General features: G+C 39.1%; 2 protein-coding genes and 1 pseudogene across 2 annotated transcripts; 1 reads left to right on the top strand and 2 right to left on the bottom strand.

Moving 5' to 3' along the window:
* Positions 1 to 16,229: 16,229 nt before the first annotated feature.
* On the bottom strand, positions 16,230 to 17,050 carry LOC111546440 (40S ribosomal protein S6). Its single transcript, XM_023217845.2, has one exon. It carries the CDS (start codon positions 17,027 to 17,029, stop codon positions 16,280 to 16,282), a length of 750 nt encoding a protein of 249 aa, XP_023073613.1. The 5' UTR covers positions 17,030 to 17,050; the 3' UTR covers positions 16,230 to 16,279.
* A 6,496-nt stretch (positions 17,051 to 23,546) lies between these two features.
* Positions 23,547 to 188,145, bottom strand: SPTLC3 (serine palmitoyltransferase long chain base subunit 3). The gene is made up of 12 exons (XM_023217963.1): positions 187,740 to 188,145; positions 147,794 to 147,979; positions 119,804 to 119,958; positions 117,697 to 117,845; positions 100,149 to 100,273; positions 97,786 to 97,879; positions 78,117 to 78,222; positions 70,671 to 70,890; positions 62,459 to 62,585; positions 34,166 to 34,301; positions 28,469 to 28,598; positions 23,547 to 23,712 (listed from the first exon to the last, which is right to left on the bottom strand). Exons 1-12 carry the CDS (start codon positions 187,854 to 187,856, stop codon positions 23,599 to 23,601), a joined length of 1,659 nt encoding a protein of 552 aa, XP_023073731.1. The 5' UTR covers positions 187,857 to 188,145; the 3' UTR covers positions 23,547 to 23,598.
* LOC111546492 lies at positions 117,864 to 118,576 on the top strand (annotated as a pseudogene).
* Positions 188,146 to 217,865: the final 29,720 nt, after the last annotated feature.

The raw sequence follows: 217,865 nt of genomic DNA on the forward strand, positions 1-217,865 counted from the left end.
TATCTATCTATCTATCTATCTATCTATCTATCTATCTATCTATCTATCTATCTATATCTCACACTGGCAACATATAAATTTTGGAGAGGAAGTACTCAAACCATAGCAATTTCATTCTCTTTTTGCTTTTATGGTTCTGATGAGAAGTCCACTGTAATCCTTATCCTTGTTCTTCTTTAGGTAAGGTGCTTTCTCCTTTGGTTTCTTTCAAGATTTTCCTTTTTTTTTTAGATGGAGTCTCTCTGTGTTGCCAGGCTGGAGTGCACTGGTATGAACTTGGCTCACTGCAACCTCCAACTCCCAGGTTCAAGCGATTCTCCTGCCTCAGCATTCGGAGAAGCTGGGACTACAGGTGTGCGCCACCATGCCCAGCTAATATATATTTTTTTTTTTTTAGTAGAGGCGGGGTTTTACCATATTGGCCAGGATGGTCTTGATCTCTTGACCTTGTGATCCACCCACCTCAGCCTCCCAAACTGTTGGGATTATAGGACTGAGCCACTGCGCCGGGCCTTCCTTGTCTTTTTATACAGTTGGAATGTGATTGGCCTCAGGTTTTTTTAAAATTGTTGTTGTTTGTATTTATCTTTGTAGTGTTCTCTGAGCTTATCATTAGTTTTGATAAGTTCTCAGCCATTACTACTTTAAATATTTCTTCTGCTTCATATTTTTTCTTTTCCTTCAGGTATTCCATTACTCATATGTTCTACCTTTTGAAATTTTTCTTAAGTACTTCTATGTTGTTTTCTGCATTTTTTCCACTTATTTTTCTGTTTGCATTTCAGTTTGGGAAATTTCTATTGACTTATCTCCAAACTCACTGATTCTCTTCTCAATCACATCAAATCTCCTGATGAGCCCCATCAAAGGCATTCTTTATTTCAGTTATGGTGTTTTTTATTTCTAAAGTTTCCACTTGATTCTCTTAGAGTTTTATCTCTCTGCTTACATTACCTATCTCTTTTTGCATGTTACTTTTTACATTCGAGCCTTTAACACATTTATCAGAGTTATTTTAATTTCCTGTCTGATAATTCAAATATCTCTGTCACATCTAAGTCTAGTTATGAAGATTGCTTTGTTTTTCAGACTGTTTCTTCTTTTGGCATGGCTTGTTGTTGATACCTTTTTGTTGAAAGTTGAACACATTGTATTGGGTGAAAATAGGTCTTTAGTGTGAGGATTTTTATTAGTCTGGCTAGAAATTTGACTTCACTTAAGGCTTAGCTATAAGTGCAAGAAGTTTCAAATTCTTCTAGTATCTTTGTTTTTGTCTTGATTTTGGACTTCCCTGAAGATTCCGCTTTCGAAAGACTGTCAGCTGTAATTTATTGTCATTATAATGGAGCTTTCTTAGTATAAGGTGTTGGGGAAGGGGAGTGTTTTGTAATTTTTCAATTAAATCTCAGTGTTTTATTCAGCCTTTGTCTTTGGGCTGTGACCTTCACTAGTGTTTTACTGGTAATGTAGCTATTTTTCCCTCCTCCACCTACATTCTTCCCTGGTTTCAGCATTCCCAGTCTATTTCCTTCGAGTCATGTCCCCTGTTGACTATGTTTTCTTTCCCCGCAGTCTCTTTAGGTAAAATAAGAAGACTAGAGACTAATGTAAGAGAAATATTCCTTTCCCAGATAGAATAAGGCTCTGGCAACATTTTCTTCCCCCTGGAAAGTAGGTCTTTGTTATGGAAAATGTTATGTACATATTTAACAAGGATTACTCTTCCTGTACCCAGCCAGAACCAGGAGGGAGTCTTTCTTGGATCTTCATTGTGAGACCTTGCAGCATTCCTGGAGGTAAGCGTTATGAAAATCCGACCCCCTTCTAAGACTGGGATCCCAGGAATTTCTCACTATCATGCTAGCCTCCACAAATTCACCAAAATTACTATTTGAGAGTTCTTACTACTTTAGGCTTCAATAGCTTTTGCTCCGGGTAAGTAGATCTTGACTGTGACTTCCTGGGTGCCCCTGTATACCCAGATTTTGGAGTCGCAGTTTGCCCTGCCATGTCAGTTTCCTGATGAGCCCAAGAAAAGTCATTGATTTTCAGTATGTTCAGACATTTCTTGCTATAAAGATGGTAGTGATGACTTCCAAGCTCATTACATGTCAGAGCTGAGATTGGAAGTGTCCTTAACCTCCTCTTTGAGATTTTATTTTTTCTATAAAAATGAATATATTTATTGTTACGTTGTAATGTTGTTGCCATGACTTTTATTAGACAATAATCTATGAGAAAGTAATGTAAGGCCCTTAGCAGGTCACCAATAAAATGGGATTCTGTACTGAAATTCTAGAGAGAATTCCATGGTCATAAAGTCCATGGAGTCACATGGAATCAAATACATGTGTGCAACAAAAATTAAGTATACAGAAAATAAACAATTTCAATAATAGGACAATTCTGCCATTATTCCATGTAGTGACCATATCTCCTAGGGTAAACATGATATAGTAAAATTATTTCCTGTCAACTAGGAGAAAGAGGCAGTGGGGAGCTGGGAAGTGAGGATGAGAAGGAGGAAGAAGGAATATCTTAGGAATAATGTTTGAGAGGTACCTGAGGAAGGAAGAACTTAAGAACATTTCAGAAAGATGGCAGTGGAGCTGGAGTTGGGGGAGAGGTGGGAGATGATGTTCGAGTGGGGCTTAGTGATCGTTGCGAAGTGCTTGGACTCTGTCTTAAGAGCAGTGGCCTAGTTTCCCCAAAACTCAACTTATATTATTCCTATCTTTAATAAGTAGAGCATTGGAAATGGTGCTTTATTATGAATTTATTCTGTATTTTTATTGCTGTTCAAATTTAACATTTTTCTTTATGTATTTATTATATGACATTATTATCTTCTCATGTCTGTTACCCATTTATTTATTGGTTCTTTTTGATAGTATTGATTTTTAAATAAAGTCATTATATGTTTTTTTTATCTTCCATATTTGAGCGAAAAAAATCTTCCCAAATATTTTCTTTTAGTTTTTAACCATTCAGTTATTTAAAATGTATAGATCTTCCTATGTTTTGGTATAATAACTCAGTAGCTTATGACAGTAAGCATTTATTTCTCATTCATGTGTCTGTGAGTCAGCTTACGTTCAGCTGATCTAGACTGGTGGGCTTAGTTGGGCTTGATTCCAGCTGTGGATTGTTTACCCCATATGTCTCTTATCCTCCTCAGACCAATAACTTCTTAAATATGGTTTTTTCATGGCAAAAAGCGGAAGTGTGGGAAGACATGGCCAATCATACAAGCAGAATTTAAAGCTCTGCTCCTATTGGCCAGAACATGTCACATACCCAAGCTCAAAGTCAAAGAAAGAGAAAGAATACTATGGCCACCGTAAGTCCATGACAACAATGTGGATTATCATAATACCACAGTGGCAGGAATAATTAAGACTAACAATTCAGTCTACTACGTGTGCTTGTGGTTGTGAAAGATTAAAGGTTTTAATCAGTTCTTGTAAAAAGCTGAAGTTCAATGTCTTAATTCATTCAACCTGAAGGGTTTAGAATAGTATTGTTTATAGCTTATGGGCAATTGAAGAATAAATATATTATACTACTGATAAGCAATATTAAAAAATTAAGTTTCTTAAAGTATTTATGTACTATTACAATACAATTAAATCACTTTTCACATCTTCATTGTTTTGGATAGTTCATTATCATGTTAGTTTTCATAGCTACCTGGGCTTATTTGTACTCTTCTCTTTTGTTCTATAATCTATTGTTTGATTTATAATCTTTATGAGGTCACTGTCACTTGATCTGTTTTATTTATTGCTGTATCCTAGTAGCTAGAACAGTGCTTGGCACCTAGTGAATACTTAATAAATATTTCTTGAATAAATGTTGAATACAAATTTATACAGTACCACACTATTTTACTTTCTTAAAAAAGAAAACTGCTTGTGCTATTGCTTGATAATCTGCCATTGTTCATTGTTATTTTTCAAAATAGTTTTGTTTTTATTAAGTTTATAATTTGGAGAGAATTATTTATAAGATTTTCATTTCCTATCTAAGAATATTTTACTCTCAGCCTACTAAATTTTTTGGTAAAAATTCTTAACATTAAATGTTTTTTTGTAGATAATCCATGTGTGTTTCTCTTTAATTTCCAAGAAATTTACTTTTTATGTCTTTTGTAAATCCAAATTTTGACTAGAGACTTATTAAGACATACTTGTATCAGTTAGCTTTTGCTACCTAACAAATAACCCCAGAAATTAATAGCTTAAAGCAACGAGCATTTATTCCTTCTTATAATTCTGTCAGTTGGCTGCAGATCTTCTGGTCTTAATGTCTCAGCTGGGGATGGATGGTCTAGGATGGATTCACCCACATGTCTGGCAGACAGTTGGCAGGCTGATTTATCTAGGAAGCCTTAGATGAGGCAGTCCATTTTTGTTTCATGTGGTGTCTCATTATCCAGCCTTCTGGCTTGGATGACTTCACGTGGTGATCTCAGGGTTGCTAACAGCAAGAGGGCAGACCCTATTGCATAAACATTTTTTAAGCCTCAGCTTGCATCATGTTTGCTATTGTCCTATGGACCAAAGCAAGGGACATGGCCAAACCCAGATTCAAAGGATGGAGAAATAAACTCCACGTCTTGTTAGGAATAGTGGCAAAGTTACAATCCATATGAACTTGGATACAGGTATCGTGGAGATTTTTAGCTATTTTGCTATGTTCCTCAGATGAAATATTTTGAAAGAAGAATCAAATTCCTTAAATGAACTGTTGTAAATCTGTCTACTTTATTGTCATGCAAATCACTGATGTGAAACACTGAGTGCTAAATGTCTAAGAAAGATACTTACTTGTTTGAATTCTTTATTTGTTCCTTCACACATTCATTTATTAATTTCTGCTATGGGTTAGGGACTGTTCTCATTGCTGTGAATAAAAGGGGAAGAGAACAAGGTCTTTGCCCTTAAGGAGCTCATGGAAGATGTGGAGAGAATCAGGAAGTAATTTTACATGTTTAACAATTGATTGGCATTGGATTTGACCAATCATAATATACAGCAGCCTGGGCAGGAAGAGGGTCCTAAGGCTTCTGGATCATGAGGAGGTTGAGGGTATTCCAGGAGAGGAATTGGGATGACAGAAAAGTCAGAACAGAGGATGTAGGACAGTGGCTAGTTACCCCTCATGGAAATAATCAGGTCAGCTGCAACTGTGCATCTACCACTGTATCAGAGAGCAGATAATGAAATACATGACAGCAGGTAACCAAATACAGTGATAATAGAATATATGACAGCAGATAATGAAATGCAGTGCATTAATTGCTACATGTCAGGTAGGAGCCTGGGGAATGGTGAAATTACTCTTGTAAAGTGAAAACATATCTATATATTTGATTATATGGAAGTGGGGATTTTTAAGATGAATAGGAGTTTGACAGGCAATGAAATATTCTTCCAGAATATTTTAGGAAGAAGAAACAGTATGTGAAAAGGCAGGGCTTAGTCTGGTTGCCTAACTGAAGTCACAAAGAGGGAAGCCCACAGGTGAGATTTGGCCCATGGTGTGTTTTGTTTGATTGATGTTGGCTTTAAATGTGAACTTCAATGCTTTTGGAAAGGGCTTGAATTTACCTCTTTGCCACAATTCCCGCTACAGCCTCATGGAGTAGTCAGTTTGCTTCTCTCTTATCTCTACTTACTTAGGTTTTAGTGTTTGCAATCTCTGAATTCTGTAATACTTCACATTATTGAGCACACACGCTATGCCTGGTAATGTGCTTGATATTTTATATTTTTTAACACAGTAAGTCATTATAAGGTAAAACTTATGATCTGATTTTACAGATGAAGGAACTGCGTTTCAGAGATATTTAGTAACTCCTCTGAGGCAACTCATCTGAAAAGAGGTGGAGCTGGAGTTTTAATGTTTGACCTCTGATCTTGCATTTTACCGCCACATCAGAGCAAGTGAGTAATATGCCTCATCTTTATCACGTTTAAAAGACACTGGACACTTTCTATATAGTCAGTAGTTTCTTTGTCAAGACAGTCCTGTGCAAAGGTCATTATTTGGTTCCTTAGAGAAGGTTATAACCTTATCATAGTTACTGAGCAATTTCTTGTGACTCCAATAAGACCACAGATCTCAAGATTAGATGTCTGTGGGTGAAAGGAAAACAGATGTCTTTTTGCTTGGGCTCACCTAAAATCAGACCCAGGGACAAGGATTTGGGTGCCAGCAGTTTACTTGGGAGGTGATTCCAGAAGCATGATGAGAGAGTGGAAAAGGGGGCCAGGGAAGAAAAGACTGCCAAAAAGCATTTACTGATGAGCCTGTTGCCCCTGTGGGCAGCTGGAGCACTATCTTGCTAAGGATACACTGAGATGCTGTGCAGAACATACTTTCAAATTATCACCCCGGTGGCAAAGAGGCCAAGGTGCTTATCTGCCAGTTCCCATGGCTCATGGGAGAGAGGTGCTCCTGAGACATCCACTCCTGCCTGTGTGGACCAGGGACTCCTGAGTCAAGAGAGAATCTTTAACCAGAGGGATGCAGGTGCTTTGGATAGGGAGCTGTCAGAGTGTTTGTTCACTAACCTACAGGTAACCTCCAAGGTGGGCTGAGAGGACATGAGCATCTTCTTTAAGAAGACACCAGCATGCAGAGAATAAAGCAAGCCCAAGGATGTCATGAATCTTTTTATTAAATCTTGCTGTGAACTCAGCTAGCCTTCCATAAACACTTGTTCTTTTAACCGGATCATTGGGTTCATTTGCCAGAACATGAGCATCTCACGGGTGGGGAGACAAGTGGCTCTTATCTTCCTTCCCTATTATCTCCTGATACATTTGTTACTCATTAAGTATTTGTATAGGGAGGCAGTTTAGGAGAGTAGGGAGAAGTTAGTCCTTGGGATAGGACATACAGCACAGTTTCTCACGGCCTGGCGATTTATGCCTTTGTATTCCAGTGTTACTTGTCCCTCTTAGTCTATTTCCTCATCTTTAACATTGAAGAGCTATGCCAGGCTCAAAAATGATGGTAAGAAGCAAACAAATTGACAAATGTTCAGTGGCTGCTCTAGGCTTTCTATATTGGTAGGACTTAGAGGAGACAGCAGTCCGAAGGGAAGGGAAAGCAGAAGCTGGGCAGTACTTTGCCCTTAATTTTTGCCCAGAAGATTAAGAAAATATTAATTTTGTAAGCACTGGTGGACATTATGGGGAAGCTAAAGAAGACCTCAGAACATGCCTTTTGTGCTGCAACTGTGTTGCTTAGGTGCCTAGAATAGGGCTCGGTAGGTTACAGGCATTTAATCAAAGGTAAGTGTTATTGTCAGGCTGGGGTGTGTGAGGTTACTCCAGTTTGGAAATGTGGTGTTAACAGCTTATCGATAGTGTTTGTATCTTGTGATATGTAATTGCTTTTGCAATAGAGTGTCATGATTCCTGAAGCAGGAAGCTTCCAGTCCAAGGCAGAATTTATTCTTGAAATCATTACTAGATTTTTCTCTTATGAGTATCCAGGTCCTCATGAATGACTGTCAACCCCTAGAATCAGGATTCAGAATGAGGTGGGGAGACCAACCTACAGTCTGGATAAGTGATGATTTCAGAGAAGGGCAGGCTCCTTATCCTGAATACAGAATGGCCAACACTGTGTCCATAGACTACAAACTCTGCAGTATGGGAGGAGCTTGGTGGGTGGTGGTATTGGGGAAATCAACAGATTCATCTTACAGAATGACATGGAGTCCAGCTCTGTCATTATCCTCACAGAAGCTGGGTGTCCTAAAAACTGTATCTGGAGACTCTCCGGAGTGGACAGCTTTCTGAGTGGAGCAGATTCTCCAGAGTAAACGGCTGTGGGGGATAAGGTCAGGTGTTTCTGTAAAATCCAGATGTTGACCCTGTGTGATGGACACTCCATATCTGAGATCCAGGTCACTCTGCATGGGTCAGGAGGCCTCTCAAAAGGCCTCTCACACTTTTGTCTTGGAATGCAAAGCCACAAACCTCTAAGCAGTCTTGACTATTATCTTCAAGGTCCAGTCAGCAGTGGGGACTTCAAATAAAGGCATTAAACAGGAAGGAATTGTTAATCCAAGAGTGATGTTCTGAGTTATTCCAGTATGTTGGTGTTTTTTCTCCAAATTGTTTATTTTCTAATTCTGGAAGATTACACCCCCCCCCCCCCACACACACACCCATAATTCTACTTACCCAAAGAAAATCTAGTATAGTTTTTTTTTTTTAACATATTTTCCTATGCACTTATAGAAATATGTTTTAAATATTTAGGCTTACAAATTTATACTTTCAATGTCAATACATACGTTTTTACAGTTATCATTTACCTTAAGTTAATTAAACTTAACTGTCTTAAATAAAAATTTAAAAAATTATAAAATTAAAATTAAACAAAAATTCTATTTGTAAGCAGTTACATTATTTCCAACATTTAGATTTCAGAAACAACATTGTGATCTCTGTTGCTAAATCTGTGTAGTATCCTCAATTCATTCTTAAACTCCTTCATAGTTTCTTTGTTTTTAATTTTATTTTTTTAGCGGACAGAAATAATTGTACATATTCGTGGGGTACATAGTGATGTTTGGATACATATAATGTGTAGTAATCAAATCAGGGTAACTAGCATATTCATCATCTTAAATACATATCATTTCTTTGTGTTGGGGACATTCAGAATCCTCCTTCTAGCTGTTTGAAATGATGTATTATTATTAACTATAGTCATCCTACAGTGGTATAGAACACTAGAACCTATTTCTCCTATCTAGCTGTAATTTTGTATCCTTCAATAAGTCTCTCCGCATTCCTCCCTTTCCCCTACCTTTCCAAGCCTCTGTTATCTTTTGTTTTAGTTTTTACTTCTATAAGATCAACTTTTTTTTTTTTTTTAGCTTCCATGTATGAATGAGAACATGTGGTTTTAACTTTCTGTTCCTGGCTTATTTCACTTAACACAATGTCCTTCAGTTCCATCTATGTTGCCTCAAATGACAGGATTTCTTTTTTTTTGATAGTTGAGTAATATTCCATAATGTATATATACCACATTTTCTTCATTCATCTGTTGTTGGATACCTAGGTAGATTACTTTCTTGGCTATTGTGAATAGTGCTGAAATAAACATGGGAGTGCATATGTCTCTTCAATATAATGATTTACTTTCCTTTGGATATATACCTAGTAGTGGGATTCCTTTTATGTTAGTTCTATTTGCAGTTTTTTGAGGAAACTTCACACTGTTGTCCATAGTGGCTGTACCAGTTTACATTCCCACTAACAGTCTGTAAGAGTTCCCTTTTCTTTACATCCTTGCCAGAATTTGTTATTTTCTCTCTTTTTGATAATAGTCATTTTAACTGGGATGAGATGTTAACCTCACTTTGGTTTTTATTTGCATTTCCCTGATGATAAGTGATGCTGAGCATATTTTTCATATATTTGTTGACCCTTTGTATGTCTTTTGAGAAATGTCTGCTCAGATCATTTGCCCATTTTTACATTACATTGTTTTTGTTGTTGTTTTTGAGATGTTTGAGCTCCTTGTATATTCTGGATATTAATTCTCTGTCAGGTAAGTAGTTTGCAAATATTTTCTCTCATTCTATAGGTTATCCTCTCACTCTGTTGATTGTTTTCTTTGTTGTGTGGAAGCTTTTTAGTTTGATTCAGTCCTATGTTTGCTTTTGGTGCCTGTGCTTTTGAGGACTTATTCATAAAATCTTTCCCCAGACCAATGTCCTGAAGCATTTCTCCTATGTTTTCTTCTAGTAGTTTTGTTGTTTCAGGTTTACATTTAGGTCTTTCATTAATTCTGAATTGATATTTTTATACAGTGAGAGGTGGAGGTCTAGTTTTTTTCTTCTGCATATGGACATGCAGTTTTCCCAGCACCATTTATTGAAGAGACTGTCCTTTCCCTAAATAGTGTTCTTGGTACCTTCATCAAAAATCAGTTGGCTGCAGATATATGGATTAATATCTGGGTTCTTCTTTCTATTTCATTGGTCTATGTGTCTGTTTTTATGCCTGCACCATGATGTTTTGGTTACTACAGCTTTGTAGTATATTTTGACATCTGGTAGTGTGATACTTATAGCTTTATTCTTTTTGCCCAGGATTGTTTTCACTATTTGGGATCTTCTATGGTTCCATACAGATTTTATAATTCATTTTCTATTTCTTGGAAAAATGTCTAGTGTTTTGATAGCGATTGCATTGACTTTGTAGATTGCTTTGAGTAGTACATTCATTTTAACAATATTAATTCTTCCAATCCATGAGCATGGGATATCTTTCTATTTGTATCCTCTTCAATTTCTTTCCTTTTTTTTTTTTGAGACAGGGTCTCACTCTGTCACCCAGGCTGGAGTGCAGTGGCATGATCTCAGCTCACTTCAATCTCTGCCTCCTGGGTTCAAGCAATTCTCCTGCCTCAGCCTCCCCAGTAGCTGGGATTACAGGTGTGTGCCACCATGCATGGCTAATTTTTTCTATTTTTAGTAGAGATGGAGTTTCACTGTGTTGGCCAGTCTGGTCTCAAATTCCTGACCTCAAGTGATTCACCTGCCTTAGCCTCCCAAAGTGCTGGGATTACAGGCATGAGCCATCATGCCCGGCCCAATTTCTCTCATCATCGTTTCGTAGTTTTCCTTATAGAGGTCCTTTACCTCCTTGGTTAAATTTATTTCTTGGTATTCTATTGTTTTTGGTAGCAATTGTATATGGGATAATCTTATTAATTTCTTTTCAGCTAGTTTGTTGTTCATATACAGAAACACTACTGATTTTTGTATATTAATTTTGTGTCCTGCAATTTTATTGAATTTGTTTATCAGTTCTAAGAGTTTTTTGGTAGAATCTAGGTTTTTCTATAAAACCCTGATACCTAAATCAGATGAGGACACAACAAAAAAGCTACAGGACAATATCTCTGAATATAGATGCAAAAATCCTTGCCATAATACTAGCAAACTGAATCCAACAACAGATCAAAAACATGATACACCATGATCAAGTGAAATTTATCCCAGGAATGCAAGGATGATACAGCATATGCAATTCAATAAACATTGTACATCACATCAATAGACTGAAAGACAAAATCATATGATCATCTCTATAGAGGCAGAAAAAGCTTTTGATAAAATTCAACAATCCTTCATGATATACACGCTTAATAAATTAGGTATGGAAACCTCAAAACAATAAAGGCCACCTATGACAAATCCAGCTAACATCTTACTGAATGGAACTGGAAGAAGGCCAGGATGCCCACTCTCACCACTCTTATTCAACACGGTTCTGGAAGTCTTAACCACAGTAATGAGGACAGAGAAAGAAATAAAGGGCATCCAAATTGGAAAGGAGGAAGTCAAACTGTCCTGTTTCCAGATGACCTGATCTTATGTACAGTTAAACTCTCTTATGTATTTTCTATCTCTTTATTTCTTTATACTGCATTCTCAATAATTTTCTTTTATTTGGTTCACTAATTTTCTCTTAAGGTGAGTCTAAGTTCCTGTTTAACCCATCTATTGATTTTTACTATTAATTATTATATTTTGACATTTCTAAAAGTTCTATTTTCCAAACCAGTCTCATTTTTTCTATATTTTCAGTTCATTCTTTATATCTTTAATCATTAATACATGATGTTTTGTCATGTCTATCAGAGGGTATCTATTGTTATGGTTTCTGGGATCTACTTCTACTACTCTTTCTCATAGTGCATTTGTTCCCCATGCATTTTATAATTTAGGATGTAAGCTCATCTTCTGTAGAACCTCAGTGGGGAACCCAGTGGAAGAATATGACCTTTAAGAGATATTTTCTAATGGCTTCTGCCAGGTACACAATGGATATTACCAGCACAGAACATGGTTTAGGTTAATCTCTTCACATGAAAATTCGAGTGTAAATCTAAGTGCCAGACTCGTGAGGTCAGACCTATGGTTATGATTTCTCAGAGTACTTCAATTTTTTTTTTTTTTCCATCTAGAGCCTAGACAGAAAAGCTTCTTTGTCATTGCTCTATATAACTTTGGTTGGATTTTTGTAGTCTAACTTCCACCTCTCACTGTCCTAAGTCTTTATCTTTGTTGCCTAAGTCTTCACCTATGTGAGAAGGAAACTGGAACAAAGAGAGAAAAACCTCTGTTACTAAGACCAGAAAATACCCATAAGACCTCCAGAGTTTCAGCTCAGCTATTACAGCTTATGATTTCAGGTTCCTCTTCATATTTTATCCCTGGGGATTTTCCTGTCTTGTGGGCTCAGCCCTACATTTAAAGAATCTTACATTTTATCCAGTATTTCCACTTTGCAATGAGAGGATTTCTGGTGAGATCATAATGTTGCCAGAAACTAAAGTTCTTAAGTATTTCTCTAGTGTAAATTCTCAGAGGTAGAATTGCAAGTTTAAGAGTCTATTAGTCTGTTCTCACACTTCTAATAAAGACATACCTGAGACTGGGTAATTTATAAAGGAAAGAGTATAATTGACTCACAGTTCCACATAACTGGGGAGGCTTCACAATCATGGCAGAAGGCGAATGAAGAGCAAAGTCACGTATTACATGGTGGCAGGCAAGAGAGAGCTTATGCAGGGGAATTTCCATTTATAAAACCATCAGATCTTGTGAGACTTATTCACTACCATGAGAACCGTATGGGAGTACTGCCCCCATGATTCAATTATCTTCATCTGGCCCTGCCCGTAACGTGGAGATTATTACAATTTAAGGTGATATTTGGGTGGGGACACAGCCAAACCGAATCAAAGAGACATGTACATTTTTAATGCATCTTGTAGATGAAAATTTGAGAAGTAATGAAAGAAGTTCATCTTCTATGGAATATCTTTTTCTTTTTTTCTTTTCTTTTTTTTTTGTATGACAAGGTTTCACTCTGTCACCCAGGCTGGAGTACAGTGGCTCCATCATGGCTCACTGTAGCCTTGACTTCTCAGGCTGAAGTGATTCTACTGCCTCAGTCTTTTGAGTAACTGAAAGTAGGGGCTCATACCACTATGCCTGGTTAATTTTTAAAATTTTTTGTAGAGACGTGATTTTGCCATGTTGCCCAGGCTGGTCTTGAACTCCTGGGCTCAAGTGATCTATCCACCTCAGCCTCCCAAAGTGCTGGAATTACAGGCATGAGCCACCACACCCTACCTGGAATATCTTAAGGATATAATTCAAGATCATTATAATGAATCTAAGACAGTTTTCAAATTATTTTTTAATCTTTGGTTAACTAAATCTATGTTCAACTTACCTCTCTCTCATTTTGAGCGTTTCTTCTTTAATATATAACATCTATTTAACATGAACTTTGGAAGTATAAATTTAAAAGACCTGAACATGCCCATGGGATATGATGAACAATAATTTTCTAAAATCAGACCTGTGAATTCATACTTCTATAAGGTGAGAATCTACCATACGTAAATTTCATTTTCACATCATTCACATATATACACATTGAAGGCTGGATGTGGAAATGGAGAACGGCACTGGGGATGAGGCGGGAATGAATTGCTGTGCACACTGTTATTTTTAGTGGCTTGTCTTCTAGTTATTAAACTGTCCCTGAAAAGTAGCTTTGAACAAGCTGCAAAATTCTGAAAGGTCACAACCCAGGAAGGCAGAGACTCCAGGAACATGTATCAGGGAAGATGCAGATGGATAAACAAGCCGTAAAGTGCACCATATTTTTTCTTATCCAGCATTTCACCGAAGAGTTGACTCCAGGCTATTACCCTGTGAAAGTGAAATTTTAAAAGAGGCAATTCCAAACAAACCTACACCAATCCCCAGTTGGCTCGCTTTCACCATCACTAATGAAACCCAGGAGGGTCCTGAAGTGAGGTGTGACAATGTGAGAGGCAGAGCAAAGATCACAGCGGTGAGAAACCTGTCACCTCTGTTTTCATATCCTGAGGAGCATATGGGCCAGACTTAGCATGCCCATGGTTCTTGTGACCAGGACAGCAGATGGACAACCACTGCTGTAATGCCCCCTCCTCCAGCCTAGCCCAGCCATTTCAAAGGTGCCTTTGCTGAGAGCATTCATATCTGACAGCCACCTTGTACACTGTGAACAGAAGTAAGCATATCATTCCTGAGGAACTAGGTGAATGCATCCATACTTGAGAAGAATGAGAGATGAGGCAAGAAGTAACTGGTCTAACCTGCTGACCAGCTGGCTGTGTGGTCATGACTCTGGGTTCTGTAACTGGAGAATGGACGAAGCTTATAAGATTTCATCTGTCTGATGTGAGTAAATGAAGTTGGTTTTGGAGCAGCTTTGGGAAAGGAGGGTTACATCTCTAGGAACTGAGATATTAGGGCATTCTCTGCAGCAATTCTGCTTCTTATAGATCTCTGGATATGCCCTTCAGATCATGGAAACAGGGCCTGCCAGCACTCTCAATGTGTCTAAAGAGTCAGAGCTAAGTGAATCATCATATAGGGTAAGAGGAGGCCTCTTCCATGATCACTTTTTCTTTCCCCCAGGCTGAAACCTGGAGCCACAACCACACATGCAATGGCAAAGTCCTAGGGGTTGGTGGAGCCATAGGCTGGAAATAGCCGGAGTCCCTGAAACACGGTGTGGAGAATAGTGCTTGCCAACCAGCGACTCTCAATGGGACTTGAGTGAAAAATTACCCATCACCTTTTGATTTAATCTACCTTAATTATTCCAAAATTTCTTTTCATTATACTACTATATTAATTTCACTCTTTCCTGGATACTATGTCTTTCTTTTACTTGAAAGTGTTTATTGAAGTATTCATCAAGTAATTTGTTAAAGGAAGGGTACTGAAGTAAACTTTCTGAATCTTTCATTTAAAAAAAATCCCTGTTTTACTCTCCCTTTATTAGACTTTTCTGTACATAGGATTTTAGATTCAGAAGTATCTTCCCTGTGAATTCTGAAGGCATTGCTTTGTTGTCGTCCAGTATCTGGTATTGCTGATGAGGCATTTACAATAGAAATAGTAGCAGGGGATTCAAACAAATGTGCAAAAGACAAATACAAGCAGCCTATATATATATATATATAATCACTATAATTTTATATATATATAAATATATATATATAATCACTACAAATGGACATCATTTATGAAAGAGAACCCCTTTTTATCCTATAAGATTGACAAATGTTATAAAAATGATAATACTCAGTATTGGTGCAGATTGGAGAAAAGGGTAACTTATACACTGTTAACTGCTGTGAAAATTGGTATGAACTTTCCATGTTTATAATATTCAGTAGTAAAAGCAATTACTTTTACCTTTTTAGGTGAGGTTTTTTTTTCTAGTTGAAAACAATTTTAAGTTCTTCCCTTTATCCTTGGGATAGTAAAAATTTTATGAAGGTGTATTTAGATAAAAATGTTTTTATATTCATCCACTTAGCACTTGCTAGCCCATTTTCATCTTCCATTTTGTTTCAGCCTCAGGGATTATAATGCTTTCTCAACTTTTTAGTAGATGGATATTGTTCCTCCTGTATGTATCCTCTATGTCTTTTTACATTTTCTCTCATGTTTTCTATTTTTTTTTCCTGGTCTTTTCTGTATATTCCGAGAGAGATTCAAATATTTTTTTCTCCTTTGCTTTCTATTGATTTATTTTCACCACTTTAATATTACATATTTTTAATTTTTATGAACTCTGGGTTCCTATATGTATCAGCCTATCCTTGTTTTGTGGATGTGATTTCTTTATACAACCAGGCTGACCTACGAAGATCGTAATTAGAACTTTTAAAAAGCGATCTTTTCCAGGAATTGTCTGTTTCAGTCAGTAAGAGTGTTCTCATTTTTTTCTCCTTGGCTACCCACTTTGGTATTGCTGGTTTTCATCAAATAACTGGTAATTTCTGGCTTTCTATTTCTATTCACAATTGAGAGCCAAGTTGACTGATGTTAATACCAATCATATTTCCTCTCTACTTCGCTATTATAAACAATAATTGCTCAAATAATCAGTGTAATTTTTGAAAATATTAGTTTTCATCTTACTATAAATGGACCACTTTAATAAAATATTTTCATTTTTCTATATTATGTACCTGTAACATTGACTGTATATTGCAGTTATAGCCTCATCTATATAGGAAATCTTTAACTTTGATTGGTGCCACTTAGAATTGTCTCATTCATACAGCTCTTTAATCTATCCTTTGAAGTTTTTTTTTGGTAATTTTTTTTTTTTTTTTCCGAGTCTGATCTTATTTATTTGTTACTCAAAAGTTATTTCTGACTGGATTCAGACTTCGAAGTAGAAGCTCGCAGAGAGGAAAGTCTGCGTCTCTTCGCAATTTGTTCCTGGCGCTTCTCCTTAGCCTCCTTCATTCTTTTGGCCAAAAGTTTAGCATATTCTGCAGCCTCTTCCTTGTTTTTCTTAGTACGCTGCTTCTTCAGAGCAATACGCCGCCGTTTGTGCTGCAAGACACGTGGAGTAACAAGACGCTGAATCTTGGGTGCTTTGGTCCTAGGTTTCTTACCTTCTTTGTTTAAGGGCTTTCTCACAACATACTGGCGGACGTCATCTTCTTTAGAGAGATTGAAAAGTTTGCGGATTCTGCTAGCTCTTTTGGGGCCCAGGCGGCGAGGCACTGTAGTATCAGTCAGTCCAGGAATATCCTTCTCTCCTTTTTTTACAATAACCAAGTTGAGAACGCTCAGATTGGCATCCACAATGCAACCACGAACTGATTTTCTCTTTCTTTCTCCCGTTCTCCTTGGTCTGTAACAGGAATGCCCCTTACTCAGCAGCAGGCGGACACGGCCATGGGTCAAGACACCCTGCTTCATGGGGAAACCTTGTTTGTCGTTCCCACCACTGATTCGGACCACATAACCCTTCCATTCTTCACCCAGAGCGTCAGCAGCAACTTCTGTGGCCATACGCTTCTCATAAAAAGTACGAAGTTTGCGTTCATCGTCCACTTCAATGAGTTTCTGGCAGCCAGTGGCTGGGAAGGAGATGTTCAGCTTCATCTTGAAGCAGCTGCGGTAATTTTTTTTAAAGTTAAAAACTCTTCATGGATATTTTGTTGAAAATATTTTAGGGGGAGCTGAATTACATTTTAAAATATTAACACATTTTTATATAGGAAAGAAACCCATTTTGTTACAGGTGCTTATAATTTGTGACTATGATTAATTGAAGCTTTACATGTATAATGTTTTTTTCAAAGACTAGTGTAAATTATATAAAATTGGGATGGACACTATAAAAATAGTTGTATGACAACTGCAATTATTTTCAAAACAGATACATTAAGGGGAAGTCATGTATTGTTGGCAGAGATTATTTTGCCCTTTGAAAAAACTCATGGACTGATTGGCTGCATCAGCCTGTTGAAAAGTTTTTATTCAAATGATGCCAGGATCATTTTCCATGACCTCGCATTGCTACCCATTCACTTTTCACACACAGAGCCTGATTCATCCTGGGGGTCACAGTCAAGTTGTAGGGTACATTGATCTCATCACAGCAAAGCCATGACACATCTTTTGGTCTTCCTTATGCCTTTAGTCCATGCATGCTTCAAATCTGGAAAAAAACCCCACACATTTGGGCTGGAGAAACAAAGCAGCAGCCATTTCCTTGCCTTAGTTCTTGGCCCATAATGAAGTAAGAGCATGATGTGATGATTGGAGCCAGACCTATCCTTGGCTATGGGCACTGCAGCCGACCCAAACCTAATTAAGAAAGATCTTGAACAAACTTGAATGAGGGCCAAAATCACTAGCCCCTTCAATCAATATTTTTGATATAAAAATTAGCAGCTGGGCCTAATAAAAGGGAGCGCTGTTATATGCCACAGCAAAACAAAGTCTCGTTTTGCTCCTATTCTGACCTTCTGTTGTGGGATATTTTATTGGTTTGTATCTGTGATAACTTCTCAGAGCAGTTGACTTGCAAATGTCAGCATTCAGCCTCCCATTTGGACCACGGGATGCAATGAAAATTAGAGTAACCAGTCCCTACATTAAACCCAGATTGGTATGGGAATCAACCTTTTCCAAATGGGTAAACTGGTTTCACTTGTTCTCTTATTCTTGATTGAATTACTCCTGCTAATATATAATGTTTAGCTAAAATAACTTTTTAAGAAAATTGATTTGATGAGGAAGAGGATAAACATTCTAAGAAAAAACAATCTACCATCAAAGTCTTGGAAGTTCTCTTTATGCACTGCTAATCCCCTCATAACTTGAATATACTTGCCTTCCAAGATGAAGCCATTATTAATCTCTACAAGAGTGCTTGGAAGATAATGTTGTAGTTCTTAATATCGTGTCTGGCACATGGTAAGTGTCTAAAAATGATTGCTTTATTATCTTTCAAGACACCACATAATGACTTTAGAAATAATTTCTGGCTTAAATCCACAGAATTTATATGCAGGCTATACAACAGAGAAAGAAAAGGTTAACATTTGACTCCTTTTGATGCCTTTGTTATCCTGAAGGCTTAGCTTTTAATAAGGTTGAAAAGAAGAATAAATTAAGACACCCCTTCCTTTTAGAGATACTCAGTAAAATATTTACTGATAATATGATTTCTGGGGTTTGCTTCAAAGTAATCTGGTGAGAGAGGGAGTGAAATGGGTGAGGGAATAGAAGAAAAGATTGGCCATGAATTGGTAATGTTTGAAGATGAGTAACAGGTGTATGTAGGCTCATTATACTATTCGATTTTACTGTATGTTTAACATTTTCTGAGATAAAGCTTTTGAAAAATGGATCAATTAGAAATCATTTTAAAAATAAGTCACAGCTGAGTCCCTTCCCAGGCATTGTCGTCTGCTCAATAGACCTGCCCAAGCTAATGCCTGGCCCCACACCTCTACCGATAGCTTGCATCTGGCATCCTTGTCAATTTGACTTGACCCTAAAGGACCATCTCAGGTGCACAGTTTCCATGGAATTGGTGGAGGCCTGTGCTATGATAACATCATAGTTAAACTTCTTCCTCTTTCTAATCCTGTTCCCTTACTCTTATGTTGGTATTGTACCATTGTAGGTGGTCTCAGTGGTGTGCTAGTAAATGTTTAACAGCCAGCTCTCTAAAGCCCTGACTTGTAGTGTCTGCCAATTTTCATGGCGTAAATACTCCCATTGTGGCCAATTTCAAGCTACCAATCTGACGTCACTGAATGAGGAATTAGAAAGAAATGTGTGCAATTTGTTCTCAAGACAGTGCAAGCCAACTCCAGCCACCCCTACCAATTTTCCCAGTGTAATTCTTAAATCTCTGCCTCAGTCTTTTTTCAGGGTGACCTAAACTAAATCAACAGAAAACCATCAATTATTTTCATATTATTTTTATTTATTTTAAAACTAACATTTTACAGGCAGAATAAAGTGAAATTGGTCATTTCAAACGTTTCAGTGAAACATACATTTCTCTCTCTCTTTCTCACACACACACAGACACATGCACACACACACACACACGCACACCCCACATACATCATGACACCATAAGAAAATGTTCTGCAATAATTGCCTAGAAATATTTAAAATACAGACTCCTTTTCTAAACATTACACAGCTGAGTAGGGCATTCTAAAGAACAGACTTCAAATATGTTGTTCTTACTGTTTTGAGACCAGGAAACATTGCCAAGAATTTACCTGATGCTGTTCGTATTACTATTATTACAATTGTTATTATTGCTACAAATCAAAATATATATTTAAGAGTTAATGTTTCATCATCATCAGAACTGAGGTTTTTAAATCAGAGTAGGCCATTTATAATATTTGCTATCTCTGAAGAAAAATCCAAAAGAGTATTGTTTGTTTGAAGAACTGTTAAGACTTTTACCCTACTGAAGAGCTGTTGTTGGAATAAATAAATAATCAGAGGTTGAAGGTTGTTTTTTAAAGAGCAGGAAAAGAAAAGAGAAGAAAGATACCACATTCAGGCCAGGTGTGGTGGCTCAGGCCTGTAATCCCAGCACTTTGGGAGGCCAAGGTGGGAGGATCACCTGAGGTCAGGAGTTTGAGACGAGCCTGACCCACATGGAGAAACCTTGTGTCTACTAAAAATACAAAATTAGCTGTGCTTGGTGGCTCATGCCTGTAAACCCAGCTACTCAGGAGGCTGAGGCAGGAGAATTGCTTGAACCCAGGAGGCGGAGGTTGCAATGAGCCTAGATCTTGCCATTGCACTATAGCCTGGGCAACAAGAACAAAACTCTGACTCAAAAAAAAAAAAAAAAAAAAAAAAGAAAAAGAAAAGAAAGATACCACATTCAAAGGAAGAAGGTGATGAAAAGGAAATGGGCATCTTATAGGGAATGATACAGACAACTGAAGAAGGAATAATTTTACCCAAATGAATGGCAGATTGTTCTTCAATATTGGATCAATTTTTATAGAAAGAGAAGTTACTTGGAAAATGGGAACAAAATGTCCCAATGAGGAGAAAATGTTGACTGTGGAATAAATTAATTTTACCAGTACATATACACTTAATTATGAACAATAGAATCAGAACAAGGTTCCTGCTATTAGAGCCAATTAGTTTATCAAATTAGAAGTTTGAATAATGTTCTTAAATTTTGGCATGGATTAGAATCACCCAGGAAGGCTGGTCAAAAATGTAGATTCCTGGACACTGCAACTATTATATTTCAGTAAAGGTCTGGTGTAGGGCCCAGGGGTATGGATTTTAGACAGCTTCCTAGTAAATTCCAAAGCCTGTAGTCTCTGTCAAATCAAAGCATGCCGAAAGGCAATATGGTTAAACATCCATGATACCATCATTTCATAAGGAGATTAGGAATAAGTCTATGCCATTTCCTTATCATACAGAGATGGCCTCCTTACAAATATCATCTGGAACCTTTATCTTCTGCTTTCCTGAAGGTCATTTTCAAGAACATCTTCCATTTATCTCTCAACCAACCAGATTTTCATCTATACCTTTATACACTTGCTTACTCCGTAAAGGAAAAACCCATATGTGTATGTGTGTGTGCATATGTGTACAAGTGAACAGAAGGGCTGAGGGCTCATAACATTATAGAAAATTCTCTTTTCCAACAGATCTAACCAAAGAGACATTTTTGGCTCTGATATAGTTATCAAGACTCAATAATCAAAAATTTTAATCATAAATTAAAATCATGAACCTATTAGCCTAGGATTTGAGAGCTTTTTCTTAAAAAAATTAAAAATCTCATTATTCACAATCACCCTCCTAACTAACCTTATTCTATATGACATATATTCTAATATTATTGGCCCTATGGAATCTGGGCACCTTCTAATGCACTCTGGAAGCATTCTTCTTGGATTATTATACCTGTATATCAACAGTTGTTCTCATACCTGTATATTCAACGTGGACTCTCTGACAGAAATAGGTCCTTTTGTTTTGTACGTTGCAGTGTAATAAATTGCCCCTGCACTCTTGAATCTTGATGAAAAGAGACTAACTTACTTCCTGCCCTCCATGCTGTGTGGGTAAGTAGTTTCCCATGATGAATTAAACCCAATCTCCTCCATGAAAGTAATAATAGTGGACATTCCTGCTCATGAAGACACTTGTCTAGGGGCTTAAAACTTGAACGGTAGATGTGAAGGTGTGTGTGAAGATCACAGACAGATCCAGAAAGGAAGGAAGATGTTTATTGCTTTCCATACCTTGTGGAAGGACTAGATGTCACGCTGTCTTTTTGACCTCCTATTTCCTTTATAGAACTCAAGGCATTTATGCATTTTGGACAATTAACTAGCAAGAATTTCATTTAAATGCACTTATTCAAGAGATGAGAACAGTATGTCTTCCTTTCTTTGCACATTTATGACACATTTTCTTTGCACAAATAATGCTGCATCAGTTTCATTGAGAAGAGTTGGAATTTTGTTATCAAAATCATTGGATGGGAAACGGCATTTTCAGAACCCATTTCTTTTCCTGTTTCACTAACAATATTCCTTACAACTTGTAAACATTCATGAAGAACTCTATCCTTGTGATCCATTTTTAAACCAACGCACTCACTTGGAGTTATAATTTCCCCATAAAAAACTTTCCATGCTGATCACTTTTTTTCCTTTAATACGCTTTGAGCATCAAGGCACATTGCTCCATCCATCGCAGGCACTGCGGGTGGAGTTTCTATCTCAGTGCACAGCATGAAAGCGTGGGTCCATCTGTGCCACACAAAGCCAACCCTCTCTTGAAGTGATTTGTTTACAGTGTCATTTGATGGAGTGGAATGTTCTGTAACTCATTCGAACTATTACAGAAGCTTTGCTAAAAGGTCACCACTGCTCTTGAGAGTTTCCAAATCTGGGCACCATCTGGGAGCTTGTTAAAGATAAAGTTCTCCACGGGCTTTTTCCATACAAATGAGATCAGATTAACAAAAGGCTACTTTTCCATAGAAGTTTGTGTTCATATTGAGTAGAAGGGAGAGAGAGAAAGAGAGAACACAAGTAGATTACAGTTAGTTACCTCAAAGTGTGCAAGCCCACTTTCTCCCAATTCAGAGGGCATGTAACAAGTGATAGTACAATTGAATAGGCCTAAACAAGGGTGTTGGTCTTGAAAAAGTTAGAATTTGCTTTTAAATGTCCTTCTTGAATCAATACATTCTTCAAATATGGTCTTGGGAGTCTAAAGGACTTCGAAGATGGTCTTGGGAGTTCTAAAGAACATTGAATTTCACCATTTACTTGAAATTCAATGGGAAAATGACAACTAATTTTTTAAGGTAATAGATGCTATGCAGGGTAAGCATTCACCGTGCACTGCACCAACAAGATTCAAGTTGTTGTAACTACCGTTTTAGTCTAGGCCTAAAAGTGGCTTGTGCTTGCTTTCTGCCCCCTTTCTTATGAAACAAACATCTTGAATTTTCCAAACCTCAAAAACTCAGTTGTAAAACTGTAGGAGACCAGCAAGAGGAAAAGAAAAACTTCCTTCAAAGACATCTCTAGTTGCAGTTGACCAGTTTTGCTTTCCCCCTCGAAACATTAACTATGTCTTTTGACACTTGTCTGTGAAAAACGTCCAAATGTGACAAATGGTAGAAACAACATTTCTTTACCCTCCTGCCTGGAACTTCCCATGACACAGATGAGTTCTAGCTGATGCTTTTATGAGTGGAACAAGGAAGGTGGCTACTGTCCACCACACTCACCAACATCTGCAGATGGAATAAGTAAACACATAGTGAACTTACTGAATAAAAATGTTAAATCCTCTCATTTGCATTTGGTTGGAACCCCTGAAAGGGTCTGCACAGTAGCAGCTAAAACACAGGCTCATTGCCATTAAAAATATTCTCAGAAGTGTGTGTGTGTGTATTTCTAGTAGAATACTTGGAAGAAGAGAGACTTAAATCTGGAATCATGTTTTTGTCTCTGCAGTCCAGGCTGGAGACATTAAAAACAACAATGTCTCCCTCAGTTCAATCAAGCTGGTCTGGGAACCAAAATTATCCTGAGGAAGGGGGAGAAATCCATTTATTTTCCTTGTGAGGCAAGGAGGGAGGTCTTTCTCGCAAAGTCTTTGTGTGTCATTCAGGACCAGGAAACTTAATCTTCGAGTTCAAAGCTCGTCTCATCATAGAGCTCAGGACGTGCTGACTTCTTGTGCCGGGAATATTTCAGTTGCAGGAGATCACCCATTTCATCAAGAGCTTCCAAAACCTGCAATGAGATTGCTTTCTAATAGCTATCATTGAACACCTAAGTAACCCTGCTTTGCAGAGGTCAGGTTAATAGCAAGCCTCACAAAGACACACAGTCTTATTTTGCTAGCTTCTTTGATTTTAAAGAAAAGAAGCAAGATCCATACCATTAGGTTGTGGTTTAAGATCCTAGAGGAATGTTAGATGCGAATTAATTTTATTTGTTGTTCTAACTCCATACTATGAATGTTATTTTATTTTGAGAGTGTGAAGAGGAGAATAAAAACATGTGACCCATGCTTACCCTTAATATATTTTATTTTAAAATGTAATGACTTATATGTAATCTTGTGGAAGAAAAAGATAAGGTTGCAGAATGTATTTGAAGTTATATCTTCACGACACAGCAAACCACCTGGCCAAGAACAAAGTGGAATGTTGGGGGAGCTGATTAACATCATCCTCTGTCCCCTCATGCTACCCCAGGCCTCCTGCTTTTAAATACTCATCTCTGTTTCCCATGAAATACTAGAACTTAACTCACAGGAACTGAGAACTCATCTGTTTCAACTCTTACTTTAGGTGGGTAGACGTATCCCCAATTTTACACATGAAACAACTGAGATCCAGAAAGTAAAAAAAGGTCATTTTCGATTGTAGTATATCACTAATCCTATGGTATTGGTCATGCCTTTTTAACCTTTCTGAGCCTGTTTTTCTCAATCTGCCACATGAGGAGGAAGATAATATTAGGGTCTAATACTTTGAAAAGGTAAGGTGAGGGCTGGGCGCGGTGGCTCACACCTATAATCCCAGCACTTTGGGAGGCCGAGGCGGGCGGATCACGATATCAGGAGATTGAGACCATTCTGGCTAACATGGTGAAACCCCATCTTTACTAAAAATACAAAAAAATTAGCTGGACGTGGTGGCGGGCGCCTGTAGCCCCGGCTACTTGGGAGGCTGAGGCAGGAGAATGGCGTGAACCCAGAAGGCGGAGGTTGCAGTGAGCCGAGATTGCTTCACTGCACTCCAGCCTGGGCAACAGAGTGAGACTCCGCCTCAAAAAAAAAAAAAAAGAGAAACGGTAAGGTGAGGGTTGTTAATGTTAGAATGGGTGACTAATGGATCTTATGGACTTTCCTCTTGGGGAAATCTTTCAAACTGACGTTATTTAAGATTTCCTGCAACATGTTAAGAGTAATTGATTTCTTGGTGGTAGGAGTATGAGTATTTAAAATGTTCTTCCCTGTTTTTGTAAATTTCCTACATCAAATCTCAGTACTAAGAAAAAGTAACCAAAGTTATCTTTAAAATGACACCTCTCTGGGATAGTTTCTATCAATCTTTGCTGAAGGTGGGGGATGGACTAGTTCAGTGGTATCCAAAGTGAAGGACCTGTACCTTTGGGGCATCTGTGAGATAATTTATGGAGGATGCAGGAGGAAAACATTAGGATTTCTATTATTATTATTATTATTTTTTTTTTTTTGAGACAGTCTCACTTGTTGCCCAGGCTGGAGTGCACTGGCATGATCTTGGCTCACTGCAGCCTCCGCCTCCTGGGTTCAAGTGATTCTTCTGCCTCAGCCTTTCGAGTAGCTGGATTATAGGCATGTGCTACCACACCTGGCTAATTTTTGTAGTTTTAGTAGAGACGGGGTTTCACCATGTTGGCCAGGCTGGTCTCAAACTCCTGACCTTAGGTCATCCACCCACCTCAGCCTCCCAAAGTGCTGGGATTATAGGCGTGAGTCACCGCGCCCAATCTCTATTCATTTTTATCTCAACCCTTTAAACTTTTATTTATGTGTCTCTTATATAATGTACATAATATATTGGTAATGCATATATCATTTATAAATAATTTATGTTAATGTTTGCTGATCCAAGACCACCCAGAACACACTCGTGCTCAAAGTTAGGTTTCTTTAGCTTGCTGGTATGGGAGAGGGAGGACACTGCAGAAGAACCATGGGCATCTTAGTGACAGGAGGATGGGAGCGGCTTCTCACTGCATTTGAGCTTGTGCCTGAGATGACTGTAAGGAAGCAGGGACTGGTTCTGGGTTGGATGCTGTTAAGAAATGGGAGCAGTTCACTGGCTGGCTATATAGTTATAATTTCTGTGTGAAAGGCGAGAGAATTAAAGCAAGGCTATAGTTGTTATTGGTAAATGAGCAAATGTCATACACGTCGGTCAGAAGACGGAGACATTAAGTATTGTGGCCTTGTCTCTGTCTTGTCCAAATGTGGTCGCGGAGTGTATGTCTAATATTATTTCTAGTCTATGAGCCTTTAGGTTCAATTGCTACCTTAATGTACTGGCTGTTCATCAGGGTCATTTTCCACTTTCTCTTCCATGTACATTAAGGAACTGCTCAAAATTTTCTGTTGAGATGGGTGCTTGATTTTAAAAGTTCAGAGGCATTTGTCTAGATGATTGATGTCTCAGTATCCTTTCAAAGTAGGTAGTTTGCGGCAATTAAGAAGTTGTGAAGAGAATCACATACACAAATACCTCAATGCTGCTTGGAGCACAAAATTACAAATTCATCCCTGCGGTCTGTCCCTCCTGCCATCTCAGGGAACTTGCTTCCTGGCCACGCTCTCTTCTCTCCCTTCTGTGCAAGGTCCCCTCTTCACTGTCTTCTTCCCTTAATGTGTAAACATACTCAAGCCTTCTCCACTATCAAGGGTATTTTCTAAACCTATTTTTCTTTCTACAGTCAGACTTCTTGAATGTTTTGCCTGCCTTTTCTTTCTTTCTTTTTTTTTTTTTTTTTTTTTGGCCAAATCTTTTTGCCTGCCTTTTCTTAACACCAACTCATTTCATTTAAAAGAAACAATTTGTTAAAATTCACATTCTGGAAATACATACTCATTTTAGAGAATGTGGAAAATATAGAAGGGTGTAAAGAAAATAATGTTCACTCATCTCAAAACCTGGTTAGCGCAGTTGTTAACATGCTATTCAATAATTTGTACTGTGTACCTACTGTGTACAATACACTGGTTTACGTTTTGAGACTATACTGGTGAAGATGAACGACACGGCAAGTGTGTGTGTGTGTGTGTGCATGCGCACATGTGTACATGTATAATTTCAAACTCAAATTATCCTCTTTACTCTTTTATTCTTTTATTTATGTTCCCTTCATTCCCTTAAAATGCCTACTCTAAGGAACATCAAGTTCCTACTAATTGCTAATCCAATAGTTTTTTCTCATCCCTCACTACATTTAAACTTCCTGCTGTTTTGAGGGACATTTTGGCCCTCCTCCTGCTTGAAACTTTCTCCTCTGTATGGAGTTTAATACTACACTGAACATGTCTTTCCTGACTGCTCTAGTTCCATGTAAGTCTGGGTCCCCACCTGTGATTCCTGTATCTACCCTGGAATGTAGGCACTCCCCAGGAGTCCACCCTGTTCACTGTTGCTCACATCTGGACAATTACATATTCTACTATGGCTGTAAGGATCCCTCAGTTCCCTAAACTATAGCAGCTCCAGCTTTGCATACTCTCCTAAGCTCTAGAATCTTACTTTTCTTCTATAGGTGGCCCATGGACACATAGTCTCAACATGTCTAGGACTGAGCTCATTCTATTCCCCCACTCCCATTGAAAATTTGCTGTTCCTTACTGTATACCTTATCTCATTTAAGTGCTTCACCATCCTTCTATTCATCAGGGCTAAAGACCTCAAATTGTCTTTGATTCTCTCTTCCCACATATGCACCACATCCAATCATTTGTCAAGTCATGGCAGCTCCACTCATTTGTAATATTTGTTCATGGATTCGTTTCTTTTGTTTCCACTACCATTAGCCTTGTCATCTCTTGTTTTGTTTAAATAGCTACCTCTTAGGTCCTTTCCTTTTTCCCCGTTCCTCTCCAATTCATTTGTCATGTTTATTTCATAATGACATGATTGTGTCACTCCACTGATTGGAAGTCTTGAATGATGCTCGGTGACCTTTATTGAAAAGGCCTGGCTCAAAAGTCACTTTTCCTGTGAATCTTCTCCACTCTAATAATTCAGCCCACCTTCATGCTCCCACAGTTTTCTATATTTCTTCTTCAAGACTAATTTATTCTGTCTAGTATTATATGTGTTGCTTGTTTATTAGCATCTTCTCCTAGACTTTTTGCCCCAGGTTTGCACATAGTTGACTCTCAATAGTGCTTGCAAAACTGCATTTATGTTATGTGACTCTTCTCATTATCTCCAAACTGAGTAGATGGCTTCGTTCTCTGATATTACTTATTCACATAACAATGGAAATCAAGGGACAACAAAAGGCAATTTAAAAATCATTTCCGCCTCACTTAGGTGCTGCTGTAATGTGGATTTGTTCTTGTTGTTGGTTTTCCAACATGTTGCTTAGTTGGGTCATATTTTATTATGGCAGATTTCATGGCTATGAAAAATGGCAGGATACACATAATTAAGTCCAAAAGAGCATTTTACACCAGGTTTTGCCTTTAAGATTAAGTAAATAGAACAACATTTGGCTACTCAGTCAGTCTTTTCTACAAAACCAAAATACTGATTGAAATCTTCACTAAACTGATTTTCTTTTCTATCTACTGAGTGGTCACAGTGTTGGCTGTTGTTGACGTGCCCTTATTTTTCAGCAGTGACTTTTGTCAGTGTTGTTTTCCTAAATCACCCAAGAGTAACTCAGAGAACCCCAGGCTGTTTCAATAAAAGGACCTGCTTTGAATCCAGGGTACCGGTACTGAGCTCCTGCTGGCCTGTGGTGTACTCACCGTGTCTAACATCTCCCGGGTATGGGCCGCTGAAACACAAAACCGAGCCCGAGCTTCTGCGAGGGGAGTGGCTGGAAATCCCACGACCACCACTCCAATTTTTTTCTCTAACATATGCCTTGCAAAAGCCCTTAAGGAAAAGCAAAAAAAGAAAAAAAAAGTGGTTAATTGGGAAAAGACAACATTATCCTGACAAAAAAAGAATGTGGCTAATTGACTTTTTTTTTTCTTTTTTTATGCTAGTAAGTGGAAGATGATTGAAGTTTTTGAACTTCTGTCAAATACAATTGACGAATAAATGGGCAGTCAGCCACCTGGTGCCACTCATGATGGTGTGTGTGGGATTATGGGTCTGACACACTCATTAGGTAATTGTGGATATTGAGTCTTTGACACCAAGCAGAAAATGTTTATGACACTGGTTTAACAAATCTGCAGTGATATAAAATCCACCTGCAGGATCCCTAGGTATAAAAACCAAGCAGTTCCTATAATGCAATTCCATAAAGAAAGAATCTATATTAATTGTAAACTTACATGTTTTAAAAACTTAATACCAATAACATAATGTGGAAATTTCAAGGAGCCTATACTTAATAAGTATAATGTGAAGACCAAGATCAGAGAGTCTGTAGGATCCAACCCCAAGCCAATATTCTCACTGCAGCGCCAAAGATTATGTTTTCCATCAAATCAGAGATAAGAAATAGCAAGGTCTCCTGATTGTTTCATAAGTGAATGAACATACCCAGGGATGCACAGGGATAATAAACTCAGTGACTGAGTTTAAGAGGAATAGGGCAGAAGGGAGACCAGGAAAGAAGTGTTCACGCAGAGAACCTTACAGCCTATAGGACGTAAGTCATAGAACCAGAAAGCTGTTTGATGCAGGGTAAAACCTTCGTAAGCTATGATTCCTTCTCTTCATCCTTCTAGTCTCTTTCTTTTCCAGAGCTAATCTCAGTAACAATTCTAGAATATCAAGCTCAAAGGCTGTAAATATCTAGTGCTGAGAGCCAAGGTCAGGCAAAAAGGCATGTACTCCCAAGTGACTCTTTTTCCCCTTTGGGCTCTGTTAGTCTTTGCAGGAAAACTTAATTACTGAGTGACTTTACCCATAAGTGAGGTAAATGCCTCAGATCTGTTCTTAGCATTAAGAGATTGCTGTTGTATTATTTTAGGCTGGAAGCTGACAGCACCAGAGAAACATTCCAATCACAGCTCAGGAAGAATTCTTGAACCAGACATGGAGAATAAGCCTGCTCTTCCATTCACTTGTTTTGCTGTTGAGCAGTCTGCCTTTTGGTTGTTTCAGACAGAACATAGGTTATCAGATGAAGCAATGAAGACTGCAAGACCTACAAGATGCATAGCTTCTCTGGCCCCCTGGCTTGGGCGAGGCAACATTAGCCCTTTGATTTCAACTAGGAAGGTTAGAAGGAGATGAAGCTTTCTAGCTGAGAAAGCTTGAAAACAGAGGCTGTTCTTTCTCTTTCTTGATCACCCTATGGAAGGCTGCCCACGGAACTGCACAGAATGAGAGCTCATAATTGTCTGAGAAACAAGTCAAGTGCTTTTATTGCTAGAGTAGAAACCACCTGACCCCTGATCTCAGGCCAGTTTTTGGGACTCCCAGAAGACCGCTTTCACTGTCTGCATGTTTCTCTTTGTACCAAAGGAAGCACGTTTTGCCAAAGAATGCAGAGAAAATATATGACTCTGTTGATTCATTAGGCTAATCTGGCGTCTCCCTGGAGCACTTTTGAATTTAAACCTTAGACTACTAAAGCGAGTGTTCTTAAGTTAATATATATGATTGCACTGGAAATTTTATATAATGAGCCTTTGTGTTTGTACTCCCCAAAGCAATTGGCAATAGGCTGAAAGAAACTAAACTATGTGAGATAATAATAATAATAATAATAATAATAATAATAATAATAATAAACATTAGCATTGCATTGTATGCAGAATCACTACTTCTTGTATAACACCATCTTCCAAGTGTATTACATGAACAGGGGAAGAAAAATGCAAACCCTTTACCAAATACCAAATACAATACATTCTTGATTATTTAAGTATGTTTTATGGGTGAAATCACATTACACAGCTCTCTAGAAGATTCCAGTGGTAGAGTTATAACAAGGTTTTGTTCAAAAGGATAACTTGCTATTGTTTAATGAAAACTTAATTGTTTTCATTCTGCATAGGAGGAAATGTGGAGAGATCACCATTCTTTAATAAAATCAAAGGTTTTTAGATGACCAAATGAAAGAAGTGCTTCCACACTGGCTTATACAATTAACACCCTATTTCAAAAACATCTCTACCTGTAAACTTCCAACAAAGAAATATCACAGAAGGAAACAAAGCCAGACAGCAGGGCAAACTCTTGCCAGCAACTCCTACCAGTAACAGATAACACTACCTTTTGTTACTAACCTGTTCTCTTTCCTTAGGTGAGCCAGATTTTTTTTTTTTTTTTTCTGTTTGTAGTGATTGTTGCCTTTTGAATCACCAATGATGACATTAAATATAATTATACTCTGTGTTGCTTTAATGAGATGTGCATTTTTTTCCTATGGACTAAAGCTTGAGAGATTGTGTTCTGTGTTCAAAAGAGCTCTAGTTTATGAAGCCAATGAAACTGGCTTTGAATTCTGGGCTCTGCTGCCTACAACCTGTGTGAGTCTTAGAGAGCAATTTTTTTTTTTTGAGACAGAGTTTCACGCTTGTTGCCCAGGCTGGAGTGCAGTGGTGTGATCTCAGCTCACTGCAACCTCTACCTCCCAGGTTCAAGCGATTCTTCTGCCTCAGTCTCCCAAGTAGCTGGGAGTACAGGTGCCTGCCACCATGCCCAGCTAATTTTTTTTTTTTTTTGTATTTTTAGTAGAAACAGGGTTTCACCGTGTTGGCCAGGCTGGTTTCAAACTCCTGACCTCAGGTGATCCACCTGCCTCAGCCTCCTAAAATGTTTGGATTACAGGTATGAGCCACCGCAGCCGGCCTTAGAAAGTAATTTGACCTTTCCAAGTCTTAGCATCTTCATATATAAACTAGGGCTAAACATCCTACCCTCCATGGATAATCACTGAGGTCTAATAGCCTTACTTAGCATATATTTAGTACTCTGTGGTATTAGCTCTTCTTAAAAAACAATCTTAAGTTGAAAGAAACAAGATGGGTTGACATATTATCCAGTGTATATAGCAATATGGAAGCAGAGTATAGCAGGATCTTCACCTACTATTTTTTTCTGGACGTTTTATTTTTAGTAATGCAACCAAAAATCGTAATAATTATTTTGGAGAGTTGTGCAACCATGGTGACTCAACCTTGCACTCAGTTGAAACTGATAATGATCATCATTGTTGCAGAGTAGTAGTAGTAAAACGGCTACTACTGATTGAATGCTTAGGGCACGCCAACTACTATATTAAGTGCTTTGTACACATTACTAAAAATGACATTGTTAATGACTTTATTGATTAATGCTATTAATAATGACAGCTAACACTGAATAGCTCTTATATAAGAAGTAACATGCTAACTGCTTTATGGACATCATCTTCTTTAATCTTCACAGTAACCTAATGAAATCGATACTATTATGTCCCATTTTATAAATGAGAAAGCTGGAGCTTCAGAAAGCTGAGTAACTTGTCCAACAATCCCCAGCTAGGAAGAGGAAGAATCAAATTTCTTTTTGATTCCAAACATTTCACCACGCCATAGAGCATAACTTTTATATGAAGCATATTGTTCATAGCATATTGTATGAATTCTTGAAGTTAAGTGCGTTTGTTTTCACTATTTATGGATTCTTCTCATTGGGTTGGTTCAGTTTTCCAACCTGTTGGAATTCTAATTCTGGCTTTTATTATTAAAGTTGGAACTATCCAGAACACTCCCTGCTGTCACTATAACACTCCAGAATTATGTGTGTTATACCTTGGACAAGTTTATTTTCAGTGCCTTCTTTTGAGCTAATGAGAAAATATTAGATAAACCTGAGTTAAGTTTGGACTATTTCTTCCAACACACATCATTTCCCCAATCATTTTGAATAAATGTATGTGTGTCTGTGCGTGTGTGTGTTTGTGTGTCTTCAAAAACCAGGTGGTTAAAGGCCTTTGGATTGTCTGCTACTTTCAGTCACCATTGTCACCCCTCCTTGACACTATCACGGAGCAGTACGATATATAACATTTCTGTGGCACATTATGTCCTCAGACACTTCAGGCACTGTTTTCCTGACCCAGATCTGTGAACAAAGGGCCAACTGGTGGGAATGATGTGGCATGCTAAAAACTCATGCTTGTTTTAACTGCTTGTGATTTTGCTGTGGTAAAATGACCCAAGACATAGTCTGAAGAATCAGTCTTTTAGGAACTTAAAACTCAGTCTTGCCCTCCGTGAGTTTTCACGAGTGATCGGTATTTTTCTATACTTCAAGTACTCTGCCAATCTAGTCAGGCTACTAGAGAGTCAAACAAAGTTCCAGCAATGGGTTACACTGGAGGGGAATTAGGACCACTAGAATCTGATGCATAGTATGTTGAATATGAATTTCTATCATGTGCTTGGTCAGAGACACAAACATTTTACCTTTAGAAAGGATTTTAGTTAACTTCCTTTTTTTTTGAGACAGGGTCTCATTCTATCACCCAGTCACCTAGGCTGGAGTGCAGTGGCACAATCTCAGCTCACTGCAACCTCTGCCTCCTGGGGTCAAGTGATCCTCCTGCCTCAGCCTCGCTAGTAGCTAGGACTACAGGCATGCACCACCATGTCCACCTAATTTTTGTATTTTTAGTAGAGACAGGGTTTCACCATGTTGGCCAGGCTGGTCTCGAACCCCTGACCTCAGGTGATCCACCTGCCTCAGCCTCCCAAAGCGCTGGGATTACAAACATGAGCCAATGTGCTCTGCCAGTTAACTTCCTCTTAACAACATGTAATTAGTCTAATTACATTAGTCCCTAGTAGGTTGGAGAAGGACTCATGTATAAAATTGTCCCTGCCAAACTGACAAAAAGTCATGTTCTCCTCTTTATCCAGTTGTTGCTAATGCTCAGTTTCAAAGTTGCAATCAAGGAAACAACCCCCAAATAGGTTCACAGTAAGGGCATGAGAAACTGAGCATGAGCTTCAATGTGAGCCTCAGTTTGGGTTTTTGCATCTTAGTTTTACTGCTGTTTGACTTGTGTGGCTTGGGGCAGGTTGCTTAACTGCTCTCAGCCTCAGCTTCCCCATGCTTGAAGTGAGAATGTCCTCTTCTGAGGATGGCCACAGAGTTCAGTGGGAGAAAGCACAGAGCCTGATCACATTGTTTTGATGGTAATATGGGGAGAGATGATCTTCAGAAGTTCTCCCTGAGAACGGTCTTGGGTCAGAAGGAGGCTCAGGATCGTGCTTAATTTACAGGTGAGGCTGAGGGAGATAAGTGATTTCCCTAATTTCACAGGACTTGAATTTAGGGAGAGAGCTCAATCTTAGCAACTGGTTCCCTTTCTATAAGACCTGTGGGAAAGGTCTAGCTGATAGGCTGGCAGGTGGCTTCTGAGCAGCTGTATGAGTGAATTCTGAACTCAATCGCCCCATTCCAAATGCATAATCTAACGCCTGTGCCAAAAAGCCATCTTAGGTCACCTTGGGGTTTAGGTGTGATTATGAGATGCCTTGGATACTTACGCTACTTTACCAGGCATGTAAAGAAGCAGAGGAACAACAGAAGCATTCTCATTGCCATAGATAATGAATCCCATTTCCTGCAGTCTTTGTCTGAAGTATCTTGTGTTTTTTGCAAGTTGCCGTACTCTCTGCATCCCTGAAAAGAGACAGGTGTGAAATCCGTCAATTCCCACTAGAAAGAGGGAAGTAAAGTTCAGGTCAACTTGGCAAGCATCTCTAAGTCTTTCTGCAGGCCAGCAGCACTAGCTGGGAGGAGGAAGTAGGGAAGGGAGATCTCTCCTGGGGAGTAGGTGTGGGCACTGATGCCCAGGTACTGCACTGAACCTGGAAGGCAGGAAGAGAGGTAGATGATGCTACGAGGTGCTGCAAGCAACTGAAGCCAGGCTACGCTAGAAGGCCAGTGGGAGGCAGGGGAGGTACCTATTTTTTATAGACTCTGTGCGAAGTACCTTAAAAACATCAACACGAGAGAAAGGAGTGTGATTAGAAGTAATATAACCACTTCCCCCCACCCCCTACGCTTCATAGCAGATATTGGTAGATGCTTTTTAGCTAAGCTGAATTGGCTCATTAAATTGTCCCTCATTTAAATCTCTAACCAAAGGGTCCTTCATCCAATCTGAATTTGTAGGGATAGCACAATCATAGACAAAGATAAGTCCTGCTGAGATCAGGGCTGTTCTTTGAGGCATTTGGTGGTAGACTGATAGAAGGGAGGAAAGAGGGGGACCCCTGCTTTCCCAAGCCAGAAAAAAGGACAACATTAACCCAAAACAGAAGGACAAGCAAAGTACATACAGGGATCCATGTCAAGGGTTTTGGTGCTTCAGCTCTATGTCTTATATCCTGTGTGCTAAGTGTGTGTCCCAGTGCAGTGTTCACACACGTGAAATGTCAAAGTGATGAAAGAGCAGAAAGTCCCATCCCAAAGATGCCTGTCTACTCGGGTCCTTCTTCAAAATAGGTGGGTAAGTAAGCCAGCCAAAGCTAGATAGTGTTTGCTTAATAAGAATGAATAGGATTAAACACTGAAGTCCCCTAGAAATCAGCTCAAAGTTTGCATTTGATGCAGGATTGCTGCTGGGCAGGAATGTGCCACTACAGTCTTATATCTTACTGGTTGTCTTTAGTGGACCTCCATTCTGAGTGGTGAGATGTTCAGACGAACTGGTCAGAGATTCTGCTCTAGAGGTTATACAATGTTTTGAACATCACTCATGGGTATTTGTAACTCTTCAGATGGAAATAGGGTAAACATTTCAGTAAACATGTCAATCACAGTCATCTGGTCTCTTCTTAGAGAATGGCCCCAGATTGTGCCTTGACAAAGGATTAAGCAGTGGGCATCTTGTACTCAGCATCCTCCTCCAGAGAACCATACTATTTGAGTAGGGTTGGCCCTGACTTTCCTCTTTTCTACAAGGTAGTATGAGGGCCAGTCTTGATCAGTTGGAATACTTCATCCCTCTGATTATTGGTTTGATGATGGAGCACTACTAGGGACTATTTGAGTCTTTCTTTTAGATTGACTGAGGAAGAAGTGTAAGCATCAAATAACTATAAAGCTGCATCTTTGTCCTCACCTGGAGGAAGCCTGCTTGAGAATGATATTGACTCACATAGAAGTCACTGTGCAGGACACTGAGAGTCCTGATGGCATCATCTGAACCTTTGGGTCTAGCTGTGCCTAAGCCAGACCAGTTTTTTGGACTTCCCTGCTGTGTGAGCCAATACATTTTCTCTTCTGCCTCCTATAACCAAATGTGTCCTGAATAATTCAGGTGGTGGCTACTAATTGGATCAAGTAGCCTCCAAAGGACAATAATAATATCAACAACAACAATAATTATAGCTCACCCATATGTGATGTCACCATTGTTATAAGCTCTTGACATTTATTGATTTAGTCGTCACAGCAACCAAATTGGTGTAAGAACTGTAATCCTATGTTATACACAAGGAGAAGCCAAGTAACTTACACAAATTTACATAGTCAGTAGGTGACCAAGCCAGAATTGGATTCTAGAATAGATTCTAGAATCCGTGTTGTTAGTCCCTCCACTATAATGCTCTGCCCGGGTAAGGGATGGTGGTCATTGGTTCTTCTAAAGATCAATAAAACTCTCATTTCTGCCAGCTGTTTGTATTATGATTTATATATATATATTTATATTAAAAAATATAAATATATATATATTTTTAAGTAGTGGTAGTTGAGAGTTGAAGGCTGAGCAAGTGCTTGATGGACTCATGTTGTGAGTGGTTGGATAAGGTATCGCTAGCATAGGATATCACTAGGTTGGAGTCTAGGGCCCCCTTCACTTTAGGTAGAGGTCCTGAAGGGCTGTGTCCAAGGAGCGAGGGTGAACCAGGTGTAGACAAGCTCCCAAAGGCACTTTCTTTACCCAGACATCTAACATTTTTTCACTAGACTCTATCACTCCCAAAATACTTCAAATATTCCTTTAAGTTTTCCTTCACTCATCGGGCCTAAATGGACTTAACTTCTGTGATACCCTAATTGTGTTAACGATACAGTATATGCAGAGAAATGGAGATTTACTTGAGTGGAACACAGACCAAGGAGCAAGATGCTAAATGCCCCGATCGTCCATGCTTGTTTTCTGTTACTTTCTTTTTCCCAACTCCAGTTCTCAAGGATGATCCCTCCCCAACTCTGCCAGCTCTCAGCAGGCAGATTGGGATGGAGAGAGCATCCAGCTTATTGTTCTTTCCTAGGGATGCTGACATCTCAGCCCCTCTATCCTGACCACAGACAATGAATGGAGCATGCCCTTGACCCAAAGGCAGTCCACTTGGGTGTTAGCAAGGAAGCCATACATTGGTCTATCATAGGAGCTTTGAAAAAGAGAAAATAAATATAAATTAAACAAACCAGATCTTCTTGCTATTACAGTGTGGATGTGAAAAATCTAGAGAAGATGGTAGTAAAATTTAGTTGGTAGTAAGAGTAGAAATTGAAAGACATAGAAAAAACGCTTATTAGCAGAATCTGTGAGACAGAGTAAACCATTGGTTGGTAGAAGTTGTGGCTACCTATAAAGAAGAGAGGTGGGCAGTTCAAGGTTAGTCAGTAACAATAGGAATAGTAAGATATAAAAACAGAAGAGCTTATAGTCTAGTGAGAGAAACAGACATTAATCAAATAATCACACAAATGGTTGTAAAATTGCAACTCTGATGAGCAGTGTAGAGAAATGTTATGTGGTGTTACGAGAGCTCATAAGAGGAAGACTGGACCAAATCTGAAAAAAATCAATAAACAATGAATGAATAAAGATCCAAAGGATGAGCAAGTATTAACCACACAAAAAGCTAAAGGAGAGTATTCCAGGCCTAGGAAACAGGTGCAATGGTCTTGTGGTTTGTAGAAGAACACAGAAGTTGTGAACAAGGCAAGATGTAGTTGAGGGTGGGACAAGATGAGGCTGGAAAGATGAATGGATTGTCTAAAAAAAGAAAAAATGAGGTGAGACTATAGGGATTGAAGAATCCCACACTTGATGATTGGAAGGAGTAGGAATAAGATGAATTTGAAAGGGAGACAAAATAGCAGCAACCAGAGAGGGAGAAAACAAAGCCGGACATAGAATAGTGTTCCTTGGTTTTATCAACATGACAACTCATTGACAACCTTTACTTTGGAGTCCCTGGATGGAACTTTGATTTTAAAGAAAGAAACAAGTAGTTCCAAGTATGGTTTCTTAGTTCATATTCCTTTCAAAATCCCCAATTCTAAATTTGCAATGTGAATACAGGTAAGAAATCCAGAGATGCGTAGAAACATCTGTGTGTCTATATATATATATATATATATATATATATATGCTTAGACACAGTCTCTTTTGTGCTAAAAAAAAAAAGGAATTTTATAACATGCTGGTGTGTCCCTTGGAAACTTGTATGTTTACAGAGCTCATTGGAAGTGCAGGATTAGAAATTAAGAAGGAGAATATTTGCCTTACTTAAGAAAAATCACCCATACATTGAAACTGTGTTTAGAAAGTTAAGAACATGTGGAGTAGGGGGAGATTGTGGACAGAAGGAAAGGAAAAGAGAGCTATGGTAAGGATTGTTTTAAAGGTGATTGAAATCAAGGCACAGAGATACATCTCAGCCACCAAAATATATTCCATATGGCCTGTCCCCTTGTGCGTTCAGCACTTTTGTGGCTCATTAGCTACACAATGAACAGATGACTTAATCAGCCTGGGCCTGATGATTCCTACATGTTGCCCCTTGAAGACTAGAAGGATTTCCTGGCCTGGAAGTGCCTGAGTGGCTTCAATTGCTTTTCCCAATGGCATTATCTTTGCACTTGCCTATAATGATTCATCTATCATTGGCTGCCTAGCTACTTAATTGGCCCCGGCTGTCCCTACTTCCTTGATTAACCCAAGAAACTGGATCATCAGCTAATGTCACCATTTCACTGCTTCCAGATCCTTCAGAGACTTTACCGAACAGATGATGTCCAGGGGTATCTGATGCCTAAGAACTAAATGTTTTATTCTTCCCTATCTTTCCTATCTTTGAACCATTTAGCACAGCATGGCTGACAAGCCATTATGACACACTTTGTGGTTGCCACACTTTCTCATATAGGTCACTACAAATGCCTTTGAGGTCTTTTGTGTTTGCCAAGATACAGCTCCTTTCAATTACTGTATTGTTCATTCTTCAAAATTGGAAACATTCTCATACTCTTGGAAGGCCTAGGGACAGAGGTGGAATTTGTACATATAAAACACTACTCATCTAAACAGGATGCAAATGATTTTATTAATTACATTGGGCTTTGAGATTCTTGCTTGAAGAGTGATTTGCAAAAGTAGAAGCAATATTTGGTGCATGTTCTTTTGTACAGGGACAGGCCATGTGAGGATGGCAAATGGAGGCTTTGGAGATTGGGCACTGTGGCCACATCCCCTTCAAGACACTCAGAGTCTCCAATCAAGTAGTTTCTGATCCTTCTTCTACATATTACACAGAAGACAGGGAAAGTCCCTACTCACATAAATAAGTGAATGAAAAAATCTCTTATGTAGCCTTCTGCAGAGTTTCCATAAGTATTTGTCGTATTTTGGATTCTCTGAGGAGGCTGTTGAGTGGAAAAGGAATAGGCTTTGGAGTTAAGTGGAATGGGAATCAAACTCCACCTGGACAGCATCAAATCTAAAAATCTCAGTTTTAGCTGTAAATTAGAGATAAACTTATCTTACAGGAAAATTGGGAGAAATCAAGAAGTTAATGTAGGAAAAGTGCTTAGTACTGTATCTGGCATTTGGTAGGTCCTTGAAAGGGGAATTGCCATTTTCTGCTGGAAAATAGTTCTCTGCAGCCTCAGTGCCACCTCACAGTCATCTGGAGAGCTTGGCAAACCTTATGTCCAGGCTGCACCCCAGACCCATTAAATCAGGATCTCTGGGGATGGGACCTGGCATGAGTTTTGGATTTAACAAGGCTCAGCCAAGCAGACTGGGATGTCTCAGAAATAGCTGCCATTTCTGGTCCACCTCTAGGGCTGTGCATGGCCTTTTCTGGGTATCTGAATGCAGCCTGGCTGAGCTATGCTCCTACACTGGATGTGACAAATAAAAATGGGCATATGTGGTAGCCTCTTGTTTGGCATGATTACTTCCCAGCAGTTCCTGAGTGCTCAGTTTCCTGAGATACCTTTTTGTGGGGGTGACTTGCTCTCCTGACGGCTACGTGCTCTGAAGCTTTCACTCATCTTAAGATCAGCCTCCCTGTCAACCCCACCCCTCTCATGAGGGTGGTTAAATCAAGGGTGAACCTACCCTGGCTGATGACCTGTCTGTTCCTGTTCTATCTCCTCTGATTTCTGTCTTTGCTGGCTTTGAGAGATAGGCTAGGTTAACAGAGGCCACAAATACTTTAACCTCCCCTCCGATGCTGTTAAAACAAAACCAGCTGGGTCAGGGGAAGAAAAACAAATAAAACACAAAGCCTCTTACTACAAAGCTTTGCAGTCCCCTAATAAAAACAATGGTCAGTGGCATTTCCAAAAATATGTTTAGGACAACTCAGTCTCCCAGAGGCCCAGAAAGAATTACAGATGGTGGAAACTACCAGAATGACCTGTCTTAAAGAAGGAAAATTTCTTCTCTGTCGAACCATTGGCATGCAAAAAAAGAGAAAGGCACTTCCCCCATAATCCTAAGCAAAAGAGATGGGCTTGACGAGTTTGTGAGCCAATACCATTGTCACGGTCTATTTTCTGCAGGTTTTGCAATCTCATTTTCTAACAGGAAACATGAATATGCCCGGATACCAGGGGATGACTTATTTTATTATTTCCCAGGCTTGAAAATATATGTTCAGAAATACACCCAGCTCAATCCCTCCTTAAATTACTCAGCACACGACCACTGTCCAGAATACAGACTGCGTGATCTCAAACATGCTCCTAGGCAGTATTGCTTGGAAAATGAGGTCTTTGTCTTTAGAGATGGGAAGTCACGTTCCATAAAACATTTCTCACATTTTAAGAAGTTGATATTTCTGAAAAATTAACCCAGGGAAAATCAAATTGATATTAAAGAACGCCTGCAGTGGTCTAAGAATGCCTCATTTCCCCTGCCCCTCCCTGCTTCTCTATCTGCCAGTTTACGCTGGTTTTTTCCCCTGGCTTGGCGAGGGGGCAGAGGGTGACGGGGAGAGACCTTGGAGTAAAGTTTCAACGTGGCAGCAGGAAGCCAGCGTCTGTTATTTTAAGCACTGGACACCAGACAGGACATTTTGTTTCCAACACACTCAGGGGCAGAGAGATCTCAGTAAAGATCAAGAGGCTACAGAGCAGCAAGAATCATAAGAATCACATTAGCACTGACAAGCTTCCCAGTGGGGTGGAGAAAAGAGCATTTGGAGTGGTTTACTAAGAGGAATGCACATTTTTATCAGGCACTGAAGCTCTCCCTTTTGATGTTGGGATTCCAGGTCTATGGCATGTTTTATAGTCACATACACATGTTCCAAGGACTCTCCAGGTTTTTCAGTCCTGCCCCTGTGGAATGCATGCAGGAGCAGGCTGGACATCAAGGGTGGGCAGCCATCTGCATGGCCTGATTTCGAGGGCCCTGGAAAGACACCCTGCCTCCACCTCCCACCAGCTGCTCACATACACTGTTAGTTATTTAATCCTCAAGCAAGGATGAGAACAGACATTTCTTGTGCACCTACTGTGAGCCAGGAACTGGCTTTTTGGGCTCACTTCACAGATGAGGAAACTGAGGCCTGATGATCAGGAATGCGTTACCCAGCTGACCTGGAAATTGGCAGTGCCTAGGAGACTATCAAAGGTGGTTCTTTGGAAAAACTGGTAAACTCACTCATGATGAGGCATGAATTCCATCATTCACGGAGTCACACTTCACAAATGAAAAGTACTCACTATGTACAAGAGCCAGGCCAGCTGCTGAGGTGGGAATAGAAGATGAAAAATTTCTGACACTGTTTGGAACAAATGATCTAACAGGAGACAAGGCAGATATCAAATAACATACAACCAAAAATAGGTGCCATGAGACAGATGTAGACATTTGCATAGTATTATTGCTTCCTGAATACTTATAAAATGAATGATAAGATATAATATTACTTTGCATTTAAATAGAGAGTAATATTTAGCAAGTCATTAATTATGTAATTTTGCACATTAAATGAGGTAATATGGGAAGCTGAGGGCCTTCTGGGAACCCTTGTAAATCAGTGATTTTTTTTTTTTAATTTTAATTTTAGGTTTCAGGGTACCTGTGAAGGTTTGTTACATAGGTAAACACATGTCGCGGAGATTTGTTGTACATATTATCTTGTCATCCAGGTATTAAGCCCAGTACAATAGTTCTCTCTTCTGCTCCTTTCCCTCCTCCCATCCTCCTCCCTCAAGTAGACCCTAATGTCTGTTGTTTCCTTCTTTGTGTTCATAAGTTCTCATCATTTAGCTCCCACTTATAAGAACATGTGGCATTTGGCTTTCTGTTCCTGTGTTAGTTTGCTAAGGATAATAGCCTCCAGCTCCATCCATGTTCCTACAAAAGACATGATCTTGTTCTTTCTTATGGCTGCATACTATTCCGTGGTGTATATGTACCACCTTTTCTTTATCCAGTCTGTCATTGATAAGGATTTAAGCTGATTTCATGTCTTTGCTACTGTGAATAGTGCTGCAAGGAACATTCACATGCATGTGGCTTTATGGTACAACTATTTATATTTGTCTGGGTATATACCCAGTATTGTGATTGCTGGGTCAAATGGTAGTTCTGCTTTTAGCTCTTTGAGGAATCACCATACTGCTTTCCACAATGGTTGAACTAATTTGCACTCCCACCAACAGTGTATAAGTGTTCCCTTTTCTCTGCAACCTCACCAGAATCTGTTTTTTCACTTTTTGATAATAGCCATTCTGACGGCTCTTATCATCAGATAAGATGCCATCTTATCTGATGTGGTGTGAGAAGATATCTCACTGTGGTTTTGATTTGCATTTCTCTAATGATCCCTGATATTGAGGATTTTTTCGTATGCTTGTTAGCTGCATATATGCCTTCTTTTGAGAAGTGTCTATTTATGTCCTTTGCCCACTTTTTAATGGGGCTGTTTTTCTCTTGTAAATTTGTTTAAGTTCCTTATAGACGCTGGATATTAGACCTTGTCAGATGCATAGTTTGCAAACATTTTCTCCTATTCTGTAGGTTGTCTGTTTATGCTGTTGATAGTTTCTTTTGCTGTGTGTAAGCTCTTAAGTATAATTATATCCCACTTGTCAATTTCTGCTTTTGTTGCAACTACTTTTGGCATCTTTTTCATGAAATCTTTGCTCGTTCCTATGTCCAGGATGGTATTGCCTAGGCTGTCTTCCAGGGTTTTTATAGTTTTGGGTTTTACATTTAAGTCTTTAATCCATCTTGAGTTGACTTTTGTGTATAGTGGAAGAAAGATGTCCAGCTTCAAATCTTCTGCATATGGCTAGCCAGTATTTAGGTATTATTTAGGTTGATTCCATGTCTTTGCTGTTGTGAATAGCGCTGCAAGAAACATTCACATGCAAGTGACTTTATGGCAGAATTATTTATATTGTCCCTATTTAATAAATGATGCTAAGTCATTTCCCTATTACTTGTTTTTGTCAAGTTTGTTGAAAGTTAGATGGTTGTATATGTGCAGTCTTATTTCTGAGCACTCTATTCTGTTCCATTGGTCTATGTGCCTGTTTTCTTATCAGTATCATGCTGTTTTGGTTACTGTAGCCTTGTAGTATAGTTTGAAGTTGGGTAACATGATGCCTCCAGCTTTGTTCTTTTTGCTTAGGATTGTCTTGGCTATTTGGGCTCTTTTTTGGTTCCATATGAATTGTAAAATCTTTTTTTTTTCTAGTTTTGTAAAGAATGTCATTGGTAGTTTGATAGGAATAGAACTGAATCTGTAAATTGCTGTGGGCAGTATAGCCATTTCAATGATGCTGATTCTTCCTATCCATGAACATGGAATGTTTTTCCATTCGTTTGTGTCTTCTCTGGTTTCTTTGAGCAGTGTTTTGTAATTTTCATTGTAGAGGTCTTTCACCTCCCTGGTTAGCTCTATTCTAAGGTATTTTATTCTTTTTGTGGCAATTGTGAATGGGATTCTTTTCTAATTTGGCTCTCAGTTTTGCTGTTGTTGGTGTGTAGAAATGCTAATGATTTTAGTACATTGATTTTGTTTCCTGCAACTTTGCTGAAGTCGTTTATCAGCTGGAGGAGCTTTGGGGCCAGTACTATGGGGTTTTCTAGATACAGAATCATGCTGTCTGCAGAGATAGTTTGACTTCCTCTCTTCCTATTTGGATGCCCTTTTTTTCTTTCTCTGGCCTCAAAATCAGTGATTCTTAACCAGAGAAACACACCAGAGTCTTCTAGAATTTTTTTTTTCAAGAATACACATAGTAGGCTGTGTGCGGTGGCTCACGCCTGTAATCCCCGCACTTTGGGAGGCCGAGGCAGGCGGATGGATCATGAGGTCAGGAGATCAAGACCATCCTGGCTAACACGGTGAAACCCCGTCTCCACTAAAAATACAAAAAAATTAGCTGGGCCTGGTGGCAGGTGCCTTTAGTCCCAGCTACTCGGGAAGCTGAGGAAGGAGAATGGCATGAACCCGGGGGGCAGAACTTGCAGTGAGCCGAGATCATGTCACTGCACTCCAGCTTGGGCAACAGAGCCAGACTCTGTCTCAAAAAAATATATATATATATATATACACACACACATAGTAGGCCTCCCTCTGCAGACATTCTTCTCCAGAAGGACTAGGTTGGACCTTTCAGGAAAATTCACTAGGTAACTGTGGTGTGTACCCCCAGTTAAGAACCACTGCTGAAAGTCACAAATTATATTGTGTTTGTTGATTCTCTAAAAATCATGATTGATGATAACTGAAGACACCAGAAAATAATTCAGCCTCAAGAAATTTTTGTGCTTAGTCAATGGATTTGTGCATCAGGTTCCATCTGCCTCTATATCTATAGAGATGAGCAAGTCACTCATCAGCTCTAAGCCTCAATTTACTGATCTGTTAAATGGGAATGATAGTAATGCTACTGCATCTATTTCCCAGGACTTTTGGGAGGATGATTGATTCAGCATCTGCTTACTTAGTACCTATTATTTGTAAGTGGCTGTTGTGTTCAGTGGAAGATTAAAATATCAGTGTGTCCACTATTTTCAAGGGGCTCATAAACTAGAAAAATTAATCATAACAGAAGATAGAAAATCAAGTGCCCAATGAAAGAAGTGCTCTGTGAGTTTGAAGGAGACCTAGAGATGGTAACTTAACATCTTGTGGACACATGTTTGGGGATGCAGAGGAGAGGGATGAGTACTTGCCTAGAATGTTTGGGTTCCAGTCATGGGAAAGATCAGTAGAGTTAGATCATCATAAGCTAAAAATGCCATCTTGAGAGTCACTGTTTTTTGATGGGTATTAGAGAGCCTGGAAGCATTATAAGTGAACATGACATGTTCTGAGGGAGGTTAGGAAGACAAAGCTCATAGTGTATAGTGCATGGATCAGGATGAGGGAAAAACTGGAGGTAGCAAGACTAGTCAGGAAGCCAAGGTGGCAGCAAATGTCTGAAATGGGCGAGGAGCTATGTCGATAACTGTTCCAATTTGTGGCAAGAAGACAAAGGAGTTGACAAAAGACAGATACTAGGTTGAATGATTGGGTTAATATGGTTCCTTGAAAGGGCTCTGAGACACCATGCAAATGAAGGTGGCCACCAAGAAGCCCCATCCAAGGCAGGTGCCTGAAGAATTAAAACCTTGTGGTTTCCAGAGCTTTGCTAGGATAGGATGCACTGAACAGGCCTCGGGGAGGAGGGTATGGGGAAAAATTGATGGGGAAGCCCCCCAACTTTTGCCTTGTGCCCAGGACAAAGCTCAGCCAAGCACTCCAACAGTATGAAGCCAATTTCCTGGGCTCAAAATAAACTCTACCATCTTGGGCAAGGTACTTCCTCTTTCTGAGACCTGTATTCTTCATTTGTAAAATGGGAATCATGACAAGGATAATAATAATATTGTCCACTTCATACTGCTATGAGGAGTACATATTAAATAGGGTGTCTGACTTGAGTGCTATAGAATATATATATACACACACACACATATATATATTTTCATACACACTTATTTGAAAAATTCTATAGTTCACAAATACTGAAAACTAGTAATTTGAACCAAAGATTGGACCGACTGACTTGGATTTACTCTCTAAAACTGGGTCCCTCTGGTCAACGTAACTGACCTGCAGCACCTACAGCCAACCTGGTCATCCCTGTGCCCTTCTTGGTCTTTTTGGTGCCCAAGACATGTCCTCCATATATTCCTATTTTTAAGAATTATATGTTTATCAGAATAATTTTCATTCTCAGTGCTCAAGTTGAAGCAGATGATCATAGAGAATTTAACTACATAAAGTCCTTCTATTTTACAAAGGGCACAAAACTTTAGAGATGTTCACCAGTAATTAAGTTCTAATTAAGAGAGTCCTGATTAGGTCTTAGCTATAGGCGAACATCTCTGATGCTTTGAAAGAGATTCAAAGAGAGAGAGAGGAGGGGGATTTGATGTGAGGGAGACTCTCCGTTGCTGACTTTGAGGATGGAGGGGCCCTCATGGGATACAAACAGCCTCCAGGAGCTGAGAGTGTTCCCACTGACAGCCAGAGAGGAAACGGGACCTCAGTCCTACAACACAGCTACTGGATTCTGTCACAGCCATGTGAGCTTGGAGGAGGTGCCTGAGCTCCAGATAAGAAAGCAGCTGCTGACACCTTTATTTCAGCATTATGAGAACCTGAGCAGACAGTACACTGTGCCCAGACTCCTGACCCAAGGGAACTGATCTATTCAATGGTCATTAAGTTTGTGGTAATTTGTAATGCAGAAATAGAAAGTGAATACAATTTCTCTAGCCCAGACCCATACGCTGGGATTCCTCAGGCACAAATCCACCTGCCTAATCCTCCCCAGCTGTAGGAAGGAAAAACAAAGGCCAGTGTGGAATACCAGCTCCCCTTCACCCTGGAAGATGCTACAGATGGAATAATGTTCTTTCCTTTCCCAGTTGTACTGAACCAACATGGAATTCCATATGTATTACATCACCACTCCCTCATCTCAGACTCCAGCCACACAGAGGAAGCAAACATGAAGAGGATGCTCCAGTAGGGCTCATGTAAAAGGATATCTTGTTTGTAGGATGGCTGGAAGAAAGTGGCTGCACTATCCTTTGCCCCAGTGCCATCTAAAAGACACACAGATTCTCTTTATGTTCTTTCTAGGGAAATGTTTTAAAAACTCAAATCAACTGCAGAATTTACTGAGCTTTCATAAAAGTCTACCCTTGGCTAACTCTTTGGATAAAGTGAATGAAGGGGCAGAAGTTTCTGGAACAGTTTGCTAGCTATTTCTGCACAACCAGGCAAACTTTCCCTCTTAACTAGAGTTCAGTTCGTTGGCTAATTGTGCATTTATTGGACAAACCCAAGTTGTCACACATATAGGTGAGCAGCAACAGGAAGGCAGAGAGGCAACGTCTGTCACCTTGATTGCTAACCCTGACCTTAGGTCCACACACACAAAAAGACCAGGTAGAACTTTTTTGCCCCCCAGCACAGGTGATTAATCATGGACTGAGGCAGGCCCTCAGTTGAAAGCCAGTGGAGCATAGCACCAACATCTGTTTTGTATTAGCTATTGCTGAAATGCCAGGGGCCTGAAACCATTTAGAAAACGCAGCTCTCCATGCCCTCAGCCTCTTTCGGTCTCTCCAGCTGGCAACCAAGTGGCAAATGTATTTAGAAATCAGAAGCTAGCTCCTCTGTCAACAATGCCAAGGGCCTTCAATGCCAGGGTCCTCGGACAGTGCATTTTGGGTGGAATTTTTTGTAGATGCCTCTTGTTTTCATTGAGGGACCTTAGAAAAATGGAGCAACCACCATGTTCTGGCTGAATTGGATGGATAGAAAAAAAGTTGTAGGAAACCAGTTTTGTATTCAGTGAACTCTCTGCCAAGGTAGACACTGAGAAACGTGAGAAGATCTTTTTTAAACCAGGTGTGAATTATCACGGTTTTATCACCCGCATCACAGTCCTTTTCCTTTTTGCTTTTCATTCCCTCTTCCCTAGACAAGAGGCAGAATTTGAGAGAAGAGTAAATCTGCAATAACAGTCACAAGATAAGTTTGAGGATGTGAACGGATAACGTAGCTTGCAGCTCCCAACAGTTTGCACTGAAGACAATCAATGTCTTATAAGAGAAGTTTGTGAATGTATCTCATGTCAAAAATAAACAGTAGGAAAGAGAAAACTCTCCTTTCTTAAGAGCTAATTTCTGTCATCCAGTGTACTCCTTTCTTTCCCCCCTCAATGCCCTAAATCTTCCCCCTTAGTCCCTGTTTTTTTTTTTAAACCTATCAAACTCAAGTGTAAAAATATGTGTGCCCTGTTGCAGGGACCAGAGCAAAGGTTGTAGGTCACAGCTGGAAGGGGCTAGTGCCACTTTCTCCCAGTCCACATTGGGCTAGGGGCAGGGTCAATACCTCACCTGGCAATCTCATGATAAAATTTCACCAATAATCAGAGTAAATGAAATAATTCACACAAAGTGATTTAACAATGAGGCATGGTTGTATTTTCAGTGCACATACATTGTATTTTAAGTGTCACTCTTTTCTCCTTTATCTTTTCTCTGTAGAAGGTAAATAAAAATGATTGAAATTCAAAAATTAATAAAGTTACTTAAAAGACCTTGACATTTTAATAAACTTTTTCTCCTAATAACCGAATAAAAAATAGAAATTTAAGCTTTAGAACTTTTTTTTTAATCCTGTAGATATTCTGTAGAATGAATTATCTGGTGTGAACTTGCCCATCTAGACATAACAGGGCTTTTAAAAGTAGATAAAATGCAAGTGATGTTAATTGGAATCATATTCTAACATTAGCTCAATCCTGATAGGAAGTCTCTAGTTTTATTTCTCTACCTGGGCTCAGAATTCAGTCTCGTGTCTGGTTACCTTAGTTAGTCAAGGGCTGGGTGCTAATGTCATGAACATCAGAGGTTTGATGCCTGTTCAAATTTATTAGCTTCCTTTTTGTCTATGGTCCCAAAAGTACCCAAGGAGAGTTGAGTGAGTGACTGGGGTGGACTCAAACTCATTCAATTCAAAGAATCGGCCTAATCAGTTCATGTTTTTAAATTGCAATTTTTAATTTTCTGATAATGATGCCATTTTCTGTCTCATCACATCCCTTCTTCAAAGAATAAAAAGTCCTTAATGTCTGTATGCTACTATTTCCAAAATGTACATTCTCCCCTCCTCTGGCATGACTTCCAGAGCTACTCCAATTTTATGTCATTTTAAATTCTTCTGAGGAATTATTATCCTCAGGGTCCATTTTCTGCTTCCAGAAAGTACATAGCTTTGGGGAATTGAGCAACAGAATCATAGCAGTGATAACAATACCTGCCATGTGCTAGGAATGAGTTCTGTGAGAAAGAAACTAGAAGTAGTTGTGGTAAAAGCCAGACTAGTAGCCCCGAGAGTCCCTAAAAAAGGAGGAGAGATCCGTCTTCAGTCCTTTAGACTTTATTTTTCTTTTGTTCTTAGCTACTTTTATTCTATTCCAGGTCAAGAGTTTATTTATGAAGAAAATAGGAAAGCATTTGGAAAAAATCAGAAAGTCTGAGGAAAGAATGTCCTGGGTGGAGGTTAAGTACTGTGGCAAAGTCTGGTTCCTATTCACCAAACTCATTTCCTCTCCTAGGCACATAGTTAACTCCATTACCCAGGTTCCTTTGTGGTTAGGCAAAGTCATGTGACTGAGTTACAGCCAATGGAATGTGGGCAGAAATACAATGTGCCTTTCCAGCCATGGCCCTTGAAAATGTCACAGGCACAATCCATCATGCTCCTTACCCCTTTGTCGGCAACTTTGGAAACCATATATTGAAGCTGGAGGAGCTACAAAATGGAAGGAGGCTGGGTTCTTGGAAGAGAACTGTCTTGCCCAACAGAAACATCAATTTTGGACTTTATGTTAGGAAAAAATGAATTTCTATTGTGTTAAGCCATGGTTGTGTTGGCATTTGTCTGTGACAACAAGTAATATACCTTAACTAATACCAACCCCACAAAAAAGGATACTATGAAAAACTTTCAAAGACTCAAAATCCCAATACCCCTTTATCTTCCATTGTCTGTAAAAAGAAACCCAAATTTTTCTGTGGGAGTTTTAGTTTCTCAGCCTCTCATTACTAGTCACCAAGTATGTCACAGAAACATAGTTTCTTGATTGAAAAACGTCCTAAGTGCAAACCATTATTAAGAGGGAGGAGGAGAAGGAGAGAGGATGGAAAATGTCATTTTGGATGCTTAGGAATCACGTTACCCTCCTCTATTTTGGAAATGTACTCAACTTGAACAGAGAGGATTAGCTGTTGCCCAGTGCCTGCTGATTATTGTGTATGAAAAAGTGAAATGCACTTTTGAGTTTCAGATTGTGTCTCTATAGGAAACTTTAAGCGAGGGATTCAACTAACTGCTTGATAATTAAAGGAAAAACTCCAGTTTTCTGCTATTTAAGTAGCATTGGCTTGAATTATGCAGCATGCTCAGCTCACCTCCATATCTGATAGTGTCTAGACAAATTCTCAGTGTATGTTATATAAAACCATGCATTTATCAAAAGAATGGGAAAGAGGCTATAGAGTTTGACCCACCCATGAAGTAGTTATGGACCCATCCATGAACTACTCATGCACCCATCCATGAAGTAGTTATGACTGCAGTATTTGAACTAAACTAATTCTATAAGTAACCTATAAAGAAATAACATTGTAATTGTTTATAAGTGGTGACTAGATCCCAAGGCTTGTCAGAAAATCTGCTTAGTCCCAAGTATAGTAGTCAGTGCCCGTTCACTCACATATTTGATGCTTAAGGTGCAATTAAATAACTAATCACTACCTATTTGGAGGGCTGGGTTAAGAGTGTGTGTGACTAATGTAATAGAAGTAAAAAACTACAAGGGACTGAAGGAAGGAAAAGTAATTTTCTGCCTGGGGCCATCAAGATAGGACTTATAAGGATGACCAGGGGCTCAGGAGATAATGAATGGGTGTAGTGTGTTGTGGGGAGGGATGAGAGCTTTCCAGATAGAGGAAAAGTTGCCTGCGGAATAGTTGAGGAGAAATGGCCAAAGCTGATGCTGAATGGGTCATTTATTCAGCCAACATGTACCACTTCAGTTTGGGGACAGTGTCTCTGCCCTTATGGCATTTGTATTCTCCTGGTAAAAACAGATATTAACCCAGAAAGAAAATGCATATTAAAGGAGGTAATACGTGCTATGAAGAAAAATGATACTGACTGAGGGGGTGGACTGAGTAACTCACAGGAAAGGGGACAATATTTTAGAAAGGATGTTTAGGGAAGGTCTCCCTGGGTTGGTGGCAAGAACTAGAAGGGTCACTCCAGCATGAATCCCCAAGCTGTTCTGAGTCCAGATTTCCTCTGGTCTCAAGTTTTGGCTCTGCACCTGTTCTGGGAGATGAGCTCGAGTAGCAGAAAGCTCAGGGGGACCTGTGCTTGGAGTCAGGAGCCAGGAAGGCCTATGTGGTGAAGGGGCAAATATGAGGGAAGGCTGCAAGTCTCTGGGAAATCAGGGAAGGCCTGGATTGCTTTTAATTTTGTGGAGAGATCCTCTTTGTTCATGAGGATAAGGACAATTTGATCAGCAACAGCTGTTTACTTATCTGTGTTTTTAAATATGATCTGAACTACTTCAACTAACAGAATATATGTTTTCTTTCCCAGGGTATACAAATCAAATTGTCATCTTTAGCCTTTCTGATGTCCTCAGCAGAAACAGGGACTTCACCATGAAGGAACAGAACTCAGTTTTAATTTTAGAATAGGGAACATCATCATAAAACATAACACAATATAGCCAAATATATTATTATATATGATGTATTATAACACCATAATTTAACCACATATGAATGAAAAACCCATCACTTCTGCAGAATGGAGAACCTTCTCCCGGAGGCCAAAACTCAAAGGAAAAGAGGAGCATCCCATTAGCTGAAAGCCTTCATTCCCCAACCCTGCTAAAGGCAGCGTGTAATATGCAAGTAGAATTCTACAGCCAAGGCAACAACTTCCCCACAGATGGAAAGCTTTGAGTACTTCCCAACTCATCCAAGAACTAAAACCTCAGAAAGGTTTATTGTGAGGAGGCCCTCTGCTAGGGAGCGTTTCTATTGAATATTTCTTCCTCAGGTCTTGGTCTGATAGCAATTAGTTTCTAAAGGGTAAAGGAAGCCCAGATTGAGGAGGAACCACTTGTAACCAGCACAGTGGCTGGGGGACTTAGCTCTAATTTGCAGACTTGATTTCCCCATCCTTCTCGTATTGGCTTTCTTAAAAAAGCTCACCAAAACCTGGGTTTCCATCCTATCATAGGCTTGTTAAGCTTTTTCTTAGCTTTTTCTTCCTATGGAAAGTGGAGAATTGAAGTAGTTATCTGGATAATATCTGTTTAATTGATAATATCTAAGATAATTAAAGAAGGATAATAGTAACAGAGTAACTATTTATGACCTTTTTTTGCAGCACTAATCCCTGACTACTACATTGAGAAAACATAAAATTAAAAAGAAAATACTGCATTGTTATTTCATCCTGCCAAATTCCTCTCTCCCTATATATAATATATATAACTTTTATTTATACATTATATAAGTATATAATTTATAACTTTTATTTATATAAATATATATATATAATTTTTACTTATATATATTTTACATACATATATTTTTAGATGGGGTCTCACTTTGTTGCCCAGGCTGGAGTGCAGGGGTTTGATTTCAGCTCACTGCAACTTCTGCCTCCCAGGCTCAAGTGATCCTCCCACCTCTGCCTCCTGAGTAACTGGGACCACAGTTGTGTGCCATCACCTCCATCTAATTTTTTGTATTTTTTGGTAGAGACAGGGTTTTGCCATGTTGCCCAGGCTGATCTCGAATTTCTGAGTTCAGGTGATCCACCTGCATTGGCCTCCCAAAGTGCTGGAACTACAGATGTGAGCCACTGCACCTGGTCAAATTCCTCTATTTCTAAGGATCTTAAATAGCTATTGTTTTCCAAGAAGAACACAAGTCATTATTTCATCTTAATTTTATCTATAGTTTTCTCCTGCCTTTTCTTCCAGACGCATTGTCCCCTCCCCTTCCTTACCACACAGAAACTCCTTCAGTTTAAGGGCAGAGAGGGACATGTGTTACTTTGAAGAAAAATAGAGAATTTCATTTTTCCTAAATTTATCATTTAAGTTTAGGTGTTACTAACAATGATGCAGGTGTATTCTACTGAAATCAGACATTACACATTAGTAATTGAAATTCTGTGTAACTTTTCTCTTATAAGCAAATTTCCATTACTGTTTTCCTTTCTACAGACTTTACTGGCCACTTGATTATAAATGAATCACATTTTCATGCATGTGATACAAACTGTGGTTTTGTGATTCAGTAAGTTGGTGATTATCCCACCAGCCTGGCACTGAGGTAATAGCTGAGAGAGAATTGATTAAATCAGAGACATTATGATTTTTCTTATAGCCATTTTGGTGAAATTAGAAATGAACAAGTCAATGGAGTAACTGGAGTAATCCAAATTTAAGTACTGGCCTGTTCATATAGCTAGAATCGTTCCAACTATTCCTGTCTCTGGTTAAGTGTTGTATTTCAAAAGACTTAATGTTACACAAAAATTTTAAAATATTTAAACATTTAGATCTTTAGATAAGTGGGCCTGTAGATCTAAAAACTACACAGCAGCCAGTAGGCAAAGTAAGTGCTTGATAAGATATATAGTTGCTGTTTCATCCTGACATGAAATTGAAAATATAACAAGAACCTTAATATCTAATGTTCAATAGATGCATCAGGTTAAGCCGATCATCTTTTTTTTCAAAAAAGTGCCGATTTCATTTCAACATCACATCATCAAAATTGTAACGATCATGGGAGGAAGATGAGCCGTCAAATGGAGGGTGATTGTTATAGCACAAGTTAAGTAGATCCCACATAATTACAGGAGAGGCCATTCTTTCTGAGTTAGGAATATGGAATATTTTGTCTTGAGTCATCCTATGATAAATCAACACCTAGCAGTGTTGCCCATTGTGGATTTCCTTTCATCAGATTGATTCTACCTATTGAAGATACACTGAAGAGACAAACCATTTAAGTAATTATTATAAATGCTACCCTATTTATCCCAAGGGATAGCAGTTGTTGGAGAAATGGCAGTATCTCTGTCAGATGTCTACTATCAAGTCAAACAATAAAATGAATGTTGTGACCATGTACTCTTAATGACTTGGCATACTTCAAAAAGTTATGTGAAAGCACAGGCTTAGGGAGTGACTGTTGTGAGGCACATGCATTTCATAAGCAAGACTCTCTTTCCTATTCCTGATGCCAAAGCAGTCATGGGGACTGAAGGACAGGCAAGGTGCTAGTAGTAACTGAGTGGGCAGCATTGATGTTTTGGTTTAAACACAAGTTTAAAGAAGTGGATCCAAACACATTTCATGCTTTTCTCTTTTGGGCTTTTTCTTATTCTTCTGCCTGCTCTTCTTCCTCCTGTTTTTGCTCGGTCCTTTACCTTTGCTTGCATCTGCCAGAATTCCATCCTCTGTTCACTTTACTTCTCCCTCTGCACAGATTTTTTTCTTTTCTGTTATGTAGAAACATGGTGATCAAATTTGAGCCTGCACCAGAATCTCCTGGAGGAATGGTTAAAACAGCTGATTCAGAAATGCTTTGTGGCAGTTCTAACAAGCCTCAGGTGACATTGCTTCTTGTGGTCCAGGGACCACTCTTTGAGAACCACTGCTGTATGATGACTTTGTAGTCACTGTCTCCCTCCTGTCAGGCACTCCCATCATCATGAAACAAGAAATGATGACTGGGGACACGTGGGGGAACTTTCCCCAACATCAGTGACTCTGTAATAAGCAGATAGGTGTAATGAGTAAAACTAGACATGCCTGCAGACAAGAATTATAAGGAAGAAGTTGTCCTTGATGAGCAAGTTGTTTACTCAGATTGCTAATGTTAAGTATTCAGAGATCCAATTCAAGTCTTTTGATGAAAAGATGGCCCTAAACAGATATTTTGTGAGTATCTGCATCATGGCATAACTGGGACTTAACACATTTCTTTCCAATTCAACTGGAAAGTATGTATTGAAGGCCTATGATGTGTCAGGAACTGTGTGGATTATTATATGGTAGATGTACCTGTGCATGGTACATGCACCTGACCGTGACAGCTTAAGCATTTCCTGAGAATGACCCTGTATGGCAGACACACCTGAATGTGTGTTCACAGTTTGAGCGTGGCCAAGCTGGAGATTCATTCCTTACCTATGAGGAACATCTGAGTCCCCAGCTTGTCCAGTGGGATGCTTGTCATACAAGCGATTGAGGCCCTTTGAGTAAAGCTTGAGTAAAGGTTGAATAAAGGTTGCCAGGTGGAGGTTGTTACGGAAAGGATGTTAAGTGAAAATGCTATATGAACTACATGCTTTTTACAAGTGGTGGCAGTTCTCCTGTCCAGCCTACCATCACTGGACCGTCCCTGCATGTAAGTTCCCCTGAATAAACCCCATATCTCATTTGCTGGCTCAGGGTCTCTTCTTTTGCCTCTCAGCTCTGGTGCTACCCCTTATCTTGGCTTATTGCAGCCTCCGCCTCCTGGGCTCAAGCCATTCTCCTGCCTCAGTCTCCAGAGTAGCTGGGATTACAGGTTTGCGCCACCATGCCCAGCTAATTTTTGTATTTTTAGTAGAGACGGGGTTTTGCCCTGTTGACCAGACTGGTTTCAAACTCCTGACCTCAAGTGATCCGCCCACCACAGCCTCCCAAACTGCTAGGATTACAGGTGTGAGCCACCGAGCCCGACCTGATATGGAGATTTAATGGTTTCTATCTACAAGAAATCCACAAGCCATTAGTATCTGATGGGAGGGAAAGAGTGACTACAGGGTCATTATGCAACAGTGTTTCTCAAAGGCTGGTCCCTGGACTAGCAGCAGCACCTGGGGCTTGTTAGAATGTAGCAAGCATTTCAAGCAGAAGTCTCTGAGGGTAGAGGGTCCACAAGCTGTTTTGGAAAGGAAACAACTGAGGGTACTTGTGCAGCGGGAACTATAAAGAGAACAGAGCACAGGATTAGGGCAAATAATTACTGATAGGGAAAGAGGCCTGGCAGAAAAGAAAGGAAGAACAAATAGAAAAAGAAGAGAAAAACCAGAAGAGAAGAGCATCTCTACAACTAAGACAGTCTTTGAAGACTGTTTTCAAAGAGAGAGAATGATGCAGAGATCAAGTTTAATCTGGCAAAGAAGCAGGAGAGTGTGTCTACAGGAGTGGCTTTAGAGGGAGCAGGATCCATGCAGCAAGGAGGCAGAGGACAGGTGGGCGACAGGCTGCAGGGGCTGGAAACGGCATGAGAAAGGTAGAGGGGAAGCCAGCAGAATAGCTCACTCTTTTGAGATCTGTTGCAGTGGATGGGATGAGGCTCACTGGCTACTGGAAAAAGAAGGGGCAAGGGAAGTCTTTTTAGGATGAGAGAAACCAACAAGTCCAAGTCTGTGAAAAGAGGCTAGTATCTTTAGAACGTGCAAAGGGAAAAAATCAAGAGATGGAAACGAGATCAGAGCTGTTGATTTGCTGAGATAAGAGGGATAGTGAGAAGAACTCTTTCAATAAATATCTTTGGAAACCTATACCTGCCAGACACTGTTTTCAGTGTAATAAATAAAAGACAAAGTGCTTGTTCTCCTGGAGTTTACCCTCTAGTGAGGGCAAACAGATAATAAACAGATACATATACAATTTGTCAGGTATTCATAAATGCTATAAGGATTAAAGCGGCTGGGTGCGGTCCTCACGCCTGTAATCCCACTACTTTGGGCAGCCGAGGCAGGCGGACTACTTGAGGTCGGGAGCTCAAGACCAGCCTGGTCAACATGGTGAAACCTCGTCTCTACTAAAAATACAAAAATTAGCTGGGTGTGGCAGCAGGTGCCTGTAGTCCCAGCTACTCAGCAGGCTGGGGCACAGGAGTCACTTGAGCCTGAGAGGTGGAGGTTGCAGTGAGCTGAGATGGCACCACTGCACTCCAGCCTGGGCGACAGAGTGAGACTCCATCTCAAATAAATAAATAAATAAAAAATAAAGCAAGGTGAGGAGAATTAGAGGGACAGGAGGATTTGCTATTTAGGATAGGGCCACTTCCCTAATAAGGCAGATTTTCAGCAGAACGGGGATGGCAGGGCGGGAGTGGGCCATGCAGATAGGTCAGAGGAGCAGTTTTAGAGGGACCAGCGAGTGCAAAGACCCTTCTGCGGGAGCTGCTCACTGTGTTTTAGGAAAAGCAAGGATGCCAGCTGCCTTCAGTGAGCTGAGCAAGGGAGGGGTGGCAGGACATATGGAGGACCACATCCTGAGAAGCTGTAAAGAACAGTCTGGATTCTGCTGAGTAAGCTGAAAAGACGACAGAAAGTTCTCAGTGGGGAAGTGACATGGTATGAGTTAGTTTTTTGTCTCTTTTTTCAAAAAGATAATTTTGGCTTCTGCGTGGAGAACAGGCCATAAAAAGGCAAGGGCAGAAGTGGGGAGAATATTCAGGAGGCTACTCCAGGAATCCAGGTGAGAGGTGATGGAGAGAGTGGTGGCTGTGTGAGAAGTGACCTGATTCTGGATATATGTTAAGTAGAGTGTGCAGGAGTTGCTGATAGAGTAGGAAGATGTGAGTTCGGGGAAAAAGGGAGAACTCCAGGGTGGGTAAAGCTATTGGAAAATTTGCAGAAGTAAGGGAAGAAAGTAGATGTGTTGAAAGTAGTATGTCTTTATTGAGTGTTTAGTGTGTATCAAGCATCATGCTAAGTTCCTTATCTGTATCACTTCACTTAATTCTTCTGACAACTTTAATTTGCAATGAAGGAACTAAGGCCAAGAGAGGGAAAGTGACTTGCCATTTACGGAGCAGATGTCAGGCCAGGCACCGCTGCAGGGCACACTCTGTGAATTAGCCCACATCATACAACCTGTCTTCTCTGAGAAATGGAAGTTTACCCAGAGTTGCGGAAAGAAGGTGTAGTAAGGTAAGATCAAGATTGGGAGTTCAAAAAATGTTGAGTGATTACTCGAAAAATGTACATCAAAGATTTAAACATGATAATAAGATGATTTTTTGACAATGCTTTCTTTAGGGGAGTCAGTGTGGTTTGGGGCTCACCTTCTTGTGGCTATGTATGCTATGTCTAGATAAGAAAACGACTGAGCTGCGATCTTTCTAGACCTTTCCAAAAGTAACCTCAATCACTGAGTGATCCCTTCCGTTGCCACAACTGGTGTGGAACCAATTCCCAGCTCCCAGTCCTATGAGATAAACATCCTCATGATCTTATTTAGCATAAACATTGACCTGAAATGGAGCAGGCTGGCAAGATGGAAGTTGAGTCATGACATATTTATTAAGCTGAGCACTGAGTTTGACACTCAGAGGAACACCAAAATAATTCAAGACACATTTCTTGCCCTTAAGGGGCTTACAACATTGGCTTGGCTGGAAGACCACCCAACATCCATTAGGATGGAGAAATCAAATCTCCGCTTTTGGACTCACTGCACTGCTCAGAGTGACAGGCCAGGAGATTAAAAGGGTCTTGGTGCATATGGAATGCATGCACGGCCTGCAGCCCCTCAGCCTGTGTGCATTAACTCCGCAAGCAGCCTGGCTGCAGAGTGAAGGTGGCTGTTTGTGCATAAACATTGTCATTTCACTGGGACTGCTATTTCATCTTTGAACCTTGGCATCAAAGGAACACTGACCTTATTCCTGTAGCTTGCCTTTCTTTGAAGCGTATGGCTTTGCATTGCAGATTAAAGTGAAGACATTCATCAAGGAACAGATCTGGCCAACTGCTCTCCAAACTCAACCCGAAACAAAGCCTTGAAAGACTCCAATCACAGTTGCAGTGGAGTGGGCTGAAGATGAAGGCTCAGAGCCCGGCTCCTCTTTCTCAGGTCCTGTAAGGCAGCTCTTGCATGAAACAGTGCATCCTTTGAGCTCTGGGCAACTTTACCCTGAGAGTGAGTCTATCTCTGCAAAAAGGGGTGAGCTAGTGCAGTGTCTCTAACCTGTCCTGCTCATTTGATTTAAAGCAGCCACTGTCGCAAATGAGGCCAGTGTGATCATTCACTGTGTGCCTTTGAATGCTTCAAAAGATGTGTCAGGCACAACTACCTGAAACTTGGCTGATAATTCTGTCAATTTTCTTTTTCTTCTACTTTCCTTTGTTTGTTTCTTTGAAAATAAACTGTCCCATATTTCTCCCTCATTCTCCTATCTTGCCTCTAAAAAAACCAGACCATACACATGACATTGTCTGTTTTTTTTTTTTTTTCTCTTAAGATGACAAGAGGAGTAAAGTGAGAAACTTTAAATGTGAGGTTAAAAAAATAACCAAAGAATTACTTAGGTATAAGGCTAAGAGAGAGAAGCAAGGGAAATATCTCCTACCTCAGGGGAAGAAAAATTGATGGCAGATGATTACTCATGTCTTTAATGTAATCTTTCTGCAGATCTTCCACTGTGATCAGATCAACAGAGCAAGTTCTGTCTGTGATGAAGTGGTAAGCCAATCCAGCGGACGGAAGGAAATGATTGTAAAGTTGCGTACATGTAAAGCAACTGATTCGGATGACATATACACTAAAGGACCCCAGAAATGAGTGAAAATTTTTGTTGAGACACAAGCTAATTTCTAGAATAACTTTTTCCTAGTCACTTGTCTTTAACACAAGACCAAAGAATAATTCTAGTCATTCTGAGACAATTCACTTAACTTGCATTTTTGCTTAAATCTCAAATAATTGATTTTCCATTAAGAAACACTTGAAGTTTAAGAAGAGAATTAATATGGCTTTATGGGAAGCCAGTAGTTCCAGGCCAGTTTTTTTCATACAGTGGAAAGCTTGTGGAGGAAAAGATGCCGCTCTATATGGCTTCAATGTTAAAAGGTTAAAAGATACCTGTTCAGGACAGGCATGGTGGCTCACACCTGTAATCCCAGCACTTTGAGAGACTGATATGGGCAGATCACTTGAGGCCAGGAGTTCCCGACCAGCATGGCCAACATGGTGAAACCCCGTCTCGACTAAAAAATACAAAAATTGGCCAGGTGTGGTGGCTCATGCCTGTAATCCCAGCATTTTGGGAGGCCGAGGTGGGTGGATCACCTGAGATCGGGAGTTTGAGACCAACCTGGCGAAACTCCGTGGCTACTAAAAATACAAAAATTAGCCAGGTGTGGTAGCAGGCACCTGTAATCCCAGCTACTCAGGAGGCTGAGGCAGGAGAATTGCTTGAACCCAGGAGGTGGAGGTTGCAGTGAGCTGAGATCACACCATTGTACTCTAGCCTGGGTGACAAGAGCGAAACTCTGTCTCAAAAAAAAAAAATAAAATAAAATAAAAATTAGCTGGGCATGGTGGTGTGTGCCTGTAGTCCCAACTACTCAGGAGGCTAAGGCAGGAGAATTGCTTGAGTCTGGGAGGTGGAGGTTGCCGTGAGCCCAGATCACATCACTACCCTCCAGCCTGGGCGACAGAGCAAGACTCTGTCTCAAATTTTTAAAACTCCCCAAAAAATGAACCCCCCGCTCCAAGAAAAGGTACCTGTTTATCCAATATCTGTATCCCTTAATTTACCCCAGCCTCTTTTTGGGGTGTGGCCATATGACTAGTTTTGGCCAATGGATTGTAAACAAGGTGATAAGAATCACCTCCAGGCTGACCCTCCCTTTCTTTTTACCTTGGTCACCATGGGGGCCATGTGTTGAGATGACGAACCCTTAAGGTGAAAGCAGCCTGAGTCACTGTCTTCAAGGACAAGCACTGTGTAGAGAGTTGACTGATTGGTATTAGATGTGATGCAAACAAGAAATACCTTGGTTCTGTGAAGCCACTGAGAGCTACAGGGTTTATTTATTATGGTGGCAAAACCTCCCTTATCCTGACTAATCCAGGATCTTATCTTAGAGGATATCTAGTCCTACTTCACTTCTGTCATAACGATGCTTCCTACAGCATCTCTGAGAAATGGTTCAAATACTTGTTGATCACCTCAGAAACAACAGCAAATAACAGTAGCAAGCAATTATATAATGCTTACTAATAATTGTCTCCAGACACAATGCTAAATATTTTATACAGATTAATGTATCTACTTCTCACAAAAACCTTGGCTCCTAAAGATCATTTTTTCTCACTTTATAACTGGATGAATTGAAGTACAGAGAAGTTGAGTCACTTGCTCGGGGTTGAATAGATAAGTCACTCGTCTAAGGCCACACACGAGTGAATAGTATCACAGGAGTCAGATCCAGGCAGCTACCTTCAGTCTCATACCATAAGGGCTTCCTAGACTGGACTGTCGTTTTCTTTTCACAAAGACCAATCAATAAGATGCGGAGTCATAACACTGAAAAGGCAAGCCTGGAAGGAATCCTAGAGATCAGCCAATCACTGCATTTCATATGGAGGAAAAAATATCCTCCTGCAGGCCTTTACCCTGCTTTAGTGAAAAAAAGTCCTATCTTTCAAAGAAGTGTCTCGGGAGCACTAGGGCTCAGTAGAAGGGCCCCAAGGGGTATCAGTATGGGGGTAAGTGAAGACACTACTTTAACTAGATCAGCCTTGTTCTTATCTGTTTTATACAGTAGGCTTCTGGTAAAATTTGTATGTGAATATTCTGCTGCTTTAATGATACCGAAAACTGATGGAGTACACCATACTTCTGTTGAAATAGCAGGCTTGGAGGGTTGCATTAAACAATGTAGGACTTCAGGACAGCTGGGAAGCGAGGTGAGGCACATGGATTGTACGGTCCAGTGGCCAGGATAAGTTGGCTACTTCCATAAATGTGCTCACTAGCTTGCCTGGCAGCAAGAACTGCCTTATTCAGCACTGTATCCCCTCTGATGTGTGACATGCGGTAGAAACTCTATAAACCACCTCTGCAAAACGGAGGGAGAGTTCCAAGAGGCTTTTATGAAACAACTTTTCAAAAAGGATTAATTTGGATTGAGCAAAGTAGCACAGTTTAGCTCTGGTCCCACTGGCAAAGAAATGGCTGGAAGGTTATTGTGTGTGTTTTGTCTATATATCCTCAAATGGCCAGTGGTGGCCTTCCATTGCCCAACCTCTGGCTATAAAAAATAAAAGGATGAAAAATTGGATATTAAATTGGCTACTTTGGTCTTAGGGAAACACAAGTGACAGCTCCAAGCAAGCACAGGCAAGCATGTGCATGCAAGCACGCGCACACACACACACAAACACACACACACACTATATTTGCTTCATTTCAACGTAATTGATCACACAAAGTTATCTAAATTTGCTGTTCACAATGAGGTAAATTAGAAAGTTTTCTTTGCTTTAACGAAGGGTTTTTATGTGGTGCGCTAACAGCAGTTTTTGTGCATTTATCACATGGCTTGATTTACAAATAGGGTTCTATAAGATAAAGGTGTGTATTTGAGAAGCGGAAAGATTAATGAGGCAGAAGGGAGACAGAACGATGCAAGAGCTGTGCTCTATGCGGATCCTCTTACCTTGTGTGGTCCCATCCAGTCCCATGAGATGTTTTAGTGATCTGATGATTTGCTCTGCTATCGGTGGGCTCATGGATGAAGCATAGACAGCACTATGCGAGTGAACCCGTAAATAATCCACAAGGTCCTTAAATAAAGAGGGAAAACCCAAAAAGAAGGCAAGTAAATCTCAACACTGGTGGTAGGAATTACATCTAGTCCCATCCCCATCTTCATAACTCAAAAGAGGAATGGGGTCCAACTCTCAATGGTTTTCATCAAACTATTTTTTTCTATTTCCTTCATAGTTTCTCCCTCAAAAACCTAGAATCTACAGCAAAGCAGGATGCTGCAAGTTTGGAGTTGAACTTTAAGGCAAAACCAGATGTGTGAAGAAAAATGATTCCTGAAGCATTTGTTGTGTACCTACTATGTGTGAGCACTGACTTTGTGTTCAGTGCCCAAAGAACACAGGATGTGGTCCTTGCCCTTGAGAATATTATATGTGATTGTGCCCATGAACGAGCATGGTAGAATAAGTCATAGTCCATGCAAACTAGGACATGCAACAGGGCTGCAAGATGCAGAGGAAAGAGACAGGGTCCTTCTAGCTGAGGTAGTTAGAGAAGGTTCCAACGAGGAGATATGATTAAGCCTTGAAGAATGAAGATAATTAAGGAGGAAAAGAAAACGTGGAGGGAGGGTGGCAGAAGAGAGAAGCTGAACATAGGAACACAAGCAAGAAAGCAGAAGGCATGCATAGCAGAGTGTTTACAAAAAATAACTGTAATTCTCTCACTGCCTGTAACCATGCATCTTTGCAATTCAACTTTGCAGCTCCCTCCATCAAAAGGCAGATTAATCTGGGCTGGCCTTGTGACTTTCTTTGTCCAGTAGTATGTGGCAGAAATGATGGTGTGGTGGTTCTGAGTCTGTGCCTCAAAATGCCTTGAGTACTTTTGTCCTCTCAGAACTCTCTCCAGCTGCTATGTGAATAAGCCTGAGCCAGCTTGCTGGAGGATGACAACCATGTGGAAAAGACAAGGACCACTCCAGCTGAAGCTACCCCAGGCCAAGCAGTGCTCTGCTGACTCAGCAATGGACTGTTGTACAGAAGCAAGTCCAGATGAGACCGAAAGAACTCCTCAGCTGAGCCCAGCCCACATTGTTGATGGACAGAATCGTAAGCTAAATAAATGGTGGTGATTTTAGACACCAAATTTGGGGGTGGTTTGTTACACAGCAAAAACTAATGGAGGCAGCATGTTTGGAGGACAGCAAAGGACAGTTTGAGTACAGGTTTGTGGGAAATGAAACCAGAATATAGGTTAGGACCAGATAAACTCTGGTTATGCCTTGGGCAGCAGATAACTATTGGAATTTTGTGTATTTTGTGTAACACTCTTTGGAATGCTGAGCTGTTACAGAATTCTGGTCTTCAGTGGGAGGAGCCATTTTTCACCTGTATGCCTGATTCCTGAGGCCAAATGTAAGGTCCCAAGTAAGCTTGCTGAAAGCCCTAAGAAGCTCCAGTAACTTAATGCCGCAGTGGTGAGGGCCTCAGAGCTGGCACCTGCAGGTGCTTCCTCCCTTCCTCCCTCCGTCCCTCCCTCCCTCCCTCCCTCCCTCCCTTCTTTCCTCTTTTCTTCTCCCCCTTCCTCCTTCCACCTTTCCTTCCAGCAAGAATATACCAATGACTTTCTATGTCTAGACATGTGTGGGAGTCCAGGAGGGGAGGGAGGATAGAAAAGGACCATAAGGCTAGTCCCTGGCAACCGTTATCCATTTATATAAATGAAATTAAGTTTTTTGCTGATTCTTTTATCTGGTGAGCCTCACGAAAAAAGCTGGGTGGGTTTTCCCCATATCTGAAGAGTATGTGCATGATGCTGGCCTGACTGAATTCATCAGCCACAGGGTATCCAGAAAGTTCACTTTGGAGTATCTGAGGTGCCTCAAAGAGATGACAGCAGTCATGTGCTAGAGTAGCTACAGTCTGGGCTGTCCTTCACAGTGCCATGTTCCGTGCTCCTGGGGGGCAGCAGCAGGGATTGCCTTTCTTTGTTGGAGCAAATATCTCCCTACAGAATGCAGGGGAAGTCAATGAGGAGACGGTGGGTGGGTCCTGGGAATTGGATGATGGAGGCTCATGTGGGCCTCTGTCAGGAACAAGGTGTTTCAAGGGTGTGATCTGGCCATGAGGGTTGGGGAGATTTGGATAGATGCAGAGGAGCAAAAAGTATGGGACTGTCCTAAAATTAGGAATAAGGATGGCATCTTATGGGCACAGAGTAGAGGTGTCAATTGGGAAGAGAGGGAGAAGCCAGTGCTTCTGAGATAAGGGGATGAGGAGCTGTCCCCTTGGAGGGAGTATAACCAGGAGTTACAGCGCAGCCTCTGGTGCCCAATAGCTTGGATTCAAATCCTGGCTTTGCCACTTACTGCTGTGTGACTATGGGCCAGCTACTAAGTCTCTCTGTGCCTTAGTTGGCTTCTCTGAAAAATGAGATCATAGTAATACCTGTCTCGGAGTTTATGAGGATGAAATGGGTGAATACATATATGAGATGCTTAGAAAAGCATCTGGTACACAGTGAAACAGTGAATGCCTGATGCACTTGGTAACTTTCTTTCTTTCTTTTTTTTTTTTGACAGAGTCTTGCTCTTTCGGCCAGGCTGGAGTGCAGTGGCATGACCTTGGCTCACTGTAACCTCTGTCTCCTGCGCTCAAGCAATTCTCCTGCTTCAGCCTCCCGAGTATCTGGGACTACAGGCGTGTGCCACTACGCCCGGCTAATTTTTGTATTTTTTGTAGAGACGGGGTTTCACCATGTTGGCCAGGCTGGTCTCGAACTCTTGACCTCTGGTAATCCACTCACCTTGGCCTCCCAAAGTGTTGTGATTATAGGCATGAGCCACCACGCCTGGTCAATTATTGTTAATGAATGGCCGATTGAAAGATTCTTAGAACTGGGAGCAAGGGGTGGGAGGAGGGGACCAAAATACAAAAGCTTCTTGGAGTGTCCTTGTTTCAACTCTCTCATTTTGCACACAGTTACATTCTAAGGTTGTGTGACTACACATTGAGAGACCCATACATCAAACCAAGGATTTTCAGCCTAGCTCTTCCTGCATACTTATGGGGAGGGGTGGCAGCAGGAGTGAAAAGGAAGGAAAAGAGAGACGTTTTCAATAAGGGAGTACCCAGGCTTGATGACAGGTTGAATGACCCTGAAGAGCTAATAAGGCTAGAAGCTAACAGCATAGCTGATATTCCCCGGTGGCCTGAGGTTCCATTTTAGGAACTTTGTATGCATTAATACATTTAAACTTCACAATAATTCTTTCAGGTAGATACTGTTTTAATTGGCATTTTGTAGACAGAACAACTGAATCACAGAGAAGTTTACACAATTATTCCCAAAAGATGGTAGAACAAGGATTTAGACCCAAAGAAGCTGACTCTGGAGCCTCACCCTTAGACCGCACTTGACTTCTCCAGACTTCTCCCCAGAAGAGTAAGCTTGGTGTGGTGTGAGGGGGGCCAGGAGAGCACAGACCCCAATTCCACTCTCCTTACCCTACGGTGCTTTCCCTAACTCAGGGACTGTTCCTCTTTTTGGAGAGGGTGGGGAGACGTCCTGATCTACTCATCCGTATGGTACTAAACCACAGATTGAGTCACACTGGTCTCAAAATGTTTCATGTCTATCTCTCTTGTTTCTCCAAAACGGACTGAAATTTCCTTGAGAGCAGGGATGGAGCTTTACACTTCTTTTAAAATCCACAGTGGTGGATACCATACCTAGTAGTGGCCTGCTAAATACTGACAGTCTAATGGAAAACAGAGGAGTTTTAGAGATGGAGGAAAGATGGCCAGGGGCCTCAAAGCGTATAGGGTATTACTGACTTAGCTTGGGGGTCATCACTGACAAAGATCAGACAAGGAAACAAAACAAAACTTCCTTTGATCTTGAAAAGGGCTCTTCCCAATGTCCCCAACCCTAATTCACAGATTGAGACATTTTTTAAAGTCAAGGCCATGAGCCTTCTTAGTTTGAATGAATACCTCATCGGTGCAGCATTGGTTCCTTTTAATGTTAAGACTATCTTGCCCCAAATTTTATTTTTTTTGGACTGAGTTCGCTTTCTCTCAGGGTCTGAGTTTCTGGATGGAGGTTTATTTGCTTGTGTGGTTCAAAAAATGGAGCTCTTTGAGTAACTTCTGGAGAGTGTCAGGGAGAACCTTGATTCCTGGCTACGAATTCCCCCTCTTGTTTCCCTCTCATAATGGGTGCTATGAGCCATGAGTTAAGAGGTGGCTTTGGTCTTTTGTAAGGTGATTCTGGGATGTGTCTTCTTCAGGGTGGGCTAGAGGTCTCCTCATACTGAGGTTTCCACATCGATTTGGAAGTTCAAAACCCTGATTGTTTTCTCTACCCATGGGCCTGAAGTTCAAGGGCAAGGGTGGCTTTTTTTTGGGAGGAAATCAGACAGGAGGCTCTTAGAATAAACATCTTAGAGCTCACTCCATGACCCCTGCTTACTTCAAAGGGATGTTAAATACAGCCAGGGCCTAGCGTGCAGGGCAGGGCTCGCTTTTTAGAGCGACCCAGCTTTGGCTGGCAGGCGGGCTTCTGGGGCTAATGCTCACCCCAAATTTGTCCGCCCTGTCCCAGTTCCTTTCTCCAGAATTCCAGCCCTGCAGCCTATCAGTTACAAGGGCTACCATCGCTTCATTCATTTGCAAGTCTCTGGTCAGCCTGTGGAGGCTGTGAGAGCCAGTGTTCAGTGCCAAGACTCAAGATCCTTGTCTGGGGAAAAGTTTGGGGTCTTCGGCATTGACCACATTTCCCAGCCACAGGATCAATACAGATGTAAAAGAATAAAAATAAGAAACCTAGTCTCATCAGCTTAGGCTTCCCTTCAAAGAAGCCATTCATGGCATGGAGCTCTGACAGGTGGAGAGAAGTAGTGATCTGGAATTTCATCAGGAAAGTCTTGAAAGGACAGACTCCTCCAAGTTAGGCTGTTCACTGTGCATCTATAGTGGCTCCAAACTCAAAGTGAGAATAACAGCAAAACTCTGCTGGCTCTGGACAGACTGTTAGCAGTTTCCTTGAGTGGAAAGAGGGGATCACAGCCTGGCAGCAACCTCCAATTAGCAGAGGGGAATTTGTAGGACACTTTGTGAGGAAAAGGCTCTGAGGTCAAAACAAAACCTCTGTTTTCTCTGGTAGTATCGTCATGCTAAACCATTTTTTCCTCCTTGTTTTCAAATACATTTCATTACATGACTCATCTAGTTGCTAATATATAAAGCTCTGACCTTGACTCATTCCATAAAGATTTCCAGAACCTCCCAGACACTATTATTGGAAATGCAGCCCCTCTACACCAATATTAACATCATTTAAAAAGAGAGTTAAGAGCCAGATGTTTTTATCTTTTTTTCTAGAATTTTGGAGCTAACTGATTATTTTCAAATTTCAGGGTTTACTGAGAACCCTATGGGCACAGTGAAATTGAAATTATATACAGTTTCAGAAAAACAGCAAGTCTGAACGTGTGTACTTTAACTTTTTTATGTTCAATTTTGTTGCTTTTGTATACATTGGTTTAGAATCCTAGCTATTTTGCAATAATCTCCTAAACTGAGCTATATGGCAAAGTATCTGGGAGATTAGTCGTCTATCTATCAACTGCCTATCTATCTTACAGTACAGTTATCTGAGTTTGAAAACTGTACTCTAATTATTTCAACATACTAGTAGAAGTAGTTTTTCAAACAAAAATCTTTAGTATTTGCCCAATCCTATGTTGTTTCAGTTAAAAAGCATAATTTAAACAGACTCAAAGTAAAAATTCTTCACAAAATTGTCTAAAGTTCATAGGAATACAATATATGATTTGACTTGAAATTATACATAATAAAAATTAACATAATTGAAAAGAATTAAAGGTACAAAGGAACAGATACCTAAGTTCCATTAAATCATGGGCTCATTAGGCCGAAAGGAAGCCTGTTTACCCAGGTTTGCCACAGTCTCATCAAAACCATAGGTGTGTATCTGACTGATTTTCAAGTCATCAGGGATACATGCATTTTCTTAAGTGCGCTCCTGCTCACCGCCCAGGTCTTGGAAACAGCCCTGTGTTTTCAAGGTTTTGCATCTTGCTGTTTTAGCGGGGTAGATCTCAGGGGAGGCTAACGGGTCTCTGCCAAACACGCCCTAATTCTTTCTGCCATCTAGTGGTAAATGTAGACACTGCAGTGCAACATGAAGGGAAGAGAAGACAGAGAAAGGTGGGGAGGAGAAAGGAGGGAGAGGAGAGGGAATGAACGATGCGACCCTCTGGTTCTAAATATGCATAAAACAAGCATTTTAAAAGGCAAGAAAAGGAACAGGTGTACATACTTTTTCTGCATCCGGATTAATGTAAATAATGGTAAATTTCACAATTCCTCGGTATCTACGCCAAATGAGTAGAAATTGTGTACACTGGAACATCTACACCTTAAAAATACTCTTGCTAATGTCAGAATGGAGAGCATGAGAGAGAATCATGGTGAACTGGTCTCTACTTCTGCTAGTCACGAGCCTTTGTTTAAAGTGGGTATCAAATGAAGGCACTCTAGGAGGAAAAATGTGACATCCACCAAATTTGACAACATTTCGAGGACTGGCTTGCTTCAGTTTATTCAGGTGCCTTTGGTTCAGGAAACAGAGTTACGCTTGGTTAAAAATTTCGAAGTTCAGAACTGCTGCTAAAGTAATCACAAAACCACAAGCTCACAAGGCAATGTAGCCGGGATCAGGGAGCTCCTAAATTTGAGACCCTCTGATCCTACTGCTTCTGCAGTCTAGCAAGGGAACATTTAACCTTTCACCAGATTTAGCTGAATTTTGTAAGATCCTGGGCATTCCCAATGGTTTTAGCATTACCCGGCTAATTCCCGCAGGCAAGTGGAGAGGGGATGAAAAACAATGCTTTGAGCCCGAAAGAAAGCAGTGCTTATTGAAGGGTAAAAACCACTTAAAACTCTGAACATTTTAAGCATCTGTGCATTTCATGGCAGAGCCAGTGGCCAGAATTAAATCTGTTGTTTTAAATCATGAGCTTTCAATGAGAGGACTGTTTTCTGCTGCACTTCTTGGTTTGTCTAACTGGTTTACCAGAAGTTCCTGTTCATCTCAATAGGTAAGGAAGTGGGGATTTTTGTTGATATCACTTGCATGCACTGGTTTTGGGCCTACTGTACCATCCTAAGCTGAGCCAACATCACTGTCATGCTCTTTGGGACAGGTGTAGGTTTTTCTGAGATAGGTGTCAGAATTTGGACAAGGCTGTCCTCTCATTGGTCGGATAACTGGCTCCTTTATCTCTCAAACCCAGGTTTGAATATTGGACTTTCTTTGTCCCTTCCCTTTCCCTCCTTTTAAATTTCTCTCAAATATTTATTGTTTTATTTTCACAAACCTCTTGGTGATATTGACCAAGTGGACTCAAGATCCTTGACAGGGCCAACATTCACTTAACAGTCTAATCCCAGCAGATAAGAATTTTTAAGGCATATTGATAAGATACTGGAGAATGGCAGGATTTGACCTATGGTTTATGCAACATTATGGAAAGAATTTTTTTTTGCAGAGAAAATTTCTTAAAAGTACATTCCTGCCACCATTTTGATTAGAACTCTTAAAACCCACAACTCGTAGCATAGGGTCAGCCTCCCTAATAACTAACATTTGCCTACTGTTGCTGTTACCTTCCTTGTGTTTTTTAATGCCACAAACCCCAAACTGCTTATAGTTTTCAGAACATCCCTTATCACTTCTGTGGCTTGGTATACATTATTCTCTCTCTCTGTGTTAAATACGGCCCCCCCATTATCTGTCTACAAGGTGGACATTCAATCTAAACCATGTCCTAAATACTACTTAACAAAGTTCATTATTCCTCTCCCTGGTACTTTGCACCTTGTGTACATGGCCAGTGTTGCCATTTCATTATAATGTGATCACTCATCACATCCTCCTCTTCACTATTCGAGGAAGAGCTCCTCAACATTCTGGGCCTTATCTGGCTGTGAACCCATTGTAGCCAGGCTGGAGTGATCAGCTGAGGTGTGGTGAACTGAATTGAAGCTTTCATGAAATTAGAGAAGCCCTACACACGGCATCCCCAGGGCGTTCAGGTTTTAAACAGACACAAGGAGTCCCTCTCTTACCTTCCTTCCAGCTATGTAACCTCCTGCAGCTCCAAAGCTTTTGGTGAATGTGCCCATGAGCACATCAACTTCGTGAGGGTCTAGTCCAAAGAATTCCGTGACACCTCGGCCGGTTGGGCCCACGGCCCCAATACTGTGAGCTTCATCCATGTAGAGGTAAGCCTTGTATTTTTTCTTTAGAGCTATGATCTGGGGCAGATGCACGATGGAACCTTCCATGCTAGGACAGAAGGAGAAATGCTCATAACTAACAAATACCCTCCTGGGAAGCTCTGTCAGCTTCCCCATCAGTACATCCTAGGCAGTCTTCCCTGACACACGCCACTCCTTTGTTCTGAAGGCATGTTTTATTTGTCTGAGACAACCCTCTCAATCTTGTAAGGCTGGTTGGGCATTTCTATGCTACTTGGATAAAATAATTTATATTCAATGGATTTAAGTGCTTTTGCTTTCAGCTAATTCCCAAGCAAACAACCAGCTCACTGCATTATTGATCCAATTTATTTGTAACTAGACTGACCATTTTGGATTCTAGTTATTCTGCTAGAATAGATTAAATTACTCTATAGTCATTCCCTTTTTCTGCCTGGCATTGCCTGTTTGGCCAGGTCTGTTTGACTTAAATTCAGTGCTTGAATTGCCATAGATTAAAAGAGGGAATTAAAAAGACACAGAACTTTATTTAAGACATCATAGTGTTAATTAAAGTACAATAGGAAGTCTTTAAGACCTCTTGTTCAATACCCACTGCAAGTCAAAGACTGAGGTGTCTCCTCTTTCTGTTCCTTTAGGGTAGAGGAACAGAAAGTTGAGTAAGCATCAGAATCCTCTGAAGCATTTGTTAAAACACAGATTGCTAGACTCCCACCCCAGAGTTTCTGATTCAGTCGGTATTGGGTGGGCTGAGAACATGCATTTTTGCCAAGCTCCCAGGAGATGCTACCACCAATGGTTGGGGACCACACACAGGGGCCACTGCTGTAGATGAGCTCTTTTGTTTTAGCCTGAAGTGCTTTATTTTTCATGATATTGTAAGTTGCAAAAGCACTTCATGTCCTGTGATCTGGGGAAGATACATGATAGACTTTCCATGCTAGGGCAGAGAGAGAAATGCTCTGTATTAACAAACACCCTCCTGGGAAGCTTTGTTACATCCTCTGGCACAAAGGGAAAAAAATGAAATCTACGAATAAGTAAAATTAAAATTTATATTGACATGGCACCTCTGGGACTCAATGGATTAAAAAAATCTGACACGAATCAGTTCTCAGAACACTTTGCAAGCTGTGTCTATGTTGCACACAGTTTTGATTGCGTTGACAGGCGAGTTGTACGAAAACACACAGACATACTCACCACACAAAGGAACTTGTCAAACAATTCAAACAACCCTTTAGGTTAGTTCCAGAGCTAATTCACTGAATCAAACAGAGTTGAACTTCTCCTTTTTCCCCTAATTATTTATTAGATTAAATTTAATGTATTAAAAAATAAGCTTAAGTGTTAGGTCGATTCAGTCAAAACAGTCCAGCTGGCTGTGTACACAGTTACCCAGACCAACGGGTGTTGGTTTGCAGAGAGTATCATGATCATTGGGTGCAGCATTTGTGTGTTCCACGAGATAGTTTTGGACGGCTGAGTTCAGATTTTAATGAAATAAAGGCCAAATAGAGTTGTCTTTTCTTGTGTAACTTTGTGAGTTAATTCTAACATGTTCTTAAATTAATTGCTTGTTAAAATTGTTTCCACTGAGGAGAAGACAGTCTGGCCATCTGGCTGCCTAAGTGTACTAACTTTGAACTTGGGCAATTTGCATGATGTTCTCTGCCTCAGTTTCCTCATATGTAATACAAACAGGATGATGGGCCCCTCCTCACATGGTCTTTATAACAATCACTTGAAATCATGCTTGTAAACTACCTGATCCATGATGGGCATTTAGTGAATCGTTACGATCCTTAGGAGGAGGAACTTAGGAGGAAATGGTTGTAACGAGTCCTAACTTGGGAAACTGGGAGCCCTTGACAATGTTCTGTGTTGTATCTTATACGAGTGAGGCATGTGGGTGTCATGCTGGATGTCATACATAATAAATGGCCACAGGTCCTCAGAAATCTAGAATTTTCTTCTTTTTAAAATGTTGTAAGTTGGTAACACAAATATGCCAAAAAACCTGATACGCCACAAATAGCCATTCTTTGTTCTGGAACTGAATTTGACAGGAGCCAAAGTTAATGTTCCACAATGTTTGTAGACACTGCAGGCAGCTAATTAACCATCCTTCCATCGGCTGGAACATCGGCTGGTCTAGCTGATGTTAGGAGCCTGCCCACCTGGTTTATATTTCTTCCTCTAAGATTAATGACTCTACAATACTGTTGACTTCTGGAGTTAATGCAGGGCACACATAGAGTCCTAGGGAGAACTCAGCTTTTATAGAGCTATATTCACCCATGCTAAGTTTTCATTTTCACAATGTGATCAAATTTGAATTGAGCCTTTTCCCATAGTGGGATATTGAGTCTAGTGCATGCATAAAAAGGCTATCTATGTTATTCCCATGAATTGCTGTCAAAAAACAGTGCCAAAAATGATATAGAAAACGAGAACAGCGTTTTATTCTTTCTTCCTGAATGGAAGGTTGTGTTTTTCTTTTGACTTCAATAGAAGAAAAACAACTAAAACACAACTGTAGGTAAAGATAATTCCATGAGTTAATTTGAAGCTCTGTTCAGGGACTTGAATTATTCTTAAACCAGCAAGCCAGTGAATAATTCCTTTATATCTTTTCTATTACATAATGTATTAGCTAAGTGACAAGCCTCCTTTTTGAAATCTCCCTCTCACCACTTTTCCCTCCACATATAAACCATATTATCCACTGGCAGATGGAGAATGAAACCACTGGCTAGCTAACTCACATGGTGGAAAAATCTCCTTGGTGGGCCCAAAGTATAACTCAAAACAAGAAGGCAAGGTGGAAAGAGAGAAAAAGAAAGTTAAGATCAATGAAAAATAAAGTGACGAATGTTTTCTTATTCTTTTATTTGTTTAAACCATAGAGATACAGGTGAGAGTTTACCACTGAAGTTCTCAATCCTTAAATTTACATTGTTTTGAGCGTAGGAGAATAGATTACACTCTTACAGTAAATGGTATTCTGAGGTTACAGCATATGTGCCTATGTTTATATATGTATTTGTTTTGGAAGAGCTGACTATTATTCCTTGATTAATTTTATTTTGGAAGTTAGTGCTCCAGCTATGCTAGTTTATGCGCCAGGTTGTTTGGGACACTGCACCTTAAGGATATGTTTGAATAATTTTGATATTCTCTACCACTGTGAGTTGATAAGAGATCTAGACTTCTCAGAGACATGAAATTAGAAAATGAGATTTTAAAATGATACTTAATGAAAACATACAGCTCAGAACACTGAAACAATACTATTTTAGTTTTAAACCCAAAGTCATGCATTCATGAAACTTTGGATTTCAAGTTTCAATGCTCGTGTGTTACAGATGAAGAAATTGAGGCCTAGATAGGTTAATGGTAAAGGTCAAATGGGTGATCTTGCATTTTCCATGTTTACTTCACTGGATGTGGACACATGGGCTGACTCTTCTATTTACATTGAGCCTTTGTCTCACCAGGGCCACCTGGTTTTAATCCCAGCTCTGCCTCATCTCAGTTATCTGTCCTGGGGCAAGTTATCTAAACCTCTGAGCCTCAATTTCTTCATATTTACAGTAACTTCTTGGAGGCTTACTCAGGGTTGCACATGGGAAATGTTAGCAAGGAGTAGACACATGGTCGATGTGAGTTTCTTTCTCTAACGTCCACTTTCTGGATGGAAGAAGAGCAAATAACCTTGCAACATAGATGACTTATTGTTTTCTGAGTTGCAACTTCTTAGACTGAAAATCAATGTGACGATGAAGACAGCCACTCTTGGTTGTGAGCTCTCTATGGGCTGGGCCTCTCCCAACACTAGCTTATATGACCTCATTCAATACTTATTATTACCGAAGTACCCTATGGAGGCCACACAGATGTAGGTGGTGATGCCAGGATTTGAACCTAGGTCCCAGGCCTGCCTCCAAATCCTGACTCCTCTATGTTCTACATAAGAATAATAATACCTATGAATGATGACATTATTATTATTAGTTTTCTGACTTCTCAGACTGGGTATCTAGCCTTTTCTATCTCGATATCTCCCTGAAAATTTCTGATTTGGCTGATTGCTCTCTTTGGGGGTTATGAAAAAATTGATGTGTGTAGTCTCTGTGGTGATGTATGTGGAGGTACTTTAGCCATGGTGGCAGACCACAAGCAAGAGAAAAAATCTGGGAGTTAAAATTCAAAGGAGGCTTTGTGTAGGTATCAACAAGATATGCATTCCTAATATACCTCTGAAGAGTAGGAGTGCATTTGTGAACTATTGACTTCACATTCCTAACCCTCCTTTAGAAAATACTATGGGAAATAATTTTTTTTTTTTTTTTTTTGAGACAGAGTCTCTCTCTGTTTCCCAGGCTGGAGTGCAGTGGCATGATCTTGGCTCATTGCAACCTCCGCCTCCCAGGTTAAAGTGATTATTGTGCCTTAGTCTCCTGAGTAACTGGGATTATGGGAGTGCACCACCACACCTGGCTAATTTTTGTATTTTTAGTAGAGGTGGGGTTTCACCATGTTGGCTAGGCTGGTCTCAAACTCCTGACCTCAAATGATCCACCTGCCTTTGTCTCCCAAAGTGATAGGATTACAGGCATGAGCCACTGCATCTGGCCTTATCTGGTGAGAGTTGCAAATTAGAACACCTGTGTAAAAGCTTTTCCTTTGAGGTTTAAGGCTGTAGAACTGAACTCTAGGCTACCTTTGTTTTACAGATGAGGAAATTGAAGCCCCCAAGAGCTATTGAGGCTTGTCAAAGAGATGCCCTGTTTCCTATCTGTGAATGTGGCCTTTTAGGTCTTGGTCTCATGTAAAGCCAACATTCCTGTGTGGGTGAAATGAAAGGAACCTCCTTGTGAAGGAAATTTCATGGAAAGTGGGGACTTCACTCTGTGTCGTCACCAGGTTGATTGAACCACTGTGGTAGATGGCTTCCGAAGATGGCTGCCTGCAAAGCTTCCCATCCTTATACATACAAGTGGATCCTCCATCAGGGGGTAGGGTCTATTTCACCTTCTTTTGAATCTGGGCTGGCCTCATGATGTGCTTGGGCCAATGGGTCAGGGCAGGAGGGATAATGTCCCAGGGCTGGCAGCCTTCACTTTTGATCTGTTGGAAGCCAGCACCACGTTGTAAGGGAGTTCTGGCAGACTACAGAATGAGAAGAGACTATCTATAGAGAAAGCCGTGTGGAAGAGAGCATGGCACTCCAGGCGGGAGCCAGTACCGAGGGCCAGATGTGCAAGTGGGGTCATTTTGGATGTTCCAGCCCCAGACAAACGGTCAGCTGAATGAAGTGGCCTCCACCCAATGCCATGTGGAGTAGAAGAACTGTCCAGTTGGTCCACACAACCCACGGTAGCATGGGAAATAATAAATCATTGCTGCGTAAACCATTATGCTTTGGATGGTTTGTTACATGGCAATAGGTAACCGAGCAGTCACTATTGCTACTGCAACGAAAATTGTGGTTTGGTGCCACTCTGGCTTGGAGCTGGAAGTCCACACCTGACTCCTTTGTCCTTCTGAAGTGGTGGGATGCAGGCCTGGCATGACCAGTAACAAGTCCTGCTGCTGGAGTGGTTTCTCTGTGTGGCTGATGGGAATATTTGCCAGTAAAATGCCGGTGGTCTACTTAATTTCAGCCATGATCAAAGTGGTTAAGACTTAACTTTCCTTTAATGGAGCCAAGTTCTGTTTATTTGAAGTTGGGGTTTTGTTTACTCTGCTTAAAGGAGATGCCCAGTCTGCTCTCTCTCAGCTGCTCTGTCCTCCCACGAATCTAGGTCTGAATGACAGGTGTTTAGATAAGGGCTATTTGCTCCCCTCCCAGGCTGGCAGCAGCACAAATCACACAGGGAAAAAGATCCACGCTTGAGGTTACGATAGCCCAGAGTCAATATGAGATTATTTCTTGAAATAGCAAGTTAAGGCCTACAAGTTGTCAGTTATGCCAGAACAGGTTTTCTCAGCCTTGGTACTATAGACATTTTGAGCTAGATAACTCTGTGTTATGGGGGCTGTGCTGTGCATCGTAGGATGCTTAGCCTCATCCCTGGCCTCTGTCCACCATATGCCAGTCACATACTACTGCAGTTATAACGACTGAAAATTGCCAAATGTGCCTAGGCTGGGGCAAGGACAAGCTTAACCTGGAGAACTACTATGTCTAGAGTGCTCTCAAAGACTTCATCAACAGTACGTACTCTCTGGGCTGGCTGGAGGAGGTGCTGGTAGGTGATGCAGAAAGTGAGCTGGTAGAAACTGGAAATGCAAACTTTGCATTTCCCACAGTAGGACGGGGAACATCCAGAACCTTAGCCACGGGGGCAGTAAGTACTGGAGTTAAAAAGGTTGAAAATAAAATGAAACCAAGCTTATTATTGTTATTATTTTAAAGTTGGGAGAATTCACTTTTCTTTTCTTAAAAGGAATACAGGTACACTTCTGCTGCTGCTCATTATTCACTCATGTAGCAGAAAAAATGTGCACTCAGGGACTAATGAGATTAGCGGGTTGAAAGAAATCCTATGTCTATTCTCAAGTCTCCTTTGTAGCCATACTCCTCCTTGTCTTAAAGTCAAACAGCCTTCGCTTCCTTCCTTTTAATGTTTTTCACTTTTCTATCATTATAGGAGATATCTCCCTCAATTTGTCCAACATCAGGATGGTTTGAGAATTGATTTAGGATTGGGCACTCTGAAATAATGTCTCCTTGGCTTATGGACTAGACATCACCCCACTCCTACCTGCTGGCTCTGGAACAAGAATTGCACTCCAGGTTACTCCTACCTTGAGGAAAACAGGCAGATTTTTGTATTCTGATGGCAAGCACTAACCAAGTTCAGCAAGCAGCTGGGGGTTGGGCATGCTGTGCAGGTAGGGGCATCGGGGCCACCCGTCAGCAATTTCTACCAGTCATAAAGGCAAGGAGTGTTCTGATCTTGAATAACCCAGCTGCAAAACACCTTTGAAGCTCTGGGGCAGTCAGAGGTAGTGGAAAGAATCTACTCAAGTTAGCAATGCCTTGCGAGGATATTTCCAAGGAAGCCTTCTCAAGCAGGACAGCCTCCAAGCTGCTCCGCCATAGTCATCAAAAAGACAGATGACTCACGTCTGACAGCTCCCATTGGTGGCTCTATCTCAGGTCCCTCTGTAATAACCGATTCTAAGTCATTGCTCTGTTTAGCTAGGAAAGGTCAGCCTTTCCGCACTGATCGGCTTGCTGCAGGCCTGCTAGTCGTAAAATGTGTTCCGTTATTTACATACCTGTAGACACCCTCCACCAGGATGAGAATCTTTTTCCAAGCTCTGCGGGTTCGAGGCTGGCCATAGATGACAGCATCTCTCAGGAGCTTCTCTAGGCTTTGTGTGTCTTTAAATAATAACAAAAAAGAAATTCAGTCATGAAAGGGCTTACTTTTCCTTTTCCACTTTCTTTTTCCAGATGTTTTATGTTTACACTCAGACGTAAACTTCCAGAAAACAAATTCAGAATCAGAGAACCCTTAGGGAGAGAGACAGAGAGGTCTATTTTTCAGTAGAACTTAACTCTGACAAGACAAATAGCCGGATTTCTACAAGCAGGCAGAGTAAACTCTCACCAGTGGGGCATGGTTTCCTAGGCTCTTAAAGGCTCTCCTCGCCTGCCTTAGAGAGATTGAAATTCTACGTTAAATGCATCTCTTAGGTCTAAGCTTTGTTGCAGGCTGAAATGGACTCCGAGAAACATAATTAATACCACTCATCAATTGTTTAGACACGAGCGTGTTAGAGTTTAGCTGAGTTTGCACGGATCTCACTTCCTACCCTTTGAGACTTGATTTCTGACATCCCCCAACCTTAGAAGTTCCAAAACTTTAAAGCAGCGGGACAATGAAGCCTCTTTTTCAAAATATTTGGAGATCTCTGAACACAATAATAGCTCGCAGTTATTGAGCCCTATCTGTGTGCCAGGCACCCTTCTAAGCTCAGTTTTTGTCATACCTCATTTAATCCTCAGAAGAACGATCTGAAGGAAGTACTAGCAGCATTTCCATTCTGTGGTTCAGGAAACTGAGGCACACAGGAGTTAACTGCCTGAGGTCTATCATAAGCAACAGAATCAGGATTTGAACCCATGTAGTCTGTACCGTATCCACATTTGTAACACTACCCTTTGCTGCCTTATGTGGAAGCCATTGTCCCTGCTTCTCAAATGAAACGGTGATATAGAACAAGGGAGGATGAATGTTTGGCAGAATAATCTTGTTAACTTCTAATGTCAAATATAATCAATGGTGACATTTCATTTATCTGCAATCAGATGTAGATGACTGGGCTTGGGTTGAGAGGTCATTTAGAAGAACTTGCCTACCAGCCTAGCTGTTTGGTATGTATGTGTGTGTGTGTGTATTATTTTGTTTTTAACTTTCGAGCCTAGCAAGAAAAAAATGGCCGAGGTTTATGGGCATACTTTTAAGACTGATTATATTTCTATTGTGTATTTTTTTGCATTTCCTAAGCTTTCCCTTTTTTGAGACTCTGAAACTGAAATACTTTAGGTCCAGAATCCAATCTTAATTTTAAAAGATGGAGAAGCTACTTAACTGCTGGCTTGACTGTTATGCAATGTTTACCAGGCATTAGCGACACCATTTAAAATGCTCACAAAAGATGACATCTAGCAAAGATAAATCTTTGAGGTCAGGAGTTCGGGACCAGCCTGGCCAACATGGTGAAACCCAGTCTCTACTAAAAATACAAAAAATTAGGTGGGTATGGTGGTGGGTGCCTGTAATCCCAGCTACTCGGGAGGCTGAGGCAGGAGAATTGCTTGAACCCAGGAGACGGATGTTGCAGTGAGCAGAGATCGCACCACTGCACTTCAGCCTAGGTGACAGAGAGACTGTCTCAAAGTGAAAAAAAAGTTAAATCTAAAGCTGCATAGTCAGTACTGGTTTTGACCACGATAGACAAAGCTCTCAAGAAGCAGAAGTGCATAGCTTATCACTCACTGGTCTAGGCTCAAATTAGCTGCAGTTCTTGGTCTCAATGGAAAACCCTTCAACTTTGTCTTTGAGTCTCCAGTCTGTGCTTGGATCTGTTTTAGGGCTTCCCTCAAAGCTGCGTGAATGCACTAGTGGGTGCATTAACTTTTCCACACTGCAAACCTGCCACACTCAATGAGGCCATAAGATAGTTCTTTGAAATAGAGTTGTGAATATATTTGTGTGTGTGTTTTTTTAAATTATCAAGTACATTTAAGCAAACCACATTTAAATAAAGGTGCCTTCCTATGAATTGGAGTGGGATAGGACAAGTCAGAATTTGACAGTGCAATATCAGAACCTCAACTCTGAGAGGCCCCTGTTAGCATGGCACCTTCCAAGCTGTCGTCAGCATCCACCCACTAGAGACTGGATATTGGGTCCTGAAATTCAGAAAAAGCATGTGACATGAATAAGATGCTGCATACTAGCAAGATCTCTTGGGAATCCAAACAGCAGTGTTAATACACTATTTGACTTCCTTTAACCTTAAGAAAACATCATATAAATAATGGAAAAATAAAGGAAATACATAATGAAATAATGAAGAATGAAGAGAATAATTCTTTATTCAAATATATAAAGCCTTAGGTATTAGATACAGTATGCTATCAGTATGCTACCAATAATATCTGGCATGATATCAGAACCAACAGATACAAAAAATGTTCATTTTCCTTTCTTTAATCATTAGCCAGAAACTAACTTTTTAGGTGCTATGTAAGTTTAAATGTGGAATTAATCAATTTCACCAAGATCATAAGGACCTGTGAAAGAAGAAATGGAAGAATGGTGGATCTTTGTTTTGTTTCGTTTCATGCCACTTTCCTTTTCTTTCTTCTTCTTTTTTTTGTTTTCTTTTCATCTGCAAAACAGGCCTCATGATATCCTGGCATCGCTATTGTATTCTTTTCACATAATATTCCCTAATTGAAAAATTTACAGGGCTTTCCTCAATTCTTGTTTTACCTGACCTGTGGGCAGCATTTGACAGAATTCAACACACACTTATCTTTTAAGCTTCTTCCCTCGGCCATGTGGACACCATTTTTCATTGGTTTTTCTTATTCCTTTTCCCACTATTTCTAGTATTCTTTGTGAGCACTATTTCCTCTTTTAACCCATTTTCCTTTTATGTTTTTTCCTTGACTTTTTTTTCTATTTTCTCATTAATCTTCCAGTGGTTCCCAACTTTCAGGATGAATAGAAATAATCATCTGTGTAACCAGTTAAAATGCAGATTCTCGAAATTTCTACTCAGAGATTTTGAATCAGTTGGTGTGGGACAGGACCCAAGACGTTTGCACACACAGTGTCCCTGGGGTCTGGAACTCATAACACAAAGCCAGACCTCTACTTTGATGGATATAGTGTTTTTCTAACCATTTTTTAGACAAATATGGGAACCTCAAACCCATTTCCAAGATAGAACTTGCTGCAGACTACATTCCTGGCCCCATTTGCCACCTCATTTGAGTTCCTTCTTCTGTAACTTTGCAGTCCTTCCCTCTCAGCGGTGGAGAAAGTTTCCTCGCCCCTTGGCTTGGGTTCATCTAAGTAACTTGCTTGGCTAATGCAATACAGAGAAGAGACAGTTTGCTAGTTCCAAACCTAGATCTAAAGAGGTCTTTTGCATTTCTACTCTTTCTCTTGTGCTTCTGCTAGTGACAGAAAAAGAAAACGCCCAGGCTAGCCCCCGGTCTCAGGTTGGCCCTGGGAAAGGATTAATGGCACGTAAGGCACGGTTACCCCAGCTCACCAGCAGTCTCCAGTGAGAAATACGTGCTGATTATTATTGGCCACTGAGGTTTGTTCCAATAATAGTTGCCTAATAGTATTAGGGAATGGCCCTTCCTGATCTAGCCTCTGCCTGTCTTTCTGACATAGTTTGTCAACATCCCCCAACACACAGCCTCCTGATTCTCTTCCACGCTTTTTTTCCTCTTGTCTGTCTGGAGAGAGCTCACCCATCACTCAAGTCTTAACCCAAACTCTTCTCGTCAATAATACAGAACAGAGTTAAGGGCTTCCTCCTTGGGGTCCCTCTCGACTTTGTCTGTTCTTTTTTAAGCACTAATCACGATGTTCGTTTTTTGCTTTCATCTCTCTCTTCCCTGAAGGCAGGGACCTCGTCCTCATCCTTCTCGCCCTAGTCTTAGTACACAGTACTAGGCTTAATCATTATCTAATGATTGCATCAATATTCTTTTCCTGGAGAAAGCGTAGACTAGGAGACAGGCAAGGAAATGCCACTTGTGGATCTAAATAAGAATTATTAGAAAAGATAAATGTCTCCTACCTGCAATATATTTTAAAAAGTTGACGGTATCTTTTGTTTTGTTTTAAACATGAGCAGATAGATATTTTTTGAATGTTCCCAAGAACATGTTTTAGTGTATATTATTAACCACCAGATGGCAGCCAAGGAAACAAAAAGCAGCTTTCTTGTTTTAAAATTTTCAGTTAATAAACGTTCACCTATTTGGATAGCTTCTTTTCACTTTTGTTTAGGCAGAGTTCCTAAAATACTGAAGAAAACCTTGCGACTTGGAGAACCGGTCTTCTTTTCCTATAATCTTTTATTTATTATGTCTATAATCTTTTATACTATTATTCATCATCTATAACCAAAGTCTCTGAATGGAATAAAGAGACGGTGAATAAAAGTATTCCTGTTAAGAATGTTTTCCCTTCTGGGACTTGGAATTTATTTTGTAAGTTTTTGTGCAGAAATGATACATGGTAAATGTGACTCCAATGCCATTGGAATAAAAACTAAACCCAAGTGAAGTACATTAGTAGTCATTTAAAAATGAATATTCTAAGATTTGGAAAAAATATGTAAATTCAGAGGCTACTGTGTTGTTTTTGCACCAAAAAGGTCACATACACACGATGGATTAATCCAGGATTTTAAAATGAACACCACGAGTCCTGAAGATAAGCTTTTCTCCATTTTTAAAAATAACACGCAAGACCTGAAATCAAGCCTTTCAGTGGCCGCGCTGTGTTTTATACATTTCACAGAGGGAAGCAAGAGGAATCTCAGTCTTTTCCAAGGCGAGGACTTCGTTGTGTTTGACTCGAATGGAGATTTCCATGGGAGTGGTTTTTGGTGGAGTTCACAGCACCCCCCAGGGTCAGCACACCAGGATTCTTGAGCAGAAGGAAAATCAATTAGCCGGTTTTTTTTTTTTTTTTTTTCTCCTGCCAGGGATGAACTCTCCGACCTCTTAGAATCACAGAAGCTACACAGGAAAAGGGAAGACTCTGCTGGGCCTGGATTCTGGCCCCACCTTAGCCCCTGGTATGCTCCTCTCTTGTTCTCTGTAGTTCTACAGGGCTACAGTGCGTGGGTTACAAACCCGCGGATTTAAGGGATTGTGATTTATGTTCTGCAGGTCTTATGGGATTCTACTGTTTCAGCAAGCTGCATGCTCACATCTGCAAGGGATTTTTTAAATGATGATGCTTATTAAGGCACTTACACTTGCATTATGTTAATTCCCATGACACCTCTGAGAGGTAGGGAAGGACTATTAGGTTTTTGTTTTTTGCAGATGAAAAAAAGAATGCCAGAAGTTTTGTTAAAAAAAAGTTCCCCAAACAAAAGCCTCCAAACAAACCTGTTCTTGTGGATTTAATAAGAATATTCTGAGATATGAAAATTAAAAGTATAAATTTGACACCATCTAGGCACACACACATGGTGCTATTGTACAATGTGGTTGTCCAGTCATAATGACACAGCACGGACTTAAAATAACCATTATTTGAGCATTAATAATGCCTTTGGTGTTATTCAGCACAAAATTTGACTCACTAAGGAGATGTCCTTTGGTTTGTAGAGGACTAAAAGGATTGAGCTGGTTTGGTATTAGTCCATTTTCATGCTACTAATAAAGACATACCTGAGACTCGGTAATTTATAAAGAAAATGAGGTTTAATGGACTCACAGCTCCACGTGGCTGGGGAGGCCTCACAATCATGGCGGAAGGGGAAAGGCACATCTTAGGTGATGGCAGACAAGACAGAGTGGGAGCCAAGTGATAGGGGAAACCCCTTATAACACCATTAGATCTCGTGAGACTTATTCACTACCACGAGAACAGTATGTGGGAAACCGTCCCCATAATTCAATTATCTCCCACTGGGTCCTTCCCACAACACATGGGAATTATGGGAACTACAATTCAAGATGAGATTTGGGTGGGGACGCAGCCAAACCCTATCAGATGGTTATAAATATTTAGCTATAAGAAGTGAAAATGACCTTGGCCGGGCACGGTGGCTCAAGCCTGTAATCCCAGCACTTTGGGAGGCCGAGGTGGGCGGATCACGAGGTCAGGAGATGGAGACCATCCTGGCTAACACGGTGAAACCCCGTCTCTACTAAAAAACACAAAAAACTAGCCGGGCGAGGTGGCCGGCGCCTGTAGTCCCAGCTACTCGGGAGGCTGAGGCAGGAGAATGGCGTGAACCTGGGAGGCGGAGCTTGGGCAGAGTGAGACTCCGTCTCAAAAAGCAAAAAAAAAAAAAAAAAAAAAAAGTGAAAATGTGGAGACCACATTCTGGTGCCTAGTGCAAAACAGTCTTAGCCTTTCACCAGCATGGTTAACTGGATTACTGAATTGCTAAATACTTGGAATAATCCAACTACATGTCTAAAACTACAATCAGGCTTAGGTGACAAATGCTGTTAGCCAGCCTGAGCCTGTGCCTGTTCTTACATTCAAAACCCTAATAATAGCAAGCCTCCTGGATCTGGAAAAGCTGAAGATGCAGTTTTGTGAAAAGAAGGCACAAGGCAGCAAGGAACCCAGAATCTTCCAAGAAGGTAGGTTGGGCATAGTTCATAGTGTGTCTTCCTGAAGCAAAACCCCAGACATTTAGCTTTCCTCTTACTTCACTGTCGAATGGCTACACCGTTGCATACGCCAGGGCTTCCTCCTTTCTCTTCTCTTGTGCAGCTGTGGGTTTTCCAAAGGCCTAGATCTAATGTGAGATCTTCGCTCACTGCCCATTTCTCAGTGCCTCCGCCCCCTCTCCTCTGGATCCAGGAACCCGAGATTGGGGCCGAAACTCAGCCTTCACTTTCTATATGTTTGTGGTATGGTTGGTGGTTTATTCTTTGTCATCCAAGGCCCCTTTCAGCTGCATTTAGAGGCACCCTTTGGTTCCCTACTCTCTGGGTTGCTCAGCAAAAATATTTTTCTGTCTGCCTATCAGCGGCACTCATATTTTGTAAGTGAAAAGATGAATGGATGACGAATGAATGTTACTTTTTATTGTTTCTAGTCCCTTACCCCCATCTCTATATCCACTCCTCTTATTCCTTTGGACATGCAGTTTCATCCTTCAAGATTCAGCGCAAATGTGAAATAGTAAGTAGTGGGTATTTAAATAGTTATGAATGATGACAAAGAAATTATTCTTACTTTCAAGACGGCGGTGGGGAGGTCTGTCCCCCTTGTTTAGCCTTTGGGTGGAAACAAAATCACAATGACCAATTTTGGCAAGCAAAACAATTATTTTTTGAAAGTCACATTTTTGGGGTCTGTTCTCCATGAGATCACAGGGGGCATTTTTGGCACACTGAAAATTTGGTGCCTTTAAGTTTTATAAAGCAGATTGTGCAAGGACTTTGGTTCAGGTTTTCTGGGTGGCTCTTTAAACATGTGGATAGATGTTGCATGGCCTTAGGCAGTTCAAAGAGGCAAGGGGATCTTCTTGGAAGAGTGCAAAAGACAGCTGAGAGCAGATGACCTGGGCTTATGGATGAGGCTTATGCCCATCCATAAGCCCAGGGCTTATGGATGAGGCAGGTGCTAGGGACAGGGCCTGTTTACCCTGCAGGGGGAGGGGGTAACTGCAGCAACTTTTGACCCTGTAGGCATGAGATGAAGGACAGGCAGAACCTAGAAACCAGGGACAGGGTGTCCAATACGCTTGGGCTCTGGGCTTGATGCAATGCGTAGGATTCTGATCCTCAGGGAGGAGATTGTGGAATGAGACAAAGTACTGAGATGGGATCCTTAAATGAGGGGGCTCAAGGCACGAAGGTGAGACATGATTTAGGGAACAGTGTAGGAGCCCAGTGGTTAGGATTTTCAGTCAGGTGGGTGCTGGCAGCATCCACCTAAACAAAACTGCCTTGGCCCTGGGAGAGGTGTATGGGAGATGGAGGTTATCAAGTATTACATTGGTACAATCAATCCACTGTCTAGGGGCAAACAGAGGGTAGAAAAGCCCAGGAAAGGAGGTAGCATGTCATGCTTAAAAGTGGAGACTCTGGAGTCAGACTTCCTAAGTTTACCAGCTCTGACTCTTACTAGCTCTGTGCATCTAAGTAACTTCACCACTTTACAGAAGTTTTGTCTTCATCTGTCAAAAAGGAGATAAGAGTAGCAGGTGCCTCATTTTATAGTTATGAGGCTAAAATGAGTTGGTGAATGTAAATGGCTCATTACAACGAAGGCTCAATACAGTTGATTATCATCAAAAGATAGGGAGGTAATTGCTGTCTTTATTAAGCAAACTAGTTTAGAAATCCAAGTTGGACATTGAGATCTAAAAGATCATGGCTTGCAAAATAGTCTAAGCCATGTGTATGGGTTTAACTTTTTACTTAAACAACCTCACGAGCCCTTGCTCTGCAGACTAGGTAGTGCTCAGAGTTTTCTGGCAAACACTGGCCTTCTTTTTCTTCCTCCTCTTGGTCTTTAGATGCTGTTAGGTAGAATTTTGATTCTTCCTTTCCACTTTTTTTTTTTTTTTTTTGTAAACCACTCCAAATTCTTGGCCTGCCTGGACCTCTGACCTCATGGCAACTGTCTAAGCCAAAGAAACAGCTTTTCTCCAAGACTAGCTTAAGAAAGTCTTCATGACTCACTTGAGGACTGAGGTTGCCTGCAGTCTCGCTGCTCTAAGTGTGATTCTGCATGGCAGCAGCAGCAGCAGCACCCAGGAGCTTGTCAGAATGCAGGATCTCAGGCCCCCACCCAGACCCGCTCAATCAGAGTCTGCATTTTAACAAGATGCCCAAGTACCTCATGTGCATACGAAAACCTAAGAAATATTGGGGAAAATAACTTCATCATTTGCTCATTTCCTCAAAATGCACCAGAATCACCATGGAGAACAAATGTGTTGGTTCCTGGTTGCAGCTGACTCTGTAGCTGAGGCGGTGAAATGGCTGGAGAATGGTGGGATACCACAAGGGCAGCCTGAGGGTTGGCTATGTCCCTGAAGCTGCCCACAGTAGAAAATGCAAAGAGATGTTTTTAGTACTTAGCCAGCAAAAATGCAGAGACCAAACTTCAGCATTCTGAATTGAAATTGAGGCTACTAACAGGATAGGGCTCCGTTAGCCATCACACTGGACTGAGTTTTCCACAAGGGACCATAGCTTTCTGAGTCCACTAGCTGGACTCAGCTAGTGGTTAAGAGTGTTAACAAATGCTGTGCACATCCTGCCTATATCCTCTCAGCCCAGCTTCTTAATGCAAACACAGGTCATTCTTTGTCTAAGAGCTCTTTTTCTGGCTGTGGGAACATAGCCTGAGTAGGGAGCAGCTTTCAATCAGTCACAAATGGGAATTTGTGGATACATACCTCAGCTCCCTCAGCCCACAGGTAGGGATAACACTGAGTTATCTATCCTGGCACCCAGAGTTTCCTAGTAGAATTGAGGTCCTGTTGTCCATTCTGGTCACTTGCTTGACAATGCACTGTGTTGGCTCCCTTCCTGTGCCCTGCTCACCTACTAGTGCTTCCTGGCATCACTTTCTGAATAAGTGACTTGTGATTACATCCATGTCTCAGGGTCTGCTGCTGGGGAAGCAAACCAAGACAAAAGCAACAGACTTGGGTCTGCATTTTGACCTCTGTGATTTATCATTTGTCTGACCTTAGGCAGGTCACGTAATCACTTTGGGGATTCGTTTTCTCTTTACTAAAATGAGGATAATGAACTGTGAGGGCTGCTGTTAAAATTAAATGAGCTAATTAGCTGAGAGCCTAATACCAGTGAAAGCTGAATAAATGATAGAGTAGTTATGGCTCAGCTGTTATCCACATTTATTATTATAGAATAACTAATCTATGGTGATAAAAGATTCTGGTACTCAGGTGTTTTTTGTTGTTGTTGTTATTGTTTAAGAAATGAGGTCTTCAATAACAGGCTCTGAAATTGAGGCAAGAATTAATAGCCTACCACCCAAAAAAAGTCCAGGGCCAGACGGATTCACAGCCAAATTCTACCACAGGTACAAAGAGGAGCTGGTACCACTCCTTCTGAAACTATTCCAATCAATACAAAAAGAGGGAATCCTCCCTAACTCATTTTATGAGGCCAGCATCATTCTGATACCAAAGCCTGGCAGAGACGCAACAAAAAAAGATAATTTTAGACCAATATCCCTGATGAACATCAATGCAAAAATCCTCAGTAAAATACTGGCAAACCGAATCCAGCAGCATATCAAAAAGCTTATCCACCATGATCAAGTGGGCTTCATCCCTGGGATGCAAGGCTGGTTCAACATACACAAATCAATAAAGTTAATCCATCATATAAACAGAACTAAAGACAAAAACCACATGATTATCTCAATAGATGCAGAAAAGGCCTTTGAAAAAATTCAACAGCCCTTCATGCTAAAAACTCTCAATAAGTTAGGTACTGATAGGACGTATCTCAAAATAATGAGAGCTATTTATGACAAACCCACAGCCAATATTATACTGAATGGGCAAAAACTGGAAGCATTTCCTTTGAAAACTGGCACAGGACAGGGATGCCCTCTCTCACCACTCCTATTCAACATAGTGTTGGAAGTTCTGGCCAGGGCAATTAGGCAGGAGAAAGAAATAAAGGGTATTCAATGAGGAAATGAGGAAGTCAAATTGGTCCTGTTTGCAGATGACATGATTGTATATTTAGAAAACCCCATTGTCTCAGCCCAAAATCTCCTTAAGCTGATAATCAACTTCAGCAAAGTCTCAGGATACAAAATCAATGTGCAAAAATCACAAGCATTCCTATAAACCAATAACAGAGAGCCAAATCATGAGTGAACTCCCATTCACAATTGCTTCAAATAGAATAAAATACCTAGGAATCCAACTTACAAGGGGTGTGAAGGACCTCTTCAAGGAGAATTGCAAACCACTGCTCAATGAAATAAAAGAGGACACAAACAAATGGAAGAACATTCCATGCTCATGGGTAGGAAGAATCAATATGAAAATGGCCATACTGCCCAAGGTAATTTATAGATTCAATGCCATCTCCATCAAGCTACCAATGACTTTCTTCACAGAATTGGAAAAAACTACTTTAAAGCTCATGTGGAACCAAAAAAGAACCCACATTGCCAAGAGAATCCTAAGCCAAAAGAACAAACCTGGAGACATCACACTACCTGACTTCAAACTATACTACAAGGCTACAGTAACCAAAACAGCATGGTACTGGTACCAAAACAGAGATATAGACCAGTGGAACAGAACAGAGCCCTCAGAAATAATGCCACGCGTCTACAACCATCTATTCTTTGACAAACCTGACAAAAACAAGAAATGGGGAAAGGATTCCCTGTTTAATAAATGGTGCTGGGAAAACTGGCTAGCCACATGTAGAAAGATGAAACTGGATCCCTTCCTTATACCTTATACGAAAATTAATTCAAGATGGATTAAAGACTTAAATGTCAGACTTAAAACCATAAAAACCCTAGAAGAAAACCTAGGCAATACCATTTAAGACATAGGCATGGGCAAGGACTTCATGTCTAAAACACCAAAAGCAATGGCAACAAAAGTCAAAATTGAGAAATGGGATCTAATTAACCTAAAGAGCTTCTGCACAGCAAAAGAAACTACCATCAGAGTGAACAGGCAACCTACAGAATGAGAGAAAATTTTTGCAATCTACCCATCTGACAAAGGGCTAATATCCAGAATCTACAAATAACTTAAATTTACAAGAAAAAAATCAAACAACCCCATCAAAAACTGGGTGAAGGATATGAACAGACACTTCTCAAAAGAAGACATTTATGTAGCCAACAGACACATGAAAACGTACCCATCATCACTGGCCATTAGAGAAATGCAAGTCAAAACCACAATGAGATACCATCTCACACCAGTTAGAATAGCGATCATTAAAAAGTCAGGAAACAACAGGTGCTGGAGAGGATGTGGAGAAATAGGAACACTTTTACACCATTGGTGGGACTGTAAACTAGTTCAACCATTGTGGAAGACGGTGTGGTGATTCCTCAAGGATCTAGAACTAGAAATACCATTTGACCCAGCAATCCCATTACTGGGTGTATACCCAAAGGATTATAAATCATGCTGCTATAAAGACACATGCACACGTATGTTTGTTGCAGCACTATTCACAATAGCAAAGACTTGGAACCAACCCCAAATGTCCATCAATGATAGACTGGATTAAGAAAATGTGGACCATGGAATACTATGCAGCCATAAAAAAGGATGAGTTCATGTCCTTTGTAGGGACATGGATGAAGCTGGAAACCATCATTCTGAGCAAACTATCGGAAGGACAGAAAACCAAACACTACATGTTCTCACTCATAGGTAGGAATTGAACAATAAGAACACTGGGACACAGGGTGAGGAACACCACACACTGGGGCCTGTTGTGGGGTAGGGAGACGGGGGAGAGATAGCATTAGGAGATATACCTAATGTAAATGATGAGTTAATGTGTGCAGCACACCAACATGGCACATGTATACATATGTAACAAACTTGTACGTTGTGCACATGTACCCTAGAACTTAAAGTATTAAAAAAAAAGAAAGAAAGAAATGAGGTTTTGTTATGTTGCTTAGGCTGGTGTTGAACTCCTGGCCTCAAGTGATCCTTCCATCTTAGCTAACCAAGTAGTTGGGCGTACAGATATGAACCACCAGGCCTGGCTCTAGTACCCAGTTTTGAATTTAGCATCACTAAAAATGTGCTTCTGAGTCTTTTCCTATTTTTTTAAGGAAATAGACTTTCAGTGTTCTGATTTTGCTCCCTTGCAGAACTTTCCTTCCATTTAATCTTCTCAGGTATTCATTGTGGCTTTGTGGGAAATGGAGAGAGAGGAATAATGAATACTTTTGGAGTTAATGGTCAAGCCTATTCACACAGGCTTAAAAGTTTATTATGATGGTCTGAGTAGGTTTAAGTATACCTTAGGTACCTTTTTCCTACAGATAATTCAAAAACTCAAGGGCCCAGAATTCTGGTTCATTTATAGTTGGATTAAATAACTAAGGATGTCCACTTCCACTGTTACTACAAAAAAATAGAACCTCCTCCTCTCCAACAGGCAGAAGAGTACTGTTAAGGTGCAAGGAGAGGACATGAAGCAGATGACAATCCATGAGAGCAGAACAAGTTTAGGGTTGCATGAAATTCCACAATCCCAGTGTGTACAAATGCTCCAGTGCAGGTGGCTATTCTTAAAACCTGTCTCACAAGTTATTAGCTTCTATTTGGACTGGTTGTATGTGTCATGCACACACAGGTTCTGCAGATCCTAAGCAATCTCTGTATTATCAGTCCAATCTGTGTGGATGCGTATCAAGGATTAAGGCATCACTGCACACTAAAGCAGTTAGTACTCTCCTGGGAATAGCAGAGCAAGAAACAGAGCCAGCAGTATCTGATGCTGCACATATTTTAACTCCATTCAATTCTTTCCCTCTCCTTATACTTTTTGCTTCCCTCACCTCTCAAGAAAGAAGTCATTCAGAGGACCCTGGAAATAACCCTGCTCTCAAGGGGGCTGTTTTTGTGATGCAAATACAACAGAAGCAGAATATGCTCATGTTTCAAAGTTGTATTTAAACATGTGGGTGTGTGGGAACAAGGGTTTTGTGCACCTGTGAATGAAAGCCTAGTGCTTTCCTATTGCTGCTATAAGAAGTTAGAGTAAACTTAGTGACTTTAAGACAACACAAACTTATCTTACAGTTCTAGAGGTCAGAAGTCTGAAATGGGTTCGAATGGGTGAAAAATCAAGATATTGGCAGGGCTGTATCTCTGTCTAGAAGCTCTAGGGGAGAATCCGTGTCCTTGATTTTTCCGGCTGCTGGGGAAATGCTTCCTGCATTGCTTAGCTTGTGGTCTTCTTTCATCTTCAAAGTCAGCAAGGGCTCTATAAGTCTTTCTCACATTGCATTCCCCTGACTCTCACTCTTTTGCTTCTCTTTTCCACATTTAACAACCCTATGATTGCACCAGACCTACGTGGATAGTCTCTTTACTTTAAGGTTAGCTGTTTTGCAGCCTGAATTCCATCTGCAACTTGAATTCCATCTGCAACCTGAATTCCCTTTACCAGGCAACATAATGTTCACAGGTTCTGGGGATGAGGGCATGGACATTTTTGGGGGGTGAGCATTATTTTTCCTACCAAAGAGAGCAGAAGAGCAACAGCAGCTTAGGCATAATAGACTCCCATGGATTAGAGGAGAGATTCTGACCCTAGCTACATCCAATTCTCAATTAGTTGGGAAGGGCAGTGTTTACCCACACAGCTCCAGGCTTCACTATTAATCAGTTGTATGATCTTGGACAAGTTGCTTAACAACTCTAAGTCTGAATCTTCTCATTTGTAAAGCAGTTCCTACCTCATGGAATTCTTCACAGGGTTAAATAAATAAGAGAAGGCCATTAGCTCAGCATCTGGCACAGAGGCCTTTCTCAATAAATGCTAGCTGCTAGTATAAATAACAACAGCTAACATTCATTGTTAGGATAGAGATAATGACTATTATCTATTTTTCACGAGTACAAAGGGAGGGCATGAAGAATAAGTTGCTGAATGTTTTGAGAGCTTTGTAAAATTGGGAGATAAAATTTAACTCTTAAATTATAATTTCACAAAAAGTTAAGAATTTAAGGCAAAATTTTACTTGGAAATAATTTCAAACATAACAGAAAAATTCCAAGAATAAAAGGACTGTAAAGGACACCCACTTACTTTAACCTAGATTCACCTATTAACACTTTATCCCATTTGCTTAATCATCTCGTCTGTGCATATTTATAGTTATGTCTGTCCACCTGTGTTTAAATGTGTGTGTGTGTACGCACACACACACACACAATTGTTTCCCTGAATTAAGACTAAGTTGCATATATCATGGTCTTTACTCCTAAATAATTCAGTGTGTCTTCTTTAAGAATGGGGTATTCTCCCCCTTAAGAATAGGGTATTATACTTTTACAGCAAGATTCAGCAAACTTTTTCTATAAAAAGCCAGATAGTTTTGCTTTAGGCTTTGTGGACCACATACAGTCTCTGTTGTGTAGTCTTCTTCGTTCTTTATACGATGCTTTAAATATGTAAAAGTGTTCTTAGCTCACAGGTCGTAAGTTGTCTACTCCTGGACCATGGTGAAATGATCCACTTCAGTAGTTTTAATGTTGATACACTATTCTTACCTAGTATTATCTAATTTACCACACATCTTCCAATTTTTCAAATCAGCCTAGTAATATCCTTTATGCATTTTCTGTCTTTTTTGGAAACTAGTCCAGAACCCGCCTTTGCACTTGGTTGATACTGTTCTTTCATACGATTTAATCTGGGCCATTTCTTCAACCTTTCACTGTCTCTTATGATATTGATATATTTAGAAAATACAATTCCTTTTTTAAAAATAGACTGTTCCGAATTTGGGGTTGTCTAGTGGTAGGATTCAGTGCCCTAACCTGCATCCCATATAAATGATGTCAAAGGCTTTTTAGGGTATCATATCTGGAGACACACAGGGTCCGTTTGCCCCTCACTGATGACTTCTAAGCAATAGCAAATGGAAAAACAAAAACAAAACAAAACAACAACAACAAACCCAAACAAACAGAGAATAGAGAAATTCAGAGAACACTGCTTTAGAGACAGATGATCTTCAGAATTATTAAGTATGTTTTTTTTCATCCAATGCTGTTCAAAGCTTTAACTTAAAGCTTGTGTCTGTTTCCATCTCTACTAGACATATGAGAAGGCAACTAAATGTTTTGAGAAAAACCTGTTTATCCAGGGAACAGTATGGTGAGAAGCGGAACTCCCAGGTGCCTTTTGTTGATTTTTGAAGTACATACATTCTTAGCTTGTGTATACATCTTAATTTTTGTACATTAACTGGTCAAGGTCTTATCTGTCAGTCTCTGCTCCAGTAGTTCAGCCCCACGTTCAGGTCATGCTGAAAGTCCTGCTGCTCTGTGCACGCTCCAGATTAGTTTTCTGCTTGAAATAATCTTTTCTTCTTTCCTGATTAGAATTATCTTAATCCTTCAGCATCTACTGCAAATGCCCTCCATTTTATGCAGTTCCCAAGGAGAAACAGACTTCATTTTTCCCTAATGTTTTCTACTGTCCCTTAGTGGCACTGACAACAATGACGAGGGTAATAATAGTAATAATGTAGCAACTACAAATAATTCAGTAGTTTCCATTGCCAGGCATTGTGCTAAGCACTTATATGCCTTTTCTAACCATGGTATTATTTGTGTATCATAATTATCCTCAGTTTTGGAATAGGAAAATTGAGATCCAGAAGGTAAAGTAGTGTGTCTAGGACCACGGTCTCACAGTCTAATAAGCTAGAGGATAAGGACACAAATGCATGGGTCAAAGCCTGTACTCTGTTTCAAAATATTGGAGCAATGGTTTTAATTTTATATATATTGTATGATTATAATAATATTGTTAGCTTAAATTTACTTACAGGGAAACATACAGATATTAAGTGTACAATTCCATGAATTTACATAAGAACGTAACCATTACCCCATCAAAATATTGACCCAGAGAGTTCTTTTATGCCTCTTCTCACCAATTCCCTCCCTCCAAACCAGAGACAAGCATTGTTAAGATTTCTATCATCATAGATTAGTTTTGTCTATTTTTGAATTGACTGTAAATGAACTCACACAGTAAGTACACACATTTGTGTCTGGTTTATTTCACTCAAACTAATTAAAATAATTTTTCTTGAGAGTCAGCCATGTTACGTGTAGCTGTAGCTTGTTGCTTTTTTAAAATTGTAGAGTAGTGTTCTATTGTATAAATAAGTAACAGTTTTTTTCTACTCTCCTGTTGGTAGACATTTGGATTGTTTCCAGATTCTGGCTGTTATGAATAAAGATGCTATGAATATTCTTGTACAAGCCTTTTAGTGGACACACACTTTCATTCCTTTTGGGTAAATATCTAGGTATAGAATTTTTGGGTCATATATAGGGGCATGTTTTGCTTTATAAAACTTTGCAAAATAACTTTCCAAAGAAGTTGTACCATTTTACACTCCATAGGCAATGGGTGAGTGTTCTAGTGGCTCCACATCCTTGCTAACATTTGGCATTGTCACCTTTTTAATTTTAGCTATTTTAGTGGGTGTGAGAAAGTGCTGTAGCCAAAGCCCATACTCTTAACCACTGCTTGATGTCATCATGGCCCATTTCACTTAATACAGTAACTTGCGTACACATCTGCCTTTCCTACTAGATTCCAAGCCTCAGGTAGCTAAGATATTCCTTATCATTTTTATAGTCCTTCTGAATCAGAAGCTCAATAAATGCTTAATAAATTTTGGCTCGGAACACATTCTCTGCCAACTTTCATTCAAGAGTGTAAAACAGTAGAGAGAGGAAGAGTGAGGATAATTAATATGACAGGTGTCTGATGGTATATCCCAGGGCACACTGACAAGGTCTCAGGACAGCTTAGATTAAAGGAGGTTCAAAACAATAAGATTCTAGGTCTTAATATCTCTCAGCATGTATTATAATCATCTGGGGAACTCTGAAAAAAATGCAGATATCTTGGCCCCAACCCAGTAGCGGTCATCTTGGAGGATTTCTACCCTAAAAGCCTTAAGCTGGAGACTAGGGAATGCTTGGTCAATGATTAATGAAGCTTACGTTTAGTCTCCCAGTTGGTCATTTATATATGTATGTATGTTTACTTATCTGTCTATGCATATGACAGATATTTGGACTGAGTTGATCTGAGATGGGCACAGTCATTGGTCTTTTAGGGATGTTCCCTAGATGCCACTATTGTGCAGCTAGCGTTAAGAGCAGTGACACAGTAGAATGGAGTGAAGAAACAAGAGGTTTACACTGATGATGATCATGTTGATCTGTTCCAAAGAGATAATAACCCGACTATGTCTCTCTCTGGAAGTGAGATTATCATGTTTAACCATATACATAGATGGAACTACAGTTGAATGACTGCCTAGCTATCCCCTTTATCCTTTGCCAAGTAGACAGAGCCTTTGATCAGCAATCATCTGTCATGTTGAAGAATCAAAGGGCACAACACACTTGAGCTAATACCAAAGGCATTCCTTGTAGTCTCTTAATAAATGTACTTGGAGCCCTGAAAGATGTCTACTCCAAACATGAATTCCCAACACTGCCAAAATGATTTGAGTCTAGATGTGACAATCCATGATATTTCAGGCAGAGCTGAAAGAATTTAACTTGGCTTATCAAAGTCTAAAGCCAAAATTGAGTGTCCGATGCGAAATGGACAAACGAAGTCAACGTATTTTGAATGACATTAAGCTAGATGTTATAGCCACCCTATAAGTCTGAGCAGGCCACAGTTTGGCTCTTCTGGAAGGTCTGGTCCTGAACTTCACTCTAAGTGTTCATCTTCACATAGCTACTGAAAATGGCTCAGTAAGGCATAGCCAGACCTCACCCCACTCAGTGAGAGCCATAGATTTTTCATTTGAACAACTGTGCGAGTTAGACAAGGGGGTTCACTAGAGAATACTCCCATGCATTTTGTTTCCTCCCCCATGGGACAATTGTTCTTTGGTTTAAGTTTGCTGCGAGGTGGGCAGAACAGAATTGAAACAATTCTTCCTCAGTTCTCCGTCAACCTTCTTCTTGTCACTTCAAACTTTGTTACCTCCTTGGAGGATGGAGGGGAGAGCTAGGAAGGAGGAACAGGGAAAAATGGAGAAGGGAAAGCAGGAGAGAAAGGTGGTAAGGAAGAAAGAGAAAACAAATTTGTGTGTGTACACGTGTGTGCATGTGTGTGCATGCGTGCACACATGCACAGACAGAAGGGAATTTTCCAACGACAATAACAAATTAGAATCGAAGCCCTTCAACTAGGAGGATCCTTACCTATCACAGAGTTTGATACCTCATTTTACAGATGAGGAAACTCAATGCAAGAAAGATGAAAGGATTTATACAAAGTGACACAGTAAGTCAGGAGCAGAGCTGGACGAGAGAACTCAGGTGTCCACCACCATACACCTCCTTCAAAGTGTTCTCTGATAATTTCCATGCTGCCTCATCAAGTCTCTAAAAGAAATAGCCTTCTGCCTGCTCCTCACCACCCAACCGCACAAACCAGAGCCTGAAAAGACATTTCAATGAAGTTGAATAGATGGTTTTGTTAGGTAGGGAGCTGAGCATCTGTGGGTGGGCAAAGTAGAAGGAGGCATTCTTCTAAGGAATAGGCCCATTTTTTAACCGAACATAACACAAAACTTAAGTCTCCAAACTTTCTCAAGACAGAGTTGTAGAAAGGGAAGAGTTATAACACTTCTGATAATTAAATGGCAGTCCTAAGAGATCAATCGTGGCTTTAGAGGCCACATTGCAAAACCACTAACAGTGACATTAATGTGTTTGGGTTACACTTAACAATCTGGATGTTTAATGCTCTTCAACCATTTGTTCCAGGTCACCAGAGGTTAACAAGCCAGTAGTGAATATAAACATAATTATATTTCACGAGGCTACGTTGTCAGCTTGAAAAACAGAACAAAGCCTCATCAATAATCTTTACTTTCTTCTAGGAGCAAGCCAGTACATGTTGAATAAATACATTGACACTCACTGTTGTGTTTGAAGATTCTTATGGTTGCACCTGAGAGTCGGGCCCCAAGCACAAGCGATGTGTGGTTTAACTCATCACTTAAAATGAGGCATCCCTGTGCAGAAAGCAAGCACACAAAACACAAGCCAATAAATAAAACCAAGGAAAAACAACTTGTGGGGACAGGAAGACACTCTAAAACCTGCAACACCAATTTCTAAAACTCACTTTAATTTTAAAAGGCCAAGAGTTTAACCTGGTGTCTATATGGATAAAATCATGTTTAGCAGTCAGCTGATGCAGATGGGAGTTGTTTTAAGATATTACATGTTCACAGCAACATTTACATATAGTTTGCAGTCAAGAAGTTCATCCAAGATCTTTGTTAAGCACCAGGGAGAGCCTTAAAGTGTTGATCTCCGACAGGAAGATTGGTAGATTTTTGGGTGGGTTATGAGCTTGTAGGGGCACTTCCATGAGGGATTATTTGGAACAGTTTTAGTTATTCCTACTGAAAGGCGGGGGTCTTTTGTGCAGGACAATTTAAGCTCTTACTTCTGATTCTCATTTTCCACTGTATTAACATCCCATGTAGGCAAAAACATCACTGTTTTACAGTCAAAAACTTTGAATATGGAAAAGTATAGATGGCAATTCAGTCTGCGGTATGTGGATTAAGTCAGTCTAACTTACTGCTTGCAAATTACTCTTTGTAAAATTATTTTTCTTTTTAAGTTAAACATTTCTAAATTGTAAAACTGCTTAAGCATACCAAAAATGCAGGCAAATTATGGTGAACCTTTGTCTTTTGTGGCCTTCCAGAATCTTTGAATTTTCCCGTATATTTCTATAGTTTCACACATAGCATGTTTTGAGTTTTTCTGAGGCAAAAGCCACAAAAATTCCCATATATTTGTGCTCTAGATATATGCATTTTTGTAATTTTTCTGGTGGAACATTTAGGAGTTATTTGTAAGCCTCCTACTTCGCCTTTCCTGAGAATAGGACATTCTCCTACAAAAATCACAATTCAATGATCACATTCAAGAAGTTCAATGCTTTTACAACACTATCATTTGATAGTTCAAATTTAAATTTCCCCAACTTTTCTAATGATGTCTTAAAGCTTTTAATAGACATCATCATTCCTTTGATGTTGTTCATTGCAAAATCCAGTCTAAGACCATACATTGCATGTAGTTGCGATGAGACACATTTTCAAAGGCATAAATTTGATGAATGTACTTGCTTACTTGCAATGAACCAGCCAACTTCCCATTTTTTTTTTTTTTCTGAGGAACAATTTCAAATGCCGGCATGATTGTCACTGTATGGCTCATTGCCATTTGGCACCTGCTTTCATCTCTGATCTTTTCTTTGACCACCATTCTGTATTCTAGTTCCTCCAAACCTATGTATTTTACATGTGCTGTTCCCTCTTCATGTCCTAAATACAACTTATTTATCTGTTAAAATTCTGTTCTCCTCTCACCATTTTTGCACAGACATTGCAGACTTTCTCAGGAAGGGTTTTGGGCAGCTCTTTGTCCTTCCTCAAATATGGGCATGCCTTTTCTATGGTATTTGTCCTACTTTGTTCAATATATTGTTTCCCCCGTTAGACTCTAAAGTACATAATTTAAAAGCCATAGGTCTTGTTCATCTTTGTATGTCTTGTATCTTCCCTCATATGAAGACATAGTAGATTCTCAAGAATTGGTTTATTGAATGAAAAAATAAATGAGTAACGTAGGAAAAATATTTTGTCCAAGTAAATGCTTAATAAATATTAGCTATGAGAAGTTGCAAATGGGAACTCAGGAGCCCAAAATTATGATTGCTTTGTTAAACTGTCTTTGAAGATGAATTCTGACCCATGTCTAGGGTTTCAATTATATAATCAGCAATATCATGATAACATTTGCTGGACTAAGCTGGCATACTTATTCAAAAATATCGATTTCCAATCAGTTTCTCCTAAGAAAAGAACCTTCTCACACATGCTTCTTTTTTTTTTTGAGGTGGAGTCTCGCTCCATCATCAGGCTGGAATGCAGTGGCCTGATCTCGGCTCATTGCAACCTCTACTTCCTGGGTTCAAGCAATTCTCCTGCCTCAGCCTCCTGAGTAGCTGGGACTATAGGTGCGTACCACCACTCCCAGCTAATTTTTGTATTTTTAGTAGAGACAGGGTTTCACCATGTTGGCCAGGATGGTCTCGATCTCTTGACCTTGTGATTTACCCACCTCGGCCTCCCAAAGTGCTGGGATTACAGGCGTAAGCCACCGTGCCCATCTCAGCCATACTTCTAACAAGGAACTGCTCAGAGTTACAATTCTTAGGAGTAATACAGTAGAAGACAATTATGTTAACAAACTTCTCACCTTTCCAACTAATGCTGGGATATTCATTGAGTTAGTTGCGAATCCCATCCCAAAGACCATAGCTGCTTCCACATTCAGGAACTTAGCCACAAGGTCCTCCAGCTCCTTGTGCTTATCCAAGGTGCCTGCACATAAAATTACATGAGGAGTGAGCCTTCACTTTTCTCTTTTTTTTTTCTTTCTTTTTTTTTTTTTTTATTATACTTTAAGTTCTAGGGTACATGTGCATAACGTGCAGGTGGAGCCTTCACTTTTCAACAAGGCCAAGATTGAAAACTCAAATTCCAGTACATACACATCACCAAAAGACCTATACAAGAGTGCTTGTAGCAGGAAGATTTGCCATTGCCCGAATCTAGATAATAGCCCAAATATTCAACTATTGTAGAATGGAAAAATACAATGTGGGGTATTTGTATAGTGGAATTCAATACAGCAATGAGAAAGAACGAACTACTGCTCCACACAACATTGTGGTTGAATCTCACAAATCTGTTGTTGAGTGAAAGAAGTCAGACATCTAAAAAGGTACAGGCTGTATGATTCCGTTTACATAAAGTTTGCAAACAGGCAAAACAAATCTACAGTGCTAGAAGTCAGGATAGTAGTTATTTTTGTTAGGAGCATGAACACGGTTTTTAGATTCTCTGAATGTTCTGTTTCTGCATTTGTTACGTAGGTATGTTTGCTTTGTGAAGATCCGTTGAGCTGTATACTTACGACTGGTGCACTTTTCACCGTGCCATAAGTGAAATAAAATTTACAAAAAACACCCACAATTCTCTCTTTTTACTCTACATCTCACAAGTAATTAATTAAATTATAACCCCATCAGAGTTTCCTCCACCTGAATGCAAAACAGATTCAATGACTTCCATAGATACCAATAATTTATTGAACCTTATAATTTATTGAACCTTTGGAATGTACTAGATACGGTGTTAAGCCCACTATTTAGGTTCTCTCATTTAATCTTAGAAGCCAATAATGCAGGTATTTTTACTTCACAGATAACAAAACTGAGAGTTAAGAGGTTACCAATAAAAAGCAACAGAGATAATCTAGTTTAACTCCAAAGTTTAGTTTTTACCTCTTTACAATTGTTTATATGTTTGCCGTTTGATCCCTCCTTAAACATAATCCCCTCATGCTTTGCTACAGCAAATGTTGATGCTCGCTCTTCATATTTTCTGTTTGCTATCACTTGAACTCCTAGGTCTGCACAGTCCAATATGGTAGCCACCAGCTATATGTGGTTAGTGCAATTGAGAAACTGAATTTCAAATTTTATTTAATTTTAAGTAACATAAACTGTAAAGCTAAAGCATAGTAAAGTGCATTTCACCAACTGCAAAATTATTTTTTGATAACATTACATTTCATATTAATTATTGGAAATTTAATGTCTTTATTAAGATGTGCTGTAAGTGTAAAATATGTGTCACTTTCTGAAGCCGTAGTACAATGACAAAAAGAATGTAAAATAGTACTTTTTTTTTTTTTTTTTTTTTTGAGATGGAGTCTTGCTCTGTAGCCCAGGCTGGAGTGCAGTGGTGTGATCTCGATTCACTGCAGCCTCGGCCTCCCGGGTTCAATCAATTCTCCTGCCTCAGCCTCCCAAGTAGCTGGGACTACAGGTGCATGCCCCCACGCCAGGCTAATTTTTTGTATTTTAGTAGAGATGGGCTCATCTCCTGAGCCAGGCTGGTCTCAAACTCCTGAGCTCAGGCAATCCACCCACCTTGGCCTCCCAAAGTGCTGGGATTACAGGTGTGAGCCACTGCACCCAGCCCGATATTTTTTATAGTGATTACACATTTAAATGGCAATAGTATGATATACTGTGTTAAAGAAAATGTATAATTAAATTGATTTTACCAGTTTTTTTCCTTATTAAATATGGTTATTAGAAAATTTAATATTACACATGCGTCTTGCCTCCTGTTTTTATTGAGCAAGGCTTTCTAAATGATATAACTGACAGAACGGAAAAATGTACAAGTGGAGAGATGCTGTAATTTACACACATAGAACATAGGAGCTGTTGCTCAGATTTGAGTTACGGGAGTATTGTTAGCATGTTTAGGGCCGCTATAAACATACTTCCTTTTGCCCAAGGATCAACATAGTTTAATATACAGAGTATGATATAAGAATGTATTTAAATTGGTAAATTAATTTTCTTACTGTGCTAAAATAGTAAGAAGGTACTGAATGGTCAGTTCTAAGATTTCTATTGCATTTCATGTTGAAGAGGATACTTCTTGATCTTTGCCATTCATGAGAGGTCACACTGAGGGGCCTTGCTTTTCAAACCAGAATTTATTTATCTCCAAAGTTATTAGAAGACATAATAAAACAAGCGTTCTAGGCCAGGTGTGGTGGCCCACGCCTGTAATCCCAGCATTTTGTGGGCTGAGGCAGGTGGATTACCTAAGGTCAGGAGTTCAAGACCAACCTGGCCAACATGGTGAAACCCCATTTCTATTAAAAATACACACACACACACAAAAAAAAGCCTGGCATGGTACCGCATGCTTGTAATCCCAGCTACTCAGGAGGCTGAGGCAGGAGAATCACTTGAACCTGGGAGGCGGAGGTTGCAGTGAGCCGAGATTGCCCCACTGCACTCCACCCTGGGTGACAGAAAAAAAAAAAAAAAAAAAAAAAAAAAAAAAAACAAACCAAAAAAACAAAAAACAAACAACAACAACAAAAACAACAACAAAAACAAGTGTTTTTTTTTTTGATTATTCTTTAAATTCCAGGGTACATGTGCACAACGTGCAGGTTTGTTACATATGTATACATGTGCCATGTTGGTGTGCTGCACCCATCAACTCGTCATTTACATCAGTTATAACTCCCAATGCCATCCCTCCCCTCTTCCCCCCTTCCCATAATAGGCCCCCGTGTATGATGTTCCCCTTCCCATGTCCAAGTGATCTCATTGTTCAATTCCCACCTATGAGTGAGAACATGCGGTGTTTGGTTTTCTGTTCTTGCAATAGTTTGCTGAGAATGATGGTTTCCAGCTGCATCCATGTCTCTACAAAGGACACAAACTCATTCTTTTTTATGGCTGCATAGTATTCCATGGTGTATATGTGCCACATTTTCTTAATCCAGTCTGTCACTGATGGACATTTGGGTTGATTCCAAGTCTTTGCTATTGTGAATAGTGCCGCAATAAACATACATGTGCATGTGTCTTTATAGCAGCATGATTTATAATCCTTTGGGTATACACCCAGTAATGGGATGACTGGGTCATATGGTATTTCTAGTTCTAGATCCTTGAGGAATCGCCATACTGTTTTCCACAATGATTGAACTAGTTTACAATCCCACCAACACTGTAAAAGTGTTCCTATTTCTCCAGCTTAGAGTAGGGAAGTTTTATGGGGTCTTTTGATGAATAACGAAGACAGGGAAGAAGATCAAAAGGCCATGCAATGCCAAGACAATAAGGTGACTAGGCAGTAAATACCAGCCTGAAGACATTCATTCCTAGAGAAGTCTTCTAGTAAAGACACAAGGTGCCCAAACTTTGCCAACTTGATATATTTCCCCTTTCCTGCCCAGAGGGTCAGGTGACAACTGGTCCAGTCACCCAGAAGTGCATGAGTAGAAGTTCATGATGCATCTCCATTTGTCTTTCTCCACCCTTAATCTTTCCAAAACCTGCCATCTCAGGAGCTTAATCTACAACAGTTGCATCACTAAAAGTTGTTAGATTAATGTGGGATATGTTGTCATGCAAACAGCCAGTCAACTCATGAGAAGTGGGTGTGTCTAAGACCATTCTGAGAAATTGCTCACTACAAGATCCTTTCCATTAGACCTGGCTTAAAGACAGGGAGGAGGCTAGGCACAGTAGTTCATGCCTATAATCCCAGCACTTTGGGAGGCTGAGGCAGGAGGATTACTTGAAGTCAGGAGTCTGAGACCAGCCTGGCCAATACGGTGAGAACCCCATCTCTAAAAAATAAATAAAAAGCAAAGTAGCTGAGCATGGTGGTACACACCACCCCAGCTATTTGGGAGGCTGAGGTGAGAGGATTGAGCTTAGGAGGTTGAGGCTGAAGTGAGCTATGATCACGCCACTGCACACCAGCCTGGGTGACAAAGCAAGATCTCATTAAAAAAAAAAAAAAAAAAAAAAAAAAAAAAAAAAAAAAAAAAAAAAGAAAGAAAAAAAAGGAAAAAGAAAACAAGGGAAGAGAGAGGAAAAAGGAAATGCCAGTGTCCATCTGAGGTCTGAGGTCCCCAGACACAGTCCTTTTTCAGGATTTCCAGTGGGCACGTGGTTAGCAAAGTGAGTTTTAGCTGTTAGATGCAAGACCAATTTCTATGACCAGATGTCTCACAGCCGAGTTACAAGTTAAGAGAGGTTTTGCATCTAGGGGCTTACCTTCATTTATATAGAAAACAATAATCCCTAAACTCCATTACCATGGAGTTTCTCTGTTTAGTGTTCATAGCTCAGACTTTATTAACAAACCTGAAAGATTCCCAGGATGGCTGAGGATCTTTCACCACTTCTACTTCAGGAAGCCATGTCTTTGAAAATCAGATTGGACTGGTCTGGCGTGAGGTGGGTTTTTAAAGGAATAATGAAAAATCTTCCTTTTAATCAAGGGCTGCTTTACTCTTCCTGCTCTTCATATTCAAAAAATAAAAATGTAGGAAGAGCTTGGGGAAATAAAGTAGTCACTAGAAGCTTTGCTTTCTACAAACATTCATTCAGGCTATACCCTGATTGAGTAAAGGTGTCAACTTGCAGTTGGTGGTCCAAGTACTTAGGTAAATTCTGGAAATCAAGTACAACATTTTGTCTTTGGTATATAAATATTGGCATTTTTTAACTCCTAAGAAAGCATAGTTACAATGCTAGCTGAAGGTATAAATAAACCCACAATAGCTTTTTTTTCTGTTTCTCTGTGACATGTTAGTCTCTGAAAGTCAATAACAGCCATAAATTGGCTATTGACAATGGATCTCCAAATTGCTGTGTTATGCATATAATAAATCTTATATGCTAAGTAGTATTTTCATGTACCAAGTGCCACGTTTGCTGCCATCAGTCAAATAAAAAATTAGATTCAAGATACAGTACCAATATTCTATCTATGGACTATATGCATGTCTACTGAATTTTTATTGATACTGACTGGCTCGTACTCTTTAGGCAGATATTACTGGCCTACATATTGACGTTGGTTAATAGCAAAGAGTGTGGGTGTTATTAACAAGCCTGTTTCACAACTACCAATTCTTTTGTAGCCCACATGAAGACTATTTTCCAAATTGTGACTGTAGCCACTTTTGGTCCAGAATGTCCTGTTCATAAACTGTTCCTTAGACCTGGCCTAAGAGCAGGCTGTTTGTTATGGGGACCTGCCAGCTGTCCCATCTTGCCATTCACACTGTGAGTCAGAGCTATGAGTTCACATCTGTGGCACTTTGCTTGAACTGGTAATTCTTGCATTAAAGCCAGCATTCACATTCTGCTTAAAGAATTACACCTTGGAGTTCATCCTTCGGAAGCATTTGGGGTACTCTGCTGCCCTCTTTGATCCACTTCCGTCCAGTCTAATGGAGGTTATAGAACAATATTGCTTCTCAAGTGACTTTGTTTTTCTGGCCATTACGAGATAGTCTGGAAGAAGCCAGATGTAGTATCTGAAATGGGTCTAGGTCATACAGTTACACTGAGCATAGGCCACTGCTGCTGGGCTAAGAGACCCTCCATCATGGTGAAGTCTGGAAAAATGGCGGAAATAACTTTCAACTACCCACTTACTCAGGCCTTCATTTTAAACAAACCACAAATCAACCTGCCTTTTGGCAGGTTGAAGCATTAGCAAATATTAGATCAGATGTAAATAAAAACCTTAAGTGGGGCACAGGTATATAATTATGATGGTCCTTCAGATAAAATAATTCTGATGAGAGAAGATTTTCTAAGTAGACAGAATAATAACTTCTCTCTTATCCCCTGGTCTCCATTATCTTTTTTAAAAAATTTTATTGATTTTTATAAATAATGTGTAATGAGTGTTCAGCAATGTATGATGATTGCTTAATTTAATCCTCATGCTCTATGTCCTCTCTAATCCTCACACCTACATATATTCTATAAAGTAAGCAACTGTATCCTTATTTTACTAGTGAGGAAACAGGTACCAACGTGATGCTACTTAAAGGAGACAGAACTGATAAATGCAGACCATCTACTTCACAATGTGCCAAGCTAATATACTGAAATGTTTTAAGCCTTATCTCAACTGTCATCCAATTTTTTGAGGTGGGTACTATTATTATCTTCATTTTATAGATGAGGAAAAAAAAAACCCTGAGAATTTAGTTTACCCTCAAGACCCCTTGGAGGTTCCAAGGTCACACAGTTAGTAAGTTTAGAGCCAAGATTGAAATTAGCATGTCTGACTCCAGAGATGAAACGCTTCATCACAATTCCATGGCTTTTTCCAAAGCAGGAAATTTTGGCAGCTGCTAGCCCAAGGGGTGCTAAGCATCTGTATGTTCTTAAATATATAAAGATTTGTTGTTATAAACATCGTAGACAATTTATTGAAATATTAATGTATGCATGTTCTCCTTAAAAAGTTGTTATTCCCCCCCTTCCATGTTTCATAAGTAACCAGGTTGAGTTTAGTTTTTGCTTGTAAAGAGGTTCATGATACAAGGTCCAAAGCAGGAATTATTTCCTTCCAGTCTTTATAAAAGCTTACACAAATTGAAAGGACTCCATTAAGAGTACTCAAAGGAGAGGAATCGAGGTATGTGAAGCAGAGAGGGTAAAGAGGATTGATCAAGACTGGAGTCAACAGATCCATTCATATCTCTTGATGGTAGCTGCCTGGGGACAGTTGCAAGTTGCATGAACATGGCTTGGATGCTAGATACTGGAGTCTCTATCCTCACCATAGACTCCTCAGCCTCCAGCATCGGACAGAGACACTAGGTTTCTGGACCACAGGGCTTGTATTTAGTTAAACAGTGGCTCAACAGTGTTGACCAGTGTGGTTGTGGGACCAAGGACCAGGAGAAAGCCCTGATGTTGGGAGCTGTATAATAATCTAAAAGCTTTGCTCCATCTTGAAAAATGGGAGCCCCAGTATGGACTAAAAGTAGAAATCCAGATTGGGAATTGGGGCCAATATTAACTTGGTAATAAAAAAAGGAACTGGAGTAATTCTTGCACTCTTGAGTTTGTGATACACATGGCCTTTCCATTCATTAACTACGTTACCTTGGGAAAGTTATTGAGACTTTCAGGACTTTGGTATGCACTTTCACAAAAGTAAGTTAGACTAAACTCTAGGGACCTTGCTGAACCTCAGTTCTGTGATTTCATTACTCCCTCTGTATTTTACTTTGACTAAATAGCAGAGAATTAAGTCTGGAAGTAGTATATGATAAGATGAGAGACTCTATATTGTGTCTTTGATGAAGACTAATACATAGGCCCCTATGTGGTCTTTTAGTTCTAGCTCTTCATTGGAAGAGTTTATTCTACTCCTTCTGGGCTCACTAACATAAACTCAAATTATACAGGGGCTCCAGGCTGGTGAATAGTTCAGAGGAATATACACATCTTTACCGTGAAGGATGGTAATGGAAACATAAAATAGGTAGATCAAAAATAGGGAAAGTCTGGATGAACTCCTGGACCCTGCAACTTAAGTATTTTAAACTCTGGGCTACTTAACACTAGGTGGAAAGTCAGGTCACATATTTAGGTTATGTCCTGTCTATGAGAAGAAACGCAGGTGTCAAGATGATCAGAAATGACTTCCATTGCACTACCAGATCTAACTCTTTTGCATTATCAGGAAGAGTACAAAATAAATGGATTGGTATTACATTTCTGTCACATGGTTCTTCTGCCACCCTCAATGCTCCTCTTCCCAAAGATAATTGCCTGGATATGAGAAATTAGGACAGACATTGATAATGTCCTTCATCTTCTTCAAGTTGATATCAGTGGCCTTAAAAGATATACACAGGTGCTGATGTCAATGAAGTTTATATTCTTTTATTTCTTTTTATTTTTGAGACTGAGTTTCGCTCTCATTGCCTAGGCTGGAGTGCAATGGTGCGATCTCGGCTCACTGCAACCTCTGTCTCCCAGGTTCAAGTGATTCTACTGCCTTGGCCTCCCTAGTAGCTGGGATTACAGGCATGTGCCACCATGCCAGGCTAATTTTGTATTTTTAGTAGAGACGGGATTTCTCCATGTTGGTCAGGCTGGTCTCGAACTCCTGACCTCAGGTGATCCGCCCCCTTGGCCTCCCAAATTGCTGGGATTACAGGCGTGAGCCACCGTGCCCAGCAGTATTCTTAATATATTTGGCTATAATGAGAGTTTTTTAGTCTAAAGGAAGGATCTTGGTATTTGGCTGAGATTTGGAAATGTGGCTCATTGCTATTAAATCTAGAGGATTTATTTTCTCCAAATCATTGTGATGTCAAGTACTTGTCTAGATCAGCAAACTTTTGGTAGAGATCTAGAGAATAAATGGTTTGGGCTTTGCAGGCCATACGGTTGTTGTTGCAACTATTCAACTCTGCTGTTGTAAAGTGAAAACAGTCATAGACAATACACAAAATAATGGGTATGGCTGTGATCCAACAAAGCTTTACGGACACTGAAATTTGAACTTCATATAATATTCATGTGTCACAAAGTCTTACTCTTATTTTTATTATTCCAATTATTTAAAACTACACAAAAACAGGGGGCAGCTGGATTGGTTTAGTGACCTCTGATCTTGATGTTTTCTGGTTTTTGTTATGAGCAGCATGGAGCAGCACAAATGGCTCTCCAGTGGGACTCAAGAGAACTGATGTCTAGTCTTCTCAACCTATATAGACTGTGGAAACATTGATTGGCAAGTCATTAAAAATCTCTGGGGTTTTATGTGTCTCATCTTATGGTATTTATGTGGGAAGATGGAAGGTGGCAGATCTACAAATTCTGAAATTCTGTGAATTTCAACATTGTTTGATCATCCCAGATATCACCTTGCTGGCAAGTATTATACTTATGTAAAATTACTGTCGTATCTCGTTGAATTGTGCTTGGCTTTGTTGAACCTATAGAACTAAATTCTACGTTTGCAGAAATATGCCTGCTAGTTGAAATTGAGCTGTGCTGTAATTTCTATCACGGTCAGGAGAAGGGCAATTACATTGTCAGAACTCTACTAGATCTCAGGAAATTGCCAAAAGGCTTTCGGAAACCAAGGTACGCTTCCATTTTTCTCCACCCAAACAATTCCTCTGAGAGTCCCATTCTCCCGAAACATACTCTTAAAAGAAAATTAACAGGCTTGAGAGAGATGCAATAAAATCTCATTAATCAGAATCTATAATAATTTGGTTTGAGAGGAATTGGCACTATTCATGAAGAAAGGTTTTGCTGTGTCCATTATCTAATTGGAGTGGGGATGTTTATTGCTAATTTAATCAAATCCACTGCTTGAAAACGTGTTTGTTACATTGATTTACATAAAAATAAGTTAAGTAAAATTTCTTTTTAAAAGAAATTTAAGATCTCTAGTTGGTAGCAATTTTTTAGCAACTGCTCCTTCTTAAGGCAACTTAAAAGGCCAAAAGAATATATTTATTTAAAATATACTTTAGACATTTTGCATATTTGGGCTGGTCCCTTCTTCAAAAGCTCAGGTTAACAAAACTACACTTCTTAGACCTAGCTACAAATCTTTGAGAAAGAAACACAGGAAGAGCCTCGATAATTTAAATTAAATGATAGCAGATAATTTGTTAAGAAGATAAATGGTTGGGAGGAGGGGTTTACAAATTCGTTAATGATTAAGAACAATATGCTGTACACCCTATAGTTCACAACCTATAGTTCAGCAATGTATAGTCACTTATTAACCAATGTTATTTCTGTATATCAGTGACAGTTCCTATGAGTCAGCCCACTCCTTGTTCCTCTTTGCCTTTGAAAACCTGTTGGTGGCAAAGGTGGGAGGAAGCACTTCCCAAGGCAACTTGGAAGTGTGTCCTGGGAAGCTGTCCTCCACTTCGGGCCAAATGAACTCTCTATATTAATTTCGCCTCAGTTTCTTTCTTTAGGTCAACAGGAGAAACTAGGATTTGAGTTCAAGCAACTTAATCCCAGAGCTTTTGTTCTTGACTATGGTGCTAAAGAACTTCATTATAATTTCAAATGACTAAATAATATTATGCTAAACAAATCCACCAAATATATTTAATCAATTTCTGAATGTTAGAAACTACTTGTTTCCCTAACTTTATCATTATTAGTCTCACTGCAATGATTATTCTTGAACATACTTATTTAAATACTTTATTCAAGTTGAAATACTTATTCATGTTTTTAAAGACAAAATTCTCAAAATAGAGTTACAAAGTTAAATGGCTGCTTTTGATACCTTTTCAAATTGCTCTCTAATTTACTTTATCAATGATATATGAGAGTGCTCTTTTCTTTACTCCTTGGAAACTACTGGGGATTATTATTTTTTAACTTTTGTCAATTAGGGTAAAAGGATATCTCAATGTCTCAATCATTCTTTGATTATTAATAGTCATATATACAATACATATATGGCTAATGAGTCTATGGAAAATATTCTGCCCCATTAATAATCAAAGAATGATTAAGACATGGGGATACCATTATATATATGTAATGGTATCTTATATATATCATAAATGCCTGTTTGTGTACTGGATCTACTTTTTAATGTTAAATTTTCATTGAACTATAATATACACACAGAAAAGGAAACAAATCACAAATATAGAGCTCTATAAATTTTCATAATGTGAACACACACACATGTAACTACATCAGGATAAAGAAACAATTATGAACAGCCCTGGGAAGTCCCTCTGTGTCCCCTTCTGGTTCTCATCCACCTTCCTCTAAAGGTGAGTGCTATCCTATGCATTCCCGACAGAGGCAATGTTGCCCCAAAAGGGGCAAAAATTGGTTCTTGTGGGAGGGGTAATATCTTAATCTATGCAGGTATACCTACCCACTATATAAACAGATATTCTATCTATTTATCTATCTATCTAGATAGATAGAGATATAGATATACATATGTATATAACCTGCTCAGAGGTTTTATATATAAACATTTCATAGGGGTGATGTGATAATGACAAAAGGGTTGAGAAATGTTGCACTATCCTGGCTGTGCAGTTTTGTCTGTTTTTTTTTTTTTTTTTGAGACAGAGTTTCACTCGGTTGTCAGGCTGGAGGGCAATGGTGCGATCTTGGCTCACTGCAACCTCTGCCTCCTGGGTTCGAGGAACCCAATTTTCCTGCCTCGCCCTCCCAAGTAGCAGGGGCTACAGGTGCATGCCACCACATCCAGCTAATTTTTGTATTTTTAGTAGAGATGGGGTTTCACCATGTTGGCCAGGATGGTCTCGATCTCTTGACCTCATGATCCGCCCGCCTCGGCCTCCCAAAGTGTCGGGATTACAGGAGTGAGCCCCCGCACCCGGCCAAGTTTTGCCTGTTTTGAACCTTATCAAAAACTTGTCCTGCTTCTAAAATTGGGATATTCTTTTTTTTGTTGGTTTGTGAGAGTCTTTAAGTGTTAAGAATATTAGCATGTTGTCATATATATTGGGAATAACTTTTTCCAATTGTGTTCTTTGGCTTTTATCTTTGTTAACCTTGTTTTCTATGTACAGAGGTTTAAATGTTTCATTTTGCTGAATCTTTTCCCTTCAGGTTTTTGTGAGTGTTTTCTCGGGTTCCCTGGGGTATTAGGACAAACTAAACTACTGTCAGAATCAGGCTTGAGAAGCCTGAAGGGCAAACAGCTGTGGCAGGTGGTTGGGTTAGGAGCAGGCTGACTCACCTCCAACAGGGAAGAGTGCCTGCCCATTTTCCATGACCAGGGTGGCCCCTGTGGCACTGAGTCAGCTTGCAGGACCCCTCCCACCCAGAGGGCATTCTGCCAGGGTGAGGTGAAGTCACCTGGAAAAGATGGCAGGCCAACACAGGTTGTAGAACTGAGCAGGGTTTAGTAATAAGTGACAAACTAGAAAAGCATTGCGCACATCAAGAAAACTATAGTTTGACATTCCTAATAGGGTCCTCCCTGGGAACACACAGAGTGCATTTCATATTTGAATTGTCTCAGTAGTTTTATTTTACTCATTTGATATTTTTCATCAATTCATTTATTCATTCACTCAATTATTTTGAAACTGTTTTTGGTGGTGGTGGTGGTTTTTGTATTTTCCATGTCAATCTCAAATATATTTGCAATTTATCTAGGTGTAATTTACCTAGATGTAATATGTGAGGTGGGAATATAACTTCTTCCCTTATATGACCAACCAGTTATAACACTAATCATGAAATCATTGATCCTTTTCTCACCTGGTCCGAAATACTCTTCTTATCATATACAAATGAGAGTGCAATATTGTATCCGTTTCTGGGCTTTTAGTTTCTACCCATCCACCTCTACCCTTCTTATTGAGCTTGTGTTCAATTTACATATTCATTTGTGGAATAATTAATATAACCACAGTACTGAATTTTCCCCTTCAAGTATATGGTATTTCTGTTTTTTTTTAAATGTCTTCTGTTAAGTCTTTAATAAAAGTTTTATAGTTTTCTTTCAATAGGTTCCAAACATTTTCAAAATAAGTGTATTCCCTAGGTGTTTGCTAATTTTGGTTATATTTAGTAGTAATATTATTTCCCTAGTATATTCTCTTACTGTTTATAGTTGATTATTAACTTTACTGTATGAATTAAAAATTGTTCTTTGTTGAATCTTTTTATGTCTAATAAATTTTTGATTACTTAAATATGTAAAGTGGAGGAAAATGGACCAAAACTCTGTTTTGAGTGGAATGGAGAGGCATAGTGAGGGATGGGCTCACTGTCCTACTTGGTCAATTCCCCCTCTCTCTGGTAGCCCCAAGAACAGCCCCTCCACAAGTTTCACTTGCCCTCCACAGGTCACAGTTTGAAACCCAGAAGGTGAACAATAAACTCATCTACAAATAATGGCTGTTTTACCTCTTCCTCTGTTATATATATACTTCTTATTCTGTCACACAATAGTCTTTAGATAAATATTCATTAACTTAAAGAATGAATAATGAATTAATTATATTGTTTAGTACTTCCAAAGGTTATTAAAAATGATAGTAAAACAGGCATCTTCATCTTTTTCTTGACTTTAAAATAAATATTTCTGGTATTTAACCAAGAATCATAATACGATCTCTTCAAGGTAGATATTTTTTTTCTATTCAGGAATTTCTTGTTTATATTCTATTTAAAATTTTAGAGAAATGGATAATGAACTTTATAAATGCTTAGCAGCATCTGTGAAGATAATCAGTTTATTTATTAGCTATTTCAATATTTTAAATGATCTCCTTATTGAAGTATTATTTTGGTCCCTGAATAGAATTACTTGATTATATTATTCTGTGATTTGAATGTACTGTTAGTCTTAATGCCAATTTTCATATATAATACATATATTATTATATTATTATTTACAAAATATATTTATATTTTCTTTTTATATATTTATAAAATATATGTTACTTTGAAAAATATATTATTATTTTATATATAATAAAATATTATTTTATATATTTTAATATATAAATTATATATTAAATATAATAAATTATATTTATTATATATTATTTAATTTATTATTTAATTATATATTATTTAATATAATTTAATATATTATATTTAATATAAATTATATATTAAATATAATTAAATTTTTTTTATAAATATAAAATATTTATTTTATAAAAATAAAATAATTATTTTATAAGTAATAATATTATTTATATTTTATATATAAAATATATAAAGTAATAGTAATTTATACTTTTCCGTTTATTAAATGCATGTTTGTTAGATTTGGAGATCAAGGTTATGCTACCTCAATGGTTGTCAAGTGTGGCTGCTTACCCAAATCACCTGTGGTGACTTATTAAAAATACAGATGTTGGGCTTGGGGTGGTGGCTCCTCCCTATCATCCCAGTATTTTTGGGACTGAGGCAGGAGGATCACTAGAGGCCAGGAGTTTGAGGTTACAGTGAGCTGTGATTACACCACTGCAATCCAGCCTGGGTAACAGAATGAAACTCTAACTCTCTAAATAAAAAAAAAAGTACAGACAGCTCGGCTCAATAGAAATTACTCTTTCAAATTCTTAAGTTTCTGTTTTTAACTTTAATAATTCAATACTTTTGCTTTTCCTTTATTCTTTGCTATGTTGGTTGCCCAGTTTACTAGCTTTCATCTTTCCTGCTTGGTAAGGTAAGACTTATAGTTTCCTCTATCTACACAACTAGCTGCTTCCCGTAATCTCATACCTGTTAGTTTGTTATTAATTTTTAGCTTTATTTCACAGGATTCAAGAATGTGACTTATGTAGGTTCTACTTTTTAGAATTTCATGTGGTTTTCTTTGTGGCATAATATGTAGTAGATTTTTATGAAAATTCAATGAGAATTTAAAAAGGTGAGGTATAGAGGTAATATGTTTTAAGGTTTAGCATTCAATAGATAACTATTAAATTAACAATTAGTCATTAACGATTACATTGTTAATGTCTTCTATATCATTTATTTATTTACTTTTGGCTTCTTACTTTACTTTATAAATAATTAACCTAATTATTACTTTATAAGTAATAATAATACCATTTCTATTTTATATATAAAATGTATAAAGTTATAATAATTTATACTTTTCCCTTTTTTAAATGCATTTTTGTCAGATTTGGAGATCAAGGTTAGGCTAGCTCAATGGTTGTCAACTGTGGGAGACACCTTATAGTCTCCTATTACCATATCATTTTTTTTGTTTTTTATTGCTTCATTTACGTGGAATGTAAATTGACCCATAAAGTAGCCAAAGCCTCCCTTAATTTTGTATTCCACTATTTTTTAGTTCTACTCTAAAACAAGCAGTAGTGTATAATTTCACATCTTGAAAACAGCATTTGCACTTCTGTACAGATGTGTCTGGAAATATATCATTTCCGGCTGTATTTTGGGGCTCGCTTTTCACATTTATAGGTGCAGGTTTGGCAAACAATCTTCCTCCACGAACCTTCCTTCTGGGCTCTTCCTTTGCTGCTCCTTCTACTAACGCGACCACCCTTTTGAGCCCCTTTGGTGTTTGCAGCAGGGAGTGGGCACTAGGTACCTTGTGGGACCTATCTTTCTATTTTTCACCCTTTGAAATAATTTTAACTTAATATTGTATATTTTTAAATTACAGCACATAGTTGAGTTTAGGTTTTTGGCCAAATCTCAGTCTTTTTCTTTTGATAGACAAATCTCTTCCTGGTACATTTTTTTTTTTTTGGTCAAAACAATATCTGTTATTTATGTTTTAAGTGACTGCTTGTTATTTCCTTTTCTGTCTTTCCTTTTTTGTTACATGGATTTTATTTTCCTTTTTCCCCTAGAATATTGAAAACTATTTCTAAAATCTCTGAGGAGTTATTTTTTAGTGATTAAATGTTCATAAACTTGTAGGTTCTCAAGAAGCTATTTTGGTTCCTAAAAATTGTTGAACTTTTAGCTTTCCAATTTTCATTGTTAACCCATTTGTACTGTTAAATATTCTCTTAAGACACGTTTTCCAAAAGTTACCTGTGTTCCTTAGAATAAATGGCTTTCAGAATTGTGCTACTCCTAATTCTTGCATGCCATTTTAAGATTATTATTAATGTTGCAGAATACTTTAAATATCCCCTCTTTATTTATTCATTTCCTGACTGACTGCTTATATTCATGTTTCAGTCATTCTATTTGCCTAAAATTAGTGTGGGTGGCTTCTCTTTGAGTCTTTCACTATTTACTTGAAAAATGTTAAAGTCCTTTTCTTAGAACTTGACATGGAGCGCTAAATGAAATGGAGAAATATTAAAAACTGGGCGATTCAGAAGGGTGAGTAGGTGGAGAAAGAACTCGGGCTGAGTGCAGTACCAAATGGGGCCTTCATTTCTGCCTAGTTTCTTAGGGTTTGCTAAACCTGCAGAGTCGGGGACCCATGTTCCATATCTGGCTTCCCCTGTAAGTGAACATGGTCTGTATCAAGCAGCTTTCCTTCAGTCTCTACCGCCTGCATAGGGAGTGTTCTGTCTCCTTGAGTTGGGGGATTGTTGTCAGAAATGTGTCTTCTGCCTGGTCGTTAACAACCCTGGTATTGGGTGTCACCAGCACCAGAGGAAATATCTCAAACGGTTACTGACCCTGTGCTCCTTATGGCTAGGGGTACTCCTCCAGTCTCTGCCCCATCTCCAAATGGGGCATCACATGTGACCCAGTCTTTCTAAGTGGAGTAAAGCCTCCCATTTTCATCTCCACCCTGTTAACATCTCCAGCCCTTATGCCTCAAAATGAAGATAAGTAAGATTTTTTTTAAAGAAATCTGTGCACCCACTATTAACTCTAGAGCTTTAGCCAATGAATGTTGGGATAAAAAGGTACCTACTTTGTTCAATGTGAATTATTTGTTGCACAAGTCTGAATAATTAAATTGTTTCTAAAACTGTCTGCTAACTGGTTATCTAAGAGGGACATGTGGTTCATAATTCATTAACATGATAGTAAATCCCTTTTTAGTCACATTTGCCTCCAATTCTTAGACAGACCTAACCGACCTGGTGAACCTTGTATGTGTCACTGGGAGGGAGAAGTGCTGTAGTAGAGAAAGCTGAGCTAGACCGGGAATTAGGTTGGTTATTTACCTTCCATAAGTACATCACTTAGGTGCCATGATCTCAGATTCTTCCCCCAGAAGATGAGAATAACACCACCTGTGCTGCCTACACAGGTGTTTTTTTTTTTTTTTTTTCCAAAAAATGAACGTTCTCCCTCTCTCTCCCTCTCTATCCTCATGCCAAGAATTGAAAAGCACTACGTAAGAGCAAGCTTGCATTATTCTTTCTTCCTGAATTGAAGAGGAGTGGGTTTCCTTCTCACAGATGTTACTCCTTTGAGTAAAAGAAAAGCATTTTAGCTAAAAGGAAAATAAAGAGGCAGTCTGCTCGTCTGCTCCACCTGGTCGATTCATTCATTTGTTCAATGCAACATTACACAAGTCCAACCCCTCTTCTCACAAGGTTTATGTTTTAGGAGCAGAGACAGGCCATATACGAATACAAATACAAGATCATTTTAACCAGTGATGAACATCATTAAGAAAAGTAGAAGAAAGGGCAGAAAAGGACCAGCTAGAGGAGGCACAGTGTTGCTATTTTAGATAATATGGGCAGGAAAGATCCATTTTTGTCTATTCTGGAGAATTGAAACATGTAATTAATAAACTGCCTGGCAACAGCCTAATGCTTGAAATTTCCCAAAGTATCTCTTTTTCTTTCTATATTGCATGACACCTTTTTACACACAGTCCAAATATGATCTAGATTTGAGAGGCAGACACAAGGAATCTGAGACCTAACAGGAAAAAAATTTCAAAACAGTGAGCGTACATACCCATTTCATGCCTGGTGCTGGACACGCCTGTGCCATACACCTCTAAAACATCCTTTATTGTCCTCATAGACTCATCGTACTTGGCTGCAAGACCAAGGAAGTTATAGGAGCCCATGTTGATGACATCTTTGATGACTCTTCCAGTAAACCTGTAGGGAAACATGTAAATGAGCACACAATCCTTTCCCCAGGGCTATGCATGATTCAAAAAATCCCTGATGGAAGGTTTGGGTTCCTATGAAGAAAAAGAGAATGAAGTGACCAAGGAGATGGCAGCTCAGATCCGTGAGGTGGAACAGAGCTGGCAGGAGGTGGTTCAGTCTGTCCTAGAGATTGGTTTCCCTCAGAGGATCTGGACCCCCTCAGCCAGTGCCAGACGCAGAAGAGGGTTCTTCAGTCCCTGGAAGCTGGAAAAGGATGCACAGCCAAGTAGCTTCCAGCTCATAGCAGCCCTCCAACTTGGACCTGCCACAGCTCCAGGACTTGACTGGATGGAGACAGGACAATCTCCGATATTCATTGGTCATCAGGATATACCAGGAGTTGGTAACATCCACTCAGGTGCCACACCTCCCTGGATGATCCAAGATGAAGGATACATCTCTGGGAACCAACGAACAAGATTGTCCTATAAAGAATTTATTAAAAAAATTTATTAAAGAAAAAGTTGATGAAACTTTCCCCAAGCTGAGTTGGGGCCAACTTTGATCATAGCTCCAGGACCAGTGCAAGCTGACTGCCCTCTTTGGACCACGTTTGGAATAATGGATACTGCTGGTAGTTCAAGCATCAACTGAGAACTGAAGCTGCAGCAATGAACAAGCAGTCACATAAACAAAAACAAAAACAAAAACAAAACAAAACAAACAAAAAAAGCTAATCATTTCCAGATGCTCTACCAACTACCATGAGGCTAAAAGCAAAATCAGCAAACTCCTACCTGCTATTATTCCTTCCACCAAGTTCATTATCATTGCTTTCTTAGGAAACAAATATACCCATTCATTTGATTTAATAAAGTCTTATTTTTCCAAATGTAAAAAAAAATTATCCTAGTGCTGGAGAGGCCTTAGGTCTGGCCCAAATCATGTATTTTCTTTCTTATTAACTTGCACTGTTGTCACCATAAAGAAAAAAAAAAAAAAGAAACCCTTGTCATTTGAAGCAATTTGGATAGAACTGGAGGCCTTTACATTAAATGAAATAAGCAAGGCACAGAAGTCAAATATCACATTTTTAAAATCTGTAACATGGGAGCTAAAAAGGCATATCCCACGAAGGGAGAGTAGATTGGTTGTTACCAGAGGCTAGAAAAGGTAGGGAGGAGGGGGAGAAGTTGACTAACAGGTACAAAGATACGGTTTGATAGAAGAAATAAAACTCAGATCACTAGGGTGACTGTGGTTTATAAAATAATGTATGGTCTATTTTAAAATATCTGTAAGAAAATAATATAAATGATTTTGTCATAAAAAACAAATATTTAAGATGATGGATGCCCCAAGTACACTGATTTGATCTTTACAGTTTATATGAATGTATTAAATTATTATACATACTCCAAAATAATGTACATCTCATATGCATCAAAAAACTTGTTACCAAAAAATGGTTTTCCCTAATAGAAAGGTAAACCCATGATGAAGTTGGGCAGAGCGTTGGAGAAAGACATCTTGAGCCATGGATTGTTACTTAGCCCTGATTTTCCTTGGGCATTTATTTTCATGACACTTATGCTCTGGTTTAAATTCCAGCAAGAGCCTTCTAACGGAACGAGAACCATGGTCATCACTGTCTCATTCAGCTAGAAGTAGGAGAGTAGGATTTGTCAATAAAGCTGAAAGGGGTCTTCCTGGCTGGCTTGGTGTGTTCTGCACCTTCTGACACAGGTCTTAGGTTAATTACAATCCAGAAAGCCACTCTGGCAGCTGCTTAATTACTTTACGTGCCTTCCTCCCCTGGCAGCAGGAGGGCTTGCAAAGGCATAAATGATACAAAATCAACGGCTTCCATGCCTTGTTTTTTTCAGATTTGTCATCTAGTGCCCATGCTAGGATTTCCTTGAAAGGATTTTCTTTTCCCGAAGCCCCCCAAGTGGCGCTCTCACCTAAATGTCCAGTTATAGTCATCCGACACCCTCTCCATCACGTCAAACAGAGGCCCTGGGGCACTGCAGATGGGCCGGTTCCAGTTGTCTCTGATTCGCATGTAAAGGTTTCGTGTATAAAAATTTTCAAAGTCTTGATACAGTGGTACGAAATCCTGTTAGAACAAAGGTAGAAGGTTATCTTTGGTTCTTTGCTTTCTGGATTTCACTTATAACTGAAGAAGGGAAGAAGATCTGGAAGAGCTATGGAAATAACACATCTACAGATGCAAAGGTCAGTAGGTGAGCAAAGGTCAGTAGGTGAGGGAAGTAAATCTGTGAGGCCAAAGAATATGCCTTTTAGTGGGGGAATGGAAACGTGATGAATAGGGGTAACAAAGATGTCAGTGCAATACAAGCATGAGGGCAAGTGGTGACAACAAATCCCAGCAGTTTCTCTAAGGGTAACACAGATGTCTATGTCCAAAGCAGTTTCGTTGGGGAAAAATGGTTGAGATGATCATGTGTTTGCAACTTTTTTGAACATGAATATATCCACTCACTATGTTTTTAGAAGTGGGGATGAACTTGAACTGTTGGACCTGCTGGCAAAACTGCTGTTGGGGGGTGGCTGGCTGTTACATGACCCAGGGCTTGGAAACTGATCAGTGGAGCTCGTGGAGGCAACAGGCCTCTCTCACAGCTGAGGTAACAACACTGAGTTGCTGTATAAAGTGTAATCCATCACTAAAGAGATCTGCAATCTAGCTGAGGCTTAAAGCAAGACATGTCTAATGTTATCATTTGACTCTTAATAGTTCCCTCTTCCAGTTTGGAAAAAAAAGTACAGCTCATTGCCGGCCCTCATTTAATTTTACATAAACATACTCTTTGAGGCTGAAGCAAATCTGACTGATTTTCAATGTGAAAATAAAATATAAAAACTGTTCTTGGAGTTAGTTCTAAACGGAACTAACATCAGAATCATCTGCATCAGAATAATCTATTTAGGAAAAATCAGATTCATCAAATGAATTGTTGGCCAATAACTGTTCAAGAATGATGCTAACATCACACATAGGAATGCTGCGTTTTCTAGGATTTGACATTTTCTGTGAGCTAGAGATAAATTATGTAAGTGGAATTACCATTACTAAAAAAAGAATGCTATAAATAGAATGATGTCTTTTGTTTTCAAAGTTGATATACTGCAGCAATGCGAAAATAATACAAGTGAGATATTAATAGTTCATGGCAAAGTTTTCTTAGGATAAATGCTGCAGACTCAAGATTCTGCTGTGAGTATTCTTAGAGCAAACAGGAAGAAAGTTAATCCAAGGCAGAAAATGCAACAAGATTCTCCTGCGAGTATTCTCAGAGCAAACAGGAAGAAAGTTAATCCAAGGCAGAATATGCAATAACTGTGGTGTAAGCCAAGTACTTTGGACATTCGTGGGATTAGAGTAGGAGGGAGAGTCCCACCTTGTTGGAGGAATCAGAGAAGCTTTATGTAGGAGAGTCCCTGGCGATGGGCACCAAGGCAGAATGAGATTGTTATGGGCAGGGATGCTTGGGGAGTTCTCAGGAGAGTGGGTTTGTATGGTGGGAACGTGGAGTGCATTTGGGAAGAATAAGAATAAAATATAATGCGTACGCTGTCACTCTTTGCTCAGAACTTACAATGGCTCCCACCTCACTCCTGATTTGACGTCCTAACTCATATGGCTTTAGGTTACCTCTCTGACCCCATCCCCTAATGACTCCCTACAGCGTGGGTGAGGCTGCAATGTCAGCTGGGCACAGGCAGTGGGAACCTTGAGCACCCGAAGCATTTGCAGGAAGAGCTCATCATTTATCCTGCAGGTAATGAGGAGCCACTGAATAATTGGGAGTGAGCGTTCTCATTCTTCCTCCTATGCTCTTGGAGCACTTGGCTCTCCTTTCCGTTATTAAATGGAGCTGATTTCCTGAAGGAACAAGGAAACCATGGGGAGTGCCTTTGTGGATGACCTTCTTATGCTACTGCTTTGCCCACTCATTCTCTGTGCTGGTTCATTGCAGAAGATAATATAGAGAATAGGCAGGTTTTGATGGCAGATGGCTACACCCAAGCCACAGACTGTTCCATCACTTCATCCTTTGGTCCTTGGTGACAACAGCATCATTTATTGGGGAAAAACTATAATTTTTTTTGTAGGAAAGAATGTTCATAAGCATATACTGTCTGAATTTGAAGGATGGTTGGGCAATTCTACATTTAAAAGTCTCACCTTGAATGCATTTTCTTTAAGTAGCTGTGATGTAGGTTTTGTTAAAATTTAAAGCTCCAAGTTTCTGATAATCAATTATACTCTTTATATGTCTTTCTCACAGGGAAAGAGACTTATTTTTGAGGCTACAAGATTATATAATTCTAGAAAATTCATTCTCAAACTATTTCTTCTTTGATTCAATACATTTTTTCAGACTGTTTACTGCTTTGTGAATTATTCTATATCCCCAAATGTTGTTTCTCTATTTATAATTTTAAAAGCCTTATTTGAAATGATAACCTGTAAACTCTTTCTATCATGAGAAAAGAGAGAAGTAGGTGTGTAAGTAATACTTCTGGACTATGAAGAGAATTATAATTTTAGGTTTTATGAGAAATCTTACCCAAAATAAAGTAGCAGTTGGTTTTGGAGAGAAGGAGACAAGAACCAAAATATTCTGTCTATAAAATTAAAATTAATTTCAGATTTGGAACCACAAGATGCACAGGGCACCAGGGCTAGAGGGGCCACTACAATCACAGAGCAGGGGTCCCTAACCCCTGGGCTGCAGACAGGTACCAGTCTGTGGCCTGTTAACTGCACAGCAGGAGGTGAGCAGTGGGTGAGTGAGAATTACCACCTGAGCTCTGAGCTCCACCTCCTGTCAGATCAGCAGTGGCATGAGACTCTCCTAGGAGTGCAAACCCTATTGTGAACTGCGCATGCAAGGGGTCTAGGTTATGTGATCCTTATGAGAATCTAATGCCTAATGATCTGAGGTGGAACAGTTTCATCCTGAAACTATACCCCTTCACCCCACCTGGCTTTTCGTGGAAAAAATTGTCTTCCTCAAAACCAGTTCCTGGTGCCAAAAAGATTGGGGACTGCTGTTTTAGAGCTCAAACACCCACTCGACCCATGAGGAGAATCAGGCTCAGAAAGGTGCGTGACTTGAACTCTGGTCAGCCTCGGACCTCACCCACTCCCCTAGACAGAGACTTCAGAGTAATTTCGGTCATGCCTAGCTGCCCTCCAAAACACCAGTGATGACAAAAACCCTGACCCATGACATGGAAAACGAGGGCCAGCAGGTTACGAGACTATATATAGTAGGAGTGTCCTTGAGTCATAGGGAATTTGGCGTTGGCTTGAAAAAACAGCCCATGGCTTCCCAGCCCATGCCACATGTGGATGCATTGTCATGGCCACCTAAGAGAAGGTCGGAAAATACTTCGTCCTGTCTAACCTCTCTGCCTCCTGACTCAGGGATTCAGAATTTGTACGTATGTAGAAATGGGCAGCTGTCTCTTCACTGAGATAAATGTTTTGAGGGCAAGATATAGGGATTTTAATATATTCCATGGGGTCAGAAAAGGCTTCCTTCTAGGGAATAATCTTCATGCTCAATAGAAATTTTATAAATTAAGTACTTGCAACTCCCCTGCAAAAAGGAAGGGCTAATTTTTTTTTTAAAGTACTCAGAGTTATTTCTTTGTGCATGACATAAACATTAACCCAGATCTGATATACAAGGTCAGTAACGTACATGTTTCTGAGAGGGCCAATTGAGTTCAGAGACCTACTTAGAATTAAAGATCTGATAGGTGAATGAACTGACTTGCTTTTGGGCATGGCCCTCTTCTTCTCTCCACCTGCGAGGTTTCCTGTCTGGGTGTATTTCCACTCCACCCCATTCCTTTAAACAGCCAGGAGTTTTCTTCAGGAGCAGACAACACCTTCCAAAGGTCAATGTCCTCTAGTCCCAGAGAAGCTTCCCACAGCATTTTAACTAAACCAGAAAATGAAGCCTGACTTGATATTTCAAAAACAAAAGCATTGCAATAGGATGTATCTTTATTTATCTATAAACTTAATTTGTCATTTGGCTTACCATCTTTATTTTGCTTTCTGAACAAATGGCTAGATGTGATAGAAAATACCAGGCCATAAGGATACAATCATTTTGGAGAATGGAGTGTAGTAAGAAGTGAGTTAAATCTAAAAAGATCCACAAAATAGTATTATGTCTTCTGCAATGTCATAATCTTTATTTTTCAACCTTTATATTTGTACTATAATTTATAATTTTCCAAGTGTTATAGATATTTCTATCAAATTTTCATAGATAAGTTGATGGAAAGTCAGAAAACTTGATTGGACAAAATAGAAATTATTAATATTTCCAGTTCCCAAACCATGCCCTTTCCAATAAACCCTGCTACAAGGCTTGATGCTTGTACTAAAGTGAAAAGAGTATACCCATAGCTCATTGTTAAAACTATTATCAAATTTGGAAGCGTATCTCTTGTAGGGTGAGAAAGCATCTTTATCAAACACAAAGTTATTCATTTGTATCTATATTGACACTTCAGTTCTTACCGAACACTGTATTTTATATAATTGTCCTTTTGAGAGCCAGCTGTTTCTAACGCAGAACGTGGGATAATAACAAAATATGCTTAGATTTTCTTTTTCATTGGTAAGGGTAACTGTATTTACAGTAGTTCTTCGAAGTATAAGAACCTAACGTAAAGATGGCTAAATTTAATTTTTATTCTTAAAGAATTAGAGATATTGACTAAAGATGGCAGACTCAGTACTTGTATGAATCCTACCACTCTTCTAAAAGTTCCATGTAAATAACAATAAAAAATAGATACTTAAGAAACAAAATAAAGTTATAAATGCCTAGAAAGAGCATCAAGAGTGTCATCAGTGCATCAGAAATGCAGAAGAATCACAAAGACAGACATAAGTAAGATCTGATCACTGGGGAAATTAAACCACAGGAAACCATGGTTCCAAATATTTGCAGAGAAGACTGGCATGGATGTAAGCTAATAAAGGCAGCTTCAAGTTGAGAGTGCAGAGCTATAACAAGCTGACATTCAAGGTGAGGGCACATCCCTTCATCTTCTTCCTATTGGGCTAATAAATAAGAAGTGATAATATTCGCCACAGGACAAAGCTCTGTGGTGGGCATCAAGAAGTAGAGGGAAAAGCAATGCCCCAATGTAGAGAAATGGAGAGCCCACGTAACAAGAAGACAATCTATTGGCCCTGGAAACTCATCCTGTTCCACTTCTACAGTCACTCAAGATAGGTGAACATGAAAAAAAAAAAAAAATATATATATATGTAGAAGTGACATTTTTATATAAACATAACAGAACAATGTGCCCATTTAAAGGATAAACAGTTCAAAAAATAATGACCATGACAAAAAGGCAAATTAATAAGCTAGAATATTATATTGATGATTTTTTTCCTAAGACAGTGAAAAGAACAAAGAAAAGAAAATATAAAGGGAAAGTCAAGAGATATATATAGGACAGATTCAGAACAACAAACATCTCTCTAATAGACATGGCAATATTGAAAGAAGGAAATTAAGGAGGAAAGGAAGAGAAGGAGGAGAGAGAGAAAGCAAAGTATAAGAAGGAAGAGAAGGGAGAAATTTCTAGAGACGAGGAAAGATTTGAATTTTAAGATATAAAGAGTTCATCAGGTACTTATTAAAGCAAATACAGTTTCACACTTCATAGAAGAGAATAAGAATCAGATTGCTTAAAACTTGAACTTAAATTCTGTACCCTTCCAAGTCAGCAACTGAATAAAAACAAATACACATATTTTTCAGTATATGCAAGGAGTCATAAGGTTAACACCCACAGACATTTTCTGTAATAATTGAGAGTGCACTACCTAATTTTGAAATATACTACAAAGCTACAGTAATCAAAACAGCATGGTACTGACATAGAAACAGACACTTAGGCCAATGGAACAGAATAGAGATACCAGGAATAAATTCATGCATTTACAGTAATGGATCTTTGACAAAGGTGCCAAAAACACACACTGGGGAGAGTCCTTTCAATACGTGGTGTTGGAAAAATTGGATATACATATGCAGAATAATGAAATTGGATTCTTTTCTCATACTATATACAAAAATACACTCAAAATGGATTAAATACTTAAATGTAAGACCTGAAACTGTAACACTATTAGAGGGAAACTTAGGGAAAAATCTTGACATTGATCTGGGCAGTGAAGTTTTTGCTATGATCTCAAAACACAGGCAACAAAAACAAAACAAAACAAAACAGAAAACCAAAAAATGGAATTGCATCAAACTAAAAAGCTTCTGCACAACAAAGGAAATCATAAACAGAGTGAAGGGGCAACCTATAGAATGGGAGAAAATATTTGCAAACCATACGTCTGGTAAGGTGTTATTACCCAGAATATATAAGGAATCCAAACAATTCAGTAGCAAAACAAACAAACAAACAAAAACTTGATTAAAAAATGGGCAAGAGACCCAAACAGATATTTCTCAAAAAAGACATACAAATGACCACCAGGCATATAAAAAAAAAAAGAGGTCAGCATCACAAATCATCAGGGAAATTCAAATGAAAACCACAATGAGAAATCACCTCATATCTGTGAAAATGGATGTTATTAAAAAGACAACAGATAACAAGTGTTGGCAAGGATGTGGAGAAAAGAGAACTCTTGTTCACTGATGGTGGGAAGGTAAATTGATGAAGCCATTATGAAAAACAATATGGAGGTTCCAAAAAAATTTAAAAATAGAACTACCATATGATCTAGCAATCTCACTTCTTGGTGTATATCCAAAGTAAATGACATCACTATCTCCAAGCGATATATGCACTCCTGTGTTTATTGCAGCATTATTCACAATAGACAAGATATGTAAACAACCCAAGTGTCCATCATAGATGAATGGATAAAGAAATATGGTATATATACACAATGGAATACTATTCAGGCTTAAAAGAGAAGGACATTTGCAACAACATGGATGCACCTGGAGGAGTTTATACTAAGGGAAATAAGAAAGACAAATACCATGTGATCTCACTTATGTGTGAAATCTAAAAACATTGAAATCATAGGAGCAGAGAGTAGAATGGTGGTTGCCAGTCCTGGGGGCATGGTGAAAATAGGGTGGAGGGATACTGGTCAAAGGGTACAAAGTTTCAATTATGTAGCATGAATAAGTTCTGGAGACCTAATGTACAGCATGCTGACTATAGTTAATAATATATTGTATACTTGAAATTATTAGGAAAGTAGATTCTAAATGTTCTCACCAAAAAAAGGAAGGAAGAAAAAAGCTAACTGTGTGAAATGATGGATACGTTATTAGCTTGATAGTTATAATTATTTCAAAATGTATATGTTTATCAAAGCACCATATTGTACACTGAATATTTATAATTTTAAAAAAGCTTGAATTTTTTAAAAAAGTAGTAAAAAATGCATATATGTTAAAAGAAAAACAACTGTACTAAGTATAAAAGGAGAAATATTTAAAACAAAAAATAAAAATAAAAGAAGATATGAATGTAAAACATAAATATGGCAGATATAAGTTTAAACATGTAATTACAGTATTATAATAGATTGAACCATATGGAATTGCCAATGTTTGACTATTTTTGACCTATCAAAACAGTAATTTCATATGGTTTAAATAAGTGTTAATAGAATATATTATTAAAATACAACTTTTTTGTATTTCAATCTATTTGTTGCTTATAAGAGACATACATTTTCTGGAAATGCTGAAGATAAGAGAAAGAGATGGCTACTGAAGAGAAAAAAGGTACATACTTATTAATAGAAGGTAAACTAGAATATAAGGTAAAAAGCATAATAAAAGGAAAAAATCCACCAAGAACTATTAGAACCAAGGACTTTTATGTTTCTGATAGTTACACAGAAATACTTTGGAAAAAAAAATAATAAACCCTACCAAATTTACAATCATAGTGAAAGGCATTAACATATATTTATTTTAAAAAAATTCAGTAGAGAAAAAAGTAAGTTTAGAGGAGTTAAATATGACAATTAATAAGTTTATTATAATAATAAATCTCAAAGATATTATATGTACAGTTTTTCATGTCACCCATGAAAATTTCCAAGAAATTCCAATGCAACTATCTGAGAAACTGGGAAGGAGGGAATTTATTAAAGTGGTAGCATTTGAGGTTAGAATATCAAGATAACAATTGCTTTGCTATATGTTATCAATAGCTAACTGGGAGATGGTATAGGAAAAAGATAATATTCAAATTATGTCATGATTAAAACATTGTGCTCAATAAGAGAAAATGGTAAGACTTTTATAAAGAAAATTATAAAATGTTACTAAAGAACATAAGAAATACATAAAGAAAAGAAGAGACAGATTTCTGAACAGGAAGACTGCTATGAAGACGTTAAATTTTCCAAAGATAATCTGTAGATTTAATGAAAATGGCCAGTTTTTTCCAAATTCTATACCTCACAAGCTAATTCTAAAGTATATACAGAAAAAATCTTGAAGAATTATCTAAAATCTTGTAGAGGTACCCAAATAATAGAAAAATAAGTCAACATTTCATATAAGTGAGTTAAAAATGAACTATTTAATCGCGCTCTGTGGCTCACGCCTGGCCTGTACTCCCAGCACTTTTGAGAGACTGAGGGAGGCGAATCTCTTGAGGTCAGGAGTTTGAGACTAGCCTGACCAAGATGGTGAAACCTCCTCTGTACTAAAATAGAAAAATTAGCCGTGCGCGGTGGCACATGCCTGTAATTTCAGCTACTTGGGGGATTGAGGCAGGAGAATCGTTCCAACCCAGGAGCCAAGATCGCGCCCGTGCACTCCAGCCTGGGCGACAGAGCAAGATTCCGTCTAAAAAAAAAAAAAAAAAAAAGAAAAGAAAAAAAGAAAAGGAGAAAGAAAAAAAAAAAAGAACTATTTAATTAATGATATTGGGGAAATTATTAGAAATATCTTTTAAAAAATTGGGCAGGTGTGGTGGCTCATGCTTGTAATCCCAACTACTCAGAAGGCTGAGGCAGGAGAATCGCTTGAACCCAGAAGGCCGAGGTTGCAGTGAGCCAAGATCACGCCACTGCACTCCAGTCTGGGCGAAAGAGCAAGACTCCATCAGAAAAAAAAAAAAAAAAAAAAAAAAAAAAAAGAAAGAAAGACAGAAAGAAAAGAAAAGAACTATTTAATTAATTATATTGGGGAAATTATTAGAAATATCTTAAAAAATTGGTCAGATGCAGTGGTTCATGCCTGTAATCCCAGCATTTTGGGAGGCCGAGGGGGGCAGATCACTTGAGGCCAGGAGTTCAAAACCAGCCAGGTCAACATGAAGAAACCCCATCTCTACTAAACATACAAAAATTAAGCGGGGGTGGTGGTGGGTGCCTGTAATCCCAACTACTCTGGTGACTGAGGCACTAGAATCGTTTGAACCCAGGGGGCGAAAGTTTGTAGTGAGCTAATACCACGCCACTGTCGTCCAGCCTGGGAGACAGTGAGACTCTGTTTCAAAAAAAAAAAAAAAAAATTAAAGATAGTCCTTTACCTCACACAGCACATAGAAATAAACTAGATGGATGAATAGATTTATGCACTAAATGTTCAAAATAAACAGCCCAAATCACAAAAGTTCTGAATGAAACTATAGGAAAATTTTATGAACATGACTAACACCCCTCCCCAAAGAGAGAGAAAAGAAAACTAACATCAAAACGAATAACAACAATGAAAACATAAATGTTTCCTATATATGACTGAAACATGTATGTGCGGCTAAATAGAATGCCAATGAAGTTAAGAGCCAAGAAACAGAATTGGAGAAATATTTAAAATATATTTAATGGAAAAATTATTGATATCAGAGCACATAGAAAAAGTTCCTCTAAATCAATTTTCAAAAAGTTTAATACAATTATGAGCAAAAGATAGGAACAGCCAGTCTGTGAAGAGTTAAGTGTAAATAACTAAAAAGTGTATTTAAAGAAGTGCAGTTATGATATTAATCAGGAAAATGCAAATTAAGACAAAAATAAATAATGTTCACCCATCAGATTAGCAAAACACTTTTTAAATGTTGATGACAATCAACCTACCAATGCTGGCAAGGAAGCATGCATTGCTGGATACTGTTCACTGGAGTCGGTCTAGGCAAGCATTTTTGAAAGGCAAATTGGCAGTATGTCTCAGAAGTTAAAATATGCGTGCCTTGGACTCAGAAAGCCACTTCTAGGAATTATCCTAGAATAAATGCATATACTGATCATGGACAAGTTATTTGTGAAAATAAACATGGGAATAAGTATATTATGGTGTACCCATATATGGAGTAACATGGAATATTATGGAATATCATGCAGCTATTAAAAGGAGTGAAGTAGTTCTGTATTGGCATATAAATATCTTCAGAGACAGAGTTAGGGAAAAAAAACAAGTCACACAACAAGATGTATGATGTGATCCCATGAAGGACAGAGTAAGTACACATGAACGTAAGTGTAGTTGAGTGCACAGAAGAGACAGGAAAAATGCATGCACAAAGATGAAATAATGCTTGTTTTTGTGCATTATTTCCATAATAAAAAGGAAAAAGAAGAAAACATAAGTTTAAGAAGTGGCTTTCCATTAGGGCTTGTCTTAACCCACTCATTCACAGACTGGCTTTGTGCAAGTGATGTGTGTATGTAAATATATATGTTTCTACATTATACAAATAAAAATATATATCTTATACATATCTATATCTATATCTCTACAAATAGATGTTGGTCTATCTTGAGTATTCACTGTGGGAGACTATGATCTGATTCTACCAGTGATTTTATTTAGCAAAATATTTCTTGGCCTTTGGTATTTTGGGGATGCTTTCTTAGCCTATGGCATATGCTCTGCCAGATACAATTGTGGACAACTTTCTCCCCTTCTTGCTTTTTAGCCAGAAGATATTTAGATCCAAGCCTGGTGGGGCAGATGGGGTATTGTGCTGGCCAGTGATTCTGGCTGTAGTTAAACCTATTGGTTTCCTGGTGATAGCTGAGTCAGAGAGTGAGCGATGTGGGTACCCAAGGGAGGGCCATTCCAGGCAGAGGGCTATGTAAGTGGAAATTACCTGAGGCAGGCACAGGTGGGTAGTGCCTGAGGAAGAGCAAGGAGGTCCTAGTGTCTGAAGCAGTGCTTGGGAGTAAAGAGGAAGAGAAGGGATGAAGTTAGAGATACAAGAGAGGCTACATTCTGCAGAGCCTCTAGCAGCTTGACTTGAAGGGAGCTGGGAAGATATTAAAGGGTTCTGGCCAGACATGTGCTGTGACCTGACTTAGGATTTTAAACATCACAATTAATGTTTAGTTGTGTAAACATTAATTTTACACAATTAATGTTTAAATTACACATTGCACAATGCTTGTTAGTTGAGAAGAGACTATTAGGCTCAAGGGTAGAAGCAGGGTACATCTGAGATAAGAGGAGATGGTGGTTTGGACAAAGCTTGTAGCAGCAGGGGTGGTAAGAAGTAGTGTGATAACAAATACAGTGTATTTGGAACATAGAACTGACAGTACTGGCCTACAGATTTGACTTTGGGTGCAAAGGAAAGAGTTGAGTCAAAGCTCTTTGACTTGGAGGTTTTGTCCAGAGCACCTGGACTGGTGGAGTTGCCATTTACTTACCTGGAGATTGTGAAAAGCACAGGTTTGGAGGCGTAACTCAACCCACAGTTTTGGATGTGTCAAGGTTGAATGACTGCTGATCACTGTTAGCTAGTACACAGGTGGCCTCGATGGGAACCCAGACACCTGCCCCACAGTGACAGGTGGAAGGCCAAGTATATGAACACAATAGCAGGTAGGTGGTGGAGAGAGCAGGTGGATGTGCTGACCTTTTTCTATTTTCTCAATGAAATAGGAAGTGTGAGACAAAGTAACAAATGTTGGAAGCTGTTTTTTCCTCATTTCTGCTTGCCGGCATAATTTCACAAGGCCCCTGACTCTGTGATGATGTGCAGCTTTCTAGAAAGATGCTTCGAAGACAAAACAAGATAGAGCATATGGCCCCCCATGTCTCTTCCCCGAGTCACTGTATTCCTCAAAAGATAAGTTACTTCAGAATGTCTATTATTAAAAAGCCAAAACAATAACAGATGTTGGCAAGATTATGGAGAAAGAAGGATGCTTATACACTGCTGGTGGGAATGTAAATTAGTACAACTTCTATGGAAAACAGTATGGAGATTTCTCAAAGAACTAAAAATAGAAATACCATTTGATCCAGCAATCCCACTATTGGGTATTTACTCAAAGGAAAAAGAATTATTATATCAGAAAGATATGTATTTATTGTAGCACTGTTGACAATAGCAAAGATGTGAAATCAACCGAACAGTCCATCAACAGATGATTGGATAAAGAAAATGTGGTGTGTATACACACACACACACACACACACACAATGGAATACTATTCAGCCATAAAAAAGAATGAAATCATGGTTTTTGCAGAAACAGGGATGCAATATGCAATTGTGGGCCATTATCTTAAGTGAAACAATTCAGACACAGAAAGTCAAATATTACATGTTCTCACTTCTAAGTGGGAGCTAAATAATGCATACACATGGATGTAGAGAGTAAAATAAGAGACACCGGAGAGCTGGAAGGGTGGGAGGGTGGGAGGAGGTCGACGAATGAGAAATTACTTAATGGATACAATGCACATTATTCAGGTGATGGTTATACAAAAAACCTGTACTTCACCACTACACAATATATCTACATAACAAACCTGCACTCTTGCCCCTTAAATTCATACAAATAAAAAAAATAAAAATTTAAAAAACAAATTAAGTGGGACAATCCTCCAGATAAATAAATAAATAAATAAATAAATAAATAAATAAATAAATAACTTTAGTTCTTGTCTTTTCCTACACATAAGATAATGTCTGATGGGATTAGTGGTTATGCTTCTGTACACTATAATCAGATATACTCTTGCACCCAAACTTAGATGCGATTTTGCGTATACTGAATCTTTGCTACCTGTATATAAACTGTGAACTGAAATGTTGCATTGGAGCAGTCTGATAGAACCTCTCTAAAGAAAGGGCTACTCTGACGCTCTAGGCTTCAGTCTATAGTCCTCAGGAAGACTGCTAAATAAAACTAACTTTAATTCTTTAAAATCTTATTTTTTTTTTCTGTAGTTGATAGAAGCAAGATTATTAGCTGAAAGGAGGTACAAGAAGTGTTGCAGGTTTGAGGGGAAAGGGAAAAGTACAAAGTTGCCATTTAGAACAGTCAGTGATAGAGGTCCTAAGTAACAGTGTGTTTGGCAGGCAGTACCAAGGGCTATGTTGAGGCTAGTGGCCCTGAATTTGAAGGGTGATCAGTCACCATGGGGGTGGGTATCAAGATGAGGCCCTTTCAAAGCCCATGGCATTTAAGATGGATAGAAGAAAGGAAAAGAGAACCTGAGAGAGAAGAGGAGAATGAAAAGATCTTAAAATCAAGGTATTGCAGGCTCCAGGGGTGGAGTTGGGGGTGGGAGTGGGGGTGGTAAAAGAGACATTGGAGGCAGTACTGGAGAGAAAAAGCTAGTAATGACGAATGTGTGGGGCAGAACAGCTCATTCCAATGTGCAGCCAAGGTTGTAGGTTGTAAAGCATTAATCCGGTATTATCAGCTGTCGATCTGTAACAGTTAACTGCCAAAGTCTACCACAATAAAGTACAGATGGGCTGAGACCATCTTTCCTGTAAGGGATAGTAGGAGAGCTGTGCATGTGAAAGGGGATAGACACCTGGAGGTTTCAAGGGATGGCACTGCCTGCATCTGAATGCAGGTGGCAGCCGAATTTCAAATTGAGAACCTTTAGAATAGCAGCGCTTCTCAAACTTTAATGTGTATCTATATCACCTGAGGATCATGATAAACTAAAGATGCTGGACTGGGTCTGAGAGTTCTAGCAAGCTCTCAGGTGATACTAGCGACATAACCGTGAAATAGCGAAAGAACTAACAACAAATTCCATTTTTGTTTAAGGAGGCTTTACCCATTCCTATGCATAGGCTAGGATAATTTTAGAGCACTGAAATAAAACATAAAAACAGCGATCATGTAGTTTTTAAAAATTAACTCTGGGATTAAAAGGGAGATATGTAAACAACTATGTTTTGTTAAAGATTTATAGGAGGGTTGTGACCTGGCCAAGACCAAAAAGTTCTCAACCTCCACAGACCCTTGCTGGTGCCCAGACGTCTATAGTCTTTGGTCACCTCTTGATCACAGCCCCTTTGTCTTCCCTCTGCCCTTAACATAGAGACTGAAATTTGTTTTGAAGGTTGGTTCTTTGGGACGTTAGTTTGCCATTTCTTGATTTGCTAGGTCTTTGAAATAAGGTCACCTTCCTTGCTCCAACTCCATGTCTCTCAACTTATTGGCTGTCATGTGATGAGCAGAATGAATTTGGACTCGGTTACAGAAGGATCAACATGTGGTCTCAGACTAGCAGCATTGGCTTCACCTGGGAACTTGTTTATAGGTACAGAATCTTGGCTCCACCCAAAACTATTGAAGCAGAATCTGCATTTTAACAGGATTTCCCCAGATAATTTGAGGGCATGGTGAAGTTTGAGAAGCAGTGCTCTGAAACACTGATTTGCAATTTTATATGTGGATGAGAATCACTTGGAAAGTTAGTTTGACCAGCCCTCCGCTCTGCCCCACCTCCCACTAGTCAGGTTGCATCATAAAGCAATTAAATCAGGGTATTTGTGAGTAAAGCCTAGGTATTTGTACCTTTTAAAGGTTCTCAGTGATTCCAATGGGTAGTTAAGTCTGCAAAACACTGGTCTAATATTTCGATCCCATAAGTTGCATACTTATTAATCTATTATGTTCCTAGAGATACCCCAATGAAGCTTTGAGTTTGGATCCAAGCAGGTCCATACAGGAAGACCAGTGCCTGGGCTGTCTGTTTTGGACAAGACCATATCTCATACCCAGTGACCTTAATGGACCTCACCCTTCAGAAGAAAGTTTCTCTGGGCTAATCCTGTTGTTGTATCAGGATGCAAAATAACAAATTATAATTTATCCAAACATTTAGGTATTTGTCCTAAAATTTTCTACAGCTACAGCTTGCTGAACCTGCTTTGTTTTAGGTGGGAGTAAAAATCTCTGAATATTGGCCAGAAATGTCTGTGATTTACTTGTATTGGTACTAGGAACTATCTGGATTTAATGTGAACACAGAGTTTGTATTGGGTCCTAGGAACTAGCTGGATTTTATGTGAACACAGAATTATAATTGGTGCCATGTTATCGGGTTTTGCAGAACTTGTTTGATATTGGGACCATAGCAACTTGAGAAATGTGGACCTGTAGAGTTGGCTGCACTTGAAGTATTTTCTAAGCCTCTGGTGATGATTGACATTAATTGATTATATTTGCTGACATTCTCTTCTGGATTTTGCAAAGTTGGACTGTTATATCACTGAAAAAATAAATTATCTAGGGACTTTTGAGAATTTGTGATTCAACTCTGAAGTTGTCTTTTATTAAAACAAAGAGATATTCTTGACCCAAAACTGAAGAGTAAAATTTAAGCAAAATATTTAAACTTTGCATCTTGTCCTTTTTGTTAGGATCTACTGATTGTTAGTGCAGTCTAACCTGAGCTTTTTAGTGCTGTCTTGGAAGGAGATTGTAATTTTTCTATTCTTCTAAGTTAAGTGATTCAGATAAAGAGGATGATCAGAACCTTTATGTTTGGGAGCCAATTTCAGAATAATTGAGCTAGAAATAAAAAGAAGGAGAAATTAAATAGAGATAAGTTTGGGCAACACGTTAATTTGAATGGAAGGCTGTATGAGACAAGTCATCATAGAGAAAGAAAATAGTGAAAATGGATTAATAAATTATTATATTTGATTAACAAAAGGGAAGAAGAGTAAATGAGTAAAGGTGAATATAAGAACATTCATTCATGATCTTTTAAAAAATCGTAATTGTTATTTTCCACCATCACTTCATGAATGCATTCTCTTTTCTGGTGTCATTTTGCTCATGGCTGGCTTGTCATGTGGGGCGGTATATTCTGCACTCCCAGTGACCAACTTTTAGAATAGAATAATGCTCATTTCTGTTGAAAAGAATGAAATGTCACTGGAAATAGGATGTTCCATGATTTGAGCAAGAGAATTAAAAATGTGCATCAGACAGCTTATTTATAGAAAGCAAGGATACTATCAGACGTATGGGACTGGGGATGGTATTAAAAAATTAAAGGGGGCCAGGTACTGTGGCTCATGCCTGTAATCCCAGCACTTTGGGAGGCTGAGGCAGGCAGATCATAGGGTCAGGAGTTCAAGACCAGTCTGGCCAACATAGTGAAACCCTGTCTCTACTAAAAATACAAAAATTAGCCAGGCATGGTGTTGCATGCTTGTAGTCCCAGCTACTCGAAAGGCTGAGGCAGGAGAATCACTTGAACCTGGGAGGTGGAGGTTGCAATGAGCCGAGACTGCACCACTATACTCCATCCTGTTTGACAGAGTGAGACTCCATCTCAAAAAAAAAAAAAAAAAAGAAAAAAGAAAAAGAAAAGAAAAAAAAATAGAAGAAGATTAAAGGATGGACTGGGTGCGGTGGCACTTTGGGAGGCCAAAGTGGATGGATCACTTGAGGTCAGGAGTTTGAGACCAGCATAGGCAACATGGCAAAACCCTGTCTTTACCAAAAATACAAAAAAATTAGCCAGGTGTGGTGGCACGTGCCTATGGTCCCAGTCACTCGGGAAGCTGAGGTGGGAGGATCACTTGAGCCCAGGAGGTGGAGGTTTGCAGTGAGCTGAGATTGCATCACTCTGCCTGGGTGACAGAGTGAGACTCCGTCTCAAACAAACAAACAAACAAACAAAAAAACCAAAAAAAACCCCAAAATTTAAAGGGTCAGTCTATAGATAGGGTTGGGAAATCAAGTCCCATCAGAAAGATAGTGACTGCAGTTAATTAGAACCTGTCACTCTGAAATGCTAGAAGTCTCTAAAGGGGCACAAATGGAACAAATAATAAAAGGTATGCCATGTGAAAGGCACATTTACCAACATGAGTCTATTGACTATTGCTTTGGACCTCACAGAGATCAGATAGGATGGAAACCATTTATTTTGTAAAGAAAAGTAAATTATTAATTTACTCAATGCAATGCCTTTCTCCTGTGGGGCGGTTCGAGCAGTTCTTGTAGCAACAGGGGCAAGTGTTGAAGTGCAGGCTGCCATTTGATGTACATAGCCCATCGTTCAGAGCTGATGCATCCATTCCCCTAGTTGCTAGGAGCATTGGATGCTTACAACTCTATGAGGATTGCCTGGGTCTGAAGGGATCTTCCTCCACCAAGATCCCTGGTGGCAGCTTCTATCAGTGAAGGAGTCAAAAGATCTAGCCCCCTTCCCTCAACTCAGATGACTCTTGAAAGGCCCTCCCATCTCCAGAACTCCTTGTGGGATTTGTTGAGGCCTTTGCTGGGTCTGCATCATCTCAATTCACTCCATCCCCTCTTTCCTTTCCAACTCCCCTCTCTCCTGAGCCATGCCATTTCCTTCTCTGCCTCACAGGTGCTGATCCCAGGAGCACACCCTAATAACCTTCCTGCATTCAGGCCACCATCTCAGAGTAGACTTCCTAGGAAACAACTTTTCATGGGTATTTTTTTTTTCCTGATAAAATGTAAGAAATTCCTTTAGAAAAGACAAGAAGATTAGACCTGCTGGTTTAATAGAGCAAATACATTGAAAGGTTAGAAAATAGATTGCAGGTCTGAAGCCTAAGCCTTCCAAGAAATGCCACACCTGAGAAATTTACGTTTGATTCAGCCTTCATCTCAGTGCTCTGAAATGTACTGATTTATTATGCATTAGTTACTTGTACCTGGGGAGCAGGCAGATTGGTGACAAGCACCTCTAGAACAGTGCAGCTGGTGGGGGGAGGGGCCATGGAGATCACTGTGAGAATGCCCAAGGAGAATTCCCCTTCAAATCCCATTTTCCCAGTTACATTATCAGCTCTGCTAGGACCAGGGAAACCTACATCTCTGGGAGCATACTGAGTTGTCTCCTACTTGGTTTAACTGTTTCTTTATCCTTTATAACTCAAGAACCTTTATGTCCTTAAAGCTGTCTGTGGCCATCATTTTACCAACAGAACCATTTCATTGTGATGGATGTGATGTTGCTATCCACATATCTGCCTAAACTAGAATTTGAGATTCCCCTATTTTCCTCCTTCTATCTTATCTTCTGTACATTCAGCCACCAAGACTTGTTGATACCTCCTAAATATTCTCTATGGTTAATTTCCTTTTCCTTCCATCTGCCTCTTTCCTAGTTCAAGCACAAATAATCTCTTTTCTAAACTACTGTGAACTTTTTTTTCTCGTCACTCTGCTTTTCATCTTGAATTGGGATTCTGTCTCTGAAATCTATTAAATTCTCTGAAATTCTTCACTTTCTTTTCATCCTTTCTCTTTTTTCTCTATGAACTTACCCTGGAAGATGTCTACCTCCCTGGCTTTGATTCCTGTTGACATGCTGAAGATAAACTGAAGATGTTACAATATCCCATTGAGACTTTTTCCAGAGGTCCAGACCTTTAAGTTTAGCTGCCAGTTCTTCAAACTCAACTTGTCAAAAACTGAGTTGACCACTTTCTCCCTCCAACTGGATCTTGCTTCTCTATTATCCATCTCAGTGAATGACACCACCTTCTGCTACGTGTCATAAACTTGGATGTGGTCTTTGAGTTGTCCTTTTCTCTATTTCCCTAGGTCAAATCAACCATCTCTAACTCCACCTCTTAAACATCTCCTGGCCTTTTCTCTTGTCACCACCCCTATTGTCACTACCTTGGTCCCAGGCCAACCATCTCACCTAGATTTTTTTAAACCTGTATATCTGCATCAGCCCCTTAATTTCTTTTTTGATCTCTTAGTTGTCTTTCCGCAATCCATTTCTCATAGGGTAGAGAGAATTATCTTTCTGTCTACAAATATGCATTCCTTTGCCTGAAGTCCTTCAATGCTTTCCCATTGTTCTTATAATACATGTCCATGGCTTATAAAAAAACCCATTATAGTCTGGCCCCTGCTTGCCTCTCAGCAATCTTTCTCCCCACATACTCCCACTCTCATTCACACTAGGTCATTGGAATTCCGTGGTTCCTTGAATGCACAATGCTTTCTCTAACCTCTGGACCATCTGGCTCCATATTCTCTCTTCTTAGAGACTCCTTTTCCCTCTTGATTCACCCTTTGCCTTACTGTTTACTCATCAGCGTCTAGATCCCAATTTAGCTTTCTCTTTCACCCAGAAGTTTTCATTAAACACCAAATCAGGTTAGACATTTTTCTTTGCTCCCATGGTGCCCTGTACTTACCTCTGCTTTGTCTTTTAGCAAATTCTACTGCTGTTTTATGATTAGCTTTCTGAGGGCAGGAACTGTGTCTGCCTTGGTTATTCTTATATCTCCAGATCATAGCACAGTGCCTGGCACAAAATATATGCTCAAAAATAATCCAACTTGATTAATGAATTAATGCATGCGCTGGCACAAGCAGTGCCTTCTTTTGAGAATGTTCTCCTTTGCACCCTTGCCAACTTGGCAAACTCCTGCTCACCATTCAAGCCCCAGCATCAATGTTTCTTGAATCCCTAAGGGAGTCACAATCTTCCCTCTCATCATCTTTTAGGATATTATTTGCTTGTAAGTCTGTTTGCCCACCAGACTTCAAAATCTCTAATGGCAGAAACTGTCTTGTCATCTATGAATATTAGCATCCATTGTCTGGTATAGAGCACATGCTCACATGCTTGCTAAAGTTGGAGGGATTATAATAATAAAGCTGGGTCTGATTTTTGTCTGAAGATGATACATTCGACTTAATATAGTTCCAAATAATTCCACATAGTTTGTTCATGAATGTGTCCTGTAATAAGTGTTTCTCTTACCATGGGTACTAGTTGCTAAATTATTGGATTTTCTCAATTCCTTGAAGTTTGTATCTTACCAATGTTCTTTGTTTAGATGTTTTCAAGTCTCCATCTCATGGAATGATCCATGCCCATATATTATTCTAAACTATTTTTTAGAAAAAAGAGATTCATAACATCATAAATCCTCTGGACCGATTTGGAAAATGCAATGCAGGATCTTTGCAGATGTCTGAATATTTTCTAGGCTGTCCTCCAGTATTGTGCAAAAAAGAGATCATGTAGACTTTTACAGACTAACTATCTAAAGTACCTAGATCAGTGATTCTACACTGTGGGTGATTTTGTGCTCTTTGAGACATTTGGCAATGTCTTGAGGTATTTGAGTTGTCACAGGTATTTATGTGAGTGACAGTGGCTAATCTAATCAGTGGATGCTGTTAAAATCTTTTAAAAAAATTAAAAATTCTTTTAAAAATTATCTAACAGCCACAGATGCTGTTAAAATTCTTTTTTTTAAAAATAAACTTTTGTTCATTAAAAAAAATGTTACAAAGGGAAAATACAAGATACAAACTGGCATGTTTATAGGTTGCAGTACACACAATTGACCAATGACTGCATCAAAAGTATATAAAGAACTCTTACAAACCGATAAGAAAAGACAAGGAAAAGTTATGAAAAATATTTCTCAGAAGTGAAAACACACAAGATCAATAAACCTAAGAGTGATCCAATGTCATTATTAATTAGTAAAATCACACACACGCAGAACAGCACAAAACCAGAATTCAAACCTGGATCCCTCTAATACCAAAATCCAGTCTCTCCACCGCTCTGAGCTCATTCAGCTATTTGTAACCCGAGGATGGTAAGGAAGCTACTTGAGATTATACAGTGCTGCCCAGATATAATGCAAAATTATTCTCTGTATGCCAAATCTTTGCATTATATGGATTTTGTATACAGAGACTTGAATATTGACAAACCTTAAGTGACTAGGAATTGAGGTATTTTATAGAAGATGCTAAAAAATATTTCTGAAATTTGCTCCTCTAAGATGGAACAAATATTTTTCCCAAGTCAAATAGTTTTGCATAAATCATTCTTTTAAATTTCTATTTAATTTTGTTATTATTTTTGTTATTTTTCTGTAAGTTATTGGGGTACAGGTGGTATTTGGTTACGTGAGTAAGTTCTTTAGTGGTGATTTGTGAGATTTTGGTGCATACATCACCTGAACAGTGATACACTGCATCATATTTGTTTTACTTCCAATTATGTGGTCAAGTTAAGAAGAAGTGTGATGTGGTGCTGAGAAGAATGTATATTCTGTTGATTTAGGGTGGAGAGTTCTGTAGATGTCTATTAGGTCCACTTGGTCCAGAGCTGAGTTCAAGTCCTGAATATCCTTGTTAATTTTCTGTCTCATTGGTCTGTCTAATATTGACAGTGGGTGTTAAAGTCTCCCGCTATTATTGTGTGGGAATCTAAGTCTTTTTGTAGGTCTAAATAACTTGGTTTATGCTTTAATCTGGGTGCTCCTGTATTGGGTGCATGTATATTTAGGATCGTTAGCTCTTCTTGTTGCACTGATCCCTTTACCGTTATGTAATGCCCTTCTTTGTCTTTTTTGATCTTTGTCGGTTTAAAGTCTGTTTTATCAGAGACTAGGATTGCAACCTCTGCTTTTTTTGCTTTCCATTTGCTTGGTAAATATTCCTCCATCCCTTTATTTTGAGCCTATGTGTGTCTTTGCACGTGAGATGGGTCTCCTGAATACAGCACATGGATGGGTCTTGACTCTTTATCCAATTCGCCAGTCTTTGTCTCTTAATTGGGGTATTTAGCTGGTTTACGTTCAAAGTTTATATTGTTATGTGTGAATTTGATCCTGTTATTATGATGCTAGCTGGTTATTTTGCCCATTAATTGATGCAGTTTCTTCATAGTGTCCATAGTCATTACAATGTGTTATGTTATTCCAGTGGCTGGTACCAGTTTTTCCTTTCTATATTTAGTGCTTCCCTCAGGAGCTCTTTTAAGACAGGCTTGGTGACAAAATCTATCAGCATGTGCTTGCTGTAAAGGATTTTATTTCTTCTTTTCTTATGAAGCTTAGTTTGGTTGGATATGAAATTCTGGGTTGAAAATTCTTTCTTTAAGAATGTTGAATATTGGCCCCCACTCTTTTCTGGCTTGTAGGGTTTCTGCAGAGAGATCTGCTGTTAGCGTGATGGGCTTCCCTTTGTGGGTAACCTGACCTTTCTCTCTGGCTGCCCTCAACATTTTTTTCTTCATTTCAACCTTGGTGAATCTGATGATTATGTGTCTTGGGGTTGCTCTTCTTGAGTGGTGAGCACTGTATTTCTCTGTATTTCCTGAATTTGAATGTTGGCCTGTCTTGCTAGGTTGGGGAAGTTCTCCTGGATAATATCCTGAAGAGTGTTTTCCAGCTTGGTTCCATTCTCTCTGTCACTTTCAGGTATATTGATCAAACATAGGTTTGGTCTTTTCACATAGTTCCATATTTCTTGGAGACTTTGTTTATTCCTTTTTATTCTTTTTTTCTCTAATCTTGTTTTTACACTTTATTTCATTACTTTGATCATCAGTCTCTAATATCCTTTCTTCTGCTTGATCAGTTCAGCTATTGATACTTGTGTATGCTTCACAAAGTTTTTGTTCTGTGTTCTTCAGCTCCATCAGGTCATTTATGTTCTTCTCTAAACTGGTTATTCTAGTTAGCAATTTGTCTAACCTTTTTTCAAGGTTCTTAGCTTCCTTGTGTTGGGTTAGAACATGCTCCTTTAGTTCCGAGGAGTTTGTTATTACCCACCTTCTGAAGCCTACTTCTGTCAATTCATCAAATTCATTTTCCGTCCAGTTTTGTTCTCTTGCTGGCGAGGAGCTGTGATCCTTTGGAGAAGAAGAGGCGTTCTGGTTTTCAGCCTTTTTTGCGCTGGTTTTTCCTCATCTTCATGGATTTATCGACCTTTGGTCTTCAATGTTGGTGGCCTGCGAATGGGGGTTTTGTGTGGATGTTCTTTTCGTTGATGTTGATGCTATTCCTTTCTGTTTGTTAGTTTTCCTTCTAACAGTCAGGCCCCTCTGCTGAAGGTCTGCTGGAGTTTGCTGGAGGTCCACTCCAGACCCTGTTTGCCAATGTTAGTATTGAAATGTGAGGTATCATTACTTTCATCATGTTCATTGCCTGGAGGTGTCTCCCAGTCAGGAGGCCTGGGGGTCAGGGATCCACTTGAGGAGCCAGTCTGTCCTTTAGCAGAGCTGGAGCGCTGTGCTGGGAGATCTGCTGCTCTCTTCAGGGCCAGGAGGCAGGAACGCATTTAAATCTGCTGAAGCTGCACCCACAGCTGCCACTACCCCCCGGTGCCAGGGAGGTCCCAGGGAGATGGGAGTTTTACCTATAAACCCCTGACCGGGATGGTATTTGGTTACATGAGTGAGTTCTTTAGTGGTGACTTGTGAGATTTTGGTGCATATATCACCCGAGCAATATACACTGCCCAGAGAGGAGGAATCTAGAGTGGCAGTCTGGCTACAGCAGCTTTGAGTAGCTGCGGTGGGCTCCGCCCAATTCAAACTCCCCCCGCCCCCTCCACCCCGCCGGAGGCTTTGTTTACACTGTGAGGGGAAAACGGCCCACTCAAGCCTCAATAATGGTGGATGCCCCTCCTGCCACCAAGCTCAAGTGTCCCAGGTCGACTTCAGACTGCTGTGCTGGCAGCAAGAATTTCAAGCCAGTAGATCTTAGCTTGCTGGGCTCAGTGGCAGTGGGATCCGCTAAACTAGATCACTTGGTTCCCTGGCTTTAACGCTCTTCCCAGGGCAGTGAACCGTTCTGTCTTGCGGGTGTTCTAGGTGCCACTGGGGTGTGAAAAAAAACTCCTGCAGCTAGCTTGCTGTCTGCCTAAATGGCTGCCCAATTTTGTGCTTGAAACCCAGGGCCCTGGTGGTGTAGGCACCGGAGGGAATCTCCTGGTCCCCAGGTTGCGAAGACCTGGGGAAATAGTATCTGGACCAGAATGCACTGTTTCTTGTGACACAGTCCTCCACCGCTTCCCTTGGCTAGGCGAGGGAGTTCTCCAACCCCTTGCACTTCCCAGATGAGGCAATGCTACACCCTGCTTCGACTTGCCCTCTGTGGGCTGCACCAACTGTCTAACCAGTCCCAGTGAGATGAGCCAGGTACCTCAGTTGGAAATGCAGAAATCACGTTCCTTCTGCATTGTTCTTTCTGGGAGTTGCAGCCCATCTTGCCAGCCACACTGTTTATTTCCTTTCTTCTGCTGGGTTTGCATTTGGTTTGTTCAAGTTTCTCTAGTTCCTTGAGGTGTGGCCTTAGAGTGTCTATTTGTGCTCTTTCAGACTTTTTGATGTAGGAGTTTAGGGCTATGAACTTTCTCTTAGCACTGCCTTAGGTTTTGATAAGTTGTGTTATTATTGTCATTCACTTCGAAGAATTTTTTAATTTCCATGTTGATTTTGTTTTTGACCCAGTGCTCATTCAGGAGCAAGTTATTTAATTTCCTTGTATTTACATGGTTTTGAAGCTTCCTTTTGGAGTTGATTTCCAGTTTTATTCCACTGTGGCCTGAGAGAGTGCTTGATATTATTTCAGTTTTCTTAAATTTATTGAGTCTTGTTTTATGGCCTATCATATGGTCTATCTTGGAGAAAGTTCCCTGTACTGTTGAATAGAATGTGTATTCTGTGGTTGTTGGATGGAATGTCTGTATATGTCTGTTAAGTCCACTTGTGCCAAGGTATAGTTTAAATCCATTGTATCTTTGTTGACTTCCTGTCTTGATGACCTGTCTAGTGCTGTCAGCGCAGTATTGAAGTCCCCCACTATTATTGTGTTGCTGGCTATCTTATTTCTCAGGTCTGTTAGTAATTGCTTTATAAATTTAGGATCTCCAGGCTGGGCGTGGTGGCTCACACCTGTAATCCCAGCACTTTGGGAGGCCGAGGTGGGTGGGTCACGAGGTCAGGAGATCGAGACCATCCTGGCTAACACAGTGAAACCCCATCTCTACTGAAAATACAAAAAAAAAAAAAAAAAAAAAAAAATTAGCTGGGCATGTTGGCAGGTGCCTGTAGTCTCAGCTACTTGGGAGGCTGAGGCAGGAGAATGGTGTGAACCTGGGAGGCGGAGCTTGCAGTGAGCCGAGATCAGGCCACTGCACTCCAGTCTGCGTGACAGAGTGAGACCCCGCCTCAAAATAAATAAATAAATAAATAAATAAATAAATAAATAAATAAATAAATTTAAGATCTCCAGTGTTAGGTGCATATATGTTTAGGACTATGATATTTTCCTGTTTGACAAGGCCTTTTACCATTACGTAATGTCCCTCTTTGTTTCTTTTAACCACGGTTGCTTAAAGTTGTCTGATATTAGAATAACTATCCCTGCTCTCTTTTTGGTGTCCATTTGCATGAAATGCCTTTTTCCACCCCTTTACTTTAAGTTTATGTGAGTCCTTGTGTGTTAAGTGAGTCTTCTGAAGGCAGCAGATAGTTGGTTGGTGAGTTCTTACCCGTTCTGTGGTTCTGTATCTTTTAAGTGGATCATTTAGGCAATTTACATTCAGTGTTGGTATTGAAATGTGAGGTATCTTTACATTCATCATGCTCATCGTTGTCTGTGTACTTTGGGTTTTTTTCTTTTTTGTTTTTGCTTTTTAACTTGTGTGTGTGTGTGTGTTTTAATGGATCCTGTGTGATTTATGTTTTAAAGAAGCTCTGTTTTCCAGGATTTGTTTCAATATTTAGAGCTTTTTTTTTTTTTTTTTTTTTTTTGAGACGGAGTCTCGCTCTATCACCCAGGCTGGAGTGCAGTGGTGCGATCTCGGCTCACTGCAAGCTCCGCCTCCCGGGTTCCCGCCATTCTCCTGCCTCAGCCTCCCGAGTAGCTGAGACTACAGGCGCCCGCCACCTCGCCCGGCTAGTTTTTTGTATTTTTTAGTAGAGACGGGGTTTCACCATGTTAGCCAGGATGGTCTCGATCTCCTGACCTCGTGATCCGCCCGTCTCGGCCTCCCAAAGTGCTGGGATTACAGGCTTGAGCCACCGCGCCCGGCCTAGAGCTCTTTTTATCTGTTCTTGTAGTGGTGGCTTGGTATGAATTCTCTCAGCATTTGTTTGTCTGAAGATGACTGTATCCTTCCTTCATATATGATGCTTAGTTTTGCTGTATACAAAATTCTTGGCTGATAATTGTTTTGTTTGAGGAGGCTGAAGATAGGGCCCTAATTCCTTCTTAGCTTGTACTGTTTCTGCTGAGAAATCTGCTGTTAATCTGATAGGTTTTCCTTTCTAAATTACCTGGTGCTTCTATCTCACAGCTCTTAAAATGGTTTCCTTTGGATAACCTGATGACAGTGTACCTAGGTGAAGATCTTTTTGTGATGAATTTCCTGGGTGATCTTTGTGCTTCTCGTATTTGCATGTCTAGGTTTCTAGCAAGGCCAGGGAAGTTTTCCTCGATTATTCCCTCAAATTTGATTTCCAAGCTTTTAGAATTCTCTTATTCCTCAGGATCACTGATTATTCTTAGGTTTGGTTGTTTAACATAACCCCAGACTTCTTGGAGGTTTTGTTCATATTTTCTTATTCGTTTTTCTTTGTCTTTGTTGAATTGGGTTAATTCGAAGACCTTGTCTTTAAGCTCTAATTTCTTTCTTCTACTAGTTCAATTCTATTGCTGAGACTTTCCAGAGCATTTTGCATTTCTAAAAGTGTGTCCAAAGTTTTCTTGAATTTTTGTTGTTTTTACTTTAAGTCATCTATTTCCTTGAATATTTCTCCCTTCACTTCTTGTATCATTTTTTTGCATTTTCTTGCATTGGGCATTGCCTTTCTCTGGCCTCTCGCTGATTAGCTTAATAACCTCCTGAATTCTTTTTCAGGTAAATCAGGGATTTCTTCTTGATTTGGATCCATTTTTGGTGAACTAGTGTGATATTTTAGGGGGTGTTGAAGAGCCTTGTTTTGTCATATTACCAAGGTTGGTTTTCTGGTTCCTTCTCATTTGGGTAGGCTCTGTCAGGGGGAAGGTCTAGGGCTGAAGACTGTTGTTCAGATTCTTTTGTCCCACAGGGTGTTTCCTTGATATATTACTCTCCCCCTTTTCCTATGGATGTGGCTTCATGTGAGCTGAACTGCCGTGATTGTTGTCTTTCTTCTGGGTCTAGACACCCACCGAGTCTACCTGGCTCCAGACTGGTACTGGGGTCTGTCTCCACAGAGTCCTGTGATGTGAACCATCTATGGGTCTCTCAGCATTAGATACCAGTGCCTGTTCCAGTAGAGGTAGTGGAGGGTGCAATGGACTCCATGAGTGTCCTTAGCTTTGGTGGTTTAATGCTATAGTTTTCAGATGCTGTTAAAATTCTTACAATGCCCAAAGAATTGGTTCAAAATATTAATAGTGTTAAAGGTGAGAAATCAGATTTAGATGAAATAAAAATGTCCCAGTTCACTCAAATGCACTTTCCTTTTCAGGATAGAGCATAAATAATACCCAACTTACAACTAGAAGACCAAAGTACAGTCCCACCCAGGAGCTCTTGCTCTTATATTTTGATGTTTTTATTTTCAAAATTATATTTTAATATCTATCTCATGGGGTTGTTACAGAAATTAAATATTATAAGGTATGGGAAAAGCCTTAGTTCAGTATCTGGCAAATAGCAGTTGCCCATGAGATGTTTGTAAAAACAGGTCCATAAACCCATGGGGAATGGGGTTTAGGAGGTGGAGATGAATGAAATTTACACTGAATAGTTCCTGAGCACCTCATGCTTTCTAGGATCTGCACCTGTATCACCACTTCTGAGAACACTTTAGAGAGTAGTAGGCATTGACAAAGATCCAGGGAGGGGTGCATACGTACTCTTTGTTCTTTTCGTTCCACGGCTGCATTGCATTTTTCTATTCCCCAGTTTCTCAAAAAGTCTCTGAGATAGCCAAACAGGGTTCCAATTCCATATCCCATGTAAGTGAAAACCATAACATGAAGGGGTGCTTCTTCAAAGGATTCAACAATGAGCTTATCATAAAAATGTGTCTTCCCATTTTGCTGAAAACACAAAAGAAAATCCAAGGTTAGCATTCTCCTGTTACAAATATACTATGATACTTAAAACTGTGAACTTTCAACCCTTTAAATTCCAAAGGCCATATTTAAGATTGTAAAGAAATTAGAAACTGATCATTGAAGAGGGAAATCAAAAATTCAAACTTTATTTTACAAGCCATAGTAACATAATTGATTCAAGCAAAAGTTCTCAACAGAAACTCAAACCACTGGGTGAAGAGTTAATGAGGAAGAGCGTGTTTGCAAGTTGCTAAAGTATAACCCCATAGCTTACTTCCTAATCACAAACTTGGGGTGGTTACCTTAATCAGGTGATCAAATTATATCACAAGTGTTGGAACAAGCAGTCACTCTACACTCCCGTTATGTGTAATATTCAATACACAGCAAACCTATGAAATATTTAACCTGAACTTAGTCAAGCTCTTATGTGTAACTTCCATTTTACAAGAAACACTAGCCTAAAGGAACGTGGTAAATTACCTTATGTGAAAACAATCAGATAATCCAGAATGTAGAACTTTCTATAGGACAACTGTCCTGATCTTTTAAAAAAGTCATTTCTGATAAAAGAAGGGTGGACGAGAGAACTTAAGGGAAACAAGTAAATCCAGTGTCTGTTCCTTCATCAAATTCTGTTTTCTTTCTGTAATTTTTGTGTGAAAAACCAGGTGAAAGACAAACTTTGAACAACTGTGGAAATCCAAATGAGGATCATATATATATCTTATTAAAGAATTATTAATTTCGTTAGGGAAGATAGAGATATTTTTAGTTATATCACAGAATGTTTTAATCTTTATAGATGCATGCTGAAGTATTAAGGGGCAAAGTATTATAATAGCTGTAGTTCTCTTTAAAGTGGTTTGTCAAAATTGCATAAAAACATAAAGTAACTTTGAGAAATGTTAACTCTTGAATCTGGATGGAGAGTATATAGGTGTTCATTACATATTTTTTTCTACTCTTCTGTATGCCTGAAATTTTTCATAGTAAAAGGTTTTAAAAATTGTCTGTTTTATTTCACTTTTCAGTAGAAAGTAGACTTTTAGCACCAAACCATTCTGATGACTGTTTAATTGATTTGCACATAGTAGGTCAAACAACATCTGATCAATTGATTAGTAAATACATATTTCTAATGCTAATTTAATTGTTTTAGTCCTTAATAAATATTTATACATTCATTTATTGTTTCATTCAATAAACATAAATCAATCTGCAGATTCCCCATTTCTTAATGAGGTGACACACAAAAAAATGTTTTGAACACTTGGAATACACAGCTTTTAGTGATTTACAAAAAATTGTCAAATCTCTACTAATATTTGATGTACCAATTTAGCTTATACAAATATATGTATTTAGAATGATTTATTATATTAAATCATGTACATTTGAAATACTGTTTTTGCCATTTTCCTAATCTTTGTCATTATAATCAACACAGTTTTCCAGAGCATATTATCTTCATTCCCTCTACATTGTTTGAGAAGCAGAATTTTTGGAATCTCTGTGATTTAGTCAGTGGAAGTTTTATCCCAAGCCATAAAATAGATGAAAAGCAAATCAGTCTGGTAGATGAATATTTTAAATCTCTACATTATTATCCTTTAAGAAAATTTTAAAAGCCTTTTTATACTGATACCTAACATTTGAATTCTTAAGTCAAAATACCACAAAATATTATTAAGATGACTTGCTTCCTTATTTATTTATTATTTCGGGTTACTCTACAGATACCCCAAACTAACGGTGGTGGATGTTCCCGTCTAGTGTGTCATCGCAAACACTACTTGATGGTATAAAATAATGAAAATGAAAGAGCATTTGTTAATATGCAGTCTTGAGTAAAAGTTATACTCTTGACCTGTATATAGGACATTTGTTGCATGCCTTCCATGAGCAAGCAACATGTTCAGCACTGGGAATTCAAAGATGAACAAGACAGAGTCCATTCCTACTCCTCCCTCTAACTACGTCCTTACACCAGTCATGTAGGTCTGATGGATGGCTGATCTTGCTATGCTATTTTAGTACAAACCTTTGGCTCCTTTCCTTGGGTCTGTTCTGCACTTGACCTTTGGACTACATTGATCTCCACAATTCCAGGTGACCTCCTGGCCCACTTAAGATCCACCTCCCGCATCTTTCTGCATCATAGGGAACATAAAATTGGTTTCCTTGTTGGATTTGTCCAGACTCTAGCAAAAGGGACTCAGAGTCTCATGAAGGAAGACATGTCGGAACTTCTAAACTGATTAGATATGAAGTCAAGGAAGAGGAGAAAGAAAACTATCTGCAAGGAGCAGTATAATATTCTTGATAAGAAGAAATAAGGATTTGGAAGGAGGGCTGCTTTTTGGAGAGAAGACATGATGAGTCTGTACAGAACATGCTAATTTGGGGGTGGTAATTGCCTGCATAAATTCCCAGAGCACGGAGGAATGTAGGAGAAAAGAAAGACCCCGACTGAATCAATTACTATGGGCCACAGTTTAAGTCATGGTTGAAGGTGAATAAGGCACAAATCATAAAGAGGGAAGAGCAGTAGGCTTGGGACAGAATTTGTGGACACAGTGCTTTTTTGGGTACCACAGAAGAAAAAGAGTGAATAAAGAGAACCCAGTGTAGGTGACCTCAGAACCTTAATTTAACCTGCTCACAAATTAACCCCTTTGGCTGACTTAGAGAATGGCTAAGTTATGTGGGTATATATAAAGACAGAAAATGTGAGGACGTTCAAGTCTAACCCATGGCAATCAGCAGGTTTTCTCTTTTTCCTTTCCTGGACCCATCTTCATTTCTGAGCTTCTCATGTAACCAAATCAAGTGGCACTTTTCTCTTGAAATCCATAGGCAGTTTCTGTTTGAATGGCTCTGAGGAAACCCTGCACCGTACATCACAGATAGTCTACCTAGATGCAAATAAAACCCTCAGTTGGTTGCACAGACTGGGCCTATATGTAACTATTTATTTGCCCCTGTGACTTGTTCCGAAAGAAAGTAATAAAATGAAGGAGAAAATTTCAACAATGTTCATCAGCTCAAACCAGTATCTACTGTCCTCTCATGTAAATAGATACATTTTTAATTTAATGTCACTTAATTAATTTTATTTGGCAGAGGAAAAATGAGATACCTTCACAGAGAAAAAAGTTGTCTGGAAATGTATTGGTCTCCTTAAAAGACAGCTAGTGACTCACTATATTCTTTTACTTATAATTGAAGTCAGTCACAACTCCCAGGAGGAATTCCTTAATCTGTTGTTGGATAGTTACCTTGAAATATAAAATTTCATCCTATCAAAGTAAATGAAGCATAAAATCTTGCTTAATAAGTTTTCATTTATTAAGCACTTGTTATTACTGCAGATAAGCACTGTTATTTGTAATATGCTTTGGCTTGTTCTACCTTTTTTCTTTCACAGCCTTAAAAATAAACAGATCCTGAGCCACAATGCCTACAGTATCTAGTCATTTGGGATACTGTGACATCTTGGGGTTTGTTTACTTCCTGCACTCTGTCATATCTGGAAATAAACTGGAATATGCAGGGAGCCCTTTACAGACAATTATTCTTCTGTTCAACAGGTAGCTCTTTTACTGGCTGTCCTAGGCTAACATTAGAGGAGACATGAAATCAATAAATACAGTATGTTTCCCCCAGAATCGGTAGTGCAATAGGGTGTGTGTGTGTGTGTATGTTTGTGGTAGGGACACAAATGACCATAACATAGAGCAAAATGTGAATGTCATAGGATGATGCAAATGAAGGGACCACATCACACTGGGTGATCAGGAGTGATTCCTGAGGAGGTTGAACTGGAGCCTGGTGTTGCTGGGCGGTCGAGCATAACAATGAGGATGATTTGCTCAGGGGTTAGACTTTCCTTTGCTGACTGTGTGACCTTGTGAAAGTCACTTAATTTTTCGAGGACTCAAATGTCTCCAGTGCAAAGTGGGGCTAGTAAAGGTCATTTTGAAAATTAAGTGAGATAATATATGCAGGTTACCTGCCACAACACAAAAACTCATTAAATGTTATGATTTTTGTTAAATATTCTGAATAGAGATGATAGATGAAAAGTATTAGAATGGATAATGCTGCTTTTAGAGACATATTTGAGAAAAAAGAGAAAGACAATATTTAGCTCTGTCATATATATTAACCAAGGATATATGGCTTCCTTGTTGGATTTGTCCAAACTCTAGCAAAAGGGACTGAGAGTCTGACGAAGAAAGACATGAGACCAAGGATATACATTGACCTAGGATATATTGATCAAGAATATAATGTATCAGCTGGGCACAGTGGCTCATGCCTGTAATCCCAGCACTTCGGGAGGCCGAGGTGGGTGGATCACCTGAGGTCAGGAGTTCAAGACCAGCCTGGCCAACATGGTGAAACTCTGTCTCTACTAAAAAATACAAAAATCAGCTGGATGTGGTGGCGGGCGCCTGTAATCCCAGCTACTCAGGAGGCTGAGATAGGGAGAATTGCTTGAACCCGGGAGGCAGAGGTTGCAGTGAGCCAAGATTGTGTCACTGCACTCCAGCCTGGGCGAAGGAGCAAGACTCCATCTCAAAACAAAACAAAACTAAACTAAACAAAAAAGAAACAAGAAAAAGGAATATAATGTATCAATACCTAGGGAGAAGAGGGCGAATGAGGGTCCTCTAAGGAGACAGCAAGTGGGAGAGGGAGGAAGAGGTAAGAGATTGAAGAGTGATACAAAGTTGAGATACTGAAGTTCAACAAGACCATTGTACGTGGGGACTCTCACAAGAAAACTTGAGTAAGTAATTTTATCAGCCTGTTATCCCTGCAGTTTTATCAGACTGCAGGTACTTAAGGAGAGAGAGAATGTGAAGGCAATGGGACAGGGAGCTGAGATGACTTATTAAAGAAGTGTGGTGGTAGGGAAGAGGACAGAAAGAAGGTGGTGGCTTTGGTTACTAACAGTGAGAGGAGTTGCTTATTTTGCAATAAAGAAATACTGAGTGTATATAGGAGCTTAGAAAAATATTTAATAGATTAAGCATAATTATAGAAAAAGGTAAGAGACAGTATAATTCCTGGCACACGACCCCTGGAGGGATACAGGATGAAGAGCACATGTGACTGTCCTGACCACAAGGACACAGACTATCTCAGTAGCACTTTGAAAAATGTGTGGTGCAGTCACTTCTTGTGCTCTAGCTCTTTAGGGTATGATACAAAAGGATGAGCAAATCTAAAACCAACTTAATGCTGCAAATTCACCATCCATTGACAAACAGACTTTTGTTCTCAGAATGAGGCAGCCCATGCAACATGACACATTCCATTACACTGCTGGGTTAGTCATTGAAAAGAAAAGTCAGGATGAGGATGAGGGGAAAGAGGAGGCTTTCAGGCCTTAGTTGTTATACAAGGGCAGGAAGGTTGGGGAGAAGATTGACTCAGGGAGGACGAAATGGCAAAGGAAATCTAGAGCACTGGAGCTAACGAGAGGGCCATGTTCCTTTCTGAAATGGAATGTATTTGGGGTTTTCCACATCATGACCAAGATTGGCATAGATCCTTCTCTGAGGGAGAACACCTTCTTCCAAGGTGTTCCAAGGACATTGGTGTTTAAGAATAAATCTCTGCCTACATTGTAGCAGTTAGGTTTTGAGTAGGGAAACAGGACCACTGTGAGTGTTACAGAATAAGAGATTTACTTTAAACATTATATGGTGTTCAAACATGGGAGCTGGTTAAAAATCTATGGAAGGTAAATCATTTCCCTGCTGGTGGCATAAAGAGCTTCAGAGATCATCTTCACAGTAGAAATAAAGCACGACTGGTAAAAATTATAAAAATATAACTTTTTAAAGTATTTGGACATTGTCTTAAGGGCATATAGCAAATGAAGAAATATTGATTTAAGGAAATACACTAAATATCAAAAAAGAACACTGAGAGTCTGTGGCATTGAGCCATGACCTACTCTCTCCCTTTACCTCCCAGTTCGGCAAGTAAAAACATTCTACTTTGAGCAGGTGGCCAAGAAGATGAGGCTTCCTGTCCCCTGCTTCAGGCAAGGGTTATGGTATTTCTTTGAGAGGGGCAAGCCACCATCTTTTCTTATCACTCTCAGTTCTGTTTTGCAGAGGCTAAATTCTGTGCAAGTGTGGCTGAGAGGTTGAGGGTTTGTTTCCTCTAATGAACACCCACTCCTAGGGTAGAGACTCTGTATCAGACATGGCATGCTGGGAATACTGGGGCCAATTACCCTTCCTCCAGCACACTAGCAGGATAGAGGTTCCATGGTGGAAGAGGAAAGCCAAGAAAACCAGAAGGTATTGCCCCACTTAAAGCCACCATCCTTTCCCTAGCTCTGAAGCAGTGACTCATTGGCTTTGCCCAGCGGGAGAGAGAGCTCCAGAGCATTCCCCAAGATAACTTATTTTATTTGGTACAAAGAGTAGGGAAGTTCAAGATTAAAGGGTGCTCTGGAAAACAGTGGAGATTCTGGTGGCAAGCACTTTAAAAGAGACTGGTAGCTCCGTAAAAGCAACAAGCTAATCTTTATGTAGGTAGTTTAGTCAGAGAGAACCAGGGAAATTGACAGCTATGAAGAGCCCTCTTAGGATCAGAATAAACTTCAAAGGCTCAACACACCAAGGATCATGAATTTAATTGGATCAGATTGTGAAACAATTTATGCCCCAGGGCACTGTCAAAACCAATAGAGCAATCAGGCAGCAAGTAGTAGAGACTCACCTTTGGGAGCGATACCAACAGAGGAAGATAGCTTTACAGAGTGATTTGGGAAAGGCACAGTCGTATAGAAGCTTTCTAAAACCACTGTCATTTCAATGACATGCTGAAGTCTGCACTCTCTAAGGGGCAACCTTAGAGGTTTTACACTGTGAGGTAAATACACTTTATGAAAATAGCTCATATAAGTCACTAAAAAAAGAAGCCAACACAACAAAGACAATCCTCTGGTGGGGGCGGGGGATTGGGCAGTGATTAGTATTCAGAGTTGCTACAGTTTATTTCAAATGTTCAGTTTTAGGCCAAAAATATGAGTCATGTAAAGAAACAGAAAAATGTGGTCTACATAAGAACAACAGATATTGCTTATGAGAAGGACCAAGATGTTGGACTTAGTAAATACTGCTACATGGCTGTTACAAATATATATGAAGAACTAAAAAAACATGTTAAAGGAGTAAAAGAAGGTATGACGACAATGTCTTATCAAATAGAAAAATTTATAAAGAATAGAAATTACAATAAAAAGAACCAAATGGGAATTCTGAAATTGAAAAGTGTAATAACAGAAACAAAAACTTACTAGAGGGGTTCAATAGCAGATTTAAACTAGAAGACCAAAAATTTAGAAAACTTTAAGATAGAGAAGGGGAATTTATACAATACAAAATACAAACAAACAAAAAGCCAGAGGAAAAAAATGAAGACAAGTGAACAAGGTCTCTGAAACATGTGGGATACCATTGAGTACACCAACATACACACAATATGAGTGTTAGAAAGAGAGGAGAGAAAAAGGAACAGAACAAACATTTCAATAAGTATTGGCTGAAAACTCCCCAAATTTGATGAAAAACATTAATCATACCTATGGAAGCTTAATGATATCCAATTGAATAAAGGCAAAGAGATCTGTTATCAGACATATTATAGTAAAAATGTTAAGAAACAAAGAGAAAATCTTAAAAGCAGCAAGAGCCAAACAATTGATCACATAAAAATGAACTCCAATAAGGTGAACAGCTTTCTTCTGAGTAGAAAAAAAGGAAGCCAAAAGGCAGTGGGATGACATATTCAAAATGCAGAAGTATTTTAAGAAGTCAACCAATAATCTTATGTTGGCAAAACTAGCCTTCAAAAATGAAAGCAAAATAAAGACATTTCAGGATAAACAAAAACTGAGAGAATCTGTTAATAGCAGACCCACCTTACAAGAAGTACTAAAGGAAGGTCTTCAGACTGAAAGCAAGTGACTTCAGACAATAATTCAAGTCCAACCAAAAAAAAAGTGGGGGGCACAGGCAAAGGTGATTATGAAATTATAAAAGTGGTTCACGCCTGTAATCCTAACACTTTGGGGGGCTGAGGCAGGTGGATCATGAGGTCAGGAGATCAAGACCATTCTGCCCAACATAGTGAAACCCTGTCTCTACTAAAATACAAAAGTATTAGCAGGGTGTGGTGGTGCGCGCCTATGGTCCCAGCTACTTGGGAGGCTGAGGCAGGGGAATTGCTTGAACCTGGGAGGCGGAGGTTGCTGTGAGCTGAGATTGCACCACTGCTCTCCAGCCTGGAGTCAGAGCAAGACTCCGTCAAAAAAAAAAAAAAAAAAGTATAAATACACATTTCTTCCCTTCCCTTTACTACTATTACATAATTTTAAAAGAAATTATATAAAACAATATGTATAAATTAATTGTTGAACTTATATATATAGACATATATTATGCAAAAAAGCACAAAGAAATTGGATGTAAGCAAAACTATATTGAATTAAGGAAATTACACAACATGGCAATTAGAGTCCACAGCAACTAATGAATAAAATCAGAAATGTTAAATAGGAAGGGAAATAAGAAAGTTGATGTAACAAACTCTTTCTCAATATGTATACACACACGCACGCACGCACATACACACGAACATACACACACATATATTTGGCATCCTTTCTTTGCCAGCTTCTTAAAAAAGACATAAAATTGTACAACACAGTATTTATAAGATTGTACTGTTGATTTGATAAATATATAGATGTCATAACAATAACAGCATAAAAGGAAAAGTAGGCTATATAGAAGTAACATTTCTATGTATCATTGGATTTAAGTTTGTATAAATTTGAAGTTGATTTTGGTACATTAACATAGGTGTGGTAAGCCCCATAGCAACTAAGAAAACTCAAAAAAGTGAAAAATTATTAAAATAATGAAAAATCCTACTAGAAAATATTCACTTAAAGCACAGAATAAAGCACTAAACTAAGAATGGATAAACAAAAAGGACAGGAAATATACAGAAGGCAAAAAGCAAAAATACATAAATGAAACTATCTCAATTATAACAGAAGATGTAAATGGATGAAAGGATCCAGTCAAGTGCAGATTGTCAAACTGGATGAAAACAAAATCAAATCTAACTGTAAGATGTCTAGAGCAGATACACTTTTGATTCAGAGATGCATACAAGGTAAAAGTAAAAGAATGGAAAAAGATACATCATGAAAACAACATCCATAAGAAAGCTGAAATTGCTAAGATAGTATCAGACAAAATAGATTTTAAAACAAAACTGTTGCTGGAGAGATAGATACTTTATAATAATAAAATGGTTAATTCATTAGGAAGATGTAACAATAATAAACATATATGCATCTACCATCAACATCCCAAAATGTTTAAAGTAAAAACTGATAGAAATAAAGAGAGAAGTAGAAAATTTCATAATAATATTAGAGTCTTTAATACGTTACTTCGTTACTTTCAATAATGAATAAAATAACTAGGCAGAAGACCAACAAGAAAGTAGAAGACTTGAACAATAGTATAAACCAACTAGACTTCAGAGATACCTATAGAACACTTCTCCCCAAAACAGCAAATACACATTTTTCTAAAACGCACATGGAACATTCTGCAGCTAGTCATAAAATAAGCCTCAATAAATGTAAAAGTCTTGAAATTATGCAAAGTATGTTCTCTCCAACCACAATGGAATTAGAAAACAATAACAGAAAAACTGGGAAAATTTACAAATATGAGGAAATTAAACAACATTTCCTAAATAGTAAATGAGTCAAAGAAGAAATCAAGTGAAATTAGAAGACACTTTGAGATAAATAAAAATGAAGACATGTATACCTAAACTTATTAGATACAGCTAAAGCAGTGATTAACAGGACATTTATAACTCTAATGCCTATATTTTAAAAAGAAAGATCTAAATCAATAACATCACATTATCTTAAGACAATGGAAAAAGTAAAACAAATTAAAGCTAAAGCAAACAGAAAACAATCATAAAAATTAGAGTGGAAATTAATGAAATAGATAGCAGAAATAAGCTGGCTTTTCAAATAAATCCACAAAATTAACAAACCTTTGCTTGGATGGACCAAGCAAAAAGAGAAAACAGCCAAATTACTAAAAACAGGAAAGAGGGACATTGCTATTGTCCTTACAGAAGTGACACTGATTATAAGGGAATGTGACAAATAATTTATATGTCAACATATTAGAATTAAGATGAAATGGACACTCTAAGAAAGACACAAAATACAAAAAAACCAACTCAATAAGAAGTAGAAAATCTGAATGGACCTGTAAAAATGAAGACATTGAATTAATGATTTGAAACCTCCCACAGAAAAAGTCCAATCCCAGATGTGAATTCTACCAAACATTTAAAGAATTAATGCCTATTCTTTACAAATTCTTCTAAAATATTAAGAAGGAAAAAACACTTCTGAATGCGTTATATGAGCCTTATATTATCCTGGTGACCAAAATTATACAAAGACATCACAGGAAAAGAAAACAGCAGACCAATAATATATCAATGGTGAAATGATTTTTACACACCATGTGGCAGACAGAATACAGCTAATAATGAAGATATACGTATATATATATATATTTTTTGTTGTTGTTGTTGTTGTTTTTTTTTTTTTTCTCTGTATTTCCTAGCCTTTCTTGCCATTATGGTAGGCCACGTGACTCATTCTGGCTGATGGACTCTGAGTGGAAATGGCATGTGTCACTTCTGGGCTGAGGGAGTCAGGAGCTGGTATGCCTCATCCATCTCTCTCTTCCTCTACCATTGAATCTTGCAAACCACCAGATCCAGATGGAAAAGCTACAAGGTGAAAGTGGTGCCTGATATTCAATGAACTTTACATGTTTGATGAAGAAAATTCATTGTTGAGCTAGTGAGACTTATGGCTTTTCTGTTGCAACAGTTAGCATTTTTGATCCTGATTAATCCACCCATCTAAAATATTTCAAGGATAAATACTTTCTGCATCTCTAAGACTCATTTTATTCTTGATAACCTGAAGGCGTGTCCTATTGTAGGAGAAGAACCTTCAAAGATTGTAGAAGAATCACACTTCATTCATAGTTATATAGGAGCACTTCTCCCTCAGGCTCTGAACAAACCCTGTGGTCCAACTGTTATTACTACAGAAGAAATGAAACATAAAAATGGGGCTCAATTTGGGTTTCATGAGCATTAACACTGAGACTTGAGTGCAAGTGTGGCTTTACAAGACCGACCACAAATTCTCCTTTCAAACAGATAATCTGGCCGGGTTTGTTATGTGATGCACTGTTGATTGCCTACCTTAAGGTCATATTCTTTATTTGTTGTAAGAAGAGCCTTGATGTTCAGTTGAAGGAGACCTTTCTCTAGCCTCAGGGGATAAAGCATAATTGGTCCAAGATAACCATAGTAGTCTTGCCAGTGACTGGTTTAGACACGGGCATGAAGACTAGTCTTGGCCAATGGGAAGTGAGGGAAAGTCCATTGGGTGACTTCTGAGAAAGGCTTTATGTAAGAATAAAAATAGTTGGGAAAAAAAAGGAAAATGTCTCTGTTTTTCTCCAGACATTGTTGTGTCTGATTGGGATTTCCAGAATTACAGCAACCTTCCTGTGGCCATAAGGGGAAGGTAATTTTTTTTTTATGCACAAAATATGGCAGGATGAAGAGATGGAAAATACTGGTTTTCAATTACATTGTTGAGTTACTGAATCAACAAAGCCAAGGACTACCCAATACTAGACTTGCTATGAGAGAATGACAAAAGCCTCATTTTAATCTACCCACATTTGAGGCTTCCATTACTTGCAGCGGAAAGGATCCATCAGTCAGTTCCCATCAGAGTAACAAAACTTGTAAACTAAATATGAGACAAACTGATCAGAGTCTCAGTGGAGAGGGCAGGACTAATGGCTATCTAGTACACACTGATATCTTCATCTCAGTTGTTTATGTCCCATATCCACTCTGATTGGTTAATGAATGCCCTAACCTGACTGGTACTACCCTTGACCCTTGAACAACATGGGGGTTAAGGGTGCTGACCTTCTGTGCAGTCAAAAATCCATGTGTAACTTTTAACTTTCCAAAAACTTAACTGCTACTGTTAAAAGCCTACTGTTGATGGGAAGCCTTACTGAAGAATAGTAGATTATCACATATTTTGTATGTTATATGTATTATATAGTATATTCTTAAAAAGTAAGCTAGAGAAAAATATGTTATTAAGAAAATCATAAGGGAGAGGACTTGTATTTTCTGTTCATTAAGTGGAAGTAGATCATCATAAAGTTCTTAATCCTCAGTGACTTCACACTAAGTAGGCTGAGGAGGAGGAGGAGGAAGAGAAGAGGTTGGTCTTACTATCTCAGGGGTGGCAGAGATGAAAGAGGTGGATGAGGTGGAAGGAGAGGAAGGAGAGGCGCACTCAGTGTAATTTTTATTGAAAAAAAATCAGTGTATAAGTAGATCCTAACAGTTCAAACTTGTGTTATTCAAGGGTCAACTGTATAGATTATGCACTTCTAGCATGTGTTTTTTTTTTTTTTTAAATCATCACCTAATGATTGGTAAAATTCAGTTCTTTCCTCAGTAGAAAACTTTGCTTTTAGTCTCAACCATTTGAGTGTCTGATTGATTTCAAAGCTGCCATTTATTTCTCTTCTGAATACTTTGGAATGTCAATTAGCTATGACTGAAGTTATACAAGTGATATAGCACCAAAGATCATGAAAATGGAAGGATACAAGAGTGATGAGAGTACAGTTCTACCTTACTTGGAAGGGCATATAATACAACTTAATTTGCCTTACTTAATTAGGGTGAATTCATTTCCCTAAATTGCCTGGGGATTTTAAGAAATGAGTATTTTGACAACAGCTTTATGACATGTGTTTTATAAATACAAATGTTTAGAAATGCTTTATAAAACTTAAGTCTCGGCCCAGATCATTTGTTTACAAATAGGAGAGTTGCTTCTGTTTAGAGTGTGTCACTTGATTCTACATGTATATATGTCATATATGATAAATCTATTTGGACACAGCACCTTCCTGATAATTTTATTATTTTTTTCTGAAGGCACCTGGTGTAATTAATCATTGACCTGTTGGCAGTTTATTAGCAGACTCTGTAATAAAACAATGTTTTGCATGATAAAACCCAAGCTCCAAGAAAGCTCCTATTTAGCAGAACCAAGTAGGATAGCTGGAGTAGAAGAAATCTAGTTGCTCAGTCAACTCAAGTTGTTCAGGCCACTGAAATCTACTAATATTTAGGACAACTTGTAGTAAAATTGACTTTTTCGACAGCATCAAAACTCCAGCACCAAATCTATTTGTAATATTTTGTTATTGTCATTATTTTCTTACCAGTTCAACACTAAACCAAGTTTCATTGAGTGCCCATGTTACCAATTGTTCTGCCAGAAGACAGGAAATGTCCACAGGGAGACTGAAAGCTGACAAATGGTACATAGAGAGATGTTCAGGGAACAGCTGTGAGAACTGGGAGGAAGATGAAGCTAACACTGGCTGGAAAAGGCAGTGGAGGTTTCACAAATGAGGGAATCATTGATCAAAGTCTTGACGGTTGAGGAGTGGAAGGATAGGCATAGTAGCAATGAATAGAGAGAAAGATCCCCAAGATAGAATTGAGAACATCCTGGACCACTGCAATCACCTCCTGGGTGGTCTCTTTATTTGATTTCAAATCCTCAACTCTGCAGGTGCTAGACAACTCTTTCTCAAGCTCTACATCAAACCATCATTTATAACAGCATTTTTTCAGTGAATAACAAAAAGTATGTATTTACATGTACAGCTAAGACAAATGATACACTATTTAGTTCTTGATTTGGGGTAGTTTAATTTTATGTGTGATGGTAAAGTTTCTCATTGGGTTAAATTTTATTGAAGGTCTCTGCACTTCTTATATCTGTTGGCATCTTTCCCCAGATCTAGATGTTTTCAGCCACTCTCTGCAAATATAATTTCTGGCTTTTTTCCTTTCCTTTCTTCCTCGAACCCTTATCATGCAAAAGTTAGACCCCGTGATGGTGTCCTGTAATTCTTGTGGTCTTTATTATTTTTAATTATCTTTTCTCCTCTAACTGGAAAATTTCAAATGTTTTCAATTCAAGCTCACTGATTCTTTCTTTTGCTTCATTCAACTTGTTGTTGAAGCTTTCTCTTGAAGTTTTCAGTATAGTTGTGGTGTTCTTCACTTCTAGAATTTCTTTATTTTAATGTCCCCCTGCTGTTTTTTAATTTCTCATTTTGTTTGAGTATGTTTTCTAAATTTCATTCCATTTTTTATCTGTTTATTCTTGTGTTTCACTGAACTGCTTTAGAAGGACTATTCTAAATTCTTTGCCAGTCATTACATCTCCATTTCTTTTGAATTTATTCATAACAGCAGTTTCAAAGTTCTCCCTAGAGATGGCCATCAACAAAAAGAGTTGTGGAAAAAAAAAAATATGTACCTTTGTCCTATGCTGGGGATTTTCATATCAAAAGCTAGGATGTAGCAGTCAGTGGAAATATCTTTCTTATTCCTCACTGTGTCCCCAGTGTCTGCACATGGCCTCAAACATGATGTGGGATAAATATTTGCTGATTGAATCAACTTATTAAGTGCTGTGAGCAATACTGAAGTGAAAAACCATTTAACTTGGGAAACTCAGCACATGTATCAAATACATTTTTTTAACCTTTCATACGAATCTACCTACGTCATGACAAAAACTCTCTTTGGGAAGTGTTGGTTTTCAGTATAGAGCTTAGTTATTTAGCACAGAAGACAATAATCTGCCTGATCTCTGATATTCCACCTTCCATTTGTTGCCTATGCAGTATCAAATGGCTTGCACTTCACACCCTGCTTTTTATTCTTTCCTACCCTTTTTTCATACTGTCACTTTTCAGTAATTTCTTCGGTTTCTTCTCTTTCTTCCTAACTGTTCTCACCTTTCACCTCTCCCTCATCTCCACCTCACATACAGACACTCTTTGCCTGCCTTAAGACACAGCTCTGGCTTCACTTCCTAAAAAGATCCAGGCTGGATGTTCTCACTGCATAACACCATCACTACACTTACTACCTTGTATTACGATAATATTTAAAAAAATTTTTAATAGGCAAGTCACTTAATAAATATTTTCTGTTCATTAATGAAAGAACAGAAAATAAAAGATCACTTGCAAAAATAATAGCTTCCATTATATCTTATTATCTTTAAAATATTTCAACACTATTGTCTGGTGTGACAAAGACTGGCTATTCATCAAACCCATTTACCTCTCCTCCTCACAGCTAGGCTACATTTCTGACATCCCTTGAATATAAATGTGGCCATATGACTGAGTTCTGATCAATGTGAAGTGAGTAGAAGCAAAGTGTGTTACTACCATGCCTAACTCATAAAAGTCTCTCTTCCCTGTTGCCATCTGATTGTTGATGGCCAAGATGACCTTGGAAGCTACACACTAAAGATTCCAGAACATTTGTTAGCCTAGTTTTCTGAAGAAATGTGAGGAACAGAGTCCTTACCACCTCCCAACCCTACTTCTTATCACTACCAATTAGATTTATTATGAATAGAAATAAATTTCTCTTGGGTTATGCCATTGGGATTTGGTGGCTTATGTATTATGACACCTAGTGTTACCTTAATACATACATACTACATACATACTATAGGAATATTGTTAAATTCTTTCATTTCTAACCTTTGCTTAGAAGGGTTTGGTAGAAGTCTGAGAACTGAGTTACCTCCTGAAGGAAATGTCTGTATTAGGAAACCTCTGGTCTGATCAAAATTCAAATCAAGGTCTGAGGAAGTTTAAGTATAAAATTAACTCTGTAGAAGACTCAAGTCTTAGTTCTCGATTGATTGAGCATGTTTTTGTAAGTGTTAGGCTTCACTTACCCCAGAAGTCAAAGAGAGTGATAAGTTACAAATATGGAAACTTTGAGGGGTCAAGTTTTCCTATATTAGCTACTCCAGCCTTTTCTTTCTATTTATTAATCAGGTCAGTTCATAAGAGGTTAATTTAATTTCCCATCATCTTGAGTTTCCCATTCACCACCTGACAAGTCAGCCAACAAGTCAGGGAGGATCTAAAGAGGGCCAAAGCTTCAGCAAGGTGCAACCAGAGTGGTGAGTGAAGGATGAAAGATTCCCACGAAAGGCAGGATTGCATGAACGGGTCTAAGGTGAGTCCCAAGCAGAGTGTTGAGTGAATATCTGCTGTAGAAATGAGTGAATGAGGGAGAGCCAAGACTGGGAAAGTTGAGAGAGACGGTAAAGACTTTCCAGGATACGAGGACCAGTGTGGGCACCCATTGGTGGATGGAAATGAGGGAACACCGCCTTGCATGGGCCTCTGGCTGGACCTTGAATGTTATATATTTGGTGATAAGCTGTAGAGAGTCCACTGGAATTGAATAATGGAAAGCCTTTGATAGCAGGGTAAGCCAGATTTTGTCTTTCAGGTAGTTGTGAAAGAAAGGTGTACTTTCATTGGGATGTTCCCCTATCAGAACTGCAGAAGAAATGCAGGGCAGAAATATTGGCAAACTGGACCCCACTTGGAATGACAGCTAGGTTGGAGGCTCTAAGTCAATTGGACTTACTTCAGCTTTAGAGCTAAGTGGCTATCCTTCACCATCCTGCAATGACTGTATTATTCTGATCTTATTCATAACTGGCTGGCTCACTTGAGGAACACAGAGCTTTTATTAAGTTATTCTGATAAGTCAGAGAAAACAATGCACTATTGGTTTGATATCTCTGAGAATAACTACCACCTTCTTGACCTGTTATAATATGCCATGTGAGAACAATGCTTATCTCTAAGGTGCTCTAAAGCTTTTATGGACATGCTCTTATTTACTTACATGCTATTCCAAAGAAGTAGGTGGTGGATCACTGTAATGGAATTAGAATTATCTTCACTTAATAAGAGAGACACAAGGACATTAAGCAACTTGCCTAAGGTTATAAAGCAGGAAAAGACAGGACTAAGTTGATCCTCTCAAATCCACATACCAGGGTTGAAGCCCGAAGGAAAAACAAAAGTTCGATCTTTGAGACATGACAAACTGGAACATATTTCAGAAATAGAGTAGCCATGGGACTTAGTCTTTTCCCTTATCAGGTGAATACTAGTAGCTGCAAACACTGTGCAAAGGCTGACTTCCATGTGCATGTACCTGTGTTGGGCATGGGAAAGATCACTTGGGTAGTGTCTTACAGCACCCACCCTCATGGAGGTCATGGGCTAGTGGGAAGGAACAATGTGCAAAACAGAACAAAAATAGAACCTTTTAAGACTAGAGACCAAGAAGTCTAATCAAGTGCCATAGCAGTTGATTTATACATATTTATACATCTGTTCATTCATTCATTCCAGAATTATATATTGAGAACCTACTCTGTGCCAGCTAGTGTGCTAGGTTCAGGTGAAATGGTGTGAGCAAGAGGGACAGAGGCCCCGCTCTCACAGTTTAGATCTGTGCTGTTCAATACAATTGTTGCTAGCCATATGTTTCTAGTTACATTTAAACTTCAATAGTTAAAATTAAATAAACTTAGAGATTTAGATCTTCAATTGCACTAGCCACATTTCAAGTGCTCAATATTGTCATGTAGTTGGTGGTTACCTTACTGGACGGGACATTTATAGAGCATTTCCATCATCATAGGAATTTCTATTGTTTAGAAATTGGCAAATTATGGTCCACAGCCTAATTTTGTAATAAAGTTTTATTGAAACACAGCTATATCCATTTGTTTATATATTGTCTATGGCTGCATTTCTGCTACAGTGGCAGAGTTGAGTAGTTGTAACAGAGACTGAATGGCTTACAGAGTTGAAAATATTTACTATCTATCTCTTTACAGAAAAAAACTGCCAACCCTTGGTCTGGAAGGAAATACAGATGAACAATACTTAGAAAAAGGGAAATTATAAGTAATCGAGAGTGCTGTACAGTGCTTATAGGATGGGATCTGACCTAGTTCAGAAAAAGAGAAGGTGCTTCCCAAAGAAAATGAAGTTTCAAATAAAATCTGAAGAATCAGCAGGAGTTTACCAGGAATAAAAAGTCTTCCAGGCAGAAGGAAGCGCTTGAGGAATGGCAAGGAGGGTGTGGGGTAGGGTAGCTCATGGATAGTGAGGGGCAGGCATGGCTGAATGTCAATTCCAGGAGGAGGACCCCCATTCACTTAGTCCATTGCTAGTAGCACCCCAGTTCCTAGAACAGTGTCTGACATGTAACAAGGGTCCAATAAATATTTAATGAATGAAGGAACAAATATAAGAATGAATAGGCTGGGGAGGTGATGCAGGGCTGGTAAATTGCGATAAGGATTACAGCTTTGATCTTAACATGGAAAGCTACTGATGAGTTTAAACAAATGGTAACCTGATCAGGCATGGTTCTTGAAAGTAACACTGGAAGATGATGTGGTAAACAGATCTCCAGGGAGCTCCCATATTCAGTGATTCACAGTGATTTGTGGTTAGTCATTTAAAAATCTCTTTTATATTCATGGTGGAAGAAAATTTGTTGAGGCCAACTTACTCAGTTGGTTCTGGAATTTCAAGTCTCTGACCAAAATTCGAAAGGATAGTCTCCTAAATTGCACAGGAATGAACCAACAACAGGTATGTGTTTTGACATCATAGTGTGGTGTGCCCTGTGGCATTTCTTCACGGTAGGGGCAGCCAGTGACTCATGGATGAGTTATTATAAGGGTGGGGCTCCTGGAGGCACATGCAATGTGGTTGACAGTCATTTGGCTGAGTTCAGTGGACTGAACTTGGATTACAAACCACGGTTTTTCTTTTTGAATCAAAACAAACCAATTTCTTCTTGCACCTCTTTGCTGAGCTGCTATACCTAGGTCCCACCCAAAACTTCCTGTCCCCTGATGCTAGACCAAACAGGGACTGCTATTCAGCCACATGTAGAAGCAGAAAGCTCTCTGACTTAGAAAGAGAGAAACTTGCCAAGGATTCAGTGGCTGTTCTCTTCTCTGTGTGTTTATTAGGAATTGCTGTGTGGTTGCACATACCTATTCTGTTTGCTTCCCTGCCTGTCACCCCATATAACCTGGTTCATCTTTTGGTTTCCTTTGAAGATAGAATGTATCCTTACAGATTACACTTAGTTGAAATACACAAATTCCCTGGCTGAAATCTTTTGTTTGCACTGAAAGCAGCACATGTTATTTCACTTTCCATGAAAGCCTTTTGCTTCCATGAAAAATTAGTATATTGTCTCCAAACAACTAATTCGCTAAGAAAATGACACCACAACAATTTATTCATTTGCTTCCAAAAAGTCTAATAATATCCATGATCATAATATAATTATCTGATTAATTATTTTCATCAAGTGCCACATAATATAGGAAAAAATAACCTCTCCCAGAGCAAGGCTAATCTTGACTACCTATACTCCTGAATCAACCAGCTTTGTATAACCAGGCATGTTTTAGCCATCATAGCTCCTGAGTCAAAGGGAATGAATGGGTGAAAAGCATAAGTCATCTGACCAGAATATTAAGATTGACATTACACTTATCAAAAGCAAACTGATGCCTGTGACTTGTTTAATTCAACGATTGAATCATGTTCTCAGGTCACCATGTGGAGTACTTTTATTTCTGAGTACTATACTCAGTCTGTAGGGACGTGATTCAGTTGTCTTGCTAAGAATGAACCAATGGGAAAGGATGGGTTCTTAAAGAAAAGGCCAGCCCCTCCTGTCATAAGCTAACAAACTAACCCAAGATGTACTTCAGCTGTGGGACATCTCCAGGTGCCCCAAATCATTTGCATGGGTGGGCAAATAGTGTTAATGTCAGGGGCTCCTATGGAGTTTGTGTTTGGTTTTGTGATGTGTAAGGCAGTGTAGTGTAGAGGCAAAGGGCACAGGCATGTCTTGCCCTAGATTGATCCTATTGAGATGTTGGGCAAGTGACTACACCTGTTTGAGTCTCTGTTGCTTCCTATTTTAAAATAATAGCCAAATAACTTCATCAGCAATAAAGGATATGAGTGTCCCAAGGCTGTGTTCCAGGTCTGAATATCACACTTTCATGAGAGAACAAAGCATAAATAATTCAGCTTTAAAGGAAGTGGAAGCTAGTTACTGTTGTTGGCTTTGATCCCGGTCTTAACACAATGCAAAACCAGTAGAGAAGAATAGTCCATTCTTATCTTGTATCTACTTGTTTGGTTAGTCTAATAATTCCTAAATACTAGTCTATAACACTTTAAAGACACGTACTAAAATTTTCACTGATGTATGGTAAAATTTTGATATATATGTGTAATATAGAAGTATATGATGCTTACAAATATATACATATGTGGACATCTTTAAGGGACTGTCTCTTAATTAGACATCGTGTCCTTAATATCTTTTAGGGTGAATTTATGCACGATAGTGACAGTGGATAAGGGGTTATTGGATCTTTTGAATCGTGGCAGAATAAAAACTTTGGTACAATATAATTCACTTAAAAAAATCACAGGTCTATAAAATTCTGAAGTCTGATTCTACTGGGCTGAATCACCAGACATCAGCCCTCTGAGCTTTCACACTTTGTGAACAGAAACTTCTGGTCCTATTGAGAAATGTATTACTAAGATCTTAAAAAAATCACATAATATGGTTCTCTGAGATCTGAGATCCGTTCTGCCATTATTATTCTAATATGTAAGAAGTTCTGGAGCCAAGTTTCCTTAGGACTAATTATCAAAGTAGGCGGTTGAAAAACATGTAATGTTGCAAGAACCCAAGAGTTCCAACCATGTTATCAATGCCACCGCCTTGGGCAAACTCAGCGAAGGAAACAAGGAGTGAATTGACTCGTGTTCCCTTGGGTCTAGAAGTAAGCATTCATAATGTCAGGTTTTTAAGAATAGAGCTGAGGCTGGTCAAAGACTCAAAAGAAGGTAATTCTGAGAAATATACGTCATATAAAACATAAAGACGTGATGGCAAAGGTAAATAATTTTTTAAGGGAGATTTGTAGAAAATGTTGCTATTTGATATGCCATGTAAAATCACTTTGCTGCCTACCTATAAAAGTCTTAGGTAGAAATCAGTATTATTCTTTGAGGCTTTTAGAATCACATGGATTTTAAAAATTTTTGTAAAAGTGATTCCCAAAGCTGTTCCTCTGAGCAGTTTAATAACCAAATTGGCACTTTTGCGTGTGCGTGTGTATGTGTGTTCTGAAATAAATTACTGAAGAACAGAGGCTCAGATTTTTTTCCTTCCTTCCTGTTCTTATGAAGGGAAGTTGTATGCACTGAATAAGGGTTTGACAGGTGTCTGCTGCACCCAGTCCTTGGAGGCATTCCTGAATGTCGAGTCGGCATGTCTGGCATTATAATATTATCCAGCTCTGTCCCTATTATCCATGTGGTTTTGCTCTCACTTTTCTGAGCCCCATTTTCTCATTCTAAAACAGGTCAGTAGCATTTGTTCTATCTACTTCACAGCATTGGATCACTTTCCGGACCACTGAGGGTACAATGAGATCCTGGATGTGAAAGGGATGTACAGACATAAGGATCATTATAGTTGATGCCGAAGGTTAAAAGGGTAAAAATTGGCCATGTTTTATAAAAATAACTGTCTTAATTTTGGGTTCTCCAGGAGCAAACCTGTATAAAAGATTCAAATACAAGCTGTTTATTTGGAAGGTTATCCCAGGAAGCACTGTTAGAGGAGGAGAGATGAGCCAGAGAAGGGAAGGAAACCAGCGAATGGTGTGCTCTTAAGGCAGTTACCAGTGTGGGCAGCTGGAGCTCACTTCCACTGGGGTCTGCGGGAGACAGTGTAGAACACACCTAACAATTATCTTTCTTGAAGGGTGAAGCTGCTGGGGTATTTATCATTCAGCTCCTACCAGTCAAATGTTGAGCACTGCTTCCAGGGGTGTTGATTCCCTGGCACTTTTGGCCTGGTGCCCATAAGGGAAGAACAGGCTCCAGTTCCTAGAACAGTGTCTGACACATAACAGTTTTTCAGAAAGTTCTCAGAAAAAAGGCATGGGAATTGGCCATTGGAGATGAGGCTGTGCACATGGAAATGGTAACCGCCAAGAGTAGAAGTGGACATGGCACCAGCAGGGTCTGCTATGGTCATCTGAGTTTCAACACTGCACTTTGTTCACACCTAACCTTAATTTCTTAATATTATTACACTCTACTGTTCAGTTTGTTTTTATTTGAAGACGTAGTGGTGTTTTATTCAAGTATATTTCTGTCACTGTGTGTTAAATGTTTCTGCAGGCCAAGGACATGAACAGACACTTCTCAAAAGAAGACATACATGTGGCCAAAAAGCTTATGAAAAAACCTCAATAACACTGATTAGAGAAATGCAAATCAAAACCAAAATGACATACCATCTCACACCAGTCAGAACGGCTATTACTAAAAAGTTGAGAAATAACAGATGCTGGCAAGGTTGCAAAAAAAAGGGAACACTTATACACTGTTGTGGAAGTGTAAATTAGTTTAACCATTGTGGATGACAGTGCAACGATTCCTCAAAGAGTTAAAAACAGGACTACCACTCAACCCAGCAATCCCATTACCAGGTACATGCCCAAAGGAATATAAGTTGTTCTACCATAAAGACACATGCACACATATGTTCATTTTAGTACTATTCACAATAGCAAAGACATGGAATCAACCTAAATCCTTATCAATGACAAGTTGAATAAAGAAAATGTATTACATATACACTGTGGAACACTATGAAGCCATAAAAAAGAATGAGAGTGTGTCCTTTCCAGGAGCAGGGATGGAGGTGGAGGCCATCATCCTTAGCAAACTAATGCAGGAAGACAAAACCAAATACCATATGTTCTCAGAAGTGGGAGCTAAATGACTAGAACACATGGACAGGTACAGAGGAACAACACACATTGGGACCTAATGGAGGGTGGAGGGTGGGAGGAGGGAGAAGATCTGGAAAAGTAACTAATGTGTGCTAGACTTAGTCCCTGGATGATGAAATAGTAAGCACAAAAAACCCCTGTGACACAAGTTTACCTATATAACAGGCCTGCACATGTACCCCTGAACCTCAAATAAAACTTTTAAAAAGAGGTTTCTGCAGGCCAATCAATATGCAACCTCTTGTCATATTCTGGCACTGTTTCACCAAAGAAAGGGCAGAGAGGGACATAAGGCAGATTCTTACAAGGGTCAATATTAGTAATAGTGCACATTTGTAGAGAACTTCCTCTGGTGCCTACGCTGTTCTAAGGCTTTGCATGCATTATCTTATTTATTTCTCACCACCACCCAATAGGGTAGGCACTACTATTAACCTCATTTACCAGGTGAGAAAACTGAGGCACAGAGAGATTAAACTGTTTATGCAAGGTCACACCACTGTGAAGCTGGGATTCAAGCCCAGGAAGTGTGAAAGGAGGTCCTGTTTCTAAGTTTTATGTAATGATGCAGGTTACTAGGGTGATAGGGCTGTAGGGTGAGGTTACGTGATATTAGGAGTCAGAAGATCCTGCTTTCACTACCTGCCAGCTGTGTGGGTGATCATCTGATTTCTTCAAACCTTGGTTCCTTATATGTGAAATTTGAAAGTCTATTGCAAGGGTTGACAATATTTAAAAAAGGGTGAACACATAGTAGTGTCCTTATGAATAGTAGCAATTATTTACCTCTAATAATTATTTTCTCTGACATGGTGATCTGTGACATGCAGAAAAGGAAGTTTTCTACATGTGGCTCTTATTTTGGGCAATAGGAAAGGAGTGCCTTTGCTTGTGACATGAGACAAATACAATTTCACAATATCAATTTTGAAATTGATACTAAAGAAATTTGCAATAGCAGACATTATTTTAAGGATCATCAAACTATTATAATTCCTGGTATTTGCTTTCCTCATGTGTTCAAGAAGACAGGGGATGGAGTGGAATTGTAAAGATTACTGAACTAAGTTCCTTTCCTGCTGGAGAGATTATACTAAAGACGAAAAGGAAAATAGCTCCTGATCCCTGTGGAATTATGAGTGTGTAGCAAGAGAATTTCTCTAGCAGACAGCCTTCTGATGAGCTCTTCCTTTACTTCATTAGATGATGATTTACACATTAGCCAGTTCTCTTCTACAGAGATTAAACTCTTTAATTTTAAGTGAGCAGTTTTAGTTCATCTTTTCACAGTCAAAACTATATTAGGAAACTTTCTCCAAAAAAGTAATCAAAAGCCAATGTAGGTCAAAACTCATTGAATGATATACTTCAGACTTGTGCATTCCATTGTATGTAAATTTTACCTCAAAAGAAAAAAAAATCTATAGAAAAATATTGAAGTTAATGGTATGCATGCTGAAGGGTTTAGAAGCGAAGTGTATTTATTCTACAACTTCGTTTGAGATGCATAAAACATATGGATTGATGGATAGATAGGTAGATATGTAGTAAATCTATAGCAAAATGCTAACTGTAGAATCTAGGTAGTAGATATACGAATATTTATTTAGAATTGTATAAGGTTTTCTATAAATGGGCAAATGTTTACAGTAAAAAGGTGGAGGAGAGGGCATTTCATCTAGTGATAAAAGTACAGGTCCTGTGACAAGATTGTATTGCTAACTATATGTTTGATCTCAGGCCAAGTTTAGTTAACTTTTGCATGACTAAGTTTACTCATCTAAAAAATGACAGTAGTAACAGTATCAACCTCACATGGTTGTTGTGAGAGTCAACTAAGTTAGTAAAGTTAGTAAAGTTCTTAGCATGTAGTGCAATGTAAAAGTTTGTTAAATAAAAGTTTTTTTTTTTTTTTTTAATTCGGAGTCTCTCTATGTTGCCCAGGCTGGAGTGCAGTGGCCAGATCTCAGCTCACTGCAAGCGCCGCCTCCCGGGTTTACGCCATTCTCCTGCCTCAGCCTCCTGAGTAGCTGGGACTACAGGCACCTGCCACCATGCCCGGCTAGTTTTTTGTATTTTTTAGTAGAGACGGGGTTTCACCATGTTAGCCAAGATGGTCTCGATCTCCTGACCTTGTGATCCGCCCGCCTCGGCCTCCCAAAGTGCTGGGATTACAGGCTTGAGCCAGCGCGCCCGGCCAAATAAAAGTTTTAAAAGTCATCTCATATGTGGGTCATTCATGGGAAAACAGATCTCATTTACTTTCTTGGACACTCGACTCTGAGAATGCAGAATTTTATTAGAAGCTGTTGACAGCCCTACACACCTTGTGAGATTAGTCATTTTCCCTCAAATCCATGCATATTTCATCTCCTGCTAAGATGCAGCAGGAATGATTGAGATGAGTTAATAATATTTCATTTCTATTTTCATTTTCTTCAAAAAGTTCCACTGCTTAAAGCATGCTCCATACCTCCAAGCTTGGAGTATATCACCTCTGGATAGCAATACAGAAGCATATTGCTACCTGGTCACCAAAGTAATCTAGTGATTTCGTGATTTTTAAAAAGATGGTAGTAAATAGTAGCCATGCTGTCCAACAAAGCTTAGGAAACCTGTGAATGAATTAATAAGAGATTATATACTTTGAAGTTTACAGAGAAGTCTGCGGATCATGTGAGCAGAGCTTTCTTAGTCTTTTAGAGATCTAGGCATGTGAAATGGGAGTTCTTGCAAAGAACAGATTAGTAAAAATAGGTAGTCTTTATTCATTCCATAAATATTATTGAGTTCCTATTACATACAGGCTGTGGTCTAGGTATTAGGGATTTGGTAGTGAACAAGATAGGAATTCCTGCCCAGGTGGACCCCTCACAGTCTAAAAGTGGAGGCAGGCAACAGATAGGAAATAAATTAATGTGTGCATGCATGTGTGCTTATGTGTGTAGGTATATGTGTGACTCTGTGTGTGGGTGTGTGTGTGCATGCGCACAGATGTTTTTAAATGCTAAAGAGAACAATTAAGTAGGAAAGGGGCTAGGAAGTGGCGGGGGGTGGGGTGGGTAGTTTGCAATTTTAGAAAGCATCGTGAGCCTGAGTCCCACAGAGAAGGTGCTATGTGAGTGAAGACTTCAAGTGGGAGAAGGGTGAGCCCTGTGGATGTCTGGGGAAAGGGTGTTCCAGGATGGGGAATGAGGAGTGCAAATGCAAATGTTGCAGGTGGGAGGACGCCATGGGTGGCTGACTCCAGGAACAGTGAGGAGGCTGTGCAGCTGGGACAGAGTGAGCTCAGGGAAAGTAGCAAAATATGAGTCACAGATGATCTGGCCAGGCTGTGGGGCCTTATGGTCATAGTAAGTATTTTGTTTTTTGCTGTGAGTGAAATGGTAGCCATGGGAAGGATTTGGGCAGAAGAATGACGTCTCTGGATTTTATTTCAGCACGAGCACTTGCTGCTGTACTGAGAAAGTCTAGTGGATTGTGGTGGAGGGGAGGGTGGAAACAGGACATGGTGGTTTTTAAAACATGCTCATGAATTATTTGCTACTCTTCCCATTAAGAGACAGGCTAGTCCCCTCCCCTTGAACCTGGTGGGCTTGTTTATGGCTGCTTTGATCCAGTCCACAGTCCTGGCTTGTCTCATCCTTCGGCCTTCCCAGCCCAGGTGGCAGGCATGACACTGAGGAGGCAGTCTGGAAAGCGGACCCTCCTGGCCCAACTTCTCCAGCCTGGCCAGTTGAGTCATCCTAGCAGAGGCCCTAGATACCATGGAGCAGGGGAGAGCTGTCCTCACTGTGCCTTTTCTGAATTTCTGACCAGCAGAATCCACTAGCATAATAAAATCATTGTTTTATTCTATGTGTTGGGCTGCATTGTTATGTAGCAATAGACAGTGGAACACAGATAAAAGAGATGGAGCTCCTGCAATATTTTAGGTGAGAGATAATGGGGGCTAAGACCAGGGAGCTGCTGAGGGAAAGGTGAGAAGTGGTCAGATTCTGGATGCGCTGTGAAGGTAGGCTCATGTTTTACTGAGATATAGAATGTAGAATAGAATGAAGGAGAAAAGTCATGAATGGCACCATGGTTTATGGCTTGAGCCACAAGAAAGATAGAGTTACCATTTATTGAGATGGGAAAGACTGTAAGGGAAACAGTTTTGGAGAGTGGGAGGAGGAAACATCAGGAGCACTGTTTGGTACATATTAAGTTTGAGATGACTTTTGATTATCCAAGTGGAAAGATCAAGTAGGCAGTCAGAAATGCCTATTTATGCATATACATTTATATATCTACATAAATCAAGTAGTCAGTTGGAAATGCCTATTTTATATATATATCTACTTATCTATATAATTTATCTAATCTATCTATCATGATGTGTTAGAAATAATGCTTGAAGTTGCAAATGAAATGACATTCTGATAGTTGATTTCTCAGTAAGGCAAAGTTTACTTCTGCAGAAGGGTGCTGCTCATTAGTTTGGTCACCATGAGAGCACATCAAACAAAGGAAAGCAGCAGATTCATCCCTAAAACATTGCGCTCCTACTGCTGTGTGCAGTCTCCATTGGCTAGAGTTGGACCACACAATCTAAACTGAACCCAGTTGGCTAACCTGAGACATGCAGGGATGCAGTTACACTGGCAAGAAGACAGTTTTGGCAGGGGTGGGGAGGGTGGAGGGGGTTTTGTGGGGGGGCCATTGCAGTTGGAGGAGGTAATTTACAGAGTGAGTAGCAGATGTGGAATGTGGGCTCTATAGGTAAACACTGAGAGGAAGGTTGTTTCCCAGGGCAAGGGAACACAGAGAGTAAGGGAGTCTGGCCTTGAAAGCAGGGAACAAAGGACAAGGAAACTGAAACAAGTTAACCTTTGAAGAAGAATGTCTTACTGTATTTAACTTCATGAGACAAGGTCAGATCTTCATGAGAGATATGTAGTTAGAAAAGAATAGAGGGGCATAGACTAAGCCTTGGGTCATTCCATTGTTTAAAGGTCAAAGAGAAGAGGAGGAACCAAGAATAGAAAATGCATAGGAAAAGCTAGTGATAAAGAGGAAAAGCAAGAGTGTTATACCCTGGAAGTCAAGAGAAGAATGCGCTTTAAGAACGAGAGAGTGATTATCTTTCACTAATGCTGCAGACAGGTCAAGTAAAATGAAGATTGAGAAGTCATCACGGGATGAAGGATTTCAAGGGTTTATGACTGTCATTTATTGAGCATCTACTATATACCAGGCATCGTACTGATTAGTCTTATAATAGTAGTAGAGAAGAAAGAGGTGACTGCAGGCTAATGTTAATAGATAATAATCATTTATTGAGTATCTACTGTATGCCTGATAGTTATTGGGAGTCTTACATATGCTGTCTCATTTATTCTTCACCATAGCCCCATTAAGAATGAATCAGAGACATAAAGTTACCTTCCTAATATGGCCCAATTAGTAAGTGGCAGAACTGAGATTCAAACTCAGTTCTATCTGATATCAAAGCTAGTGGTCTTTCCACTACCATTCCTCCTTAAGGAGTTCACATTTTTCTGGGACATCCTAAGGGGTGCAGGAGTGTGAAAAGCTACCACATAAACATCTTTCTGGGGAGTTCAGTTTCTTCAAAGTTTTAAAAGAGCATATAAAAATAGTTTTATAGCAAAATAAATATTAATATATGTAATAAGATGCAAACTTCTAACATAAATGAAAGGCTACAGATGCATGCCACCACGTCCAGCCAATTAATTTGTTTTTTAAAAGAAATGGGGTCTTGCCATGTTTCCCAGACTGGTTTCAAACTCCTGGTCTCAACTGAACCTCCTTCCTTGACCTCCCAAAGCTTTAGAATTATAGACAAGAGCCACCACACCCACCCTCTAATCCAATTTTTAAATAAATATCTAACACACATGGGGCTTGCTCCCTGAATCACTTTGTGTTATGTGCGATTTTCTCTTTTTTGGTGGATCAATTTGTGAATCCTTTACCCTGTCTTCTCTGGAACAGTTGATTTGCTGTTTTTTCTAGTTGGATTGTAAGTGCAGAAATAGCCTATTTTTATACAAAGTTTCAGAGCCAAAGTTTATAATCTGGAGATCTGAGGAAGTCAGGGAATACGTACATTCTCTGTGTAAAAAATTTTGCGGTTATGGACATATAAATTTTCATTAGAAAGTATATATCAGCTTCTCAAAGGAATTCTTGAACTCCAAAAGACTCACAACCATGAGACAGACAAATAAAAGCTGTGTATAACTCATAGGTAAGAGAATAATTAAGACTTGCACACAGCCTTTTGCTTGGGCAACTTTTGAAGGTCCAGTTAGACCAGATTTAGAGAACAATCATGGCGACTAGACTTTATGAATATATCACCTAACGAAGGTTTGTGCACCACTGCCTATGAAATGTGAGAGATGTGGTTTGGTCAATAAATATCATCAGGTCTCTAACACTTTGATGAACACTTTGGGACTTACTATTTTAGATTTAGGTTAGTCAAGGAAACCTAGTGTATGTAGCTGGTCACAAGAGTTCCTCAAACCTGCAGAGTCTGGGGTAATTGTTAACATATCAACTCAGGAAGTGAAGACAGAAGACTCATCTATCACTTTTTGGAAATATAAAGTAAATTAAATCGAGGTGAGCCAAGTTCTCTGAGCCATTTTTCCTAAAAAAATGAGAAAATAGCACTCTACTTAGGACTTCTTAGTCTATTTCCCACACTCTGTTTACCTATAGTTTAGAGGTTACAAATTGGTGTTTGTTAGCCATGTTTTCTTTAAATCCACATGATTTGAATTTTTAAAAATTAGATGCCAACCTTTAGAAATCATGAGATCTCCTTTCCTCAATTTGGATTTCCAGCTTCTTTGAAAAATTGGAAAAACTATCAAGATGGAACCTGTTCTCTCTCATGGAAACACCAGGCCTTGTTCAGTTAAACCCATTCTTATAACCTCCTACTGTCCTACACAAGGCCCTGCTAGCTCCTTTAGGCATTTGCAATCTCACTGCACTGTGCTCAGATGATCTTAAATGTGTCAAAACTCTTCAGGAGAGCAGGATTCAGACGGCACTGTGATAGATAGATGAAGCAGATTGTGGAGGATAATTTTGAATATTTCTCTGAGCTATGCTTATAGTGTTTTCCCCCCAAAATAGTTAATTTGAACTCCAAATCACCTGGAAAAGATTTCTAATATGGTGGCGGTAGATCTTTCTGTCGTAAATTTATAGATTGTTATACCTTAGAATTCTAGTAAAACTACATTAGTACAGACCAACTGAGACAAAGGTAGCCATACTTAGTAAAAACGTTAAGTATATTTCAAAATCAGCATAGTTGATTTCTTGCAGTTAATTAGGTTAATATCAATTTACCTCAACAGTGAGAGAAAATTTTTCCAGGAAGCTTTAACAAATAGATAAAATTAAGTTATAATTGGCAGATATTAAAAATACTTAAAATATGTTAATTAAGCCAATGAAACACCTGAACACACACACTTTATTGAGTCAACTCTTTCTTCATAGACAATGTAATATGTTACAGACCTCCTAAGGGTTAATAATTACACTTCAGATTTGGCAATTTTCAAATGGGTGTGTTTTTGCATTGGTGATATTTAGATTCATTGTGTTTCACTTTTACAGCTGGAAACTCATCTCTGGTTAGGGGCTTAAGCATACAGTCCTTATGCCAAACAAAACAGAAATTTATAACTTATTAAAATGCATCTTTGCCAATGATTAATAGGAAATGCATGGTCAAAGCAAACTCTTTAAATGTAAATATAAATTCAAGCACTGAAAATGGTTCTGAGATTGCACAATGACTTTTCTAGTCATTTTAAGGAAATATAATATCCATGTGTTCAGTTTTTATTGCTGCTTAATAAGCCACCAGCAAACTTAAAACAGCAATTATTTATTTGCTCAAGAATCTTTAATTTGGGCAGAGCCCAATAGGGACAACTTGTCTATGATCCATGCAGTATCAATTGGAGCAAACACACCCTGGAGTTGGAGGATTCACTTCCGAGATAACTCGCTCACACAGTTTAGAAGTTGGTACTGCATCTCAGCTAGAAAGAGAGCAAGCATACTGGGTTTCTCTCCTTGAGCTTCTTCTTGGGCTGCTTGGGCTTCCTTAAAGCATGGATTCCAAGAACGGGTGATCTACGAGGACTGGGTTCAAGCTGCTAGGTTTCTTGTAACTGACTCTCAGGAGTCCCAGATTGTCCCTTCCATCACATTTTTGGTCAAGTAAGTCATTAGGTCTAGCCCATGTTCAAGTGGATTAGAATTAGATTCTACCTCTCAATGGGAAATGCCCCAAAGAATTTATAACTATATTTCATCTAATGCAGGAGTGTCCAGTCATTTGGCTTTCCAGGGCCACATTGGAAGAAGAATTGTCTTGAGCTGCACATAAAATACACTAACACTAATGATAGCTGATGAGCTAAGAAATCACAAAAAAAGATCTCATAATGTTTTAAGAAATTCATGAATCTGTGTTGGTCTGCATTCAAAGATGTCCTGGGCCAAACGCAGCCTCCAGGCCGCATGTCGACAAGCTTGATCTGCTGCATCATGTCTAAGATATCAGTATTGCCAGAAAATATTGTACTAAGTGAAGTTTCTATTCAGGGAGGCCACGTACTCTTGAAAAAAGCTCCTGAAAGCCAGACTATCTCTTGAGCTCCAACTGGAGCTAAGTGTGAGTCTGCATGACTCAGAGTCACATGAGGTCAATTTTCTTTAGCTTAGAGTTGTTCAAAGTGAGGCATGGGGGTGGCTGGTTCACTAATGTGGTATGTCTGTGAGTGAATAACATCACCTATTGAAAGCTCAGATATGTGAAAGTTTGTGTCATTTGTGATGAGCTAAAATTTTTATTAAGAATGAAAAATCAGGAAAGCAAAACAACTCAACTTTCTTTTAATTTACACTGACTCTGCTCTTTAAGGCTGAGTCCATTGGCCCCTTCTCTCTGGAAGTGGGTATGAATCCCACGCCTAACATTATCTTGTGTTTACAGGGGAAGTGTGGACTAACGGATAAGAACTTAGGTTCTAGGATTGGATAAACTTGGTTTCCATACCTGGTTTTGACGCTTATAAGTTGGCGACCTTGGTTGAGTTACTAAAGCTTTCTGTTTCCTCACCTATAAAATGGATCCAAAAATAATACCGCATAGGAATGTTGTGAGATGATTAACATAAAGCACTGGGAATGCCTGGCACTTTGAAGAACTCAAGATACGTTAAAGATTATTATAATTATTATGTTCTTGATTACCTCCCAAATATTCAAGTATAGGCCAATACGCATCAGGTATTGGAGCTTAATGTCTTTCAATATCTTTAGTCACAGTGAAAGCATAAACACCTTTCTTTCTAAAAATATATTATTGATACCTTAGACAATTGGTATTATGTTCAGTTGTTAAATAAAGGTCTCTAAGCCTATTATAGAAAGTAGATAATATCATGGGGTCTTGGACCTTTGTTGAAGTAACAAGTTAGGATAAGGTGGATAGTCTAGAATTTATGTCCCAGTTTTGTTCTAGCTGTGTGACCTTGGGGGGAGTTATTTATGTTTTCAGAGCATCAGTTTCCTCATCTATATGAATGTAGCTAATAATATCCACTTTGCATTACTGATATAAGAATTAAATGAGGCCAATTACCTAAAAGGACCTGGCATGTAGCACCCACCAACAATTGATTTATTAGCTTTACCAGTATTATTAAACTGATCAAAATAACTAGATTATTCAAACTAAGTTTTAACTTGATTTTGCACTTAGTGCACAGAAACTGAGAAAATGGACTTTTCTTTCTTTTCTCATGGAAACTGATTCTAGCATATTCCTTTCCTTTGCTTTCCTGGCTTCTCTTCCCTTCTTTCTCTTCCTTTCCTTACCTTTTGTATTTCAAATTGTATTTCCCTCTCCATAGCTTTTGTCCATTCTTTTCTCTCTGGTGTGTGGGCTCTTTTTATATTCATTGCTAAAAGTTATTTATAGTATCAGAAAATTGCATTTTATGATACAAATTGTAAACATTTTACTGGTCTGTAATTTGCCTTTTGGTTATTTCACGGTGTTATTTTTGTTTTGTTTTTGCCATGCAGAAATAAATATTTGATTTTTCTGTAGTCAGATTGTTGACCTCCTATTTTATGGCTCCTGGGTATTATTTCACAGTTATAAAGACTTTTCCCATGTAAATATTATTTTAAAATTGATTGAACTTTAATAGACTAACAATTACCTATAATATTTATCTATCTGTTCATGTACTAATAGGAAACAATTATAATTCTTTTGGTGCCCAACATGATCCACTAGTTGGTAGTGCTAGTCACCCCTCATTATTATTATTTATCATAGTCTTTCCAATTATTCTTGCTTATTAATTTTCCACATAAACTTCAAAGTCATTTGTCTGGCTCAAAAATATGTTGATTTATTTATTGGGCTTACACAGAAACTTATGGGTTAACTTAAGTAGAATTAAGCATTTTTTTAATCCTGAGTCTTCCTCTACATGTGTTGTATGCCTTTCCACTTATTTTTAGTTTCCTTTCATGTCCCTCAGTAGCATTTTCATACTCCCTTCCAATTGATTTTCATTTTATTTAAATCTATTTCCAGGTCCTTCATGTTTCTGGTGCTACTGTAAAGGAGTTTTTACTTCAGATATGCTTTCCAATTGATTTTTATGCATTACCCTTTATGATGTTTCTTGCCATATTAAGTTTTAGATTTTTTTATATAGTTAAAATTTGCTAAGCTGTTAATGGTTTCTGGTTTTTCATCTTGCTTGAGTGCAAAGGGAGCAAATTATGGCAATAATATTTACCCTTGATATATCCCTTTTCTCCTTTGCCAAACACAGTGGGTAAGCTCTGTTTATGTTGCTTAAAAACCTAATCCTGTCTTCTATGATGATTAGCCCATTAGGTCAGGGTTAATTCATAAACCATGCTCTAAAAGTCACCATAAGTAAAACTTACACAGTTTGGGAGAAATGTATCTGATCATGCTAATTCCCTTCTCAAATCTCCATCACTTGCACATATAAATGGTTATAAAAGACAATCTTGGTGCGTCCAGACCTTCTTCCATTATGGTGATTTCTTACTGCAAGCACCTGTAGCTCAGCTTGAGGGTTTTCTCTGCCATAGGAGTGTGCTCAGCCCATGTGTGGAAAGTCTACAAGTGCTGAGCCTCCCTCAACTGATGATGGACAGGAATTGGTTGACATTTATCTTTTTTTTTTTTTTTTTTTTTTTGTAATTTAGACAGCTTTGAGATGGGTTGTACACTATCTCCCAGATGTCCCCGACAAGTCTCAGTCCCAGTTGCCAACAATGGTAACCGGTTCATGAGTGTATTGGCTTCCTTCCCTTCTGTGCCTCACTTCACTATTTTTCCTCTGTGCTTCCTGGGTTCACCTCCCTAATAAATTTCTTGCACTCAGCTCTTTATCTCTGGGTCTGTTTCTTGGGGAATGTAAACTAAGACAAAGGCATTTTACAGTCTTTTCCTACCTGGTTCTCTCCATTAAGCATCCTGAACCTCCTACCATGAACTCATCTTTCATTGACCAAAGACATAATGATCTGAAATTTTATATCCTTCTAACAGCCTTTCCCTCTGCTGGAATGCCTTTCTATGCCTGTACGCCTGGCTACTCTGCTTTCAAGACTTGGTTCAAATGTCTCTCTGAAGAAAGTTGTCTTCCCAGCATAGGTCAGTTACACATTGCTCTGTGTTCCCATGCAAGGTCCATGTATTTCTATTGTGGTGGGCTATTTCCAAAGATGGTCACAATAATCTCTCCAATCCCTTACAACCTTTTTCAATGTGACTTTGCAGCTTCTCTCATGAAAAAAACAGCACCTGTTTCTCCTCCCCTTGCATCTTAGCTGGACTATGACTGGCTTTGTCTGCAGAATGTAGCAGAAATGTCCCTAGAACATAAAAGAGGTCTTATAGTTTCTATTTTTGCTCTCTTAGAAGCCAGTCATCCTGTAAAAAAGCCTGGGCTACACGGCAGAATAATGAGACCACATGCAGAGTGTGTCCTGGTGAAGTAGGCACAAGGTGCTTTGGACAACAGCTGGTAGCAAGGTCTGGGACATGTGAATGGGGTCATCTTGGATGCTCAGGCAAGTTGATCTGCAGCAAACACCACATGGAGCAGAGAAGGGCAATCCCTAGCAGCCCCTGCCTGAATCAAGAACAATCCAATAGCTGTTTCAAGCCATTGGGTTTTGGATTCGCTGTTACACAGGAATAGATAACCACAGCATTTATTATAGTGCTTACCATTAAATACTATAATTGTTTGTCTTTCTTTCCCACTTAGACTCTGAGCTATTTATAAATGGAGGGAGAATATTTTCATCTTAATGGCTGCAGCATGTGACACACAAGAATGTTTTTAAAATGATGAGCCCATGAAAACATGGGGATTCCTTGAGGAGTTCATGCAGAAACCTTGCCCATTGGGGATTGTTTTAAGGGAACAGGAGCCAAGAAACCAAGGCATTAGAAAATGAATACCAAAGACAAGAGTAGGATGAAGATTCAGAGCAGTTGAAAGGAATTTCTAAAACTTTTAGTGTATGAGTTCTCCTAGTAATTGGTGAGAATATTGACCTCTATTTCAATCAGGGGGTAGCCTAGGTGAGCCCCACAGACCCTGGTACTTACCACGGCTGTCAGGCAGCTACCACTGTTTGCAATTAAACTTTTAATCAGTCATGGCTCTTATTCTCTAGAATAAGTTTATACTACAGCAGAAGAGTAGCTTCAGGATATTGCAGGCTTCAAGAGGATATAGAAAGGTGGGGAGAACAGAAGTTCAGCTTAAATGGTTCTAAAACTGGAAATGATTTCCATAGTGATGCGGCTTAATCCTTTCTCTTCTTCCAGCATCTGCTGAGCACCACCTCAGCTACAGCACTGCCTCTCACTGTCTGCGATGAAGGCTCACTGAATTGAGAAAAGTTTCTCAAGTCATATGACCCGTTGTGCCTCACAGCTTCCTGGAATGCTTTGTGACCTTTCTTATGCCCTTTACTAACAACTCCTACATTCATCTCTGGAGTTCTTTTCCTGTCTTTTCCTCTTTGGCCCCAGGAATAAGTTCCCTATTTGATCTGCAATTACAATGTCTCAAGGTTCAATTTGAGTCTTCCCTGCTCTGAGAAGCTGTCACCGACCACACCAACCTGTGACTTCCTAGAACACACTGAAAAAGGAACTGGCTTTGAAGCAACATAGATTTGGGTTCAAATCCTGGCCATGCTGATTGTAATTCTTCAGAAGTTGCCTAGTGATTTTTCTTTCCCCATCCGTATAATGGACCGTGTACTACCACTTCATGGGGCTGTTTGGAAGGTACAGGAGATGCCCACCTAAAGTGCTTAGCCCTTCCTGATATGTAGCAGAACACTGATATTTATTATTATTTTTGCTCTTCTCCAACTTCCAGTACTAATGTCTATTTAGTACTCAAGTTATATCTGCTTTTGTCCTCAAGTTATGTCTGCTTTATGACAGCTCTTGTCCTTGCACTAGCATTTAACTTTGATGTGATTTTTTTAATGTTGATATAAGCCTTCTCCTAATACATAAGTTGTAAACTTCTTATTTATTTTTATATGTCCTAAGAATAACAGATGCTTAATAAATATTGGTGAAAAAAAAAGCAACCACGTGTTAGGGCTCATTACCTATACCTGGTAATATTCCAGCATTCAGGTCAAGAATTCAATAAACCTTGAATTAGAGTAACTCTAATCTTCAAACGTTTTTGTTTTCCAGGAAAGGGATGATTAGGAAAACTTTAAAAAAAATATTTTTTTCATCCTGCAGGTTTAGTTTAAGAGAAGAAAATGCAGACCCTATCCTCTTAAGAAACTACTTATGGGAAAATGCAATGGAGACATAAGGTCTACCTTTGTGGGTTTTGGTTTTCCTAATAAAAGTTTATGGCCAGGTCGAAAATAATTGCTGGGAATTAAAAAGCAATTATGTGGATAATAGCTGCAAAGTAATTATATGGAATTAAGTAAGGAATAGGAAATTCCTATTCATTAGGAAAAATTTTGATTCAATAAAAATTACAAGAAATAATAAGTTTATAGATTAAGACGGTAAGCACCCATCTGTCTGTAGTGTGGATATGCTCATGAGGAGGGAGAACAAATCCTCTAGTACAGTAGTCTTCCGTTAGAAGTAAAAGGTAGGAGGCCATATTGGGAATAAACAAGTAAATGGACTTAATCAGTGATGAAAACCAGTTTTTGTGCTTTCTCAGAACATATGAGGTTGAAAGAAAAAAAAAAAAAAACAGGAAAAATAGTCAAACTCCATAAAAGCTCCAGAAAGGAACTCTAGAAGGTTGCTAGAATGGAAAGGCTCTGGTCCTTGCCAGCTTTGAGACTGGGGCAGCAAACCTGCATGCTGGAGCAGGGATGGCAGCCTATGCTGGACCAGAGGGAAAGAGGACTCATGAGCACTGCCTAATAGTAATTTTCATATTGTTTGTTATGCCAGGGAACTCTTTGTCAACAGAATCTTGTAGGATCCTCTGATGTATAAAAGAGATAATGGTGTTGCTGTGTGGCTGCAAATAAGTGGGAAGAGAAAGGGTGGGAGGATCATTGGAGGGGCTGGTAGGATCTTAGATGCTGCAGCAGAGGACCTTAGGCCAGGCAGAAAGTGTTTGGGAGACCAGCAGCCTAGGATTCTCTAAGCCTTTGCAGACTGTTTCTATCCACAGGCAAGGCTTTTGGTCTAGACCTAGTTTGTTAAAGGGCCCCAAGGATCAAAACTAGTGGCAAAGGAACATGAGAGTAAAGACAACTTTGTTCCCATGATGGAGGGGACGATAAGCTCTCATTTGCTCTTTTACACTATGATCTCAGCCGGGATTTTTTTGTTTGTTTTCCTGAAAGATATTTTTCAAGCCGTAATTGAGGCTCTCAATGAAAGCCAATTGTAGCTTAGTGACACCTAAATGTGTCTGAGACAAGAGGCTCTGGATAGCCCTTCAGGAAGGCAACAGCAGCACTCATGTTTTCGACTATTCTTAGGGAAGCCTCAGTGTCCAAGTATATTTACAGTCTTGCAGCTGCACTTCATAATGAACCTTTAGAATCCTGGACTTTATCCTTACTTAGGAGTGGTTTTAACTGTCTATCTAAGTTTCTAATCTCATACCTCGAATGTGATTATAAAATCAAGATAAAATAAATAAAAGGGAGAAAAGTTTTGAAAGAGTCTCTTCCCAGATGAGATCCCTCAGGGTCAGAATGATCAAAAGGGTAAGTAGGTGAATAGCCTGTGAGTTACAGGCATTCCAGAGGCAAGGATCATCTTGAGTAGTGGCCTGAATTGATATTTAGTGATGCATAAGTGGTGGATATTACTGCAATTTCCTTCACGCAACTGACAGGAGTTGAGCACCTTCTCTTCATGTTGCTCCAGGTTTCAGATCCTCAGCTGGGACAGGCCAGTTTTGAGGTTTCAGATAGACATTTCCCAGGATCGGATAGTGCCTTTTGTTAAGAGGGGAATGCTTTTGGGGACCACAGCCTGTTTACACACAACTCAGGCTCCAGAGCTCCTTTAGCCTCTTCCAACTGCACACATGAATGTAATTCACTGAGTGGAGGACTGGCCCCAGCCAGACCCACCTGGCCTGTGATCTTAGAACAATCTGCCTTTCCTGTGGGTGGATACTTGCTCTCCGGATGACCAAATGATGGAAGATTGCATGAGACTCCCTGTGCCACTTCTCTTTCCCAATAGGAGTCTACCTGTTTGACTACTTGGGCTTGCTCCTGGGGCAGATGAGCTCACCCCCTACTGCTCAGAGCAGAGTGACATGGGGTGTCCTGTGGGGAGTGGGGAACTGCCTTACATAAGGACCTCACAGACCCAGGCTCTCTCTTAAAATAAACTGACAACTTTCCTTGAGTTCCTCCTGCCTAGTATACTCTGCAAACATCCTGGTGCAATAAAAAAAAAAAAAAAAAAAAAAAAAAAAAAAGGGCCAAGTTGGTAAATACTTACAAGTTTGTTTTACAGATGCTGTTCTGTTTTCTGAGTGCAGTGTGTCACAATGAGCCATGCTTTCTGAAGTGTTTGGAAAAGAATGTCTGTGACGTCACATTTCAAAGAAATACTGTAGCCTCAAATCAAGTAGTGAGCTATAACAATGCTCCACTAAACACCAATAATAACTCGCCTTTCAAAGAGAGATGCATTTCTCATGGACCTGGGAAGAATGCCATCTCCACCACATAATGTCAGCAAAATGTACTTTCACTTCCTCTTTTTCTTCTGAAGCATAATAGTTGTAGCAGGTCTCTTGGACTAAAACATATGCAAAGAGTTGGAGCCTTCATAATTCTTCCCTCCCCGCAAAATGCTTGAGACAAAAGTCTAGTAGGTACATTTGTATTTTAGGGAGCCTAAAGCTGTGTGAGTGTCTGTGTGTATCCTCTTTTGCATTCAGAAGACATTTTCTCCTTAATCCACACCTAAACTTTTTGGTAGCCAAGCACTTTCTATTAACAGAATCAACAGTCAAAATACATAAAAACACTTCATAAGATGAACTTTAAGTTAGGACAGTCCCAAATATCTTCACAGAGAAATATTGAAATGTTCAGGTAATTCAGAGAAGAGTAGGGGAGAGTGCCTCTTACCTGGGCTTCTTTCACTATTCCATTCTTTGTGCAGTTTCTGCTTTGCAAGCCATTGCTCTGTTTCTTGTGATTGTGAAGTTTCCCGTTGCAAACAGTACCACCTCCAGGGTTAGCCATGGGTGTGAAGTGACAGAGCCCGGGACAGGTTTTCCTTCAGAGGTCTCTGCAAGCTTTAGTTTTTAGTCTGTGAGGGGATGGGATAAAGCTCTTTGGGGCTGAGCCCTTAAAGGAATCTTACCAATCAGGCTTTTCCAGAAGAAGAGCAACAGCCTATCTTTTTGCCAGATCGTTGAAACTAAAACAAACAGTTACCTTTATACTTCTCAACTCCAGTCAAAATGTGAACTCCATGGCAACAAACCTGCTTCCAAAACTATAAAGAAGATTGTCCATGTTGGCTCCTTCTGGGGACTGAGGGAACCTGGGGACTGAACAACCCAGTGGCAAAGTGTGAGGAGGCGGGCTGGGAGGTGGAGAGTCTTTTAAAGACACACACACACACACAGCACACTCACAGAGTCTTCTAAGTACACTGAGTTCTGAGTTAACCTCTTTTTCCCACCCCCTCTCTCCTGCATGTAATTGTGGTTTTTGGTTGTAAACCAAGCTCAAAAGTTAACATTTCTTTTTGCTATAAAATAACATTCAGAGGTGGTTGCCAGGGGCTGGAGGGATGAGAGAAAGGGAAGTTATTGTTTAATGAGTACAGAGTTTCAGTTGGAGCAGGTGAAAAAGGTATAGTGATGGATCACTGCACAACAAGGTGAATGTACTTAATGCCACTAAACTGTACACTTAAAAATGACTAAAATGGTAAATTTCATATGATGTATACGTTTCCATAATTTACAAATGATTGGAAAAGATTTTTAAAAAGCCAGTATTCAAAACCCACCTATGTTAAAATCAGTACTATAATAAGGGGGTACCGACTCATCAAGAATTCCAGTAAGACAGATGTTGGGGAGACAGAATATTTGGTGACTGCATTGTCTTTACCTCGTGACCTTGGGGGAGGCATTTACCCACTTTACGCCTCAGTTTTTCCACCTATAAAATATCTGCTGAGGTGGAACGAAAATTATGACGTAGCTTGGGTTTGCTACCGATGCAGGTGTGAGGTGGTTGGTGACTGCTGGGTCCCAGTCCTGAAACACATCTGGTTTACTCATTAACTCTTATTCTCTCAATGCATGAATCTTCAAAGACCTTTCTTCCTATCATCATCAAATGGCATGGTGACATGATTTGTTGGAGAGTCATTACAACCTGTTGAGTCTTCCCAAGCCCACCCTTGTGGTTTTCCTGAGTCAAGACTTCTTTAGCATCAGACTCTAAGAAAAGAAACCAATTTGGCTGGGTGTGGTGGCTCACGCCTGTAATCCCAGCACTTTGGGAGGCAAAGGTGGGCAGATCATGAGGTCAGGAGATCGAGACCATCCTGGCTAACACGGTGAAACCCAGTCTCTCCTAAAAATACAAAAGATTAGCTAGGTGTGGTGGTGAGTGCCTGTAGTCCCAGCTACTCGGGAGGCTGAGGCAGGAGAATGGTGTGAACCTGGGAGGCAGAGTTTGCAGTGAGCTGAGATCGTGCCGCTGCACTCTAGTCTGGGTGACAGAGCGATACTCCGTCTAAAAAAAGAAAAAAAAGAAACCAATTTATTGGTGCAGTAGACAAAAACAAACAATCACACACACACACACACACACAAAAACAGAAATGGCCCGTTTCCAGAGCCTCACGTCCTATACCTCAGCTCCCTTGGACAGGGTTCAATTCTACTCCAGAATAATGTGGCTTTTGGAGGTGGACATGCTAATGCTTCTAACCATGATTTGCATATGAGAGTACCTGCCTTTCCCATCCCAAGGAATGCTGGAGGAATAAGATAAGGCCTGAGGCCAAGGGAAGAGACGGAGTTAATACCAAGTGTGTTCAGCCCAGTTTGTGTCTCAAGTTCAAACATTTGATCGCATTTCTCTCAACCTTTACCATCAAAGTAGAAGTAGACTTTTACTGGTCTCTCCCTTCCATGGCTGTTTCACTGGATTTGGGGGCTAAACTCTTGCAGGTTTATTTTCTTCCAAGATTTAGGAAATGGAGAGATGAAGAGGTAGAGGGGAGCATGATTGTTGGCCCAGCTGTCTCACATTACTTAGAAAGACAAGTTGAAGAGACGGCATTGTTTTGCTTGGGCTCTATTGCCCTGTGCAAAGCCTTTTTTAAATAAAGATTTTGAAATAAACTTTTTAATATTAGATGTCTCTTTTCTTTCTTTTCTTCTTCTCCATCTCTTTCCTCTTTTCACGTTTCTCCTTTTCGCTTTCCTCCTCCACCCTCCTCTTCTTTTTCTCCTTCTTTTTCAAGTTTTCTGTTTATAAGGGACAGAAGGCACATATAAAATAAATCTCAAACACAGCTGAATTCTGCTTTCTCATTTTCCTTCCCCTAATTGCAATTGCTAAGGTTAGGTAATCACACATAGATTTCCGAGAAATATCTACTACGTGCTCTCACTCTTGAAACTTTTCTATTTTACTTAACCATATTGGAATGTGTGCATTGTTGTGTGCATAAAATTATGTTAACACACCAACCATTTGGCATCAGGCACTGCTGGTATGTATAGTCAGTGGTGACTCGTTGCTTCATACCATCTCCAGTTAAAATAAGAGAGGAGTTCTGTTGGAGTGAGTGGTAGGTTTAGGTTTAAGGTTTGGATCAATACTAAAATACAGACTAAATATTGAGCAAGATTTGGCATCTCTGAACAACTAAATACATTTGGATCAACTAGTAACCTCAACAAATGTTTGAATAAGTACTATGTGTTTGCTGAGTCCTTGGATATCACAAGTCTCCACCTTCATAGAACTAAGACTTAACTGTACCCACATGCCTTCGACTTAGGATACCTTACTATTAAAGGTAAAAATAAATCTTCCCGTTAGTACATTAAAGGCAAAGATAAAATTAGCAGTGGCCTTGTGGTGTTCTCCAAAGTAATGGTTTTGCCCAGATTATCAGCTCCTCTCTTAATGAAGCAGCCGAAAAGGGAGATAACAGAATGAGGACAGGCAAGAAAGGGAAAGTCAGAGGCTTGGCAATGTGTTGTGGAAAGCTCTTGGAACAACTTGGGGATAGAAAGTTGGCAAAAATGGGAGGATATGAGCAGAATAAACTGTCAGAATTGTACAGTGTACAGAAATCTGTTCATTCTCAGTGACTCAATTTTTACCCATGTAATGGAGAGTGATGCTCATGAAAAACTAAATTTTCAACAGGTTAAGTGACTTTTCCAAAGCCACAGAATAACATGTGGTAGAAGTGGGTCATGAACTCAAGAATGTCTGGGTCTAAGTGAGTGCCCTTTCCTTATACCATGACATACCTCTCCTTTAGCTGTTGACTTGAGAACCATCAACCACCAAGAAAAGAAATAACAGAATCTGTTACTATTTGGGAGATTTCATTGGATTGGCCAAATAGTGAATAAAAATGCTTTATTTGCCTTTTTGATCTATTAAAAATTTGCAATATATTAAAGAGGTACAAATAACTAATCACATGTCAATATCTACTAATAAGTCTACATGGAAGTAGTTAAATTTCCCAAAGAGTTCAGTCTGGAAAAATCCTCATGGTAGAGACAATTCATTTCCATAGATTTTCTCATGAGTAGGTTGTAAACACGATGACCTAAGAAGGCCAGCTGCATGTGACCTAATATTAAATTTGAACTGACCAATAAGTCATGAAAATTATCTGAGAAAACCCAGAAAGTGATCATGTCAATTGATCTGATATTAGGTGGAAATTATAACTCTTAATCAAGATCAAGTTAGTTTTAGTTTTCACACTTTTGGGTTTTGCACACTGTTGCGATTGCCCTGAAGTAGATCATACTGACACAGTCGGTCCCTCATTCATATCCTTTTGACTTAGCTTGGAGGTCCCTGATACACGGTGTCAGCTGTTTTCTGTGTTTCTATGCCCAGGCAGGTTCTCTGACCATGGGGTATTCTCCGCTCCTGCAGTGTGGGCCAGGTGTGCTGGGAAATTCACATCCTTGAGAGCAACCCTCAGCCAACAAGGGATATAAATTGGTGGATAAACACCCCATGTTATTTTCTTCTTTATGGGACAATTCTGATGCATGTTCACAGCCTCTGGAGAGTTCCCAGTGGGACTGGGGCTCTATTGCCCTCAGTAGTAACCCTTTTATAAAAACACCCATTATTAGGTTTTCCTCCCTTCCAGGTTTTATTTATCCATGATTCCGGAAAATACCTCCCCATGAACTACTTGCACCTAAATCCTTGTTTCAGAGTCTGTTTGTGGGAACGCACATCAGGGCAACCAAGTCCATATTAGCCATCAGATCTTATTGATCAGAGATCAAATTGGATCTTTTGAATGATCAATATTAGACTGTTCTGAAGATTGAGAGAGACATCATATAGAAAAACTTAATACATTCATTTGGGTAAAACCTCATAAATTCTAGAGAGAGACGGAAAATCTGTACTCTTATGTCTCCCATAGGAAAGATTCATGGGATTTATGTAGGAAGAGGGTGTCTACAATTTAGTTGTGGAAGAAAAGTCGTTAATTTTGAGTTATAATATAATAAAAACACTACATATTTTGAATGAGAAACAGGCTCTAGAAAGTCTTTCAGAATGTGCTTTATCTGTAGAAAAATTAAAACTAGCTTATTCTTTACTGAATGCTTTGATACAAAGAACCCTTTCATGTTTCTAGCTAGCAAGGGATGATAAATGGAAATTAAATGCTTAGCATTCTTATTCATTTTCTATTGCTACTGTAAGAGATTATCACAAACTTAGTGGCTGAAACAGCACAAATGTATCATATTAGAGTTCTACAGATCAGGAGTCTGACATGGGTCTCATTAGGCTAAAATCAAGGTGTCAGCAGTGTGCTGCATTTCTCTTTGAAAGCTGTAGGGGAGAACCTCTTTCCTTAGCTTTTCCAGATGCTAGAGGTGTCCACGTTCCTTTATTAATGCCCGCTTCCTCCATTTTTCAAAGCCAGCAATGCTAAATCTCTGTGGCCTTTCTTCCATCATACACCTCTGTACGTGTTTGGGACTACGGCCAGGAAATGTTCTCTGATTTTAAGAAATCATACGATAGATTGTGACCATCCTGAAATCCAGGATAATCTTGGAATAACTTCAATTACATCTATAAAGTATCTTTTAAAAGTAATTAATTTAAGTTGTCAAATAAAAATTGTATACATTAATGTCGTAGAGCATGATGGGTTTTGATACATGGATACATTGTGGAATGGCCAAATCACGCTAATTAACATACGCATTTCCTCTCCAAAATTATTTTTTGTGTGGTGAAAACACTTAAAATTCACCCTTTTAGCAATTTTCAAGTATACGATATATTGTTATGAATTATAGTTATCATGTTGTATAATAGATGTCTTGAACTTGTTCCTCCCCTCTAACAGAAATTTTTCGTTATTTGACCAATATCTTGCAAAATCTCTTTTGCTATGTAAGGTAACATGTTCACAGGATGCAGGGATAGGGTGTGGACATCTTTGGAGGATCATTAGTCTGCCTACTACAGTACCTATTATTGCTAATTAAAAATTGGCAACTAGTCAGAGGATCTCATTATTTAGTTTACTGCTTTTATTGTTTTCTTCTAAGAAATGTAGAAAATGTATATTTTTAAAGACTCTCATAGGTTAATTTTCAAGTTGAGCGTCTGAAATCTTTTTTAGCAGTTTTAAAAATTGCAGGCTAATTTACATAGACAAAGATACACAGACTAATTGCACAGCTCAATGAATTTTCATAAAGTGAGCACACATGGGAACTGAACCCAGCTGAAGAAATAGGACATTTCTAGCATCCAGAAGCCCTCTTCAGGCCCTGCCCTACTCTTCACTCCTTAATCACACAAAGAAACCACTATTTTAGGTTCTATCACCATAGATTAGTTCTGCCTCATTATTTTATATAAAAGAGTCATTCAGTTCCTATTCTCTTGTGTCTGGCTTCTTTCACTCAATTATTATGTTTGAGAGAGTTTTCCACTTTGTAGTGCATGGCAATAACTTGTTCATTCTCACAGTTACATAGTATTCCATTTTAGGAGCATACTGTAATGTATTTATTCATTCTATTGTGGACATTTGGGTTGTTTCTAGTTTTTAGCTATTAAAACAATTGCTACTGTGAATGTTCTAGTATAGCCTTTGGTAGCCATATATGTACATTTCTCTTGGGTACATACCTAGAAGTGGAATCATTGGAACATAACATGTGTATCTGCTCAACTTTGGAAGACACTGATTGAGATGGTTGGGCTCTGTGACCCCACCCAAATCTTGCCTCAAATGGTAGTCTCCATGTGTTGAGGGAGGGACTTGGTGGGAGGAGACTGGATCATGGGGGCAGTTTCCCTATGCTGTTCTCCTGATAGTGGGGGAGTTCTCATGAGATCTGATGGTTTTAAGAGTGGCAGTATCCCCTGCTCTCTCTCTCTTTCCTGCCACCATGTAAGATATGTCTTGCTTTCCTTTCACCTTCTGCCATGGTTGTAAGTTCCCTGAAGCCTCTCCCGCCATGTGGAGCTGTGATTCGATTAACCCTCTTTGTTTATAAATTGCCCAGCCTCAGGCTATATCTTTGTAGCAGTGTGAGAATGGACTAACACATGGATCCATGGCTTTCCAAGTGTTTGCACAAGTTTATGCACCAACCACTAATGAGCATCCCAGTTGATCCTCGTCCTCACTGACACTCGATATAGTCAGTCTTTTTAAAATTGTAACCAGCCTGGTGAAAGTGCAGTCATGTGTTTTTTTATTGTTGTTCGTTGTTTTTAAGGTAGAATTTACACATGAGGAAATGCACAAATCCTGAGGTACAATTCAGTGAATTTTGTCAAATCTAAACTTGTTTGAACTTTAGTATTCCAAGTCTTACAATTGTGAATTTTCCTATCAAGAGGGCTTGGAGGAATTAAATCCTTTGTGGCTAAAGAGGGAAAATTGTATTTACCTTGTGCTCCCACCCGCTTCTTCCAGTGACAGTCACGGATGGGTAATCAGGGTCTGTGGACTGCTGGTTTGTGTCGTTTGTGTATTACCTACCTCAGAAGGCATTTACCTACTGACCTGAGGGGCAATGGTGCAAAAAAGGAAAAAGGCGGAGCAGTGGCTTTTGAATGTTAGAAATGTTGCATAGTGACCCAGCCTCAGAGAGTCTCCCTGTTCTGCCCCAAAGTCTTTCTGCGGGTGCCAGGCCACCAGTATGTGATAAGAATGAATTCAAGAGCACTGAGATTTCAATTTGCCTCTTTCTTTCTTCTTGTTGCTCTTGTCACATTTCTGTAAAAGTCATGTACGATAAGGCATTTATGGCATGGTTAAAATGCACTCTCCTCCATGCCCCTGTGCACACATGTCCTGATGCTTCAGGCTTAGCTTCACTACAGGAAATGTACCATGCAGTTGTAATTTGTCTGCAAGTAAGGAAGATGGAAAAAACAGCTGGTTTGTAAAAAGATGGTGAGCTGGATCTTCTCCATCAAATGAAACACCCTCAAATTTAATTTCAGTAATATGTCAGTCACTCATGGAGGCTGGGTGTCATAGATAATTGGCTCTGCTAAGATTAGGCACATTGATCTGAATCTTGTTTATTTCCATTATAAAAAAGGATCACAACCTCTAAGGGCTAACATAAGGATTATAGGAGAGAACTTCAGAAAGCATATGGTACAAAACTTTAGCATCTCTCTTCCTGCTTTATCCAGGAATATTGTTACTGACAATATAATGACATTCTTGGACCTAAGAAGATAGGTTCAATGACCACATGCTACAAGTCTGGCTGATAGAAAGTCTCCCATACGAAGGGTCAACAGCAGGGACTGGGGCCCTCAATCTTTTTCACAGTCTTCACACTTATACCTAGAAACCAGAAAGAGGCCTGGACATTGGCAGGGACCATATCACTCAAAGTCTGATGTCTTTGGTCACTGATGTGACCTAAAGTGCCGCTATCCTCAGATCATGGCTACCAAGCTACTGTGATCACCACTCTTTTCTTGGCAAAGGACAAAGAGCATGGACCAGTGCCTATGGGAGGGTTATAGGTTGGGCCTGGAAGCAGCACACACTGCTTTCTCCCAGTCCCATTGGCTGTATGTGATTACACTTACTTCAAGGAAGGCTGGGAAATGTAGTCCACCCTGTGTCCAGAAGGAAAAGGAGAATGTGGATTTTGATGACCATTAGCAGTCTTAGCCACAGATGGTTTATACCTTAACCTAGGGTAACTTTTCTTACATTCATAGGAATATAGTAGCAGCCATAGTGAGGCAGCAAGGTAGGTAAGAATTAGAGGTTCTTGAAAAATATTCATCCAGTGCTTTTAGTCCTGTCACTTAACATCTATTTCTAGACATCTAAAATGCATAGACTCTGTGGGAGACATTTATGTAGCCTGTCTCCTGATTTACCAGGAAATTTATCTGGACTCCTAAATGTGATTGGATCTTTTTATACCCCTGTTGGACATGATCTGGTTATAAAAGTCCACCTAGTTATAGACACATGAAGAGTGAACCCATTCCAGGGTGGCCTGCCTCAAGAGTTAAATCCTGAGACAATTCTGGGGTCTTAGGGAGGACAAATTTTCTAAGCTTCCAAGGGCTTGTGACTGAGCCCTTCTGATACTGACAGTAAAAGAGGTACAGTAGTGTGAATCCTAAGAGGTGGCAAAGCTCTGGGCCTTCTGGGGGGCTGATTCAATTCAAGCACAGCAATCATAGATATAGCATCTATAAATCAGTTCACAACATAGCTGTTGAAAAAATACAACTTTTTCTTAGAACTTAATTTTAATTTTGAGGATCCCCCTGCTTTTCACTTTCCACCAGGTGGTTGAGATAATCCCAGTCCATTCGCCCAGTTATAAGGAGCATTCGTGAAATCAGGTTGCTCTGGGAATAGCAGGTTTGAAGCATGACAATGTCTTTGGTAATTGACATACGCTCCTAAGCATCATCTCACATTTCCTCTTTCTCCTGCACCCTGAAGCTCTAGTGGCTTTCTCTCTGCTTTCCCTGCACCATGTGGGAAGGCAAGAGGATAATTCAGCTCTGTTCCTTCCCTGTCAGGCTAGGAACCAGGGATCAGGGATCCCTGCAAGTCTGTCTATGGCTCCACCCACCTAGACTCCCTCTGCAGCAGTTTTCTTTTTCCAGGGACCTTCCTCCTTTCAGGGGAACTGCCTGGGAAGCAGAGCAAGCCCCTCCCTGTCACCCAACTGTGCCTTTGCTTATTACTTCTTTACCAATTACTCTCCTCACAACCTGGAAGCATCTCTCTTTTGGTCCCTCAAGAACATCCCTTTCTCCAGAAACCTGCTGGTGTCACTCATGGGTGTCTCTGTGTTACCCCAAAGACTTCAAAACTCCAAAAGACTTTAAAAAAAAATGCATCTGTATTTTACTCTGCAACTTTCCCCTCCTGGTACAATGAGAATAAAGCAGCTCAACAGCCAGGATGAGGGGTGAAGGAGAGACTGATCACCAGCTAGGAAATTAGAGTAATATTCTGGCTGGGCGTGGTGGCTCATGCCTGTAATCCCAGCACTTTGGGAGGCCAAGGTGGGGGGATCACGAGGTCAGGAGATCGAGACCATCCTGGCTAACATGGTGAAACCCCATCTCTACTAAAAAAATACAAAAAAATTAGCCAGACATGGTGGCGGGTGCCTGTAGTCCCAGCTGCTTGGGAGGCTGAGGCAGGAGAATGACGTGAATCTGGAAGGCGGAGTTTGCAGTGAGCCGAGATTGTACCACTGCACTCCAGCCTGGGGGACAGAGCAAGACTCCGTCTGAAAAAAAAAAAAAAAAAAAAGAATAATATTCTACAACAATAATTCACCTACTTACATATCTATCCTTCCTTACAAAATTCATACACACAAAAAAGCAGGGAAATATATTGTCCCTTTATAGAACTTGAAATGGATGTGTGTGAGCTTTGCATTTCACATTGTCTCCATTCAGCTACATATACACATACGCGTTACACAGTAGGTAATTTTGTAAGAAGAAAAAAAGCTCCAGCCTTGGACATGGGCAAGATAAGTTACCAAGTGCCCTTTTAGTAGAGGGCAAAACATAGTGTAGTGAACTCTTGGAGGATCATCAGATACCACAGGAGTCTGTGCCTTTTTATTGACTTTCTGTTGACTATTTTACAATTCTGTAGGGATAGAAGTTAATGTGTAGAAAACTGACAGCAACACTAATTATTCTTGTGGAAAGCAATGCAAATGATTTTTCACCAGTAGAGATACAATTTGATTTCTGCCAACTGGATAAGATAACCCTAAGCATCATTATAATAATTTCCCTAGAGAACAATATTTAGTTTTGCATCTATTAGAAAGTTCATTTCTGCATTCCTCTCTTTATAAATGTATCTATATCTATCTATATTTTTCTATTTCTCACATTTTCGTTTGATCCAGTATTTATATATTGCTGTTTATTAATTATGTTGAATAAAATCTTCATTGGATAAGATAACCCCAAGCATCATAATAATAATTTCCCTAAAGAACAATATTTAGTTCTGCATCTATTAGAAAGTTCATTTCTGCATTCCTGTCTCTCTTTATAAATATATCTACATCTATCTATATTTTCCTGTTTCTCACATTTTCGTTTGACCCAGTATCTATATATTGCTGTTTATTAAGTTGAATAAAATCTTCAATGTGTTCATTTTATATTTACATAAAAGTCAAGTTTTTTACTTTTTGAAAATTATACTTTAGTGATTTATCATATAAGCCATTTCTTTGCATAAACTGCCACTCTCTTCCCCTCCTTGACTTGTATTCCAAGATAGTTTCTGAGGATTTTTCCACATTTCATTTAGCCTTCACTATCATCTTCACAATAACAGGTAATAAGATTTCCATTTTACCCATTAGAACCTGAGGCTCAGAGAAAGGTTTAGTTGTAGCTCCAAGACAGTTAAAAAATATTTAGTAATAGAGCTGGGGTTTCCAATAAACATTGAGCTTACTTCAAAGCCCTTGTGCCTCTCATGTGTTACTCTGGATCATTTTAAGGCCAACATTGCTGAGGACTGTACAGTCTTACAGTAAAAGTAAAAGTATTGCAAGACCTTATGCTCCTCATTTTAAGCCTTTTGAAGAAAAGGCAAACTGTTAATTTTGGAGGGTATTTTTAGGGACAGGATCTTGTTCTGTTGCCCAGGTTGAAGTGTGGTGGTGTGATCTTGGCTCACTGCAGCCTCGACTGCCCAGGCTTAAGTGATCCTTTCACCTCAGCCTCCTGAGTAGCTGGGACCACAGGCACATGCCACCACACCTGGATTTGTATTGTTTGTAGACATGGGGGTTTCACCATGTTGCCCACGCTAGTCTCAAACTCCGGAACTCAAGCAATCCACCTGCCTTGGCCCCCACAAAGTGCTGGGATTACAGGCTTGAGCCACAGCATCTAGCCCACTTTGGAGGTTTTAATTTAAAGCAAATAGCAAAGCAAAGCAAAACACAACACATAAAAATGTAACGAAAAACAAAACAACAAGAAAAATTCAAAGCAACTTTGCTTCCCTCCACCATAGAGGCTATAGGATGTTGGCATGGACGTCAATTGCTTGAAGGAATGTGTGGTATTTAAGAGGCTTAACAATGAACAACCTAGTACTGGTGGCAAGGCAGACATATTTAAATAAAAAATATTCACAAGATTAAAGGATGCAGCCAGGAATATATTTTTTTTTTTGAAAATTAATGGATAAAACATCACGATTAATTAGTAATTGGTGATCAAATGTATTCTGCCTCACCTTGTTGGAAAGAGAAAAGTATAGATGATAATGTTTTATATCTGCTTGGTATTCAGGTTAAAAGACAGTCAGTTCATCTTATTTTCCTTTTTCTCCCCTCTCTAAATGGCAAGGTAGCTGTGATTCAAAGATGAATGATACTAGCACTGGGGCACTTCTTCTCATTACATGCATAAGAATTCTTGCTTTCTTCAGATTGGCTTGACTACATTAATTATTTTTTCCTGCCCTGAACCTGTGATTCATGACACTTTGCACAGCTGCTATAAACACTGTTTTCTTAAATTCCAGACACAGTCAATGTGCTAAATGAGTAGAGTAAGGGTAGGATTAACTACACAATTTGCAGACATGGCACAAAATGAAAATATAGACCCCATTTGAAACAAGAAACAGAACGTTCTTAGCCCCCCAGAAGTTACCATATGCCCTCTCCACTCCCAGCTTTCCTAAAGATACCAACTATCCTGAATTCTAATGGCGTAAGTAAGCTTGACCTCCTTTTGAGTTTATATTAATGGAATCATGTATGATATCTGGCTTCTTTTGCTTAATATTATGACTGTGAGATTTTTCCACATTTTTGTGTGTAATTGTAATTTGTTCTCATTGCTTGATAACTTTCATTTTATAAAATCTTAAAGTTGTTACTACTGGTATCATAGTGAAGTTTCTCTGTTCTCAACACACACGCGCGTGCGCGTGCGCGCACACACACACAGTGATGAATTCAGTCTACTCAGCATAGTGGTGAGAAAGGGAGGGTTGCATGTTAACTGGGTTTTGGCTTTTGAATAGGCTATCAGTTGCCCAATAGCCATTATGTGTTGAATTTCCAGAAGATATTGGTGCCACAGTTAATTGATTCACCTTCTTTTCCAAATGAAAAATTGTTTTCTTCCAGTTAGTGAAGTAATGCACATGACTTTATCTGGTAACATACCAAATCTGTATTTAACCTGTTTTTCCAGTTCTGGCAACCTGACAACTTTCTCTCCTTTCATTTCCAAGCGATTGGTTTCTAGTTTTTGCCAATTAGTGTGGTGATGATCATGAAGAAATCACATGTACGTGACATACGGAAAAACTCACAGAAGTGAACCACAAGTAAGAAGTGCATTGATTATACTTTAGCTTGTTTTGAATGTAAAGATATGCCATCCGATATTTTCTTGTAATGTTTATGAAGTTTCTCAGACTGCATTATTTGTACTTTTTAATAAAAGGATTATTGATACATAATTTGCATACCATACAATTCAGTCATTTAAAGTATACAATTTGATGGTTTTAGTATATTCAGAGTTGTGCAAGCATCGCTTCCATGAATTTTTAAAATTTTTATCACCCCCCCAAAAAACTCCTATACTCTTTAGTATACTAGTCACTCACCATTTGCTCTCCACCTCTCCTGCCACCTCCCCTTACCTAGGCAACTGCTAATCTAATTTGTTTCTACAGTTTTGCCTATCCTGGATATTTCACTTTAATGGAATCATGGAGTAAGTGATACTTTTGCAAATGGCGCATTTCATTTAACATTATGTGTTTAAGGTTTATCCACATTGTAGCATGTATTTGTACATCACTCCTTTTTATGGCCAAATAATACTGCATTGTATAGACATAACACATTTTGTTTATCCATTTATCACTTGATGAACATCTGGATTGTTTCCGCCTTTAGCTAGTAGGAATATTGACAGGTTTTCATGTGAAAACATGTTTTTATTTTCTTGGGTATACAACTAGAAATAGCATTTTTGGTCATATGGTAACTTTATGTTTAACATTTTTAGGAACTGCCAGACTGTTCTCCAAAGTGACTGCACTGTTTCATATTCCCACCTGCAAAGTATGAGAATTCCATTTTCTCCACATCTTCATTAAAATTTATTATGTCTTTTTTGATTCAAACCATTCTAATGGGTGTGAAGTGGTATCTCATTATGATTTTGGTTTGCATTTCCCTGGTGGCTAATGCCCTTGAGAATCTTTTCATGTGCTTATTAGCCATTTGCATATCTTATTTGGAGACATGTTTATTTAGATCTTTTGCCCATTTTTAACTTTGGTAATTTGTCTTTTATTATTAAGTTGTAGGAGTTCTAGATACTAGAACACATTCTACATTTTATATACAGGTCCCTTATAAGGTATATGATTTGCAAATATTTGTTTCACATTCTGTAGGGTATGGTTTTACTTTCTTCGTGGTGTCCTTTGAAGCAGAAAAGTTTTTATTTATGATAAAGACCTATCTATTTTTCTATTGTCATTTCTGCTTTTGGTGTCATTGAACTTTATTCTTAAATATGACTTCAAAGCATTTTTGAATTGTTAATGCTTAAATTTCATTGTATTTTTTTTTCTGGAACTTGTACATTTACTATCATCTTAGGAAAGAATTTCTGATGGCAAACCAGACAGAGCTTTTATATAAGCTTTTGGAGGTTGCAATTCATATTTGTTAATGGTTTAAATAAAAACTTTTTTCTGAAGTAATTTTTTTTTTTTTTTAAAGAAAGGAAGCAATGGTTCCCAAGGGATGAATGGCCTTGGAATCAACTATAGGATAAGAATGTCTGGTGGATGATTGGCATCTGATTATCTTGGCAGCCAAAAAAAGGTCTGGAGGTAATTTGTCTAATAATGTGTACTTACTGATTCTGGGTCCCAGGTCAGACTAAGCTTTGTGGGAGGCTGATGAGCAATACAGGACGAGCTCTGTTCTGTTTACAGTCTCATACTAGTTGGAGGAGACACAGTTCCTTCCTTCTACGAGGAAGCAGTTCATGAGCACACAGGAAGTAATTCATGAACATACAGGAAGCTACAGGAAGCCAGTTTAATGCTCTTCAAGTAAGTCTTCAGTAAATATTTAATTAACTGAAATATCATATAGAATCAGGGAATTATACAGAACAGACTATAAGAGTGGTGTGACTTTGAGCAAGTCACTTCACCTTTCTGAGCCTCCATTTATTCAACTGTAAATGGGGAAAGTAAAAATGCTTAGCTCAAAGGGCTGGGCTGCAAGAAAGGGCAAATGAGGGAGACACTGTTTACAAGTGTGCATGTAACTGTCAAGACCCACAGTTGCAATAGACAGAAGAACAGAGGCAGCAGACAAGAGTGGTTCAGAACATGGGTTTTGAAATAAAAAAGAACTGGATGAAATGTAGTAGCTATGTGTTCTTCGAAAAGTCCGTATCTGTAAAACCTACTTTACATATGTAACAAACCTGCACGTTATGCACATGTACCCTAGAACTTAAAGTATAATAATAATAAAAAAATCCTACTTAATAGGACTACTGTGTGAATATTTTAAATGAAGTAGTATGTACAGACTGAGCACTGGGGGATCTTTTAAGTAAAAAAGGCAACAGGTACAAAACATAAAAGTATCTAGGTTCTCCCAAGGATGACAGTGTGTGTTGGGAAATAACAAAAACATAAGACAGGGAACACTAAATTGGGGAAGGTCTAAATTGGAGAACTTAAACCAAGCCTGATTGGAAACCTCTGAAGGACTTTAATCAGTGTCTGTTTTTTTGATGCTTGTCTCAGACAGGAGGGAAGGCAATCTGCTATATTGAAGAAAGTCCAGTGATGGTGACCTTGAGACCTGGGTTTAGTTCTAGCTCTGCCACTAGTTAGCTGTGGATCTTACACCAGTCATTTAACCCCTCTAGGCCTTGTCCCGAGTTGAGTTTATTCTGAGAAATGGTAAGCTCCAAGTTGATAGATCTTGCTTTCCTAATGGTGCCATAATCAGATTGCTGCTGAGGTTTAGAAAACAAAGGATGCTGCATCACTTTGGACTGCGGTTAATTTTCTACTGAGGTTTAGAAAACAAAGGATGCTGCATCACTTTGGACTGCGGTTAATTTTCTAACAGCCACATAGTTGGTGCTTTTGAACATCCTTGATGGTTTATATGAATGTATCAGCATAAATAAAAATCTAATTCTGAACAAAGAGATGCTTGGCAAAATGTTCTAGGTTGTTCCTGTGTCTTTCAGTAATGTGACTGACATTTCTAAGAAATTCCTGCAGTGCTTTTCTTGAACATTTATGGAAGTATAACATACATAGAGAAAGTGCTCAAATCCTGAGTTTCCTGCTCTTCTAGTTTTCATGAATTAAACACACCCAGGAATCAGTTCCTCACTAAAAAATAGAAAATGACAGGGGCCTTGGAAAACCTGCTTGCTCCCTCTTCTAGTCACTATCTCCCCCCAAAATAGCTACTGGTTTCTAGAAGCATAAAATTGTTTTAAAGTATCAAAAAACTCATGAAAAATAATGATTTCTGGGTCTTTAAAGGTGTTTAAATGCCATTCATAAACCTAATTCTTTGCTTATGCCTAGCTAAGTAGGTGCAACATATTTGGAAAATAATTTGGCAATATGCCTTAACACCTGTTAACATGTTTATGCATTCTGTTTTTGGAAATTTATCCAAAGAAAATATTTCAAAAAGAATTATTTTGCATTTGTGAATATTTTCACTTCACAGTTCCCTCTAATTACTAAACCAGGAGGTAACCTAGACATTCAATAATAGGTGAATTATTAAGTAGTTTATAGATCCAAATCATAAAATATTAAGCAGCCATTTAATGGAAAAGTACTTATCTTGTTAATGTTTAGTAAAAATTAAAAGTGAAAAGTTTAATGTGCTAGAACCATATCTGTGAGACTCAAATGCATATGAGCAAGATCAGGAAAATATTTAGGAAGGGATGCTGGTTCCTTTCTACATCTGTTCTATTACAAAATTGTTAGTGTAATTAAAATCTGATGGGAAGAATAAACGATGACTCCAGCTCAATTTTGAATGTTGTTGTACTTTAACATTTTTGTCATTTGGATAGCTGTCAGTTGACTTTTAGTTTTAAAAAAAGTCTTTGCAATAAGCATGTACAAGCTTTTCTATTTAAAATATAGAATATTTTAGCAATAATCTATTGTATGTTTCAAAATAGCCAGAAGAGAACAATTTGAGTGTTCCTGGCATAAAGAGAAGATGCTGGGTGTATAAATTGCTACAGCATTTAGAAAACAAACAATCAATAATTGGTAAACTAAGAATGCATGTGCCCTTTTACCCAACCATTTTGCTTTTGGAAATCAATCCCATGTTAGTAACAGTGGCAGGACTCAAAGATATGTGTATCAAATTTAGCAAGGTGTCATAAGACTGTTTGTAGTAGAAAAATAAACAGTCACAAACAAAACAAAACAAAATACCTGGACACAGACTGAATGTCCATCAGCTGTGCAAGGATTGGCCAAATTGTGGTACATCCATAGAATGAAACATTTTGCGGGTATAATACGGAATAATTAGATCTTCAAGATTTACTTGGAGGAATACTCAAGAATGATTGCTAAGTGAGATGAGAAGTTTGAAGAGTAATGTAAATAATACAAACTTATTTTGTAAAAACATTACAAAACATGACACATTTGTTAAGTCATGGAGAAATATGTGAAATAATTCTCTGGCTACCTTGGAAATAAGGATCTACATATTAAATTTTTCCTAACATATCTTTGTACTACTGAGCCTGAATACATGTTATTGTGTAATTTCTGAAGAGAAATTTAATTTTAAAAAGTTAAAACTTTTGGTTGGGCATGGTGGCTCATGCCTGTAATCCCAGTACTTTGGGAGGCCGAGGCAGATGGATCACCTGAGATCAGAAGTTGGAGACCAGCCTGGCTAACATGGTGAAACCCTGTGTCCCACTGAAAATACAAAAAATTAGCTGGCCATGGTGGCAGGTGCCTATAATCCCAGCTACTCAGGAGGCTGAGACAGGAGAATCGCTTGAACCAGGGAGGGAGAGTTTACAATGAGCCGAGATGGCGCCATTGCACTCCAGCTTGGGCAACAAGAGCGAAACTCTGTCTCAAAACAAAAACAAAAACAAAAACAAAAACAAACAACAACGAAAAAAAACAAAATGTTTTAAAAGTCATTGATTTTTCCAAAGCACTTACACTTGGGTACTCAAAAAAATTATGTGACATAAATTTCTAAGTATAGAATTATTACTGCAGGGCGCGGTGGCTCACGCCTGTAATCCCAGCACTTTGGGAGGCCAAGGCGGGCGGATCACGAGGTCAGGAGATCGAGACCATCCTGGCTAACACGGTGAAACCCCGTCTCTACTAAAAATACAAAAAAATTAGCCGGGCGTAGTGGCGGCGCCTGTAGTCCCAGCTACCCGGGAGGCTGAGGCAGGAGAATGGCGTAAATCCGGGAGGTGGAGCTTGCAGTGAGCCGAGATTGCGCCACTGCACTCCAGCCTGGGCGGCAGAGCAAGACTCCGTCTCAAAAAAAAAAAAAAAAAAAGAATTATTACTAATGTGGCTATTTCATCTAATACCAAATGGCATGCATGTAAGAGTCTACATATGATTCCATCTGTGTAGTGTCATGAACAATCCAAACACTAGTAAAATAACGTGAAACCAATTAAGAATATTTTTATTGAATGCTCATTTTTGGTGCATATGAGAACTATTTTTGGTTGATTTTTTAAAAAAGTAGAATTGTATAGCATCCTTAGGTTTTTTTTTTGGCAAATATAACATTTTCCTAAGTGTTAATCTTTTGATTTCTGACATTTACAAATACTTGAGCCTCACTTTCAGTTAGTAAAATGCTGCCACCCCTTCCTCTGTTTACTTCGGATGGGATGGGGCAGAAACTTGAACTAGCACCCAGATGTGACTGCTGGCATTCCCCATCCTTAGCCCTGTTCACACGGGCTCAACTTGTTTCATGGAAGGGGTGGAGCTCCCATCAGCCTCATCCTCAGCAACCACCTGCTTCATGGTGACAGATGAGGGTTCTTGGTTCCCAGAGCCACAAACAGAACAGAGGAAACACTTAGATGAATAGAAATTAGTTGTCTGGCCCCTAGGGTCTATAACAGGTAAAGGTCCTAAAATTTTTATTTTTCTCTTACCAAAAGCTCATCTGATGAAGGACCTCTTGCAATCAGCTAAGGGGCCAAGGGGCATCTTTGATGTGCTGGCGAAATCAGTGCCTATAGGAACAAACTTTGGTTAATTTCATCTTAAATTCTAGTAAAAAACATAGAACATGAAATCTGCACTCTAAACAAATTAAGTGTATGAGTTTTTTTTTTTTTTTTTTCCCCCAGTTACATTTCTTTTTCAGTGTTTACTTTTCAGGTGAGAAAACTCTGACATGTGATTTTTTATCCTCCAAACCATGGAACAATAAATTATGGTGTGCACATTGAATTTTGAATAGCCCAGATTACAGAAAAAGAGCTTCTCTGCCTTGGGTCTCAGGAAACACTATATCTCTAACAGTCCTGCTTCTGTTACTAACATGGGATAGATTCCCAAAAGCAAAGCTCCTCCTTCTGGCGACACAAAATATCCCACGCAGACTGCCTGTAGCTATTGAGACAGCTTTGATCCTAAAGACTGTTAATAAATTACTTTGGAATTCAGCATCACAATAATTTAGTTTTTGAGAGGGACTCTTCTTAAGGGTTCCATTGAGTTTTCAATTGATACTTTTTTGTTAAAAAAGGATAATTGTAATAAAAGAGAAATATTTTTGCATTGTAATTTTCCATTTTATGTAATGATATATTACAATCATCCTATGAGGGAGAAAAAAGCAGATACTATTATTCTTATTTTATGAATCAGAAAACTGAGCCCAGAGAGGTGAAGCTACTTGCCCAGGATCGCATCTTGTGAACAAAAGCAGCACACACAGTTTTATCTGAAAGTATAAGAGGCCATCTCTCCTATTCTACAGCATAAGGGTGAGAATGATACTAACGAACACTAATCAGTTGTTAATTCTCTCTAAGTAAGTCCTAGAGCCTCCCTACTTTGGTAACTCCATCAGTGGCCTGAATTAGAGCAGGAAGGTGTGGCATTCTACACCTAAACTCCCCTGTGTCTTATTCATATGTATATCAGTTGTTTGTGTTGTGTTGGAAACTGCCTGAGTAAATACACTCACTGTAGAACAAAATAAACAAGAATACAAACATGGCATATATTCACCCAAACATACATATATTTATAGTCACATAAAGGCCAACCCTCATCAGTATGTAGTGAATGCAACATTCATAGAGGTGATCTTTTAAGTAAAATGTGTAAAGGACAGCAGATGTGTTTTGACAACCACAGATAGAATAAATTACGTCTTCTAGAACCTCTTCTTGGCAATTGTCTCAGTGCAGTAGAAATTGCTGTATGTTATTTTCAGAATCCACAGACATTGCTCCATTCAAAGAAGTTATTGTTCTCATCTCGACTGGTGCTATCTTGTGAGGAAATGCTCATCGTAGTACACAAAGAAGATGCCGGAGGACCCACAAGAAAACTAGAAAGGTGGAAACCATACATTGTAATATACCAAGTAGTAGTAATATACCAAGTAGTTGAATTCCACAAGGACGTTCATTCAATAATAATGAACAAAAAGAAATAGGCTTTTGTTTGTTTCTTTTGAGACAGAGTCTCGCTCTGTCGTCCAGACTGGAGTGCTGTGGCGCGATCTCGGCTCATTGCAAACTCCGCTTCCCGGGTTCAAGAGATTCTCCTGCCTCAGCCTCCTGAGTAGCTGGGACTACTCAGGAGTAGTCCCATGGCGGCACATGCCACTGTGCCCAGCTAAGTTTTTGTATTTTTTTTTTTTTTTAGTTGAGATGGGGTTTCACCATGTTAGCCAGGATGGTCTCCATCTCCTGACCTTGTGATCCACCTGCCTCAGCCTCCCAAAGTGCTGGGATTACAGGCATGAGCCACCGTGCCTGGCCTTTTTGTTTTTAACTTAACCTGGATTTTAGAGGTTGCACCAGCACCAAATGCTCTGCAAGAAGGACAACCTCTCTCAAATTCCTTCTGAATCTTTTTGGGATGTCCTCGCAGGTTTCTTACACACATTCTGCAAATAAATCCACTTGTCTTAGCAAAGGGGACACAGGAGAACAAGCACTCCACATTTCTTTCCCAGTGAAGAAGGGAAAAAGGAGTCACTCTGCTTTGACTCCTTGTTCTAATCAATCCCTAACTATCCTAGGGCATGGCCACTACTGCCTTGGGCCTAGAGCCTGCCAACGTCCTTACGAAATCAGCTGACCTGTAATATGGAGGCTGGTGACATTTGTGCTGAGAGTGACAGTTCCTCAATGCTGTTGGCTAATTGTTCTCTCCAAGTGTCAAGGAGAGTGTAATAACGCAATTTTATCTTTTCATTTGCTCTTCTATGAGAGTCTCTATCCACCCTTCCATCTCAAACATACTCAGGGGCTATTTCAAGGAAGGTACTCCCCTACCTGTGACACTGCTCCAGTATTCTTGAATCAATGTTGTGGCTTAGGCTTACAGATCTCCGTTAAACCTGTCTTAGTGGTCCTACCTCACATGCCCTCCAAACCTATGTGGATACACTTGAGTCCTTAGAACAAATACAGTTCAGACACAAAGAGGACCCATCTCCATGGACTAGATGCTCAGGTATCAGAAACATTCCAGTTTTAAAGGCAGCCTGCTTGAGGCCATAAATACGCCAAAGGGAGAGTTATCCGGTAAGTCCCCACCTCCAGAGGTGATGGGGGGAGACTCAGGAGGCATATACAACAGCATCTTAGGCTCTTTATAACTACATTATCCTTGAAGGGTAATTGGACTTGCCCAGAGGCCAAGCATCCCTTGGAAGAATTGGTGATGTCCTGGGAGCACGGTGGCCTGTGGTGTCTCCTCCAGTCATTTCTAGAACAAACTTGGGAGTTTTCATTACACTCATCAGTGCTCTGTTGTTCTTATCAGCAGGCCTGCTGTCTTGTCAGGGAGGTGATGTAGAACAAAGTTTATTTTTCCCCTTAACCTCCTTGATTTGCCAAGGACGACTGATTTCATTTGTAATTCAGTATCTGTTTAGGTAAGAGTGCCCTTAGATTGCACTTGCAGAGCAGAATGGAGGAGAGAAAGATATGAGTCCGGAGAAACTGGTTCCACCCAAGGCAGAAATGTCTTTTTGATGTCTGAAGGCTGGAGAGCCTCATGTGCTCCACCTTGTACCTTTTGGACACCAGGCAGCCCCACAGCTTGCCTTTATCTCGATAATACTTTGTTAAATGCTCAACTATCCCATCAAGTCATGTCTCTCCAACTTAAGTGGTATTGCTGTATAAGCTTTGAAATATTTCTCTGAAGTCCTCAGATCTTCATATTTACGAACATTACCTTGGTACTCACTGAGTTTGTATTCACGAAACCTCTTGCCATCAATACCTTCATAAATCATGTCGAATGTGTGCTATTATATTTAAATCCTAAGCATTCTCATCCCCATTGTCTCAACTATTGATATGATTATCCCAAATCTGGCATGGGGTGTCATTAGATGTCTTGAGGTGAATTCATCTTTTTCTTACCCATTGAAGGCACATGGTAGGCGAGTGCCAAATGAATAAATGGGACTCAATTTACTAATCTGTGAAGTGGGGAGGTTGGAATAGCCTATGATAAAGTCCTGCTCAGCCCAAACATTTGATGATTCCTTAAGGCTATGTCATCGTAGCTGCTGAGGGGACTGTGCCACGCATTGGATAAACGAGTTAGACATGACTGCACCCTGTGACTAGATTTCTTCCTCAGGTAGAGGACATTACACATACATGTAATGTATGTGTACTTTCTTCCTTAGGTAGAGGACATGCACATACATGTAAGGTCATAGAATGAAGACAAGTTCATGGTATGTAGAATTGGCTTTAGGATGAAAATGTTTCCTTTTGAAAGATAAATAAATGTTTTCAGGAAATTCTTTAGAAAAGAGAATGTTTTCAGAAAATTCTTTAGAAAAGACAATGAAAAGAGGCCGGGCATGGTGGCTCACGCTTGTAATCCCAGCACCTTGTGAGGCTGAGGCAGGTGGATCACCTGAGGTCAGGAGTTCAAGACCAGCTTGGCCAACATGGTGAAACCCTATCTCTACTAAAAAAAATGCAAAAATTAGCTGGGAGTGGTGGTGTGCACCTGTGATCCCAGCTACTCCAGAGGCTGAGCCAGGAGAATTGCTTGGACCTGGGAGGTGGAGGTTGAAGTAAGCTGAGACTGCACCACTGCACTCCAGCCTGGGCAACAGAGCCAGATTCTGTCTCAGGAAAAAAAATAAAAATAAAAAGAAGATAATAAAAAGATAATTTGTTTTTTACATCTTAACATAGCCAAAACTTAGTTTAATTCTTCCATTGTGCATTGAAAGCATCTATGTAGGACAAGCAAGTTAGAGATCTCATATACTACCTAAGAACTAAAGTTAACAAAATTGTATTGTGTTAGACATTCTTGTTAAATAAGTAGATTTTAGCTGCTCTTGTCACACATACAAAAATAACTATGAGATATGATAGATAGATATGTTAGTCTACTCCAGTAAGTAACCGTATTATCTATATGTATCCCATAACATCACGTTGTAAACCTCCAATTGATACAGTAAAATGTATTTAAAGAAAGCATCTCAACTTCATTCAATCACTCTCAAAGTGATTGGTTGGTATGTTGGACTGTTATTTATAGGCTCCCAATGAGAAAACATATATACTTGTGTTAGGGGACTGTTTCTGATTTGAGATGTTTACACCTAATGTGGGACAAGTTACATAGGTTTGAAGATGGGCTAGAATTCTGGATCTGATCTGTTACCTACCAATCCTGAGCTTTTAGCCAGTCTGAAACTCAATTTCCCCATCTGTATAATATATAGGATGTACATGATTTCACCTATGTTTCTAGACTTTTGGGTACCCTATGGTGTGTGTGTTTATTGTACTTTTTTCCCACTAACAAATACACAATTTTAAATTTAGTGCCTACTATTTGAAAATATAACTGACATGTTATTTTAAAATAAGTCTATCCAGTGGCTTCCAATTTTTCAGACAGTCAATGGGTGGAAGGAGTTTCCATTTATAGAAGTGAAATGCATATTAATGGGAAATAAAACATTACCCTTAAAAAGAGGACAAAAATCCCAGGAAATGACCCAGAAATACTCTTGGAAACAGTAAGTGTTTAATTTTCCCTAAACTAGAAAACTGGTCATTCAGGATGGAGTGCAGAGGAACTAAGAGAAGTAGGAGTAATAATGATTGCTATGGAAGAAAGATCCTATAGTGACACTGGGGGCTCAAAACTACCACCCTCCATGGCCAGGTTGAAAAGCTCTGGATGGAACAAAAAGAGGAGCCCTGGGCCCATGGAATCCCCACCAGGCCTGCCAGGTTAATGCTGCCTTTCTCTCCATGCCAGTGAGGAAAGTCCTATGATGCATTGTGATTAATTGTGTAATATGGACACCAGATTGTCCCCAAAGTCTCCAATTAGTACCACTTTCACCATTAAGTCCCCAGTTACCAGTTTGAGGTTGCTTTTCCTTCTAATGAGATTGACCTGTTACAAGGACCTTGCAGCATAGAAACAGAAAAATCTTTACCTGTTCAATCTCCTACCTGTTTATATATGTCAGTTTTGAGTAACTCAGTCTTCCCATTTAGACTCCAGGAGAGGGATTGCTATTTTGATGGAGCTGAACACTCTTCTTTTGCAGTGGCAGAAACTGTACCCAGGACAGCCATGTGACTTGCACCAGCAACTGGCTAATGCAGAGATGGGGTTAGAACTGGTTTCTCCTGACCCTAAGTCCAGGGCTCTTTTCATACAACCGTGCCTATCCTATGCAGAACATAACTCTACAAAGAGATACAGTGTAAACACTCAGCCTTATTTCTTAAGGAAATAGACATTTCATATGTTTGGTTGCAGCAGCTTTGGGAGGAGACCCTCTATGAATGGGCCTACTGCTGAATGGCTGATTCCCAGAGGTTCCAAGGAAAGATTAGATGCCACAGATAACAAGGAGAGACTCTATGATGAGAGCTCAGGCATAAATGTTTATGGGTCTGGGCATGAAAGGGTCTGGGCATGAAAGGAAGCCAGTATGAGTCAGAGCAGATTCATTAGGGCTAGTAGGTAAGGCCAGGGCTGCGGAGATAAGATTTATTCTAATGAAGTCATTTAGGGAGTGTCTCCTGCCATTTCCTATGCTCTGTTTCTGTTTTTGGCTTATGCAATCCCACAACCTATGCTAAATCCTTTGTTGTGATGTGTCCAGGTAGATGCCACACATCCAGAAATTCTTCTCTTACAAAAAAGAAAATGAGGCTGGATGAAGACTGGCTCTCTCTTAAACATTCTTTTATATGACTTTCCTTGGCTATGCCATTCTGAATTGTGTAGCCAAACATCTCCTCTCCTCTTTTATGTGGAATTCTAAGTTTTACCTCATAGGAACATTATGTGTCAGCACCATCACTGGGTGAGTAAAGGTCTATTTCTGCACGGTTCTAGCAGGTAGCCATTAGCCACAAGTGGCTATTTAAATAAATTAAAATTCAGTGAAAATAAAAGTACACTTCTAAAATCACGAGTCACATTTCAATTGCTCAGTTGCCACCTGTGGCTGGTGACTTCCAAACTGGTGAGTTATAATCACAGAAAGTTCTTTGGCAGCACTGATTTATTCAATAAGGATTAAATAAGTGGGTTGGGCAATTTACCAGATTAGATTAGATACACTAAATAACTCTTCTAACTGAAGCAATGAAAATGTTGGATGGAATATTTTTTTAAAAAAATTACATAAGTGCTTCATTGAGCTAGCATTAGGCAAAAAAGAATCTGCAATCTGCAGCCTCCACATAGAAGTGAAAGCAGAATCCTATAACTCAGGTAAACACTGCAGCTGGAGCTTCCTTAAGGATTCTAAGAAACGTGGGGGAACTTGAGCTTTTGATTAGCTCTTTGGATACAGGGTATGGGAGGTAAACTTTAGGGCCCACCCAAAGTGAAAGTCTCGTAGGAGACTGCACAATGCTTGGATCCTTAAGGGCTATGCCCCTGGAGATAAGGTGAACTAGGAAAGAAAATCTCTCTGTGCAGAAAGGATCATCAGTAAAGTTTGTGGTTTTTAACCTTAGTGCTGAATGGAGGGAAAAAGTATCTTCTAAATATATGTAATCATAAGCCAGCTCTGAAGTGGGTTTTAGTTCATTTTTACACTGCCTGTGCAGTCTAGAAAATGTCACTTAGATCTTCTAATGTAACTGGTAGCCATTTGGTAATACCTTTGGCACCTGGCAGATGAAAATTCATATCCTTTTTTAAAACCTTGAATTCAAACTCACATTAAAAAATTCACAGAGATTAAATTTCAAATAAAAATTAGTGGCTCACAGTACAAAAATTCACAATGCACAAGGAAAGGTGATACCACTGATGAAAATCAGCAGATAGAAGAAAAATGGCCTGTTATAGAATATAAAATAATATATGCCAGTTAATTTGAAAACTTAGCTGAAATTGGTAATTTTGAATAACTGTCAAAGGAAAACTTGGATATAGCTAGAAACTTCAAAAGATTTATTTAGTTTGAAGCTAAAAATATTCCCACACAGAAAGCACTAGCCCCAAATTTTCTGTGCGGTCTACTAGACATTCTTAGGATAAATAGTTGGGGTATTATACAATCTATACCAGAGTATATTAAAAGCAGAAATGCTATCCTACTCATGGATGAAACAAAGTAACCTTGATACCAAATTCTGACAAAAACACGAATGTTACAGGGTAATTTTACTTACTAGCACAGATATGAAAACCTTCAACTAGAATGAACCAAATCCAGCAAAATATAAAAATTATAATATTTATCATCGCCAGGTTTGCTTATCTCAGTCTGACATTAGATAACTTATCAATGTGGTTTATTTAATTAGCAAATTAAAGAAGAAAAAATATCTGATCACCTCAATAGATGCAGAAAAATCATCTGACAAAAATTACCATTCATTCATGAAAACAAAACACAAAACAACCTCTCGGCAAACTAGCAATGGAAGGGAACATTCTTAACCTGATAAAGGATCTGTACCAAAATGTATATACTTAATGGTGGTAGATTGAAAGCATTTCTTGTAAGATTAAGAGCAAGAAAAAATGCCTGCTATAGTAATTTCTTTTCATAATTATACCAGAGACCTAGGGAGGATCAGCAGGTAAGATAAATATCTGAAAGGCTAAAATAAAATTTTCATTATTCATAGATGATGCAATTGTCTATATTATACACCAAAAAGAAAGTTCAGTTAAATATTAGAAAAAATAAGAGAATTAATAAGGTAGCTGGATACAAATCTAAATATAAAATTAATTGAATATTCATAAACAGTAATTAATTGTATGAAGCAATTTTAACATATGCCATCTAGAAAAAGAAACATAAAAATATAAACTACTTAGGGATTGATATACTAAAAGTTGTGTAAATGCTTTATGGAAAAATAAAATATATTTAAAAACATTTTTTAACAATCTAAGTTAGAATATACAACATAGCTAAATGAAGGATTCACTAAAGATGTAAATTCTCACCAAATTGATCTGTATATTTAATGCAATTGCAAGCAAAATCTCAGTAGGGTTTTTTAGGCATGAAGCTTGAAAAGATGATTCTAAAGTTATCTAAAAGAATGAAAAGGTAAAAATAGATGAAACACTCCTGAAGACACAACAAGTTATAGAGACTTTTTTCTACTGAAAGTGAAAAATATTATTATTATTACTAATTGAGATAGCATGCTGTTTATGCTGGAATAGACAAATGGTGCTATGAAATATAGCACAGAGCTCAAAACAAATTTCTGCCTGCCTGGAAATTTGATTCATAAAACAGCAAGAATAGTCAGTGTTAGACTAGACTATGCAGTAGTAACAAATTACCCCTCACATTTCTCAGGGTACAAATCCAGTGTAAGTTGTCTGGAATGAGTGGGTGTGGGTATGTGCTCTGCTCCTCAGAATCACTCAGGGATCCAGGCAAACAGATCCTTCCTGGCCTTGTAGTTGTACTTTTGAGAACCCTGTGGCTTGTTTTGTCACTGTGGCATGGATAGCAAGAATGAGAGGGTCATGTGCCAGCTTGTAAATTCTTTGACTTAGAAGTGACCCGTCATAGGCCTTTCCTCATAAATTAGCCATGTGATTCCATATAACTAGAAGGGAACCGATAAATGTAAAGGACCATATGGAAATTTCGTAAATTACAAATATGACTGTTCGTGGGTATCAAAGATCATGAGCAAACTGATAGCCTCTTTTATAAGTGGTTTAAGAAAAAACTCAAAATTTTGGGGAGAAATGGTCAGGTGGCATAAACAAAAATTTTCACAGCCCCCCCCCCAAAAAAATACAGATGGCTCAAAATATATAAAATAATCCTAAAGTGTATTTGTATTAATAAGAGTTAAAATTTAAAAAAAAATATAACACCATTGTATGCTGCCATTTTGGTAAGATTTTAAATGTTTGAAAATAATTAAGATGTAGGGGAACTAAGACTTCGATCCACTGTTGGTTGGGGTGTAATAAACAGTACAAGAACTTTGGAAAACAGTTTAGCATCTAGTATGGTACAGAACCTATGCATTTCTGTAATACAAGAATCTATTTCAAGAGACAATTGTGTACAGTACTCATGTAATAGAATGTGTATAAGAATGTTCGCAACATCATGATTCAGATTAACCCCAAGTTGAAAACCACCTAATTTTGATTAAAGTAAACTGAATCAGTAAATAGTAATATAGTCACCCAGTGAAATAAAATTCAGCCATGAAAAATGAATAAATACATAACAGTTAAATGCCTCAACATGGATAACCTCAAAAACGCAATGTTGAATGCAGAACTCTTAGAAGAATACTTATAGCAAAATTCTATTTATAGAGTTCAAAACCAAACAAAACTAAGTTATATGTATACATAGTGTGTATCATACAAAATTATAAAAATCATATCTGATACATGTATTTACAGATACATAGGAAAACCTTTAAAAACTGGAAGACAAAAATGATTCACACACAAATCAACATCAGGAATGAGAGAGGGATGTGATGTGAAAGAGACACACAGGGAAGGTTCTAAAATATGAGTAATTTTAAAACTGGGTGATGGAAACATACCCAATTCTTTAAACTATATGTATTAATACCCTTGTATATTTCATCTCATGAACAATAGTGAAAGTTCTGAATTACCTGGAGTCATCTAGGTAATAGAACTGCAACCCTTTTTCACCAGATCACTTGGCTTCTTCTGCCACATACATTCCTCAGCATCCATTCTAAGATGGAAATTTTCTTCCTTTTCCCTCACCTGTTCCTTGGTCATCACCACTTTTTATTAGGTTGGTGCAAAAGTAACTATGATTTTTGTAATAAAGTAATGCAAAAACTGCAATTACTTTTGCACCAACCTAATAATATGTTGCCTATCTTCCAGAAATCTATGGACATCTCTTGTTTTCTAACTCCTAGTTAGAACTCCTAGTTCCAACTCCTAGTCTCTTGTTTTAGGATAATATAATCTCTCTCTCTCTCTCTCTCTCTGTGTGTGTGTGTGAGAGAGAGAGATACATAATTCAGGGCACAGAAGAGAACTTAGAAATACTAATTTACAGAGATATTGTATCCACAAGGCAAGAACAGGATGCTATAAAATGGAACAAAGTGTATGAAAGAATCATTTTAATTAAAAGAGACAAAAGTGAAGAAATTCTTAAAATGTAGAACAACAAGAAAAGAAGACAGAAAGTTCTAAAGAAGTAATAAGAGACATAAAGGATATATCAAGGAGGTACAACAGCCAGCAAGTAGTAGTGCCAGAAAGAAATAACACGGGGAGTTGAGGGTTCTAAATTATCTAAGAAGCAATATAAAAATATTTTTCAGAGCTGAAAGAAAACAGTTTTTTTAAAACTGACATCTAGATCCTGATTATGAAATATGAGAATACTAAGGATGAAGAGGAAAAAAGTTATTTCAGCAATAGAATTATTATTAAAAGCATAAGATACTGGGAAAATAGAGGAACAGTGTCTTTGGATTGTTGAAGAAAAATAATTTTCCTTCTTCCCTTTATTTTGTCCCCCTCATTTCTATCCATCCATGCATCCATCCATCCATCCATCCATCCATCCATCCATCCATCCATCCTTTCATTCATGTATCCATCCATCTATCCATCTATCCATCCATCCATCCATCCATCCATCCATCCATCCATCCATCCATCCATCC

The sequence above is a fragment of the Piliocolobus tephrosceles genome, chromosome 20 (assembly GCF_002776525.5).
Source record: "Piliocolobus tephrosceles isolate RC106 chromosome 20, ASM277652v3, whole genome shotgun sequence".
Classification (NCBI taxonomy): Eukaryota; Metazoa; Chordata; class Mammalia; order Primates; family Cercopithecidae; genus Piliocolobus; species Piliocolobus tephrosceles.

What these genes read in the sequence shown, in the direction of transcription:
- SPTLC3 (XM_023217963.1), bottom strand. Translation starts at nt 187,856, where the DNA reads ATGGCTAACCCTGGAGGTGGTACTGTTTGCAACGGGAAACTTCACAAT. An exon ending in CAGCACCAGGCATGAAATGG is followed by an intron (nt 100,274 to 117,696) that starts GTATGTACGCTC and finishes TTTTATGTGCAG; the next exon opens with GCACCTTGGATAAGCACAAG. An exon ending in CCCGGGAGATGTTAGACACG is followed by an intron (nt 23,713 to 28,468) that starts GTGAGTACACCA and finishes ATCTCATTGCAG; the next exon opens with GTTTTGGAAGCTCTTGATGA.
- LOC111546440 (XM_023217845.2), bottom strand. Translation starts at nt 17,029, where the DNA reads ATGAAGCTGAACATCTCCTTCCCAGCCACTGGCTGCCAGAAACTCATT.